The sequence below is a fragment of the Dasypus novemcinctus genome, chromosome 4, assembly GCF_030445035.2.
Source record: "Dasypus novemcinctus isolate mDasNov1 chromosome 4, mDasNov1.1.hap2, whole genome shotgun sequence".
NCBI lineage: Eukaryota > Metazoa > Chordata > Mammalia > Cingulata > Dasypodidae > Dasypus > Dasypus novemcinctus.
Window position 1 is genome coordinate 20,470,736 of NC_080676.1, and position 288,358 is coordinate 20,759,093.

Consider the following 288,358-nt stretch of genomic DNA (forward strand, 5'->3'; position numbering starts at 1 on the left):
TTCCAAGCCAGCAAAAGTCGGTAAATTTATAGTCACATTTCATAGCCCCGGCTGTATGAGTCAGGACGGGGCAAGGCCGCAGGCTTCTCAAGCCAGAGCTGCAAAGCAACACTGGTCTCGGAGCCCAGACACCATTCCGAGACTTGCACCGCGGGAATCCGAGGCAGCTGGTGCGTGACTTACCTGCCAATGCCAGATGGGCACACAGGGTCAAAATTAGCCTAGATCCCGCTGACACAACTGGAATGATATACACATCTTAACTTTAAAATTAAATAGCTCCGGTGTCTCACAGAAATTAGTGCTACAGTAAACACATTTAGGAAACAAACTGTCCGATGTTGCAGGTTAGGAACTTAGAGTCGGAGAGGTCAGCGGATCAACCCCAGGTCACACGGCTGATGAGCAGAAGAGCTACTTGGTAAGTTCTAAGAATCTGAGGTTAGGCACAAGGAAAATTTCCTCAGGAAAATTACCTTGGAATGGTCTTGGGAGATGCATGATCTGCTGCTCAGAGACACCCGGTCATTAGGTTGGATCTGTTGGCAGAGTTTGTGATTACACTCTGGAGATTTCCAACATGGCTGATGCCTCAATGGGCTGTCCTCTGAAGTTTCCCATAATTCCACAGGACAGTTCACCATGATGACCCACTCTCTAAATTCTCTTAATCTTAAGGATTCAGGAAAATCAAGACCAGCTCCTCCTCACAGAAAAGTTGGGAACTACTGATCTCAAGGTTGATTGGTTGTTAAAGAAAATTTAAAATACAAATAATAAAATGTGCACCTAGTTTCCTGACCCCTAGAATTAATGACTTAGCATCTTCCTCCAAGATTTTTAAGAACCATTTTTTTTTTCTCTAGAATGGTTCAGACATCATAAAACACAGGCTGAATCTACTGTCTTGCTTGATTGGCCAGGTTTTTACCAAATCAGAATAATGAATGAGGACAGGAAAGAGACAAAAATTCTCATTCTGTGTTTCTTTTGAAAATGGTAGTTAAGTGGACCGTGATGAGGTTTGACAAATGCCTATTATATTTTGAATATAACATGTATTCTGCAATTTGAACTATTTAGAAAGGCATTTCAATTTACATTATCTTTTTTTGCTGTTTCTCACTTCCTCATAAAAAAGGGAATAAACTGGGGATTTTTTTTTTGGTGGCAAAAAAATCTGCTTCAAGTGTCAGAATAAAGGTTAAGCTTACAGACATTAGTGACAGATTTAAGAGAGCTGCATAACTTTGGGAAGCAAGTTCAATGCTTTGTTCCCTAAAACTTTAATTCTCATTTGTTAAGTTCTATAAACATTTTAATTGAGTCTAGAAGCAGCCCTGCCGCTGCCCCATCACTTTACCTCTTTGGGCTGAAGATCCAGTATTCTAGGCTTTTGAAATAACTTGATTCCACCATTTCCATCTTCATGGTCTTTTGTTTGGCATTTGAGTCTCAGGCTGTGGACTAACCCGGCCTGATTTCCTCCATCTCACGTGACAGGTAAGACGTGGACATGACGTGACGCTGACAGCTGGGCTGGTTCGTGCTCGACGCACACGGCCAGGGCGCCTTGCCTATCTGGACCAGCTCTGCCCCCAGGAGGGCCAGAGTTGACAGGCTCACGGGACCTTGTCTCACCTCTGTGGACCTTCCTAGTCGTTGAAGTCCGTGACCAGAGCTGCAGTTTTTATTCATTCACTAAACATGCCGCAAGCACCTACTTTTGAATTCAGGGTACTGTTTTTCACATTGCTTTGAAGAAGAGTCTAGAAGCTAAGTTATTTTACCAATTCCTTAACTGCCAGAACTCTAGGCTGCCTAAAAACTCAACATCGCATCTCACTTAAAAAAACAAAATAAAAATAACTCCAAAGCCATCTCTCCCTCTTGGTGCTACCCTAACAGCATCAGGCCACCGGGATAAGCAGCTTTCAGCCCTCACTGAGCACGTGGGGCTGAAATTCTGAATTAAATCTTGAGTCTTGCGTTGGCACCGAGGGCATGGGTCACCTTGGAATCCAGTGTTCTGGATATCAGGACCACCTGAGCCTCTTTCTTCTGACTCTGCAAAGCAAGAGAAATTTTCTTCTTCCACAGGCTCTGGCAGTGTCAGATAGCAAGAAGAGCCCCAGGGAAGAGACCTGCAAACCCTAGGGTGGCCCACTCTCAGGGTTCCTTCCCCGTGCACCAACCCCAAAGGCACTGGCAAAGTGGCAATGCACCTGCACATAGTAGGTGCTCAATAAATACACGACACATTATTCAAGCAGGAAAATGAAACGTACAATTAATTTTTTGAAAATATTTATTAAAAATCTAAAGTAAATGTGGAAAAAAAAAAAACACCACCAAAACACCCCACCTTTAAATAGCAAGCCTATAACACTAGTTGTAAAGCTTTTCCAACTCTACTGCTATAGCCTTTCACACCAACTACCGTCAGAGAGGACTTCTGAGGGAAGCCAAGTATAAACAGGCCACCTATTGCAGTGGTGCGCAAAAACTAATTACGGGAGAACTATCATTAGCCATATGACTTGCCTTCCCAGGCAATCCACCAAAACATGAGAGTGACCATCTCTCAAGGGTGTGTTCGTGTGGATCCATAGTTCTAGCTTTTATTTTGGGGTGGGGTAAGGGGCAAAACAGTAGAAAGACAAACAGTAGCAGTAGAGGGCAATCTTAAAGCACCTTTAAAATCTGGACCCTTTTCCACAAATTTAACTCAGTAATTCTCAAAATTTAAGGTGGAAAAGAATCACCCAATGAGCCTGTTACATTCACACAGGGGCCCCACATCTGCGTTTTTCAGAGTAGCGCTCCAAGCGAGTCTATGTGCTGGTCAGCCATCCAATTTGAGAAACACTGTTTTAAACGCATTAAAACAACCCCTAACCCCTAAGAACAAGTTAAAAGGAAAGTTAAGGAATCTGGTGACGGTCAGGGGGCTTCTGTCAACGTCGAGGCCTCGCTCTAGGAAGGCAAGTGGGAAGGAGCCTCCCATTTCAACACGATGGTAGACAGGAGCCTTGAGCCACCTGTCCAGTCTTGTTCGGGAAGTAAGTAAAATGTAATAATAAAGTTTATTTCCGATCCCGGAACAGCCTCCAAATGGCCATTCATTCCCATTTAATAAACTTCGTTGTGTGCAGACCAATTCAGCTGTGCGCGTGAGATGGGGAGCTGCCGTTTAAACAAAACATGGGGCAACTGTGGGTCCTGACTCGTGAAGCCATCCTGGATAAAACATCTATAAAAACGTCGATTAAACATTGGGCACTGTGCCCAAATAATCTCAATCGTTTATGCACGCCGCGTCACGGGCAGCATGTCGAAATAGTCACGTTGATCCCAAGGTTCCCATTATCTGCAAAAAGATGCGCTATGGCTGTGTCGAAGACGAGGCAGTCGCTGTTCATGATGGCCGCGGCCACCCCGTCGTGGATGGACCGCGGCGTGGCCTCCCAGGTCAGTCTCCGCCGGTTGCCGTTCAGCTCCAGCCTGTAGGCAAAGTTCTCGGCCTGCTTGCGGGTGCCGATGAGCAGAACGATGGCGAAGAACTGCTGGTGGCCCTCGTACTTCTCCTGTTTCTCCAGCACCAGCATGAAGTGATGGCCGAAGCATGACTGCATCATGACCCAGTCCACTGCCCCTGGCAGGTTAATGTCTGTGGCCAGAAAGACGATGTCCTCTCCCTGCAGGGTGGTGATGCTCTTGTGGGCGTGCATGAGGTGGGACATCACGGCTTCCAGGGACCCCTGCCACTTGCAGGAAGCACCGGGGCAAGGGCAGGAGTAGGGGCGGTATTCACAGATGTCTTCGTGCTCTGGCTTCTCCGTGTGGTGCAGGGTCAGGGAACAGCCCGTGGTGGCATACTGCAAAGATGGAGAGAAGCACACTGAGCCAAGGGGCCGCGAAACGTCTACCGGGGCGTATCTAAGAGCACCGATGTGCCCGGGGCTCCTGGAGGGAAACGGGATTCCTACTTCAACTAGTTTTCCCAAAGATGTTACATATTTAAGACTAAAAGACTCCGTTCTATTTATCATCAGTAATGCCATGCATAAGATTGGGGCATAGCCTGAACCAGGAATATATCGTTTTCCGTGCTCCCCATTCCCACACTGTTAAAAACATGAGAACTAAGGTTCTCTGACTATAAACATCTCCAACAAAAAACATTGTCGAGCCAGCCTTGTACAACCCTGCCTTCCCTTATTTTCTTTGCACCTGTTTTTTAAAGAATTTAAAATTGCTTGGGGGAGACAGAAAGTAGATTTGAGGGACCATGGGATAGGGTGGGGGAGGGGGAAAGAGAAATTCTTGCTTAGGGGGTATAAAGTGTTAAAAAAAAAAGTCAGGGAAAGATACTGAGACATACACTTCTAAATTACCTGAATCATAAATATAAAGGAAGTAAACTTCATTCAATTAAGAGATGACAATCACAGGGATTAGAGTGACTTTTTATTTGGTTACCTTAGATTGTCCATCAGGATCTAAATAAACACACAAACACAAATACACACACACACACACAAGACATAAAAATGTACCACATTTTACCCGCAAATTTTCACTAGATAATGCTTGACCCAGTGCCAGATATAGATTCCACCTGCCAGCAGAGCTCAGGACAACTCATCATAGCCCCTGAAACAGCTGGTGAGAGAGGGCATCTACCACATTGCTGAATTAGTCATATTCAACCACGGGGTTTAAATAGTACTGAAAGTTACTGGCAGCTACTTGATGAAAGGTAGGGAAAATCAGATAGAGAGTTTGTGACCTGGGCTTATTGTATCCGGGCTTGTTACTGCCAGTTAAAACGACAGTAACAAGACCCCTGCCATCAGACATTGCCAGGTTTGGTACACACACATACACACACCCACAGCCAAACACACACAATGCTTGTGGGTAGCATGGGGTAAAGAATATATCTATTACCTCCAGATGAATTTTCACATCACGGGTTGTACAATATGGCAGTTTCCTTGTTGTCCCTTTCCACCTCTTGGGTTAAGTTGGTGACCGCCAGCAGGCTGGCGGTGGGGAAGGCTGCCCTTTGGCTCCCTGCTCTTGCCTGCTGGAGTAACCAGTCCAGGACACGGCGAGGCTGGAGACCACTTATGCTACTGGAAATCCTTCCTCATCTTCTCCCCCTTCTAACCTCTTCCCTGCGGACTTGGAAAATGCTCTTTGGGTGGAAGGAAATCACATCCAGGTGCTACCTGAACTTGGAAGACTGCCTGTCAGAGTTTGGTTGCAGCCACACAGGTCCTAGATGTAACCAGACAGCGGAAGTTAAAATGAGAAGGGCCCTCGCCTCCCCTAAAGCCCACTGAGCTTCCTCAAGTTCAAGCGCACCCCTCTTTCTGACCACGTGCGAGGTAGGTCCTCCGACAGGCCTGGAGGAAGGAGACCCAGTGCGGGTCCCCCGAGTGGGCACTTGCCCTACCCAAGTTTTCTGACACGACTGCCCCTCGAAACACTCCCTTAATAGGGGAGGAACAAAACCTATTTCTCCCCTGCACTGGAGAGGACATTCCTGATAGATTAAATCACACACCTGCCGCAGGAAAAGACCACACTGAAAGGAATTGGATTTCTGCTCCTGGCCCTTGCCGGAATGACAATGTTAATTCCTAGATACCAGACGGAGAATCAGCTCACAAGCAGACACTTGCCCAGAGCTCCGTGCTGTGGTCCGGGAAAGAATGAAGAAACCTGAATCACTTTTTTCAGCTGAAACTATGCATCAGCCTTTGCACTCTGCTAGCAGAGAGTGACAGGTAAACTATCTTGCGTTCTTCACTTGGATTTCTCTCCCCTCCATGAAGACAAGAAGGCACTAAATATAGGGCAAGGCCGGGTCCTTTTTCTAAAACGCTGTATCCAATTGCTAAACAAACAAACACAAACAAACACAAAGACAGCTGTCTTTGCTTCTCCCTGTAAACCTTAAGTAGCCAAATTCTAATCTTTACAGATGAACCGATCATGAGCAACAAGCAGGTACTTCTAAGTGTCTTCTTTTAAAATGCTAACCTACAGTTGCTGAGAGGATACAGAAGCAAAAAAGACAGTCTTCAATCTTGGGGAGATTAATCTACCCTAATCAGAAAGAAGAGGGTGGCTTAAAGAAAGAAAGGCAGCTCGTTCCTCCCCCACCTTCTTAAAGCAGGTTATAATCTTCAGTAGAAATTGGCAGAAATATTTTACTGTATTTACTTTGCCCCCAGCAGTTGCTCATTCATCTTTTATTAACCATGGACTTATTTTAAAAGCCTAAGTGTAAAAAAAAAAAATCAGAAGAAAAACAAATTTTTTTATTCTGTATATATTTACACTCCATGTTCCCAACTTGGCAAAGCCCTAAAAAACAAAATCCTATTAACTGTGTTTTAAATCTAGGGTGTGGCTAGGAATACAGGACCTTCTGATGTTTTCTGTGTGTGATGGGTGAGACATTTCTCCCCAGAGTTTAAAAACAAACATGCACGCACAGTAAAAATAACAAGAATTAGCCCAGAGCCTGGCAGATTCTCTGGTTGGAATTGGCCCTAAATATCTGGGTTCTGAAGACATTTCAGAGTGAACTGTTTACCACAGCTGCCCAGAAATAATCCCAGGAACTAGATGAACTCTGGCAAAGGGTGTACCGAAAAGTACATCTGCCCCTTTTCCCCACCCAAAGTCCCAAACCACTCCACGTTCACAAACTCAAAGTTGACAGCAAATATTTATCGTCCAGCAACCATTTTAGAAGTTTTTCTTGTGTAACTCAAGCAGGAATATTTATATTCTGAATTATTTGGTTTGTCTTACAAGTCACACATTCAACTCTTCCTTGAACCCAAATGCAGAGAACATGGAAACCTCCCCAAACTACACAAATAGAAGAGGGAATACTTTGCATTTCTGAGGACAATGACCTTAGGGAAAAAAGACCTTGCCACACCCTCTATGAAATTGAAGGCCCATCTATGCCTCTTCTTTCCTATCACAGTGAGGGTGAGACTTCACTACCCCAGCACCCCTTTTACAGTATGCGTTATAGATGATCTCTAAAAAGAAAAGAGCCAAACCTCAAACACACACAAGTGTGCATGCAGTCTCGTGTCACACTTCCTACTTGTAACTGTCTTGGATTGTTCTGCAATGACAATCGGGATTGTCACATCTGGGGGTCTCGTCCAGGGGTGAGAGGAAGGGCTGGGGGGGGGGGAAGGGGGGCTGTGAATTTCCTCGAACTGTATGTAAACTGTTGCCTCTGAGCAGCAAAGCCCAAGCTCAGCAGCCGCTGGCCTAGTGCTTTCTTGCAAAGCTCCAAGGGTTTCTGGGCTGGGGGCCTGGGTCTTTGAGCACGGGGAGGGAAGCACCTGGGGCTCCCTCCCTGGTGTGTTTCCAGTCCAGGGGGGCCATACCCTGCAACTACAAACAACTCCTATACAACAGACAGGCACGCAAAGGAGGACAGGGAGGTGACAGGCGATCTCCAGCTGGGGACCGGGTGAGGGGGAGGGAGGTTAAGGAAAGCTTTGGTGTAGAAACGCGCTGTGGATGGAGTGGTCCCAGCTGGTCTAGCAGAGGATGAGTGGAGCGGACAGTGGGGGATAAAACCTAAAGGAGAAGGCAGGTCCAAGTTTTGCCAGGGATTTGCGTGATAATTCGGTTTATTTCAGGGTTTCTCAACCAAGGCATCACCATCATTTGTGCCAGGAGATTCTTTGTTATGGGGGCAGGGCGTGCCTGTCCTGTGTGTTGTTAAGATCCTTAGCAGCAACCCTGGCCTCTGCTGACTAGAAGCCAAAAGCAGTCTCCTACCACTGTCTCCAGGCATGATCTGAATGGCCCCGGGGAGGCAAAGCTGACCCTGGCTGAGACCCACTGATTTAGATGAATGGTAAAACCCGGCTTCCGGCCACCACGTCACTGCTGAGAGGAGGGGACACGCGAGCAAGCAGGGCGGACAGTCACTGCCCTGGCCCCACGGGTACTACCTGGGCAACCCCGCAGTGCCATCCCTGGCACGCAGCTGGAACTCGATCACTCGCACAGCGTGGAGACAGACGAGGGAGCTGGTTCTACCCGTTTCACAGACCGGAAACAGGAGGCTCTCGGGGTGGAACTGACTCATGTCAGGGTCGTGTCAGGGTCAGGGGGTCAGCGTGGCCGTGTGGGAGCAAGCCCTGAATTCCCGTGTGCCTGCTCTGGTGCTCTGCTCATTGCACACCATAGTTTGGGAGTAGACAAAGAAGAAACATTTTGGGGGAAAAAAAAAGGGACAGAAATTATTTACATCTATTTGCCTTCACCTCCTCCACTCCCGGCCCCACAAACTCAAAAATCAGAGTTTACCGACAAGCTGCTTTTGGAAGCAGGTCCTAATATTAACTTCTTCCTTGGGATGCAAGGAGAAAAACAGCCCTGAGAGCGCCTTTCCCTGAGGAGTGGGGCAGCAGCATCTCACAAATAAGTAACCAGTAATTAGGTCCTGCCAGCCTTCTCTGGCACCACGCAAACAAGTCCTGAGGTTTTAATGTTCACATTCTGGCCAAAACTTGCCCCACCAAATGCAAGTATTTAGAAAGGGTTCAAAGAACGCCTGCATTTGGGCCAGGAAGAGGCTTTTCTTTAAACCAGCCGTTAGTTGTAAGTCCTGGTTTCTGAGAGAAATCCCCTGGGTTGGTTCTCCAAGGACTGCAAGTGTGCTGTGGGACAGGTCCACGGCTATAAAAGAGATGTTTCCTTAGGGAAATATCTGCTTCTTTCTCCCAGGGAGAATTTGTTGTAAGACAAACTCTCAAAGGCGGATGGGGGTGGAGCGAGGAGGATCAAACCCCATAAAACAACACACAGAAGCCCAAAGCTGAGGTGGAATGCAGGGAGGGGGGAGATGGCTCACAGCCCAACGGCAAACAAAGAAATGCTGAAATATTTCTGATTTCCCTTTAGAAACTTTTCATGCCACAGTGGCTCAAAAAATCTTCTGCAACTGTGTCCTGTCAAGAAAGGCAATGTATGACCTGGTGCCCCATCTTTGCAGCAGCAGTAGATAATGCCGATTCTTTTTCCTGGACGCGGAAGCTGAAGGTTGTGTTTCAGTTGGAATTTAGGCAGTTTTCCCCTTTTCACACACATACGCACTCAGGAGAAACTTCAGAAATACAGTCAAAGACTATGCACCTGTTATTTACCTAATAAACACAGTTACATTATATTTATTGATAAATGGGCATATAAACAGGATAACCCTTCTTAGCCGGGGTCTTGGTGAAGGTCATGGATCCTGTGACTGGTGTGGAACAAGTCATTTAACCTATTTAATCAAATTTGAGTCCATGCAATTCTAGAATGATTTATGCAAATCCAACAATCAACAAACTACGACAATGGAGGCACCATGAACTCCACAACAGAAGCACGTCCCTCTTGGGGGCTGTGAGCTAAGCACCCTGCCTCCTGACCTCCTAGGAAACAGCTGAAATTTATTAGCAAAACATCTGCCAGGTGCTGGGTGGCTGGGTGAGTGCCTCCAATGAGAATGTCTCAAGAAAAACAAAGGACGATCGATATTTTGTTGTTGATGCTCATAAACTTTTGAATTAAAATCATGAAATGACCTTGCCTTGGAGTAAGCAAAAGTGAACTGAGCGTTCCTTCCATTTATATGAGCTGAAATGATAATAAAATGCACACTGACAGCTAAATGCAATGCGTGACCCTGGACTGGGAAACAGAAATTGCTATAAAGGACATTACTGAACAACAGACGAAATTGGAATATAGATAAGATAATGGATTACAGAGTAGATAATATTATCTCTGTAAGTAATGTTTCCTTATTTAGATAATTTACCATAATTATATAAGAAAATGTAAGATATATGGGGGAGAAAAAGACATTGAAGTATTTTGGGGTAAAGGAGCAGGATGCCTGCAATTTATATTAAAACATTTCAAAATACGTATGTATATATGAAGAAAGCACAAATGATTAATCAACTGGGGCAAAAAGCAAACAACCGGGTGAATCTGGATAAAGAATACATGGAATTTGTTTTTGTACCATTATTGCAACTTTTATGTAAATCCGAAAATACAAAGTTACTCCCTAAAAGCTTATTAAAGAATCCAGGGACTGACTTAGCTTATTTACCTTTTAGGGGATGGAGATTCCATAAGCACCAGAATCTCATTATTTCAAACCACTTATAGAAAAAAAGTGGTTGAATGAACTAAGTTTTATCCTAATAGTGTTTTAAAAAAAAGAAAATATACTTTTAACTACATATCTTACATGTCAATGTAACTAAGTTAAAAGTTTTCCTTTTATTAGAGGCTCTCTGGGACTCATTTTAGCGAACGAAGAGAAACGTGCAATGAAAACATTAATTGTTGGTATACTAACCAACACTTCTTTGCTCCCGTAGGAGACAAAGCTTTCTCCACTGCTCCTCTGATTCTTCTAAAGGTTTATAGGGACCCAACAAGTCTGTGATCTGGAGTGTAGTTTTGGCCCACAACAGTTTCATTACCCACCACCCTTAGCAGTCCAAGGTAAACTCCGCTGGATTCCAGGCTGCTTCTGAAGGAGCACCAGGAATGAAATCCCATGTCCCCCCTTTTCCCACACAGAGGAGGTGAACCCAGAAATGGAATCAGAGCCACGTGAGTTCAAGTCAAAAGATGAATTCCTGGCAGTGTAATTTACTATCTATTGGTCCGCAGATAACTAGGGGGCTATTGGCTGAGGTCCCTGTCTTTCCAATATTCTTTAGATTTGCTCAAATGGGAGTTGTGGCTAAACGTAGTGTTGACTGAGCAAAATGGTAAAACTTAATGTTAATCTGCAGTTAAATTTTTTTTTTTTTTGCAGAGGACAGTCACAGTGAAAAACTTTATTGTTAACGGTTCCAACAAGAAGCCAGGAAGAAGCTCCTGGAAACATGGCTATCTCCTCGGGCAGCAGGCAGGGTGGAGGAGGAGGCAGGGAGGTAGGCCTCTGAGGTTTCCCCCAGTGCCTCGGCAAATCCCCCCATGCCTCCGCAGAAGTGGGGCCAAGGCAAAGGGCAGGTTCCCTCCGGTGGCTTGGGCCTCTGAGCCCATGCCAGCAGCTGAGGGCAGGAGGCTGAGCAGCCAAAGGCCAGGCCTGCGGGGAGGGAGACCAAGGGGGTTCAGGATGGGAACCCTCTGGCCTGGTATCACCAGGGGGCATCGCGGGCTGAGGGACCTGCTGATAGGACATCACCATGGCAGAGATGGACAACAGCAAGCTGCTCATCACCCGCTCGGTGTCCTCCAAGCTCCGGGAGTCGGCAAAGCTGAGAAGGGAGCAGTAGACTGTAACCCAAGTACAGCGCTTCAGCATGCGCTGAAGATCAAGCAGAGGAGACCATGGAGTCTGGAGCTGGTGGTTCAAGGCCGGGTCAGGAGCGCTCGGCGGGGGCTTGGACCTCAGCACTGTTCAGCCTCCGTGGGGCCAATGTACTGCTCGTGGAAAGCACTGCAGTTAAACGTGAATCCCTAACTTTATGCCTTTGTCCAGGAAACCCAAGCCTAAAACTGTACCTTGGTCAAATAAAAGAAGAGGATTTCCATAACCAAAAAAAAAAAAAAAGTGAATCCATTTTTTTAAAGGACTTTCAGCAATTCAAGCTAGCTCCTTGGTAATAAAAAATGCTTATCTTCCAGCCCCCAACATGGAACAATCACAGACTATTTTCCAGTTAGATTATGGGTCTATTAACTTTCTTCATTGATTTGCTGATTAATTGCTGGCTTCCTGGTCACTAGGTATTTGTTGATAAATGAATAAATATTATTAGATTCATTTGCAAAGCTGGGCTGTTCTCTCTTACTCATGTTAATTTTACTTTAAAGTCTCCTTGTGAAATTGAGAGTTAAAAAAAATTCAGTAGAACTTTTGTGATTATGTAAGGAAAAATGTCTTTTTATTTTAGACTTCGGTCACTGTGAATTTGTTTTGCAATCTTTGAGAAAGACATTTTACATATTTTATTTATGTAAATCATTGGCAGAGGTGTTTGTAAGTTCTCCTGAAAGCATACACAGGTAGGGAAACACTACTGTTGTCATGTGGAAGACTGTGTGTCCCTCTTGTTCTAAGTGTGTTTACAACCGCTGGTAGAGGGGCTATGATTAGAATCCAAGTACCCAGTGTCCTGTACGACCTTGAGCCTACCTGTCACTTCCGATCGCGTCAACAAAAGCGCTCGCAACTCACCCCCTGACCGTTATTAACAGTGGAGGGGTTGTGGGCTCCTCAGGTTAATCACATCCAGAGTCAGGCAACAGGAGAGAGTGAAATTTCCACTTGAGACTCCCTTTTAATACTCAGCCTGCAGCTGTCAAGCACCCCTCCTCTCAGAACTTTAGAGTATTTTCACTCAAATCAAATGGTAAATTCCTCACCTTGGCTATGACATAGTGTGAAGAGATGGTAATCAACCAACAGTGTGCTAATAATTTTACAGATAATGATAAGAGAAGACAATATTACTCAGTACCGGAATGAGCAAACAATGACCTTTAATTGTACAAGTTTTCTTCTGGGGAAGGCAATTCTAAGAATCTTGGAATAAAAAATTCCTCTTCTTTGCCCAAGAGAAAGCTGACAAACCGTGTTTGGATGGCTCTCTTACTACAAGGCGACTTGGTGGAAGACGGAGGGAAATATTATCACAGAAATCTGAGAACATCCTGCTAGGGAACATTTGGCCTTACGAAGACTCACTAGGCTGGCAGTGGTTTATTTTTAATCTTAGAAACTTTAAACAAAAGTTAACTTTTGACCATGTATGCTTTTCATCGGTCCATAACCAGAGTTAGCAGGCAACCGCACATTGTGTTGGAGAACCAGTTTTGTTAGGTCCCTTCAGAGTGCAATTCAAGCAAACAAAAGCACCTGAAGGAAGACCCGGAGTTACGGAATTACGAGGTTTGAATGCCATCTACTAGAACCTCCCCCACCTTTAAGGCACTCTACCCCTGCTAGGCCAGGCTCTCCCCTGCACAATCCAGTTAACCGCCTGACAGCTCTCCAAAAGGGCTACTTCCCTCAGCAGTCTTTATTTCTTGACTAAAGCAAATAAATTAATCAGAAGACTTAGGTGGGAGACTTGCCAGATTTAGCAAATAAAAACGCAGGGTGCCCAGTATGTCCCATGTAACATTTGGGATATACTTATAACAAAAAAAAAATATTATCAGCTGTTAACCTGAAATTCAGATACACCTGGGCATCCTGTATTTTATCTGGCAATCTTTGAAGAGGGTCCCTCTGGTGTAGTTGCCAGCCCTTCAAAAGCCAGTTCAGAAGTCTAGACTGGGAAGGAGGTTACTGTGCCTCAGCAGGGTGCAGCAGAGACTGAGATGGAAAAGACACCGCGTGTGTAATGACAAAACTCAGCCTGGAACTTTTGTCCCCCAAACACAAACTATGTGGCCGTAGGCAAATCTCTTGGGGGTGAGGGTGGGAATCCGAACTTCATCCTATTATCTCCTTCACGAAATCAGCTAAGTTCAGGCAAGCCCTCAGCAAGGCAAGTGGTGCCCTCTACAAGGAACCCCACCAGGCTCCCCACACAATCCCCCACGCCCCTCCATCACTCCCTTCTTCACGGCAGGCAGCTGCTCATCCTTGCAAGAGCAGCTCAGGCACTGCCACCTCGGGAAGGTCTCCCGATGCGCCGCCGCTCCCAGCAGCGCCGAGGTCTCCGCTGCCAGGCTGACACTTCGGAGTCCGGCCTTTCCGAAGAATGAGGCCAGAGTCACCCCCTTGCAGGTTAGTACAGTCAGCCAGGGGGAGGGGCAACAGCTGGCCGGGGAGGGGGCTGTGGGAAGGAGAGGCTGCAGGAGACAATTCCAAGGCAAGGGCGGGAAGATCAAAAGTTACTGGATAGAGATGATCATATTAATAACAATAATAAAAGGAAAAACAAAGTGATCGATAACCAGGAGCTGCCAGGCTGCCTTAGGGGAAGTCAGGGGGAAAGCAGGCTGCAGCATCAGGAAAACACGGTGGTAGTGACGCTGGGGAGAGATGGGTACTCAGTGCAACCAGGTCCAAGTGAGAAAGCAATCTGGCTCTATTATCAAAAGTTTTAGAGTTCGGCATACACCCTCTGGCTCTACCACCCAACTTGGAGGAATGTATCCTTAGCTAGCAATTATTTTCTTATGCTCAAGGGTTCAGAGGGGTACTTGTTCTTTGTATAATCACACTGAGAAAACAAAACTACTTCGATGATAAAATGGTAGTTGAACTTTGGTACTGTCTTGGAAGTAAAATATTACATAGCCTTAAAAATGACCTTAAAGAATACTTATCAATATGGGAAAACAGTCATGATGTGTTACAAGAAAAACACAAGTTATCAAACAGCATGGACAATAGGATTCTCCATTGCTCTCTTTTCTTTTTCTTTTTTTAATGAAAAAAAAATCTCAGTTGATAATAGAGGTAAGTTTGGAAAGAAATAAGCAAAAATGGCTTAGTGGCTATTTCTGGGTGGGGGAATTATAGGGTATTTTAATTTTATTTTACTTTCCTATATGTTCTACATTTAAAAATAATGATTGTAACGCTAAAAAAACTTGTTTTATAATGTGCAAAATAAGATACATAAAATTATTTTAAAAATGCGGCTTAATCTAAGCTTTCCCATCTAAGAGTATTAAAGAAATGAAAAATAAAAAGTCTCATCATTTAAAAAAACAATGCTGGGTCCAACTTATCCCAGCTCTATGAAAACTCTATGTGACTGTAGTGGAAGAATGTACGGGAGCAAATAGAAAAGATTCCTTTTTTCCTTTGGAAGTTTATGTCTGGATCTGACCTCAGAAACTGGCCGTTTGCTTTCTGCTGGCTTCTAACTACACACATTTAGTGAGTCTCCGCTCTGTGCCGTGGCTGGGCTGAACATTTTGCAAAGATCATTACTCATTTGATCCTCTCAACAACCTCATCCATCATCTCCCCATTTAGCAATGAGCCACTGAGGCTTGGAGAGATCACTGGCCAGTCACAGTGGGGATGTAGAAGGGATATGGACTCAGAAGGCACACCTTGGGCCAATACTTAAAACCACTAGAGTAAAGGCTAGCACAGGAGGGGTGACCAGAAGACACTCTCTCTGTAGGCTCGAAGTTTCAAAGGTGTGCACAAGCCCACGCATTTAGGACAGGTGGTGCATCTTCATCCGTCTCTCGGGTCTGTAGCTAGAGATTCTGAACAAGATAACCTTCTGTCCCAGAGATGTTACAGAGTTTGAAAATAACTATATAAAATGTTTACCAGACTGGAAAATAAGGAGAATGACTGCTTTCCAATTTTAAAGAAACTAATGGAGAAAGAGGTATAACTGGGGCAAAAATGATGAAATTCTGTTCCAGAATTTTCCATACCTCTCATTAAGTTTTAGGCTTATTCCCTAAATCTTAACATAAAGATGCATTTTGATCAGGGAAACTGTTTTAGCTTTCTTCGTAGAGCTTCCTTTTTAGGATGCCCAGACTGGAACCATTTTCCAGTGCTGGCAGGGCCCCCGGGATGATGGTGCACTGCTGCTCACCCAACCACACAGCAGCCCCGAATGCGAGCGTTCCACTTAGCAAATGTGTACCCACTGTGTGCTACTCGCAAGGGGTGAGGACCTCAGGAGTTTGAATGAGAAATGCTATTTCTCACAAAGTTTGTCAGAAGTCTGGCTCTTATTTTATTGACTAGACATATGCACATGCAGCACGTTTTATGGGGCTCCAAAAAAGCTCTAACCCAGAACCAGAAAACCTAATCTAATCTTAGGCTACTTTACAGGCCAGACCTACTGTTCCTTCTGATAGGCCTCCAATCTGGCTGTACTAAAGATCGAGTTTAAGGAACAATGTTCCGGGTCATGGTGAAATGAGGAAAGGCCTTGAGCTAACAAGGCTAGAACCAGCATTAAACCCCAGGACTCCTTCATAGCATTCTGGTGCTCCTACTAATTTTACACTCAAAAGCTGAACTATTTTCTTTAAAATCTTGGGCGTCAGTGTTAATGCACATGGACTTAGGTTCCTGCCAGCTCAATCTGAGCTTCTCGGAGCCAAGATGGTCAATTTCAGCCAGTGGTGAGGAGAGCAGGGACAATGTACAAAGCAAGTGATTTTGTCTTGTGGTTAAGAAGAGACTGTTTTGGAAAATCAGCTTATTCCCCACTCAGCTAACAGCCTCCCTAATATCCCCCATCTTCCATTCGACATGGCAGAGCAAGTACCCTTCTAAGCACTTCCAGCCTGATCCTCACAACACTGGCCAGCTAGGCTCAGGGCAGTGCAGGTGACCACGCCAAGGTCGTCCAAAGCCAAGATGAGAACCCAGTTCTTCTGCCTCCCAGCTTGTGCTCTTTCCCTTGGACCACGTACTCAATTCTGAAATTTTAGCCAGAAAGGACCATGGTATAACCATTTAGTCCAATGGCTTCTCTAAAAGATAAACACCCTCAGATGCAAAAGAAGTAAACTGATTTGTAACAAAGTCAAACTTTCAGTCACTAGGATGACAGTTCAGGTTTCCTGATGGGCAAAATGGAATATTCTCCCAGCAAAATAAAGATGAAAAGAAAACAAGCCACAAAATGACCTACAGTTGGGACCTATCACAGTTTCAAAGTTCATGTATGGTAAGAGTTAAATGAGAACCTCCAGGCTCAATGAATGTCTTCTACAACAGAATTCTATCATAATGCTTAGATTGTACAGCATTTCTATCTGGGCTGATGGAAAAGTTTTGGTAATGGATGGTGGTGATGGTAGCACAACATTGTGGATATAATTGATTTCATTGTTGTTAAAAGGGGAAATTTTAGGTTGTATATATACTATTACAACAAAAATTTTAAAAACACCAAAAAACACACAAAAGCTGTAGGTTTGTACAACACAAACAGTGAAACCTATTGTAAATAATGGGCTGTAGTTAAGAGTACTATTATAAAAACATTCTTTCATGAACTATAACATATGTACCACATTAATGCAAGGTGTTAAAATAGGGTAGTATATGGGAACTCTATATTTTATGCTTGATTTTTCTCTAAACCTACAACTTCTCTAATAATAAAGTAAAGAAAAATAAAATAAATAATAAAAAGAATCAGATTGCAAGCCAGCAGTTTGAATTTGGCCTCCAAATTCCAACATAATTCTGAATTGGGCCAATACTTAAACAAACAAACAAAAATCGAGATACTTAACGTTAAGAAATCCAAATTTCTGGCTTTTCTAGAAAAAAATTCCAACATCTGGCCAGGCTCCAATCACACTGCTGTCCCCATCAATCAGCCAGAGCTGAGCAAGGGTGGCCCCCTGTGGAGGCAGCACCTGTTCTCCAGCTCCCCACCACTTCACTGCTCCTTGCCATCTCCTGACTCTGAGGCCACAGGTTCTGGTGCCTCTCTCCCTTGAACGATCTGGCCCCTGCCAGCCGTCAGAGAGCTGTCTCCTTGGGCTAGATGAGTACACACTGAGGAGTTTTTAAGTTTTCAACTAGGTTGTCTGACTTGACTGTTTTTCCTTAGGAACAAACATAATACTATCACAATTTTAACCTCAGGGAAGATTTGCTCGACTGAGGCTTTCTGGTTCCATAATTATTTGGAGATATGCTACTAGAAACCTTCAGAGAAGGCAAAGAAAAAATGGAGAGAAGTTGTATCATAGTATAAGTGGGCTAGAGTGGTACAGCATTTCCCACAGTTGTGGAGAGAAATACCTGGCTATCAAAATAGCTCAGGGGGCAGAGAGGACTTGGCCCAGTGGTTAGGGCGTCCGTCTACCACATGGGAGGTCTGCGGTTCAAACCCCGGGCCTCCTTGACCCGTGTGGAGCTGGCCCATGCGCAGTGCTAATGCCCACAAGGAGTGCCCTGCCACGCAGGGGTGTCCCCCGCGTAGGGGAGCCCCACGCGCAAGGAGTGCGCCCCATAAGGAGAGCCGCTCAGTGCGAAAGAAAGTGCATCCTGCCCAGGAATGGTGCCTCACACACGGAGGGAGAGCTGACGCAGCAAGATGACGCAACGAAAAGAATCACAGATTCCCGGTGCCGCTGACAACAACAGAAGCGGACAAAAGAAGAACATGCAGCAAATGGACACAGAGGACAGACAACTGGGGCAGGGGGAAGGGGAGAGAAATTAAAAAAAAAAAAAGCTCGGGGGGGGGCATGGATGTGCCAACCTTCTCTTTGCCCCCTATACGTGCAGTGGGCTTGAGATACGGGAACAAGGGTGTCAAAACTCCTCAGGTGTGGGGCAGTCACAGAATGGACTAAAAATACCACTAGTGGAAGACAGCCATGCTTTGACAGAGATGATTTCTCTGAAAGCAGATCTGAGCTAATAACGCATGTGCTACTCTCTGCCAAAGGTGCTGTGGCCCTCTAGCCTTTAATTAAGTGGTGGCCCACACCTATGCCAGGTAGCTATTTGGCAACATATCCATTTTTTGGCCAACTGAAGCATGACCAGTCCAGAACTGTGATGAAATCCTGCAATATATTAAGTTTGTTTTCTGATCCACCTAGTCCACATACCCTATAATATTCTTCCCAATGAATTTTATAGTGAGCATGTATGTAGTCACGTTGGGATGTTGCCAACACAGGCCCATCTGGTGAACTCATCCATCCAGATGGTTTTGTTACTGGTGTCAGCCTTAAGTTATGATCTGAAGTCTTGGAGTATAAGTTCAGATTCAAAATTCACACCTGGTGAGGAGCAGTATAAAGGATGTATGCTTTTGAGATAAGTGGTCAAGGACTGGCCCCGTCCCTAGCTATATGATCCTGACGAGTCACTTATTCCTTCACCTCTCCATCTGTGGGCGTGAGTTTCCTCATCTGAAAAAAACAGGCTAATAAAAGCTGACCCATGCAAAGTAGCTGACATGCAGAGGGCACCCAATAACCATGCCACGTAACCTCCCTTCTTTTCAGGGAATGGTAGAAGCTACAGGTCCTTCATTTACAGAGGAGGAAACTAAGGCTCCACAGGGGGTCTCTCAGGCAAACAGGCAATGCCAGGACCAGCAGCCAGGGTTCCTGGCCTCAGCCGGCCCACGAGAGCTGTTGAAAAGTAGGTGGGGACAGCGGCAAGGCAGTTCCTAGGATTTCCAGGAACCTCAAACTCTAGGCAAAAGACCTGTTTTATTTTCAGTTTGACACAGGCTTTGCCACTCCCTTTCGTCTCTGATTCTCCCCGACGAATAGATTTCCGTTTTTGCTTGCTGGGCCTCTGTTTACAGCCAAGTTTGATTTATCCAAACTAAGTGGCTGAACTGCCTGTGAAGAGTCTGGATTCTTGGTCAGCCAAAGCTGAGGCGTGCATACACCAGCTTTAGAAAGCTTCCCACACGCAGGCACACACTCAGAAATCGCCCCAAGATGAACTTTCCTAAGCTTTGTCCCTAGTCTGTAGGGGAAAGGCTGACCCTTTTTAATTTCAGATTGCAAAGTGACACCTTTGCTCAACTGCATTCTTACAGAATAAGGACTTGGAAAATCAATGACATGTACAGAAAGGCAGAGTACCCTGGATTCCCCAAAGAACTATTCTTTGAGAATGACCTCACTAGTATTACATGCTAGGAAAGAACAAATGCTTCCAGAGGAGCCACAAATCTAGTTCCTGAAAGTGAAACTTCACACTTCATACAGCATATTATAACTGTTTCCTTCCCTGTCTCTTGGGAGCAGTCACAAGCTCTTATGAGATTATTTCTTAAAAACCTACTATGGAATACTGATATCAAATGCTGGTTTGTGAACTGTCGCTCAGCTAGAGCCTGAAAAACCAACCACATTTCTTCTATCAGCCATGAAGACTTGGGAAGAAGAGAAGGGCTGAGATGATGGTTCCTCAGAAACCCTGTGAGGCAGCCCCTACCCCCAGATATCAGAACATCAAATACCCACTCTATTTCGACTATCATCAAGTCTTCTCCAGTCACCAGCTTGCTACCTTAGTCAAGACTGAAAGAAAATTATGGAAATATTTTACCAGAATTTTATAAGAAACACCGACATGGGGAGGGATTGAAATAAGTTTACTATGATTGACTGGAACTCCATAGTCCAAATACTATTCAAATCCTCATTTGAAAAATGCTATTTTAAAGATGATTTGTGACAGGGCAGCGCACCAAATTAAATCACTAATGTTATTGACTTGAATCCCAAGCCTCAAGTCCCTGGTGGGTTATTTTAAATTTAAAAATGAGCTCTTGCCCTATAAAATAAGCAGCACCAACGAGAAATGCAAGACAGTCTAAATGGCCCAAGAATCAAAGTGGTTTCTTAAAACAAAAACCAAACAAACAAAACCCTCCTAAGTATTAAAGGCATTATTTCTATTTCTAAGTTCAGGAAATGAGCTGTACCGAATAGCTCTAGCTCTTAGCTAAAGGGGCAAGAAAGGTGTCTGTGAAATTGCTTAAGGTTTTTAAGTGATAAATGTAGTTAAAACAATGTTATAATGGGACTGCACAATGTAATACTATGCAGCCATTTAAAATCCAATGAAGTGGAGCTAGGTTTTGGCCATAGGAAAGTATGTGTGATAATATGAATTAAAAATAGCAATTGCAGAAGCCATTTTTGGGGAAAACCTTATGTCTATGTCTATGTGCAATATAGAAACCTTCTTGCCACACGCTGACATCTATGATTCTATATTCAGCTGCAAGAGTATATTCATATAAGGTTAGAAGAAGTCTAGAAAGGTACACACTGCACCTAACAATGGTAGGAAAAGAGGTGAGCTCCTGGCCTTTCACTTAGCGTTTTCTTGTCTTCGAGACTGGCAGTTTTTTTTGGCAAGCACACTGATAACTTTTCAAACCTAAATAAAAAATAAAGTGATAGACTCTATAGAGCTGCAACAACAGTGCCTGGTGCCCTTCCCATTAAATTCCTGATAGACCTTTGTTTTCACCTGAGTCGGTAAAAGAAACGGCAGCTACAACTCTCCAGTCGTTGGAAGGCTAAGGGAGGGAGAGGCGTGGCTTGCAAGGCTTTCTCGTTGATGGAGAAAAACAGGCTGTAGGCGCCCTTTTTATAGCTACACTCCCGCGAGCTCCCACGTGTCAGGGGTGCGCAGACTGAGAGCGCGGGGTGGAGGAGTCTGGTACGAATCCTGCGAAGCCGACTGCTGGTAAAAGGGTGCGTCGAGCTCGTCCATTTCCTCTTTCCTCAGTCCCCCCATAGAGAGGCAGCTTCCCGGCCCAAGTTTTACTCGCGCGGCCCAGCCCTCCCTAGCACACCAGAGCACACTTCTGCAAAGGACGCCACCACCCGCGCGGCGAGAGCTGCGAGGTCTTTTAAAACGTGGCGAGGACCAGTGAATCTAGGATCAGTGCTCGGGCAAATGTCAGCTCAGAGCTACCTACTCCTAGAGTGGGCGGATGGGCTTGGAGGAGCGCGGATAAACTGTAACCACTTCTCCCCCCGCCTCCCCCCAACCCCCAAGTAGGGGAGATGCTACCCGCTTCACAGGGCCTGCCATGGGCCGGAGGACAGCGGAGTTCTTCTGGAAGGTCGCCGGGCAGAGGTGCACGGGTGCCACCTGAACTTACCTTGCAGGGGAACAGGACGGCCGAGGCCACCTTCTCCATAGCTAGGTTCCTGATGCTGGGCGTCAGGGCGCCCCTGCACGTCGGGCAGCAGCTCAACTTCTGGCGGCATTGGTTACACACCAGGTGCCCGGCCTGGCACTGCAGGATCGGGGGCAGGACATAGTCAAAGCAGACCGGGCACTCGAAGAGCGAAGTCAGTTCGTGGTGCTGCGGGGACACCGGGCCGGCCCCGCCACCACCGCCGGGGCCCGAGATCACCGCCGCCGCGGCGGGGACCGCGGACGAACCGGGGCCCGCAGCCGAGATGGTGGCGGCGGCTGGGGGCGCAGCCGGGGACGGAGCGTGCTGGGACTGCGGCGGCGGCTGCTTGTTGCAGGGTTTGTTAGCGCTGGGGCCGGTGGAAGACGGGCGGCTCATCGCGCTCGGAGCCAACCATGGACCTGCGGGCGCCTGCCTGCCGCGCGGGCGCCGGGCTCACGGCGGTGCGCGCCCCGCAGGCGGCGGGCTCCGGGGCAACGCCACAGCGCCCAGCCCGGGACCCGGGAGCGCAGACCGCTGGCGCCCGGCAGGGGAACTCCGGATCGCCACTGTCGCGCTCGCTTCAGTCCCCGGCGCGCCTAAGATCCCTCTGCGCCACCCGACTCCGCTCGGCACCCTCCTCCGGCGGGAGGCGTCCGGGGCCGCGAACCAGAGCAGTGCGCAGAGCCCGGGCTCCGGAGCGGCAGCTGACGCAAGCCCCGGGGGCGCGCGCGGACGTGACGCCTGGACACGTGTGCGGCCGCCGAGGCGCGCGGGGACTGGCAGAGCCACCCTGCGCTGGGGCGCGGGCTCCGCCCGGCTCCAGCTGGCGGCGCGGGGGGCCGCCGAGCGCGGGCGCTTCCTGCTGGGGCTGTGGGCCCTGCCGGTGACCGCGAGCCTGTCCCGCCCGCCGCCGCCCGCGGTCGGCTTTTCCGGGTGGGTTGGGGGCCGCCCTCGAGGAGGCGTCGCTGAGGTCCTCTGGCCACACCCAGGGGAGCCACGCCGGCACAACCCCCTTGCTCAAACCAGAAGGACGACTTCAGGCGGGGCGGGGGCGTGGACGGTTGGCGGCGAGGACGCGGGCGGGTGGCGGCGGGGCGCGGACTTCCCTGGTCAGGTCGGAAAAAACCGAGAGGCTTCTCTGGGCCGGGTTGAGTCACCAGCGCGCGGGGGAGGGCGTGTGGCGGGGCTCGGAGGCTCGGTCTGGAATGGGAGGTCACGAAGAGGCACTTTGGGCGGGAGCAGGGCAAGAGCCTGAGGGGAGGTCTGCAGCGGGCACAGGACCTGGTATATCGCGGGCTCTTCAGGGTGGTCTCGAACCATTGCTTGGTCCTGCGGGCAGGGTGAGGAGGAGGTAAACAGCCTTTACTCCTTCGCCTGTACTACACCGGGCAGGATTCGCGGAATTGGGCGCTTCCGACGTGCGTAGCAGGGTTGGCTGAAAGAGTCTGAGATCATCTGGGACTGCCAGACACGTGGGCTGGCGATTGTGAGGTCTCAGAAAGGCACTGGAAAACCCTCCGAATAAGGCGGTGCGTGCTCATCTTTGAGACCGCGTCGAAGTCGGAGGCTTTGGGGCCAGGCGTAGGTACTTGCCCTGCCTGCCCAGACGTAGCCCTGGAGTCCCCTGGAGAGAGCCGCAAGTTCATGTAACGTATAATGTGTGTGCAGAGTTTAAGTCAATAGCATATTTGAGCCACTGACACTAGAATAGATAGGAATTGAATGATTTTTTTTTTTTTTTGTAGGAGAGAGAGAGGCAAGAAACCACTGGTAAGACAATGTGAAAGAAAAGCTGGTGCCCTCTATTTGGACAAGTTCTCTTAACATCTCTGTCCCAATTTCCTCATCTGTAAAACTGGCATAATAACATCTACCTTATAGTTGAGGTCGTGAGAATTAAATGAGTTAATATATGTCAAGCCCTTGGAACAGAATCTGGCCCATCATAAGCACTGTTTAGAAAATTAACTGGTATTTTAAAATATCAGTGAATAAAATTGGTAAAAAAAATGTGTGGAGCCCAGGGGAAAGGAGGTTGAATCTTCTAGAGGTCATCTAGCAAGACTACATGTGTGGAACGGATAGAATTTGAACAAAATCGTGAGATGGGGGTGGGGGTGGGTATAGATGTCACTCAGTCATTCAGTAAATGTTTCCTGAGCATTTATTATGTGCCAGGAACCATCCAGGCTCAGAGAATGGTTCTCATCCAATTTACATTCTGGTAAGGAAGCAGCAGGTAATAAGCAAACATGGGGGTGGGGGTACATTTAGCAGGTGCTAAAGCCCAGACTGAAAGAATGCGTTTGGGAGTGCATTGGGATTTGGGGGGATGTCATAGGAGTGTAGATAGTGTACTTGGCGTTTATTTATTTATTTATTCATTTATTTTTTGAGATTTTATTTATTTTGTATTTATTTATCTCCCTTCCACCCCCGCCCCCCCCCGTTGTCTGCTTTGTGCGTCCATTTGCTGTGTGCTCTTTTGCATCCGCTTCAGTATATGTGCTGCTGAAGCGAGCACTGTACTTGGCTTAATAAGATATTTACCTCAAGACAAGGTGCAACCACTAGGTTTTTGAAAAGCACTATAACACAGCTGAACCTGATTGTTGGAAAGGTACTGTGGGGGATAAGAAGTGATAATTAATATTTATTGAATACCCACTATGTGCCAGGTATTGTTCTGTTTTGCATTATTAATTAACTCGTTTAAACCTTACAACAACCCTGTGTGCTGGGACACCTCTCCTTAATCCATCTCTTCCTCTGTGCTAAACTTAGAGATCCTCAGTGTCCTTGGTAACACTTCTTTCCTTAAAATGTCAGAGTAGCTGTACGCTTGGATAGATTGTACAAGGCATGGGAATGTGTAACAGTCAACCCTGTGTTGGAAAATGGACTGTGGTTAACAGTACAAATATGAGAGTGTTTTCTCATAAACTGTAACAAATGTACAGTACTAATACATTTTGTTAATAATAGGGGATGTGTGGAAAAAAGAGCTACTTTGTGGTAATAGTCTGATGATGTTCTTTCCTAATCTGTAACAAATGTTCCACAACAGTGTAAGGTGTTAGTGGAGGAATGATGTATGGGAATTCTGGACATTATGCATGATTGTTTTGTAAGCTCACAATTTCTCAAATAAAAATATTTTAAAAATCCAAAAAAATCAGCATAAGCCTTCTTTAAAAAAAAAAATATATATATATATATATATATAAAAAAACGCTCACAGGTGAGCCCCTAATCTCACTTTAAACCACTGAGCACAATGAGAAATGCTCCAGCCAGTCAGACAAGCTCTTGCCTTTCTGAAATTTACAAGTTGTGTGGTTTTGCAAATTGGACAACTTCTGCAATCAGGCAAACAGTGTGCATTGTCAGAACAAACTGTGGTTGGCTTTTACTGTTTAGGTTTAGAGATGACTCAGAAGTGCATTGGGGCTCGCAGTGTGGAGATTTCTGATAAGGAGAAAGCTTGTGGGAAATTTGGAAGTGACGCTGGCCCCTGGTAATTGATGACAGGAACTTTTAGCTTTAGAAAGTATTTGTATTTCTGGATTAATTTCCATACCTCAAACATCTCTGGAACAATGGTGGGTCATTTAAATTGATTATTTCTTGAACAGCCACCATGGTCTAGTATTGAGTGCTGCACCAAGTAAACATTTGTATTTCATTATTTTCATATGCATACTTAGCCAGTATTTCTGTAGTGCTCACCCAGGGCCGGGTACTGTTCTCAGCACTCTATGTATTTTAATTCTTTTGTTCCTTACAACTATCTCATATTTATGGATGATGAAAATGAGCTATGGAGAGGTCAAGTTGCTTGTTGTGAGTAGCTCCTGTCAGGCACCAACCACTGGGTGACTTAAACAACAGGAATTTATAGTATCCCAATTTTGGAGGTTTGAAGATCAACCTCAAGGTACTGCCAGGTCATGCTGTCCGCAGAGTCTGTAGCATTCTGGAGCTGGCCTGCCATGTTCAGGGACCCTTAGCTTGCCTCTCTGCCTCTGTTTCATGGTCCCCTTCCCCTCTCTCTGTCTCTCTGGCTTCTACTGACTGCAGCTGAACTACTTCTGCACTATAAGGACTAGTCTTATGGATCGTGGCCCACCCTGATTCAATTTGGCCTCATCCAAGTGGGCCCTTCGGAGATTCTATTCACAAATGAATCTGCAGCTTAATTGATAAAAACATCTTCAGAGGTCCTAAGTACAAGCGGGTTCACCATAGGACTTAAACCCGCCTTTGTGGGGGATATGATTCAATCCCCAGCAGCTCCCGGTGACCTGTCCTCTTGATACGTGCCTCCTTGCGTGAGGGTTAGACCTACCGACTCGCTTAAATGAATAGAATACTGCAGAAGTGATGGGATAGCACTTCCGAGATTAGGTGACAAAAAGACTGTTACCGCTGTTTTTCTCTCTGTCGCGGTCCCCTCTCTCCCTCTCTGTTGGTAATGCCAGGTTGCAAGCAGCCCTATCAGAAGGACACCTGACGAGGAACTGACATCTCTGGCCACAACAACTGGAAGCAGTGAGTGAGTTTGATTCTCCCCGAGTTGAGCCTTGAGCTGACTGGAGCCCTGGCGGACAGTTCAGTTGCACTTGTCAGACTCTGAGCCAGAGGACCCAGCTGAGCTGACACACAGACACTGTCAGGTAATAAATGTTTGCTGTTTTAAGCCACTAAGTTTTGAGGTAATTTGTTATATGGCAATATATAATAATATATTTGTCCAATGTCACCAAGCTCACGTGTGCAAAGAAATGCAAAGTATATAGGCCCTCTACTTTTTCTCTCTGAAATTATTTTTATGACAATGCCATTTAAATAGAAACTCATCTTAGAATAAAATGTTTATGGTTATTATTAAATACAGTTATAAAAACAAAAAATTAAAATCGAATACCAAAACCCCAAAAATAATATTTTAATTTTAAATTTTGATTTAAATTCTTATTTCTAGAATGATAATTTGATGTGATGGAAGATGTGCTAAAGTAAAATCAACATTTAGTTTGGAAACAACCTCGTTGCCCATCAACAGAAGAATGGTTGGATAAATTATGGTAAAATCATTCTACAAAATCCTCTGCAGCTTGAAAAACATCTCTAAGGCATATTGTTATATAGAAAAAGCAAGCTGCAGCAAAAAAACCCCCAAATGATCCCATTTCTGTAAAAAGAACCATGCAAAACAAAACCACTATTTCTTTATCTATCTGCGTTCAAGGGAGTTGAAAGGTCTAGAAGGAGACGGCAAACTGATGACAGGGATTGCCTCTGGGGAAAGGAGTGTGAATGGATGGGGCAGGGGTTTTACTTTTTACTTTCTATATTTCTGTTTTGTTTTGTTTTTGCAAGGGGAATACATTTATGTGTTTCTTGCATAATTTTTTTTTTTAAAGTGCCATCCTTTCCTTTCTGGGGTTTCTTTGGGTGGGCGGTGAAAATTTATCCACAAGCAAGTGTTAATACCAAAGCCAGGTGGTATAGGACTGGTGCCAAAAATGAGTGATACAGAAAGGTCAACCAGCCCCCCTCCCCCCCAAAGAGGTGAGCCTTACCCTGCCCACAGAGGCTAGGGGCTTCAGCCAGGACTTTGGGTCCGGGCGGTGATTTGCTAAAATTGGTATTTTAATAAGAGTAACTCAATAGCAACATGAGATTAGAACTTGGAGACCTAGGAAAAAAGGAAGTAGGTACGTTGGGAAGTCTGAGAGACTTCCCAGCTGTCTGAGAGAAGCAGAAATTCATTGCTGGGACAGGGGTCAGGCTGGAGCTGTGAGCCAAGAAGCCATAGCCCTTGGCTGACCAAGGGCAAAGTCAACAGTGTCACGTTTGGAGGCCAAGGATAAAATTAAACCTAGGCTTGATTTCTTAGGGAGTTAACAGTCCAGAGGGGGAATAATATTGAGAGCTAACCCTTGCACAGTGCTTACTGTACATCAGCGACTGTTTTAAAGCACATTGCATTTAATCCTTATAAGAATCTTATGAGGTATCGGCGATTATTCCCATTTTATAGATGAAGAAAGTAAGGATCCGGCAGGTATAATACTTTATCCCAGGTCGTACACTGGTAAGTAGCAGAATCAAGATTTGAATCCAGGCTTGTTTAATGTCATTCCCTTAACCACTCTACTGTCCTGGCACAAATTCTTTTTGAAATCTAATACAGTGTGACAGGCAGTGGACTTGGCCCAGTGGTTAGGGCGTCTGTCTACCACATGGGAGGTCCGCGGTTCAAACCCCGGGCCTCCTTGACCCGTGTGGAGCTGGCCCATGCACGGTGCTGATGCACACAAGGAGTGCCATGCCACACAGGGGTGTCCCCGTGTAGGGGAGCCCCACGTGCAAGGCGTGCGCCCCGTAAGGAGAGCCGCCCAGCACGAAAGAAAGTGCAGCCTGCCCGGGAGTGGTGCTGCACACATGGAGAACTGACACAACATGATGATGCAGCAAAAAGAAATACAGATTCCTGTGCCACTGACAACAACAGAAGCGGAAAAAGAAGATGCAGCAAATAGACACAGAGAACAGACAACCAGGGGGGGAGGGGAGAGAAATAAATATTAAAATAAATAAATAAAATAAAATAATACAGTGTGACAAATGCCTTTACAATGTTGGGGATACAAAGGAGGGTGAAGCTAATGCCCCTGGACACGATGGGGAAGATCGGAAGAAAAAGGGCTATTATTGGACATGGGTTTTGAATTAAGAGTAGGAGTATGCCCTATACTAGGATCATCTAAAAATGGACCAAGGACTTAAATATAAAAGCCAGGACCATAAAACTACTGGGAGAAAATGGTGAGAAACATCTTAAAGTCCTTGTGGTAGGTAGTGGTTTGTTGGACCTTATACCCAAAGCATGCACAACAAAAGAAAAAATAAATACATGGGACCTTGTCAAATTTAAGCATATTTTAACATCATAGGATATTGTCAAAAAAGTGAAAAGGCAGCTGACTCAGTGGGAGAAAATATTTGGAAATCAAATATCTAATAAGTGTTTAACATCCATGATATATAGGGAAATGGATGTGGCTCAAGATTATAGCACCAATTACATCCTTGGCTCCTACTGCACAGCCAGCAAAGGAGAAAGGGCAGAAAAACCTATACTGCACCCAGAATAAATACTCCTGTAATCCAGATGCTAAGACACCAACAAAAAATTACAATCCACACCAAGAAACAGAAAACTATGGCCCAGTTAAAGGAACAAGATAAGCCTCCAGATGACATAAAAGAGTTGAGACAACTAATCATAGATGTTCAAACAAATCTCCTTAATAAATTCAATGAGATGGCTAAAGAGATTAAGGCTATTAAGACGACACTGCATGAGCACAAAGAAGAATTTTAAAGCATACATAGAAAAATAGCAGATCTTATGGGAATGAAAGGTGAAATAAATGAAATTTAAAAAACGTTGGAATCATATAATAGCAGATTTGAGGAGGCAGAAGAAAGGATTGGTGAACTTGAAGAAATGGCCTCTGAAAGTGAACATACAAAAGAACAGATGAAGAAAAGAATGGAAAAAATTGAACAAGGTCTCAGGGAACTAAATGACAGCAAAAGGCATGCAAACATATGTGTCATGGGTGTCCCAGAAGAAGAAGAGAAGGAAAAAAGGGGCAGAAGGAATATTTGAAGAAATAATGGTAGAAAATTTCCCAACCCTATTGAAGGACATAGATATCCCTGCCCAGGAAGCACAAAGTACTCCCATCTGAAAAAATCCAAATAGACCAACTCCAAGGCACATACTCATCAGAATGTCAAATGCCAAAGGCAAAGAGAGAATTCTGAGAACAGCAAGAGAAAAGCAATACATAACATATAAGGGTTACCCAATAAGATTAAGTGCTGATTTCTCACTAGAAACCATGGAGTCAAGAAGACAGTGGTCTGATAGATTTAAGACACTAAAAGAGAAAACTTCCAACCAAGAATCTTATATCCAGCAATACTGTCTTTCAAAAACAAGGGCAAGATTAGAATATTAACAGATAAACAGAAACTGAGAGAATTTCTAAGCAAGAGACCAGATATTCAGGAAATACTAAAGGGTATGCTAGAGCCTGAAAAGAAAAGACAGGGGAGAGGGTTTGGAAGAGAGTCTAGAAGTAAAGATTACATCAATAAAAGTAACTAAAAGTGTCAAAAGAGTGGTGAAAATAAAATATGACAGATAAAACTCAAATAGGAATAAATTTAACCAACGACAAAAAGCACTTGTATTCAGAAAACTGTTTCTCAATGTTATAAGAAATGATAAAAGGCCTACATAACTGGAAGAACATTCCATGCTCATGGATTGGAAGGCTAAATATCATTAAGATGTCAATTCTACTCAAATTGATATACAGATTCAATGCAATCCCAATAAAAATTCCACCAGCTTAAAAAAAACTCAAAACATAACCATCAAATTTATTTGGAAGGGTAAGGGTTCCTGGATAGCCAGAATCATCATAAAAATGAAAAGTGAACCCTCATCTCCAGACTTTAAGTCATATTACCTAGCTGTCGTAGTAAAAACAGCATGGTACTGGCATAAAGACAGACACATAGACCAAGGGAACCAAATTGATGGTTCAGAAACAGACCCTCACATGTATGGTCAAATGATTTTTGACTAGCTGTCAAACCCACCCAGCTTGGGCAGAATAGTCCATTCGACACATGGTGCTGAAAGAATTTGGATATCCTTATCCAAAAATTAACTCAAAATGGATCAAAAACCTAAAAATAAAAGCAAGAACCAAAAAACCTCGAGAAGAAATTTTAGGAAAATATCTTCAAGACCTGGTGGTAGATGGTGGATTCTTAAAGGAGATAAGAGAAGGACTGAGATGCACTACTGATGTTTGACACATGTAGCAATTAATTAGTTTTACTGTAAAAGTGTGGAAATGTATAGAGTGGGTGGTAACACATAGTGAGTAACAGCTAGTTCATACATGGGGATGAAAATCATAGTCTAGGGATGTAAATACCAATCGTCAGAATGCTAGAGAACGATCTAGGAACTGAATAGCACAGCAAACCAAGAGGTGAATGAGAATTGTGGTTGATGGTACAGATGCAAGAGTGTCCCTTGTGAACTAGAGCAAAACTACTGCAGAGTGTTGGAAAGGTGGAGAAGCATGGAAAAAATACAGCTGGAGTGACCTATGAACTGTGGTTAGCAGTAATAATATAATATTCTTGCATCTATGTGAAAGATGTACTGTTTTGATAATGAGGCAGTGGAAAATGTGAGCCAAATGTACACTATGGACATGGTAACAATCAGATGATATTATCTTATCTGTAGCAAATTTCCACCACAGTGTGGTGTGTTGATGAAGGGGGGGTGTTTGGGAATTCTGCACATGTGCATGATTGTTTTATAAGTTTACAACTTCCGTCATAAAAAATATATTTAAAAAATATAATAGGGTGAGTTTGGGGAAAAACACACCAAATGTAAGATAAGGACTATGATTAGTAGTAAGATTTCTACAATATTATTTCATAATTTATGACAAATATCTCACGACAATGCAAGGTGTTGGTGGAGGGTTGATGTATGGGACCCCTGTATGATGTAGTACATGTTTGCTTTGTAAGTTCACAACTTTTACTATCCACTTAATTGTTTTTGTATGTTCATATAAAAATGATATAAAGATAATAATAATAGGGTTGGTTGGGGAAAAACTTCAATTAGTAGTAATATTTTGACAATGCTCTTTAATCATTAGTTAAAAAGGTTTAACAACAATGCAAGTTATTGGTGGTAGGGTGAGTTGTGAGAGTCCTGTGTGATGTTATGTATGTTTGTTTTGTAAATTCACAACTATTATTATACACTTGTTTGTGTGTGTTTATGTATGAGTGATATACTTCAATAAATTTTTTTAAATGGGCAAAAGACTTGACTAGACATCTGCCCAAAGAAGAAATACAAATGGCAAAAAAACACATGAAAAAAATGTTCAACTTCAGTAATGATTAGGGAAATGCAAATCAAAACTACAATGAGATATATCATTTCACACCTGTCAGCATGGCCAGTATTAAAAAGACAGAAAACGACAAGTGTGTTAGAGAGGATGTGGGGAGTAAGGAATACTTATTCATTGTTGATGGGAATGCAGAATGGTACATCCACTGTGGAGGTCTGTTTGACAGTTTCTAAAGAAGTTGAATATAGATTTGCCATGTGAGCCGGCAATACCACCACTGGATATATACCCAGAAGAACTGAGAGCAGTGACATGAACAGACATTTGCACACCGATGTTCATAGCGGCATTATGCGTCATTGCCAAAAGTTGGAAACAACCCAGGTGTCCATCAACCAATGAATGGATAAACAAACTGTGGTGTATTCGCAGGATGGACTATTAAGCAGCTGTAAGAAGAAATGAAGTCGTGAGACATATGGATCAACCTGGAGGACATTATGTTGAGTGAAGCAAGCCAGACACAAAAGGACAAATACTGCATGATTGCACTACTATGAGCTAAATATATTGTGTACCAGATTGTATGATCCCATTTATATAAAATGTAAATATAAATCAATTCGTAAAGATAAAAAATGCCAGAGTAGGAGTCTGACAAGTAAAGAAGAGGGTAAGGAATGTAGTCAGGCAGAGGACACAGCACACATGAGGATGTGCAGGGTCTGAAACTCTTACCTAACCTGGGGGAGCCTTGTGTTCTCTCTCCTCTGTGTATACCCCAAAGCAGCCTTCTGCTCCCCTACTCTATCTGAACTTGCAGATAGAACCGCATATCCGGGTGGTTAAGCCCCTGTCATCTCACCCAGGACTATGTATTCCTAGACTTTGAGTCCTAGTGAGACCAACAGCTTTAGTCCTTAGTGAGAAACGAAGAAAGGCATCTCTTTGGGCAGAGGAGAGAGGGTGTCCTGAATCATCTCCCCATCCCACATGTCTCTAGGCTTGACCGGGCATTCTCTGGAGAGCATCAGCCATCTCAGGCCCAACACTAGAAGGAGGATCATAAAGAACCACCTGACATATCCTTGAGGCCTCAAATAATACATTTCTCTCTCTGAGGCCAATTTTGTCTGATTGAAAATGCAATAACAGGCTGTCACTGAGTCTGAAACAGAGAGGGTAAGACAAGGGAGAATCTGACTACTTAACGGAAAGCAGGTGATTTTTAACATCCGTTGCTCCAGTGTCTGTTCTACCGAAAGTCAGAAAAGGTAGAAAAGCCTGTGCATGGAGCTTGCTTCCTGGTTCTCACTTACCCACAGCTGTGCCCCTTCCTCTTCTGTTTCTTTGGACTTGGTGCATGACTGCGTCACTGCCCCACGTTTGCTTGCCTGGGACTCGCTTCTCCTTCCCACTCAGCCTAGTTCTGCCCCCTCAGCATCCTTCACCTGCTGCCCCTGCCTTTATCGAGGCTTGAACACGTCACGGGGGCTTTGCCTCTGGGTGCCAGCCTCTTCCTCCTCCAGCCCTTTCTTGGGCACAAGCATAAATAACGCTGGCAAGCCAACAGCTGGATACCGGGTAATGGATGTCACAGCAATAAGTAATAAGATGCCTACTGGCTAAAGTAATCTTTCATTCATCAAGTGTAAAACTAAGTGCTTCTGTGTGTCCTGCTCTGGGTTGGATCAGCAGGCAGCACAAGCGCAGGCTCTGAGGACACAAATCGGGAGCCTGAAAGCATCCAGGAAACTGGAAACTTGTGCTCTCCAATTCTCTCTTGTAAAGAAGACTAACTCTCCTTTCTCTTTCTGCAAACTAGCTTTCACAGCTTTCAAGAGCACGGGGTCGAATGTGGCTAGCCCGCAGATTTTGAGTTTATTGTCCTCTATTTAGTTCCCTTTCTTCAAGGATGTTGCACCAGCAGATCTCAACTTCAGGCCTGTCTCAGGTGAGAGAATCTGGCCCAGGTGAGGTCAGGTGACCATGTCCAGTCAGCTAAGGTGGACAGACAGGTTCTCTCAATACAAACACGGCTGCCAGCTGCCCACCCTTGTCGGTGGGGGGAAAGAATTCTGAGAAGGGGGATTTGGGGCTGGCCGGGCAATTCAAAAGTTGTCTGTTATGGAAAGATACGACCTCTGATTTCTCAAAACCTAAGCTCTGTTAGGGAACTTGAGTGGTGAGGTAGGGTTACTTCAAACCACTTTTTACCTGGCCGTTTCTCAGAGGTGTTTACAGTGACCAACCTTGAGGGGGGAGCAGGATTTCTTATTATGTGCTAGAAAAGTGATGGATTTCCCAGCTCAGTGCTCCTCAGCCGTGACACAGACCTACTGTGGGCACGGCATCCATTTGGGCCGTATTGTGCCCTCAAGGGACTCAGAGTTAAGGGGAACCAACCAAAGTGCTGACACTGGCACTGCTTGTTTGCCAAGGGCAGTGGAGCGCTCTGTCTCTGACCCAGGAGTTTTGTCTTTGCGGCATCTGTGAATAGTAGCTTATTAGCTTGTAAGTAGGGTAAAATTAAATCCCAGACCTGGTAATAGTCTTCCTCCCCTTCTTGTTTCTTAAAGCCAGAAAGAATTGAGAAGCTATCATTTGCAATCCGAAAGTGCTGTCTCATCATCAGTTGAGTTAATGTATGAGTGAAATCTTCTAATATATACCCCCAGTATATGTAGCCCCATAATAAACTGTTTTTTTTCAAATAGCTTTATTAAGATCTAATTGGGATACAATAAACCACATATATTTAAAATGTGCAAATTTATAAGTTTTGACATACATTTACCAGTGAACCCCCACCATAATTATAATACACCTAAAGATAGATTCTTTTTCCTTTTATCCCTTTAATGTTTTAACATTTTTTATGGAAATATTCAAACATACACAATAGTAAAGAAAATAGTATAATAAACTCCCGGGTACACATCACCCATCATTTATCAACATTCTGTCAATTTTGTTTCATCTACAAACACCACAATTTTAACATTTTGCTGGAATATTTTATTTTATTTTTTGTTTTGTTTCTTTGTTGTTGCTGTTTTTTTGTTGGAATATTTTAAAGCAAATCCCAGATTTGATATTTTACACATAAATATTTCAGTGTATCTCTTTAACAGAATATATCTTTAATATAGCCACAATGGCACAACCAAATCCTACAAAATGAATAGTTCTTTAATATCATCTAATACATGTTCTCTGGTATTCAATTTCCCCAGGTAACTGAAAAATGTGTTTTTACAGTTTGTTCAAATCAAGATCCAAACAGGTTCACAGATTGCATTTGTTTAATATGTCCCTTAAGAATCTTTTAATCTATAAAAATGCCCACTTCCACTAATTTTTTATTTGTTGAGGAAACTGAGTCATTTCTGTAGAATTTTTCAAATTATGTATTAGGCTAATCTATCCTTTGATAGAGATACATTCTCCTCTGTTTCCCATATTTCCACTAAACTAGCAGTTAGGTCTAGATTTGCACATGTGGCTATTGAGCATTGGAAATGTGACTAATCTGAATTGAGATGTGCTGAAAGTATATAATACACACCAGATTTCAAAGAATTAGTATAGGAAAAGAATGGCAAACATTTTATTAATCATTTATATATTGATCACATACTAAAATGATACTATTTTGGATATATAGGCTAAATAAAATATATTTAAAATTAATTTGCTGCTTTCTTTGTACTTTTTTAATGTGGCTACTTGAACATTTTTAAATGACATATGTAGCTTATTAGTATATTCATTTCGGAGAGTGCTGCTCTAAAGGCTTAATTAGACTCAGATTCAGTTATTTTGTTGACAATTACTTTTGAGGTGTTGTCAGGGTTTACTTCTTGCCTCCCATCTGGAGGCACATAATGTCCAGTTGTTCTGCTTTTAATGATGTTAAGATTGATCAGTGGTGGGAAAAAGAAAAGCAGCTCCTACAGGAGCTGGCCTGGCACTGAGAATTAAAACCCTGCCGTTCTCCTGTTAACATTAACAATTTCACGTAAGGCTCACATCATGCAAAACTGCTCTGTCACCATGATGGGGCAAGATAAAAACAAGACCACTCCATGTCTGGGCACATGACAAAACAAGGACATTGCCCAACTCCAAACCACAAAACACCTCCCGCCCTTGGCTAATATGGCTGCCCATTGCTTCTTTTCCAATTACAGCTTTCCCTCACTTTGTTCCTTCTGCCTTTTAGATGAGAACTATTATGACACCTGATAATAGAATCACCCTTGCTTACTGGCAGCATGCAGTCGAGCGCAAAGTCCTACTTCCTTCCCCAGAACCACTATCACAGCCCCAAATCCTGTAGGTCCTATTTAATATCCTCTTATTGAGACCTCCATGGCTCCTTTTGGTGTCCTTCTGCTTTGTTGCAGAAACAATAAATCTAATGTTCTCCAGCAGGTATGTTTCTAGTAGACTTTGTTTAGAGGGTACGGGTTCTGGGAAGGATGTCAGCTTCATCTTTCCATTGTAAAGTTTGCTGGATAGATTTTTAAGTAGGGATACAACTTGATGAAACCAAATGTCTTGGGAATTATACGGTAGATAGCTATTTGTAACCCTTGTGAAACTGGATGTGTCAGTCCAAACCATTATTAATGCCTTTTAATAAGTAGACCTGGGCCAATTTGGTCATTCACAACTATTAGATTCTTTCTGGTAGATGTCAATAGCCATCAATCTTAGAGTTGAGTGACAGAGGCTACTTCCTGACAACCTGGCTGTAACTAGTTTATAATCAAAGCAAGTCTTCAGACAAATTGTGTACGCACATAGATATTTACTAGATAAACGTGTGCTAGACAGTAGGCTCAGGAAAATTCATATAATTCTCTTCTCTTTCAGGACTCTAACCACACATTGTATGAAAGGTTCATCTGAGGCAGATGCCACCAGCAAGAGGCAGGATTCAGTTAACCACATAGGGGTGCCAGGCAACCCGAATCCTCTAAAACCATGGCCAGAGACAGGGCCATTTCCAAATCTACACCTGGGGCTCACCCTCTGTGAAATGGTAGTCCATTTATAGTATCCATTATACTAATTAATACATCACTAGTTTCACAGTGAAAGCCTATTGATATCATTTATTCTAATTAGCAAAGCCTCTGGTGTTGATTGAAGATAGCTGAAGCCTTGGGATAGGTCTCTCTTGTGTGTGGCATTTTGATTAGATACTACCTGTGAATTCCTAGTTAGGGCAACCGACTGTTCCTAGAGTGTAGATTGAAACGAACACACACATTTGTATTTTATTGTCTGAGCTGAAGTATTTATAGACATTACCAGGGCACAGCATTTCCCGAGTGTACTTGGAAGGATGCATAATAAATAGATGCATGCTGGAGTATAAAAACCATGGAACTGGTTGTCATGTGTGCCCTTTTCAGCCATCTCTATGACCTTGGGCAAAGCATTTAAGTGTTCTACGTTTCTGTTTCTTCATCTTTAAAATGAAAGGCCTGGATTAAATGATCCTTTAATTTCCCTTTGGCACCAAAATTTTCCAATTCAATTCCAACAGCTAAAATATCAACAAGTATAAAATAAGATAATACAGACTGAATGTGTGACTACTCAGAAGAAACATTATCAAGGTGAAATTGGATTGGTCGAATAAGACTTCTTGGGAAAGTATGGCAAAACCAGTTATCAGTGAATTATTTCACATGGCAAAATTTATGTGTATATTCACATATCCAGACACTGATATATCCATATGTATATAAAGCATGCCTCATTTTTATTGTGCTTCACAGATAATCTGTTTTTCACAACTTGAAGTTTTGTGGCAACCCCGTGTCAAGCAAGTATACTGGCAGCATTTTTCCAAGAGTGTGTACTCATTTCATGTCTCTGTCTCACATATTGGTAATTATCACAATATTTCAAACTTTTTCATTATTATTATTATTATTATTAGAACTATTCGGGTGATCTGTGATCAGTGATCTTTGATATTACTATTGTAATTGTTTTGGAGTGCCACGAACTGTGCATATATGAGATGGCCAACCTACACACAAGCCATTCCCAGTCTCTCTCCTCCTCAGGTACCCCTATTCCCTGAGACAGAATGATATTGAAATTAGGCCAATAACCCTACAATGGCCTCTAAGTGTTCAAGTGAAGGGAAGAGCCAAAGGTCTCTCACTTTAAATCAAAAGCTAGAAATGATTAAGCTTAGTGAAGAAGGCCGGTCAAAAGCTGAGTTAAACCAAAAGCTTGGCTTCTTGTACCAAATGGACAAGTTGTGAATGAAAAGGAAAAATTGGTGAAGGAAATTACAGGTGCTATTCTAGTGAGCATGTGATTAAGAAAGCCACATTGCTTTCTTGCTGACATGGAGAAAGTTTTACTGGTCTGGATAGAAGATCAAACCAACCACGACATTCCCTTCAGCCAAAGCCTAATCCAGAGCAAGGTGCTAACACTCTCCAATTCTATGAAAGCTGAGAGAGTCGAGGAAGCTGCAGAAGAAAAGTATGAAGCTAGCAGAGGTTAGTTCATGAGCTTTAAGGAAAGAAGCCATCTCTATAACATCAAAATACAGATGAAGCATCAAGTGCTGATGTGGAAGCTGCTGCAATTTATCCAGAAGACCCAGCTAAGACAATTGGTGAAGGTGGCTACACTAAACAACAGATTTTTAATGTAGATGAAACCGACTTCTATTGCAAGAAAATGCCATCTACATAACTAGAGATGAGAAGTTGATACCTGGCTTCAAAGCTTCAAATGACAGGGTGACTCTCTTGTTAGGGGCTAACGCAGCTGGTGACTGTAAGATAATGCCAATGTTCATTTACCATTCTGAAAATCCTACTACCCTTAAGAATTATGCTAAATCTATTCTGCCTGTGCTCTATGGATGGAACAACAAAGCCTGAATGACAGCACATCTGCATCCTACATGGCTTACGAGATATTTTAAGTCCATTGTTGAGAAGTACTGTTTAAATAATTTCAAAATATTATTGCTTGTTCATAGTGCACCTGTTCATCTGAAAGCTCTGATGGAGATATACAATGAGATGAGTGTTGTTTCAAGCCTGCTAAGGCAATATCCATTCTGCAGGCCTCAGGTCAAAGAGTCATTTTGACTTTAAGTCTTATTATTTAAGAAATGTATTTTGTAATGCTATAGCTGCCATAGATAGATGTATATAGGCAAAATAAATTGAAAACCTTCTGGAAAGGATTCACCATTTTAGATGCCATTGAGAACATTTGTGATTCATGAGAGGAGGTCAACATTATCAAGAGTTTGGAAGAAGTTGATTCCAAACCTCCTGGATGACTTTGAGGGGTTCAAAACTTCATTGGAGGGGAAGCAGATTTGGCCCAACTAATAAGTGTGTCCACCTACCAATGGGAGGTCCAGGGTTCAAACCCAGGGCCTCCTGACTCGTGTGGTGAACTGGCCCACGTAGAGTGCTGATGCCCGCAAGGAGTGCCATGCCACGCAGGGGTATCCCCCACGTAGGGGAGCCCCACACGCAAGGAGTGTGCCCTGCAAGGAGAGCTGCCCCACGTGAATAAAGCACCGCCTGCCCAGGAGTGGCACCACACACATGGAGAGTTGACGCAACAAGAAGACAAAACAAAAAGAGACACAGATTCCTGGTGCCACTGACAAGAACACAAGCAGACACAGAAGAACACAGAGCAAATGGACACAGAGAGCAGATAATGGGTGGGGGGAGGAATAAATAAATAGATAACTCTTAAAAAAAAACTTCAGTGGAGGAAGTAATTACAGATGTGGTAGAAATAGCAAGAGAACTAGAATTAGAAACGTGGCCTGAAGATGTAACTGAATTGCTGCAATCTCGATAAAATTTGAATGGTTGAGTAGTGGCTTCCAACGGATGAGCAAAGACAGTGATTTCTCGAGATGGAATCTACTCCTGTTGAAGATACTGTGAATATTTATAATATTACATAAAGTTATTTGATAAGGCAGTGGTAGGGTTTGCAGAATTGACTCCAGTTTTGAAAGAAATTCTATTTTGGGTAAAATGCTATCAAACAGCACTGCAGAGAAATCATTCATGGAAGATGAGTCAACTGATGAGGCAAACTTCATTGTTGTCTAATGTTAAGAAATTGCCACGGCCACCCATCCTTCAGCAGCCACCACCTTGCTCAGTCAGCAGTCATCAACAGTGAGGACAGGAAGCGGACTTGGCCCAGGGGTTAGGGCATCCGCCTACCGCATGGGAGGTCCAGGGTTCAAACCCCGGGGTCGTGGAGCTGGCCCATGCGCGGTGCTGATGCGTGCAAGGAGTGCCCTGCCACGCAGGGGTGTCCTCGCGTAGGGGAGCCCCATGCGTAAGGAGTGCACCCCTTAAGGAAAGCCGCCCAGCGCAAAAGAAAGGGCAGCCTGCCCAAGAATGGTGCCACACACACGGAGAGCTGACACAACAAGATGACGCAACAAAAAGAGACACAGAGGCTAGAAGCGGTCACAGAAGAACACACAGCGAATGGACACAGAGAGCAGACAATGGGGCGGGGGGAAGGAGAGAAATAAATAAAAAACAAATCTTTAAAAAAAAAAACAGCAAGGCAAGACCCTCCACCAGCAAAAAGATTATTGCTCACTGAAGGCTCAGATGATGGTTAGCATTTTTCAGTGATGAAGTATTTTTAAACTATGGTATGTACATTGTTTTTCAGACACAATGCTTTTGCACACTTAGTAGACTACAGTACAGTGTAAACATAACTTTTATAAGTACTGGGAAACAAAAAAATACTTGTGACTAGCTTTATCGCAATCCTGGCTTCACTGCGAAGGTCTGGAACCCAACCCTCAGTATCTCCACGGTATGCCCATAGACATATATATATATTTGCTCATAAGCCGTTGGGTCTGTGTAGATTAAAATGAACTTTGACACTTTCAGACTCAAATTTGGGGTATTATTTAAGGTGACTTTGTTAGTTTTTCAAATTTCTGGTTATTGAGGAGGCACGATATTGGTTTTGCTTATTTGGAGTTGACAGGTACCATAACAGCAGATCCGTGTGCTGGCTTCAAGCTCAAAAAAGTCATGTGCCCCACCAGTTTAGTTTTGTGCCTGTTCCCATCAGCCCTGGAGAGAAATGGCTGTTTGCAAGAGTAAAGTCTGAATAAAGATGTCCATTCTTCTACAGTCAGAATGTAAAGGGAAGAGCAGACTGGTTTCAAATACCTTGATTAAAGCAGCATTCAAATCCTAAACATTGAGGCAGGTCCACAGGCAAATGAATTATCCTTCATTTGACAGTGTGCTTCACAGCAGCTCCCAGACTTCCTGCCCAGGAATGTCAGGAGAGAGTGTAGCAGCTTCCCTTTGTCTGGCGTGAACACATACTGGACAGAAGGAGGGTGGGACAAACTGAAATGCCTACCAGGGCCAGGCAAGTAAAGTTAGTGAGGAAGCTAGTTGATATAAATCAGTAGGAATGTTAGATCTGGCCTGGCTCCCCCAAAGGGGAAAAAGCCGCTCACCAGCGCCTGTGGACTGTGCCAAAGGGAACTGTGCGCCCAAGGTTGCCAGATATTCCAGAATGTCCAGAGCTGCCAGACAGTCCTGTGTTTCATCTTCCCCTAAAGCTGGAAATCCAGATAGTCTGTGTAACAATTCCTTATTGTTGAGTGTGTGTGATGAATTTAAGACTTTTTAGAGTTTTGTAGGCTGTAAAACATCTGAGCAATGTGGACATTTACGTCATTGAACTCTCATGGAAAACACAAAGGATTTACACACACCTGGAAACAAATCCCAGCAATGCTGCTTATGAACTATGTACCCCCGGGGCAAAGTATTTAAGATCTTTGACCCATAATTTTTCTCATAGGTGAAAAATGAGGATATTATTATACATTTAGTAGTTATTGTGAGCATTGAACAAGAGAGGACATTTGACAAGGCAAGTAAAGGCACCTGGCATTTAGGTGCAATATGTACTTGTTCATTCTTTCCAGACACTCTTTTGACTAAGGGTTTTGAACAGGGTGCCCACAGGTCAAATCCACCCCCACCCCCTTTTTAGGGCAGCCTCCAGTAGGCTGGAGTGAAGCTTCTTCCCTTGCAATGAGGTATGAGCTTTTCAGTTTATGTCCATCCCCACCAGTCTTATTTTGTGACATGCCTGATCCCTTTGGCATAGAGGGATCTAGTCCCTACCTCCTCAGACTCTGCTCAGTGATAAGGAATTTGATATTGCTGATTGCAGTGAGTCGATAGAGACGTCACCACCTAGACGAGACTGGCCAGTACAGTCCTGATAATAATAGTTTCAAGAGGTGTGTCATGTCTCAGTCTTCTCTGGCTGTGCTCTCCACAATAGTTGAATAACCCAGTGGATTTGTATGGCCTTACTCTGCCAAGACATTGGCACACAAATATGCATTTTCCCAACATACCCTGTGCTAAAATCATGATAGAAAATTCCAGCTAACAGTGTTCCCTCTATCAAACGATAATTAAAAGATAATGTTTCAGGGTTCAGGAGCTATTATTGACTTCCCCAGGAAATGGTTGTGGAAAGACTTCTCACTGTGGCCTGTTGGTAGGTGGTATGGAAATGAATGCAACAGCCATGAAAATGTGTACTATTCTGGGTTTCAAAGAAATATAATGGGTGCCTGGTGAATCTTAACATTTTCAAGGCTGCAAAATTGTCATCTGGGGAGTTGTAAACAATTTATGCTTTCTAGGGTAGAGCTAGCAATTTGTCTTTGGGGTTATATCAATTAGAGTTGTTTGGTACAAGCAACAGAAATTGATTTTGGCTGGTTTTTGCAAAAGGAGTTTTATTGAGAAGATATGGGGTTGCTCAGAGGATAGGAATAAAAGCAGATGAACCAGGAAGCAGATGTGGCTCAACTGATAGAGCATCTGCCTACCCTATGGAGGGTCCAGGGTTTGATTCCCAGGGCCTCCTGACCTGTGTGATGAGCTAGCCCACATGCAATGCTGCCGCACACAAAGAGTAACTGTGCCACACAGGGGTGCCCCTTCTTAGGGGTGCCCCATGCGCAAGGAGCGCCCCGCAAGGAGAGCCGCCCCATGTGAAAAAAGTGCAACCCACCCAGGAGTGGCACCACACAGAGAGGTGACGCAGCAAGATGACGCAACAAAAAAGAGACTCAATTTCCCAGTGCTGCCTGACAATGCAAGCGGACACAGTGAATGGACACTGCAGACAACAGGGGGGGAAGGGGAGAGGAATAAATAAAATAAATCTTAAAAAAATAAAAGTGGATGAACCATAGACTTTTTACATGACTGGAGATTAGGTAGCAAAAACTACCAGTTAGACTTTTGGGGGCTGCTTTTAGGGTGAATGATCATTCATTTTCAGCCTCAGAGTCACTCAGCTCAAGGTGTGGATTCTACAAGAGTGTCTGATTTTCTAGCTCAGTTCTCCCTTTCACTCCTGGGCAGACTTGACACTTTGATCGACAGTCCCCCCAAGCCTGCCTGCCATGGGTATGGTGGTCAAAATCAAGTTTTGAAGCTAAGAGGCATCTGCAGCAGGGTAGATCTTTCCCTCGTTTCCGGAGGGACTACTTTCCCTTTGCTTTAGAGTTGCTTTGGTCAAGCAACTCTAAGTCAAATATTTACTGTTTGGAGGGCACGGGTCAACTAGACCTGTGTCAAATTCTCAGTGAAGAGCATCTGATTGGCTAGGATGCTGTCCCCTCTTGGTCCAGGGTCACTGCTTTAAACAGTTTATTATCTGAAGAGGTAAATTGAGTGATTTTAGTTAAAAGCCATTTGCGAGGTTTTAGTAAATGGTAATAAACTAAGATGATTTTTGGTACTGATAGGAACCCTAGAGGCCTCTAATTTAGTTTTCTTATTTTACAATGTGGAACTCTGTGATATCCAGGAAGGTGAAGTGATGTGCTTGAAGCCACACAGCTGGCTGTTACTGGATCTGTAAATACTGCCTTTCCATTCCCTAACACTAGGTTTTCTCTCCTTTTATACAAACATTGGATAACTCTTAATTCCATTTAGAATATCAATTTATCTTTAAACTTCAAAGGGAGAGAGAAAGAAGGAAAGAGAAAGGAAGAGAGGGAGAGAAATTGATCAACTGATGAGCAATTTCTTCATTTCCCAAACTGTGTTCTTTGAGAAAATAATAAAGTTCCATGGTCAGATAAATTTAGTAATGCTGAGTGAAAGTTAAATAGGATTCTTCACTTCTCAGAGACTTTGCTAGGCAATGTATCTAATTGGAATCTCTAAAGGGGGAAAAGTAAGAAAGAGGAGCCCATGGAAGAGTTTCCTAACTTGCTGGACCATAGCGTGCCTTGTGGGTACGGTGTGACTCAGATTGGAAATGCTGTTGACCAGGTCCTTCTTAAGCTTTGGCTTTCATGGAAGACAGCACTGACTTGTATCAACAGCTAGTTCACTGGCCTGGCTGCCTCAGTAGTGGTTTGGGGAGAGGAAGGCAGGGAGGCCTTTTTGGTATCTTTTTTCATAGCTGAGTGACACAGGAGCCATGGTACAGTGGAAATCTGGATATCACTTTCTAGTTTTGTGATATTAGGCAAGCTAATTTACTTTCAATTTTTCTGAGCCCTAATGTCTCTGGGATATGGGGAATTTTACATATGTGTGGGGAGTGCAGGTATATGAATTCTGCTGGAATGTAGAGTCAATTGAAACAAACAAACAAAAAAGGATATATATATATATATATTTTTTTTTTTTTTAAACTGTGGTAGATTGAATTATCTACCCCTTCAAAAGCCATGTTCTTAATCTGCTTCCCTGTGTGTATGAACTTATTGTAAATACAGACTTATCAGTTTTAAGGGAGCAGTTGTGGCTGAAGCATTTGAGAGTTCACCTCTCACATGGGAGGTCCCTGGTTCAGTTCCCAGGGCCTCTGAAAAAAAACAAAAATAAGCAAAAGAAAGGATAAACCAAACTCAAGGAAACTGACGTGGCTCAGTGGTTGAGTGCTAGCTTCCCACATACGAGGTCCCAGTGAACAGGCTAGTAAGATAGGGAATCAATAGATGGATCTGGAACCTGGCAAGAAGTCCACGTGGACATCAGTAACCCCAAGATGGCTGCTGGAAGACTCCACCCCCAAGATTCTGCCTCTCAGAAGAAGACTGCCTCCGAAAACCAGGAGAAGCCCCGGATATTCCCCCAGGACTTTATCACTGGGCCCTCCTGGGAGATAGATGGGAGAAATAAGCAATCAAATGGTAAACAGCTGGAACTCCTCCCCTGCCATTACCAAAGGGGTGGGATAATCAACAGTTCAAAAAGGCAGGCACTAGGCCTGAGCTCTCTGTCTTGTGCTTTCTTGCCTGTGGACCTGTCCTGCCCTCTGCGTACCGCTCTCACCATTTTTCCTCTGCCATAGGGCCACGCAAGTAAACCTGGGGATCTATAACCTATAACGGTCTGTAACTCAGAGCTCTTTATCACTTTTCAACCCCTTCCTCTCCAGCTAGGACCCCTGATCTGTTATATTCTCCCATTTCTTGTCCTTCCCTAACTGAATAAATTACTGGCCTAACTCACCCAACCTGCTCTTGAAATTCATTTCTGCAGCGTAGCGAAGGACCTAGATAAAATCCAGTAACACCAAGTTCAATCCTGGGTTCCCTATACCTAAAAAAATAAAATAAAAAATAAAAAAATTCAGTTTTATCTTCTAATGTGGTCATTAGTGATCAATATAGCCTAGTAAGACAAAATCTCTTTGGGATCCTCTATTATTTTTCATCCCAAATAGTATAATTTATTCTTATTTTTTAATTCAACATAATTGCAATAATCCAGAGAAATTTGACAGTATAAGACCAGATTTAAAAATCAGAAATGAAAATTTGCAAATCCATATATCAGGATATTGAAATTCATATATATATATTTAAAAAGACCAAATTCCCCATGAGTTAACTAGTGATGAGCTCTTCTGTCACATTTTATTTTGAGGAAAGTAGAAATTTTGATTCCCAAATATTGGCTTTCACCTTTCAAACACACACAAAATGATTGCCTGAGTATGTATGCCAGTACCTTTGTATGGGGATTATCAATTTTTAAGAGTTTAAAGGGGTCCTGACATGAGAAAATTTGAGAACCACTAGTCTAGTGGAATTCCTTTCTCATGTAGGGAAAATGATTTTGCTCCTTAACAAACAAGAAGCCCAGCTCAAGAGTTGTTTTGGAAGTCACTATTGATTGGCCACCCCAGGGTCTTTTACATTCCACTGTAGAGCTGAAAAGTCAAACATTCACTTTCCCAACATCCTGTTATATCCAGAGGCAGTCATATGACCTAGTTTTGAACCATGATACTTAATTGTGGCTGTGATGGTTTGAATTTTGTGAATCCCAGAAAAGATTATATTCTTGAACAAATCCATTCGTGTGGGTGTAGGGGCCCTTTGATTGCATTAAATTCAGTTAAGAGACTTTGATTAGATCACTTTAGGGCTTTCAATTGGGCTGTGTCACTAAGGCGGTCCCAGGTTGGGTCTCTGCCCTCTTGCTGGGTCTTACATAAACTGAGAACTGACACAGAAAAAGAAGAGACTCAGAAAGGGAGCTCTGCCATTTGACCCTGTCATGTGTGAGATAGGACTCCAAGTTTGCCTACAGCTGCAGAAAAACAGAGAAGCCCCGAGAGGCTCAAGGAGATGAGGCCTAGGGAGAGATGTCTGATCTCCCCACAGCTGAGCTGAGGAGAAAATAGAAAGAGACAGTAGAGCCATCTTCTTGCATCACTACGTGGAAGGACTCCAGGATCTGTCAGCAGCCAACCTTTGGTTAGAAAGCATCTCTGATGATGCCTTGATGTGGACGTTTTTGCAGCCTTGGAACTGTAAGCTTTTACCCTAATACATTCCCATTATAAAATCCAGCCCATTTCTGGTAATATTGCATCAGCAGCCTTTGGCAAACTAAGGCAGTTGCTCTTGGTGATCTGGCTAGCTCTTCTTGCTAGGCTGATTTGCCTATCCCCCAGGGCTATGAATTGCCCTTAGCCAAAGGGAGTCTTCTTGCCTGGAAATAGATATACTCCAGGCAGTCTGCAGCCAATGACTAAGTGAGGTAGAGATCCAAAAACCAGAACCCTTTGCCTCAATATGGGATGATTCTTGTGGGGTTAAGTTGAGCTAAAATTTCAGCTGAACCCACATCTTTTCCTAGCCAGTATCTTTTACCTGCTCTCTACTGTTTTCTTTACTCTCTTACAGGTTTCACTGAAATCACTTCTTCTCTCACTAAGTTACTTACACAAGAATCCCCACTTTAGGCTCTGGAGAATTCCACCTAAGATAGATAAAAGCAAATGTCTGCAGCAGTACCTTTCTGGGGAAGTATTTGCTCCCCTGATTTAAAAATGGGAGTGGGAACATATGTAAAAGGCATCGCTCTTCTCTCTTCTCCCTGTCTTGAACATGGCCGTGATGTCTGGAGCTAAAGCTCCCGCTTGTGACTAAGAGGCAAAAGACATAGAGAAAAGGCCCAAAGAGTTCCAGGACCAGTGCCAGTAGCTTTTACTTCCTCTCATATGTGAGAAAAAGAAATACTTTATATATATAATTAGAGAAGCTGTGAACTTACAAAACAATCATGCATAATGTGCAGAATTCCCATACAACATCCCACCACCAGCACCTTACATTGTTGTGGAACATTTGTTACAGATCATGAGAGAATATCAGATTATTACCACTAACTACGGTCTAAACATATAGACCAAATACATTTGGTATTTTTTCCATATCTCTATTATTAACACAGTACCTTCTTTGACATTGATGCAAGAATATTACAATATTGCTGTTAACTGTAGTCCTAACTGTAGTCCACAAATTACATTCATTGTATTTTCTCATGCATCTGCTGAAGTCACTTTAATTCAGTGTTTCTGTTGCTTGCAGCTGAATGCATTCTTATTGGTACAGGTGTTCTGATAATGTAATGAGATGATAAAGGACTTATCACAGAGCCTAGCACATAGGCACTTAAAAATGGCAATTCCCTTTCCCCTCATCTCTTCCCAAATTAATTTTTCTGGTTGGAAGGCTAAATGAGGTTACACAATACCTGTGTTCTTATATGTCCAGAAAGTCAGCTCTTTCTGAGCTGCTTATATTTCAAACCGATACCCTGATTAAGAAGCCACTAACTGATAGGAAGGAACAGTGGCTTTTGTGTCTTCTTCCTTGCATTTTAGCAGTGGAAGATCTTATGTGTTGGTAGGATTGGCTCAATTTATTGCTTTAGTATTTTCTAAAGACTCAGGAAAAATACTTTAATAATATATACAAATGTGTTATTATTTTGGGCTCATATGGGCCATATTTTTTGTATTATTATGAACCCACAAGTGCATACTAATCACACTGATATCTGCACTGAAGTAGAGAGTATGGTTGAGTGGCTTGGGTGCCAGGAACAGTGTGGCCTTTGTCTGGCCTGTGGTCCCATCTATGTATCAAAGCATTTCTTTGTTTTGGGGGGTCACTATTCTTTCTCTGCACATACATTGTTATTTATGGACAAAAAGCTTGTCTTTGGAGTCGTAAGGCTGCTGACAGGGGTATGTTGTTTAAGGTGCACCGGTTGCATCAGATTAACACGCTGTTAATGCAATTCAACCAGACTTAGCAAGTGCTTATTGAATACCTACTGTGTGCAGGGCACAGTGGGGCCTGTGATGATGAACTGGGTTGTGACCTGCCTTTCTGGAACCGAGAGCTGCGGGGTAGCAGACAATCACACAGGTCACTTAGACACACTGTTACTGCTATAATAAAGATGCTACCAAAGTTCTGTGGGACTTTTGAGGGAAGGAGGGAGGGAGGGAGGGTGTGCTAGTCAGCTAGACTGCCAAGAGCAGTATACCAGAAAAGGGCTGGCTTTACAATGGGGATTTATTAGCTTACGAGCTTACAGTTCTGAGGCCATGGAAAGGTCCCGATCATGGCATCACCAAGACGATACCTTTCTTCCTGGAGACTGGCTCCTGGCAGTCCTGAACTCCTCTGTCACATGGCCAGGCACGTGGCAGCACCTGTGGGTCTCTCCCTTCTCTTCTGGGTTTCATTGCTTCCAGCTTCTTGCTTCTGTGGCTTTCTCTCTTTGAATTCATTCTCTCCTAAAGAACTCTAGTAAACCAGATGTAAGTTATGGACCATAATTGGTAGTAATATTTCAGTGATGTTTTTCATCGTTTGTAACAAATGTTCTATAACAATGCAGGGTGTTGGTAATGGGTGATGTGTGTGAATCCTGTATGTTATGCATGATTCTTTTGTAAACTCACAACTTCTCTAATAAAACAACAAAATAACTCTAGTAAGAGGACTAACTTAAGATCCTACCTACCAAAAGATCCCACTTACAATGGGTCCACACCCACAGGAATGGATTAACCTTTAAGAATATGTGTTTCTGGAGTCCATACAGCTTCACACCCTCAGAGAGGGATTCATCTCACCTTGGGGTAACGAGTAAAGGAATCTGGAGAATGAAGGCAGTGAGAAAAGCAAATGATCTCTGTTCATGCTTGCTATTCTCTTTCACTTAATTATGCCTTGTGATTGTTAAACGTATAAAATCCTTTCATGTAGACTAACTTAGATTATCCTTACCCCACCACAATGGGCTAGGGATGTCATATATATTTATATGTAAGGGGGTAAACTAAGACCGAGCAAAGTTTAAAGTGATTCCACAGTTTTAAACGATGAAGAACCCAGGTGTTCTGACTCCAGATTTAGTTCTTTCTCTGCAGACCAATGGTTTTTAATAGTCTATGACAGGGGTTCTCAACAACTCCGCACATTAGAATCTCCTGGGTGGTGTGAAAAATCCCCATTCCTAAGCTGTACTCCAGACTAGTGTTTTTTAAAGCTCCCCAGGTGATTCCAGCAGGCAGTCAAGGTTAACAACCTCTGCAAAAGACTGACCTCCTCAAGAGCAAGACTTTCTCACTCATCTTTGTACACACAGCCCTTTGTCCCATGCCTGGCAAAGATGTACAGATACTCCAGTTGAGTTTAACTACTCCATGTTGTCTTCATTTTATTTCTACATAACATTTGCAAATCTGTAGCTGAACCAACTTTTCCTATAAGGCAAATGCATCCACAGATGGTTGAAGCTTTCCTCATTTATGAACATTTATTCCTGCCCAAGTCCTATTTATTCTTTGGTATTACAGATACCAAGCATACAGTGGAAAGAGCTGTGTCTTATAGATCTAATGGAAGAGGAGAACTAAAGAAAGCAAGAGAAAGGCAGGTCGCCAGGTTTTCTGCAGGTTCGTAGCACACGGACTCACTGATTTCCATGGTAGACCCACAGTGTGCTAGGCATGGCTTCTTAATGAAACATTGTCACCAGCCTCTCCTCTTCCCCAACAAGGAAAGAGCTTCTGTTACTTAAAGAAGCCTTCCTTTACCTTGTTAGAAATAGACAGCAGTCTCCTCGAGCTAACAGGAAGTTTGGGAACTTGATTCCTACTCCTCTTACTCTCAGAGGCCCCATCCTCACCGTGCACAGCTTATTAAGAATGCAGCCTCTGAGTTTGTGTACATAAGGCGGCAGATGAAGAGAGAAAAAAGCAAGACGGGGAGAGGAGGTTACGAGTCATTGCATCCGGTGCCTCTTTTCTCTTTGGGTTGTCAAGAATGATTTATTTAATCATCTTGATTGAGAAGACTTTTAGTGTCAGCAAGCAGTCTTTTTTTATTACTTCTGTCTTCGATGGCCTTTCCCGTGTCTCTTGTATTTCCATCAAGCTATTGGCATCCTGTTTGAATCAATCGCAGGCAAAGGACTCTTTCTTGGATGGGCAGGCACAGCATATTGTACCTGGGATGGGAGATGAAGAATTATAGTTGTTTGGTATCAGGACAGAACTTGAGAGATGAGCTTTTAGCCCAGCCTTATTTTCATTTTGGTCAGCGGATGTGGTGATGTAGCTGGCTGGTGTCAGAGAGGATCTGGGACTTCTTTCACCCAGTGCAATACTTTTGGTATATTTTATGCTTGCATCAACTCCTCATTCTTCCATTCATGATTTACTGAGTGTCTATTATATTCTAGGCGTAGTGCCGGGCATTGGAAGATGAACAAGAAAGACTCGTTTCCTTTTCTCATGATCTTTGTGTCTAATGGCAGAGACATCTAATGAAACATGCAATGCAGTATAGTGAGATGAGATTAGGATCAGGAAATCATGGGAGTACAAAGAGAGGTGACCACCCCTTGATGGGGAGATCAAGGAAGACTTCCTGGAGGAAGTGATGTCTAAGCTGGGCACTAAGAACAAGTAAGAGTTGACTAAAGGAAAGGTGGAGGGTATCCCAGGAAGTGCAAACAGCACAGGCAAAGGTCCCAGGCAGAAGAGAGTGGCACCTTTGAAGAACTGAAGAAATTTAGAGTGGTCGTACAGTGGGAGAGGTAAGCAGGGCCTAGATTGGGGGGTCCAGTAAGCAATAATGAAAAGTGTGGACTTCTGAGGGAAGTGGAGAGCCACTGAAAAGTTTAAGAAGGATTTTAACATGATCAAAATTGCATTTGAGAAATAGGGTGAGTAGGTAAGACTGGAAAAAGGGAGCCAAATAGGATGCCCTTGTGACAATTCAAATGAGAGGTGATGGTGGCTTGGACCAAGTTTGTTGTCAAGGCAATGGAGAGAAGTGAGCAGATTTCAGAGGTCGGTGGAAAGTAGACTTGCCAGGGCCTATGATGGGTGGATCTTGGGAAGGGGATGAGTCAGATGGATGCCTTTGACTGGGAAGGGCTTGCAGGCAGAGGACTGGGTCCGATGGAGGTAATAGTGGACAGGCAGAGGCTGAAGTGTCTTTGGGACTCACACAGGCATCTTAAGTTGGTGTGCCAAGTAGATGCCTTGGACAGGTTTTAATAGTTTGTCTCCCATGGGAAGTGGATGTGGCTCAACTCATAGAGCATCCACCTACCATATAGGAGGTCCAGGGTTCGAACCCAGGGCCTCCTGGCCCATGTGGTGAGCTGGCCCAAGCACAGTGCTGCCACGCACAAGGAGTGCCATGCTACATGGGGGTGTCCCCTGGGTGGGGTGCCCCCCCCACACAAGGAGTGTGCCCCACAAGGAGAGCTGCCTTGTGCAAAAAAAGCACAGCCCACCCAGGAGTGGTGCTGCACACATGGAGAGCTGAAGCAGCAAGATGATGTGACAAAAAGAGACACCGAGAATGCAAGTGGACACAGAAGAACACACAGTGAATGGACACAAGAGAGCAGACAATGGGGGGAGGGGAGAGAAAGAAGATAAAATAAGTCTTAAAAGAGAAAAGAATGCATGGTTATAATTTTTTAAAAAAGTTTGTCTCCCCTTAAAATTAATTCTTTTTATTTTTAATTTTTATATAAAAAATTTTTTTTTAGGTACCAGGGACCAGGGATTGAACCCAGGACCTCATATGTGGGAGGCCGGTACTCGACCACTCAACCACATCAGCTCCCCTGAGTTTGTTTGCTTTTAGGAGGCACCAGGAACCAAACCTGGGACCTCCCATGTGGGAAGCATGTGCTCATCTGCTCTCCCCAATTCTCTTTAACTGAAGATATTCATAGTCAGTTGGATATAGGGGTCTGCAGAGAGGGTCTGAGGTTACAGCTTTGAAATCCTTGGCATAGAGAGGTAATTGAAGCTATGAAAGGATGGAGTCGCCCACAGTGGCAGAGTATAGAAGAAAGGAGAAGTTAGGACTGAATCCTGAGAAGGCCAGCATTTCAAAGGTAGAGAGGTACAAGGAAACCCAGACCCCCCTACTCCAAGGGCAGAGAGGTACAAGGAAACTCAGACCCCCCTACTCCAAGGGCAGAGAGGTACAAGGAAACTCAGACCTCCGCTATTCCATGTATGTTGGTTTGAAGCTGTATATATTCCAGAAAACATGTTCTTAAATCTATTCCTGTGGCTGTGAACACATTGTACATAGGACCTTTTGATGAGCTTACTTCAGTTAAGGCATGACCTGCCTCAGTCAGGATGGGTCTTTTTTTTTTTTTTTTTTTTAAAGATTTATTTTTTATTTATTTAATTCCCCTCCCCTCCCCTGGTTGTCTGTTTTTTGTGTCTTTTTGCTGCGTCTTGTTTCTTGGTCTGCTTCTGTTGTCGTCAGCAGCACTGGAAGTGTGGGCAGCGCCATTCCTCTGCAGGCTGCACTTTCTTTCGCGCTGGGCGGCTCTCCTTACAGGGCGCACTCCTTGCGCGTGGGGTTCCCCTACGTGGGGGACACCCCTGCCGTGGCGCGGCACTCCTTGCGCGAATCAGCACTGCGCATGGGCCAGCTCCACACGGGTCAAGGAGGCCCGGGGTTTGAACCGCGGACCTCCCATGTGGTAGACGGACGCCCTAACCACTGGGCCAAAGTCCGTTTCCCAGGATGGGTCTTAATCCTCTTACTGGAATCTTATTATAAGAGAATGAAATTCAGAAAAATTGAAAGCCATGGAAGTAAGAAGCTGAAATCAATGAAACCCAGAAGAGAAAGGGGAGACCAGCAGACACCGCATGAGCCTTGCCTTGTGCCAGAGCCAAAGATCACCAGCAGCCAGGCTACGGGAAGAAAGCATTGATTTGGTGATACCTTGATTTGGACGTTTTCTCAACCTCAAAACTGTAAGCTGATAAATTCCCATTGTTCAAGTTGAACCATTTCATAGTATTTGCTTTAAGCAGACTAGAAAACGAAAATACCATGGGAGCCCAGGGCAGGGAGTGATTAAGGATGTCAGAGGCTGAGAGGCTAGGACAGGGAATCTCGGAGAGCAGTTCCAGGAAAGTGGTGGGAAAGGAAGCCAGACCGCAGGGGCTGTGGAATAGGAGGGGAAGAACTGGATATGATGGGGACATGTAGCTTTTGAGATGTTTGGCTTGGTGGGAAGATTGAACAGGATCTAGAGAAAAGAAGACCCAAGGAAGGTGTTGATTTTTACATTAAAATAAACCAAGAGATTCTTGAGCCAGCCTAAAAGCCAGTGGGAAAGGGCAGGTTTATACTGAAGTGAGAAGGGATAGTCAATAGAGTCCTGACCCTGAAGAGGTCAGAGCAGAGTTCCAGAGCACCAATCTAGGGGAGGGCCTGGCCCAGGAGTCGGGGAGGCCATCCAAGCACAGGCGCCAGGAGGTCTGGGGGTGTGATGGAGGAGGCTGAGGGGAGCTTGTTCCTCTCCGAGAATGTGGAGGGACCATCTGCCTAGAGTGAGGGCAGTGCTGGTGGGCATCCGGGGAGATGTCCTGTCATGGTTTTGAGGAGTAAGGCAAGCTATGGAAGGAATGCAGATCCTACCGTGAGCCAGATCATTGCCAGTGTTTTACAAACACTACTGAAAATAATCTGAGGGCTGAAATTACCCTTATTTTACAGATGAGAAATCTGGGGCTCCAAGAGTCAAGAGTCAGCCTAAAGTGATATAACTTGTAAGTGTCCCAGCAACCTTAAGTCCTTGGCCCTCTCCTCTCAACACAGCGCCCTCCCTGCCCTGAACATGATCAAACTAGGAAAGCCTCGGGCAGGCTAATAATTCATTTATCCTTCAGAGCTGTATGGTATTAAAATTTGCTCTGGGTTTATCTGGAGGAGTTCTGTGATGTGGCAGAGAAGATCCTAAAGTTCCAAATCTGCATAATCAGATCACATAACTAAAGTCATAAATCTAACTGGATACACCCTTTCTGAGAAGGCAGCCCAGGATCACCTCTGGAATTTGAGGCTCTGTGGGGTTGGTGTGTTTCCATACCCTTCCAGTCTGCCAGTTTATTAAACTGCAGTTATTCCTTTATTTACAAATGGTTTAAGTTTGAAAGGGTGTTCCTTAATCCATTTGTGTGTATGACCAACTAGACATTCATTAGACAAGCCACCACCATGCCATCAGTTGAGATGATTTTCCTCTGATATGTAGTTTTATGTAGGAAAATCTTTTCTGTCTAGGAAAGATTTAGAGGTGAGTAGCATCTGTATTTCTTCCAACCATGTACCTTGCTCACTCCACCCCCCCAAAGAAGGGAGTTCTGGAAGCTTCCATTTTTTTCTCTTGTTACATTCCCAGATATATTTTCATATCTCTGGTATTTTAGCAGTAAAGGACAGTTTCCTGGGCAGTTGTTTGGCTGAACTGCCCCCACTCCAGCTCTGTCCATTCTATGCCTTGGCTTGCCACAGGGTGTTAAATAATAGACCTGACTTGTCTTCTGTATGCAGCTGATTCATTGTGGAAACCATGTAATGTCTCATGCTGAAAGAACCCATCAGAGCTGGCATAACCATGTATCTACGAATTACTCATCATTTGTCAAGCTATGGGATGCTAGCATGGGAAATGTTGAGGTGCTACTTTGAATTACTTATGTCAGATAACGTTTTCTTTTCTCATTATGGATGTTTCCACTGAAGGAAAATCCCCATGTTTGTATCTCGCTCTTTTAGGTCAGTTATGGGAAGTAGCAAGTGATCTAGGCCTAAAGAAATTACGCAACAAATAACCTCAGAAAGGGAAAGCTAAGACAGTTTGTGAGTGCATTCTCAGTACGTCACAGCAATCTGTAGGTGGAGGAGGCTTGAGTATGGTACGGTGACCAACTGTCCCGTTTTGCCCATACCTGAAAGGCTTCCAGGGATGCAGGACTTTCAGTGCTAAAGCCAGGAAAGTCCCAGGCAAACCAGAATGAATTGGTCATCCTATTTTTCTTTAATTTTTAAAATTCTGGAATAGTTTTAGATTTACAAAAAAATTGTCAAGCTAGATCACAGAGTTCATATATACCCTACATTCAGTTTCCCTATTAACAACTACATTAGTGTGGTAATTAAATATGTCATAATTAAGGAACGAATATTGATACACTATGATTGACTAAAGTCCTTACTTTATTCATTTCCCTTAGTTTTTACCCAGCTTTCTTTTTCTCTTCCAGGATCCCACATTACAATGCATGTCTCGTTAGGTTCCTCTTGGCTGTAACAGTTTCTCAGACTTTCCTTGTTTCAGATGACCTTGACATTTTTGAGGAGTACTAGTCAGGTTAATTTGCAGAATGCCCTTCAATTGGGATGTTTTTCTCATGATTAAATTGTGGTTTATAGGTTTGGGGGAGGAAGATCACAGCTGTAAAGTGATACCCTTATCACATCATATCAATATACTATCAAAATGACATCACAGCTCATGCTCATCTTGTTCCCCTGGCTTGAAGTAGTGTTTGTCAGCTTTCTCCACTGTGAAGTTACACTTTTTCCCCTTCTCTTTCCATCTGGTATGTTTGGGAAGAAAGTCACCATGTGCAGTCCACATTTTAGGAGTTGGGATTTGTGCTCCTCCTCCTTAAGAGCGGAGTATCTAATAGATTGTCTAGATGTTCTAGTTTGCTCTGCTGCCAAAATGTAGAGCCCATGAAATGGGTTGGCTCTGAACAATGGGAATTTATTAATTTATAAGCTTACAGTTTTGAGGCTGAGAAAAATGTCCAGATCAAGGCAGCATCAGGCAATGCTTTCTTCCTGAAGACTGGCCGCTGGCAATCCTGGACTCCTCTGTCACATGGCAAGGCACATGGTGGGTGTCTGCTGGTCTCTCCCTTCTCTCTGGGTTTTGTTGATTTCAGCTTCTTGCTTCTGTGGCTTTCTCTCTCTTTGTCTGAATTTCTTTCTCATGCAAAGGATTCCAGTGAGAGGACTAAGACCCAACCTGAATGAGGTGGGTCACACCTTAACTGAAGTAACCTAATCACAAGGTTCTATTACAATAGGTAATGGAATAGCTTTAATATCATACTCTACTGGAGTACATAGAGCTTCAAACCATCTCACTGGAATTCCTCTTTATGGGAGAGTTGTCTACTGAATCATTTATTTTTGTTAGAAGATACTACTTTATTGATTTTGTTTCTCGAATTGATCTTTATTTGGCCACTGGGAACTCTTAGTCATATCCCTATCATTTTTTTTTTTTTTAACACTTGCTTAGTTTCTGGCACTACACAATGTTCCAGGCTTATCTTTATTTCCTGCCCTAGTCCTAGAATCAGCCATTTGCCCAAGGAGCTGTTTATTGGAGACTGGTGTTCAAAACCAAGACCTGGGTGCTAGTTGTGCTCATTGCTGTTGGGTGCCATTGTTTCTAGTTCCTCTCAGCTGATAGCATGGAAATATATGTGTGCATACTAACCCTTTTTTATACACATATGTATAAATATTTTTGTGTATCCATGTGTATCTGTATTAAACCAAACGTGATTCATATAGATACCTCCAACTCTGTTCCATTTACCATATAAGTAATTCTAGCCTTGTCCTTTGCATAACTGTATTCCCACTCCAATAGTGAGAAACTTGGCTCCCACTATCCACTTAGTTGTTTATTTCTGGTAGTCATATATCATAGTATTAGAAATGGTAACCTGTACCCTTGTAAAAAATAACTATCAACTAAAGTATAGTACTTGTTTACAACTTCTTTTGCCTTTATTCTTATAGCCTGCACTCATTTGCAAAGTTAGTTAGGTCAGCAATTCCTCTCCCTCCCCTCTTTTCCCTTCTCCTCCCCTTCCCTTCCCTCCTCTCCCTTCCTCTTCCCTCCTCTCCTCTCCCCCACCCTCCCCTTTTCTCTCCCCTCCCCTCCCCTCCCATCCTTTCCTTCTCTCTCATCTCCTTCCTTTTCCTTTTTGTTTCATACATTGTAATAAAGTTAGATTCTCTTGTAACATAGTACATTCTATTCTGGGATCCCTCAATCTTCTAAATGGTTTTTTAAAATTTTTATATGTTAAGGTTCATTCTTTATTGCTGTAAAGTTCCATGAGTTTTGAAAAATACTTGGTATAATATATCCACAATTATAGTATCATACAGAACACTTTCACTGTCCTAAAATATACCTTATGTTGCCATAAGCAACCTTTCCCTTCACCCCCTGAACCCCTGGCAATCACTATTCTGTTTGCCATCTCTATAGTTTTTCCTTTTCCAGAATGTTGCATAAATAGAATCATACAGTAGGCAGGCTTTTCAGATTGTCTTCTGTAGCAGTTTGATATGGTTATGAATTCCAAAAATACATATTGGATTATGCTTGTAATCTGATCTGTTCCTGAGCCTGATTGAGTTACGATTAGAGTTTTCATTGGACCACGTCATTAGGGCTTTGAGTCCCCGCCCCTTGATGGATTGGGATTCACAGATAAAAGGCATGGCAAAGGACTGAGTTGTGGGTTTTCTGATGTTGGAGTTTTTTGTTGGAATTTGATGCTGAAGCCTTAAGCTGGAGCCCTGGGGAAAGAGACAGAACAATTTGCCTGATAGTCTACAGCTGAACTTGTGGAGAGAGGCAAAGCCTAGAGAGCCTCATAGTCTACAGCTGACCTTGTGGAGGAACCAGAGGAGCTGAGCCCAGAGGAACCCAGGAAGCCTGAACCCTCACAGATGTCGGCAGCCATCTTGACCCAACACGTGAAAATAGACTTTGGTGTAGGAAGTAACTCATGCTTTATGGCCTGGTAACTGTAAGCTCCTACCCCAAATAAATACCCTTTATAATGCCCAGCAGATTTCTGGTATGTTGCATCAGCACCCCTTTGGCTGAATAATACATGTTCTTTCATTTAGAATATGTATTTTAGATTCATCCATGTCTTTGCATGGCTTGATAGCTCGCGCCTAAGGTAAATTATTTATTGAAGCCATCTCCTGCTACAAGCAAAGGGACGGAAGACCATCATCATTTGCTCATCATTTGATGCAAGTAAACGTAGGTGATGAGCTCGGGTCTTGATTGCTCCCTGTGACTTCAGGAAGGTGTTCAGCATGCTCACTTCCACGGAGGAGTACACTGCAGTGGGCGAGGGCCTTCCACACGTAAGCTGAGCCCTCTTCCCCAAGGACACCACCGGCGATTAGCTCTGCCTGACACCAGGCTAGATGTCTAGACCTGGGACTCGGCAGTCACTGCCATTTTCTACTGGGACCACTGCTCATTTCTTTTTTTATCCTGAATACTATTCCATTGTATGAATGTACCATAATTTGTTTATCCATTCACTTATTGCAGAACATTGTGGTTACTTCCAGTTTTGGGTGATTATGAATAAAGCTGCTGCTATAAACATTTGCTTGCAGGTTTTCAAGATTATTATTAGAGAAGTTGAGAGTTTACAGAACAATCATACATAAAACACAGGATTCCCATACACCACCAACACCTTGCACTGGTATGGAACATTTGTTACAATTGATGATAGCACATTTTTATAATTGTACTATTAAAGTCTATGGTTTAACTTAGGCTTTCCTGTTTGTGTAGTGTAGTTCCATGGATTTTTAAAAAATTTTATTCTGTTATCATATGTACAATCTAACATTTCCCCCTTTAATCATATTCAGATACACACTTCAGTGTTAATTGCATTCACAATGTTGTGCTACCAAAACCACCATCCATCAACTAAACAATTCCATCATTCCAAATAGGAACCCTGTGCATTTTAAGCCTTAACTTCCCATTCCCTATCCCCCGTCTGTCCCCTGGTAACCTCCGTCCTGGATTCTGACTCTGAGTTTGCTTGCAGGTTTTTGTGTGGACATAAGTTTTCAAATTCAAAGGTGAGTAAATACCACTGAGTAAGTTATTGGATCGTATGGGAAAACCATGTTGGCTTTGTAAGATACTGCAAAACTGTCTTCCAAAGTGGGTATACCATTTTGAATTCCCACCAGTAATGAATGAGAGTTTCTTTCTTTCCACATCTTTCCAGCAGTTGATATTGCTGCTTTTTATATTTTAGCCATTCTAGTGAGTGTGTAGAGGTAACTTGTTAATATTTTAATTTGCAATTCCCCAATGATGTTATGTTGAGTGTCTTTTTTATATGCTTATTTGCCATCTCTGTATATCTTTTTGGTGGGTGTCTGCTCAGATCTTTTGCCTATTTTTAAATCGGGGGTCACCTTACTTTTGAGTGCAGTCTGGAACTTAAGGCCAGATCTGGGTGGGTTTGTGTGTGTGTAACTGCGAAACCATGTAAGACTCAGAGGAGGCTTCTGAGGTCCTTTCCCTGGAGGTTCAGCCCATCCAATTCCTAAGTTAAATTTGAACAAAGCATGGTGAGTTCTGGAGGTAGATTTAGAGTAGAGCTAGGTGTGGTTCCGTTAAAGTCATTTACCCCAGTCTTCACATTCATTTCGCCTTTTGCCTAACGCTTCATGAAATAGGGTAGGAACTGAAATATTTTCACAACCCCACAAATTCCCATTGCCCTTTCCCACCATTTATGAACTAACATAGCTGGGATCGGCCACAAAGCACATGAGCTTTGTAGGATTGAAAATATTCTGGTTTCTATTTAGAGACCTGTTTTCCATTTCGGTAATTTACAAACGTCAGCGTTTCAAAGGAAAGAGGTTCACCTCTCAGCTAATTTGAATTTTTGACAAGCCCTCAAATAGAGGAAGCGCATCTGGAGCGGCTGGAGAAGGTGCCGCCACTAGGGGTCAGGCAATATCCTGAGATAGGCCGCACGGTCAGCCCGGGTCGGGGGAGAAGGGACAGAGAAGCACCTGGCCAATTGCATTTTCAGAGAGAAATACGTGCCATTCCTCCTGTACTGAGCTGCCCACAGGCATTCTAATCTTTGGCAATAAAATTGTTTTTCTTTTTTTCTTTTTTTTCTGGCTTGATTGCTAATCCTGTGAAGAAAACCATAGATTTCACGCCCAGCATTTCTCTTCCCTGCAGATTTCCAAATGGTAAGGTCTCTTCCTTACCTGCCCTGTTTGACTACTCCTAGTGGAGTCAGGGTGTGGAAAATTACAGTATGTTCTCCATTTCCCACAACGTTTTAATTCAGGTGGATCCTGGATAAAGTGAAAAAGGGAACAGACGGCGAGGAGATGCCACAAAACGCTCATGTACTTTGTAATTTGGAATGGGCTGCGGGGGCAGAAGAGAAGGGCTACCCTGGTCCATGCAGCCTTCCTGGGGAGGAGGCGTGAGGGCGGGTGGCTGGTGAGGTCGACTCTTTCCTCGTACTCACGTCAAACCGCTCCGGGTACCTTTGAGCTCAAAGTCCTAAACCCACCCTCGTCTCAGGGTTCTCCACAGAGGAGAAGGCTGTGATGTTACCCCTCTAGATTCTTGTGCCTATGGCAGATGCTGCTCATCGATCTTTCTTTGAGCTCTAATTGACCTCAGAATGCTTACTACCAACTCTGCTGCCATTCTAGGTTTGGCAACACCTCGGTGTCAGAAAGAAGTTTATTTCTTCTCTGCTGCCTATGTCGTGGTCATTGTTTGCAATTTAGATGCCTCTGGAATTCTTCAGAGGCTCTTCGTTGAAGTACAGTTGAGGTGTTATAGTATAATCGCCAAACCATGCAAGGTGTTATTGTACCATCGCCAAACTCACGCAAGGTGTTATTGTACAATCACGAAATCATGAGTGGGGTTTGGGCATGGATTGGTTTCTGCCTAAAATGGTGTCCAGATAACAGTTACAGTTTTGCTAGAGATTTAGTCCAACTCCTGCAATTTTTCATGGGCATATCTGTCCAGAGTAAAAATCTGACTTTCTAGCTGAATTTTATTAAAGTTGAAATGAATCAACCTTCCTAGCATTCAGAAATTCAAATTCAAATTTGCAATTTTTTGTCTTCATCAAGTGGAAAAATTTATAAAAAGACCAATAATATACAGTGCTGGTGGGGATGGAAAGGCAGGCCTCCTCATCTATTGCAGACAAGAATGTAAATTGTTACTCCTTTTGAGAAGAGAGTCCAGGAATATCTATTTTTAAAAAGCGTCATTGTTTTGGCCTCCAAATCCCATTTTGGGGGAGTGTATTCTTCAGATATAAAAGCTGTAGAACATAAAAATACATGATCAAGGATGCTTGTTGCACATTTTTAGTGGCATCATTAGAATATGTACTTTGGTATATTCATAATTTCAATTTTAAATGAATGTAAATGGATGGATTAGGTCTAAATGAATTATTCTAGGGGATGTCCATGATAGGTTGAGAAAAAAAGGAAAACTGTAGAGTCTTGAACATAGTATGAGTCAGACTTTATAAAAACAGAACCAACCATATCCAAACTCATTATGTCTGTATATATGTTTGTGAACAGCATGGTGAAATGTGTGGGAGGGCATCACAAGGCTTTTGACCCTTGTGTGGGTTGGGGGTGGGTAGGAAAAGAGAAAGGATGTGTATGTGTGTGTGTTTTGCAAGAGGTGAGAGTATTATGAACTTTTTCTTTAATGCATTTTAAAAATAAAATATGTACAAACACATTTAGAATTTACCAGAAAAACTGGATGAGGGAAGCACGTCCCAATAGGAAGCATGACCAAAGTCTTAACAGCTGGTTAATGGCCAAGCAGGAGCTACAGTGCAGGTCTGCTGAGCCCAGATTTCCAGCGTGTATGCCCCTACACTGCTCTCTGTTAAAAACAAGCAAACAAAAAACAAGTGTAGCTGGAAAAACTAACTTGTTACTGCTTCTTCTGTTTGTTATTTTCACCCATTCCTTCTCTGTTGAAAACATAAAGTGATCTGTAGCCAGATATGCTGTGCTCTTCCTCAAGCAGACACTTTCCTTCTGACTGGATAAGTTAATTTCTGTGACTAGGTTAGCAATTGAAAGGCAATCCCCAGAGTTAAAAGGATTGAGGAGGTGAAGAATTATATATTTTCTCATTGTCCAGTCAAGATGTTCTCCTTGATCTGACAATTTTTCAGAAGCCAGCATTTTATTTCATTTCCAGCTTGACATGAAAGTTATTGTGTCCTTGGGGTTATAAGAAATATAATCTCCTCCGTGACCTTCCTTTCTGACTGCCAGCTCTCCAAAGACTTCATGGAATCTATACAGTTTAATTTAGGCTTTGCTCAGCCTTCTTTTGGCTAAAGTTAACCTCTGGACCCTGCTGAATAGTTCATCATTTAATCTAGGGTGAGATTGTTACCCATCAAATTGGAACACACTGCTGAATCCACTTAACTTTTTCTTTTCATTTCTGTGGAAATACTTTTTTTTCCTGGCTTTCTTGACTTCAAGCTGCAGTGTGGAATGCCATAGCCATAAGGTGTGAATCTGGGCCTGAAGAAATGCTGAGTGGTGTAGAAGGCAGAACAATGTCCCCCAAAGATGGCTATGGTCTAATCTCTGGAACTGTGATTCGATTACCTTACATGGCTAAAGGGACTTTGCAGACGGGATGTAGTTAAGGGAAAATTCAGAGATGGGAGGTGGTCCCTTATTGGGGTTGGGTCCTGAAAAGCAGAGAACTTTCCTGGCTGTAGTCAGAAGAAGCTGTGACCGTGGAACAGTGGTCAGAGATGCAACCTTGCTGGCTTTGCAGATGGAAGAAGGGGCCACGAGCTAAGGAAAGCAGCTGACCTGTAAAGGCTGGTAGAGGTAAGGAAACAGATTCTCTCCTAGAGCCTCTGGAGAGGAATGCTGCTCTGTTGACATAGTAACCTTAGCCGGACAAGACACATGCCACACGAGATAGTAAATTGGTATTGCTTTAAGCCACAGAATTATTTTGTTTGTTACATCAGCAATAGAAAATCACTTTAGGTAGTAAATCAAGGCTGTACTTTCCAGAATCCTACAGTGGAAACAGGGTTGATATGGAAATCATCGGTCTCTGCTGCCACTAACCTGATGTGGACCCTTCTTTGGGCTACAGTAGCCACAGCAATAACATTCAGGAGAAATCTGTCCTCCCTGGTTACCCGTTTCAGCAGAGTTTTAAAGGGTTGTTGCCAAAGAGTTTATAGAAGGGAATGGACTTTACATATCCTAAAAGTGGCGTGTAAGGGTAAGTTATTGATCATTCAAATCACCTATTAATTGGAACGCACTAGTTTACACAGCCAAGACTTTTAGTTCCTGGTTTTCCATTTTCCATCATGTCATCGTGTCCATTCTGTAATATTCTGGTGCATTACAATCTTGCCTGAAAAAACATTTCTAAAGTAAAAAAATGTTTTGGTAAATGTGTTTCTTACAAACCAGCTCTTGAACATACTCATGGGATGCCAGTCCTGGTTCCTGAGGAAAGCTTATTCTAAACGTTCAGTTGATGTAACTCAGCCGCCACCACCACCACAACTACCATGTGCTGGACACAAACTTTACGTGTCTCATTGAAGTCCCTCTGCTTCCTGGACCATGCTGCTACTCTAGGGGGACGACGGGAGTGGGTAGGCACCAGTCACAGGGCTTCTGGCTCCTCCCTCCGCTTCTGTTCTCTACAGGGTGTGGTATGTGGTGGCCCCGGTGCCAGCAGCTGCTGGGACTGTTACACAGTATACTGCGTTGCTTCACATCTTGCCCTGCCTTACTTCCTCTTTTCCTTCCTCTCTGTCCTCTGGGTTCGTGCTTCCCAAATAAATTATCAGCAGGTTAATTTTTTCTTACCCAGGTTTTCTAGAGACCTTGGATAAGTCATCTCAACTACACCACCTTTTAGAAAATTATTTTTTATTATGGTTTTATATGTACATGTGTGTATATATATCATAAAATTTGCCATTTAGGTGGTGGACTTGGCCCAGTGGTAGGGCGTCCATCTACCACATGGGAGGTCTGCAGTTCAAACCCTGGGCCTCCTTAACCCGTGTGCAGCTGGCCCATGCGCAGTGCTGATGCGCGCAAGGAGTGCCCTGCCACGCAGGGGTGTCCCCGCATAGGAGAGCCTCATGCGCAAGGAGTACGCCCTGTAAGGAGAGCCACCCAGTGCGAAAGAAAGTGCAGCCTGCCCAGGAATGGCGCCACACACACAGAGAGCTGACACAGCAAGATGACGCAACAAAGAGAAACACAGATTCCTGTGCCGCTGACAACAACAGAAGCAGACAAGACGACGCAGCAAATAGACACAGAGAACAGACAACCGGGGTGTGGGGGGAGGGAAGAGAAATAAATAAATAAATAAATAAATAAATAAATAAATAAATCTTTTTTAAAAATTGCCATTTTAACCATTTTAAGTGTACAATTCAGCAGCATTAAGTACATTCACCATGTTGTACAGCCATCACCACAACCGATTATCGAAAGTATTTTATCACTCCGAACGCAAACTCTGTCCCCATTAAGCAATAGTTCCTTATTCCCTCTCCCTACCAGCCCCTGGTAACTTTTGATCCCCTTTCTGTCTCTAGGAATTTGTTTATTCTAGATATTTAAGACGAACGCCACTTTTTGAATACCATCTATGCCAGACACTAGTTGGGCCTTTTTTTTTTTTTGAGACTGGCAATTGAATCCTGGGCCTCGAATGTGGGAAGCTGGTGCTCAACCACTACGCCACATCAGCTCCCCTGAGTTGGCCATCTCATTTGTTTGTTTGTTGTTTGTTTTTCTTTTGTCCTTAGGAGGCACTGGGAACTGAACCCAGGACCTCCCATGTGGGAAGTAGGCACTCAAATGCTTGAGCCACATCTGCTCCCCGCTTGCTGGGCTTTGGAGTTCTTTAATTTCTTCGACTTTGCTATGAGGATGTTTGATCTTATTTCCTGATATATGTCCATTCAACTGCTGCCATAGAGATACTGAACTCAAATTCATCTTTTTCAAATTTGTCTTGATCTCCCCTCCTATGATAACCTAATGTTAACCTAATTAATCCATTTTCTACATTGTAACTATGCAAACCTATATTTGCCTCTTGTCCCAATTCCTCCCCCAAGCCCCACTCCCTGGGGTATTCTCCAGGCTAAACATCTCTAATTCTTCCAACCCCTCCTCATGGATTTTCCAGACCTTTTACCATCCTAAAGCCCTCTCTGGATTGCCTCTGTTTCATTCACTCTTTGTCTCTGTTTTGGGACTTCCAAAAGCAGACATGTCTCCTCTCTTCCTTTACTTCTTTAATTCTCCTTATTACAGTGAGACAGAAATTTCAGGATGTCAAGGCAGAGACCAGTCAAAGAGTCTACTGTGCCTTTATTTGCTGTCCAAGGCATTGTCCAACTCTTTCCCATGACGCTTTTGGCTCTCTGCCAATGGTGGAATGCTTCACTTTCTAATTAGTTCACTACCTCTGAGCTATGGTGGTTCATTTGGTCAAAGAAGATGACAAAATAGTTTGCCTGCAGCTCACAGCTAAGCTCTGTGTGCATAACTGGGCACTTGCCATAACTCTTTTCCCTATATCCTCATTGCCCGATATGGTTGCAGTAGCCACATGTGGCTATTTACATTTAAATTAATTTGAGTATAATAAAATAAAAGATTCATTCCCTTAGTTGTCCAGTAGTAACATTTCAAGTGCTCAAAAGTCATTACATGTGCTTAGTGGCTACCATATTGGACAGCTCAGACACAGAGCATTTCCATCATTGTAGAAAGCTCGATTGGACAGCAGTGCCAGCTAAGCCCATAAGCCCATCACAACCATCTAATCACCCCTGCCAATGACTGGGTTAGGAGTCCAGGCTGAAACCGTCAGTGCCTGGCATTCTCAGGGCTACTCCAGGGGTGGGCATAGGATCCAAGGTGGCCTAATCAGACTGCAGGGAATGCCTTATTCCACAGTTGTGATAGAGGTTTTCCTCCTCTCCCCATGGATGTGAACAAGGAAGCTTATTCCCCACCTGCTACCGATGATCTTCTTGCAACCATGGGTGAAAGTCTTCTAGAGGATATTCCCACATGGAGAAGGGAAAAGCTGAGAGAAGAGTAGAGAATAGAACTAGAACCCTCATCGTAGTCCATCTGGCTGCCTGTTGACATCTCGTTAGGGGAAAGAACGCAGCTCCTTATTCTAGCCTGTTGAGTTGGGTTTTTCAAATACTAGCTGCCAAGAACGTTCTACCAGCCGTGGGCACGCACGCAGGCACGGCCCTCCTGCCTGCGTCTCTCTTTCATGGTACCTGCTTGGCTCCTGCAGGCCTCTCTGTTTATGACTTTCTGAGCCCATCTGGATCTGGTAAGACAAAGCTCTCCTGGGCGCGCAGGCACAGCCGTGTGCTGCATGCCTGGTGCCTCTTCCCACTCCTACGCTCTCGGCTGCCTTTGCTAATTAATCCTCGCGCTCCTTCTTGCTGAGCCCAGATGTGGCCTCACAGGGCTCTCAGTGCTCCCAGTGCTCAGCTCCACACTCAGCCACCACTAGTTGATTGAAATTGGCACAGGTCCGAGCCCTATTTGCCAGACTAATCGTCCTTTTCTTTCTTTTTTTACAAGTGGTTGCTTTGTCTTTTCAGCACAGTTACAACTTAGGCCTCCCTCTCTTCTCTATCTCCATGTTTTCCTCACCTTAAGCTTGGCGCAGCCTGTAGAATGGACAACCAGAGGTGCCAGGACCTTGACTGCTAGTATTAAACCCTTGAACCTTCATTGTTCTGCCATTTTAGTTAAAAAATTTAAAAAAAAATTTTTAGGGTTAATTTCCCTACTCCTAACCTCTTAAATACTTTCTATTTTTGGTACCACATACATATTACAAAGAGAATTCATTTCGCTACAATTCCAGATTGGGGATTGCTACTCCTTCAAGAAAAGTCATCGGAATAGTTAACATGTGACAGGTTCCAGGGGGAGGATGTGTGGCTTTTGGAAGGAGGCGGTGCGTGAACAGTGTGTCTTGGACGAGGAAATGGGGAGAGAAGCTTGGCAGTGAGGGTTCCACGTGGAGAGGGACAGTGATGAAACTCCCAACAGCTGCTCCGAGGCATGGTCCTCTGGCAGAGAGAGGCATGGAAAGAGGCTTCTAGAGAGTAGTCTTGTTGCGCTGTGTTCTACAAATCCCCTTATCTTGCTTCATCACAAGACCCATGGCAGAGACCTCTGTTTTTTTTCTCATTCCCTTTAGAGGTAAACTCAGGTTTCTTGTGGATGCAACTCCATGCTGTGACTCTAAGGTGGGGACAGAGAGGCTGGCTCTATTCAGGTTACAGTTTAATTTATGGTCTTGTCTATTTTTAAACACCCTCTTACTCTGTTGGTATCCTGTCATGGCTTATTCCATGCTACCTTCTTTTAGCTCACTTTGATACTTTTCTTAGCTTATATTTCATCTCATTTTTGCTCATCACTTTTGCTTTTGTTCTCCCCCCTCCATTTCATGATAGTTTAAAAATTTTTATCTTTTAATTATTGTTTTTTTCTTGTTATGGTTTTTAACCATCTTTTACATTTCTCTTGTTTACTTCCATTTTCACTGTCGAGTTTCAACTCTCTTGGCTTATTCAGTGACAAGCAGGAAGGCATGGCAGCCACTAAGCCATCTTGACTCTGAAGAATATTTGAGTTTCTCTTGGCAGTGTTCCTGTTTTCTCTGATATCAGCTCCAATAAAACCTTAATCTGAAGAATTCAGGAAACTCACTAATTCATCCCTAACCCCAACAGTGAAGACTGATGTAAATGCCTATCAGGTTCTGGAATGGAGTTTCCTTCTCAGTTCAAGCACCCTACTATCCCTTTACGTGGAAATAATGTAGGTATTTAGAAGAAAGTTCAAGTCACAGGTGGGACCTCAAGTTGTAAGAAAGGAAACAAAAGGCAGAAGATGGGGTTATGGACTGTGTCAGTTCATTGGAGCAAGGAAACAACATCTGGGAGGTAGCCTCTGGGCAACCTGAGGACGTGAGCTGACCCCCTCCAGGCCCCACCTGGAGCTGCTGGCTGTTTCCTGCTGTAGCAGTTTGATATAGTTATGAATTCCAAAAATAGATATTGAATTATATTTGTAATCTGGTCTATTTCTGGGCATGATCAAGTTATGATTAGGGCTTTGATTGGGCCACGTCATTAGGGCATGGCAAAGGACAGAGTTGGAGCTTTCGATGCAAGGTTCTTAATGTTGGAGTTTGATGCTGAAGTCTTAAGCTGGCACCCTGGGAAGTAAGGACACAGAGGAAAGAGAAGCAAGCCCCAGGAAGAGAGGAACCTTGAACCAGAGAGAAGCATGACCCTGGAAGGGAGGAACCCAGAAGCCTGAACCCTCACAGACGTCGGCAGCCATCTTGCTACGATACGTAAAACAGACTTTGGTGAGAGAAGTAACTTATGCTTTATGGCCTGGTATCTGTAAGTTCCTACCCCAAATAAATACCCTTTATAAAAACCAACCAATTTCTGGTGTTTTGCATCAGCACCCCTTTGGCTGACTAATATACCTGCTCAGACAAGGACTGGCCCAGGGTCTGGGTAGGGGTCTGCCTGGGAGTGAAGGAGCCAACCGAGAGATACGTTTACCTCCTGCTCACACAGGGCACATTTCTAAAGATGATTCTGCTCTGCCCCTTTTTGTCCTGTCCCTGGACAGTGAGAACCTAATACCTGACAGGAAGGGAATATGGCTGCTTGAAAGTGAGTTTGTAAATAGAGGGAGTGCCTGTGTTTGTGAAGCTGAGCTCTCATAGGAACTTAATAAAACTAAAGTAGAAAAAAAATCATTCCTTGGGGATGTGCTGCTTTTGTTGAATAAACTTTGAAAAGGACTCTCTGTTCTTAATCACCTTGACTGACATTAATTGGCACCTTCCAACTTGGTTAGGCAACAGCTACTCCCCTCTTCCCCATCACTGATAACACACTTTTTTTTCTGTATTCTACATTTTGATCTTGGTAAGAAGGAGCATTGGCCAGAGAACTAACTTATTATTAAGCCTCTTATGCCAAATATTTATTTTAAAAATGATGTGATGGGGAGCAGATGTGGCTCAAGCAGTTGCGCGCCCACTTCCCACATGAGCGATCCCAGGTTCGATCCCCAGTGCCTCCTAAAGAAGACAAACAAACAATAAGCAGACAATGAGCAAAAACAATGAGCAAAATAAAACAACAAGCAGACAATGAGCAAAAACAATGAGCAAACAGAGGAGGGAGCCATCTGGGGGGTGAGGGTGGAATGAGGTGATCAAAATTAAATGCAAAACCTTACTGTGTTTCTTCGTATTTGCCTCTATAAAGATGGCCAAATTTAGGTTGCCTTGTGATTGGAGCCACAGACAATGAAACTTGCAGAGAATCCCTTTGTCTTTACCCTTATGAGGTCTGCAACATATCGTAAATATCTCGAGCCACCATGAACTAAAGAGAATGAAATCCTGAAACGGCCACAGGGTTGCTGGCTGTTTGCCAGCACAATCCCATTTCCCTCGCAGAGTCCACCCCGGCCTCCCTTGAAGCCAGTCTGCTCGCGTTTCTTCTGTTGTCAATGCTGTCATGTTTATGGCAGCTGGAAAGATGTGTTGAGTGCAGTGGCCCTTGATCAATTTGGGAGTAATGCAATTTGGAGCATCTGAAGAAAGCAAGGCTTTCACCAGGAAAATTCACATAATGTAGCACATTCCAGTTGCCACATATGACGTCAGGCTCTTCTCTGACCTGAGGTTAAGAATCCCTGGTTTGAACATAAATAAAGGGGGATATTAGGAGCTTAATGTTAATTTTCTTAAGTTTGCGTCAGTTGGGGTTTAACCAGAGAAATAGAAGAGTGGGAGGTAGATATTAAGAGATTTATTGCTAGGAATTGCCTGCGTGGTCCAGGGGGTTGGTTTGGCAAGCCCTAAGTCCTTCTGGCAGCCGGCAGGAAGCGTGGTCCAGAGCTCCTGGGTGTGGGGGCGCCTGCTGTTCAGGGTGCAAGCATCTTCTTCCAGGAAGCCTTATCTCTGCTCTCAAGGCCCTTCAGCTGATTGAAACAAACCCACCCAGGTTACTTAAAATAATCTCCCTTACCTAAAGTCAACTAACTATGACTCTAATCACATCTACAAAATATCTTCATAGCAACACCTAGATTTTTTTAGGAGGTACCGGGAGTTGAGCCTGGGACCTCAAACATGGAAATAGGAGCTTAACCACTGAGCTACACCTGCTCCCCTAGATTTGTTTTTTTTTTTTTAAGATTTATTTATCTATTTAATTCCTCCCCCTCCCCCGGTTGTCTGTTCTCTGTGTCTATTTGCTGCGTCTTGTTTCTTTGTCCGCTTCTGTTGTCGTCAGCGGCACGGGAAGTGTGGGCGGCGCCATTCCTGGGCAGGCTGCACTTTCTTTCGCGCTGGGCGGCTCTCCTTACGGGGTGCACTCCTTGCGCGTGGGGCTCCCCTACGCGGGGGACACCCCTGAATGGCAGGGCACTCCTTGCGTGCATCAGCACTGCGCATGGGCCAGCTTCACACAGGTCAAGGAGGCCCGGGGTTTGAACCGCGGACCTCCTATGTGGTAGATGGACGCCCTAACCACTGGGCCAAGTCCATTTCCCTCCTAGATTTGTTTTTATCCCCCCCTTGTTTTTGTTTGTTTGTTTGTTTTGGTTTTTTTGCGTGCTATCTGTTCTCTGTGTCCATTCGCTGTGCGTTCTTCTGTGTCTGTATTTATTTATTTTATTTCCCCTCCCCTCTTGAGGCTTGCTTGCTGTCTGCTCTCTGTGTCATTAACTATGTGCTCTTCTATGTTTTTGCTTGTCTCCCTTTTTGGTTGCGTCACCTTGCTGAGTTGGCTCTCTGTGGCGCTTGCGGGCTGGGGGGTGCTCCACGGCCCTCACGGGCTGGGCAGCTCTCCGCAGTGTGTGGGCGAGTCATGAACCCAGGGCCTCCCATATGGTAGATGGGAGCCCAACTGATTGAGCCACAGCCACTTCCCCCCAGATTTGTTTTTGATTGAATAACTGAGCACAGTAGCTTAGACATAAAACAGGATGCTAATGTGGCTATGTAGAAAAACATCTTTGTTCTCAGAAGATGTGTGTTGAAACATTTACGGTGAAAGGTCATGATGCCTGCAACTTAATGTGGCTCATTCAGTTTACAAAATATACACAAGGACAGAACAAACATGGCAGAAGGTTAATACTTGACAATGTAGATGGAAGGTATATGAGAGTTCCCTATGTTATTCTATTTTTCTACATGTCTGAACATTTTCAGAATAAAGTTGTAAAAAAACAAATCAGTAAACTAAAGTAGCCCTCATATCCTGCCTGCAGTGTCTGGCTGGCACAGAGTATACACTCAAGAAAAGTTGCATGAATTAACTTAAGGGAAGGGCAGTAGCTATTTCATTCACAATCAGAGAAGTCAATGAGATAACATGATTGTAGTAGAGTTCTCCGCCCATCCTCTATCCTTGCTCAGATAATTCCATTGATGAATAACAAATAGCTAACACATTTCTTGAGGTGAGCACAGTCTGTATGATATAGTAGTGGAGAAAATATTGTACTAGGACCCAGGGGTTCTATGTTTAAATGACAAACACATAAAACCTGGGTGACTTTGGGCAAATTACATACCTCTCTGAGCCTATTCCATCATATGAAAATGGGGATAATTATCTGAGATTTATATTTTGCAGGGTTGTATGTTTACTCGCTATCATACTTGGGGATCTAAGACCCATATCTTTTTATATTTTAATGCCTCGACTTGAGAGGTGTCTTACAGATGATGGCAGCATTTTTTCTGGTATATATAGTAATGGTTGGTATATAAAATAATGGTGGATTTCCAGTCAGTGGCATCTTAGATTTGATGAAATTCTGTGGCTAACTGGTATTGGCTAAGAGACTTAAATGCTTCAAACCTCAGCTTTTCCCTCTTGTTTAAAGTGCTCAATAAACAGCAGTATATTATAGAGGCAATATACAAATGTAAGCTAGTATTCAGTATGGAACTTGTGCACTCTCTAAAGATCTGCCTATGGACTCCAACTTTGCTACCCCATTACTATTTTATTATATTTTTTTAGCATCTTCACTGAGGTATAATTGACATACCATAAACATTTTAAGCTGTGTTTTCTTGATTCCCTACTTGCCCAGTTACTGCAACTCTTTAACCATTTCCTGGGGCTTTGCCCAAAGACTCTTTGGGGAGCAGAACCTGGTGGCCTCTTACTGCCACTGAGTTGGTCAACCAGGGCCGGGAGTCCTTAATGATGGCACTCCATTCTTGAAAAAGAAAATAAATATCCTTGGCAAATTTCCTTTGAAAAATTTGACGATCCTGAATTAAAATAAGATGGTTGCACTGAGGGTTACTTAGAGATACAGATCTAAATGTAAATGCCGGGTGACAAACTCCTTTTACTTTTGCTTTCTACTCCCTGGATGCTGGTATAATTGTCACAGTCAGCTCTGGGGCCTTCCCTTGATCCCCTCCAAGGGCCTGCATGGCCCGATCGCTGAGCTCAGAGGGGCTTGCTGAGAATGTCTGGCGGCAGCCTGTAAGCCTTGGGGTACATGGCAGCAACCTCTCGGCAGTGTCCTCTGCTCTGTTAACTGGCGTCCGAGCCTCTGGTGTCCAGGAGCTGTGGCTGGTGAAAACATTACCGGTGGTGGAGGCTCTGGTTCTTGTGGCCCTGCAGTGTGAGGACTTGTGGGCGTGATTCCTCCCGGAGGGAAGCCTGGGTGAGTCATGGCGGGTGGGTCAGCCGCAGCCAGAAGGCACCAGTCAACCCCGATCCTGCGCAAACCAGACTTCCCTTCTGAACCAACGCCCCTTACCGTCTGGGGAGCACACACCTTTTCCAGGAGGTTAGGAAAGCTTGGAAGAGGAGGTTGTCCCAGGGTGCTGCTGTCAAGACCTCTGATACGCCCCTAGTAACCGAGTCTTCTGGTCTTCGTAAAAATCTGAGGGAATCAATGAGGTCCTTGAAAAAGGGGTCTAGAATCCCAGCCTTTTTATTTTGTATTATTCATTGTTTCTGATCCTTTACCAAAAATAACTTCTCAGTCATTTTGTTTTCTCTTACTCTGTCTCTTTCTCTCTCCTTCCCATCCCTCTCTCTCCCCTACTTCTTTTTCCTCTCTCAGCAACTGAATGTTTGATATTTATATTATTTTTTTAGCTCTTTCCTTTGTTACCTTTCTAAGAATATTTTTAAGATTTTAAAAAACTTTTCGTTTTGAAATAATTTCAGACTTACAAAAAATTTGCCAAAAAAGTACAAAGAATTCCCATGTACCCTTCACACGGATTCCTCAAATAGTAGCATCTTACATAACCAAAAATTTTAAGAGATAATATTTTGAATAGATAATGCATTCACATGGCCCAAAATGAAAATGATATAAAATTATGCATTGAGAAGTTTCCTTTTTATCCCTGTCCTCCTTCATCCTGTCTTCAGGGTCTCCTTTGTCTTTTACAGGCAACTATAAAAGCTGCTTTCATAGCCTTTCAGTGTTTCTGAAGGCAAATATTGGCAAATATGCACCTTTCCCCTTTCCTGCACAGCATTATATCCCAGAGGCGTTTCCACGATGTTATTGTAGCTTAGTTTATTTAAGCAGTTTCCTCTTGATGGATGATTGTATTTTCCAATCTTTTTAATATAAACAATGTTACAAAGAATAATCTTCTTGTATGTGGGATTGCTGGGTCAAAGGGTAAATGCATTTGTAATTTTTGCAGATGCTACTAAATTGCCCTCTACCGTTTATAGTTCATTAGACTTCTTACCTGTGTATTGCCAATAAGTAATTGGGATGTTTGCTAATCTAATACTGGAAAAAGGGATCGGTTTTAATGTTATTTCTCTCATGAGTGAAGGTGAGTTTTGTTCATAATGTTAAGGGCCATTTGTAACATTTTTATGTGACTTGCCTGTGTCCTTTGCCAATTTTTGGTTCGATTGCTGATATTTTCTGATTTCTAAATGTCATTTATATAATCTGGGAGTTGACTTTTGCCTGCAATTACAAATATTTCCCTTGTTTATCATTTTTCTTTTGACACTGTTCATTTTTATTCAATTTTAATTTTTATCAAAGTACTCATCCACATAGTTTGAAAGTCAAACACATACTAAAAGGCTTAAAACGTAAAACATGCCCTCACTCCGCCCTCTCTTACCCTCTAGTTCCACTTACCAGAGGCAACCCCGTTCAATTGTTTTGACTGTTATTTCTGGTCTTCACCTCCCTATTTTCATAGAATATGCTCATACTGTTATTTCATCACTTATCAGTTTTAGACAGTATCTGTTGACTTCCTATTATAGTAGATGCCAGCAGGGCCAGGCCAGCGCACAGGGAAAAGATTGTTTCTCCTTCAAGTAGTAAGTCTACTTGGCCAGCTAGGGTACCCGGGCAGAATATCTGGGGTGTCAGTCTTGGAGTTACTGCCGTCTATAGACTCACCTTCTCTGTGCCTGTGCCCCACATTTTGTAGCCTCCCTTAGTCAGTGCTTGCATTGCAGGACCTAGGAATTTGGGGTTTGTGTTCACTGAGGCCCTTTCAGGGGCATGCATTCCTTTCCTTCCTGCTTTCGGTGAACTATGCCTCCCATGGCCTCCTCAGGAGAAGGGAATAGAAAGGTACACATTTTGAGATTTCCTATGCTTGGAAATGTCTTTTCCTCTCCTTTAACACCTAATTATTGTTTTAGCTATGTTTCACATTTTTGGTTTAAACTATTTTCTATTTGAATTTTTCTAGGCACTGCTCCATCGTTCCACGTTGTTTGTTGACCAGATGCCTTTTTTAAAAAAATTTTATTTATTTATTTCTCCTCCGTCACTCATTGTTTGTACTTGCTGTCTGCACTCTGTGTCTGTTTGTTGTGTGCTCTTTGTGCCTGCCCATCTTCTTTTGGGAGGCACCAGGAACCGAACCCAGGACCTCTCGTGTGGGAGGCAGGCACCCAACTGCTAGAGCTACATCTGCTCCCCAGATACCTTTTTGATCATTTACATGTGACCTGGTTTTTTTTCTCTCTCTTCAGAAGCTTTTAGGATCGTCTCTATGTCCCCAAGGTTCTGAAATCTCATCAGTATGTACTTTGGTATAGGTTGTTTTTGACTTTTTGTCCAAGGTATTTTGTCAGCACTTTCAACCTAAAACCTCATGTCCATCAGTTTTGGAAATTGTCTTGTAGTATTTCTTGGCCACATTTCTTTTCCCTGGTTCTCTTTTCTTTTTTTCTGAAACTCCTTTTAGTCAGATATTGATTGGCCCACCCAGATTGAGTTTCTAATTTTCTTATGTCTTCTATTTCCCTCTGTCATTAGAAAGGGGACGTGGACATGCCCATCACGAGTGCTACGTAGTGCAAATGCAAAACAGGCTTTGTCTGGGGAGAATTTGTAAGTTCAGCCATGCAGAGGACACTGCGCTTGCAGAGCTCTTGTTACCCCCATGGAGAGGCTCACTTCTGCCTGGCAGAGCTGGATTGGACACAAGTGGAAGGGGCTCCCGGGAGGAAGGCTACCCTCGAATGGTCTGCGTATTTATAAGAAGAGAGCGTCTGGGCCCTTGTGAGACAATGGAGCTTCCTAGTTCAGAACCCAGCCTTGCCAGACTGGACGGAGAGGTCGGCAGCACCAAGAATCAGCTGCTGCTCTCCCCCTGTTCAACCACTGAGCTAACTCAGACCTGCAAAGCCTCCTTCTTGCTAAGCCACCAACAGGAGAGTGGAGATGAGCCTCCAGGGTTTCCCAGATTTGTTTCCCCTCACCATCTCTTCGAATTTTTATTTATTTATTTTCGTAGGTTTTTTCCAACCTTAGCTTCTAACCCATCGTTTTCCATTTATGATATTTAAAACTTACTGTTTCCAAGAATTTTCTGTTGTTCTGAGTGCTCCTTTTTCTTTCCTTTTAAGGTTGCTTTTCTTATTTCATGGATGTGGCAATTTCTTTTATCTTCTAAGGATATTCATTACAGTTTTTCAAAAAGTTTTATTTTGCTCCTTGGATTATCTTAGTTTCATTTTTTCCTGCTTGTTTCAGTGTCTACCTTTTATGTTGGAGGATTCCTCTGTTCAACCTTAAGAATGAGGCCCTCAGACGCTGGAGGGAAGCCTGGGTGCATGGTGGGTCGTGCTGACTTAGAGGCTTCGTACTGGGCAGATCAGACATTGAGCCATTTTTTCCCCATTGGGAAGTACCCAAGTGTCAGCGATCATAGGCACATGTTTCTCTGGAGAATTCTTCCATCTCTTCTCTGGGGTAGGACATAAGCTTAGCAGCTGGCATTCTGGGCTCAGAGCCTGCTGAGCCCATTACTCAGGATGTAAACTTTTATTTAATCCCTGTTTTCAGCTTTGTGCCTCTCACCTAGTTTTCCACTGAGCCCGTGTCCCTGTCTCCAGGGTAGTTTTGTACTGTATTTGTCACTATCCGCATATACACCCCTTTACCCCCCTTCTCATAGTTTCCTCAGTAAGTACTGATTTCTACTCTACTTTCTAATTTTCCTCAACTACAAAAGAAAAAGAAGACAAGATATGGGTATATTCTGTTGGTAGAAATAGAAATTATTATCTGGAAGAATCCCAGTTTTATTATTGTTATGCCTTTTTTATCGAGTAGCTGGATCATTTGCATAAAGATTTCAGACAGATATGGTCTTTCTGCGTGTTTGTATAATAAAATTGCAATTGCAATTTTTTAGTCCTATCTTGTTGTTCCAGAATATGAGGTTAGAGACAATTTAGAGTCAAAAAAAGATAAAAGATCCTTGGGAAAGAGGGTATAAGTGCATGGTGTTGATTATATTTTGATCAATAATTCATTTCTTTTGTTTACCCAGGTGAAAATAACTTTATTGGCTTTTTTAAATATATATTTTAAATCTTCTTAAAGAGATATTTAGATTACATAAATGTTACATAAAAAACATAGGCGATTCCCATATGCCCTGCTCCCTACCTTTCCCCATTTTCCCACATTAACAACATCCTTCATTAGTGTAGGATATTTGTTACACTTGATGAACACATTTTGGAGCATTGCCACTAAGCAAATGGATTATAGTTTACATTCTCTCCCACACTAATTTGTAATTTATGGCAAGGTATATAATGGCCTGTATCTGTCATTGCAATGTCATTGAGGACAATTCCCAAGTCCCAAAGACTCCCCTATATTACACCTGTTTATCCCTCTCCCACCCCTCAGAACCTCCAGTGGCCAGTACCTCTATATCAATGATAAAACTTCCTCCATTGCTAGAATCACAATAAGTCTATAGTAGAATACCAGTAAACCTACTCTAGTCTATCGTTCATTCCCCAGCCCTGAGGATTCTGGGACGGTGATGCCCACTCCAGCTCTAATTGAGAGGGCACTTAGATCCCATGGGGCAGATGGATGGACTATCTTGTTTGCAGTTGCAGCCTCTCTCTGTTCCTTGGGATGGTCATTGTCCATCATCAGCTCCTTGTTAGTTGTTCTGGGTGAGTCCAGTGAGCTGGACAGTAGGTGTTGCAACTCTGTTGTGATTCAAGGCCCAGCTGGCACATGGACAGCCCAAAGATTTAAGTCTCTTGAACATAAACTTATCAACTCTAGTACTAACTATGTGTTCAAATAGAAGGAGCAATACGGTGTTTTGTTTGTTTGTTTGTTTGTTATAAAAGTAGTCAATTCTAATTGTATAAAAAAATAATTCAGATAATACATAGGAATGTAGGGAAGAAAGTGAAAACCACCATTCACTTGGAGAGTTGTTAACTGTCACACAAGAATCGACTTAGCTCTTTTTTCCTAGGGATCACTGTTCTCAGCACACTGAGGGGAGAGGAGCTCATCTCAGTCCATTCTGCTCCTTTATCCTCCTCCACGGCCCAGCCCCTCCCGTTGTCCAGCATCACCTCTCCCCAGACTTCATGGTTTCAGTCCTGGGAAGGAGGTGTTTGTATCAGGGTGACTGTAACTCATTCACAGAGAGAAGCAGAAACAAGAGATGGTGTGTGCGTGTGCATGTGGGGGCGGGGGGTTGTGTGTAAGAGGGGCAAGGGAGAGAGAGAAGGTGAGTGTGTAAGAGCATGAGCCCTGGCGACCGGTTCTCGGTCACCTGGGAGCTTGGGCATCTCCCTGGACAGTTCTCCCCTTTCCATTCCTGTCCCTGGATCTGGTTATTCCTTTTTGCCCAAACTAGTTTACATGGGTTTTTGTCACTTACCAGAGAAATAATTCTGATAAAAACAGGTGTGAATTACTTTTCCTGCTTTACTCCTAAGGGAGCTGAAGCTCGGAGCCATTAAATTACCCGCGCAAGGTCACCGTTAAGGAAGCTGCAGAGCTAGTCTGTCAAACTCCAAACGTTTCCATGTCCCTGCCAGATACCATTTTGCCTCTTTCACTTTTGCTGTCACAGGAAACTACTGTAGAACCCCACGCAGGGAGTAAGGCTGTGAATCTCAGCCACTTAGTCCACCGACACAGCTTCACCAGTGAGGAGAGAAAATCTGCGGTAGATGGTTTGCCAAAAGGACCACACCAGTTCCTCCCTCCCCTTCATAGACCCCCTGGCAAGGTGACTTGACAGCTCTTGTTATGAAGAAGTGGAGTCTATTTCTCTGCCCCTTGAATCTGGGGTTGGCCGGATGACTTGCTTTATCCAATGGGACTATTTACAAGTGTGACACAGAGGGCTTGGAGGGGGCTTGTGTCTGGGGGCTTGCCCTGTCTTGCTACTGGGAACTCTTTGGACATGGTAAGAATGAACCCTGGCTTTCTTGCTGTGTTATAGACACGTGGCTTTCACCCCAGCTGATGCTGAGCCAACCACGAGCCATGTGAGTAGGGCCATTCTAGACTACCTGGTCCCAGAGGAGGCAGCTCAGACCAGAAGATCCACCCAGCAATCCACAGAACCAGGAGAAAGTTACACAACAGTAGATAGCATGTGCCCTTACACACAGCCATCCTTCCTTCTTCCCTGCAAAGACTCATACCCCCTACCCCTCATCCCAGGAGATGAGTCATGATTAGTTTAAACCATCTGTTGCAGTGCTGTTTCCTTTGCCAGAGAAAACTTTGCGAGTGGGTATATGATCCAGTTATGACCAATGAGATATAAAAGGATGTATTTTGGGGGGTGTACTTCTGAAAAGAAACACATGATGAGATATAGGATGAGAAACTTTGCCTGCATTTCTCTCTGCCTGCTTTGAAGGCAATCCTGTGTGGTTATGATTCATGGAGCAATAGCAGCCGTACTGTGTCTATGAGGCAAAAGCCTGATGTCAAAAGCTACCATGGAAGGCAGAATAGAGGGATGGATAGAGTCTGGTACTTGACGATATGTCCTCGTAGTTTAAGCTACTGTTTGGTAGATTTTTAAATACTTGCAGTCAAATGCATCTACGTGGTTCACTGGTCAGTGAAGGACAGAGGGTGAGTGGGAAGCCCTTGGAAAATGAATTGCATCCATAGAATGAATTTTATCAAGCATAAGCTGTTCACACTTCGGTTGATCTAGACTCTGGCCTGGCACGTCCTGGACTTAATTGCATGATTTGTGTGGTGAAGGCAAGTTACTGGAAAGCACAAAAGGAAAGGAATGCGCCTTAATGACAATGCTTTAGAATTGGCTGCAAAAGAATGAGTTAACATGTTGCACAGTAATAAGTACTTCACTATTTTCTCATAATGAAGAACCTTTAGGCACCCAGATACAGAGTGTGGGAGTGCTATCTAGTGCTGTGGAGCTACAGAGTTCTCAGAGAAAAGTGTGGTGGTCTCTACTGCTTCAGGGTCAGACCCCAAAAGTAATGGGGTGCTGAGTGGGCCTTCTCCTTCTCCTGGAAATTGGACTGCCTGAAGGGGAGATGGTTATTGTATTAGTTTCCTATTCCTGCTATAAAAACCACCATGAGTTGAGTGATTTAAAACCACACAAATGTATTCTGTTTACAGTTCCAGAGGCCAGAAGTCCAAAATCAGCCTCAGTGGTCTGAACCCTCGTGCTCGCAGGGCTGCGTTCCTTCTTGCCATGGTTCTGCGGTCACACAGCCTTCTCTCCTGCCTCCCTCTTAAGAGAATCCTTGTGGTAATACACTCGCTGGTTCCAGAGTTTAGGATGTGGGCGTGTGTGGGGAGCCACTTCAGCCCACCACCGCCATCTTTCTCCGATTGGATTTGCCTTCAGGAGTGGACTTGTGGAGATGTCCTCTCCTGCCTCAGCAGGGCAAAAGAGGATTGAAGAGGACGGCAGTGGGCAGACTCCACGATGGGTTAGGCAAGAATTTATGGGTGTGCCCAGGGTTCCAGAGGGAGATCCCAGAAGCAAAAGGCTCTGGGCAGGACTGCAGGGCTTGGCTGAGGTGGGCCCAGAGCTGGATTTGCCAAATCAGGGACTTCTAGTGTGGGCTGCTGGTGGTGGACCGGAGAGCAGATCAAGACCTCTCCCTATTTCAGCCCCTGCAGTCATGCCTGGCTGGTGATTTTAGAAGGGAAAAGCTGTGCATCAGGCATGCGATGGCAGGTATAAATTGTATGGGCATTTCAGTAACTTTTAAAAAATATGTTTTTTAATTAGAGAAGTTGAAGTTTTACAGAAGAAAATCATGTAAAAATTACAGCATTTCCATCTACTCTGCCCCCTTATTATTAACACTTTGCATTAGTGTGGTACCTTCGTTACAATAAATGAAAGAATATTATAATTATACTATTGACTATAGTCCATAGTTTACATTAGGGTGTATTTTCCCCCCAAGATAGCACCCTATTAACACTTTGAGTATTAGTGTGGTACATTTGTTATAATTCATGAAAGAACATTTTTATAGTTGTACTATTAACTGTAGTCCATTGTTTACAATAGAGTTCACTGTACTGCACAGTCTTATGTTTTATCTTTTAATATTATTCTAGTAACATATATACAACCTAAAATTTCCCCTCTTAACCACATTAAAGTATATAATCCAATGCTGTTAAATACATTCACAATGTTGTGCTACCATAGCCACCATCCATTTCTAAAACTTTACAACCAACTCAGATAGAAATTCTGCACAAATTAAGCATTAACTCTCCATTCCCTACTCCCAACCCAGCCCCTGGTAACCTGGATTCTAGATTCTAACTCTGTGAGTTTGCTTATTCTACTTATTTCATATTGATGAGATCATACAATATTTGTCCTTTTGAGTCTGACTTATTTCACTCAACATGATGTTTTTATGATTCATTCCATGTTGTTGCATGAACCAGAATTTCATTTCTTTTTAATGCTGAATAATATTCCATTGTATACATATACCACATTTTTTCCACCCCTTATCAGTTCGTAGACACTTGGGTTGCTTCCATCTTTTGGCAATTGTCAATAATGCCGTTATGAATATCAGTATGAAAATATCTGTTTTAGTCTCCGCTTTCAATTCTTTTGTGTATATATCTATTAGTGGGATTGCCAGGTCATATGGTAATTCTAAACTTAGCTTTCTGAGGAACTGCCAAACTGTCTTCTACAGCAGCTGCACCATTTTAAATTTCCACCAGCAATGAATGTTCCTATTTTTCTACATCCTTTGCAACATTTGTAATTTTCTTTTTTTTAATAGTAGTGGGTGTGAAGTGGTATCATGTGGTGGTTTTGATTTGCGTATTCCTAATAACTAATGACGTTGAGCATCTTTTCATGTGCTTTTTAGTCATTTGTAGACCATCTTTGGAGAAATGTTTATTCCAATCTTCTGCACAGTTAAAATTTTTGTTGTTTGTCTTTTTATCATTGAGTTTTAGGATTTCTTTATATATTCTGGATATTAAACACTTAGGGGATATGTGGTTTCTAAACAATTTCTCCTAATGGGGAGGTTGTCTTTTCACTTCTGTAACAAAGTCCTTTGATGCACAAAAGGTTTTTAATATTGATAAGGTCCCATTTATCTAATTATTCTTTTGCCACTTGTGCTTTGGATATGAAGTCTAAGAAACCATGGACTAACACATGATCCTGAAACTGCTTCTCTACATTTTCTTTAAGGAGTTTTTTAGACCTGGTTCTTATATTTAGGTCTTTGATCCAATTTTTTTTCTTTTTTTTCCACTTTTATTTATTTATTTTAATAATAAATTGTCTTTTTTAAAAAAGATACATAAATTACAAAAAATGTTAATTAAAAAATATAAAAGGTTCCCACATACCCCGCTTCCCACCCTCTCATTCCTCCCACATCAACAACCTCTTTCATCATTGTGGCCCATTCATTACATTTGGTGAATACATTTTGGAGCACTGCTGCTCCGCATGGATTATAGTTTACATTGTAGTTCACACTCTCCCCCAGTCCATTCAGTGGGTTATGGCAGGATATATAATGTCCAGCATCTGTCCCTGCAATATCATTAAGGACAACGCCAAGTCCCGTAAATGTCCCCATATCTCAGCTCTACTTCCCTCTCCCTGCCCTCAGCAACTACCTTGGCCACTTTCTCTGGATCAATGCTACAGTTTCTTCCATTACTAGTCACAATAGTTCTATAGTAGAATACCAGTAAGTTCACTCTAACCCATATTTTTTTCCTCCATCCTGTGGATCCTGGGTTGGTGATATCCACTCCACCTCTATATCGAGAGGGGGCTTAGATCCCACATGGTTGTTGGCTAGGATTCTCCTGCTTGGAGTAGTAGGTACTCTCAGTTCCCTGGTGTGGTGGTTGACCATCTTTACCTTCCTGTTAGCCGACCTGTGCAAGTCCAACAAACCGGAGAGTAGGAGCTGCAACTCTGCTAAGGCTCAGGGCCCAGCTGGCACAAGGCCAGTCCAGAGATTTAAGTCTCCTGAGCATACACCAAACCCAGTGCCAACCACGGGTTCAATAAAAGTGACAGAAGAGGCATGTGTAGAGAGGTCACATCTGAGTCCAACTCCATCACACTCAGGAACACAAATTCATTTTGAGTTAATTTTTGTATATGGTATGACATAGGGGTCACCCTTCATCTTTTTGCATATGGATATCCAGTTCTCCCAGCACCATTTCTTGAAAAGAATATTCTTTTCCCATTGAGTGGACTTGGAAGCCTTGTCAAAAATAAATTGGTTATAGATATGACAGTCTATTTCAGAATTCTCAATTAGATTCCGTTGGTCTATGTGTCTATTGTTATGCCAATATCATGCTGTTTGGACCACTTTAGTTTTGTAATAAGCTTTAATGTCAGGAAGTGTGAGTCTTCCAACTTCTATTTTCTTTTTCAAGATGGTTGTGGCTATTTGAGGCCCCTTTCACTTCCAAATAAATTTGATAATTGGCTATTTCATTTCTGCAAATTAACCTATTGGAATTTTGATTGGGATTACATTGAATCTGTAAATTAGTTTGGGTACAACTGATATCTTAATGATATTTAGTCTTCTAATCCATGAATATGAATGTGCTTCCATTTATTTAGGTCTTCTTTGATTTCTTTTAGCAATGTTTTGTAGTTTTCTATGAACAAGTCCTTTACATCCTTGGTTAAATTTATTCCTGGATATTTCTTTTTTTAGTTGCTACTGTAAACGGATTTTTTCTTGATTTCTTTTCAGCTTATTTATTACTAATGTATAGAAACACTACTGGTTTTTTTGTTGATCTTGTACCCCACCATCTTGCTGAATTCTTTTTTTTCTTTATTTATTTTTTTAATATTACATTCAAGAAATATGAGGTCCCCATATACCCCCCACCCCCTCACCCCACTCCTCCCCCCATAACAACAATCTCCTCCATCATCATGAGACATTCATTGCATTTGGTGACTACTTCTCTGAGCACCGCCGCACCTCATGGTCAATGGTCCACATCATAGCCCACACTCTCCCACATTCCACCCAGTGGGCCATGGGAGGACATACAATGTCCGGTAACTGTCCCTGCAGCACAACCCAGGACAACTCCAAGTCCCGAAAACACCCCCACATCTCATATCTTCGTCCCATTTCCTACCCCCAGCTGCCACCATGGCTGCTTTCGCCACAACAATGCCACATTTTCTTCGATTACTAATCACAATAGTTCATAAATAGAATACCAGTAAGCCCACTCTAATCCATACTCTATTCCTCCATCCTGTGGACCTTGGAATGGTTGTGTCCACTCCACATCTATATCAAGAGGGGGCTTAGATTCCACATGGATGCTGGATGTAATCCTCCTGCTTTCATTTGTAGGCACTCTTGGCTCCCTGGTGTGGTGGTTGACCTTCTTCACCTCCATGTTAGCTGAGTGGGGTAAGTCCAATAAGCCAGACTGTAGGAGCTGAAGTCTGTTGAGGCTCAGGGTCTGGCTATCACATGGTCAGTCCAGAGATTCAGGTCCCCTGGTTATGTATTAAACCCCAGCACCAACTACAGTTCCGGTAAAAGTAACAGGAGAGGCTTGTGAACAAAGATCACATCTGAGTCCAGCTCCATCACACAGAAACACAAACTCCAAAGTAGGGCCAACTGACATGGCACTGAACTCCATCTGCCATGACCATAGAACCTGTGGGTCTCTGTAGCCCTCAGAAGAACCGATACCCAGGGTTGTATCTACTTTATCTGTCTCTGGGACTCTGCTGAGGTGTGCATAAGGGCAACCCCTCTGATAACCTCCCAGCTCTTTTTGGAGACTCATAGCCATATAAACTCCTTTGTCCTTTCCATTTCCCCCTTTTCAAAAAGCATTTTTAACTCTTGGTATTATATGTAGATTGAGATATTCTGCTGGTCCGAGTTGACCCTTTTATTCAAGGTCATTTTCTAGCTACATCATCAGCTGGTACTTGGTAGTAATCCCTCGGCACCAGGGAGGCTTATCCCCGGGAGTCATGTCCCATGCAGGGGGGTGGGGCAGGGGGAAGACATCGCATTTACATGCTGAGTTTGGCTTCGAGACTGGTCACATTTGAGCAACATGGAGGCTCTCAGGAGGTAACTCTTAGTCAGCCCGCAGCTCTAGGCCTTGTTCTTATTTCAGGCGCATGGCTCACAGGCATAGTCATTAGTATCAAGGGCTCATTGTTGAACCTTCATTCTTTTTTGGTCCTTGCCATTGCACTTGGGGGATTGGTGCTGTTCTTTTAGGGACTGTGATAGAGCTCCCCTGGCTAGGAACTCAGCACTCCCTCAGTTGTTGTTTTTAATTGTATCCACTATGAAAATTTCCAAACATTTTTATGTACCCTGGATATATACCCTGTAGAGCTCCCTGCCAACCATGTGTCCCCTGTCAATAACATCCCACATCAGTATTCCTCCCCTGCCATTGTTGCACACCAGTATTCCTCCCCTGCCATTGTTGATATTCTTTTATAAGCTTTAGTAGCTTTGTTTTGGGACTTTCTATTTAGAGGAAATTATCATCTGCAAATAGTGAAAATTTTATTTCTTCCTTTCTAATTTGAATAATTTTTATTTCATTTTATTGCCCAACTGCTCTGGCTAGAACTTCGAGCATAATGTTGAATAACACTGGTGACAGTGGGCATCCCTGACTTGTTCCACTTCTTAGAGGGTTAGCTTTCAGTCTTTCACCATTGAATAAGCTATTAGCTGTCAATTTTTCATAATGCCCTTTACCATGTTGAGGAAGTTTCCTTCTATTCCTAATTTTCTCAGCGTTTTTATCAAGAGAAGATGCTGTATTTCATCAAACATTCTACATACATCCAGCATCATCTCCCCCTTCTCCACCTGCATCCCATCACCTACTAGCCTGCACTTCATAAGCCAACTCCACAAGTCTACTCATTGTATTCAGTTCATATCAGTGAGACCATATAATACATTGTCCTTTTGTGTCTGGCTTATTTCACTTAGCATAATATCCTCACGTTTCTTCTATGTTGTCATGTGCTTCTGCTCTTGATTATTTTACAGTGGAATAGTATTCCATTGTATGAATATACCCTATCTTATTTATCCATTCATTGGTTGACAGGCACTTAGGTCGTTTCCATCTTTTAGCAATTGGGAATAATGCCATTATGAACATCAGTTCATATCTGTTCACATCCTTGCTCTCAGTTCTTCTGAATTAATTCCTAGTAGTGGGGTTGCCGGATCATATGGCAGTTCTTTATTTAGTTTCCTGAGGAACCACCAAGTCATCTTCCATAAAGGCTGCACCATTTTACATCCCCACCAACAGTGGAGTGCTCCCAATTCTCCACATCCTCTCTAGCATGTGGAGTTTTCTGTTGCGCTGTTGTTGTTGTTTAATAACAGCTATTCTGTATGGTATGAGATATCTATCGCTTTGTAGTTTTGATGTGCATTTCCCTAATAGCTAGTAATGTTGAACATCTTTTCATGTGTCTTTTGGCCATTTGTAGTTCTACTTTGGAAAATGTCTCTTCAAATCTTTTGCCCATTTTTAAATTATTTTTTTATGGAGCAAATATTTGATGTAATAAATTATAAGATACAATTTACAATCTGGCAATTGATTCCAGTTTTGCTTCCATGTCCTAGCTTGCAATGCCTATGGTCTTTTCATATTAGGCTTCAAGCTGCTCTAGTTTCTAATAAGTGGGTTCTTTACCAACCCTCACCCCCAGCTGCTCCACCCTCCTGAGGGGCACATGGCCCACCACAACAGTGACCACTTCCTCGGGACACAGCATCAAGTCAGGAGGGTTTTCCTGCAGAGACCACAGTGCAATCTGGGGTCTGCAGTTGAGCCACAGCCCTTTAGCTTTACCCAAAGCCAGGTCAGGTCTGCAGGAAGGCATGCAAAATGCCCTACACTCCTCTTTTGAATTTTTGCACCTGCATACCTGCTTTCTTTTTTTTTTTAAGATTTATTTTTTATTTATTTCTCTCCTCTCCCGCCCACCCTGTTGTCTGCTCTCTATGTCCATTGGCTGTATATTCTTCTGTGATCACTTCTATCCTTATCAGTGGCACCAGGAATCTGTGTTTCTTTTGTTGTGTCATCTTGTTGTATCAGCTCTCCTTGTGTGTGGTGCCATTCCTGGGCAGGCTGCACTTCCTTTCGTGCTGGGCGGCTCTGCTTATGGGGTACACTCCTTGTGCATGGGGCTTCCCTATGCGGGGGACACCCCTGTGTGGCACGGCACTCCTAGCATGCATCAGTGCCATGCATGGGCCAGCTCCACACGGGTCAAGGAGGCCCAGGGTTTGAACCACGGACCTCCCATGTGGTAGGGAGACACCCTATCCATTGGGCCAAGTCTCCTTCTCCATAACTGCTTTCTAAAACAGCCTTGTATGGTGTATTGTCAGGGCAAAATAGACCATCACTTTCAGTTTAACAGCAGTCACTCTTTCTACCCAATGGTAAAATATCTCTTATGAGCTGCTGTCTTCCCCCCGTCTCCCCAACAATTCCCTGCCTTTCAACCCAAAGGTTGGCAGGAGTTTTGCTCTTTTCTGTCTATCGTTATTTTCCAGAGAAAGTGACCCATGAAGTTGACCATGGGTGAGTGGAAACTGTTAGTGGCTGAGACGCCTCAGTTTAGGATGCTTTGCCTATTTTTAAATTGAGTTGCTTATCTTCTTTGTGTGACCTCTTTATATAACATGGAGATCAATCCCTTGCCAAATATGTGATTTCCAAAGATTTTTTTCCCCATTAAGTTGACTGTCTTTTCACCTTCTTAACAAAACCATTTGAAATACAAAAGTGTCTAGTTTTGAGGCAGTCCCATTTATCAATTTTTTCCTTTGTTGCTTGTGCTTTGGATATAATCCCATAAATTTTGATAGGTTGTATTCTCTTTTTAATTTATCTCAAGATATTTACTGAGTTTCCTAGTAATTTTTTCTTTGACCCACTGATTGATTAAGAGCGTCGTATTTAACTTTCACATGTTATGGATTTTCCAGTTCTCTGCCTCTTATTGATTTCCAGCTTTATTTCATCATGGTCAGAGAAGATGCTTTGTGTAACTTCAGTCTTTTTAAATTTATTGAGACTTGTTTTGTGACCCAAACATGTGGTCAGTCTTGACAATGATGCATGTGCTGTTGGGAAGAATGTATATTCTGCTGTTTGGGGGTACAATGTTCAGTATATGTCTGTTCATTTATCATATTGTTCAAATTCTTTGTTTTCTTATTGATCTTTTGTCTCGATGTTCTATCTGTTGATGAGAGTAGTTGTTCTAGTTTTCTTAGCTGCTGAAAGCAGATATCATAAAATGTGTGGGCTTTAACTATAGGAATTTATTTGCTAGCAAGCTAACTGTTTTGAGGCCGGAAAACGTCCAAATCTAGGCATTATCAAGCCAATGCTTTCTTCCTGAAGACCAGCTGCCAACAATTCTGGACTCCTCTGTCATGTGGCAAGGCAATGGCAACATCTGCTGGTTTCTCCCTTCTCTTTCTGGTTTTATATAATTTTTTGGTTATAATAGCTTCTTGCTTCTGTGGCTTCTCTCTTTGTCTGAATTTCATTCTCTTATAAAGGACTCCAGTAAGAGGACTAAGACCCACCCTGAATAAGATGGGTCACATCTTAAGATCCTACAGATCCAAAGATCCTACTTACAATGGGTCCACACCCATAGGAATGGATTAACTTTCAGAACAAACATTCCTGCGGTACATATAGCTTCAAACCATCACAGTGTTGTGTTGAAGTCTTCAACTATTATTATAGAGGTGTCTATTTCTCCCTTACTTTTGCCAGTGTTTGCCTCATGTATTTTGGGGTACCATGGCTAAGTGCATAAATATTTTTGATTGATATGTCTTCTCGACCCTTTTATTAATATATAGTGTCCTTCTTGTCTCTTATAAGAGCTTTGATGTAAAGTCTATTTTGTCCAATATTAGTATAGCTACCTCAGTTCTTTTTGGTTACTATTTGCATGGAATACCTCTTTCCAGCCTTTCACTCTTAATCTATTTGTGCCTTTGAGTCTAAGGTGAATCTCTTTTCGTCTTTTTTTTTGTCTTTTTTGGGGGTACACTAATTCTAGAAGCACTACAGTACTGGGTCGATGCATGGAATGGATGGAGCAAGCCCCTATTCCATCTCCCAGTTCCAAAAATCCATTTAATAGGTTGTCCTCGGGTAGAGGATATATCAGGTATTAAACTGACAAGAATAGATACTACATTTGATCTTAGCCAAAAGGCTGAGAAACAATGGGTCATGTTTTTTTAATCCATTCCGCCAGTCTGTGTCTTTTAATTGGGGAGTTCAATCCATTAAGAGTCAGTATTATTACTACAAAGGCAGTCCTTAACTTCAGCTATCTTATGGTTTGGTTTTTATATGTAATATCTTTTATTTTTTCTCTCTTTCCTTTATTACAAATTCCTTTTCTGTATAGTTGATCTTTTGTGATATATCTGACTGATCCCTTTCTCCTCTTTGTTTCGGTATATTTTTAAAATATTTTCTTTGTGGGGAGCGAGTATAGCTCAGTGGTTGAGTGTCTTCCTCCCATGTACAAGGTCCTTGATTCAATCTCCAGTACTTCCTGAAAACATTTTTTTTCTTTGTGATTCCCTTGGGGTTTGTGTTACACAACCTACATCTATTAGTTACTAATTTGAAAAGATACTAACTTAGATTCAGTGGTATACATGTTCTCTGCTCCCTTATCCCTGTTTCCTCTCTTCATGTTGTTTTTGTCCCACATTACTTCTTTATATTTTGCATGTCCAGTATCAGGAAATATACCTTTATATTTATCAATTGTATTCCCTTACAAGAATTAAAAAGTAGAGTTGTATATTGACGATACAGTAATTTTGGGTTTTGCACTACCCTTGTAGTTACTTTTACCAAAGATCTTCATTTCTTCATACTACTCCAAGTCACTCTCTCCCATCTTCCTTTCATCCTGCAGAACTCCCTTTAATAATTTGTATAGGGCAGGTCTCTTGTTGATGAACTCCCACAGTTCCTGATTATCTGTATTTTGAATTCTCCCTCATTTTTAAAGGACAGTTTTGCTAGATAAAGATATTTTGGTTGAAAGTTGTTCTCTCTCAGTATCTTAAATGTTTCATACCAGTGCCTTCTCACCTTCATGGTTTCTACCAACAGTCTTACTGTGGATCTCTTATATGTGATGAATTGCATTTCTCTTGCTGCTTTATCTTTGGCATTTGATATTCTGATTAGTATGTATCTTTTTTTTTTTCCTGTAAATGTTCTTTTTTCATAAAAATGGATGGTGGTTACATGGAAATGGGTATATGCATTTTAAACAATTTTACAAACAAATTCCATTTCATTATTTTTCAAATCTTTTTTGTTTTGGTTGATGATATCTTGTTTCTTATTCACAGTCTAGATTCACTCACTTCATTAAACATTTTAAATGTGTTAATTCCAAAATGTCTGTATAATAATCAGAATATTTAGACATATTGGTTATCTAATTCTGCTATGTATTTTTTTTTATTTTAAATTTTAAAAAAAAGATATTTAGATTACATAAAAAAATATAGGGGATTCCCATATGCCCCACTCCCCACACTGCCCTAGTATGTATCTTGGAGTGGGTAAATTTGGGTTTATTCTACTTAGAATACATCACGCTTCCTGGGCATGTAGTTATATGTCTTTCTTAAGAGTTGGGGAAATTTTAGCCATTATTTCCTAAAATATTTTTTCTACTTCTTTTCCCTTCTCTTCTCCTTCTGGACACCCATGATGTGTATGTTTGTATACTTGATACTGCCACTCAAATCCCTGAGACTCTTCTCAACTTTTTCTATTCTTTTCCCTACCTATTCTTCTGACTAAAGGATTTGCTATCCTGTCTTCTGCTAACTGAATCTTTCTTCTGCCTGTTCAGATCTGCTGTTGTATGCCTCTAGTGCATTTTTTTTTAAAGATTTATTTTTTATTTATTTCTCTTCCATTCCCCCCCCCCCCTCGCCCCCCCTGGTTGTCTGCTCTCTGTGTTCATTCACTGCATGTTCTTCTGTGTCTACTCCCATTCTTGTCAGCAGTACTGGGAATCTGTGTCTCGTTTTGTTGTTGTTATTGTTGTTGTTATTGAGTCATCTTGCTGTGTCAGCTCTCCGTGTGTGCAGCGCCACTCCTGGACAGGCTGAACTTCCTTTTGCTCTGGGCGGCTCTCCTTATGGGGCACATTCCTTGCACATGGGGCTCCCCTATGCAGGGGACACCCCTGCAGGGCAGGGCACCCCTGCGCGCATCAGCACTAGTGTAATTTTTAATATCAATTTTTGTGATTTTTCATATCCATTATTTCTCTTATGTTTCTTTCTAAGTTTTCAAATTCTTCTTTATGCTCACACATTGTCTTCTTAATATCCCTTAGCTCTAAATCCATATTTTCCTTATCTCCTTGAATTGATTTAGGAGATTTGTTTGAACTTATTTGATTAATTGTTCCAGATTCTGTGTCTCCTCTGAAGTTTTCATTTGTTCCCTTGTATGAGCTATATCTTCCTGTTTCTTCATATGGCTCATAATTTTTTGCTGATATCTAGGCATCTGATTATCTTGATGAGTTTGCTCTGAAGGTTAGTTTCTCCCTCTTATCTAGGGTTTTATTGCTGATTGGCTTTGTGTTAAGGCTCTTATTTGACACTTGGTCCAACTGGTTCTGGACCTACAGAGTAGCTCTTGTTCAATTGTTCAGATTTTCTCAGCTCTTCTTCATCTGTTTCTTGCCATGGATATGTGGTACAATTTTTAGCATTGCTCCTTTTGTGCAATTGTTTCATCTCCAGGAGAAAGATTTACTTCCTCTGTTCCTTCTCTGAAAATCTTAATCTATTTTGTTTGTTTTTGTGCAGAATTTTCTCCCTAGCCCCTGTAATTTGTTTAAATTCTCTCCCTCACTCAGTGTCCCCTTTCCCTTACACTTTTCAGTTCTGGGACCTGTCCTGTCTTACAGCATTCCAGTACCTCCCTCCCCCTTTTTTCCTTCTTGTGAGGCTTTTCTGCTCCAGTTTCTTCCCTGTTAGGGTATACTGTCCTGGGGACCCAGATGGGTCATTCCAGATAGATTGGTCAATCCAGAAAGGATTGCATTTAAGTGGTCCAGTCACTAGAACCTTGACTGAGTGTGTGCACTATTGCCAACAGATTTGCCATCTTTCTCTTTTTATATCCCCTTGGGGCCCTTTTTGCATGCAGCACTCCTCAGTAGCTTGTGTTCTGCTCTGGGTCTCGTAGACTAGGCCCCTGTGCCTAGATATGCAAAGAGTTCTAACACACTGCTGTGAGTGGCTCTTTATTCTGTACCCACAGCAGAAGGGACTTGGGCTGTGCTGCCTCTGCGTGATTTCCAAGTTGTGTGGGGTCCAAGTGAGGGAAAGGGGTTCATATTGGTGAGTCTGAGAGAGAAATCTCTTACCTTTTTTTGGAGGTTATTTTTCTTTTTCTTTGATTCAGTGTTTGTTAAGTTCTTCTCCAGTCTCTATTATCCATCAGAGTTCTAATCAAGTAGTATTTGTCCTTTCATTTATTGATTTTGAGGGGACACCTTTTCAGGGGATGTCTTAACATTGCCATGTTGATGATGTCACCAACCAACTAACTAACTTTTAAAAATCAAGATCTGCCCAAGATACCATGCTACTCAGTGGGGAAAGAAAAGTCAACAGTTGACACTTGGAGGATAATGGTGAAATAATGGAGGATAATGGTGAAAAAATAAATAAAACTATTTCATGTTTTTAGTATTAGCAAGGACAGATTCCTCAAAAAACTGGCTACTTTTCTTCATGTCAGGGCCAGGACCCCAGTGAGAAAATGAAGAATCTTAAATGGACTAAGCCACAGCAGCTCTCTTGCTTGATTGCTATTTGCAAAACATCAAGAATTTGCATTTTCCATCAGAGCCACTCTTCCCATAGCTATGTGTGGTTATCTACATAGTTGAATGGTGTGTAGGCCCACTTCTGGCTGAGACAGAGAGAGGTATTTCCAATTTAGCGATATTCAGTTAACACTTCTCAAAGGAAGCAGTTGAAGATAATCTACCACCCCAGCTTGTTCCCTGACTCCTTCTTCCATTTGTGAATTATTGCCTTCCATGATTCCCATGGGAGGCCATGGAGCAGGACAGTTAGGAGGACAGATTTTGTGGGTTGATAACCCCATGTTCCTGTCCCAGCTTTATCACTGTCAGATATGTGCCCTTGAGCAGATTTCTTAAAATTTTATCAATACCCCTAAGCTAGGTAGGCTAAGCACAACTGCTCTTGGTAGATATTGAGCACTCTTCAATAGCTGGAGTGGTGAGGACTATGTTTTGTAGAGTGCTGCAACCTCTCCACTGAGTTTCAAGAAAAAGGTCTCAGGCTGATTCTGCTACATGTAGACATTTAATAGCAAGCAGGTACCAAACATGCACACTCCCTGTTCAGTAAGCTTGATGGATTCCCAGTTTTTGGTTCCTCATAGTGCTCTTTGAATAAAAGGTGCCCCTGGGGCAAATACAACTTTGTGCTAGAGCAGGATTCTGCAAACCATTTTGTTGAACTCAAGCAATCGAGACTTTTCTAGAATCAGCAGCGACACAGGATCTTTCATAAATCAGATTTTGGGGGTCATTTATAATGGTTCAGTTTCATATAATCCATTCATGCAAGGGGAGTCTTTCAATTATTTTAGTTATCCATGTATCTTGGGAAAACTAGTAATTTTATCAATGGAAACTTATTTTTAATTTCCATGATGGTAATGAAAAAACTTCAGGTGTTGGTTAGAGATAAAAAGAGATGAGAGCTTAAAGCGGCCCCACTGGAGTGGGGCTTTTAATTAAAGGCCAGCAAACCATGCCTGGAATATGTATTCACAATTCAGCAATGACTGTCATAAGGGTGTAGCGTAAACTAACTAATAACGCACATTTGTTTATGTGGAAATATTTTAAATTACAGATTAATCTAAACATTACAATGATTTGATGCCTGTTATCCTTTTAAAAAATACACAAACACACTCTTTAACATAAAAGCTCTTGTATAATATTGAAAATAAAGCATTTTCTTTATTTTTTCTCCTTAAACTTGAGAATTTCCATTCCATTTGCCCCACAAAATTTTATTCTAATGTAATATATTTTTATACCTGAAAGTCTTATTGATTGCTCTATTGTATATTCTGCAACAAACATACATATGTAAATCAAAATTTTATTATTAGTATTATTTTCTGTGACCTTAAGACTCCAATGTTAAAAACATTATTGGGATTGAGTCATCATTATAGTTATTTTTAGTGTATGGTTGCTCAAATAACAGAAGTGTACATTTTGATAAATGCCTATTAAACAAAATTTAAACTTCTTTTGGAAATTCAACTCTAATGAAATGAATTTTTTCAATTAATTCATGTATCTGGATAAATATTATTTATTTTTGAAAGGAGACAAAGTTTAGCATCAATTAATTTTTTACCTTTTTATTGCTATAAGAAATGCAAACATTTGCTACATAAACAAATGGGAGTAGAAGGAGTTTTTTTTATAACAATGGTGCTCAATTCTTTAAATTCCCCACATTTCAGGGGATAGTAAAACAATCACCAAGAAATAAGTTGTAAGTTGGATTACAGAAAGCAGTGAAATTATTATTTAAATGACATGGAAATGAGAGAGCTGATTTATCACCCCACCAGTAAGACACCATGATTAGCGGAGGGGTTTGCTGAGGGCAATGGGAGTATGAAATGGAAGAACTTTAAGCACAGAAGTGAGGAATAAAATAGTTATGGATATGTCTTTTTTATTTTGATATACATTAGTGAAATATTTTTCTTTTCTTCTCCTTTCTTACTCTTTTATCATTTGAAATAAGACATGTTAACAGTACTTTGCCTTACATCTCAGTATTTAAGTTGCTGTATGTCAAAAGAGGAGTGTGACTTGGTCAGGAAGGAATGCACATCACCCAAGATTTTAAAAAGGGCACTTTGAATCCACTTCTGGGGTAAGGATTAGTGTGGCTTTGGTTGTATGTGGGGTAGCTGTGTCATGTTAGGGAGAAGTATGTCTCTATTTGGAGATTAAGTATGGTTTGAAAACATGTATGGATGCCAAGTTGACAAGGGGTGGGCTGTTGTGGCTTTGAAGTGTGTCAAATGGGTTAGGTGGAAAGACATTGCCTAGAACTCCCTTTCTTTTCTGCCTCTGTTTATGTTTTGTTTTTGTTTTTTTAAGATTTATTTATTTCTCCCCCCACCCTCCATTGTCTGCTCTCTGTGTCCATTCGCTGTCTGTTCTTCTTGTGTCTGCTTGTCTTCTCATTAGGTGGCTCCGGGAACCGATCCTGGGACCTTCCAGAGTGGGAGAGAGGCGATCATTCTCTTGTACCGACCTCAGCTCCCTGGGCTGCTGAGCCTCTTATCGTCTCTCCTCTGTGTCTTTTTTTGTTGTGTCATCTTGCTACATCAGCGCTCCACATGGGCCGCACGGGGCAGCTCCCCTGCGCAGGGCAGCACTCCACGTGGGCTAGTTTGCCACACGAGCCAGCTTGCCTTCACTCAGAGGCCCTGGGTATCGAACCCTGGTACTCCTGTATGGTAGATGGGAGCCCAATTGCTTGAGCCTCGTCTGCTTCCCTGTGTTTCTGTTTAGAGTGCACAACAAGGGAGATTCTTGAGAGAGTTGGAACATGGGAGTGAAGGAGTAGCCACTTTGTAGCTCGCACAAGTTGTCGTTTATTGATGACTCATCTTTTTGGCAAGAGGCAGCAGCCAGTCTGCTATTGCTATCCCTTCCTCTATCCTCCTTCAACTTTTCCAACTCCTGGGCTAGATACATGTATTTAGCACTGATGAAAGGGCCTGGCATCTGCAGGACACCCAAACCAGTCAGGTCAGGTGACAGCCTGCCTTTGTGGGGTCCAGGCCACACTGTGCGGGTCAGCTTGCTCTTGCTCTCCACGGTCTTACCTCCATCGTCTCTTCTGGATAGGCTGCTCAGTATCAGGCATGAAGACAAGAGCCCTCCAGGGACTGCTTACCAGCTCCCTGAGGTGTTCGAGTCCCAGTTCCTAGAGCAAGTCCCACCTTAGTGCTTCTGCCTCTTCGATAGAATCCTGAGTGATTTGTAAGAGGAAATTAAAATCAATATGCGATTTCTTATTTAATGTGTAAGAATATGACTCAGTTTGCAGCTCACATTATATGTTATTTTACTGTTAAAGCCAGTTTGATGAAGGCAGGGTATTCCTCTTGCAACTGAGTGTGGAAGTGTGTGGAAACCCTGGTGTTCTGCTTTGGAGAATAATTATATGAGAATTTAGCATAATAACCTGACATAGCTTTAATAATTTTTTGAACATTATAATCAAACTTTACCAGAAGAGAAAATAAAAGAAAGTTAAATACTGCTAAAAGCAAATTGGTCCAATAGCTAGCGTATAATTTTATTTTTATTAATAGGATACAGAAAACATTAAACATTTTAAAAAAGGAAATAAAAGATATTTTGTTCTAATTAAAACAAATGCTTCATAAATGAAATAATATTTGTTTTAGCTGTTCTAATAATAATATATATTTAATCTGAAAAAAACGTGTCCCCCAGTTTATTCCATTGTGTTGAAAATTTGGTCAAGCTGGAAGACATTCTTATTACATTTAAAAGAATCAGCATCACTAGACCCTAATGCTTTGACTGCTCAGAAGTGCTTTTGTCTCCCGCTAATGGTAAGTTCTAGCAATGGGTATTGAGAACAGCAGAAAATATTTGCTGTGTTTAAATAGATGGAAAAAGTTATTTTTAGTTTCATAATTTCTTGTCGCAGTGTGGGCTCGCCCGGAGGGCCGCTGCAGGGGCGGTGTGGGCTCGGGCGGAGGGCTGCAACACACGGAGGGGCCTTCCGAGAAGGCGCTCCGGGGCCGGCAAGGTGCGGAGGATGCGCAGTAGGAAGAAGACTACCGAGGAGACCAGGATCTGTGCGCAAGTCTGATTTATTCAGGAAGAACAGCGGTTAATATAGGGCGAAGACGGGGGAGGGGCAGGGGGCGTGGCCGGGGGGCGGCAGACGGCTGATAGGTTCGTGCAGGGGTGCATCACTGGTTGCGGGCAGAAGACGGGGTAGCCAGGGTTCTCGGCGGCAGCGAGGCGGGGCTGTCATGGCGCGGCGGTGGCCCTCGGGGGAGAGGCGGGGTTAGGCCACCGAGGGGGAAGCGGGTGCAGCTGGGCAGAGGGGCGGGCAGTACGCCCGAACCCCAAGCGGAGGGCCTTAACGCCCGTTCCCGCCACCCGGGTCTGACTCGCACCGGCGCCTGGAGACGAGCCAACCCTTGCTGTCGCCGCGCTCCCACACGGTGCCACCCTACAATTTCTAATTAATGGTCTCTTTGCTTTACTCTCATGAAATTCTCCCTCTGGATGATCCATCCTTTGAAAATACATGGACTGATTTTAAAACTGGATGAAAGACAGGAACCAAATAGTTCACAGAAAAATAATTGCAAATAGCTCATAATCATAAAGAAAAATGTCTCATTTAAAATAAGAGAAATGCAAGGTAAAACTACACTGAGAGAAGGTAAAATCGCGAAGTGAGTGGGAGTGGCTTGGTTAGTGGATGGTGGAGTCTGATGACATGTGAGGTGCAGAGTGGAGGATACAGGGAAGAGGGAGGGACAGCGGCCTCAAAGTGGCAATGGTGAGAAAAGAGGACACCTACTCCAAGTGCTAGTGGTGTGGGAGAGAGAAGAGTCACCCCTCGAAAGGGCTAAAAACAAAACTCTAGACAAGAAAAATATCACTGTCAAGATGCCAAACTGGTCAAAATTCAAACATTTGATAACTGTTGGTAAGACTGAGGAAACAGAAACCCTCTTACATGGCTGGTGGGAACCCCAGTGGAGGGGATTTGATGAAAGCTAGCAATATTTTATGTGCATTTACCTATTAATGTAGCAACCCTACTTCTAGGAATCAATCTAAAAGTACACTGATGAAAATATGAAATGACGAATACACATACGTCACATATTCATTGTAGCACTAAACCATAAGTGCAAAAATGGAAACAATGCAAATGTCAATAAATTGAGAGCCATTGAATCACTATGGTACACACACATAGTGGAATACTATACAGCAATAAAAAAGAAAGGACTTCTATAGGACAAATAGTGCATTTCCTTCAACAAATAAGTGGCAGGAATAAAAGAGGAAGAGCAAACTGTTATCACATAAAATAGATTTGAGCAGTCAGATGCAATGCACAGACCTTGTTTGGATCATTATTCCAATAAACCAACTGAAAAAAAAGACATTTTCTGAGACAATTAGGAAAATTTAAATATGGCCTAATATTAGATGATATTAAGGAATGATTATTTTTGTTAGATCTGATACTGACTTTGTGGTTATATTTATAAAAAAGAACTTTACCTGTTGACATATTAATATATACAGAAATGGATATGAATAAAATGATATAAGGTCTGGTCTTTGCTTCAACATATTATTCTTTCCCCCAACAAAAAAAATGTGTGTGTGTGTGTGTTTGTGTATTTGTGTATAGAGGAAATAGATGAAAAAAGGCTGACAAAATGCTGATTACGTTGAAGCTGAGTGATGGGTACTTTGGAGTTTATGACACTATTTTCTCTAGTTTTATATATGTTTGAAAATTTCAAAGTTCTGCTTTTTAATAAAAAAAGAAATTGAGGATTGTTAAATAAAAATTACTAGTCCACCCTCCACTCTACCGTATATTTTAGAACAAAACATCCCAGCACAAGTCAAAATTAGTTATTTTTCATAGACTCCCTAACCCACTGGCTTTTGTGGTTCTGCATTTAGTCATTCCACTACCAGCTGGCCTGTTCTAAGGCTGGGCATTACCTTTGACAGAATGAGAGATAAGACAAAAGAAGTTAGGAGAGGTTTATGGTTTTGTGATTAGGTCATTAAAGAGCCCCCCCCACACACACACTTTTTTTTTAAAAGCGGTACCAGGGATTGACCCTGGGACGCCATATGTGGGAAGCAGGCACTCAACCACTGAGCTACGCCTGCTCCCTGAGGACTCCCTTTTGTACTCTCAGAGGCAGACAGTGACTGCCTCTGGCCGCCATCAGCTGACTTCCGGCCAGGCCCAAGCGCAGGCAGCGGTGGTCTGCACAGAGCTGCCGCATGGGCGAGTGGAGCGGAGGTCAAGCCTTGGCTCTCCAAGCCTGGCTGCTGAGCAAGGAAGGGGGCCTGCCTGTGACTCATCTGCGGAGAATGTGCTTTCTTTGCACAAAGGCCCCGGAGATACCCATGCAGCCCTGGTCCTGGGTGTCCACTGCAACACTCCTCTTGCAGTCCCACCACCTTCCCAGGATCAGGGCTCCAGAATCACCTGGCGACTGTGTGTCCCCGCGGCTTTGTGGTATTTGTGCACGAAGGGAGCCCTTTTCTTACAGTCTACTTGATCGCTCTCAGAAGGGCAATGTGGAATGTAATCTAATCTAAGACAATCTTCATCTCATTCTCCCTTCTCTCCTTTGAACTTGTAAGCCCTCATTGGCAAATTTAGACTCTTTCAGCATCTCCGAAATTATGCATGGGTCTGCTTAACAATGTAGGTATACGTTTATTACAGAAGAATTTTTATAAATAATATTTTTCTGATTGCAAAAGTAACACACTTTTATTGTAAAAAAAATAACCTTGGAAATGTTGTGAACAAGGACAAAATAATTCTACTACTCAGTGTAGATCCTGTTGCCATTTCGTTGTTTTCGACCTCCTTTTAAGGTATAGGTCTCTATTGGCTCTGTTTGTCGATAGTGGGAGAAAACTGTATTAACAGTTTTACAGACTGCTTTTGTCATTAAATCTTTAGAAACATTTTATTTTGTTTTTAATAGTTGAAAACTGCTATTCACTTAGAGTTATAGGACAGGTGCTATACGAGGGGCATACAATGTGTGTGTGGGGGGGAGAGGGGGCAGGGAAGGAAGGATTAATGTATGCATGATTATATTTTCCAGCTTGTTCCCAAAAGGAAAGAGGCAATACATATTGTCTCTGCCCTCCCAGGCTTTCCAATCTAGTGAAAGAAATAATACGTGCACATAATTAACTTCAATATGATGGCAGCATATAATAAATCATGAATTCCTCAGAGAACTTTGAGATTAGATGAGTCCACATATGCATATTCTGGGCATTTTCCTGTTGTTGTAGCTGACACTGAAGAGCTATAACAATGATCTTGAAGCTTCCTCCAATCTGAGAATTAATTTCTGCCTTTCAAATGCAGAAATCATTGAAAAGTTTGGTAAATTCACAGCGAAGCAATGTTGGAATCAACTGAATTTGCCTCATTTTCACTGTTCTCCGCCTTTGAAAGTTCACGCTGCCAGTGCTGTTTTGTCAGAAGCAATTAGAGTTTGAGTAGGTAGGCCACCTGTCTCTGGAACATTCTGAGAAAGAGGAGTAGATGAGACGCTCAACGAGTAAGAAGGGGTTTTGCTCTTTCCTTCTTGGTGTGTCAGGGGAAAACACTAATTTAGCATAATTAGAACTAAGTGATGGGGGAGCCATAATGGGACGTTAGCCATGCATGTGACACAGCAGGAGATTGCCCCTGCTAATGAGGAGACCAGGCCCAGCATTCAGTAATTCAGACACTTAACTATGCGCATTCTCACAAGAAAAGTTAGATTTCAGATGGGAGGGCATCAGGCTATTGGAAGTGAACCTATAATGGATAAATATGCCCTCTTCAGAGGCAGAGGAGAAGTCCCAGATTGCATGTATCTCCTGGAGCGTTTCGTGTAACTTTCTTCTTCTTCATTGTATGATCATCATTATTTTTTTTTAATGTATAATGCAAAGTGGATTTGGGGCAGACAGGTACATTTTTGTTGAATGTCCCGGTAGTAAAAAGTCTTCTTGTATCATGTGGTTATGGCTCCATTTCCATAGGAGATAACATCGTCCTTCTACTAGACAGAGTAGAAGGTCTCTTTCCTTTAGGGTCCTGCATCGGGTTTTAGACTGTAGTTGGAGGAGACCTCTGCTTCTCTTCTTTCAGCCAGATCTTTCTGTTCCTTGAGCTCAGATCCAAAGACGCTCCTCAAGGCCCAGGCTCCTTGGAGCTGATCATGAAAACTGCTTAGGTTGGGGCTTCTCCACACAAGCCTGAGCTTTGACTTGGTCTATTGCATGTACTCAAGGATCTGCCATTGGATACGAAAGGGAGACTGCCTCCTTGCTGCCCTTGTCATGACTCGACAAAAGCAACCCAAACTATGTTCTCATCTTTCTCAAGCATCATCTCGTAGCTCCTCAAGACTCTTCAGTGTATATCCTTACGCCATTCCTACTTGATAACTGAATCCAGCTCTGTCTCTGTATCCAGTCCTCTTCCTCTCTATTTCATTCTCCCAGATCCCTTTTTGCTTTGACCCATCAGCAGCTTTGATGTACCTTCTGGTTACTTTCTCCGGCCACAGACACAGCCCTCTTCTATGTAGCACCTCTGTCTTGCCTTCTGGATCATGGTTCTTCAGAAGTATTGCTGGTGTTTGCTTTCTCTCCTTCAGCCACAGGACCCTGTCAGGAACTGGTGACCTCAGGAGGGTGTTTCCAGATTCTGCCTTGTCCCAGGCCCTGGTCTCAGAATGTGGGGAACAGCAGGAGGGGCTACTCCCCATACTTCCTCTACCCTTCCAGACATTCTAACTACCTGCCAGATTTGGGGATAAGCCCCTAATTGGGCCAGAACAGTACTCTAATTCTTTTCATCATAATGGGATATAAAATTCAGGACTTCATGAGACCAAGAATGGTCAAAGGGTTATACACATCAAATGCAATGTCTAAAGAGTATGGAGATATCACTAGCCCAATTTTCAACACCTTCGTGAGGATAAGACTCTTTAATTGCCTGAAGGGTCAAGATTTCAAAGGCTGGTTTTTGTCCCTTGGTGATGGGGGCAGGGGCAGATGAAGACCAAGAGGCCATCCAAGGCTTTATAACTGAGACTTTGCAGACCTGACTGAAGGCGATATTCTAGTCCTTTTTGGTATTTTTCCTAGGGGGAGATTTCAGGATTTGGGCCAATTTGTTTATAGTCTCTACCGGTGACAAAAGCCCATTAAATTTAGGTTCATTTGATTTTACTTTATTTGGGAAAGAAAGCCTCCTTCCCCACCCCCAGAAAGAAATTGCATATATAATTTATTTTTCCTCAGTGCAGATATGCAGATATTTTACAGGAAAGTATGCAGGGACCTTATTTGGCATTCTTTATTTAAGTAAAAGAGTCACGATTTCATTGGTACCCACTGTTTCTAAAAGAAGGAAAATCATTAAATGCAGGGCCTGGGCATCCAGCACCAGGGAGCTTTTCTAGAGAATCCCCCAGCAGCATTCTGCTCCCAGCCCTCTGTGCAACACACTTAGGTCTTTTGACCTTAACAACTGGGCAGAGTCCTGAGGATTTTCCAGATATTTTTGCATGGAAAAAGCAGATGAAAAAGGCATGTAGGTAAGACAGATTTCATCTTGAGAAGAGGTTCAATGAATGTACACCTGCCTATGAGGGATGACGTCTCTGTAATTCTCCACTCCATGCAGGTGCAAAATGATGTTCTTGATCATTTGACCAAGGAAATTCTTCTTAGCAACTCAAGATATGGGAGCTTAGGCTGTTGTAGAATAATCCTGGAAAAAGCAATAATATGCTTTCCTTTCTTGACAGAAACCAGGCTATTTCCCCCCAGCCTGCCACCCCTGTCAGATGGAGTCGTGAATTGTCATTCGCCAGGGTCAGGCATGATTAATAATTACCAGGAATTCAATTTCTTCCAATCTTTATGCCTGCCTACTAATCTTGTCTGCCACTTATAATATTCTGTGACTTTTTGCACATCTCTCTCTATCAGATGCCTCTGATGCTCCACCCCAGTTCCTGTCTCCATTTCCAGCCTCTGCAGTGTTGACCATGATTTCATGGTCCATGACCAACTTCACAGAGCTGCAACCTGACAGCATCCTTCTTCTGGCCTGGCCTTGGACCTCTTGCCTTCTACCCTGGGGCTTCTCCATTGAAACCTAGGTATGGGGACGCTGTGGAGCCCCACTTGGTGCCCACACCATACACCTTGGAAGTGTGTAGTAGTTAGCATTCTTTAGGGGGGGCACCTTCAACCAAAGATGGGACCTGATAGATAAACTCCTTCTTTCTCTCCTGGATGAATGTTCCGAGGTATACTTTAAATGGCTTCTCAGAGGAGTTCCTTGAGACCAGGCAGTCAAGAGCATTCAGTGTGTTGCTTCCTTACATCGACTTCCCCTCCTTTCTGGCTTCACCCTCTTTGTCCCTCACTCCTGCTCCTTGGGATTGCACTCCCTGATAAGGAAGAAATATATAAACCTTCATCTCTCAGACTCTGCTCTTTGGAGAAACCCTGTTTCCTCAAATTCCAGTTCCCATTCCACTAGCAACAAAAATTCATTCTCCTCTGTGTTATCTCTACAAACAGGGTGAGGTGGACAATAGCCATCCACATGACTACCTCCCCTTCCCTCTCCCCGAAGGAGGTTTAAACTTTGCAAAGACTTAGAGGCACAGGACATTTTCAGAAAGCCATTCAACCACACATTTCAATTTAGATCTCATTGATCCCATGTTAGCATGGAGAGAGAGAGTTATTAAAGTCTGCGGTTGAGTGGTTCCTGCCCTTGCCTCTGTCACAGAGGCGCTTGTCATTGCCATGGGGATCTGGAGAGGGAGGCAGAGCCGCATTCCTCCTGGCTTTCAGGAGTTGGAGACACGTCTACCTGGCGTCAAGTCACGTTAAGTTTAGAAGTCCCCCTTCCCCTCCTTATGCCCAAAGAAAGTTCCCCTTCAGAGACTCAACAAGGAAAAGCAACACAAGTCATCCAGATTGTAGAGTGTCTATTTTAAATGATTCAGAGGAAATCTTATCTATAAGCCACTAACCAAACTTTTTTTTTTTTTGCCTTTTACTTTTTACATTGTAAACACATGATATTAAAGACATTTAAGAAAAAGAAAAAAGATCAGCCAAAATCCTACTCACTTAATACAGGGCCAGGGATTTGCTGGGAGCTGTTGGGATAGATAACCTTCATAGTTCTCCCGGAGTCCAGGAGTCTATAAATCTTATCTGTGATTGTCTGAGTTTTTTTTTTCCAAACCCACTGAAGCAGATGAAGAGGCTCAGTCCGTCACTTTCCCAAGTCCCACAGTCTGTCTATGACTGAGTCTCAAAGCTGCACTTCCTCCCTGGAACTAGAGTGGAGTGAACTTTGGAGAAAAGACTAGAGAATGTCTAAATTAGAGGATGCAGACCAGGTATTTCCCCCCACTGATCCTTAAGGTAGTTTGGAACTATGTGTACTCCAGACAATCATATTCTTAAAGCTAACTCATTCCTGTTTTGGGGAGGTTACTTCGGTTAAGGTGTGCCCAAGGGTGGGTCTTACTCCGCTTACTGGAGTTGTTTATAAACAGGATGAATAAGGAGAGAGAGAAAGCCACGGAAGCAAGAAGCTGGAAGCAATGAAACTGGGATGAGAAGGAGAGATCAGCAGATGCCACCCGGTGCCTTGCCATGTGCCAGAGGAGTCCAGGATTGCTGGCAGCCGGTCTTTGGAAAGAAAGCATGGCCTTGATGATGCCTAGATTTGGACGTTTTTTTCTCAGCCTCAAAACTGTGAGCTCGTAAGCTAATAAATCCCATTGTTAAGCCAACCCATTTTATGGTTTCTGCTTTCAACGGCCTAACAAACTAAAACAGTCCTAAAAGGGGAAACCTCTGGGTCCCTCCATGAACAGCTTCCTGCCATTAGGAAGAATTGGAATGTTTTCAATGCCATAGCAAGACAAATGGGCTTAGGCTTTACTTTTCAAAAATAATTTTAGAAAATGGAACAAAAAGAAGAAAATCATTCACGCTATTACCATCTAGTAATAATCATTCTTAATACTTAAGTACACTTTTGTCAATATGCACATATAAAAATGTTTTCAGCTGGTCCTGTCATTGCTTGAGCACTCACATTCCTTTGTTAGCAAGAAGTTTAGCATCTCCTTGAAGTCTGCTCGTTGGCATCCCCCACCCCTGTCCCCTCTGCTGAAGAGCTCCAGAGGCTGACTTGCGGCTGAGGGGTTTGGTCCTGCTTTCAAATGGCAGGTGTGGTAGCACCAGACACTGTGTTCTTTCCTCTGCTACCTGTTGCTCTTAGTTATGGTACAATGTTGCTCTTGAAGACTGAGTCTGTGCTATTGGACTTTGGTACGCTCTGAAGCATATAGAGGTGCTTTGGCTCCAAGTTCACAGTTACATGCTCAGCCATAGATTCCCAAAGCATGAAATGGACTGAGGCATGGCACAGCTGGGGCATCCATAGGCCACTTCCAAACCCTTAGGTCTTTTTTGTTGAGTTTGGGCTGAACTAGACTCTTTTCCTCAGGGTGATTTTATAGCGTGACCTTGTTCTTTACTAACACAGTCTTGCTTGGGGCAACCATGATCTTTCTAACAGACCCGTCTAACTTGAATTTGTGGGGCAGTATAGTACCTTCTTACTAGAAGGAGCTTGAGCACTTTATGCTAGTAGATCTACGTGTCCCCCACAATCCTCCAGTCCTACTTACCAAAAGGAGAGGAAGAGGGAGAGGGAAGGAGGGAGAGGGAGAGGGACAGCAAGCACACCAGCTTTTGCTAGGCTCCGCAAAACAAAGGAACACATCACACCCTTTTTTCCGGGGCCAGGGGGACCACCACCCTTTATTTCTGTTGTAAGAGAATCCTTCAAATAAAGAAACAACAACAAAAAAGAGTCCTTCAAGCAGTGGTATGTTGGAAAATGTTTAACAAGCGGATCTCTGAAAAAAATTAAAAAGCCATGATTTGTAATTTTTGCCAGTTTCTATGATGTAAATATTCTTACTGTGGGTAATTTCAAGCTACCATCGTGATATCACTGGACTCAAAGCTGGGAAGAGACGGGCACAATTGGGGCACTGCCTGCTCTCTGCTGTCTGGTGGGTGCCAGCATACCACTGCCTCCAGTGAACGGGCATGGCAGGGTCTGCTCGGACCCCACCTTTCATTCTAGAATGGCTGGAAGCATTTTCCAAGCAGAGAAACAAACCAGTGCATCTCATGATATACTTCAAAATGGGGATCATACTCAACAGTGTATTCTCTAAACATTGTTGAAATAAGGCTTCTTAAAATTGTTTTCTACCCAAAAAATCAGACATTCGCTTTCTTGTACTTATCAAGCACTTTGGAGAACCAAGTTGATTTTGTGTGTGTGCTTAATTAGTAGGTTAAAAAAAAAAACTGTGCTCCTCACTTAAAACACCTCCTTCCCAGCAAACCCTATTATCTCTCCTTTTCCTTCTTTCCTCCCTTCCTCCCTCCCTCTCTTCTTCCTCCCTCCCTCCTTTTTCTTCTTTCTTTTTCCGTTTCTTTTTGTAATGCTGGGGAAATTGAGACACTAAGAAGCCAAGTCCATTGTGCAGGCAGCACCAGACTTCATTCCCAGACCCCCAAGACTTGGGCTTTCTTTGTTGTTTAAAGCTGTGGGATATTTCAATGGGGAGCCTCTTGTTATTTGCTAAGCATTTAGGCCTGCGGTTATAATCAATATCTGGTCGCATCAGTTTCCTTTAGGGATCTCAGTTATAAATTATGATACACATTTGCTTTAATATCAAAATTGACAGTTTCGCCCCAAAAGATTGTCTAGGGATTTTTTTTTTAAACAAGGAAATATTAAGTTATCCTATAATCAACTGCCTCCCTACTTTTCAGCAGCTGTTGTAAAAGTTGATAATTGGCCTTGAGCTACAGTCCCCAGAAGCGGGGCCCTAGCATGGAGAAGAGCCCTTCCTGGGCATCTCCCTGCCACCACCATGTTTCTTTTGTCCTTGGGAGGGTTTGACCATGACTTCGTAAATGCACAGGTTGGTGAGATATATAATTTAGTAAAAATAAGGGAAGCATATGGGATCTTGTATGCTTATTAAGGATATTTTTATTCAGAGCTTACTATGGGCCAGACACTGTTTTAAGTGCTGAGATTCGTAAGTAAATAAGACAGACAAAATTTCAGCCCTCTTGGCACTTCCATTCTAGGCAAGAGAGGCAGACGGTAAATAAATGAATGAATGCAAGCAAGGGTGCTGGCGTAGCCGTTTTCAGAGGGGCTCCAAAACTCTGTTTTCTGGACCTAGACCCTTGAAGGGTGGCTGTTTGCGGTCAAGGACATTGGAAGAACAGTGCTTAGTTTACTAGATGTAAGGCTTGGGGCAGCTCGCTTAGCTTCTCTGAATCTATTTCTCCCCTGGAAAAGAAGTCTCTAAATCCACCTCCGGGATCCTTGGGACCTAACAGCTGACACACAGGAAAGCAGGTTGCAAATGTAACACTGGTTAAATGCACTCTATTTAATATTGTTTGATTGCCAACTAAGAATGTGCTGACTGAGGCGAGTCTGTCTGGCAGTTGTCATGAACTTCCTTTGGGATGCTTTCTCTCTCTTGCTATGTAAACAGAATTTCCAATACAACATTAGAAGCTATTTGCAAGCGGAGATTTAAATCACAGGTTACAGAAACATGTAAACGTACCTGATGGTGGGATGGCTCTTCTGGCTAGTGTTTGATTTCCTCTCTTCTAGCAGAGGGGTCTTGGGTTTGGACCTAACACTAAGATGGTGGTGGATGCTTTGCTGATCCTGGTTGCCGGAAAGAAGGGATGAGAAGCGCCAGGGGTGTCGTGGGGCTTGGGTTGCAGTGGGCCAGGCAGAGACACAGATGTGTTTAGGAGCAGGAATGTTGGCCCTGCCTGAGGCAGGTGGACAGTGGCCTTTTTATAAGAAAGGCTCTGTTCTGTGGCATTCAGAAGAAATACCACTTCCTACAGTCCCGAATGCACATGTAATGTGTGCCTTGTGTAACTTAGTAAGTTTTATTTTTGGTGATTATTTGCCTGGCACTGCAATGCTACTATTATTTCACAGGCAGTCCCCTTTCAGGGTCACATTTGGAATGGCTATTGATGCTCCAAAAACATCGATTTTATGTCAGGGGATTTGCATGTATGAAATGATCATTTTGAAAATGTGGGAAGAAAAAAAATTTTACAGCTGGAGAGTCGAGAGTGGGGAGGCAAGAGATCACAACGTGCAATGTATGGAACTAAATCTATATTAGAAAGCATATTCTTCAGGACCATGTCTTTAAAGTGTGCGGACACATTATATTTTAAAACATATGCAAAATTCTTAAAGTTAAACTTCAAATACAGTTTAAGTCTCTCTTTCCTCGATGGCTGTTTCACTATTGTTGAAAGGAGCCTCAAGGATTCCCTGTATTGCTGTCATCCTAATAGTTTTGGAAATACATTGTGGGCTGTAGTTATTTAAAAATGAGAACCCTCAAGTTCAGAGAGCAAAAATTTGTTTTTTCTGATACAAAAGGACAAACCAGACGTATTACAAGATGTCATCTTTTCTGAATAAACAGGTATCTGGTAGAGCCTTCCATAAAACATGTGCATAATTACTAGGCAATACTGTTGCCTTTCTTCCAGGCTCTTGGCTCTCTGGGCAGCTTGCCCTGAGGTACTCTAGAGGTTCTTTCATTCTCTCTCTCTCTTTCTCTCTTTCTTTCTCTCCCTCTCCCCCCCCCCCTTCTCTCTCTCACACACACAAACGCTTACACACACGATTATCAGCACCACACCTGCTTCGTTCCCTATTCTCTTTATGAAAAAAGGAGGAAAGTTTGGTTAGCTCATCAAATGATACCTTCCTATCAATGCAAAAGAGCTGATTAAACTTGTTTCTTAGACCAACGGATAAAAGCAAGACAGTTTGTGGAAAGGAGGAGCAGAGACAACTGAAAGCGACAGGCTTAAGAACTATTTGTGTGGCAATGGGCTCCATGTAAACAAAACTAGAAGAAAGCTTTCTGAGGATTTCTGGGGAGAAGGGGCTGAAACATTATAGCCAAGGTGTAGCCTGTAGCTGGGAATGGCAACTGTTCGTGCAAATTTCTCAGTTGATCCTGGAAAGGGGTATCCCTTTGAAGGCAGAATGAACCGTTGGTCTTGCCTCATGGTTTAGGGTCTATTCAATTCTTGACTCACTATTTCATCCTTTGTCATAGGCTAGTAGCCTCGACCTGAACCTGCAGGACAGAGCGACCCAGGTCATTGCAAGGAGGAAATTAGTTTCCATGCCATCCCATTCCTTTTCCAAAAGGGAAACTCTCAGTCTTTAGAAGAGTCCAAATTGGTTTTTCATTTTAAATGTCAATAGCCGAAGCACCTACAATCAACTTTACGCAGTGATTACAGTCACGTCTTTATTTCTTAATGATCTCTATGTGCATGTACAACTTTCTGCCTTTTTATTACCCTAGAAATTCAGGCTCTGGTGGGTAATATATCTGATGCTATTCTGCACTAGATTCACAATTTGGAAATGACTCATAATATGCATGCTTGCACATTCCTCATCGGAGATGTGGCACTTGCGAGACTTCTGAGACTGTCCTGTATTCTGAGACCCAATAGGAAGAGGCTATTTTATTTTCACAGAACCAGTAGCTAAGGGTTCAAGTAGCCAGTTCCTTGGCACACCTCTTTCCTCCCCTGTGGTTTTAAATTGCTTTGTTAGTGAATCTGTCTTGCTTTTAAACTGCAGTCAAGCAGGTTGCTCACCTGCCACTTTCGCTTTGCTGTCAGGGCTCCCCGTCTTTCTGCCTGGTCAGATTTGATTAGTTCTTGGGTGATGGGGGCTGTGGGGACTGCTGCTGAGAGGTAACCTGGGAGCCTTCCCACGCTGTGGGGATGGACGGCCAGTCATTCCAAACAGGAATGGAAGGGAGGGGGGATAGTTCAGGGAACCTGGGTGTCCTCAGAGAGAGGAAGGGGCCAGTTGAGTCCCTCCAGCCAGGCTGCAATCTCATGCAAAAAAAAGCTAATTAGAGGTGAAAGGATTTAGTCAAGCGAGGGAAGAGTCTGGTTTCAGGGTGTGGAACAGGACACATACCAGTTTCTTTTTCCGGAACTCTGGTGGTTATGTTAGGTAGGGGAGATGGGGATGAGGCTTGCAACCCGCCTGCCTCTCCTGTGACAAACACAGTTACCTGTCTCAAAACATGAGTATTGGAGTAGGAAACTTTTTATCTCTGAGCATCTATCAGATTCTTACTATTTTACCATGGCCCTATTTAAATGAATGGTATTGGTCCCCCTTACAAATAGGCTATTTCAAAACAAAATAACAGCTTTATTGAAATGTAATTTACATTTCATAAAGTTCACCTGTTTAAAATGCTTAATTCTATGGCTTTCAATATATACACAGAGCTGTGCACCCATCACCACAATCTACTTTCAGAAACCTTGTACCCATTAGCAGTCAGTCCCATCCACCCCCCTGCTCCCCGCTTCACCCTCTCCTCCCCAGCCCAGCCCTAGGCAATCATTAAACTATTTTTTCTACATGTATATAATTTTTCCTGTTCTGGACCTTTAATATAAATGGGATCAACAATATGTGGTCTTTTGGGACTGGCTTCTTTCACTCAGCATAATTTTTTGAGGTTCGTGCCTGTTGTAGGATCTATCAGCACTTTATTCCTTTTTGGTGCTGAATAATGTTCCCCCGTATGGATCCATCACACTTTGTGTATCCATTAATCAGTTTATAGCCCTTTATATATCACTGTAAACCATGGTGAGTGATAGAAAGGAAAAGAGCAAGGTGCAAAGAGAGGCTAAGGTGCTAGGAAAGACTTATTGAGAAGGGGAGTGGTGCCAGGGCAGGCCCCTCTGAAGAAGAGCTACTGCAGAGATCTGAAGACAAGACCCGAGCAAAGTTTGCTGTAGGCAGAGGGAGCAGCGTGTGCAGAGCCGCTCAAGTGGGGAAGAACCTGCCTTGGGTGGAAAACAGTGCTGAGAGGAGGCTGGACCAAATCATGGGTGCTTGTAGATCAGGTGGAAATACGGGCATTTTGTCCAAAGTGCGTAGACCTTACCATAATATGAATTACTATACTATGGTTAGACTTGGATTTTAAAAAGATAACTGCTGTGTGGTAAAAGGATTGGGAGAAGGTGAGAGAAGGCGAGGTGGCCACCTGGACTGCCGCTGTAGTAGCCCAGGGGAGGGAGAGTGGTGCCTGCAGCAGGGAGGTGGCCGGGCAGATGGAGCTATTTGGGAGCTAAGACGTACAGCTCCTGCTGCCCAGGGGGATGGAAGAGGGGGGATGACTTCCAGGTGAGAGCAGTCCTACCTACCAAGCTTAGTAACACCAGTCATGAGTGGCACAAAGGTTCAGTGGCTATTAGGTTGATTTTATAAATATTTAAGGTTTGCGTGTGTGTGTGATTAAATTGTCCACATGTACCCTTTATAATGGGATTGGAAAAGTCATTTTCATAGCACCACCTTGTGGACAGTAGCAAGAGTTTTTGTTTTTTCCCCTAAATTGGATTCAGTCACTGGAGTGGGGAAACCCACATGCTGTTCTCCAGAAGACTCATCAGTTACCAGCCACCCCAAGTACTTTTTGGAAGGAGGTCGGATATAAATACACTCAATAGACTTAAACTTCAAACTGCATATCCTGAAAATAACTGGCTGAATTCATTCAAACTTGATCCTTGCTGGTTGATTTTAATAAAAAATACTCTTTTACTTAGATTTCACCTGACAGTTGCTAATAGAACTTTTTGTTTTTATTGCCAAAATATGTGTCTTCAATACGTTTGCTGTGCATTTTCATGAAATCAAGATAAGTATTTTTGGTTTTTTTGTTTCTGTTTGTTTGTTTGTTCTTAAAGATTTATTTATTTATTTCTCCCTTCCTCCCCCCACCCCACCCCACCCCCCGCTGTCTGCTCTCTCTGTCCATTCGCTGTGTGTTCTTCTGTGACTGCTTCTATCCTTATCAGCAGCACCAGGAATCTGTGTTTCTTTTTGTTGCATCATCTAGCTGTGTCAGCTCTCCGTGTGTGCGGTGCCATTTCTGGGCAGGCTGAAGTTTCTTTCGCTCTGGGCGGCTCTCCTTACAGAGTGCACTCCTTGTGCTTGGGGCTTCCCTACGCGGGGGACACCCCTGTGTGGCATGGCACTCCTTGTGCACATCAGCACTGCTCTAGGCCAGCTCCACACGGGTCAAGGAGGCCCTGGGTTTGAACCCTGGACCTCCTATATGGTAGGCGGATGCTCTATCAGTTGAGGCAAATCCGCTTCCCTAGGATTTTTGTATAAATGTCAAGCTTGACAGAAATGGATTTAATTCCTAATTTAAGGACCAAACTCACAAGAACTGTGTCCTCTGAGGTTGGGCCTACTCTGCTTTTCTCAGGAGTCTTGTTTGTTTCATCCTGCTGCTCTTGCTTTCTCCCTCACTCTATGTTCCACAAAGTAGTTATCCTCTCCTGTTATGTGACCAACTTCTCCAAGTGCTAGAAGAGTTTCTCCCCATGTAAAACAGACCCCTCTCCTAATTCCCCAAAGCACGGAGACTACCAGGCTGGAATGTTTATCAAATCTCAAACTCAGTGGAATTACAACGCAGGAGAGCCCGAGGCTTGACTTCTCCTGGTCACGTCTCACTTATGAGAAGCCCTTTGAACATCTGACAATTTGCAGTAATCTACCCCTTGCCTGTGTTCCCCAAATGTCGGCCTGGCTCTTTCACAGGCCTCCCACTCCAGCAGGTGGGCTGAGGCTGGGGGAGAACGTCTCCTCCTGCACCCAAGATCTACCTTCCTTCCCCCCCAAGATGATTGACAGGGAGGCTTCCTATTCCCTTAGATACAGCTCAGTTCTGATTTCCCTCCTTACCTCGGGCTGCTCTTTCTCTGCCTCCTTTCTAGACTCATCACACCCACCCTGGCTAATGACACTGGGATTCCTCTTTTAGGCTCGGCTCTCCTCTTGCTTCATATTCTCTTTGGGCAACGTTATTCCAGGTGGACATGTCACTTGCCATCGATGGCTCCCAAATGTGATCCTCCCAGTGATTCTCGAAGGCCAAAACCTCTCCTCGGAGTTCCTCATTTTGAATCTGCTGGTCTTCCTCTCCCCTTGGATGTTTCATGTCCAGCACTGAACTGATGATTTCCTCCCCTCTAAATCTGGCATTCTTTTAGTGCTCCCAGATCCTGTCAAGACACAACCTTCCATCTAGTTATCAAGCCAGAAACCTAGAGGGCACCTTGCCTCCTTCTTCTCCCTCACCTCCACACCCAGCAGCCTAATTCTTAGCCTTCTCTGTGCACCCACTCACCGGTATCCCTAGAGTTCCACTCCAGGCTACCTCTACTGCCACCCCCCTGTTCTCACCATCTCTTGCCCAGTCTGCTATAGCCTTCTAATTAGTCCCTGCACCCGCTCTGGGTTCTCTTCAATCTGTTCCTCACACTGAGGCATTTTTTCAAAATGTATATCTTTTGAAGGTTTCCCGGGCCCCACAGTTTACGAAGCCTGGTCGTGGGTTCTTACCTGCCTCTCTAGCTGCTTCTCAGCCCACTCTCCAGCTTGCTCTTTGCATTCCAGCCTCACTGGCTTCTCTGTCCCTCAAGCTCATTCTCCACGGGGCTTCCCAAGTGCTCCTCCCTCTTCCCATCCCCTGTACATCCCTACTCAGCCTTCCCACCTCATCACAACCATCTCTCCCTCAGAGCAGCCTTTTCATGACCCTCCAGGGCTTTACTATAAGATTTTGCACGTCAGAAATCACTTCTGTCCAAACACCTCAGTTTTTCAGTTTACATTCACTAATGTTACTTGATTAAGTCCATCTCTTTCGATGAGCTTATGCTCCATGAAAGAAGAGCTGATTTTGCTCACTGCGTTTCTCCAGTACCCAGTATAGTGCCTTGCACAAAGGAAATGTTAAAAAATGGTTAGTGAATGGATGAATAAATGAATGAACACATGAATAAACAAATGGCTGTGCCTCTAATGCCCTGACAAAGCACTTACAACAGTCATCAGTATATATCCAGAGTTTGCATTATTTACCTGTTAATAAAAGCAGGATCAGGTATGACTCAAGGTTGCACATAATCTAATAAGTGGTACCAAACCCAGTCAGCTGTTCTCCACAGTTACTTCACAGCATGAGGTGGTGGGAAACTCAGGCCTGCCTTCCCCTCTGGCCTGGTCCTACCTGGCATTGTGGCATCAGTGAGCCAAGACTTGAAAATAATGACACATGCACCTTCTAAGAACAAACAATAATTTTGAGGGACACACCAGTCCCAGTCTCTACTCAAGAAAAAGAAAATATTTTGCCAGTTCCTCGAGCCCTGGTCCTGCTAAAGATATGGTCTATTTAGAAAAAATAAACACCTCCATTTTCAAGCAAATAGCTTTCTCGTGATTTATGTTTGAGGAACTGGAAAGGACAATTAAAGTCATGTTTCTCAAAATACAGAAAATTCTAAAGCGATGTTCCCTGGAAATTTCTAGCTACTTTTAAATAATATGCCTCTATCTTAAAAAAAGAATTCAAATCTTACTGGGTGCCCTCTTTATAAGATAAAATAAAAACTTATTTTCACTTAACATTGACATATAAAGGGCTTAATACATTTATATATAAAGCACATGTACTTAATCCTTCTTCTATGATTTTACTTATTTGTAGGCTTGTTCCAAGAATAATTTAAGACAGATTACAATAGCATATAAAATATGGAACAATAATATAAATTGTGATACATTAAAAATTCAAAGGAAAAACAAGGGTAGGGAGAGAAAACAGTTACAGGAATAAGGCCAATTACAAAATGCCTGTTGTCAGGACTAATGCGCAGCCAGGCAAATGCTGCTGGTTGTTTGTCTCACAGTCATCCTGCTCTTGCTCTTTTTATAGAACCCTGATGTCGTGTTTGGTTCTAGAAGCTGAATGTGATCAGAGTCAGGGACCCTCTGGCTAGGAACATCTTGTTCAAAAGGAATGTCTTTGTGGTTTAAGACACTTTTAGTGAGGTCTTTTTTTACGTGGGGCCAAGAGCATTCTCGCTGATGCGCTGGCTACGGTTTCTAATTTGGCTCTAAGCTTTCCATCGGTCCACTCCAAAAGGGGCATCTAGTTAGAAATACAGTTCGGTGTCCATAAAAATAAAAACAGTGCCTAAGGAAAAGCACAACAGTTGCTTAGACTAAGACCACAAAAAACCAGGGTCTATGGGTACCCAACTCATTTGTATGATTTATTTAAAATCCCCAGTGAAAACATCAATGAGAAAGATACTGTAATCAGCAGTCTGAGCCAAATTGGCTTTCTCTTTTGACATAATTTATTATTCACCTTGAAGTCTCATTTTCCACATCCTCCATAAATTAAACCATTCTTTATTCTTTGAGCCAAATGGAAATGCATTTAACAAATTAATTTGGACAACGAGTGCAGAAAAGTTGTTCTTTAGAAGCTAACCTTTGGTTTGAGATTACAAAACCCAATGTCTGTGAGTTGTCTGGCCTGTGAAAGTGGGTAGAAAAAAATGTCTAGATGGCTCCCATCTACTTCATTTAGAAAGAATATGTATCCATTCTGTGCTGCTTTGCAGAAAAAAATATAAGCATTTAACAGGCTAAGAAAAAATCATATTTTAAAAAGAACTGTTTTCCCCTTTGAACAATGACGTATGAAGAGATTTTATTTTATATCATTTTCTTTTATTGAGGAATCAAACTTCTTTCTCAGCTTATCTGTTTGTCTAGTTGTGTATTTATATCCATCTTCCGAAAAAAAGAAACACACACACAGCACCAATAAAAAGAATGTCTCCTCCTGCTTCCTTGTCTCGACTACTTTAAACCCACGTCAACTGCTATATCTGCCAACCTACCAATAATAGTTCCTGCTTCAACCCTCAGGAAGCGCGTTTACTATTTTAACAACAAGAGCTTGCTGGTGTGGCCACGTGAAATGTATCCTCGGAAAGGAATGCTCTCCAAGCCCGGAAAGTCTTGGGGAAATCTTGAGTTCTGGCCATAACTAAAAGCCTGATGATGCATGACCAAAGACTTCATCCTCAAATAAAAGCTGGTTGCCTGTGTCCAAAATCCCTGGAAAAAATGATACTTGAAAAAGAATAATTTAGAAATAACATTCAGGAAAGCTATTCATTCTCTCTTTTGAATGAAATGAAGGAACCAGTTCACACTATAGAGCAACCACACGTGGACCTGCTACATTTTTATACTGGAAGGGTCCAAGGTTCTCCTCTCTTGCAATCCCAATAGCAACTGTGGAGGGCTTAACAGAGGAAAACATGAAAAACAAACAAACAAACAAAAAGAAACAGCTAACCAAGTGTTCTGGCTGGTGAGTCAGGAATGAAGAAAGGAAATGGTCTCCCCCAGCTTCGGCTTTTGCCCCCCGGCGGTGCCCCAGGCTGCTTCCACTTCCATTGCACATCAGGCTTTCTCCTTAGGGAAAGCGAGAGGTCCCCTCCCAGTGCACGGTGGCCTCGCTCCACTTGGTTCTGATGGCCATCTCAACTGGAGAAAACCGGCTTCCTGGTCCACGTTTGTCTCCATGCTGGCCCTTTTCCCAGAGATGGGAGTGAGTATCTGAGGAGGAAGGCGAGCCTGTGGGCCCCAGCCATCCCCGGGGAGGCCAGCAAGGAAGGCGCCCAGGGCGGCCGGGCCTCGGAGGATTTGACACAGCTACGCCCCGGGAGGGCTCCAGGAGGGGGCGGGTTGAGACGCCCCATACCCACTATGCCCCTGTTAACCTGCGTTGTCGTGTATTTTGGGATATGAACGGTGGTAAATCACAGATTGTACTTTACGGCACCACGAGGTGACACGTGGAGCCAGGTGTGGGTCATCGGATGTGGTTGTAAAAAATGGGAAAAGAGGGAGCTCATCACCTTGCAAAGCTTGCTAAGAGGTACACTTGGCATTTTTTGGTGGAGGATGAAGCTGTCTAGTGAGGTATTTGAGAACCAGATTCCAGACCCAGATTTGTCTCATATGAACTATGAGGCTTTGGGGAAAGTACTTAACGTCTCTGAGTCTCATTCATTCAGCTAACAACTACTTATTGGGCACCTTGATTTCCTTGTCTGTGAAAATAGATACCATGGTACCTACCTCATAGGACAGTTGGGAGAATTTAATAGGGATGAGGGCTGTTAAGGCTTCTGCACCAGAATATAATAGGCCTGATGTACGTGAGATGATTTAAAAAAACCATGTGTCCCTCAAAGAAGAGAGTTGTGATAGAAACAATAATGTATTTTAAAGGCTATATTTGTCAATGTCAAACAAAATTGAGTGGACTAATATTTATTTTTCATAATCAAAGAAAAATAACTAGGGGCTGCATAGATAAAATAGTCATGAAGATATTTTTCCATATTTAGTTATAATATTGAAAGTTTACTTATAACCAGGCTTGTGAGGCCAAATGCAGAATGAGACATCAGCAAGGCTCCAGAAATAGAACCGAGGCTATCAGATGCAAACTTCTGGTCTCACCGCCTTTACTCCCTTGACAAAAGGGCCAGTGTTCAAAGACGTTTAAGGCTAGTCTATTTTCCTCGTGGTTTGCAAAGTGATGGTTGTAATTGAAATGAAATGAAATGATCTGATTGATCATCTGCTTCTCCCATTGGACTGAAACCTAAAAGTTTACTGGGACTGTGCCCTATTCATCACTGTTTTCCTAGAGTGTAGCCCAATGTCTGGCATATTGCAAGTCATCTCAGGGTCCACAGGATGCAGAAATAAAATATGGATTAGAGTGGACTTGCTGGTGTTCTACTATAGAATTATTGTGACTCTAGCAATGGAAGAAACTGTATCATTAATGTGGAGGCAGTGGCCATGGGAGTTGCTGAAGGCAGGGAAAAGGAAAAACAGGTGTGAAAATTGGGCATTTTTGGGACTTGGTGTTGTCCTGAATGATATTGCAGGACATTATATACCCTGCCATAACCCACTGAATGGACTGAGGGAGAGTGTAAATTACAATGTAAACTACTATCCATGTGGTGTAGCAGTGTTCCAAAATGTATACATCAAATGCAATCAATGTGCCACACTGATGAAAGAGGTTGTTGATGTGGGAAGATGGGGGGAGGGGCGGGGAAAGTGGGGTATATGGGAACCTCATATTTTTTAATGTAACATTTTGTGTGATCTATATCTTTTTTTAAAAAGACAATGAAAATATTAAAAAATAATAAATAAATAATAAAATATATATATAAAAAGAAAGGAAGCTAGAGAATAATCTAGACATTAATATAGAGATTTTGGTGGTGGGTGAAGATTGTAATTGATAGTGTAAGAATGTTCTTATACAAAATTATTAAGAATATGGTTTACATGGGAAAATGTCAACTAATGTAAATTATGGATGATAGTTAATAATATTGTAATATTTTTGGAGCAAAGGCAAATAAAATGTGTCAATTCTAAGGGGGGAAAGTGCTTTTTGAATGGATCTGAACAGAAATGCACTATCGGTTTGGTTACCTATGTCACTAATCATCTGACAGAATGGGATAGAATTGGTACATTGTAGACCCCTCCCTTGTTTTTCCAATATTTTGGAAAAATACCTCATGCTCAAAGATAAAAACGCTGGGCAAAAGCCCTTTTGAAAAGTTGATTCCTCACTCTTTGTTTTTCCTCCTACCTAAAAGTTGTTCTTCCGCGCTACCCCTAAGGCGCTTGTTCCTATTTAAGGCAGGTTGAGAAGCGAATCTCCACCTTCCAGCCAGCGCTGGGCTTTAGGCCCTTGGGATTCATCTCAGAAACGAGCCTAAGCGTTTTCCTGCAGAGCGAGCATGAATCTACACACAACCGCTCAGCACTGGTCGCCCTGACTCTTGAAGCACACAGCACCCGGAGTCTGAAATGCTCACCTATGATAAGATGCACAGGCTTTTTCTGCGAGGGCTGGCCGCTGCAGAAGTACAGATCAAAGAGACGTTCCACTTTCCAGTCTGATAAGAGCTGCCTGTTTGTGCTGAAAAGGACACTGTAATTCCCATTGATGCTGCACAGCCAAATGGGTAATTTGGGAGTCTTCAGCATGCTGCCCACCTGGAAGAGGAGCGCGGGTGTGGACAAATGTCTAGATTTTGCCACATTGTGACAGATGCTGATACAGTGTCACGATCAAAAAGCAGCTCTGAGATTTCTCATTGCATTTGTAGCCTGTAGGGCATGGTGTGTGTGGGGGGGGGTAAAATTTGAAACCAAAGCTTTGTCATGAATGAATTCACATTTATAAATGGTGTGGTATGGTGGTAGTGTTGTCGTTTTCTCCTGAAGGGTTGTTTCTTTAAAAAAAAAAATGAAGGTGGCACTAAGGAGGGAGAGGAACACTTTCGTCTGGTTTTGAAGTGAGGTAGAGAATAAATAGATAAACCGAAATAAAAGTGGAGGGGGTGGACTAAGACAACTTCTGTCTTTGCTATTGACTAGTATATTTGCTTCTATTCCCAAGATAGGGCGATATTTCATTCAACAGATGGTCAGACTTCTGGCAACATTGACCATTTAGAATAAATTAGAAAAGAATATAGAAATACAGAATATTTAGATTGTAGAAAAAAACTAGAAAATGAGGAATATATATATATGGATATGTATAGATACACATACATAATACATATACAATGCCTACATATCTGAAAGTTCACATGTAGATCAACAGTGAAGATGTGCTTAGAGCATAGAGTACTGGTTTAATATTCCATATAATATTAACTTGACTCTCTTAACCAGCTTGTTATCTGGTTTTTCCAGGGAACTATTGATTGAACCTTGAATTCTCATAGCTAAGGAATTAGATTTCCACAATCCCCACATTAGGAGACCATGTAGTAAGAGGGCAGCCACTTGGGTGGCTCCTGAGGGCATCACAATGTAGAAATCATATCCACCCTACCCTTAAAGAGGCAAGGAAGTACATATTTTTTTCAAAGATTGCCATCAGACAACCACCACACCAAGGAACGGAGAGAGTCTACAATGGCAAGCAAGAGAGTCCCATCCATCAACCATATGAGATTGAAGCCCCCTCTCAATTGAGAGGTGGAGTGGACATCATCATCCCAGAATTCCTCAGGATTGGGGAATAAAATACGGACTAGGGCGGACTTACTGGTGTTCTACTATAGACTTATTGTGATTCTAGCAATGGAAGAAATTATGTCATTGATGTGGAGACAGTGGCCACTTGAGTTCCTGAAGGCAGGATGAGGGAAAAAGAGGTATAATATGAAGGCATTTTGGGGACTTGGAATTGTCCTGAATGACATTGCAAAGACAGATACAGGCCATTACATATCTTGCCATAACCTACAAAATTGTGCAGGAGAGAGGATAAACTACAATTTAAACTATAATCCATGCTTAGTGGCAAGGCTCCAAAATGTGTTCATCAATTGCAATGAATGTACCACACTAATGAAAGAAGTTGTTAATGTGGGGAAAAGTGGGAGATGTGGGGAGTGGGGCATATGGGAATCCCTTATTTTTTTATGTAACATTTTCTGTAATCTAAGTGTCTTTAAGAAAAAAAGATTGCCATCAAAATTCATTAATATCATAAGGCATTAGTGGAGCGGTGTTGAATGGGAATTCTGCACATTATACATGATGGCTTTGTAAGTTTACAACTTCTCTACTATATATATATATATATATATATATATATATATAATTTTTAAAAGAAAATAAAAAATTCCTTATTGTCAAACACTATATTTTTTGGCTACATCCACAGAAGAACACAGGTTAGTTTTAATTTTGTGAATGAATTCTACATTTGTTCTTGGGGTGGTAGTGAAATGTTGTGGCGTGCATGTTCTGGCTACAGAGCTCTCTTCACTCCCCTAGAGGGCTGCCACTTGCTCCTGGCCTTCCATCCTTGTTAGGATACAGATCAACATTGTGGCTGGATAAGCTGAGTGCCTCTGGCCTGTTTGTTCTCCACCCCGCTCTACTACATAGTCATCTCCTTCATTTTCATGCACTTCTGATGAGTATGGGCTGAAGATCAGTGTCCGAGTTGAGAGATTAGAGAAAGTGAGGGGGTATATGCTCTATCTTGGTAAGACTGTTAGACCTCAGCCTTGCTTACATCAACAAGTTGCAAGGAAGAATCAGAAGGTGGGGAGGGGAAGAGGGACAAAGGAGCGCTCCTTCTACATCAAATGGGTGGAAACAAGAGACCATCCCCACAAGAATCTTTAACCTCGATAAACTCTTTTGGGGGTTGGGGTGTGGAGGGTAGGGTAAATAGCAATCTCTTCTATTTTTTAATGTAACATTTTTTTTGTGACCTATTATCCTTAAAAAAAAGGACAATTAAAATAAATAAATTTTAAAAAGGAAAAAAACTCTTCTGAGCTCTTGAACCTGGGCCATGGCAACAATCTATTTCTGTTAAGAGAGCTCTTCTGACTAAATCTTAAAATGAATTAAGCACAGGTGTTCTTCATTGGCAAAGTCAAGGAGTTGGACTATAATCTCTTATGGGTTGCACATTGGCAAAACTGGCAGCATGCCTACTGTTGGTGTTAAAAAAATTTTTTTTATTAGAGAAGTTGTGGGATTACATAGCACCCATGCATAAAATACAGGGTTCCCATATACCACCCTATTAATACCTTGCATTGGCGTGGTACCTATGTTTCAGTGGATGAAAGCACCTTTTTATAATTGTACTAGTAACTTTAGTCCATGGTTTAACTTCACGTTCACTGTGTTCCACTGCAGTTCCTTGGATTTTTTTTGAAAAATTTTATTCTGGTACCATATGTACAACCTAACACTTCCCCTTTCAATCACATTCAGATATATATTTCCCAATGTTCACAATGTTGTGCTGCCATTACCACCATCCAATACCAAAACATTTTCATCATTCCAAATAGAAATCAATATTTTAAAAAATTTTAAATATATAAATTAAATATAAAAATTTTAAAGAGATAAACATACACTACATGGGAAAACTCATCACCACATGATGCCAGAGCATGTTAATGGAACCCTCAGCCTTGGTGTTTCTACAGCAGGAGGATCCAATGTTGCCTTTCTTCTCAGTCCCTCAGAGTTGTATTGTGGATTCAGGAACAAATTCTATTATATGGCAAATCCAGATTTGAACATTTTTCACATTTTGTATACCTACTGAAGGCTAATAACTTGACATGGTGACTTCTCAATAATTCTATTTGTATCTCTTAGTTTTCTTTAGCTTAAATTCTTCAATTGTGGATGAGTGGGTGAATGAGAGAGACTTTTTCCTTGCTTTTCACTTTTAGCTACCCCAGATAAATTATATTATTGGACTTAAAAGACAAGATCTCCACCTTAGTTGATAGTTTAAAAAAGAATGGGAGCCTAGCACCCCAATCTGCACATGCTCATAGTGGATGCAGGATTTATTCATCTCCTTGCACTAGAATTAGCCTCCCTGGGCTGAGTATAACATGACCACCTCACATATTAAACGTGGCACATGTCTGCCCATTGAATACGATGGAAATAAAACAGAGAAGATGTGTCACTGGAGTAGTGGCATGTGTTTAAATTCCAGAATCCATCTGCCCCCCCAAATTCCAAACAACTTTGTAACCATTCTTAAGTCATAAAATAAACATTTTCTTTCTTGGGACTTCTTATAATATAGGGTCTCCTTGGGTGCTTGGCACCCTTCTGTAATAAAATTACATATAGTCAAAATAGGATATGCAGGGCATGGAATAATTGAAGTTTGGAAAACTTGGATAAACTAACTAGGAAACTGAAGATTGTTTGTAATGAAACGCCATTCCATTTGAACTTGAGGTTGATCTTCTGACTGATCTATAAACCAATGGAAGGTCCTATAAAATATGCCTTGGTAAATGCATTAGTGTATATACTAATATACCTTGTTTCATGGAATCTTTGTGATGTAGGCAAAATTCAACTGGTGCTCAGGAGAACATACCCTGGCTTGTTGATATCGCAATTTTGTTACTTTATGCAACAGTTCTTGTTAAGGGTTGAATTGTGCCCCCTCCCCAAAAGACATATTCAAGTCCCAACCCCCGTGCCCGTGGATATGACTTTATGAGGAGAAACGGATCTTTGAAGATGTGCTTAGTTAAGATGAGGCCAGACTCATTGGGATGGGCCCTCAGCCGATCTGAAGGGTTTTCTTACAAGAGGAGGAAATGTGGACACACGGACGAGGGGGAAAGGCCATGTAAGACCACGGCAGAGTTTGGAGCGACGCGTCTGCCAGCCAAGGAACGCCACGGTTTGTTGGCAAACACTGGAAGATAGAAGAGGCAAGGAAGGATTCTCCTACAGGTGTCAGAGGGAGCATGAGCCGATTTCTAGCTTCCAGACTAGGAGACAGCAAATTTCTGTTGGTTTAGACCACCCAATTTGTGGTAATTTGTTACAGGAGCCCTAGGAGACTGAGACAGTTTTCTTCTGTGAACTCAGAGCTAGTCAAGATTTTGTTAGAGAAGGAGGCCAATGGATCAGTCATAAGTACAAAGCCTCCAACCCACCAAGTGACCATATAGGGATTTCACGTTAGCAGGCAGAGCCTCTCCTGCCTTTAGAAATTCTGCTCTGAAGGAAAATGTCATGCATGACTCTCGTGACACTTTGGGTATTAATTCCAAGTGCCGAGCCTTAGGATTACAGCTGAGAGCACACCTGCTTTAAAACGAGTCCTCCACAACAAAACAAAGCACCACCCAACTGAATCCAGGCAAATATTCCCTCCCTTCTTTTCCTGGCACACTACGTAGTCAGTCTGATTGGAATTTTCAGTTTTCAGCATTCCTATTGCTTTTGGTTAGACACCGTTTACCACCTACCCCCCAAAAGCAGGATTCTAAATATATTTTATTGGTGCGATTCCACCATTGCATAATGTGTGCCTGTTGCCTCCTGTTGCCATGGTAAAAAGGAAATTAAATTGTGATACAGTGGTGCTATAAATAAAATACCTTTCTCTTTAAGTTCACTCGTTGTGTAATAAGCCCAGGAGTTTCAGCGTTACTTGCAGAAATCAAGCCTTTCCTAAAATATGTCACTTAAGTCAGTGTAAAATGATAAGGACAGGAAGAATGATGGTCAAATTCTAAACACTAGAGGGCAAAGATTGAGCCCACGTAATTCTTTTTCTATGCTGTCCAGAACAATGGTGCTGAGAACGTGGCTTAGCATTAATGAGCTTGATCCTGCAAGTCCCAAGGCCTCCGCCTGGTAACCTGAACCAGAGAAAGGTGTTGAAAACACTGTGCTTTCTTCCCGGATTCCCGACGCTAATTCCCATGTCGAACAGTTAATGGTCTGACTTTCATCTCCGCCACCTGGAAAACGGAGTGGCTGTAACCTCTTTCACGGAGTTTGCAGGTATGTTGTAAAGACAAATTAATGTTTGCAGGGTGCTGCCTCGGTGATTTAGTGGGAGAATACAGCGGGTGGAGCTTCGTTTGCTACTTTCGTGGTTGGATTTCTTCCTAGCAGGCACTTTTAAGGGAAAAGGTAGAAAGAGAAAAGGTTGTAGCTGGGATGCTGGCAGGCGCTGCCGGGGCTGCCCGTGGGAGTGATTCCGGCAGGGCCTAAATGGCTTCAGTCCCTCTTAAAAATCAGAGTTGATTTTTCTTCTCGGTGGCAGGTGCGAAGATAATGTGAACCTCCTAAGGCTTTCCAGATGGTGTGAGACTCAAACTGCTTTACGTTCTCTACTTAGGTATTGGAACCTCATGCTCAAACCGGTACCTTGAAATAGAAAAGTTACAGGGAGGCTTCAGAATAGTGCCTCATCCGGCGGGTGGCCGGCTGCGTCCCACCCGCGCCATCAGCCTGGTGACTCTGGGGGCCGGACCACGCCATCTAACAGAACTTCCATCTGTTTGGGTTTTTTTTTTTTGTTTTTTTTTTAATCTCACCCACTGGGCTGTGACTTTGGGACTGAGAGACATGTTTTTGCAATCTCTGCAACTTTATCACAGACTAAGACAAGATTTCCTTAGAGAAGACAGGGACAGCATTGAAGGATGGTTTTTACCTTGACAGCAGATCTATCTAGCTGTAAGGCAGCACTTGGGTTGGGATGGGTTTTACAAACTCAGAAATCTTTCTTATATTTGTTAAGTTTTTATTATCAGAACATACATATGTATAGCACCAATGTGGGCACTAGCCACTAAATACCCATAAAGCACTCGTACACCCTTTTGGCACATTCATAGGTCCTGGATTGGAGCAGAAAGGAAGGGAAGCGTCTGGGGTGGGCTCTTCAATCTGGGATACTTAGAGCACTGTTCTGGAAACTCAACAGCTCTTTCTTAAGCAAACCTCTGCTCTGCAACGTGTTTTGGTTCTCTGCTGGAATACTGAGAGAGACTGGGCCTCTGGGAACACTGCAGTCAGATGGGTCTTCATGTTAGCGTGCTCTCAGTAGCACCGAGTTTGTGCTCCCAGAGCCGAGAAGGCCCTGACAGAAGCAGCTCTACTCAAAGGGGGCAGACACTTCAGAGAGTGTGCTGCCTCCAAATACCGCAATTCACGCCAACTCACACTTAGAACTGCTCCAACCTAGAAGCCGTGGCATGCATTCTAAACCCTGGTCACCATCGTGGCATTATCTGAATGTTACAGCCCAACATCGGTGTACCCATAGGAGATCATTTTAAAGCCCTTACGATAAAGTCTGAGAACTAATATCTATATATTTACTACTTTATCAGTAAAGAAGCAGAGATGAAATGACAGGCAGTGTGGCACAGTGGACAGAATGTGGGCTTGGAAGGGAGATAGAATTGGATGCCTGACCTTGCCCTGCCACTGAACTGGCTGGCGGCAGTGGACAGATTCCTACAGCTCTCTCTCATACCTTTCTCTCTTACACCCTTTCTGATCTCTAAAATGAATAATCAGCCAATAGTCACAGGACTTAAACTAATGCTGGTGATAACTCTGAGTGGAAATGATGCTTAAACAAGATAAGAAAGCAGGGTAAGTGGTTTGTAGAGAGCCCAGCACATAGTAGGTGCTCTGTGCCTGGCGGCTCTTAGAACTGCACTGAATAGGTAAGCTTCACAGATGCCATCTGTCAGGGATGGTGAGAAACATACGTGTGTGTACATAATTATTTTAATAATACGCATGGAATTCTGGAGTGCTTTAATCACAAGATAATGAGCAGATATGGAAAGAATAAAAAGCACTCTCAGATAAAATCTACTTTACAGGTATACATACATGTGTCTAAGATATTCAAATATCTCAGCAGTTCAAGGAAGAAAACTAACCATCAGCCTGCAATTGCTCTTTAATACATTTGTTCTGAAACCAAACTCCAATTGCAAAACAGAGACAACATAATAAACATCCTCGGGGTATCAAGCCTTTAGAGTACAATTTCAGGCAATTTTCACCGAGGATAGGAATCTCAGGATTCATAGGCATCTCCCTGGGAAAGGAGCACTGAGTCCAAGAAAGGAGCATGGAAAGCTACCTTTTTCAAAAAGTTTGAAACATTGCAGATTTGATTCTATGTAGATTTTAAAGGGAAACCGGAGTAGTTTCCATCCTTTGCCCCACTTCCAACTTGTAAGCAAATATTTGGTTGGTGGTCCCGGTGTCTGGTACATTTTGCCTTCTTCCCAGGAGAAAAACTCTTTTTTTTTCCTCTTTGCATCAAGGCCTCTTGGCTGACTCTAAGGTCTAGGCAAACATTTACTTTATTACTACAGGATACTTTAGGTTCTGCATGTAATTTTCCTTAGAACATGATTTAGCAGCTCTATTAGTCTGAGCTAACTTGTGGAGAAAGAAATGTGATCCAGAGAAAGTGGTAGAACTGGATCCCTGGGACTTCTGGTCTCTTGACTCTTTTTTTCCTGGTATAGTCTCTTTCTTTTCTCAGAGCAACTAAGAAGCTTTTTAGGAAATACCTATTTTCTCCACCCCTCCCCACACCCCTGCTGATGGCTTTCTCATCTGTTTTGCTTGCTGTTTTTCTCATTGTCTGCTCGTTGTTCTTGCTTGTTAGTTTTTTGTTTTTTTGTTTTTGCTTTTATCTGCTCATTGTGTTTATTCTTTGGAGGCACCAGAAATCGAACCCAGGACCTCCCATGTGGTAGCCAGGTGCCCAACTGCCTGAGCCACATCAGCTCCCTACCTGTTTACTTTTAACTTAAACTAAGGTCCAAAACTTGTCCCCAAAGCCTTGCAAATGTTGAAAAAGAACAGAAACCTGTTTTTTCTCATGCTGATTGAAAGAAGATACTCCTTATAAGTTCAGTTGAAATAGCTTGTTTCCCAATTCTACAGACCATAGGTTTAATCAGCTAAGCCTGAAGAAAATTTTTTATCCCCTTCTTTTAGAGCTGTGATTCTCAGCCAGGGGGCGACTCCACCCCACCCCACCCCCAGGGGACATTTGGCAATATCTGGAGACATTTTGAGTTGCCACAACTAGAAAGTATGGCACTACTGGGTGTCTAATGGGAAGTGGCCAGGGATGCTGCACAACATCCCACAGCGAGGAGTTCTCCGTCCCCAAAGGTCAGAAATGCTGAGGCTGAGAAGCCCTGCTCGCCCATTACAATCAGCTGGAGGCCTTTCAAAATCCAGTAGCACCCCCCCTCCCCCATATTCCCTAATCAATTCAAACAGAGACTCTTGGGGCAGGGCCAGCTACATAATTTGCAGCTCCAATGCAAAATGAAAATGTGGGGCCCCTTGTTTAAAAATCATGAAGAATTTCCGGACGGTGGCAGTGTAGCATTAAACCAAGGGCAGGGGCCCCAGGCGGGAGCACAGGTTCCATGCCCATGCAGCGGCCACCACCCTGAGGATGACCAGGACGCTGAGAGTTTCAAAAGCTTTCCAGGTGATTCCAGTGTGAGCCAGGGTTGAGCTCGCCACCTCCTAGCATTTACTGCCTGTACCCTCCCTGCAGGAGCTGGGCCACGCACATGCATTGGCCCACATAGGACAGCTCTCTTTCTGGACCCAGAGTCTCAAAATTGGTAGATGCTGAATGAACATGGCTGAAGAAAGCACTACAATATTATTCCTTGTTATCATCTATTGTCACGCCTTACGTGTATAGACGTTTTGGTTTTCCCATGGGCTTTGGCATTTAGAATTCACTTGGTCTCCACCCTTATCCTACAGGTGAGGGCAGGTGTTAGGACCCTAGGCTGCAGAGGGGGACACAGACTCTGAGTGGGTAAGGGACCAACCCAAGCCATACTCCTGTATGAGAGGCTGGGCAAGGCGTCCGACCAAGTCTCTTGATTTCTAGGCCAGAGTTGTTTCCTGCTTGCTGTGGGAGCTCCCAATTTGTGAGCGAATTACACCAGGTTTCCAGAGGGTGGTACGAGGCCCACTGGTGTGGCATGTGGCAGGAGAGTGGCATAGAGGGAAATGTAACAAAAATTAATGCTTTGTTTATCTAAATGCATACTAGGAAAAAGTCTAACCAGCACATCAAGCCCATTTCTTGTTACTGCTGCAGAAAAGGTTAGAGTCAAGCTTTAAAGTGAGGTGATGTAGAGGAAAATATTGTCAATAATAGTAGAGGTGAAACAGAGATCTGGTCAGGCTTGCAAATTACCTACTCAAATGACTTTGATGTGAGGAGCTGTTTTAAGTCTTCCTGGTTTGTAATGAGGAAGGAGTGAAAAAATATTGTGAAAGAGTTTTGTAATAATAGACAAAGCAATTAAAATGATTGCTGTCATTATTGTGGCCCCACCCCTTGAAACTTGCCCCAGTGCACCCTTCCATTTTTCTCCAAACTGTCTTGGAATGTTACTGGGCTCTGCTAGAGACAGAATTCTTGACCAGGGATACCAAGTGACCCATGCATGGTTGAAAGAAAAGAAGAGTATATAAAATAGAATCTACATACTGCCTATTTCTGGCTTAGTTTTCCTCTTCATTTTACACACACCCACATAGAAACAAACATACACACATATATAATCCTGATGAAAGAAGAATTCTCAAATTATCTGGAACAAGTGATTAGGAGCTTTATACTAACAAACCAATTCTCTATCCAGAATGTGGTAAAGTATAGTCTTTCACATTCATACAATAGAACATTTGGCATCCATTAAATATGAGGAAGGACATATATTCATTGACATATGAAGATATTTGTGTTCAATGAGAAAAGCAAGTTTCTTAAGAGTAGAGTAGAACATAGTTGTATGAGAAAGAAAAATAGAAGGAAGAATTGACCCACCATATGTTAACAGTAGTATTCTCTGGGCAATAGAATTGGTTTCATTTCTTTCCTTTTTAGCTTTTCTGTTATTTCTCATTTTTCTATGATGAACCCTAATTACCAACTCAAGGAATGATAAACAAACTTTTAAAACAAAATATGTCATTTGTACTATTGTCAAACACTATTTTCATGATGCCATCAGACACATAAAATGTACATTATGAGATGCTGATTTTATAAATAGCACATGGTAGCTGGAACAGACAGTAGGAAGAAAGATGGACAAAGCATGGATATAAAAGTAGCTTGTACACCAACCCATTTCTGGTATATTTCTTTCAGCAGTCTTTAGCAACTAAAACACCATATGAGCTGGCAAACCCACTTCTAAGTTTATATCCCAAAGAACTCAAAACAGAGAGTCAAACAAATATTTGTATACTGATATTCATGCAACATTATTCATAAACATCAAAAGAGAAAAGCAAACCCATGTGTCTGTCAATGTTGAATGAAGAAATAAACTGTGATACATACGTACAATGGAATATTATTCAGCCATGAAAGGTAATGAAGTTCTGATACATGCAACAACACAGGTGCACCTTGAAGACACCATTTTGAGTGAAATAAGATAGACACAAAGGAAAAATATTTTTTTGACCTCACTGATATGAAAAATTGGAATAAGCATATTCATCAATTCAGAATATAAGTTACCAGTGGCCTGGTGGGTATATAGAATTGGGAGTTAGTGCTTTCAATTCTGTTTGGGTTGGGTAATGTTTCAGAAATGGATGGTGGTAATGGTAGCACAACATTTTGAATGTAATTAATGGAACAGAATTATATATTTGTATGTGGTTAAAAGGGGAAATCTTAGGTTGTATATATGTTACTCAAACAAAAATTTAAAAAATAAATATAGGACTGTGCATCACAAACCGTGAACCCTAATGTAGTTAATAGGCAATTATTAAACTGTACTTTCATGAATTGTAGCAAATGTACTACACAAATACAAGGTCTTAGTAATAGGGTAGTATTTGGGAACTCTGTTTATACTTGATTTTTCTGTATACCTACAATGTCTCTAAGAAATATAAATTACAAAAAAAATTAAAAAGTAGCTGTGTGTAAAGTATAAAGCCCTGCACACAGGCAGTGTTGTGAACTGGAACCTGGAGAGCTGAAGCTAGGATGTGTGCTGCCCAGTAGAGACCTGGTTTGGTGCTAGTGTCTGGGAGAGGTTGGGAGTGGGGGGCTGGATGGTTTTGCCACCATCCTATTGAATGAAATCCCAACTGGTTACAAGGCAATTGTTGCTTTTTATACAATGCCTTCCCCTCCTGGGGTTGTAGGATGAAAAAACCTCTGTGAACATATCCCAGAAGCACCCTTGCAGTGTGGTTTCCAATGGGGGCATTTGCTTTCTCACTCTCCTGGTTGTTTTTGCAGAATCACGTCTTAATTTTCTGGTTGTGCTGTTCAAAAGCACATTTTACTTTCTGGTTATCAGAGGTTTTAAATCCCCTGAGCCAAAATCTTTTTGAGAGGAGTATCACAAGTGGCGCCCTCTTCTCGTCAAAAAAACTTTGAGTAAAATGTAGAATATATACATTTATTTGCATAAATAAAGGTTTGGGAGGACACCCATCAATGGCTGACAGCATTTACTTCTGGGAGGGGAGCCTGAAGCAGCAGAAGAATGAAATGGGATTTTCTTTTCATCTGTATAGTCCATACATTGTTTTAAGAGACTTATTTGCCTGTTACTTGTATTTACCTATACTTTGTTAAATAAAATATGAGGCAAAGAGACTCCGATTTTTCCATTTAGACCCTTAAAGTCTGGTGCTTGTATATATCTGTGGAGGATGGAAGGTCTGATTTGAATTGCCCTAATGAAGAGACAAAAAAACCCCTCACGCTATCGACATTCTGGCTGTGGGGTTGAGAACGGGAACACATTCACCTGCGAGAGTCTGTTGTCCTCTGAAGCGTCCCGGCCCCACTGCAAATAGCCGACGTCACTGCGGGTCTGGACTCCACGTAAGAGTTCTTGAGACTTTCCTTTTTGATAGCCATTAAAGACATGTGGACTTGCTCTTCCAGTTAAAATCAGGTTCAGAACCGCCTAGATGGCATGTTTCATAAATATTAACATTTTAGGTAGCAGCGGAACAGGGACTTAAATTAAAATGTTCTCACTTAAAAGAAAACTTTTTAAATTACCATTTGTTACTGAAAATAATGAAATTGCAAAAAGACATCATTCTTGAAAAAATAAGTCATAAATATTTGGTAGAGTGAAAACCATGGTGTATTGATTTTTTTTTCCTTAAACTATGCCCCATAACTCCCATGTGCCCCATTCTGATCTTAATGCCCTTCCTCCTTTTAAATTTCTTTTACACTTCAGTTTCCACAGCTGTGGTTTTTAAAGAAACTTGAAGTTAAGATGCTTTCATAGTTCTTTTCTATCAGATACCAGGGGATCCTGGTGGGTCTTGTTAAGATATTTTTAAATGTTTCTAGAGTCTCAGGGATGTGGGGGTCTCGAAGGTAATAGAAACTGAAAGACAGATTGTAATACTAAAGTCAAGGTAGCATTTTCAGGCATTCAAAAATAGCTTGATCACTCTTTGTGGAAGGGGAGAATACACTTACTTAGAAAGGAAGTCTAATTCAGACTCTCTCATAGAAAGGCCGAGTTAACCCACCTGCCTGCACAGGAAGCCTCCGGCAGTCGGCTGTAACAGGTGAGGGGTGGTGACATCGAGGTCCTTCTGAAGCCTGAAGAACGGGAGAAGCCCCGGCAGTGGGTCAGAGACGATGACTGTACGTAGATCCTGCAGCCCTGCCTCCCTCCACCCGACCAACGCAGCAGTAAGCGGGGCTGGCCCACCACTCTCCCCCACACGTGCCTGGCGCGTCTCCTTCTCTGGCTGGGTAGGCGTCTAAGACGGGGACTACAGCAGCGACGGCAGAAGCTATGGATGCAGTTGGGGGTGGAGAACGGGGGACCCGAGTGATCAGTGGTGAGGGAGGAGGGGGGACGATGTGGGCGTTTCATATGTGAGGATCCCTGCATATGTATGTCTCTGCATGGACGCTGGGCTCAGCAGAAGCGCCGTTTGCGCCATGCCTTAGTTTGGCACAAACAACTGCTGTGTTACGGGGCTGCCATAGCAAAGCACCACAGACCGGGAGGCTTAAAACAACAGAGGTGTGTTATCCCACACTTCTGGAGGCTGTCTGTCTGAAGCCACGGTGTCCACTGGGCCAGTTTCTGTCTCCATTACATGGTCATCTTCTCTCTTTTCTCTCTTCTGGTCTGTGTCCAAATTTCCTCTTCTTCTAGAGACACCGGTCATATTGAATTAAAGGCCCACCCTACTCCAGTAGGACCTCATTTTAGCTAGCCTGATTCTATCTGTAACTATTTCCAAGTAAGGCCACATTCTGAAACACTGGGGTGGGGAAAGGCTTCAGCATGTCTTTTTGGGGGACACAATTCAAGCTATAACACTCTGTGTGACAAGAGACACTTAGGGTAGTGACACATGGCCACACCAGAGCGTGCTGGCCCAAGTCTGGGTTGAAACGGCTGTTTCAGTGAAAATCACCGACTTGGGAGTTGAGTCCATTTCTTGGCTGCAGAAGGGCAGCTTTCGCTCTTACTCGGGGGCCAGCAGTTTCGGCCCTACACTTGAGAACGGAAGGTCAAGGTGGGGTGTGGCTCCTGCGGTGACATGGGGGAGGTGCTGGATGTGTTCTTAACAAACCTATCCACGGGCCGGGACCTCATGCCCTTCTGTGGACAAGACCCAAGGACTTGGGTCAATCAGGTGAATGCTGTGGTAGCATCAGCTATAACTCAGGGCAGAGTTTCCCAAGGTATGGTATGATGTTAGGTGATACAGATACGAACATTTAAATTTTAAAACTGATTTGTTTATTTTAATATATTACCTTTAGCACACATAAAAGCATGATATAAAAGGTATTGATTTTTAGGAAGAGGTTGAGATTAAAATGTGTGTTAATTTTTAAAAAATTGTTAAGCAAATAATGATATAGATCATAAAAATGTAATGGTGATGTACAAAAGACAAGTTCCAGGAACACTGCTTCGGGACTTGTCATCCTTCCCTCCTGGGAGCCCTCTATCTCCCTCCCTATTGCTCAAAAGTTTACTGTGGTGGTTTGAAACTTTTTGAAGATCAGACAATTGTGATCTTAAAGCTAACCCATTCCTGTGGGTGTAAATCTCTTGTAAGTAGGACCTTTTGATGAGGTTACTTCAGTTAAGGCATGACCCAAGTGGGTCCTAATCCTCTTACTAGAGTTCTTTATAAGAGAATATAATTCAGACAGTGAGAGAAAGCCATGGAAGCAAGAAGCTGAAAGCAACGGAACCTGGAAGAGAAGGGAGAGACCAGTGGATGCCACCACATGCCTTGCCACGTGGCAGAGGAGTCCACTATCACCAGCAGCCAGTCTTAGGGAAGAAAGCATCACCTGATGCTGCCTTGATTTAGACATTTTTCTCAGCCTCCAAACTGTAAGCTAATAAATTCCCATTGTCGAGCAGATTGGTATTTGCTTTCGGCAGCCTAACAAACTACAACATTTACCTTTCTTTCAGGTCCCAGAGGAAAGTCTCCTTTTTCCATGGAGACTTCCCTGACCACCACCTAGAGGCCCTACCTCCTCTGGAATCCACTAAGACTCATTGTCTTTATGCCTCATTTGGCTTGGCAGGTACTACCTGGGTCTTGTCTCTCCAGTGGACTGGAATCTGCAGGGAGCAAGGGCTGTGTCTTCCTCCTATTTGTATCTCCCACATTGCCAAGAATAGGGCTTTGCATGTCACAGAGACAAAAATAAATATTTGTGGATAACGATAAAATATATTTATGAGAATTGTACAAATAAGTTTGGGTGTTGTCTGCCAATATTTATAACCACAAGAAGGATCCTATTAGTATATTAGAAAAGCAGATTCACACTTTACTATGGCATCCATTTGCCCATTAACATCACCAGATCAACTATTGAAAAGGGCACATCAATAGAAGAGAGAAAAACTGCACCCTTGTTTCCAATACTGCGGATGAAAATATTTCCCAACACAAGAGTATATTGTTTATGTGATTCCAGATTGTATAGGAAATATCTGAGCAAACAGCTGTAGAATTTACCTTTCAAATGTTCTGGAAAAGAGCAGGCTGTAAAGAAACAGAATGACACCATGGCTTCCATCCTCTTTGAACTATTTGGAAAACAAAAGAAAAGCATGTTTGCCAAAAAGCAGATATATATATATCTTTGGGTATGAATTCAAGGATTTCTAACCTAAGGCTTTTGTTTTAATTTTTAATGACTCCTTTTATTACTAGCTGCTGGAAGGACAGCTGGAGCTCTCTCTGCTTCCCACGGGCCATCTTTACTCTCAAACGTATTCTCCTTCCTTGCTTAATGCCTGCCAATGATACCATCGTTCTCTTGGCCTTCAACATATCATCTTTACCTCGGTCCTATCCTGTGGCTCTCTTTCCATCAAGGCTAACAAGTAGAGTATCTTTCCTCTTCATTTTTCCATCCTCTGTCCTCCAGGCCCTCAGGGCTGCATTTGGCTGGCCTTCCCTTATCCAGCCTCTTCCCACTCAGTACATCCCTCCTCTGTGCCCTGTTAAACTCTGGAGGAGGAGGAGAGAAGCTTTAATAAAATAGCTTTGGAGATATACAAAACCAGTTCTACTACTTACCAACGCTTACTACACTAACGTCTTTGAGCTTCAACCTCCTCACCTGCAATTGGGGATACAAATATATTCTTCCCAATTCTGTTGCATAATCAAATGATAATATTAATGCACAGTATCTACCTTAGTGCCTGGAATATGTTAGGGCCACAACAAAATGGATGTCCGTCCCTTTCAAAGGGATTTTACTTCTGTTTCTTTGCTTAGCCAGTTTACCTTTTTACTCAGGATTTTCTGAAGGTACCCTGTGATTCTCTGGGTCAGTGCTAAACTGCCATCCCAACATTCAGGGCCTCTAATTAGCTGGCCTTACCTCAGCTTTCGGTCAAGACTCTACCTGTTGAAAGCTGCTTCTTTGCTGACTTTAGTGGTACCCAAGGTTAAAAGCACTGTGTCAGGAAGGCTTCTACTAAAATGCGTGTGCTTCTCCTGAGAGGAATATCTTTATATGGATTCATTTTTCCATTCCGTTATCTGTGACCTGGGAGTGGGGAAGGACCTTTAAGCAGGAGAACAAATTCTAGAGCTAAAGGAGCCAGGCAGGAACTGAAATAAGAACACTGAAAAGAAAATGGAAGAGGTGGGCCCTGAGGCGAACTGGAGAGCATGTGTGTATTAGTTTCCTATTACTGCTATAACAATATCTACACATTTAAGTGCCATCAAATAACATGAATTTATTATCCTACAATTCTGGAGGTTAGAAATCCAGTACAGGTCTCACTGGGCTAAACTCAAGGTGCCAGCAGGCCTGTGTTCCTTCTGGAGGCCTTAGGAGAGAGAGAACCTATTTCCTTGCCTTTTCTAGCTTCTAGAAACCATCCTCACCCCTTGCCTGATGGCCCCACAACGCACAGCTTTTCTCCTTCTTGTCTTGTCACATCTCCTTCTCTGACTCTCCTGCCTCCCTCTTTTTTTATTCAGATAATCCAGGATAATCTCCCCACCTCAAGATCCTGAACTTAATCACATTTGCAAACTCCTTTTATCATGTAGAGCAGGGGTTCTTAACCTTTTTGGTTCCACAGACCCCTTTGCCTGTCAGGTGAAAACCACGGACTCCTTACTGAGCCCACACTGTACCGTGTATTATTTAATAAATATATCACACCTGCACCAACATGTCCCCACAAGAATCATGTTTTTTTGAATTTCATTTCAAGCTCAGGGACCCCAGGTTAAGAACCTCTGATGTAAAGTAACATAGTCACAAGTGTGGTAGATTGTACCGGGACGAAGACATGATTTTGATCTTAATCTGTGTTCCTGTGAGTGTGAGCCCATTGTAAGCAGGACCTTTTGAAGACAGTTATTTTTGGTTGAGGTGTGGTCCTGCTGAATCAAAGTGGACCTTGGTCCATATTCCTGGAGTCCTTTATAAACTGAAGAAATTCAGATGCTGTTAGTAAAAAAAGGAGCCAGCAGATGGAAGTCAGAGAAAAATCAGAGGAGCAGACCCAAGGAGAGGGATCACGGAGGGAAGGGAGGCATAGAGCAAGCTGAGGACCCCAAGGATCACCGCAAGCCAGCCCCAGAAGGCTGCAGAATTTGGGGAGAAAACATGGTGCCTTAGTTTCTTGGCTGCTATGACAAATACCTCACGATGGGTTGGCTCAGTTTATTGCCTTACAGTTTCGATGCTAGGAGAAGTCCCAAACTGAGGCCTTAGCAAAGCGATGCTTTCTCCTTTAAGACTGCAGCTGGCTGCCAGGGACCCTTGGGTCGCTGACATTTCTGACACTTGGCAGTGCACACAGTGATGTCCTTTCCTCTCTCTCTTGGGTTCTGTTGACTCCGGCTTCTTGCTCCTCCATGTGGCTTTCTCTTCATAAAGCCTCTAGTAAAAGGATTAAGGCCCATCCTCATTCAGTTGGGCCAACCTTAACTGAAAACGAAATCTTCAAAAGGTCCTGTTTACACTGGGTTCACACTCACAGAAATGCATTTGGGCTCAGAACATCCTACTGGGATACACAATTCAACCTACCACACATGGCCTTGCTGAGGCCTTGATTTCGGGTGTCCAGCCTTCAAAACTGTGGGACAGTGAATTCTTAAGCCAACCCATTGTGTGGTGTTTGCCACGGGTTCCAGGAATTAGGGTGTGGACATCTTCAGGGGGGCATGATGCAGGCCATGACTCATCTAATGGGGGTAACTAACCCTTTTACCAGCTAATTGAGGACATGCAAAAATATAGGCCAAGTCTGGCCAGATTTTTTGATGTTGGGGAGCTCCAAACCCAGATTTTTATGAGGAATTTTCTGATTGCTTTTAATGTTCACTGATTCAAATTTTAAAAAATATTAACACCGTGGGCTAATGTTGTGGATCATGTCTGATAGTTCTGCTGCCTACAAGTAGCCCTCAGACTTAAGCTGGAGACTTCTCCAAATGAAGTGGAAAATAGAACTGATGGATTTTGATAGTGAATGTGGTTGGTAAAAGACTGGACCGGGCACTCATCACATAGTGCAGGTCCGGGTGGAAGGATGTCCTTGAGAGGTATCCCGGAGGGTCTAGGGGAAATCTGTTTCCTTGTCCTTGCCAGTTTCTACAGACCCTGCCCACATTTCTTGGTTCATGGTCCCCCTCCTTCACTTTCAAAGTCAGCAGCAGTAAGTCTCACATCACCTCCCTCTGATCTCCTCTTCTGTCTCCTTTTTCCACATTTACGAACCCTGGGGATTACATCGGGCCCACCCAGATAATCCAGGATAATCTCCCGATTTTAAAGTCCGTTGATCAGCACCCTTAATTCCTTCTGCAATTTTCATTCCCCTTGGCCATGTAATTGTCACGTATTCACAGGTTCTGGGGGTAGGATGTGGATATCTTTGGGGGGGGCTGTCTTCTGCCTACCACACAGGCTAACAAGCAGACCTATGGGACGGGGGGCAGGTAGGCCCCGTGGCAGCTAGTTTAACAAAGATCAATGGCTAATACATGGCTGAGAACTCAGACCCGCACTTTCTTCCTCTATAGCCTTTGAAGCCAATGAAGCAGTGGGTTTCGTGGATCACATCCCTCCCCTGAACAAATCCACGATTGTATGACTTAATGGCTATTTTACTTTCACATTGTGTAGGGTTCTTTTTTTCCCCCCCCAGAAAATCAGTTTTCCTTTATCTCTCTGCAGAGCAATCTTGAAGAAGCCCCTTCCATGTTCCACCATCGGTGTCCACTACTTTGTCCCCACCCCACCTGGAATCACCACAGGGGAGGCACTGTAAGGTGATGACAGAAAGGTGAAACGGGCTCCTTTTAAGACCAGAAGGGATTTACTTGGCAGCAGTATAGACCGGGATCATCATTTTGGCAGCTCATCTTTGTTTCTCTATGAGGCAAGGGGGCTTTAGCATTATCTCTTCCCACAAAAGAAATCCTAGTTTATACTCTCTAAAGTGTTATTCACTGGGTTTGATTAGCCAAGGAAAAAGACATCTGTGAAAAGCCTTTGTGTGATCCGGGCCTCTTTCTAGGTTGTGGGGAGGGAGAGGCAGGCTTTTCTTTTTCTGGTTCCGCCTTTTCTTAGCCCTCAAAATGACCTGGTTTTCTTAACAAGCATCATTAGAAATACATGTTATAAAAGAAATGAGATCCCTGTTAGAGCAGCGTTCAGTGTAAAGGAATTATCGCAACGCTTAACACTTACGTATTGTAAATGATCATAGATGAATTTCTCAATGGCTTCTTTCTCTAAAAATTCAAACAGTTGGAGCTATAAATCAGGAATAGAAAATAAAAATGAAAAGGAAGATGAAAGCTACATCTAAGAGATATCAACTCACTGCTATTACCTCAAAGGAGTTTGTTTCATTGCAAAACCAAGTTGCTAAAAACTGACATATTATCTTACCCAAGACACACATGGTAAAACTGGGTACCTACCAGTATCACTTTTATATCCCTCAGTTTTTAAACAATATATCTTTTTTTTTTTTTTTTGCTACCAGGGGCTGAGGATTAAACCCGGGACCTCATATGTGGGAAGCTGGCACTCAACCACTGAGCCATATTGGCTTCCCTAAGTGGGTCTTTCCATTTCTTTTGCTTGTTGTTGGTTGTTTTTGTTTTTTTCCAGGAGGCATGAGGAACCAAACCTGGGACCTCCCATGTGGAAATTGGGTGCTCAGCCGCTTGAGCCACATTCATTCCCAACAATATTTCTTGAGCAGTAACCTATAAAAGATTTTTTTCCTAATAGGTACTATTTAGCTATCTTTAAGACAGTAGTTATGGAAATGCAGTTCGTGATGATATCTGGCATGGGGCATAGGTCATCTGTTATCTGGGAAGAGAAATTTACAGCAGGATTGTCCATTCTGGCTGCTTGGCTCCTTCCAGCCACATGCCTCCCTGAAAGGTGCATTTGGCCACGATGAGGCAGCTGCAGAAGCATCGATGAGCCTCGAACTCCCTTGCCATGCTAAGGCACAATATATCCTCAATCCCCATTCCCCAGTGGCCCTTCATCCCTTAGGACAGGCAGGCCTGCACTCACCCGCTCAGTGACGCCATCCCCAGGGTGGTCGGGAGTGGAGGCAACACAAGTGTCCTCAGTGACGAGGCAGACGGTGGCCTTCTGAGCAGCTCCTGCAGCCCACAGGATGTCCGCAAGCGCCGCCGCCAGCACTTCCTTCTGCTCCTGCTTGCTGATTTCACATAAACTACCACGCAGGAGGCAGGGGTATGACAACACTGGAATGAATGGGCACCCACTCTTTGCTAGGGCCTCCAGTTTGATCTGAATATGGGGTGAATATGGGAGTATTTGGCTCCTTCTGTGACAATACAGACATGAGTAACAAGGCATAGCACGTGCCAGAACTCTGGTACAAGGTAGAACGAAAATAAGACAAAGGGCTAGGAGAGGTCAGAGGAAGAAGGGAGAGAACTTCTGACTGGGACAGTTCAGGGAGGCTTCCTGGAGCAGGACTATAATAGCGATTACTCATTAATGTTTATTGAACATTTCCCACAGGTTAGGTATTGGGCTAAATGCTTTCCATTTGTGTTCCATGTAGATGACCTGGGACCCCTTTTACTCAGGTGGGGGGTCTGTCCCCCAGCTGCTTGGAGTCCTGCTGCTAGTGGCTCACCTTTCTAACTTTCTCTGAAGGACGGGAGCCACCTTGCCCAGACGTTGATGTGCTTCTCCCCAGGAATGACCCCTGACCAGTGATTGGCTGGAGTGGGTGGTGCAAAGCCCTCCTCTCTTATCTGAAGACTGGGCAGGCTCCCAGTGCATATGCTCCAGAGGTCCCCATGGGATCAGGCAGAGACAGCTACTGCAGGAAACCACATTCCTACTTAGCTTCTTCTCCTTTCCTTCCGGTAACCTTCCTTTCCTTATCCATTCCTCCTGAGGGCACTCCCTTAATAAATCACTCGCATAAGGAATTCCTGTCTCAGGCTCTGCTTCTAGGGAAACTGGCAGCTAATAATCTTAGAATAGACTGTACATTTAAATCCTATTTTGGGTGATGCCTGATGAGGCTTCAGGGCAGATGTGTGCCCTTTACCCCCCTCTAACATCTAGCGGGCTTTGTGCATGATAGGGGCTTGACTTTCACTTCTAAGGATAAAGTAATTTTACCTGATTTTTAAAAACAGGCAATTGCCAAACCCTGTCCTTTTTCGGCTGGGTTAAGTGGGAAGATCGATCCTTCATTTATCAGGTTTTCCATCATTCTTTTTCTTCCTCCCTGGAAGTGTTTGGTTGGGGCTCTCCATCAAATATGGACAAGCCGGTCTACCTGAGACCCTGGTGCTTGATTTCACCTGAGAGAGTGGTCTTCAGTAGAGCATTAAAACCGTCAACGTTATTCCTGCCACTAAACAGGGAGAGTGACTCCAGGACAGCCCTCCCCCAGCCTTGAAATCCAGTCATTCTCTGCCACGTCTATCTTCAGGAAGGAGCCAGGACCCCTTCCTGAAGCAGCTGAGTTTTTCATTGTGATTATCGGGCTGTCAAAGTTCTAGGGAAATGGGTTTCTCTCTCAAGTACTTGTCTCAGTCCTCTTACCTGTGAAAGTTACAGTCTTTGCCCTTCCTTGTGAACAAGAAGTATTTGAGGACAGATACTTGCACAGCCATCTGAAGGCCTCGGGCACCTCCCTGAAATGGGGGGGATGAACCGTGAGAGGTGGGAGGGTGGGAGCAGGGGTTAACGGTTTCGGTGGAACTACACCACGCCTGGATCCATGCCCTCTTCCATCCCACCTTCCCTGTGCACCTGCTTCACAGGGAACTCTTCAGTTTATAGGAGGTAAGGAACTAGCTGGCTAGTCCTTGAAATTCAGGTAACTGGTCTGATTGGTGATTGAGAACGTGAATTATTGTGATTTTAAACAAGCCAGAGGAAAACTTCCTCGATCTCCTGCCTTCTAAATCCTCGGAGATGCTTAAGACTTAGAGAGAAGAGGCAGGAAAACTAGAATGCAAAGCAGGGAAAAAAGAGAGTTGGCGACTTGTCACAACCCAGACAGTATGCTATAATTTCAAACAATCTGTTGTAACTTAAGGTTAAATTTTACATTATAAATGTGTTTCTACATATGGTTGTAATGAAAACACATTCATATGGATGAGGACTGGAAGGAAACATGGAGAGGGACCATGGAATTAGGATGCTTGAAAATTCTCAACTGGCTATTACCTTTCCCATTTCCAAAGCAAATGCCAGGTCAGAAAAAGGTTCATGGAATTTGAAATAGGCTCTTTTCCAATCAGAGCTGAAGATATGGACTGTATTTCCAAAGAGGCTCTGTCGCAGCTTCTGAAAAGAAGGGAAATAAATGATTCCGCAAAAGCTCATTCTTCCTAGACATAGATCTCATCAGAGCAGCCTGAAGTAAATGGTGAAACCACAGAGGTGGGTCTTTGTCCCTTTTTACATTGCCTTTACATATTACTCTATCCCTTTGTTTTAATTGCAAAAAGTCCTGTGCCAAAGACTCACATCAGATTCATTGATGATGTATTATCCTGAAGGCTCAGGGTGTCAGCCCCTCACCTTGTGGTCCCTGCCCTGGTTTCGTCCCTTTGTGTCTTGTCTCCCATTGTCAGCCCTCTTCCTTCTTTTTTGAGTCCATTGTGGGCTACTGCTCTGTTTCCATACTTCCATAACTCTGGAGACTCTACCTCTTCCATTGGTCAGTCTTTCTCTTTCTCCAGAAAAGAGGAACAAATGGGACTCAGGTGTTTCTAGCCTGTGTACCGTCATGATTTAAATGGCATTAAACAAGGGTTCTCTATTCTCTTGCCCTAGGGTGTTTGAGCTTTTGCTGGATGCTCTACAAAATGTTGAGATTGGAGGTCTTTTAGAGTTTCCTAGAAAAAAATGGGAACAGATCTTTATGTCTTTATAAACCAAATACACATAAAAAATGGAATCATTCATAATCAAAGACTTAATGTATTATTTAGCATGTGTTAAGTAGTATATAGCTATGTAAAAAGTCTAATATCTCACAACTGTGTGCAAGATAGAATGTGTTGAGTTCCATAAGACAAGTACAAAGTGCCATTAGAGAAGAGGAAGAACTTCCGATTGAAATACTCAGGCAGGCTTCCTTGAAGAGGTGACATGTGAGCTAGGCCAGTAAATAACATCTAACATTTACTGAGCCTTTTCTACCAACCAGGCACTGGGCTCAAAGCTTTACATTCATTATGTTAATATAATTCTATGCTTTAGGTGCTGTCATTATCGTTTTTTAGATAAGGGAAATGAAGCTCTTTAGGTTGAGGTACTTGCCTCAGGTCACCCAGCTGGTAGAAGCAGAGCGGGGATTTGCTTCCATTCTCCTAAGCACTACTGCACTGCTCCCCCAGCCTTAATTCTTTATATACCATCCTTACGATTTCTGTCATATGTGTGTACCAATAATTGTTTACTTAATATTTTTCATTAATTTGGCCCACTTAGAAAACATTTATTTTAAAAGGACACTTTATATCACATCCTTAAATTGGAATGAAAAGTCAATTGCCAAATGTGGGAGGGCTAGGAGCGCGGCATGTGGGAACCCCCTGTATTTTTGATGTAACATTTACGATAATCTAAGTTTCTTAAAAAAAAAAAAAAAGAAAAACTATATTTAAAAATTTAAAAACAATGGTATTGATTGTAGCTAAAAATGCTTGACTGTGAAAGCTCTGATTGAGGCCTGCACTCTTTAAAAAAAAAACTTTTGTATTAGAGAAGTTGTATGTTTATAGAAAAATTACGCAGAAAATACAGTTATCATATTACCCCCTCCCTCCTCTAACATTTTATTCATTTGATATCTTTGTTACAATCGATAGAATTGTACTATTAACTATGGTCCATAGATAACACTCTTTGTTATTATACGGTTCTACAGTTTTCTTAAAAGTTTTTATTCTAATAACATCTATACAACCTAAAATTTCCCCTTTTAACCACATGCAAATGCATAATTCAGTGATGCTAATTATATTCACATGTTGTGCTACCATCATCACCAACAATTACCAAAACTTTTCTATCACCCCAAAAAGATATTCTGTGTTAAGTAACCATTAACTCCCCATTCCCTACCCTGATCCCAGCCCCTGGTAATTTCCCACTCTATATATTTGCTTATTCTAATTATTTCATATCAGTGAGCTCATGCAATATTTGCCCTTATGTATCTGACTTATTTCACTCAACAAGGTTCCTCCATGTTGTTACATGGATCAGAACTTCATTCCTTTTCACAGCTGAATGATATTCCATTTTATGTATATACCATGTTTTATTTATCCATTCATCAGTTGATGGACACCTGGATTGTGAATAATGCCGCTATGAACGTCAGCATGGAAATATCTGCATGTGCCACTACTTGCAATTCTTTGGGGGCATGTACCTAGAAGTCTGTACTCTTTTGATTAAGAAAAGGGTTAAGAAGTAGTAAAGAGGTGTGAAGGTACACCACCCTAACCCAGGCTTTCTCCCTCTGGGAGAAAGGTGGGGTTGCCTGCCAGACTGGAGAAGGGGATAACTTTCTCACTAGGTAACTTGATATAGCCTGTGCATTAAATCAAAATTATTTCCAAGAGTACCTAGTCTCCAAGATGGCCAAATAAGTAATATAGGCCCTACAGTCTTTGAATGTTCAGAAGGGATGTGAGACTGAGTGTGTATTCAGGGCTGCCTCCAGACGATGTGGAAGATATGCTAATCCAAACTGGCTTGGATGTGGAGAATATGTAACTCCCCTGGAGGAAATAACCTATCTGATACTAAGATCAAACACTGAAGAACCTAACCAAAGGTCTGTTTACCATCACTGTTAGTCTTCCTAATCCTATATCCTCTGTATAAAAGGGACTGGAAAAGGCTGTTCGGGGCTCGGTTTTTATTAGGACAAGAGTCCGCCGAGCCCGGCCGGTCGAAATAAACCAACTTCCTTCTCGGTATTCTCGTGTCCTGGCCTTCGATACAACGCACACCCGATTTCTCCACTACAAACTCAGTTATTTAACTTGTTACCTAATGCACCCTAAAAGCACCCCCTGTTCAGGCAGAGGCCCCCATGCCACACTCTGGGATACATCGCACAAGGGCCTCTTGCCTATAAGAGAGGGGAGGACAGACAGTGGGAAGATCTGCTAGCACGCACACTTCAGGTCTCAGGGCGTCTGGGAACAGGGGAGGGGTCCAATGTGATGGGACACTGTCTGTGTGTTTGAGGGTCTCTTGCTTGCAAGAGAGTGGAAGCTGAGGCTGGAAAGCTGCTTGGGCCTGATCCTGGAGAGCTTTGCTGTTAGACGCAGGTATTTGGAGCCATTTAAGAATGGACAAATAGAGCATGGGGCCCAGGTGGTCCAGAGCCACGGTAGCACTTCCCGACCACAAGGAGACCCAGCCGGCAAAAAGGACCGGGAGAGGCCCTAATGGTTTCTAAAAAGGAAGAGGCAGGGGAGACCGGCATCTGGAATGCTCCTCCCCAAAGCACGCCAGCCCAGGTTCCCCGGCGGGGGTTTATTTACTGGCCTTTTCTGCTTCCACCCTGGAAAGAGAGTTTGTCTCTGCAGAGAAAAACGAGTGTAGGTGCATTTGAGTATGAGCAAGAGGCGGGTCATGTGATCAGGGAACAATGATCCCCATTTGTGCAGGGCGGTGGCAGTCAGTGAGCGCCCTGGGACAGATAAGGAGGGGCAGCAGCCGCCCTGGAGGCCGCTGCTGGAGGACACAGGCTTGGGGTCTCCATCCCCAGGAGAGACAATACCAGATCCGATCCTAACAGAAGGCATCTTCCCAACTCAGGGGAGCGCGGCACAGAAGCACGAAGGGTGCCCCAAGGCCAGCGTTGAGAGGGCCTGGCTCTGCTCCTCACTGACCAGCTGCCCTTGGACAGATGGCCGACCACTCTCAGACAGGGCAATGCTCGCTCAGCCCCCATCACAGCTACTATTGAAAGAGACAGAGTACAGGAAGGAGCTGAGCAGAGGTAGGGTCATTACCTCTATGAAGGCACAGCCTGTCTGCAGGGACACCGCTCCTGGGGCACGGAGGAGAGTCCTGCCACAGGTGGGAAGGATCAGAGACTGGCAGGGCTAAGGGAGGAGAAGCCACCGTGCAAATGTGGAAGATTAAGGCTGTGGAGAACAAGAAAGCGTCGAATTTGAGTTCAGTTCAAGCAAATTCTGCAAGCCAAACTAAACTCCTGCTAGTTGCCACCTCTGACTCAGAGAGATTCAGCAACCTCCAGATGAATCTTCCAGGAAAGCCTGAGACCAGAAGAGCTGCAGACCTCACGGGCCAGGCCCCATTGGCCAATGTGACAAATAAAGATGACTCAGTTTACCTATAAGACGTTTACTTTTATATCAAATATAATTCATAAGAAATGAACCTGACACATATTTACTGAAATGCATCTGTTTTTTTTTTCTGTGCTGCATGATAACTGGATACAAAGTAATAGTAACATCCTGAAAAAATGGCTGCAGTGATTTTTCCAGTATTTATAATGAATACCTCTCTTTCCTGACGGTAAGTTCCATTTAATTGTTATGATAATGATCACACACAACACACTCATACCCATTGAAAGACAGAGGCCCCACATCATTCTTCCTCACAGATTTAATTTTCTTACTCTGACCCCTGTGTACCTTGTCCCTGGGCTTAGCGTTTCCCAGTGATCTCCTGCCTCGGTCTAGTCCAGTCCTTCCCCACCTCCACCCCCAATGCATCTGGTGTAGTGCATGGCATGCAGTAGGCTTGCATTGAGTATCTGTGAATCAAAAATCAAATTCAACGCTTTCATTTTATAGTTACAGGATCTGAGGCCCGGAGCAGTTGTGTGGCATGTCCAAGGTGACATGCCTAGTAAGTGGCAGTGCCAGGACTCAAATCCAAGCCTTTCAACTGATACCAGCCAAGGTCCCAACAGGAAACAGATGGCACTCTCCAATCGGGATAATTAATTTGAGGACAGTTTCATTCAGGGCCTATTTACAAAAATGTGGGTAGATGCCAGGAAAGCACAATGGCTAGTGCAGCATCCCAGGCTGGTAACAGGGAGGAGTTATTTTGACCTCTAGACCTGAAGGGCAAGGGGAGGGAGAGGCTACCAGAACCAGGAGGAGAGAGTCGTGGGGAGAGGAGCTGTACTTACTGGGGGAGGGATGTATCAGCCAGAAGCAACCATGACTTTATTCACTTCTCTCCCTCTGTCTCCTTCTAGAGCTCCCCATTGAGCACAGTCAAGAAAAAGCCAGAGGATGAGGGGAATCCTTGCTGCAGTCCCTACAGGTCAGCCTCTTGGCAGACAGGAGGGCAGAGGGGGCTGGGGAGTGGCTCTGGAGGGGCACTCAGAAGATGTCACCACCTGGAGCAGTTTGGTATAGTTATGAATTCCAAAAATACATATTGGGTTATGTTTGCAATCTGAGCTGTACCTGGGCATAATTGAGTTAGGAGTCGGGCCACGACATTAGGGCGTTGAGTCCCTGCCCATTGCTGGGTGGGGACTCACAGATAAAAGACATGACAAAGGACAGAATTGAGGGTTTCCTGATGTTGGAGTTTTGATGTTGGAGTTTGATGCTGAAGACTTAAACTGGAGCCCGGGGAAGTCAGCATGCAGAGGAAAGAGAAGCCAGCCCCAGGAAGAAAGAAATCTTGAACCCAGCGAAAAGCAAGCCCCAGGAACGTAGGAACCCAGGAAGCCTTGCAGACGTCGGCAGCCATCTTGCTCCAAATAGACTTTGGTGAGGGAAGTAACTTACGCTTTATGTCCCGGTGTCTGTAAGCTCCTACCCCAAATAAATACCCTTTATAAAAACCAACCAATTTCTGGTATTTTGCATCAGCACCCCTTTGGCTGACTAATACACCACCCCACTGAGAAGCTTCTCTAGGGGTTGTCCACAGGCAGTGTGCTAATTAATTAACTAAACATCTCTTGAGGCCCGTCTCTGAGCCAGTGGACACCAGGCTCTGCTCCATGCTTCCAAAAGAGTATCCCACTGCCTGTTCTCCCTCTATTAGAGTTTTCTTTGTTTGGGTCTCAAAATATTTTGTTCTCCCAGCACCACACCAAAATATGAGGCTGCTGGGTGGTATTGCAAGTAAATCAGGGGTCTATATATTTGGTTGCTGATAAAAGGGACTACAGGGGAAGCGGTTGTGGCTCAAGTGATAGAGCTTCCGTCTACCATATGGGAGGACCTGGGTTCTATTCTGGGGCCTCCTGGTGAAAAAGAAGAGTAAGTATGCCCACGTGGCAAGCCAGGGCCTACATGAAGGCCTGAGTGAGTGCCCACGTGGTAAGCCAGTGCCCCTAAGTGAGTCACACAGCAAGATGACGCATCAGAAGAGAGACAAGGGGAGAATCAAGGAACTGAGGTGGCACAATTGACAGAGAACCTCTCTCTACATCAGAGATCTCCAGGATCGAATCCCAGTGAATCCCAGAGCAGAGAAAATGAGAAGAGAAGATAACACAGACAGCAAAAACAGCAGGGTGGGAGGGGTGGAAGGGGGAAAGTAAATAAATAAATAAATAAGTCTTTTTTTTTAAAAGGGGGTGTGGGGAGGGCTACAGAAATGCACCCCAGACTAGGTCCTAGGGCAGGGCCTGGGAGTGGCGGGGCTGGGGACGCCACTGGAGGGAAGGAAGGGTATGTGGTGGGGCTGGTAGAAGAGCCAGGAGAGGGCACTCAGCTTCTCCACAATCTCAGTAAGAACCCTGGCAGCCCTGGCCAGAGTTCACTACAACACACACTACAAACTGTCGGGTTGCGTATGGGGCAACAAAGTGAGAAACAGGAGAATGTGCAAAAGGGAGCAGGTGCAGGGACTTTACCTCTCCTGCCTCCCTCCCACCCCCCTTCTCAGCAGAGTCCCAGGAAATAGCATGTATTCCTACTCTAGACAGAGAAGGGGACAAAACAGCAGCAGAATGACAGCAAACAAGTCGTAGTAAGTGTTAGTATTCAATAGCCCTGGTAATTTACCTGGCTGCTGGACTGCTGAAACGATTCAAATTGGTCAAGCTTCCAAATCAACCTCCCTGGAACACACATTCAGAATCCCCAAGGCTTATGATCTCAGAATCCCAGGGCGTGTTTCATTAATGCTATTGCTGTTTAAAGAACACACTATCATCCAGTCCACATAATGGGAATGAATCCTAATTCATTTTTAAAGAATGATCAGTTATCTCCGCTTTCGGGACTTCCTTAGCACTCCATCAACTCCGTTTCAGGCTCCAGTAGTCTGATTCTTTTGGCCTCCCCGTCTTTTCCAAAGGGAGAGAATTACCATGGAAAAGTCATGGGGGAGGTCTCCGCTAGTGTTGTGTTTATGTTTGTAGAGAAGGGGGAGATTTCAGACCCAGATGCTCCTGCCTCCACCATCTAGAGAGAGTCACTTAGAAGACTGTGGGACCATCTCTGAATGCCTTTCCCGTTTGTGTTTTTAAAAATCGATAATGCGTTCGCATGGTTCGAGACCCAGAGAGCACAGAAAGGTGTGCTCTCAGAGGACTCCCTCTCATTCCTGTCCTCTCCCCACACGGAGCCACTGCTTTGTCTTTAAAGCCTTCTGGAATTTCTTTATGAATATACAGGCAAATTCCAAATAGAATAATAATTTTCGCTCGTTTTCAGATCGAAAGGTAGCATATTATTGAGATAGATATAAAAGGTAAAATGCCATTCTCCATAGAAATTCATGACAGAGGCCCATAGTTCTTTTTTGTCAAAGATTGTGTATTAAAAACATTTTCTTTTTAAATAAACACAGATGGCTGCTCTAACTTCTTCTGGTTCTATACCACAGTGTGATCTAGCAACACAGCCACGGGGGCTGAGACTCCAGCAGGATTATGCATGGCATGCCTTTATTGCAGAAGGGTTGGTGCTTATCCTTCCCCGAAAATATCCCGTGTTTAAAAGGAGAACGGGGAAGCAGAGGTGGCTCAAGCGATTGAGCACACGCCTACCACATGGGAGGTTCCAGGTTCAGTTCCCGGTTGCCTCCCGGAGAGGACGAGCAAGACAGTGAGCTGGTGCAATGGGCAGGCACGGCGGGCTGACGCAACAAGACAACACAACAAGGAGACACAGAGAGGAAAGACAATAAGAGACACAACAAAGTGGGGAGCTGAGGTGGCTCAAGTGATTAAGTGCCTCCCTCCCATATGGGAGGTCCCAGGCTTGGTTCTCAGTGCCTCCTAAAGAGAAGACAAGCAGACACAGAGAGCACACAGCAAATGGACAAGGGAGCAGACAGTGAGTGCAAACAAAACAACAAGGGGGGGGGTGATAAATAAATAATCTTTTAAAAAAAAAAAAAGGAGAGCTATATCTGATGCAAGTTGAGGCAGAGGCTGCACAGCCAATGATCAACGTGCAGGGTCTTATGAGACCACCTGCCTGTCTTCCTGTGACAGCTGGAATTTGAGCCAAAGAGGGAAGATGGGTTGAGGCTGATGGTGTTTGACAATGAAAAGGAGCATATAAGGCCTCACAGCACATTTGTACCGCAAATGGAATAGTGGAGGAAGTTGCTCTCTGAATCTTGGGAAGGGTGATGAGAAGGAATTGGGGGGAGCCTAGGGGATCTTAAGGAAAGGGTACATTGTCCTGCCTGAGGATCTTAGGGAAAGTTTACACTGAGGGTTGGAAATGCTGCAGTCGGGGCCAGCCCAGCCTCTGTGCTGGAAAAACAGGTGGAGACATCGTGTGAAGACTTTATGTGATTTCCCCAGGAGTTTCAGTCCCCACACATTCCTCTAGCTGGGACCCTGCGTGCCGTGCCCAAATCACCCAAGTTTATGCACACAGAGGCCCCGACTGCAGGCCAAATGTTGCTGGTCTTTGCCCAGAAGTCTAGGGTGGTGCTGGGTTGTCTCTGCAAATGTGCCCAGGTGTAAGGCAGCACGTCATCAGGAAAGAAGTGGCCTCTGCCAGCTCTCGCTCTTAGGACCCCAAAGGGAGGACTCTGCCCGAAGTTCTAGAAAATAGGGTAGGGGTTAGGGGGATGGAGTGGATGTGGGGAAATGGTCTGGAGACGCCCTGCGTCTCATCATAACCTAAAGGACCGTCCGTCCTGGAGGGCAGTCGAACTAGAGGGATGTCTCACCCTAGCTGTTACTTTTGTGGTGGTTTGACTCCTGCCTCAGTTTCCTCCCTTTCTAATCATCTTTCTGACCAGCGGAGCTTGGTCTCTTGGGCTCTGGCCTTGGCCTATTGGATCCAAAGAGAAGGCCCTAATTTTGCCTCCTGGCTGGTGTCTGCCTCATCATCCCCCCCACCCCCCCAACCTCAACCCTCCTGGACTGTGGAATTGAGCAAATGGTCCTGCAGGCCAACAGCTTTCAGACCTCCTTCGGTCTTCAAATGGTGGGGCTCTTTCCTGTCTGCTTATGTGTTGGCGGGCACAGAAAACATTTCCTTCCTGAGGTCAGCCCCTTGCCCCAGGTCTCCCACCTCCACTACTTGTTCTCTCCCTCCTGCTTACACACAGGCTGGGCCCTTCCTTCCACATCCACGTTGTCTCGTGCATTTACAGCGCTCTGTGGTCTGCCCCTTAGAGGGTCTTTCCTAGCCTATTTTATGTGGTGAATCATTTGACGTTTCCTCACTCACCCTCTCGGTGTTCACTGTCAAACTGAGGAAGTGAGTAGAGAGACTCTCAGAGCTTGGGAGGGAAAAAGAGTAGTAACATCACCAGTGTCCTTGAAAAGTACCATAAATAAGTCATTTTAATTATATTCTCCTTTTACCAATAACAACCATCTGTAGTCTTATCTTCAATAATACTCTCACATGACAGAAGATAAGATTCCCCAGCTTTGTTGTTTTGGGAAGATTATGTTTCGTTTCATGTTTAATTGACAAGCTATACTTACTGTGGCCATTGCCAGGGAGATAGGAAAGCCGCCCGATTTTGAAGAGATGATGGAGGGTTTGGGAATAGAACAAAGGCTATTTGATGGCAAATGTCCTTGTCCTCTGGGCTGGGGTATTCCTGTTCCCTCTTTAGTTTCATCAGCAGATAGATGTTTGTCTTCATGACTCTGTAAAATGCCACCCCCCAAAAATAAAGCACACAGAGCTGAAGATGACCTTTTATCCCCCCATCTCTTTCTTGGCAACACCAGTGTTCAGAAAATGTTGTCTCACTTTTAAAGATGTCTGAGAATTGTGATAAACAGGAATAAAAGGGGAAAATCCTGTTGTCTGTCAAAAGGGGCTCCTTGTAAGTTTTATGTGACTTGGAGAGGTTAAATGTAACTATGGCAACATAATTAATGCTATCAAGCCCTTGACTTGAATTTACGTTGAGAGAAGAATGTAAATGTCACTGTCTCTTGTTTTGAGAAGACAACACTTTATAAACAGTGAACGAATCTTTCCAGTCTGTAGGTTAACTGGCCAATAAACTCTGTCAGTTTACTTCTTTTTAATTCCCATTTCTCAACAAGTGAGCACTTGTTGAAGCAAGAACTTTCTTCCTAAATTTCTCCCCCTACTTTAAAATTTTTTTTTTTACTTTTTCGGTTCATTCTTAGGGTATTTCAGTATAATTTAACATCAAGTCTTCTTCCAATTTACTTTCCTATAAGAATGTCATCAAACAAATCTGCCCTATTGAGAGCTGTGACATGAAGGAAACTACTGTCTTAGTTTTTCTGGATTTCTAGAAGCTAATACATAATTTTCTTATCTCTGAAATGCAGCATACAAGTCACAGACCACTGATGAAATAAGATACATTTTGTAAATCAAATGGAGCATCTTCACATTTGTGGCAAAGGGTTTCCTCCACTTTGTATAAAGAATAATAGACATTTATTTACTTATTCCCTGTCAAAGATTGATTTATCTTTTGAATGCTCAATCCCCCTCAAATGGTAGCTATCTCCATTCAATAATCCTAGGACAAAAATAGAAGCATTATCTCCCTGATTCTAATTTAGACTATGGTTAAGAGACTTTAGGCACAAATAAGGCTTTTGATCACAGTTTTCCTGAAGCAAGATGCTTTAGTGTTATAGTTAAAATATTAATAATTCAATTGTTTGATCACATTATAAGCTTATGCCAGGAATATCACTCAATATCCTGGGCTGTGTTTGTTCAGTGACTGAATTAATAACTGAAATACAAAGTTCATTGCCTTCTAACCCTTTCAGAAATCAAACATTTTTCATTTTATATTGTACAACTTTTTAAAATATATATTTTTTAAATCTGAATTCAGTCATTATTCCCTTATACTTTGGAAATGGTACAGAACAACAATTTTTCAGAAGCTAAATAAAGCTAATGACTATTTTCAAAACTACCTGTTATCAGGGACAGTAAGACACTTGATTGTTAAATTCTAGTGTTATTTCAAAAGTGTAGGAACCCTAGATTCTAATATTGCTTTTTTTCCCCAAAATAGTAACCATATGGTGCTCTTGATGAAAAGTAGTTCTTAAAAGAAGGAAAAGGATTTTGTAAAAACATATACAAGAAAAGATCTTCGACAGGCTTCCTACTTTCTTGCTTTCATACATTAAATGCCTCTGTCTGAGTGATATTATGTGCATAAAGTAAATGTCGATTATGCCGTTAATGTGATTGTTTGAAGAAGCAGCTAGAAGAAAACACATTTGCTTTGAGAAAAGTAATTACCTGAGGAGTTGCATTATTGGCTCCCAACCTATAAATGAAAGAGACAGCATCAAGTAAATTATGCTCTTCAAACTTCACAACCCTAGCCCGGCAAACTCCACCCTACCTACAGAAGCCTCTTTCTACAGAGTAGTTATACCTTGAGCCTTTTAAAATATAAATCTATCATGGAGACGTCTCACACAGCAAGCATAAAAGTTGAATACTTAAACACCTAAAATCCCTCTGGAGAAATGAGAAAACAAGACCCTCTTACCTGTGATAACTAAAGATTCCCCTCCATTTGTCAAGAAATGAAATTTTCCTGGTTATCTCCTCTAAATTCAGCTCTTGGGAATTTTGTTCCTGGCCCGAGACCACCGTATCCATTTGGATAATGTAAGGAATCGAAAAGAAGGAAGTTATTAAGCTGGGAGAGAGAGTTCTGACCATGCAGAAGTGAGATGGCTGGCATAGACGGCCAGATAAAGCACTCTACCCTGCTGTTGATCAGCCAGGAGGCCTAGCCACACCGCTGCCCCTGCTCTCAGATCATGATTAAATTTTTATTAGAGGCAGAATACTCTGTGTGTTTTTGTTCATTGTGGATACACTATGAATGTTTAATCCAAGGCACAGATTTGTAAACAAAGGGATTGCTATTACCTATCTGTATGAAAGCAATTGGGATAATTTAATTGATGAGGGATACTGTGCTGATGAATATGATACTTCTTTATGCTGTGATACCTCCTTGGAAATGTTTGAGGAACAGAAATACATAGCCAAAGGGGATAAAATCCATCCAGCTGACAACTAAAAGTATTATCAATTACCATTGTGTAGTATGTAGGCCAAGGAAGAAATGAGCCAACAGGTGTTTTATGTAGAGTTTGGTACACAGAAAAGTCTTGCACACCGTATGAAGGAGAACTGGTCTGATTTGTTTCAGGGAGGAATCTAAGAGTTATGTGTCTTCCTATTGGCTGAGTCTATTAAAGCTGTAGTAATGGTCATAATAAAGAATATAGATGGTGTTCATCAAACAAGTACTGGCTACCAGTAAAAGTCTACTTGTTCCTTCTGACTTGGTTGAATACCAAAATCAAACTTCCTTAGCAGAGGGTCATTTTCTCTGTGAACATTTCTGGTCAGAGTTAGGTAAAATCCTAGGAAATTAAGGGGAAGAGACCATCGGGATTTCCTATGGCTAGCGTGGTCAGGGCTAAGGATTAGCTATTTATAATAATGCAGAGATCTTGAAACACAGCAAGGAACTAAATAAACCAGAGATGAATTTAGGTGTCCACATTCTGCTTACCTACCTCCAGTGTCTTAAATTTTGGATGGCTGTTTATCCATTTCATAGACACAGGCCCCATAAGCTTCCATCAGACTTAGTAGTAATAATTTTTATTGAAAATATGAGGCATAAATAAATCCTTTTTATTTCTCTTCTCTAACTATAATGTCTCCTGTTTTTAAAAAAATAACTATTTTCCTCTTAATTTATAGTTTTAGTGGTGGCATCTGTATTTAATATTTACTGAGCATACCAAGTATGGGGGGGGAAACAAGTACATGGTCCTTGTTCTCATATAATATAAATGTGAGAAGTGTCTTGCCATTTCCTTTTTTGAAAGTCAAATTAAAAAAATAAATTCTGAACCTGCTATTTAATTATTTAACAACCTAAAACCAGGAGAAGGAAGCAGCTAAGAAAACTATTTTTCTTAAAAATCATGATTAAGTATATATTTTTGGCTATGTCTATGTCTTAATTTACAGAGACTCCTATAAAGATTGGAGCACCAATTCCAATGATTAGGCAACTTACGAATAAGCCATTGTGTTGGGTTCAATAAACCTAATTTGAGTGTTCCCTATGTATCATGCTCTCAGAGATGCCAAGGTAAGATGTGGTTCCTGCCCTTTCTGGTAAAGGAGCCAGTCACAGAGAAAGAGGAAAATTTGTGAAGGCAGTTGTTCAGGGGTCTGTGGGTGCACAGGGACAGGCAGGAAAGCATAGTGGTTAACAGCACGGCTGCTGGGGCCAAACTGCTTAGTTATGAATTATGGTTTCACCTCTCTCTAGTTGCATACCTTGTGCAAGTGAACCTCACTTTGCCTCAGTATATTCATCTGTGGAATGGAGAAAATTTCATACTCTTATCATATTGAGATCAATCCATGAACATAGTATATCACTGCCTTCGTTTAAACCTTACCTAATTTATCATCCTACTTTTATTTACTTATTCCCCTGAAGTGGATTGGCTGAATCAAATGATATGGTTAGCTTAAAGACTCTTCATGCATATTGCCAAGTTTCATCATTGTTTGTGAACATCCCTTTCTCAGCCCCTCTTATTCTTTTTATTTCCAGATGGGAATTCATGGTCCACCTCCTTTCAATCAGGATAGTGCTGTCCTTAGTTATCTACCTTCCTCTCCCTTTTCGGTTAGATACTGACATGGATTCTACAGAAGGAAATGGCTGTCTCTGGCATACATTAAGAACCAAGGATGTGATTCAGCCACACTCAGAGGAAACCATCACTCTCTTGAGCATTTTGTCAAAAGACTTAGGGCAGGAGGTCTGGGTGTAAGAATGAGTTGAAAAGAAGATAGGATTAAGGGATCCCTGACCAGGTCTAGAGAGACATGTAGCAGGGAGAGGAAGGGGTGTGCAGTGATATGTGGGATCTGGAATTGCCCTCTGCCACTTTTTCCCTTGCCTGACTCCACAGCATATGAAGTCACCTAAGGCTTCTGTCCCCAAGACTACCCCTGATGCAGCCAAAGATTGGGGCTGAATATGGGATCTCAGACAGCAATGGGTCAGTAGCAGCAAAAAAGAGTGAGTACATACCAGGGGCTGTGGAGGAGGGAGGAGAGGTTGTGCAGCCATACAGTGAGGGAGGGAGGGGTAGTGGAGGGTCCAAGATCATTCACCTAGGAAGGGAATGCATTATGTAAGTACAGAAATCAGTACCTGAATCCATTTGCTTTCTGTGTTGATCATTTTAAAAAATTTTTTTTCTGGAAAAAAAAAAAAAACAACTATTATATATTCTAAGCCTGGAAATTAGTATGTAAAAATTTAATGTTATTAACATTTGCTATGGTTCCCAGAAAGCTATGACTAATCTTTAGAATCATTTACTCAATTCGGCTTTCTAGTCAAATTTAAAAACCTTGGGCTTGCAAACATTTGACTAGCTTGCAAAATTATCCCTAGCCTTTCTTCTCGCTGTTTTCATATGATGCTTCATAAACTGAAATTTCGGAAGCAGAACATTAGAGCCTTTTGATTTTTTTAAAACAAAATCTTGTTAGTGTTTAATTAACCTTATCCCTAGAAAGTTCTTCCTTAGGATTACGTTAAATCCTTTATGCTTTAATTATCATTCATTCTCTTCAGCTCCCCTTTCTGTGGAGATGGAAATTTCCTGGTTATATGCCTTTCTAAAATAAATCTGCCAAGTCCACTGGAAACTAGGAGGTTTATATATTCCTCCTTTGCTCCTTGGGGAGTGGTGAGGAGGAGTACGGTGGGTGTCCCATCCCAGGGTCTCCACCATCACTACCTGTACGACCTTGTAAAAGTTATTTCATCTCTCTGAGCTATATTTCCCATACCTCCTTTGACTTACCTTATAGACTCATAATAAAACTTATCTGAAAGCTCTTACCCTTTAACCAAAGTTTTCTTGACAACTTTCTTAAAGTTATCTACTAAAAATTCTCTAAAAGTGTGATTTTTTTATGCCTTTATATATTTTATATATAATGGCCAGAGAAAGAGCTAGAAGCCCAAAATCTAGGAATGAGAAGAAAAGAGCATCAGTCCTGGACCAGTCCTCAGCCACCAGCCATGTGGCCTTCAGTTGGCCACTGAGTCACCGGTCTGGGTGCCAGGCCTCACCTAAAGACATAACAGTCCAGCATTTAAATCACGGGCTCTGGAGTTAGAGTGCCCGGTGGGAGACTTTTCTCCTCTACTTTATCAGTTTTCTATGGCTGCAGAACAAATGAACACAAACCTTAGCCGCTTAAACCAGCGTTGATTTAGTACCCAGCAGCCTCTGTGGGTCAGGAGTCTGGGCACTGCTTAATGAGGCCCTGTGTTCATCTGAGGCTCAGGGCCTTCGGAAATTGTGTGGTTGTTGGCAGAAATCACTTCCTCGTAGCTATAGAACTATGCTTCTTTCAGGCGGGCAGGAAAGAGGGAGTCTCTGCAGCTTCTGGTCTCTGATCTCTGGGAAGTCTTAAGCCCTCTTTGAAAGAGCTCACTTGATTAGGTTGGGCCCACCCAGGATAATCTCCCTATTCATGAGCCCTAAGTCAAGCTGATTAGGAATCTTAATTACATCCACAGAATCTCTTCGCCTGTGCCATCTAAGGCCACACAATCAGGAGAAAGACATCCCGTCACCTTTGCCATGTTCTGTCGGGAGAAGGCCGTCACAGGTTCTGCCCATACTCACGGGGAGACAATTACACAAATGCATAACTCGTGGGGTCATCCGGGGTGTGTCCGCCACATCTGCTTCCCAGCAGTGATCTTGGGCCAATAGTTTCACCTCCTTGTGCCTCAATTTCTACACTTGTAAAATTAACTACCTCATTGGGTTGCTATGAAGATTCATTAATTAATACCTAAAAAGTGACTAGAATAGTGGCACATAACAAGTTTTCAAAAACCTTTAGGTATGGGTATTTCTCTTCAAAATAGGAAAAACGATTCCTGTCCAGAGTTATTACGAGACTCAGGGGCATGGAAGGACTTGATTAACTAAAAGGACTGTGTAAACAGGGTGGATTACTCCTTCAGGGCTTGTCTTTTGTTTTATTTTGTCTCTCAATTTAATTAGGACTTGATGGGAAGCAACAGAAACTCAGATTAACGGGTTTAAGCAAAAAGACCACTTAGTGTCCCATATAATTTCAAGAGGAACATTCGTTTTAGTTGTGACTGGATACGTGTGCCCCAAATGACATTGTCAGTTCTTGTATCTCTCCCTCTCTGGGCTTGCTTTTCTTTCTGGACTTTATTCTGAGGTAGGTGACAGTTTTAGGATGACTTTTACCAGATGAGCTACTTCAGCAAAAAGAATATCCCTCTTCCCCGAGAGTTGTAAAATCCCAGAATTGCTTCTTGTTGGGTCACTTGCACATCCCCAAGGCGAACTCTGTGTCAGGGCAGTGGAGAACTCTGATTGGCCAGGCCTGGCTCACCTGCTCACATTTGGAGCTGGAGGATGACATCAGATCCCCCTGAAACAGGTGGGCTGTGGATAAAGAAGGGTGTCTCCCCGATGGAAAACTGAAATGCTTGCACCTGAATTGGAAAGATATGTTTGCTAGCCAAAACAATGATCACCAAATTCTTTAAATAAATAAAGTATGGATGCTGAGACTAGATCTGCACTCCGGTAAAGCATAAGCATAATTTAAGACAAACTTTTGCAAATACATATGGTCTCCTCCTGTTGAATCAAAGATTGCCACTGCCGCAGCGGCCACAGAAAACATTTAGTTAACCTCCTGGAAAAATGGCCAACCAGCCACCACGGGAACACCAAAAGCTGCTTTGTTTTTCTCTCACTTCTTTCTTCTACCTCAAAGCTGTCCTGCCTTTGCAAGTCTTGTCCATTTGTTTGCACAGCCTTCTCCAGGTCTCTCCTCAATCCTTGTTGCCTTGGTGCTCGTTACCCACCTTGCATGCCTGTGGTGTATATAACATGGGTTTTGAGGCTAGAAGTCCAGCCTCAGGGCATCATCGAGGCTACGCTTTCTTCCAGTAGACTGCGGTGTTCCCGGGCTGGCTGCTGGTGAGCTTTGACCCACAACACCTTATGGCCTCTCCTGCCTTCTCCCTTCTCCCTTCTCTTCTAGGTTCTGTTGACACAGCGTCTGGCTGCTCCCTGTGACTTTCTGTCTGTGAGACTGCATTTCATTCTCTTGTAAAGGACTCTAGCTGCAAGGGAGTCATACCCACAGGAAGTCTAAGAACATGTTTTTCTGGGGTATATAATTCTAAACCACCACAGTGGGTGTATGATGGGGAAAAGATGAGTGTATGGTGGGGGAGGAATTGAGAGGGCAGGCTTCTGTTTGCTCCTAAAAGAGTTACGATGACATTATCATCAATATGGAGCTCCAAACTTAAAGAAAACCTGTAGAGTAAAAAATACACCCCAAACCGTATTGCTTCCTGAATGAGTGACAGAGGAAAAAGACAACTGTTGCTTCGAACAAACCACACAACATGCCTGAGTGATTTTTTTAATCTTTGTCCAAAGAACAGACACCTCCGTGTACCCCAAGAGCCCGAGCTGAACCGCTAAACCTCAAAACACAGCCCATAAGCAACGGGTCTGAAATTCATTCTTTGGGCATCTCTAGCCACTTGTGGCCCCTGGCCTCCTTTTGTCCTCCTTCTTTTAGGAAATGCTGACTTTCCTCTTACTTTCTTATGCTTGTTTGAAGGCACGTAATTGTCTGTTTTCATTTGTGGATGGAAGGAAGCAGAGGCTCTGCTTTGATTTATTATGTTGGTGCCTAACATCTGTCTGTCCGCATGATTTGAGATTTCTTCTGCTTTATTTAGAGGCTGCTCAGGCATCAGAAAGGTCACAGGGCAGCAAGTAAGGAGATAAGGAGGAGTCTATATATGGATTCTAATATTTGATGGACCTGCTGTGTGTCTTATGTCAGTCATTTACCCTCTCTGGGCCTGATGAAGTAAAATGAGTGGATGGATGTCACTACTCTGTGGATAACCCCTCCAGGGCTTGCATTCTCTGATTTGGGCCTAATTTATCAAGTCTACCTAACTCTACCTGGGATCTCTTGACTCAGACCCGGGAGCCCTCTTCTGCTTAGAGGCTGTTTGTGGTTCAGGGACGCTTCGTGCTGTCTCCCTGGACTTCAGATCATCCAGTTCTCTGTGAAACTAAGAAAGCCTCTTCAGAGGCAGCGGAATTCATTCTTGGGATGATAATTCTAGGAACCAGACGCGAAGTAACACTAACCAAGGAAAAAAAGACAGGCAAAATTAACAGATGCTCTGCGTAATGAACAAGGTGCAAAAAGGTTTTTCACAATGACGGCCTCTGTAGAGCATAAATAGCAGCCCGTCCTGCCCTCCCAGGCTCCCTCCCGCCATCTGTTGCTTGTGTCAGGCCGTCAGTAATTGCTGTCTGTGACCCTTGTTGTTAGTGACGGGACGATACCATGCATGGCAGCTTGCTTTGCTTCTCCCATCTCCTGGCAGCTGTGGCTAGAAGGTTTGTGTCTATCCTAAGATGGAAGATCAGGATTTCCCTGGCTCTTGCCACTAAATATAAACAAATCACCCTCCCCATTGGGACGTAAGTTATAAATAACAAGTCAGAGCAATCTTATATCAGGGAGGCTATGGTTACTAGGTAACAGGCACTGTAGTCACCCTCTCAGTTGTCATTAGGTATCCATATGGCACTGAGTAAAAGCTCCAGTTCTTTGTCTTTGGCCTTTCAAATGGTTCTTGAGTGTATTGTTCTCGCATATTAAAGTATTCTGCTCTATATTTTAAGAAGATTTGGGTTCTAATTTGGCCTCATCACCAACATGCTGTGTGACTTTGGTGAGTTAATTCACCTCTCTGGTCCTTTGTTTAAATTCTCAGAATAAGAGATGAGAAGGCTGGCTTAGAGTAGGGGTTGGCAATCTGGCCTGCTGTTTGTTATGTATGGCCTGCAAGCTAAGAATGGCTTTTACATTTTTCAGTGGTTGAAAACAAAGTGAAAGAAAATATTATTTCATGACGTGAAAATTATATGAGATTCAAATTTCAGTAGCCATAAATAAAATTTTATTGGAACACAACTACGCTCACTTGTTTACATTGTGTCTACATCTGCTTTCATGCTCCACAGCAGAGCTGAATATTTGTGACAGAGACCGTATGGCTTGCTAAGCCTAAAATATTTAGTTTCTGATCCTTTCCAGAAAAAGTTTGCTGGCCCCTGAGCTAGACTGTCTCCTGGGTCCTAGTCGCTTCATTTTACAGGACGTAATTGACACGTTTTCAGCGGCACTCCTGGGAAGGAAATTCCAGGTTTCAGGTAAACCCGCCTGGGCTATTCTTGGAGGCAAGCTGGCACTGCCACCGAGGTCTGAGAGCAAAAAGACTGGGACGTGCCCTGGTGAGAGAGGGCATTAGATGCTGCGGTCTGCCTTACCTTGCCCTGTGCACACCCAGAACTGAGGCTTAGGCCTCTCAGGCTTAGTGGAGAAATGCGGTGTTAGGGTGTCACTGTTGAACGAGACCCCCCAAAACAGTGGCTTAAGCAAATCAGAAGCTTATTATCTTTCCCATGAAAGTCCAGGTAAACAATCCATGAAGAGACTTACGAGACAAATTAACTGATTGCAATGGGTGAAATTCATTTGATCTTGTAAAAAAAAAAGAGCGAGAGATAATTGGGGAAATTTGAACACTGTTTATTTGATAATAATAATTATTGATTTTTAGGTATGATAATGGTATTGTGATTATGTTACACATATGTTATACATTGTAAAATATTTATGATGATGAAATGATGGAATAATATTCTGTCTGGGATTTGCCTCAAAATAATTACGTTGGAGAGGGCTGGAAGCTGATGAAGCCATAGAAATGGAACAAAATTGGCTAGGACTTAGTAGTAGAAGATGGGTTTTCATTATACTATTTCTCCAATCATGTGTATATTTGAATTTTTCTGTAATGAAAGATAAAATATTTAATCTTCATAATCAGTTCTTAAAATTTTGTACTTAATAGGAATTTATTCTATGAAAAATCACACACAAGTGCCAAAAATATATGTATAATTACAGCTGTAGCTTTGTTTATTATAGAAATACATCATTCCTTGAAGAGGAATGATGGTGTCAAAAATTCTGTGTAAATCTTCAATTGTTGGAATATACCTTATTATTAATTTTATTATGGATATAGTCATTTAAAATCTCTAAGTATATAAATGGATAAAGAAGAAAATAGAAATTACCATCTAGCCCCTGGTCAAATATGCACACATAGTCCTTATTTCTAGGCTGCTTATCAAGCATGAAAACATTTAGTAGTTATCGGGTGCCTACTATGATACTGTGCATGCTACACAGCATTTTATTATCTCTTCCATATGACTGTTATTAATAACAAAATTATTTCTTGGACTTGAAAATAAGCCCGAGTTGGCAGTGGCTGGTATGGTATCTTTTCAATCATCAGGGACCCAGGCATCTTCCATTTTGCTGCGCAGCTACCTCACACTTGGCTTGCATTCCTACTCCTGCTGCCACTCGCTTCCCTTACACCCCCAGCCATAAATTTGGTTTTGTAGCTCAGGAGCTGTGTTTAAGTCCTGCCTCCTTCATTTAGTCTATTTGGGACCTTGGATGAGTCAACACACCTTTGTAAACCTCATCTCCCTCATCTTGAAGAAGGTAGCATTGCATCACGAAGAGTTTAGCTTGCCTAAGTAGAAACTGAGGCTCCAAAGAAAGTTGTGGAGAAGGGCTCGGACTTTCTAAAGGGTCGAGAGTGACACGGCGGAGAAGTAATGTGTGGTGGGAGCCTGGATGCACTGCCCTTCCCTAATCTGATCACACTGCCCTGCTTCTGGAGGGAACCCACAGGAGCTGTGCATCTGCACATGACCCCTGCACTGGCCAGAGCTGAGGGGTTCGGACACGGACTCTTGTTCCAAGCAAGCCAGCCAGACTCAGAATGTGGAGAGTGGTGTTCTAAACTGAGGGTCCTTTTATGATAGACTCCTGTGAGGAGCAGAGCTCTGCAGGCACCACCCCCGTACCCTGGGGACCTTTTAGGTTTCTGCCTTCCCAGAGTCTTGGAGGGCATCGAGCCCTTGTATTCTGGGGATACCGTATCCCTTCAATAAAATCCATTTCTTTCCTTAAACTTGTTAGAGGAGTTTCTCTTCCTTATAACAACAAGAACTTTGACTAGTCAACTGTATCATTGGCAAATGGAAAAATTTAACATTTGGTGCCCTCATCTTATAAATCTGTGCTGTTCTCACCCCTCGCATGCAAACGGTAGACTGTGCCTTCTTCCTGTTTCCATACTCTTCCTCCAATCAAAACTCCCCATTAGGGAAGCAGAAGGGGCTCAACTGATAGAGCATCCATCTATCATATGGAGGGTCCAGGGTTCAATCCCCAGGGCCTCCTGACCCATGTGGTGAGCTGACCCATGTGCAGTGCTGCAATGTGCAAGGAGTGCCGTGACATGCTGGGGTTTCCCCCGCATAGGGGAGCCCCATGCACAAGATGTGTGCCCCGTAAGGAGAGCCACCCAGTGCAAAAGAAAGTGCAGCCTGCCCAAGAATGGTGCCGCACACACGGAGAGCTGACACAGCAAGATGACGCAACAAAAAGAGACACAGATTCCCAGTGCCGCTGGATAATGCAAGCAGATGCAGAAGAACACACAGCAAATAGACACAGAGAGCAGACAATGGCGGGGGGGGGGGGGGGGGGGGGGGGGAGAGAAATAAGTAAAAGAAATCTTTAAAAAACCTCTCCATTAGAAAGGACTCCAACAGCAATCATTTACATTGTCCACAAAGTGAGTTTGTAGATATATACCTCTCCTGTGGTAACCATGTAGGCATGAATTCTAATACATATATATAGTTCCCTGGTAAGGGAAATTTATGTATCAGGAAGAAGAGGAGGTAGACTTTCTGGAGAGAAGGCAGAGCTTCCAATCCTCTCCGCTTTCACTTAACATTGCACCACCAGGTGACTACCTGGTTCGCCGTGTGCATCCTCACCTGCACACACCCACACCATACCACACCACGTGCTTAGCTATTACGGTGGATTGGAAGGCAGAACACTTGGCCCTTCATGTGTTCGCCTGGCTCCACTCCTCCCCCTGCAAGGCTTTGCCCAAGCACGGAGACTTCTTTTGTGGCTTCTCTGCCCTCCCTGAACTACAGCCCCCGCCTGTAAGGCCCCAGTTCTACTGTCTGTCTTCTCACTCTTTCCCTGCGTTGTCACATTTGTGGTTGCCTTGGATGGAGCATGTCCTCGGCGTAGGGTCTCTCTTTCACCATCTCCTCTTTCTGAGAAGCGGAGCGTGTCAAAAGGAGGGTCTGGACTCTGCTCCTGGTGAGGCTGGCGGCAACCTGGAGAATACACACCTCCCTTTTGAGGATCCTTAGAAAGACATCGCACACAGGGGTGTGTGTGTGTGTGTGTGTCTGTGCACGCCTCTCTTAGAACTAAAGCACTGACAAATCGTTAGCAGGTGGCTATTGTGATACCTGGCCTGTTAAGTCACATTACTAAGATCAAGCCTCCAGGCTCATTGGTATTAGGATAGGGCTGGCCTCACTCTTTCTGGAAGATGGTGGAGCATTAGCATCACTTCTTCCTTCAATATTTGGTAGAATTCACCAGTGAAACCGTTTGGGTCTGGATTTTCTTTTTTGGAAGATTTTTTTTTTTACCACGAATTCAAATTCTAATAATAGATATACGACTATTTAGTTTGACTCTTTCTTCTTGGGTGGGCGTTGGTAGTTTGCGTCTTTCAGGGAACTGGTCCATTTCAGCTAAGATGTCAAATTTATGTGCAGAGTGTCCATGATATTTCCTTATTATCCTTTTAATGTCTGTGAAGTCTGTAATTACATCCACTCTTTCATCCCTCATATTGGTAATTTCTGTCTTCTCTCTTTTCTTCTTTGTCAGTCTGCTAGAGGTTTCTTAGTTTTATTGAGCTTATCAAATAATCGGCTGTTGGTTTCATTTATTTTTCTCTATTGTTTTTCCATTTTTGGTTCTATTGATTTCTCTTCTTAGCTTTATTATTTCCTTGCTTCTGCCTGCTTTGTATTAATTTTGCTCATCTTTTCCTAGTTCTTTGAATGGAAGCTGCTTCGCATTCCGTGTAGAGGCCTTTCCCCTTTTCTATAATACAAGCACTTAATGCTATACGTTTCCCTCTGAGCACCGCTTAGCTGCACCCACAAATTCTCCAATGGTGTATTTTCATTCAGCTTAAAATGTTTCCTATATAATAATAACAGGCCTGCATTCTGCAGCCAATGTGCCTCTCCTATTAACACCCACCCCTGACCTCTGGCTCTGGCCCCACCTCTTCCCAGTGAAAGTGCTCGTCCAGGACTTCAGTGGCTCATTGGTTGACTGATCCTATGTACTCATTTCACTAGAAATCTTGCCGTCTTGTCTGGCCTTTCTGTTCCATTCAACACCTTTGGTCACTTTTGGAATATCTCTACCCATCTTGGCTCCCTGACACTGACCCCTTCTTACCCTTTCCCCCACAGAGACCTCTGAACAAGCCTTCTCTATCTCTCTCCTTGGCTCATCTTCTTCCTACCTTTTAAGTGTCATGGTCCTTAGAGTTTCATCTTAGGCCCATACTTTTATCATTCCCACCCTCCCTGGGTGATCCCCACTGCCTGCCATATTTTTAAACAAATATGGATTACTCACAAATCCGTCTTCTGTTTATGTCCTCTTTCTTGAGCGTCTTTCCAGTTGTTAGTTAAAATCTTAACTCATGCACTGCATACTCCATATATTCTAAATCAAATTCACTATCTTCCCACTAAAGCTTTCCTCCTTCTGTGTTTGCTTTCTCAGAGCCTTGGGAATCTTCCTTATGTCTTGCCATCCTACCTACAAAATTCAAAATCTGAGAACCACCCTGTTTCTTGCCTTGCTCCTTGTTTCTTGGACCTTACACTTCACATTAGATCCATCACCAAATTCTGACTGTTGTGCCTCAAAAACATTTCTGCATCCCTCCCACTACCTGAGACAGGCCCTCATCAACCCCCTGGGTGAGTTTCAATAAAACTTTCTCGCTGCTCCCCCAGTCTCTGTTTCCATTCCCTCTCAAAAGACCTCAGTCTGCTGCTTTTCTGCAATGCAAATCTGACCCTCTCATTTCTCATTAGTGGGCCGCTGGATAAAGTCGAGCATGCAAGACCCCCTTCTGGGGTCTGTGCTTGCTTCCTTTATGCTGCCCCCAAATAGCTGACCTCTACCGGGACACTGAGCACCTCTCCCTGGCTGGGTAGATTTAAATCAGCATTGCAAGCCGCTTCCTCAGGCTTGATCGGCTTGTTAAGCCAACTCAGTCCTCCCCACCTTTGTTGCCAGGATGATACCTCAGCTGAAGGCAGTCATTAATTTGACTTAGAATATTTGGAATATTTGTAACTCATGAGATGCTGAAGAAATAGCTTTGAACGTTCTGGGGAGGGAGCAGATTGGAAAACCTCCACAGTGCTGCCTGACACAGAAGCGTCTAATGTCCCATGTGAGCCATTTTAAAAATGTGATATAAACCGTTCACTGCTTAAAGAAAACGGAATTAGTACTAATATAAAAGAAGAAGAAGAAAAAAGAGGAAGAAACGTCAAAGGCAAGACGGGTAAGGAATGGGTGTGGCAGCCCTGGTGCTCTGCTCACCACTGCGCCGCACAAGTAAATGCCTCCAACGGTGGCTGCGCGGCTGGCAGAGCTGCCCTCAAAAGCAAGCTCTGGATTCCTTGGACTCACTGGCTGTTTTGGCTGTGAGGGATCTTATAGACCTTTTGGAGCAGCCCTTTCTTCTTTCTTGCAGTGGATAATCCAGCTGTACCTCAAACCAAACTAAAACCCGAGTCTCTGCAGAACGTGGGCTGAGGGCCCTTCTGGATGCATCAGTAAAACGCTGAGAAGGATCCATAAGCAGGAGGCTTCACCTTTGGCCTGAGAAGGAAATCTTGGGTGGGGGGGGGGGGGGGTAAACACCTGGAGAAGAGAGAAGAGGGACCTGTGACAGGAGAGAATGTAGACGATGTGACATTTGCCTTATGCTCAACCTGAGGGTCTTGTTTTGAGCTTCTTGAAAGCTATGTGACATCCCAGACATACATGAAACAGCTAGTTCGGGTCACAGAAAACAGAGGATGTGCACTGTTGGGGAGGGGCTGTTCTCCACCCTGGCCCCAGCCTATCACGGACCACAGTGCATTCTGGAGCCCGGGAGGTTGCAGAACATGCCTCAGGGGATAATTTCTTTACAACGGCAGGGGCCCTCAGAGGCTGGTAGGCTGTGGGCTGCCTTGCTGTAGAAGCTGGGACAACAGACCTGCTCCTAAGGACACAGGGAGACAGAGAAACTCCCAGGGTGAGGCAGGAGGGACTTGAGGTGAGGAGAGGGCTGGGGAGCAATGGCTTGTGTTGGGGGTTGACTTATGCCTCCCATGAAGACATATCGTAGCTCCTGGTTCTGCAGGTATGAACCCCTTTCTAAATAGGATCTTTGAAGATGGTGTTATTAGGTAAAGTGTGGACTCTTTTGTGAATAGGATCTTCCAAGGGTCTATTTAGATGAGGCCAAGTTGATCCATATGACTGAAGTCCTCATAAGCAAAGGAAACTGGATTTGGAAGTAGAAGCCAGAAGTCATCAGAAACCAGAGAAGCAGACACAAGAAAAGAGATTAGCATGTGACAGAAAGCAGAGATGATGGAAGCCAAGGAACCCCAAGGACTTCAGCAAGTCAGTACCAGAATGCCATAGACTTCAAGGAAAAGCACAGCCTGTCAAGACCTTGATTTTGGACTTCTAGCCTCCAAACCCATGCGACAATAGTTTCCTGTTGTTTAAGCCAATACCAACCTTTTGGTATTTGTCATAGCAGCGCTGACAAACTCAGACACCTTGGTTCTATATTTGACAGAGGGATGTTAACAGTCACCAAAATTTGGACACTGAAGCTGGTATGTTTATGATTTATGTTCCTATTTACTGGTGAGGTCTGGGGATAGTTAGATTAGTTTCAGATAAAGCCAGGAAAAGTGAGGTGACATCTTAACCTCACAGAGTTGGTACAAGGAAGAATTTGGGCTTGAATCTAATTGCTTTCTCACTTCACCAAGCTGGTTAAGTTTGAATTCTCTTATTGAGAAAATGATCTATATTTTAGTGGCAGCATAATTTCTTTGATTTTTTTGAAACTGATTTAAGTTCTCAAGAGCAATAGCAGTGCCCTGTACTTCTCTTTCCTGCAGAGCACATGGTGGGAGCTTAATCAATATCTAATGAGTCATTTGATTCATTCATTAGAACCAGCATCAGCATCTTCTCTCAAGTGTTGTGGGCAGTTGCTGACAAAGATGGGGAAGATATGGCCGCAAAATAGATTTTATGTGTCAAAATAATCACCCCCTTCGAAATAAAGGCTTGAAGGGGGTGATTATCTTAGAGTTAATGTTAGATGGAAACAGAGGAGAAGGGTAAGTACAAGAAGGTAGGAAGAGGCCTGAGCGTAGGGACTTGGGCAAAGACTAGAAGCGGTCAGGTCTCGGGGTCAGAAAGGACTGAAAACTGGCCCGTATTCCTTCAACATACAATTACGGAGTTCTTAGCTCATGCCAGGTGTTGTTCTAGGGACCGGGAATTCAGCAATGGACAAAGTAGAATTGACTGCGAGTGAAAGAATTTTGAGGATTGGGTTATATTTTACTTACTTCTCTCCATATTCCCTTGAAGGATGATGGTAAGACTGGGATTTATAAAATTTATATCCCACCTTGTTCTAAAAAACTTAAGACAACTTATAAAGGTGTATGGGGTACATGCAAATATTACAAATCAGAAGAGATCTATAAATAAGGAAAGAAATTTTTAAAAAGCATTAGAACCTAAAATGGAGCCAGGTATAAGGCTAGTTATTCATACACAAAATGGGTCCTAGAAGTCTTGGACACTTCAAGAAGGGGCCACAAAGATGGTTTTAAGGTCTTCAATGACTAAACCTCAGTGAGTGGTTGTACCACCTATTCAAACAAACAAACAAACAAACAGACAGACAACAACAGCCAACACTGTTCTTTGGAAGAACAACTAATCCTGACCCTAAGACTAGAGCAAATGGCTCTAGGAATTCATAGGGCATCCTATGGCTATCAACAGGACTATAAGACAAAACACCACTCATGAAACTGGGAGGGCTGTTACCTTGAATTCAAGGTCTCCATGAATTCATGTCTCCAGGCAATAACTAGGGGGCAAGTCTGTCCAGGGTTAAGTCAGCCCCAGGAGCTTTATGTAGCAAAGGCATTAAACACAAGGGAGAGGGGAGGCTATTAATTTCCCACGTGTCTGATGAGATAAAGAACTTTAATGTGATTTTCACGGAGTAGCTGGAGGCCAGGCAGGAGGGAGATAAGGCTTGATGTCAGCATCTTGCAAAGAAATGTGTTTGTTTTTAACCTTGATTGGAACAATTTCTGCTTAGACCAATTGGCTCACCTCATTCCTTATATACAAATGAATTTGGCTGTAGGTGTGATGTGATGTGGGTGAGGGAAGACCAGACAAAGGATGAAAACATTTTGTCATGTTGGAATAGAGTGAATAAGTTAGAAATGAAACTGCTTTGCCCATTCAGTAGAAATTACCTTGCATGCATTTCTTTTAAAGAAATTGCTATTCAATCAACTGGGATATCTGTGAATGAGGTACACAGAAAAAAAAACAGATAAACTGTATGAAAAATCTTAATGTCTTTCTCTCTGATTTTAGAAAAAAAGGAAATGGGCGAGAAATTGTGAAGGAAAGTTGATCCATCATTATAAGGCAAGAAACAGAAACAAAAGACACGTGGAAGTGAGAGTTAATGTCTAGGACACACAACCTTTGTTTTTCTTTCTAACTAACCATGATGGGCATCTTTTGGGGTACCTGCACAGCTCACATTCTCTTTTCTGAGAACACTCCTCACACACACACTTGCATGTAGCCCCTGCAGCCACGACCCATTCCTCCCTCACTTTACCTGTGCGGAGCAGGGGTGGACACCTGACCAAAGAGAGCCGATTCAGAGGCTGGGCTGTGCCATTCCAAAATTTTCTCTCAATTTCTCTCTCTGGAATTTGGAAATAGATGACAGTGAGATTGAGGCATTGGTAGTTGGTGCTGAATCTAGGGGAAAATAAAGGTCCTAGGCTGGAGTGGCTCTTTCCTCCCATACTTCAGAGAAGTCAAGAAAGTTGGAACGTAGAGAGACACGTAGAGTGAATTCACGTAGAGTGACTTATTCAGTGGCACAGGGAGACACAGAGGCCAGAGGCCATGTGGCCTTAGATACCCCCCCACACAGCAGGTGCCAGAGAGAGAGAGAGAAATCTCTGTCTTGCTGGCTTTCCACCTCTTGGATCTGCCCCGATGGGCCTTTAATGTACTTCTTGCCCTGGTTATGTGTCTTTCAACCTGGTCTCAAATGCTCCCTGGCAGGACATTAAGTAAAAGAAGGCGCTTTTCTTTTCTTTGAGTGAAGGATCGAAGGGTAATGGATATAACATAAATATATTTAAAATTTTTATATATTTTAGAAAGGAAATGAACATATTTTTCTTCAGACAGCTGGGAAAAAGTCTGTTTAAAAGTTAAAAAAAAAAAAAAAAAAAGAATCTGAAGGAAAGAATGTCCCGTTTAGTATCAGCATGTGTGGTGAGATAATACTTCACTGGTTCTATTAGATGTACTTTACTGTTCTTCTGTGCTTGTTTCATTTCTTCACCTAACACTCCAGAGGCCTCTGCCCAGCCCAGGTAGCTAGCTAGCTACACAGTCGCTTTTGGGAGAAAGAGGAGACTCGGGATCCAGAGAACAAAAGTGATTTTTTAAGTTCCAGCAGTCACTGGTTTAGATATAAAGTAAAGTCAGATGCATTCTTGCTGAATGAGTTTGCTTGTTTGTTTTTGTATCCAAACTAACTAGAAAATTCCAAAGGTTGGAGATGGGCAGGAGGGAAAAAGGAAGTACTCCTAGAATAAACCTACAATCTCTGCTGGAGCAAGCACCATCTTTTTCCAGCATCAGAGAACATCAGGGAAACTGAGTCAGTACTCAGTTGTCCTCATTCCTGTCCAGGTGAAGATGCTGCTGACAGCAGGCAGCAGGCCTCCTGCCAACTGGCTTGCAGAGGGACACTGCTCTCTGGGCCCCAAGACTTTGCTCAGCCCCCATCTGACTCAGAACTGGGGAAGACCCCTCACCCATGTGCCCAGGCCTCCAGAAGGGTGGGAGCAGCCTCGGTCTCCTTGAGGGAAAATGCTGTGTGCGCTGAAATCACATGTTTCTGTGCAGCATGGCATGGGTCTGAATTGCTTGAAGGGCCCAGGCCACCTCCTCCATGCATCCTTTTCCAAATTGCCTGGAGGAGCGAAGGAATAAAGGAGATGGCCCTCAGGAGGGAAAGGGGAGAACACATCTACCTTGCAACTCATTCAGAACAGGTTGGTCCTGCAGGCCAGCATTGCAGCACAGGAATATTACCCCTTAAAAGACACTTGCCTTTTTAATCCTGGGGCGCTTTTTCGAGCACCATGGATGTACCCCTGGGGTCTCTGCAACCATGTCTGATATTGTCGCTTAGAACCGGCAGGGTGACTCGCTGGAGATTTCTGCCTTGGGGCGCCCAGTCAGTCTCCGGCTCATTTCAACTTTCCAAGCAGGTCAGTGAGTCCTAACTCTGGGATATGACACCTGCAGGTGTGTCTGGCCACCGAAGGGGAGAAGGGAGTGTCCAGAGTCTGGGAAACCAAAAATGTAACTGATTCCTTTTATTTTCCTGTTTTATGAGCAAGAGGAGTTTTTCTGAGCAGAAATGCAGCCCAGACGCCAGGGGCCTGGGTCTGCTCAGTTTTTTCTCTCTGCCCTTTAGTTTCAAGGAGCAGAGTCCTTATCCCCAGACTGACCAGTAGAGCTGTCCCTTGTCACTTGGGGAGATAGCCCATCTGCAGAACCAGCCATCAGCCCTGCGGCATGACACGAGCTGAAGGCAGTGGAGAAAGGGCAAACCAGCAGCTCAACCTGAAGTCAAACGCAGGATAGCCGAGTGGGAGGGGCCAGGGGCAGCGAGGCAGTTAGAGAAGCTCGTCTTGCAGCCGCATTTCTATAATCCACTCGCTGTTTCTATCTGTCCTGGATCTTCTTGGAAGCGGAGGGATTGAGGAAGATTAAGGCAGGTTAAGGCCGCGTCCCGCCCCCAGCAGCTACTCCTGGGCTCCGGTTTGAGATTCCAGAGACAAAGAGGGGGTGGAGTAACCATTCCAAGGGCAGGATGTGCTTACCTGGAAGCTGGGGGACCCTAAGGTCACCAGGTGACTCCCTCCTCCCTCCACCAGGTAGGGCACGGCAGCGGCCCATTCTCCCCGCTCCCCTCCCTGCCCCTCACCCCCAAAGTTGGCCGAGGGAGAGGAAATGAACAGCACTGCCCCTTGCGCTGATCGCCCCGGGGTCGTTTAAAAGTGCGCGCGACCAGTCGGGCTGATGAGCTTTGAACTCGTGTAAAGCGCAGGAGCAGTCGCCCTGGCTGTTCCGAGCTGCGGGCGAGCCCTGGAGAGGGAAGCCCCCGGGACCCCTAAACCCGCCCGGAGGCAAGGCCCTCCGCCTCATCTGAGCCCACCCTGTCTGCACTTGCTTTCACTTAGCTCGGAAGCGTCCTCCGATTTGTGACCCCGTCTTGCCCTCGCAAGTGCTGCCCCGAGGGTGGCTTTCGTAGCTCCTCGCCACTCCTGCGCTTTTGTAAGCTCTGATCCCCTCGCAGCGCAGCGCGTCTGGCAGGGCTGAGGGCGCGAGCGCTCACCCCGGCCTCGCCTTTGGCGCCCCTGGGCCAGCAGGGGGCCCCCGCGCCCTCCCGAGCCCGCCCGCCGACTCCGGGGAGCGGGCCGGGACCCCGGGCTCGCGCCGCGCGGTCCCAGCCTCCCCACCCCGGCCTTTGCTTTCCAGAGGCAGCGAGCGGCAGGAGAACGCCTTGGCCTTTTCTAAGGGATCTTAGGCCCCTCGTGACCATGCACTGCACCCGAGAGAAGCGAGGGAGACCATTTATGCTCACTGCTCCAGGGTCCAGATTGTTTCTTGTTTTATTATTATCGTGCGCCACAGGGACACAGGACTTTGTCCCTTTGCAGGGACAATTTGGGTCTCTGTGACAGTGCGGCTTCTACTTTCCATCAAGGTAATATTGTAGGTCCGCCTATTAGGTCTTCTTTAGATTTTCAGTTCCTGCCCTGAATTTTCTTTCTCTTCAGAACAGAGCAACCAGCCACTTTTCCCCTGAAAAAGATAGGTGGGCGTTTAGGAGTTCTCAAGCAGAGGTCAAATGAGCGAGGGGAGCCTGGTCAGGCCAGCTGCCCACGGTGCCCAATGGTCCTAGTGCTTCCCCGCCCATATCCCCGTTCCCAGTGCTCCTGCATGTAACTGTATGGACTGAAGACATCCTGAGCTAGGCTCCCATCCATTGGCAAAATAAACATCCCCTTCAACTCTACACTGGCTCAAAGGTCTTTGAGAAATTCTCCAGGAATTAAGGTGCAGGGGCTCGTGTCTGGAGACTAAGGGCTCGTTTTGATGAAAATACAGGACTGGCTGAGCCGTGGATTGGCCAGTGAACAGAAAATCACCATCAGAGCAAGGATGTCTGAGATCTGCAATTAGTCGTTTGTTTCTTGAAAAGTGTTCCAAAAGGGGAAAAGTGTTAATTTTTTTTAAACGAGCACTTTCAGATCTCTGGTGTGGGGCTAAATGCTCAGTGTGTGGCCAGGGGCCTGGTGGTGTGTTCTCTGTCACCCTTTTCTTCTTGAGTGCTTCCTTGAGGGCCACAATTTGAGGATAGAGGAAGGGTCTGCTCCGGGCTCAGCTGTGGCCTTTGGTCAGCTGCAGATCAATTTCCTGGGTAGTTCAGGGGAAAACAAATTGACTTGGGTCATGTTTCGTGATGGCCAAACCAAATACCAGAGATGAAACAGTGATGCCATCAAAATCCCAGAATTTCCTAATTGGGAATCAATGATTGAGACACTGCAATTAGAAACAGCAGCCCCGAAGAGTCACTTGTGTCACGTTTACTGGGACAAATACCTTTTCACGAGTCTTCAGTGGTCCCAGCAGTTACGACTGTTGAAAGTACTACATGAATGTACTTGGGTCAGAGACACATGAGAGAAAATCCCATAGCTTTGTTCTTTCTTCTGTTTTTCTTTCAGAGGTTTTCAAATTTTGACCAATGAACAGGATTCATAAAACTGTGCTTTAAACAAACTTTTTCAAAAAAAAGTGTTGATACATTTTAGAGATGCTCATTTAATGCACTATCTTATTAGGAAAGTGATTCTTGCTCCATTTTGTGATAATAGGTGACAAATATGTGGACTGAGCATAAGTAATACTTGTTTTTTTAAAAAATCGATTGCATGTGCTTTTCGATTTCTCCCTGATAGAACAGGCATCCAGCACTCTGATATGTATCTGGTGTAGCACATTGTCTTTTCTACTCAACTGCCTCTCACTACCTAAGAGAAGCAGTTCACCACGTGGAATAAGTTTCCATTGCTTTCCTTCTGCCTTCCTTACTTTCCAGCCTGTCACCTTAGTACGCAGTTGGTAAACATTGTCACAGAGGGTTTTGGTGTTTTTAATTTGCACAGTTGAAAAGGATGGGCAAAGTTAACCATATCTAAGAGCCACCGAAGCAAGTTATTCCCTTACTTGGAAAATTATAGAGCTCTTTGCCTCTCAGTACATTAGATCAGCCGCTACATTGGTTGTCTCTGCGTCTTTAGATTTTGCAAAAGGGAACTGAAATCCAGCAAGTCGTATTAGGAGCCCATTCAGAAAATGAACAAAAAAGCAAATGAAAATGACCCAGAACGAGGTGGTGTATTTTTCACTTTGTGTTTTGTAAGCATAAGTCCCTTCTTTATAATTTGCAATTTTTTCTGAGAGGTGGTGAATTTTCACTTCAGAAGCAAACAATATCATGACGAGACAGCCGCAGGAGCCTGCAACAGAAGGAACAGACAACGTGTTGGGACAAATGTTTCTTGATTCGCCAACACTCACAGCCCTGACATACCTCTCTCCAGGGAAGACGGTCAACAGGCAGGCTAAGGAAAAACTTTGACCGTCCTCCTCACTTGCGTTCCTCTGGAAAAAATATGTCATTTCCAATTTGTAATGATGAGCCTGATTCTCCCACCCGGGGGTGGTTGTGGTCAAGCTGTGGCACTGAATGAGGAAGATTTGTGAGGGGCTAGAATTGAGCTCATCCTACACAGACTGGGAGATGTTCCCCTTTGCATGGTGTGAAGGCTGAATTGCTGGACACTAGAAAAGTGTACCGGCAGAATCAGGCTACAGAGCAGCCATGGTATGATGTGGCTTCAAGGAAACAAGCTGCTCTGTACCTCACGGGCCATGCGGGCTGAATGTCGGTCACAAGTCTCCTTTGTGAAAGGCCTCAGAGCTACCTTCAAAACGGTTACCAAGGCTCCTCTCCCACCCCAGCTCCCTCCTGGCCGCAGCTGCCAGAGAATGGTGCCCGAGCAAGATGAAGTGTTGCAGGAGAGAGTACCTGAGCTCCTTGTTTGGAACAGAACGCTGGATTTTCAGCTGGGCGTATGGCTGCCTTAAATATTAAATTGTTCACCTGTGGGTGGCTGGGACCTAAGGGTAGTTAAAGTTTCTTTGAACTATGAATGTATGTAGCTGAAATGTGAATGCAATAGCTGGAGTTCCAGCAGGTATTTTGGACAAGGTAACCTCAGAAATGGAAGCCGTGTGTGAATGGAACTAGCAGACCAGCCCTTTGCTTCAACCTCTAGACTTTTATGTGAGAGAAAAATTGATGTCTATTTTTGTTTAATCCACTACTGGGTTGTTGTTTCTTCCCTCACATATCACTCACTCATTGCCTAATCTAATCTCAACTGCTGCAGCCGTGGCTGGGGTGAGATTTCCACTGGACAGGACCACTCCATACTGGCGGGTGCCTGGAAACTTGGTAGGTCCTCTCCCCTGTGGATGGAGAATGGGTGACTGTGGATGGGGTGGTTGGTACAGGGGGCAGAAGCAGGTGACGAGAGGAGCTGAGTTGGGAACACAGGGAATGGTCAGGATTCTACAGGGCTTCCAGAGCTACTGGTGTATCCCGGGTTGCCACAATGGGTTCCAGTTAAACAGGAGACATGCTGCGATGGTTTCCTGTCATACTTCATGGTGGGTTCTCCAGGCAAATTGATTTGTGCTCAAACTCTGATGCCTCCCCTTACTGTATGAAATTAGGCAAATTTAATCTCTAAGCCTCAATTTTCTCATCCATAAAAGTAGATAACAGAGGTAATGTATGATTAGCACTGGGCATTGAAATTTACACATCTAAAGGCTTAGCAATTGATAGCTATTCCTATGGTTTTTATGTATTTCTTTCTTCTTGCAAGTCCTTATCTAATCCCTTACTCTACGCCTCACCAAAAAAGCCTGACTACATCAGGGTAGGGGCCCAAATGAATGCATTACAGAGCCTTTTTCTTCAAAATACTCTCCCATTAGTTTTTTTTTTTAATATAGATTTATTTATTTATTTCTCTCCCCTTCCTTCCTTCCCCCTCCATTGTCTGCTTTCTGTGTCCATTCACTGTGTATTCTTCTGTGTACGCTTAGATTCTTGTCAGTGGCACCAGGAATCTGTATCTTTTTGTTGCATCATCTTGCTGCCTCAGCTCTCCATGTGCATGGCACCATTCCTGGGCAGGCTGTGCTTTTTTCACGCAGGGCAGCTCTCCTTCCAGGGTGCACTCCTTGCACATGGGGCTCCCCTACGTGGGGGACACCCCTGTGTGGCACAGCACTTCTTGCACGCATCAGCACTGTGCATGGGCCAGCTCACTACACAGGTCAGGAGGCCCTGGGTTTGAACCCTGGACCTCCCATGTGGTAGGCAGATGCTCTATCAGTTGAGCCAAATCCGCTTCCCTCCCCCATTAGTTTTATAACTCTTTTAGGAGGGCTAAGTATTTTTTAATTCTTTGCTTACAATTAATTCAAATACCCTCGGAGCAGCAACCATGTGGCTTATGTTTCTATGCATTCCTTCATTCATTCATTCAACTATACTTATCACATGCCAAGAGTAGGGTTAGTAGGGGAGACTTAAACATTAGGGAAGATAGCAGATTAGAAAGACACAGCATTCACTTCTCCCCAGAAAAGCATTAGAGAAAGTACACATGGTTTCTGTTTTCACAGAGAGCATAATCTGGTGGAGAACACAGGTAAAGCAATTGCAGGCCAATTGCAGTGAGCGTAGTGGTAGGGGATGTATAGGAAGCTGTTATTATTGAGATACCTGGCAGCATCATGGAAGATTGCCTGGAAGAAGCCAGAAAGAGCTGTAAGAAAAGTTAGCCAAGCAAAGGGAGGCTGGATTGTGTGGGGAAAGTATACCAGCTATGGGGTGCAAATGATGGGCCCCCATTCCTTTTGCAAAGGCCAGGCTTGGGTTGGGGTAGAGGTGGAGACTGAATTACATGGGGAGGTGGGGGTGGTGAGCAGGAAAGGTGAAATCGCATTTCTTCTACTTCAGAATTACCCATGGACCTGGCGGCATCAGCTTGATCATCATCATAATACACACCCAAATAATCAAATAATATCATTGTCTTGAAACTTCACTTCCTGCCAGCCTCAGATCAGTAGCAGAGAATATTCCTTTGTAAAATTTGTCAGCCTAACTATTTTTGTATTCTGAGCTTAAAATTAGAGCTCTCCCCTAGCAAAACTGTCTTATTCCTTTATTGTGAGACCTTAACAAAAAGACTGCAGTGCTGTTTTCTCTTTACCTTTTATTTGAAAATTGTGGAGAAAATGCCATTGCTTTTACCTTAAGAGCCTTCTTTGTCTGGGAAGATGCTGAATTTCAGACAGAAGTGATACACAGGTATTTCCTTAGTGCTTGAAAGGAAAATTCAAGCTCGGTTTCCTTTTCAAGTGTTAAATATTTTAAAGGCACTATTTTGTTAAGGAGACAGCCTCTTACTGAGTCTGCATTTCAAATTCTTAAAGTAAAAGTTGCTTGTGGCATTTTAAGGCTCAAAGCCTTTTGCCATGCCTAGTATTTCAAGCATGCTAGCTCCTGAAACAGAGCGAGCGGTCTAGGAATTGAGGGGAGGGTCTGAGATTCTGCTCTGGATTCTGAAGCTGCCCATACAGTCAACTTTGACATTTCAGAGCCAGAACTCGGTAACCCTGCCTGGGTCTCAGGTGACCCTTCAGTGGCTACTCAGAAATATGAAGGGAAAACAAGCTGGTGTGAACTGGGGCTATTTTTGTTTCACTTTCTCTGGCTTTAAAAGGAATGTGGTCCAAAAGATCCATATGGGGAAACGGACTTTGGCCCAGTGGTTAGGGCGTCCGTCTACCATATGGGAGGTCCGCGGTTCAAACCCCGGGCCTCCTTGACCCGTGTGGAGCTGGCCATGCGTAGTTCTGATGCGCGCAAGGAGTGCTGTGCCACGCAAGGGTGTCCCCCGCGTGGGGGAGCCCCACGCGCAAGGAGTGCGCCCGTGAGGAAAGCCGCCCAGCGTGAAAAGAAAGAGCAGCCTGCCCAGGAATGGCACCGCCCACACTTCCCGTGCCGCTGACAACAACAGAAGCGGACAAAGAAACAAGACGCAGCAAATAGACACCAAGAACAGACAACCAGGGGAGGGGGGGGGGGGGGGGAATTAAATAAATAAATAAATCTTTTTTAAAAAAAAAAAAAGATCCATGTGAAGAGTTGTTTGTTGTTGTTTTGTTTTGTTTTGCTTTTCTGGCAGGCAGCTAGGGAAGTGGAGAGAGGTATGTAAGGGCTGTGAATGTTGGTGAGAATAGGCTGTAGTACATTTCCAGGACTCCCCTCACTCTGGGGCAACGGATGCTCCTGCTTTGGATCCCACATTTCCAGGGTCCTACTCCCGCCCCTCCTGGAGAAGCCCCTTCCCACGGGGCGGGGGATTCCTAGAGACTAATTTGTGCTGGCCGTCTGGAGTCTCACCCACATTCTAGATTGAGCTCTGGGCTCCGGGGACCCTGGGATTCCCTCCGCAGACAGCCCTGAGCCTATGCCCAAGGCCTGCCCGGGCACCCTCTCTGGGTGGGTCCCCCCAAGGGCAGACCGTGTGTCTATGTTGTGCAGCCCCGAGGCCTGCGGGGCGGCTGAGGAACACCATTTCAGGGATGCTTTGTCAGACTCTGGCTTTGAGTGGAGCGTCCACACATGTATGCTGTGGGTTGGAGCTGGCATGGGAAGAGCAGAGGGCAGATGGCGGTCAGCTTTTCTCACATCACCACATCCAGGTACAGAATTCCTAAGGGTCAAGAGTTATAAAGTTGAATCTGACCTTCTAGCTCAGTCTGGATGTTGGTCGAGGCAGATGGGTAGAGTGTGTTTTATTTTATAGTTTGTTAGCTTACAACTTTTGCACATTCAGACCCCTGGCGTGTGGACTTCCATTTGCCCTCTTGCTGTAGACCTCACAAACATTAGGAACAGGCCTGCACATGCCCCTTCTCTTTATCCTGGTTGTCCATGTACACCAAGAGTCCAAGCTCGGCTGGGGCCGTTTGGACAGATTCCCCATCCCTCTGTTCATCTGCCTAACACTGATCCTGCTCACAAGAAAGGTTAGCATAAACCAGGACTTAGGAAAGGCTGCTAAGCCTTGCTTAAGCTAGAATTGAGAATCCAGCCGAGCACAGGAGCTAGGTTTTGCTGTCCAGTGTCTTACTTAAGTGCCTACAGACATTTTCATTTGTCTGTCTGCTTTCCCCACCATCTGGCTGATGCTGTCTTTTTTTTTTTTAAATGGCTTTGATTACAGAGTTAATTTCGACTGAATAGGATAGCTGAGTTATAGGGCTGTCACGGCAGGAATAATCAGTCAATTAACAGACACTTGTAAAGTACTAGACACTGCACACTCATTACTCCCCTCTGTCTGGGCCTATAGAATTGGGCTCTTCTCTCCTCCAATCATTAAAATAAAAGGATATGTAGGCTGCAGCCAATGTGAAAGCTGCTTCTTCATCCCAGGCTGACCCTTAGGGTAACTATGCTTTTTTATTTTTTATTGGAGTACCATATACACAACAGAAAAATTCTCATTTTAACCTCTTTCAAGCATACGAGTCAGAGGTATCAATTACATTCACAATATTATACTACCATCACCACTATCCATTACTAAAACTTTTCATCATCCCAAACAGAAATTCTGTACGCACTAAACAATAACTCCCTAATCACCCCTGCCCTGGCCCCTGGTAGCCTCTAATCTACTTTCTGTCTCTATGAATTTGTTTATTCTAGGTGTTTCATATACATGGGCTCATACAATGCGTCTGTGAATTTGCCTCTTCTAGATACCTCATGTAAGTGGAAGCATACAATATTTGTCCTTTTGTGTCTGGCTCATTTCACTCAATATGAGGTGTTCAAGGTTCATCCTTGTTGTAGCATGTATCAGAACTTCATTCCTTTTTATGGCCAAATAATATTCCTTCATATGCAATACCATTCACCCCTTGAATGACACTTGGGTTGCATCGCTGTGCTTTTATGGGAGGTAGCCCCTGCCAGGATCTTGTGAATCCAGGAGTACCATGAGTTGAAGGAGAAGTATGTCCTCAAAGCGGAAGAAATCTCTTAAGTGTTCTCTGATTAACACTAAGATCATATTTTGAGACATTATAAATTAGAACCTCAATTTCATTTAAAGTATTGGCCAAGATTTCCAGAAAGCTATCATGTCATCTTTAAACTCTCATATAGATGACACGAGGCATTTCATTTCCTGTACAGGACAATAAAATGATAATTTCCTTCATTTGGGGGTCTTGAGAGATGATAAATGGGGGTGGAAGAATCACAGCTTTGCAGAGATAGGTGTTAATATTCTGTGAAATTATGCAAGCTCTCTAGAAAGTCAGTAATGGATGGTGAGGTTACCAGCAGTGATTTCTTCCCCAAATGCAAGCTGTTCTGGCTCTATACTGCTTTAGGGTCCAATAGCCACCATCCACAAAGTGGGCAAAGGGAAAAGTAAAGCAAGCTCATCCTCAGCAGATTTTGGGGTCATGACTGGAGCAATTTGGTCATGTGTTTCCAAAGAACAGGTGTGAACGAAAGAACAATGCAGTGGATTTAGCTTTTTTTCCTCTCCATCTTCTGCGATGCAGAGCTACAGAGCCCACATCTACTTAAAATTTACAAATGATTATTGTTGAGAAGGGTGGTTAGCACAAAGAAGAAATGGTCTAAACTTACATTTATCTAATCTGAACTGATTTTCAGGAAAGACGACTATCAATTGTTACCCGGAAATACCTACCTCTGCTTCTATTTTATTCACTTATTCAACAATTATTTATTTGGTGCTTACCTCACTGTTCTGGGCACTGGGGATACAGTAGTGAGCAAACAGATAAAAATCTCTGCCTTCAAAAAATTCTCAATAATGGAGACAATAACAAGGTAAGTATGTTAATTCTATAGTTTATCAAAGGAGAATAAAATGAAGTAGAGAAGGGGGAGAGAAATGTTCGGGGAGAAATTGCCAGGGGAAGCTGCCTTTTTGAGAAGATGATATTTCAGTACATCTTGAAGGAAGCCAACGGGTGAGAAGGTGGAAATTTTGAGGGGAGAACATTTCAGGCTGACTGAGCAGAAAGTACAAAGGAATCAGGTGGTTGGAGTGGAGAGAGGAAGAGAGTTAGGGAAAGAGTGGTAAGAGGTGAGCTGTCCGGGCGTGGTTCTGGGATGGACACATCGAATGGAGCCTTGGAGGTCAAAGCAAGGACTTGGGCTGTGACTCTAAAAGAAATGGAAGAGAAGACACATGCACACATTCTGGATGGGAGTCTCTCTGCACCTATAATAGGAAAAGATCAATCATCTCGTTGCACAAGGCCATGGCTCAGACCTGTGCAAAGGGAGTTAAACCAAGCCTTTCCCGCCCCGTCCTGGACTTGAGCTGGAGTACAGTCCGCTGCTGCCCTGCATATGAAAATGAAATTCCTTGCCCATTACCATGAAGAGCTAACATTACTTTTCCTTCTGTGCCCCCATTTCAAAGGTCTATGCTGGGAAACTTGTAGAATATTTTCCTTGCTGAGTTTTCCTACCTCCAATCCTTATCCTCTCTTAGGATCTGTGTCTTTGGTGGCTGGGCAATCCCTGTATCTCTTTCTTTGGCTTCTGAACAACGACTCTTCCATAAAGACTGGAGTGGAGAGAAAATGAAGAATTTTTCCCACCACCACCAGTAGAATAATATACTGAAGACATAGTACAGAGGTCAGGATGTTATTAAAACTGAAACTGGTACCTAATCTAAGCATTCTTTTATTTCCATGCTGTTCTTTATTTTCCTGTCTTTGCATTTTACACATGACTGCTTACTTAGGTTCCTTGCCATGGTTATAATTGTAATAATTAATTAGGGCCATACCAGGAGCATCCCCTTTTAAAAGAAGGCAGCTATTTTGTTTACCTTGCTTAGTATAATGCATAACATGATGCCATATGTAAGATATAAAATATGTAAGGTGTAATAAACAGAATTTGCAATAAATCCACATTTTGCTGGTTTTCATCACCTCCAAAAGACCTAAGTTGATACATCCCATGTCGTCCTCAGAGAGTATCCATTGAACTACCTCAGATGTTCCACCATCGATGCATGGCAATCTTCCCATCTACCCTGCTCTCTTTTGCACGTAGATCTGCGTAAGACTCTCCACCATCAACTGGGAGACTTCTAGGACAGGATATATAAAACACATGCACTCAAATCTAGTCTTCCAATTTGAAACTATAGCTTCACTTGCTCTACATTCAGCTCACTCTTTTCTGGCTCCTTTCCTTTCTCAATCTTCTTAATTTATTTGGAGTATATTTTATGCATACTCCTACTGTTTAGAAGTTTTGTTTTCATCTTATTCTCCCTATTCTGCCTTCCCCTCCCACCACCCCACCCAGCTCCCATTTACTCTCCCAGTGGCCCCCTGTCCACACAGCTCCCTGGTGCCTGGCACTTTTGAAACATTGGCCTTTCTTAGCCTCTAGAACACCACAGTCTCCTGGCTTTCCTTGTTCCTCTCTGGACAAGCCCAGTCTCCTTTCCTCCTCAACCCAAAAAATTAACTGATGGTGTTCTTCAGGGATTGGTCCTGGGCCAATTTTTTCTCTATCTACATTTTCTCCCTCAGTGATCTCATCCATTTTCATTGCTCTAAATAATATCTATATTCTGACAACTCCTAAATTTACGTCTTTTGTGTAGACCTCTTATCTGAACCCTAGATAACATCTATTTGATGTTTCCACTTGTACCTCTCTTAGCATCACAAACTTGACATGCCCCAAAGAGAACACTTGATTTCTAGTGCTAAGCTCCTTCCTCCCCACCTCTTCTTCCCCTAAACTACAAGCCTGCTCCTCCCCTATTCTTCTCCATCTTGGTTAATTCCATCACTGTCCATTAATTGCTTAAGCAACCTACAAAACATTTTGGATCTGCTTTCAGAATGTTTTTTAAAAATCCATTCATCTGTCTCCATCTCCACTGCAATCACCTAGTCTTTCACCAGCAGGCAAATTTTTTTAAAAAGTAAATCAGCTAACAGACATCTTCAGAAAATCTCTCAAAAGCTTCTCATGGCAATTAGTATCAAGTCCATACTCCTTAGTATGGCTTATTGTAGCCTTAACCAGCATCAGTGCACTCTCTGATCTGATTTTTTGCCATTTTCCCCCTCACGGCCTACCTCCTAGCTGCATCAGAAGGCTGAGTTCCAAAGCCAGCCTCTTTCCCTAGAGCCCTCACATGTGCCCTCTCCTCTATTTGGGCAGCCTCAGGGGAAGAGCTCTTTTTCATCTTGGGAACTCAGCTGCTTGGAGTAGCCTTCCCTGACCATCATACCAAAGCCCAAAAGGCCCCATCATTCTTTACTATAGCACCCTACTTTTCACCCTTATTGTGATTATTGCAATCTTTAATCATTCGATTATTTATGTACACTTTTGTTTGACCCTCCCACTAGATTTTTGGCTCCAGAAAGGCAGGAGCTCATGAGCCTGATTCACTGGGGTGTCACCAGTGCCTGTCATATGAGTGACACATGGCAGGCACTCAATCAGTGTTTCCTGAGTGAATGAAACTCATGCACCTGCATCAGAGGTTCTCAGCACAAGCTGCACAGTAGAATCACCTGAGAGAGGTTTAAAAAAAACAAACTGCAAAACCAGTGCCCAGGCCCTCCCCTCAGAGACTCCAATTTAATTAGTGTGGTGTGGGACCTGGCATCAATTTCTTAAGAAAACTCTTCTGGTGATTATAATGTACAGTTGGGGAAGAGAACCACAGCCCCAAATTAACTGTGGGTGATTGTTAAGCAACCACTAAAATCCTAACTTGGGGGAAAGACTCCTTAGACCCAGATTATAAATGACAAGATGAGAAGAAGCAAATACACCGACTTGCATGGGTTGCATGGAATAACGATGGAAGAAGGCTGAGGGCTACGAACCAAACTTTGAGTTCCGGAAGTCATGAGAAGTGGAGTATTATCTGCTCCAGGACAACAGGATTCAGGGGCAGAAGCATGACGAGCTGCCGGCACTGAAACCACTGCTGGCTCCTTCCTTTTGCACCTCCGGGGCATGGCAAGCGCCACCCAGGGGTGATAAGGAGATGCTCACTGTTTTGTTACTCTGGGCGGTGTGGAAGTTTCTGGAAAGACCTCTTTTCCCTTCCCTCCCTTCTTCAGGCCTCAGGCCCTAATCCCTGTCCATCTAGCTGAAGAAATGGCCCTGGGATGGTATCAGCACAAGGAGTGGTCATTGTGGGAAACCCACGGTGGGAGAGCCAAAAAAGAGAAAGGCGGTACGAGGTGGAATGGGCTTTTCTGTTGACTGAGCAGAGGCTGCCTGGGCAGCATACACTGGAGAAGGAAACTGGAGAACCCATTGGGAGAGAGCTGCCCCTTGGGGCCCTCTTCGTGGAAAGGAACTCACACTTGAAATAAAGGGCCCCTACTGCAATGCAGTCTTCTTATCCGTGAGTGTGTGATTCATCGGCTCAGGCTCACATTTGGAGTGCTTGTGATAAGGGATGTTAAACCCCACCCTCCCACAATCTAGGCTTAAAGCTGAATATACAGAACATTACAGCTTTGGGTAAACATTTCTAAAACTCCGAGGTCTTCTGGGCACCATATGTGGATTTAAGGGCAATGAGATCATCTGGGATTCAGAAATGACCTCTTTATCCCAGAGGTTATAAACAGCCAGCCCATCTGCCCTTCAAACATGTTTTGTTGTTGTACAGTTTTTAAAAATGATTGAAAAATTTTGTATTGGAAAAGAAGGATTTGGGCCTTAAAAAAAACCCTGGGTGATCTGGAAATACTGTTCTTCCATCCTCTGCAAGATCTGGAGCTGGCTCCTTCCCTTTCTTTGTCTCTCTCTTCCCTTCCCTCATCCATAAGCCTTTATTGAGCATCTGCTTTTGAAGTGCATTCAAAGGCAAATAATATATGGTGTAAGCATAGGGTCTGTTTGTTCCCACATATATTTATGTTCTCATGTTCTCCATCGTGTTGGCCAAAGACTGAGATAAGATCTGGGACTTGGATTAAATTCTGCATTCTCTGAATCATCTTGCTTTTCAAATACCATTAGTTTGTTCGTCCATCAGACTGTCAAATAATTTAACTTCCAAATGGGCTGTTCTTCTGAATTTCATTCAGAAATGGGAGTGTTAGATGGCAATGCTGGTTAAGAAGCTGTTGTGTCTCAGCTCCACACCTGCTCTTCTGTTCTCTGCTTTGTAAAGCTGAGTGAAGCCTCCTCTAACTCTAGCTCTGCTTTGTCAGCTGCTTCCAGTTAGGCTTTGCCCATAGAGAGCACCAGAAGGAGATGGAAGGCAGGAGAGAGAAGCAGCATTCTGCTCCTTCCGTTTTCCTTGCTAACGTGCCAGTGTTGCTGCAGTGATGTCACTAGTCCCCAGCAACGGCAGGTGAGCAGTTTCCCACTCTTTGCCACACTCCCAGAACCGCCTCTTGCTTCAAGGGACCCAGCACCCCAGAACCTCTAGGTCCTGGAAGTGCCAAACTCCTCCCTTTGTCCCCCAAGCCCTGGGGTGGTAGATGCTTTCTGACATTACCAGCCTTAGCTTACTTTAGGGCCTCGTTTGTTTTGTTTTTGTTTGGTCTTCTAACACCTGTTTAAACAATTTCCTCTAGCTAGTTTAAAAACTTGTGTGCACATCGGAATCCCCTGAAGGGCTTGTTAAAACACAGATTTCTGGGTCCCGTGCCTAGAGTTTTTTATTTAGTAGGTCTGGGGTGGAGCCTGAGAACTTTCTTTTTTATCAGGTTTCCTGGTAATGCAAATATTACTGGCCTGGGGACCACGCTTGGAAATTCACTGCCCTACGTTGTATTTCCTTTCTTAACATAGTGTGCATTTTGTTTCCTGGCTGGACCCTGACTGATTTAATGGCCTCCACTGAAATAGCACAGCATCTGATCGACAGGTTTGGTGTTGGATGTTTGGTGAAGGGAAGTAATCCCAATACCCACTTCTAACCTGGACCTTTGCGTGAGTGAGGTTATCCACGTCCTGTACCTGTGCTCTTGCTCTTCTGCCCCTGTTGCAAAGCCCTTGCCTTCTTGTATGCTCTTCCAGCCCATGTTTCTCTGGCTCAAGTTTCTACCCCATCTCTGGCCCTGCTCTAATTCCATTCCATCTGAATTGCAATTTTTCTAACCTATACTGTTTGTGACCATAGTAACATCTCTTTCTGGGCTCACTCTTTCACTTCAACAAATATGCATTGAACTTTTATTGTGTGCAGAGCTTTATGCTGGATGTCCTTCCCAGAGATACAAAGATGAGATGGACTTAAACTCTGCTCTCATAGAGTAATCATTATCAGAATAATTTAAAATTGTAGTATGCTTGTGAAAGATATGGAGAAAATATCTGCTAGCAAAGAGGCTTGTTCTGGGTGGGTGAATAATTTGATTAGCAAGATGTTGATGAGGTACCCCACGATGAGTGCACAAGTAACCATGGATGGGGCAGCACTGCCTTCGAAGAAGAGTGAGGCCCTGCTAAGAATACGGCTTTGTTTTTTGGGAGGGATCCTTCTGTGTTTATGGCCAGAGTCGAATTTTGTGGAAGAAGGGAGAAGGGTTGAGAGAAAGATGAGGCCCTGCTATCGGATGACTGGCAGCCAAAGGGGAGAACAAAACAGTTTAACTGGGATTTTCTTTACGTTGTTTGCTGGTGTGGGTTGTAACCTTTCTTCATCTCTCTATAAAATCTTAATGAAGTTAGTCACTTTTTTGGAATATGGCAAAGTGTTAAATCGTTTTGCAAGTAAGAAGTAGGATGAAGTCAGGGACCTCCCATAGAAGGAAAGCCACATGTAAGTTAAATGTATGTTTTTCATTTTTTCATCTTCTTCTTTTCTCATTGCAAATACAGCCTAGGCATCCTGTGACTATGACTGGGTTTTATAGTAACACAGTTTTGTCAATGAACTAATTTCTGGGTGTGGAGTTTATTCTTCCCAGATGGACTTAACACTAGGCTGCATAAAGTACCTACAGGCCTGAGGATGACAACTCATACATGGATTTAACCCTGGCCCTCTACTCTTTTTTTATTGCATTTATTTACTTTTCTGATTTTGAATAAATAAATGTACATTACTAAGCATTTGGAAATATTACAAAGTGCGAGTGAAAATAAAAATCATCCAAAAGATAATCACTACCAACAGAATGGAATCTCTTGCTCTCTCTCTAAAAAATATATATCTATATATCTATATTTATATATTTATGGAGGCAATAGAAAATATATATACACAATTTATAATGTATATTTTATATCTATATTTTCATATATATACAATCAAGTTGGGTTCATAGATTATAAAATCTTGCATACAGCTTGTTTCACTTAACCTTTTAATAGAAGCATTTATCCTTTTGATTACATCTTCAAATATATAATTGAGTATCAGCGTAGTACTCATTCATATAGACTACTAAAACATCTTTATTTTATCTATCTATCTATCTGTCTGTCTGTCTGTCTGCCTGCCTATCTATCTGATTGCCTCTCTGTCTTTCTGGTGGTTGCTTCGCTGCGCAGAAGCCTGCACCTCACCATGCTGCATGGGGGCCTGTGCTTCACCATGCACGTCTGGGGCACCTTTTTTCTTTTTTTTTTTAACCAGGAGGTCTCAGGGATCGAACCCAGGTCCTCAGTATGGTAAATGGGAACTCATTTGTTTGAACCACAACCACTTTCCTATAACATAGTTTTTGATCATTGTTGGCTCATTATGGTTTCCCCCCACATTTTGCCATCATATATAATACTACAGTGAATATCCATGTACGTGTCCTGTAACTTAATATTTGGATGGACCTCTTTTGATATGCTAAAAAGCACACTTATCTTCAGAGGTGAATTCCGTACTTACCTGAAATGAAGCTCAAAAGATATAACCCTAGTGGACCATGCAGAGTTTCAAAGGGCTTGCCAAAAGCGTTGTACATGAAGAAGGCTGTTTCCACCATGGTTAAGATGATAAGGATTGTAGAGAAGAGAATGACATTGACGTGGATGCTCACTGGGATAGCTTTGAGCAAATCTGGGAAAACTGAAGATAAAACAACGGTTAGAAGAAATTTCATTGTTGGTAGCTGGCAGGAGTCATTTAAAAAATTAAATACTGCTCTCTTTTTTTTTTTAACTTCAAAAATCATCAAAATCCATCATATGAGTACATTCTCATTAACTTGCAAGGGATTTACAAAAAGGTTTAAAGGTAGGATCATTTTCTAGAATGCAGATAAAAGCTAGCAAAATGGACATTTGAGGCCATTTTTTTCTGCCCTTGGTTATACATGGTTTTATAACCAAAACCCATACATTTTGGAGACCCAACTTTTCACATTTCCCAGTAACCATTAAAAAAAAAAAACTATCTTAACATGTAGTGACAATTTCAGTTTGGGGATGTTTGGAGAATTTCGAACATTAGGAGGTTCTTATATTTTCTTTACTACAAAGAAATGGTTTATAGCCCACACCAAGAACACTGTGTCTTGAGGCAATGTCAATATTTTGATGTAGCACAAAGCTGTGGGAAAATAATTTCTGGTGATACAAGAAATATTTTCCATTTAGAAAACATGCCAAATCTATTTCAAGATTTTGTGTTCAGGGTAAGTTTTTCTTATTTGCAGAGGAAATGAAATAATTTATAATCATAGAGATTCTCTTATCTGGTGTTAGGATCAGCAGGCTTGGCATCAACCAATGTGGCAAGACCAGTCTGGGGAAGTTTAGTTCAGTCCATTTTAGTTTCCAAAAACATTTATTAAGTATTTAATTTACTTGTTGAACACCTACTCAGTGCTGAAATAGAGCCATAACAACAAGGCTGAAAAAGTCTCTGTTCTCCTGGAGCTTATATGGGAGACAACTAACCAGTTATCAGACTGATCCACGTGCTAGTTTATCTCCAAGGATGGCCACCATCAATTCCTTCCTTCCTTTCACATATACAGCACTTCCAGTTTAATAGGTAGAACATTTTCTTCAATCCCTTGAACCTGGGCAGCCCTATAACTACATTGACCACCTGCATGTGGCAGAGGTGCACCATGCCAAGTCCAGGCCTAGCCTCTAAAAGAACCAGCAGGGCGGCAGACTTGGCCCAGTGGTTAAGGCGTCCGTCTACCACATGGGAGGTCCACGGTTCAAATCCCATGTGGAGCTGGCCCATGTGCAGTGCTGATGCACGCAGGGAGTGCCCTGCCACGCAGGGGTGTCCCCTGCATAGGGGAGCCCCACGCTCAAGGAGTGTGCCCTGTAAGGAGAGCAGCCCAGTGCGAAACAAAGTGCAGCCTGCCCAGGAATGGCGCTGCACACACGGAGAGCTGACACAAAATGACGCAACAAAAAGAAACACAGATTCCCATGCCGCTGACAACAACAGAAGCGGACAAAGAAGATGATGCAGCAAATAGGCAGAGAGAACAGACAACCAGGTTGGGGGTGGAGGGGTGGGAAGGGGAGATAAATAAATAAATAAAAAATAAAAAAAAATAAAAGAACCAGCAGTTTCTGTTTCTTTTCTCTTGGAGGCCTAAGCGGCCACAAAAGAGGTCCTCGCTCCTAAGAAATGGAGAGCAGCCATCTGGAGGAGCACCCAGGCACCTGACATATGAGGGAAGACACCATGACTCCAACCGCAGCAACTATAGGAGAGACCCAAGACGTGAGAGAGATAATGATAGATTATTGTTTGAAGCCACTGAGCTTTGCGGGGAGTTGTTACGCAGTGGGAACAAGAAGATTCTTTCAGAGAGTAATAAAGGCTATGGAGCAATGAAATAGGGTGGTGGGATTTTGAGTGATTGGATGAGTGGACGGCGTGGTCAGGAAAGGGACATCTGAGCTGACACCTGAATGCTTGAGAAGGAAGTCGCCCTATAAAATCTGGGGGAAGAGTATTCCATGGAAAAGGAGCACATCTGAAGCAGGAATGGGTCATTGAGGCAGAGCCTGGTATATGATGGGGAGGCAGAGGTCAGAAACTTATGTAGGTGTCATGTGTTTGTATCCATCAGATCTTGGCCCATTGACCATGGTAAGAGAATGCTTTTTATTATAAATTTATTTGGAAGTCACTGGAGGGTTTTAGATGGGAGAGTAATATAATCTCATTCACGGTGTTAAAAGATTACTCTAGTGCTAAGCAGGTGGGGTGGGGAGAGGGGCAAGCGTGGCAGCAGGGAGACCTGGAGAGGTTATTTACAGAGGGAAGAGATGGGAGACTGACCTGAGGTGGTAGGAGCAGAGGTGGTGAGAGATTATCAGATTTGGGATACATTTTAGAGATAGAAGATAGGGCTTGCTAAAGGAGAAAATCAAGGATAACTCCTACATTTTGGCCTGAGCAATGGAATAAATGATGATGCTATTAACTGAAATAGACCAAGTAAAAGGAGCAGCTTTGGGCAGGGAGGTGGAAGTGATGCAAGAATTGTTTTAGATATTTTAAGTTTGAGTTGCCATTAAGCCCTCCACATAGAGATTTTAAATTGGATTTATGTGTTTGAAGGTCGAGGGAGAAGATGGGGGTATTTAGCAGTGCCAAGACTAGGGTGAGGCAAGCAAGGCATCTAGGGCACAATATTTAAAGAGCCACTCTCAGATGCCAATCCTGGATTTGCACAAGCCTGAGAGTGAGTGTCTCCTTAAATTTTGTACCCAGATGCTTTGCTTGCAGACTTATATTTTAAGCCTTGGGACTAAATATCACCTATGGAGAAGCTAGAGCTAGAGGGGAGAAGGGACCAGGCCTGAGCCCTGGTGCTCTCCTACATTTACCAGCACAGAGGAGGAGGAGAAGCCAGGAAAGAGATTGAGAAAGAGTAGCTTGTGAGTAAGGAGCAAATCCAGGAGAGTGGTAGAGCCGGAAGCCTATGGGAGGAAAATTATTCCGGGAGGAAGAAGTGGTCGGTCACACAACGTATGTCCCATGGCCATAGTGCTCCTTTCTTGACCATGTGTCATAATGGGGACCAGATGAGGGAGGTTCTGAACCTTGCCGTCACCACCTCTGGCTGTAACTGACGACACGCAGATATGCGTCTGTGGGAGGAAGGGCGCCCGGCTTGCCACAGTAGCAAACAGTGCGGCAAGAGGTGATACCGCCTCTGCCCACTGGGCCTAGATAAGGTGACTACGCCTGACTAGGCCTTTGCTGCTAGCGGCTGGCCCGCGCTGCCCTCCCCCTTTCTATCTCCCGCCTAGCCCAACATCTGGCCAGCTCTCACTCCCCCTTTCCCCTCCCCTATTCTAAACCTCTCAGCCAGCCCTCGCTATCTTTTCCGCCAGTCCCGCCCATGTTGCCGGCGTACAGTCTGCCCTCTTCCCCGGCGACTGCTTACCTCGGGGCTGTCCATCAGCTTCAGCCTGTCCACTACTACCCCGTAGCTAGCCCTCCCTATATCTTACTCCTCCCTCTACCCAACCCTATATAACCAAGTGTACTTCCGTAATAAAGCGGACCTGTTCTTGCGCTCAAGCGGTCTCTGTGGTTTTTTCCCCAACCGCGCGTCCCCCACGCCTGGAGAACCGGTGCTCCCCTTGGGAGTACCCCCCGCCGGCGGTTCGGCAGGAGCGAGCCCCCCCAACTCTTTTTTTTTTTTTTAATTATTTATTTATTATTTTTTTTTAAATTACATTATGAAAAATATGAGGTCCCATTCAACCCCACTGCCCCCGCCCCCCACTCCCCCCACAGCAACACTCTCTCCCATCATCATGACACATCCATTGCACCTGGTAAGTTCATCTCTGAGCATCACTGCACCCCATAGTCAATGGTCCACATCATAGCCCAGACTCTCTCACGTTCCATCCAGTGGGCCCTGGGGGGATCTATAATGTCCCGTAATTGTCCGTGAAGCACTATCCAGGACAACTCCACGTCCCGAAAACGCCTCCACATCTCATCTCTTCCTCCCGTTCCCCACACCCAGCAGCCACCATGGCTACCGTTCCCACACCCATTCCACATTTTCTCTGTGGACATTGGATTGGTTGTGTCCATTGCACATCTATGTCAAGTGAGGGCTTAGATTCCATATGGGTACTGGATGCACTCCTCCTGCTTCCAGTTGTAGACACTCTAGGCTCCATGTTGTGGTGGTTGATCTTCTTCAACTCCATGTTAGCTGAGTGGAGTAAGTCCAATAAATCAAAGTGTAGGAGCTAAAGACCCCTCCGACTCTTGGGCCTGAGCGAGGCTAAGCCCTCCAGCCCGACGGCATGCGTCATAAACTCTGCTTAGCGCTATTGGCTAGGAAGTGTCCTCTCCACAAATGCACCAGGAGCTTGTTGGTTTCCTGAAGCTTTCACCACAGCACTCGCACTTACAGTCCTGGCCTGGTCATTTGACGGCTGAGGTTGGTTGCACTGTACTTCCTTTATCTTCTCATAGTAAGATAATTGTACCTTAAACTTACTATTCCCCACAATCATGTTTACAATGATCAAAACATTTAGTAATATCCTATGTTAGCCAGGGAACAGGGAAATGGAGATGTGCATTTTGGGGGGGAGTGTAAATTGGTACAACTTCTTTTGAGGCAGTTTGGCAATATCTATAAAGCATTAAAATGCACATTCCTTTTGGCTCAGCAATTTCATTTCTAGGAATTTATCCCATGGATATTCTTGCACATGAATTCAATAAAGTATTACAAGAATATCTGTTGCAGCATTTTTGTAAAAACAAAAGGTTAAAAATAACTTACATGTCCAACAGCAGTACATCCATACAATGGAATATTAGTCAATGATTAAAAGGAATGAAACAGCTCATAAGAACAGTTATGAAATTGTCACCAAAATGTGATATTATAGGAGAAAACAAACCAAACAAAGAAAAATGTGCATCATACTGGCATTCGGAGAAAATCCAAAGGAGGAGGTATGTATTTTCTGGTTCAATTCTCTCAACAGTCCTATGAGGTAGTCACTATTACTAGTTTCACTTAACAGAGGAGAAAAACAAAGCACAGAGGCTACATAACATGTCCAAGATGGTGCACTTAGGAAATGGCAGAATAGGGGTTTGAACTCACGTCTTCACTCTTAAGCACAGTGCTACAGCACAATGCTCAGAGACAGGCATGCTTGTCTATTTTTGGAAGGTTACACACTAAACTGGTAACTGCTTCTGCTTCTGCTTCTGGGGAGGGAGTCTGAGGGATATTTCACTATGTACCTTTTCATACGTTGTTTTTTTTTAATTTTTTTACCCCATGCATAAATACCTATTCAGTAAATGCATACTTTTTTCTATAGTTAAAAGAATAAATGAAGCCATAAAAATTTCTATGACTGTTATGGATTAAAATAAGCTTAAGAGATATGTTACCCAAATGCAATTTGTGGGCATTGCTTCTATGATGAACAAGCCAGTTATAAAAAGACATTTTTGAGATAACCAGGGGAAAACGAACATGGACTGGGTATTAGATGATATTAAGTAACTACTACTGATTTTGTTGGTTGTCTTAATGATGTTGTGGGTGTATTTTTTAAAAGTCCTTATCAGTTAGAAATATATGGTTGGATGGATCGAGGGATGAATGGATGGATGGATGGAAAGAGAGAGTTAGAGATGGATACAGATAGATGAGGTAAGATAAAATGAGGCTATTGCTCAGCTTTGCTTTGAGGAATGAGATCGTGGCAGGGTGGTTGTTACAGTTCACAGGTGCAAAACTAACTCCTGTTGCCAGCAAATGCACTGGCCCTCTTTGCCTCCTTTCTGGGGCACAGCAGTGACCCCGCCTGCTCTTAGACAACAGTAGCCTGCCTTCTGGAGCTTCCCATTGCCAAGACAGCACAACCAATCCCACTGCTAGTCTCACACTCGGTCAGCTGTTGACCTGGGCTTTTAGAAGCTGTTATTAAAAACCCTATTTCCGTCCATTTCAACTCTCTTCATCTCTGATAGGGTAACTAAATTAAGCTTGTCTGAAAATTGGGGGTTGTTACCTCATTGAAACAATTGCAGAATGAAGTTGCTGTGATTTTCCTCCTAGAAAGGAAAATCAGAAGCTAAAAGAAATTGTCATATGGGACATATTAATTCTCGTGAAGTCTCTTAAAATTCCCACTCTTGTAAGAAAGTTACCCGGCAGGGCACTAATCCCAATACTTCTATTTTAGCAGGCTTCTTTTTTCTTTCTTTCTTTTTATCAAAAGTCCCTGGGTCTGTAGAAACTAGTCAGAGTTACCATCACTAATATGACTTCCTTGGCTGAAGATGAGAGCAAACCATTCAAATAAATTTTGGAGGTGTCACTTCCAAGATGTCGGGCTGTGGGGTATCCGGGAGGTAGATTGTTTGATCTTTCCATTCTTTTAATATTAGGATTGCAACACGGAGGAGTGGCATGTTCTGATCTGTGGAGGGGTTATCATTAATCTAGCAAGTCATTTCTGGCCTCTAGAAATTGCTTGATTAGCTGTTGACAGGTCAAAGGGAGTCATTCATTAAAAGAGGCAGCCGATGCCATATTAGCAGGGTAGGATTGTGCATTCAGAATTATTTTCCCTCTTTTTCCTCTTATCACCGATTTCCTCCACTCTGTGAGTCAATGTGTCAACCTTAAAACATCCCAACACCCTAATTGGCCTTATTTTCTCTTTACTATTTCTTCAAGGAAGCTTCTTCAAAGAGTAATATACCAATAATAAGAACAAGCATAACAGTCAATAGTTACCACAGCATTTGCTGTGTTCCAGGTACTTTACATATATTACATAAATTAACACATCTCATTCTTACACCAATATGAGAAAGGCGCTATTATCCTCATTACATAAATAAGAAAACGGAGGCTCAGAGAACTTAAGTAACTTGTTTAAGGTCACATAGGTGCACTGCTGCTTTTTCTTTTCTTTTTTCCCCTATCATAAAAATTAAAGTAAAATTAACACACAGTAAAAATGTCTCCCTTTTCAGTGTATAGTTCTGACAAACACAGTCATGTAAACACCACCACAATCAAGAAACAAAACAGTTCCATCACTCCAGAAATTTCTCCTGTCCCTCTGTAGCCAACCTTTCCCCACCTCTAGCTTCTGTACACGTACCTCGAGAAGAAACTGCCGGTGTCTGCCAAAGTGACTATGCCATTTCACATTGCCACCGGCGATATTTGAGGGTCCAAGCTCTGTATGCTTGCCAGCACGTGGAAGATTTTTAAAAATTTTAGCCATTTAATAGATGCATAGTTTATCTCGCTGTGGTTTTGCGGGGGCTATAAACTTTAAGTATTTAGGGGAAATGCAAAAACCAGGTGTGCTAAAGGCTTATCTAGAATGTCTGGAGTCCATGCTAAAGGCTTACCTAAGATGTGGAAGATATATGCTAATTGAAGCCTATTGAGAACTGAAACAAAGGGACCATTTGGCCTTTCCTCTCTGTATAAAAGACGTTTGAAAATCTTGTTCAGGGCTCGGGATTCAAACTGAAAGCTCCCGAGTCCGGCCGGCTGTCAATAAACCATTTTTCCTTCTCAAAATCATTGCTGAGTCCTGGCCTCTCTATACTCAAATAATTGAACTTCTCTTAAATTCCACAACAGTTTCATTTTAATTTCTCGAATGACTAATGAACATTCTTGAACATCTTTTTGTGAGCTTATTTGCCTTCTGTATACATATATACTTTTTGGTGAAGTGTCAGTTCAGAGCTTTCGTGCATTTTTTATTGGATTTTTTTTGTTGTCGTTATTGAGTTTTGCAAATTCTTTATGCCTGCTAAATTCAAGTCCTTTTTATCAGATAAGTGATTCACAAATCTTTTCTCCAAGTCTGTGGCTTGTCTTTTCATCCTCTTATCAGTGCCTTTTGAAGAGCAGTTCCTATTTTTATGAAGTCAAATTTATCAATTTTTTTCTTTTATGTTTCATGCTTTGGGTGTCAAACCTAAAATATCTTTGCCTAATCCAAGGTCACAAATATTTTCTCCTGTTTTTATCCAAGTTTTTTAGTTTTAAGTTTACATTGTATCTGGTACAAGGTTTGGGTCAAGATGATGATGATGATTATTATTATTTTGCTTATGGATGTCCAATTGTTCTAGTATTTTGAAACTTTAACTTAACATATAACCCAGCAATCCCACTCCTGGGTATTTATCGATCTAAGAGAATTGAAAACATATGTCCACACAAAAACCTGAATACAAATGTTTACAGTAACTTTATTCATATTTGCCAAAACTGGAAAGATGTAAATATTCATCAATGGTGAATGGATAAACAAGTGGTGGCCCATCCATATAAGGAAATATTACTCAGCAATAAAAGGAAATAAACTACCAGTACACCCAATAACATGGATGAATCTCAAATGCAGTATGTTAACTGAAAGAAATCAGACTCAAAAGCTATAAACTATGATTCCATAAATATGATAGTCTAGAAAAGGCAAAATGATAGGGACAGAGAATAGATCAGTGTTGCTAGGGACTGGGGGGAGGAGTGGGCAAAGAGACTGGCCACACAGGGACACGAGGACACTCTTGGGGGCAATGCAAGTGTTCTACAATTTGATTGTGAAGGCGTTTACACGCCCATTTGATTAGTCAAAATTCTCAGAACTGTACCCCTAAAAAGGGTGGATTTTACTGTTCGTAAGTTATATCTCATAAACCTGACTTGAAAAAAAAATTATGAGGAACAAGGTCTGGAAGGCATAGGGTCTTCTAAATCTGAGGAGGCCTCAGCAAAGGTGAATGCTCGGCATGGAGGAAGGAGGTGCTCAGCACACGGAAAAGAAAAGGAGCACTGGGCAGAGACTCAGTAGTCTCAGGTGTCCCCACGTAACCTTGAGCAGGTGACTGGGCCTCTTTTCCCATCTGTGCAAGGTGGGCGTTCGAGATGCCTGGGAATGTGGACACAGCTGGGCATTTGAAACCAGGCAGAGGAGGCTCACCCTACAGCTTCTTTTCTAACCCCTTGAACTCCCTAAGCCTTGATTTCCTCATCTGGAAAAAATAGGACTATGTTTCTGTCCAATTTGGGAGGTTTTGATGGCGACAGTCTACAAAATATCTAGAACATAGTAGGTGTTCCCAGAGGCTCACCGTGGAAGTGTGTGCACCCGCTGATCTGAGGTCAGTCCCTCCACCATTGACGATTCTGTCCTTCTCACCGCCTCACAGATACTGCTGGGCAACGCTCTCCTCTCTCGGCCACATCATCCATTTCCCCCCTCTACTGGGTCAGCCTCATGAGCACAAAACCATGCCGTTGTTTTCTCACCTTAAAAAAAAAAAAAAAAAACTCACCTAAGTTCTCCTCCAACCCTTACCCCCTCCTCCATTTCCTTTACAAGATCCCTCAAGCTGTTGCCTGGACCCTCTGCATCTTATTCCTCTCCTCACTTTCTCTCTTGAACCCACTGCACTGATTCTACATTTCCCAAGGCACCGGTGAGCTTCACGCAGTCAACTCCTGTGGTCAGTTCTGCATCCTTATCTTACCTGGTCTACATTTGGCACACTGCTCACTCTCCTCCTGGAAACGCTTCCTTCCCCTGGTTTCCAGATGTCACACCCTCTCAGTTTTGCTCCCATCTCACTGGCTGCCATCTCAGTTTGCTTTATTGATTCATCCTCACCTCTTGAGGACTGGGCTGACTCAGGTCTTGTAGCTCTTCTCTTCTCTGTCCTGCCTCTCTCGTGCTCCATCCAGCATTACAGCTTTTACTATAAGCACCCTCAAACGATTATGTCCAGACTTCTCCCTTGAGTTCCACACTTGTATGTCCTCCACTTGTATGTCTTCAACATCTTAACTGGGATATCTAAAAGGCATCTCAGTGTATTCCCAAACTGAGCCCAGGTTCTTTCCTTCCACACGCTTGCTTTTGTCTCTTCATCTCAGCTGCTGGCCGTTTCATCTTTCCTTGGCATTACCTTTGGTTCTTCTCTCTTTTTCTCACGCTCACGTTTCATGCTCAGTCTGTCAGAAAAACCTACTGGGCCTATTTTTGGCATCTGACCACTTCACCCCTTCTCACCTCCTCCACTGCTCCACCACGGTCTGAGCACCATCATCTCTCACTTGGAGGATTGCAAGCCCTCCTCACTGGTCTCCCTGCTTCCACCCTTGCCTTCTGCAATCTGTTCCCAGCCCAGAAGTCAGAGGGATTATTTAAAAATAGTTAGAGGATCAGTTCATATCAATCCTCAGCTCACACCTGTCAAGTGGATTCTCATCTCACCCAGAGAAAAAGCCAAGTCAACATCTGTAAGACCCTATATGATCAGACCCCTTGCCAGATCCCTGACTTCATCTGCTGCCTTCCCTCCTTGCTGACTGTCTTCCAGCTCCTTGCTGCACCTCAGATATGCCAGGCACATCCCTACCACAGGCCCTTTGCACTTACTTTTCTTTCTGTCTGAACATTCCCCCAGAGAGCTTCATGACTTGTTCCCTCAGATCCCTCCCCTTCTCAGGGAGGCCCTAACCTTTTTTAAAGTTGCAACCCCCTGCCAACTCACCCCACAATCCCTAATTCCCTTCCTTTTATTTTTCTTTACAGCCATTACCACCATCTGACAAAATGTGTATTTTTCCCTTTTTTATTACTTGTTGTGTTAGTCAGCCAAAGGAGTGCTAATGTAAAATACCAGAAACTAGTTGGTTTTTATAAAGAATATTTATTTGGGGTAGGAGCTTACAGATACCAGACCATAAAGCATAAGTTACTTCCCTCACCAAAGTCTATTAGGAGCAAGATGGCTGCTGACATCTGCGAGGGTTCAGGCTTCCTGGGTTCCTATGTTCCTGGGGCTTGCTTTTCTCTGGGTTCAAGGTTCCTTCCTTCTTGGGGCTGGCTTCTCTTTCCTCCAGGTGCTGACTTCCCAGGTCTTCAGCATCAAACTCTAACATCAGAAATCCCCAACTCTGTCCTTTGCCATGCCTTTTATCTGTGAGTCCCCACCCACCAAGGGGTGGGGACGCGCAACACCCTAATCATAACTCAGTCATGCCCAGGTACAGATCACATTACAAGCATAATCCAGTATTTCTTTTTGGAATTCATTAATTATATCAAACTGCTACACTTGTCTCCCCCACGTGTGAGGGCAAGAGTGTTGGTCTGTTTTATTCACAGCTATGTTCCTAGCACCTAGGAATGCCTGGCACAATGTAGATCAGAATTTCTTTAAAAAAATTTTTTTATTGTTGCCCGCAGCCCTTTGCAGGGTCCTTTACTTAAACATTTTTTTCCTATTCACACTCCCTCCGTGAAATTTTTAAACAATGGGTATATTGTGTTTTGTATTTAAATCTGTGATCCCCAAGAACCAATTTTGACCCCCTTTTAAAATATGTATATGTTTTTTTTGAAGGGGTGCATTCTCTTTGGAGTAGGATACGGGGATGGAGTCAGATGTGGTTAGCATGTCTGGGCTTCTTTGGCAGAAGCCGGAGGCTCAAATTGAAAGGTGTTAAGGTCACAGTGACAATGAGATGAGAGAAGAATGAAGAGGAGCAGGAGCAGGCAGTCCAGGTGGCCATCCAGGGTCAGAAGGAAAAGCAGAGGGCACTTGGCAGCGTCAGGTGTCATGGGAGTTTCTGGTTAAGATTAGAATTTGTCCATTGGTGTGAGCTATTTCAAGGGGATGGTGGTCACAGAAGCTGGATGAAAAGAGATTTGGGAGAGAATCCGGGGCAATAGAGATAAAAGAGAGCAATCACCAGGGAGGGTGAAAGGATCCAGTGGGGTTTTGTGGGGTTTTTTTTTGCTTTTTTTTTTGCCAGTGCCTCTGATAAGGATAGAAGTGGTCACTGAAGAACACACAGCAAATGCACACAGAGAGCAGACAACTGGGGGGAGGGGGGGGAAGTGGCAGGAAGGGGAGAGAAATAAATAAATAAATCTTTTTAAAAAAAGAAGAGGAAAATTTTCATCCAACATACTTGGGGTATTGGCATGTTACACAGAAATTGATGCTGTTTAATAACAGGTGTAAAGTTCAGGTTTTGGAAATAGAATTCATTCTAAGCTGATTATGACAGAGCTCTTTTTTGTTAGCAGGGCAGGAGAATTAGGGGAGGATGGACTTGTCCCTCACCATGTTTCTATTGGTTTGTCCAGAGATCCAACTCTTTATAGAGGAATTTTTTAAAAAATGAATGGCATTATGACAATGAAATTAAACTAAGGTTAAAAATATCACCAAGTCCTACCAACATAAAAACCAACATTTTCCTTTATTTTTGTTCCTTTCAAATCTGATTTATCTTAATATTTATTTCCTATATTACTAGAATCAAAAGTCAGTTTTCAGATCAGTTTCTTTTCACTCAGAATATAAGAATTTCCCTCGTCATACATACTGTCTTCATAATATCATTTTAATGACTACATGGATTTTCAATCAAACTGATTCCCCGTTCCCCAATTGTTATCTGTTAGGTTGACTTCCACTGCTTAGTTATTATAGCTAATGCCTCCATGAATATGCTTAGGCACATTCCCTTTCTTTTCTTATTAGGGGGTGGGTGGTCAATGGCAATAACATTTTTGGATGAATTCCCAGGAAAGAGATTACTTGGGTCAGAGTGCTTTCTAAAAGCATGCTATATATGATATGGATAGAAGATGACCTAAGAACATGAGTTATATTATTTTCATGTAAATATTCAACTCTACTTTTTCAGCCCTGGTTAAAAACTTGATTTCCCCTCCATGAGGTCTAGAGGAGAATTCTAACAAGATATGTAGTCAGAAACCAAGGGCTAAAAGAAACTAGACATTTGGTTCATTCTCCTAAGAGTAGGACAGAGGGCATGCAAGTCACATGAGAGAGAGATGGGGTAAAAAAGGAAATCCACACTGCACAATTCCGTGTGCAGAGGAAGGCTGTCATACCTTCCTCACTACGGTCAGATATTGTGAAATGGAGCAGAGTAAGTCAGAAGTTAATGACTTGGAATGAAGACATGGTTGCAGAGAAGCTCTTTGTAGGAATTTTGCCCTCCTGCAATCACTAGGTAGAAGCTGTATTTGGGGGGCTGCATCCCTAGCCTCCCCAGCCCCACGGTCCTGCTCCAGTGTGACCCCTCCAGCCTCTGCTCTGTGGTCACTACTGACCTCCTCACCCTGTAAAGCCTCTCCCAGTCTTCACTCTTCTGTCCCCTTGTCAGATATTCCAGACCTCTGAGGCACTGTAGCAGTTTGATATTATTGATGAATTCCAAAAAGAAATATTGGATTATGCTTATAATCTGATCTGTACCTGGGCATGACTGAGTTATAATTAGGGTGTTGCGTCCCCACCTCTTGGTGGGTGGGGACTCACAGATAAAGGCATGGCAAAGGACAGAGTTTGGGAATTTCTGATGTTAGAGTTTGATGCTGAAGACCCAGGAAGTCAGCACCCAGAGGAAAGAGAAGCCAGCCCCAGGAAGGAAGGAACCTTGAACCCAGAGAAAAGTAAGCCCCAGGAACATAGGAAATCTGGAAGCCTGTACCCTTTAAGATGTTGGCAGCCATCCTGCTCCAAATAGACTTTGGTGAGGGAAGTAACTTACGCTTTATGGGCTGGTATCTGTAAGCTCCTACCCCAAATAAATACCCTTTATAAAAACCAACCAGTTTCTGGTATTTTACATCAGCACCCCTTTGGCTGACTAATACAGAATTTGGTACCAGGAGTGGGGTAGTGCTTTTGCAATTACCAAAATGCTGGAGTGGTTTTATAAATGGGTAAGGGATACTTTCTGGAGGAATTCTGAGATGCTTGGAAGAAAAGACCTATAGTGCTTTGAAGAGACTGTTGATAGCAATATGGATGCTAAGAAGACTTTTTATGATGCCTTAGAAGTAAATGATGACACTATTATAGGAAACTGGATGAAAGGCGATCCATGTTTTAAAGTTACAGAGAACTTAGCAAGATTAACTCCTGGTGTTTTATGGAAGGCAGAATTTGAAAATGGCAAGCCTGGGCATTTAGCTGAAGAGATTTCCAAAGTAAACTCAGAGAATGCAGCTTGGCTTCTGCTTGCAGCTTATAGCAAAATGCTAGACGAGAGAGAGATGCTGAGAATGGAACTGTAGGGCACAAAGAAAACAGAAACTGATTCTGGAAATTCCAAGCCTCTGGAGATCAAGCTCCCAGATGAAAGTGCCCCATTGGAGGACTTGGTACTTCTAAATCAGGAATGAAGATGCAGTTATGTCGGAAAGACTTGTGGAAAGTCTTACTGTCTGATAGCTTGGACGCCTGCTTCCTGCATGCTAAACCAACAGACTTTTTGAGAAAGCTGTATGAAAAAAAACAACAACACTGTCAGCCTGGAATAAAAGGGACATGGAAAAGAGAGATTGAAAGATAAAGAGCTTTAAGAGGAACACCATGGAATTAGGACATTGCCTTGGGTTAAGAGAGGAACCCCACCCATGTGTACAGAGACAGTGAGTTTGCCCCAGCAGTTGAAGAGGGTAGATGATCCTGTCTAATGTTCTGGGAGAGTTTTGCTGCCCCAGGGTACAGAGAGGGTGGAGCACATTCCCCAGGATTAGGGTAGTTAAGGTCAGCACCCACAGGTCTGAGAGGGGTGGACCTATCCCCAAAGGTTAAGGAAGGCCAGGTGGTCAACTCACCGCTCTGAGAGGGTTGAGCCTGTATGCCAAAGTTTAGGGGGAATGTTGTCTTCACATCACTGTACTAAGAGGATTAAGACTCTAACCCAACGATTGAGTAAGGTGTGGCAACCACCCCAACACTCTTGGAGGGAGAGGTCTGGAGCTTGGTCCACACCCAGATGCTTGATGAGGGTGGAACCAAGAAAACGGCCATCGGGCAAGACTGTGGAAAGGGTGGGTCCCCACATAGCCCCAGGAGAAGAAATCATCATCTTAAGAATGACTCTCAGACTAAACTCGAATGGAGGAGGCCCTGCAGGTTTTCTGTACTATAGAGGACCCCTGACTCGTTTCCTTCCAAATTTCTCCTTACTTCTTATTGTAATGAAAATGTTTGTCCTATGTCTATCCACTTGTGTATTAGAAATAGATAATGGTTTTGTAAGTTTCAGAGGTCTATAGCAGACAGGACTTTGCACGAGGGCAAACTGTATTTCTTTAAATTGATTATGATATGATTTAGTACTTGCATTGTAATTGATTTAAAACTTTTTTGAATATTGTAATAACTTTTTGGAATTCAGAGGGTAGAGTGTAGCAGTTTGATATTATTGATGAATTCCAAAAAGAAATATCGGATTATGTTTGTAATCTGATCTGTACCTGGGCATGACTGAATTATGATTAGGGCATGGAGTCCCCACTCCTAATTTATTTATTTATTTTTCCCCCTTCCCCTCCTCCCGCCCTGCTGTTTTTGCTGTGTTACTTTCTCTTTGCATTTTCTCTCCTCTAGAATTCACCAGGATTGGATCCTGAAGACCTCTGATAGGGAGAGTGGTTCCCTGTCAATTGCACCACCTCAGTTCCTGGTCTCTGTCGCACTTCACCTTGACTCTCCCCTTGTCTCTTTTTTGATGCATCATCATCTTGCTATGTGACTCACTTGTGCGGGGCACTGGCTCACCACACAGGCACTTGTGCAGGCACTTGTACAGGCGCTCGTGCGGGCACTGGCTCACCACACGGGCACTTGCGTAGGCACTGGCTTGCTGTACGTGCATGATTTCTCTTCTTTTTCACCAGGAGGCCCCAGGGAATGAACCCAGGTCCTCCCATATGGTAGGCAGAAGCTCTATTACTGGAGCCACATCCGCTTCCCATCTCACTCATTCTTAACTTTCCCCTGGACCTCGCCCTGAAGAGAGTAATCTCCTTAGAACTTTCTGAACAAATATAATAATTGTGATAGTAGTTAGTGCTATTCACCAACTTTATTCTCTGATTCTTCCCTCTTCTGGGTACATGGTAGGATTACGCATCTTGGCCACTCTGAAGTTAGGTGTATGACATGCCTTGACCAATAAAATATAAGTGGAAGTGACGTGTGCCTGTGTCAGATCAGAAATTTTAATTGCTCTTCTGGGAGACCTCACAACTGTCTCTGTTAAAACAACTGGAATATTCCAGATGGTGGCAAGTTCCTGAAATGCATCTATAGCTGATTCTCAGAAGAATATGTACTGTGAGCCAAAAATAAATTTTTGGTGACCTCAACTGTGAAGTTTGGACTTTTTTGTTACTAAAACATAACCTAGTCCACCTCTTATTTAAAACACTTCAATTATTTAAAAACATTTCTGCTAGATTCTGAGTTGTTTGTGAACAAGTACCCTCTCTTATTCCTTTTACACCCTCAGTGTCTAACAGAATTCTTAAGCACATAGTAGGTGCCCAATAATCATCTTTGGGGGATGAGGGCTCATAGCTCTTTAACTCACAAAAAAATGTGTGTCGTCTTCCATGTAAAGTCATGCTGTTTTCAGTAGATCATTGGAGAGTAATAAGAATAAGATAAAAAGTATTTGTTTTTATTAACTGCTAAGTATGTTCCATTATTGCTTTCCATTAAGCTGCATTTTATTTGATATCTCTAAATGTATGACTTTCATTTCAGTTGCCTTAAAATTTATTTTATTTCTATCTGCTGGGTTCTTCTTTTATATTTAATCCTGAAACTCTGTTCTCCTTCTATTTACTCCAGGGTAACAGTCATATCTCTTATCTTGCTGTTCTTAAAATGGAAATGAGTAAATTCACACTAATTCTATATTTAATGGCAAGAATATTTGGTGGTTGGAATATAATGCACCACCAAAGCAAGAAAGGTGGAGGAACTGGGGGGGAGGGAGGAGAAAGAGATAATTAGCCACATATTAACTGGAAGGCAACAAGGCAGAGGATTAGCTTTTGGAGTTAGGAGAGCTTGGGATTAATCTGGTTTTGCCATTTCCAGTGCATGGTGTTCTCTGTATACCTTATCTGTAAACGTGGATGGTAGTAGAAATAAATCACAGTGCTTTCAAGAGCCACAGGTGAGATCATTTATTTGGAAGCTCTTTGTAAATTTTAAGTGATTATCTAAATGTTTGTTAACATGATGGGAACAGTAGGAGAGTTGTGTTTCCACCGAGAAGAATGGGGAGGTAAGCAATCAACACTGAAAGAGTCTGCATTTTTAAGCCTTAGGAACCATCGTGGAGGGGGCAGTATTTGGCCCACAGATGGTTAGAGTACTTACCTGTACATCGAGATCCAACGTCCATCCCCACAAAGGAGTCCTTGGTTTACACGGGATTCAGGTGAACTTTCTATTTTGTAGCTTGGATTTTTACTTTCTTTTTTTGACTGGGTGCGTGGCTATTGCTGTAAATAATCCTGGAGCTTTGGATTTATAGTTAATTACTTCTTCGACACCTGCCACACACTTCCCTCAGCATCTGATATATTACTCCCATTCTCATTTCTATTTCCCTAGTGCAATTTCTTGGACATTCTCTCTAACAACTTTGTCCAAAATCATCTTTTGGCTGATGGCACACCTCGAAAGAGGACCTGAGTGATCCTTCCCCAAGAGACTGGCAGCTGGAAGTCAAAATGTTAGCTTTATTTCCAATAAAGCAGTTGGAGAAGGTGGCTGAGATCTTCCACCAAGTTCCTCTGAATTAGGCAGCCTCTTCCACCCAGACACGGGCAGGTCTGGAAGGTAAAAGGCCTCTGTCAGGGGCAGAGCTGGCCCCTGTATCTTGACCACTTGGGGGCAACCCTTTGTGATTGGTGGGCAGATTTGGAAAGAGGGAGAGTGCTCTGGGGCTGAGAGCCAAGTCTGCTCAGTTTCTTATTCCAAATTCACTAATCAGATCATTCCCTCCCTCAGTAGCCTGGTGGCCCTGGATAAAGTATGAGACCCTCCCTAGAAGCAATCAACCAAAGGGATGGAAGGAAGTGAAAGCACCCAGCTTGAGATGGGCCAGAAAGGCTCCCAGCTGTGGGGAAACAATGCCAAACACTGTTTCTCCCTCCCTCCCTACTCCTGGTGGCCTCCCTCACCCCTAACCTCGAGAGCCTTGGCCTCACCTGATTCCACCTGTCTTTGCCACCGTCCAACTCAGTAGTTCCCAACCTTGGGCTGCACAGTAGAGTCACCTGGGGCCTGTTAAACCATTCCAGCGCTCAGGCCCAGCCCCCAGAGTTCCTGAGCCAGTTGTTCTGGGATGGAGCCTTGCCAGCAGTAATTTTCAAAGCTCCCCAGGTGGTTCTAAAGTGCAGCCAGGGTCACGGACCACCGCACTAACAATTTTGGTCTCATCAACCCTTTTCGCCTTCATCGGGCCAGATGTAGAAAACACCATCTGTGAAGCTCTCAGAACCAAGGCAGCTCTGATAATGATGTCAGCAATGGTGAGGCAACTTCTTCCTAGATTAAAGCCAGAGCGATAGCTTCAGAGGGCCTGTTCTTCTCTGCTTTTCCTTCTCCGCATAAAAGGGTGAGTTTAAAAAAAAAAAAAAAGTTGTATTTGGCCTCTTGGTGCTCAGCTTTTCATTTTCTTGAAAGAGACTAAGAGAGAAGATTTCTTTCTTTTTACAGAAATGCTCTTGATCTGACTTTCCCCTCAGCCCATCTGCAGCCAGTCATTATGAAAATCCTGTAAAAGACATTCCCTGACATAAGCTCAATGCATTCATCTCTTTTAATATCGTCCATAATCTCATAACCCAGCTAGCGAGCCAGGTTTCTGATGGCTATGTGGTCAGAGAGAATGAAATCCATGACCCCAACACCTAAGAGAAGACCCAATGGTATGCTAGAACAGTTTAAAATACAATGTTCTCCGTGCTGCGCCTGAATTTCTCTGAGTTGAAGTGTATCTGCTTGACTCCAGCCTTTTTGGAGGCAGCCCCCTCCCGTGAGTGAGTCTTAATCACCCATGGCGGCTTAGGGACGACAGCTGCTACAGTGCATATGTGTCTCTGATAACAGAACCCATTTAACTGCTCTAAATCCATAAGGTTATGGTTATGGTTGGGTAATAACTACCCAGAATGGCTTTGCCATAGTCATAACATGCTGAGAGGGCGTGAACAATGAACTCTGCATAAATTAATCTGCCAGGTATAAAGTTTGCTATTAGTCAATTCTATCAAACCTGTAATAAAAGTCTATCAAATCACAACTAGTCTGGATGTTTAGCTCTATGACTAAAGGCAAACTTTGTCATTGTTTAATTTATGAGTTTTGTTTCAAAAAATATGCCTATAACTTTATGAATTCCCTAATGTATTCCAGATATAAAAATGAGCTTTTATTTTTATGCCACTTTTTAAAGATGATATTTTAATTTATGCTCTAATTCCAGCCCATTGACTTTTTATAAAATACTAGCTTTTAAAGTGAATCAATTGCTATGTACCTGCTTTGTTTTGGTCCCTGACTCTATTTTGAAACCGTTCGTGTCACTTCAGGAAAGAGCCTGCTATTTTGATAATTGCTGTTGTGAAATAATTGCTGTAGTCAGAATAGCTAACACTGATGATCACTTCCTAGACAGGTTCATACCGTGAAGACTTTAGGTGGCAGGAATCTTAAGTCAGCTAACCACATGCGCAACTGGATATCTCTGCCTTCAAACTGAACTGTTAGCATCAAGGTACTCTAATTACATAATCCAAAGATTAGCCATAAGCATGGGGCCTGCTCAACCTATCTTAGGAAACTGGTTTGACTTGACTATTTTACCTTCCAGAGATCTAGACATCAGGGCCACTGAAATGTGAAACAATGAGGCAATGAATGAATTCAAGTCTTAAGGTCAAGTACTGTCACATGGACACACAAGAACTATGTCTTCTGAAGTACTGATATTTTCAAATAGATGATTAAACTGAAGACTAATCTTAAATTTCTTCCTCTCTTGGATACCTTTTTTATGTTCTGAGGCAGATGTGACTGAGGAATGAACAGGATCTGTCATGCATCTGAATTTGAACCTCAGGTCTGTGTGACTATTAGCTATGTGACTGGAGGCAAATTTTGTGATCTCTCTGAGTATCCACTTTCTGTATTTGCTAAAGAGGTATAGATAGCATCATAACAGCTTCCATGTAAAGGCTGGAGATGATATATGCAAAATGCCTGGCATCTATTAGGTACCCTACCACTGGGAGCTAGAGTGTTATTTTCTTCCGGCTTGTCTGAAAGTCCTTGGGGATGATAAGTCACCCCCAGAGATTATGAGAGAAAATTGTGAGAACAATTTTGGAGTCATCCTCCAACAGGTTAAATTCATACACTAGTATTAAGTTCCAGAAATTTCACCGAAGACCCACTGAGCAGTTTCAAAAGCAATCCTGTCCACCCCGACTTCATCTTCCAGGTCTGATCAGGTCAGTGCTTTTCTCGCTGTTTGTGGGTAATTGAAAGAGAAGGGGAAAGCAGACTTGGCTCAATGGATAGAGCATCCACCTACCACATGGGAGGTCCAAGGTTCAAACCTAGGGTCTCCTGCTCTGGGTGGTAAAGCTGGACCACATGTAGTGCGGATGCACACAAGGAGTGCCGTGCCATACAGGGGTGTCCCCCATATAGGGGAGCCCCATGTGCAAAGAGTGTGCCCTGTAAGGAGAGCTGCCCCGTGCAAAAAAAGTGCAGCCTGCCCAAGGAGTGGTGCCACACACAGGGAGAGCTGATGCAGCAAGATGATGCAACAAAAAGAGACACAGATTCCCGGTGCCACTGACAAGAATGCAAGCAAACACAGAGGAACACATAGCAAATGGACACAGAAAGCAGACAACTTAGGGGGATGGGGGGAAAGGGGAGAGAAATACGTAAAATAAATCTTTAAAAAAACAATGAGAAGGAAGGGGTGTGGGGGTGTGCATGTATTTGTGTTCATATGTATGCACAGTAGTAATTCATGAACAATGCCGATTGCATGGGTTTTTTTCTGGTAAGGATATTGGAGGGTGGTTGTTAGGGAAGAGAGAGAGATGAAAGTTCTTTCTCTGAAATAAGCAAGGAGAACTAGATGATCCCTTCCTCAAAAGCATTTCCCCCATATTTCTCACCAATTTGAGGATAATTTCTGCGGAGTTCCCCTTTTGGGTGAAGGGGAGTATTAAACTTCTTGGACAGTTATACAAATAGTGGCCATTCCTAACTTCTTATAGAATTCAGTGAGTGGATGTGACTCAAGCAGTTGGGTGCCTGCCTACCACATGGGAGGTCCCAGGTTTGGTTCCTGGTACTTCCTAAAGAACATAAGCAAGACAATGAGCTGACACGATGGGCTGGTGCGGTGAACTGACACAGTAAGATGACACAAAGAGGAGACACAATGAGAGATATAACAAGCAGGGAGCAGATGTGGCTCAAGCAGTTGGGTACCTGCCTACCACATGAGAGGTCCTGGGTTTGGTTCCTTATGCCTCCTAAAAAAAGAAGATGAGCAAACACAGAGACCAGACAGTGAGCACAAACAATGGGGGCATGGGGGAAGGGTAGAGAAATAAATAAGTAAGTCTTTTTCTAAAAAAGAAATCAGATGCAGGAAATCAGAGTTTTTCACTGAGGATGGAAGAGGGGTTTCTAGGAAAAATGAAGAATGGAAAATTGGAGGAGGATAGCCCTTCTTCCTTTTGACATTCTTAATGAAAGCACCTCAATTGTTTGGGTATTTATGGCAGTTCTTGCTCTTTGGAGCCTGCTAGCCCATCTCCCTGGAATTCCAAAGCATCCCATTCTTCATCCATCATTTTTCCTTCTTTAAGTTGCAAGTTTCCATACAAAATGTTATGATAGGCAAGAAGGAGCATCCACTTTGATGATGAAATTTGTTTGGGTCAAGATACATGTTAGGTATTTAAGAATACTTTTCAAGTTTTGAGCTTTAGGGAACAAAGCATAAAGACACACATAGCTCACCACTTTGAATGATGTTGACAGAAATCTATCAGTGGAAGTGTCTAGTGACTAAGATTAGAAAGGTCTGCAATTTGAAAAAAAATTTTTAGGACGTCTCAGGGATTGAACCCAGTACCTGGTACATGGGAAGCAGGCACTCAACCACTGAGCTATGTCTACTCCCCATGTCATGCAATTTTAAAGCTGGAGCGATCTTGCCTAGAACAGCCCAGCCCCCCATCATTTAGATCATGGAGTATTTGAGTTGGAAGAGAGGCTAAAAATCAACTCATTTCACCTCCCATTTTCTAGATGAAAGAATTTAAAAATCAATGAACTAAAGTGATTTGTATCAAGGTCTCATCCCCTGTAAGTGACAGCCTCAAATCTAGGTTGCTTAGTCCCAGTAGTGTCAGTGTACCAAACATTTATTAAGTACCTCTTTATGCCATCACACTGTACCAGGAGGCACAATACATTTCTTCTGACCTCATGTGGGGCTCTTTGGAGTTAAATACCATTCCCAAATCCTTATAATAGAAGGTGATGTGAAATAATAGAGCAAATGTAAAGTTCTAGGGAAGGGCAGAGGAGAAAAAAACTACTTGGCCTGGAGAAGCTGAAGGTCTTTCCTTCCTACTAGTACTTCCCAAACATTCCTATCCTTTATCTCATGAATCACTTTTTTAAAAATGGGCAGTAAACTAATCTGCTCTTTGTCATGCTGTTGTAATAGATGAGTCTGTCCCTGGATAAAAGGTAGAGGGCCCATGCCTGTGCAGTGAAATAGAGCAAGCTTCCTTCTCCCTCCAGATAGTCTTCCCAGGTGAACTGCAAAGGCTTGCCTGCACTGCCGTGCTTGCCTCCACACCGTCCATGCACTAAGGAAGGGAGGAGAGGCAGGCAGTGTTATCCGAAGGTGGTACATCAAAGACCTTTGCAGCTCTGCCATGTTTGGGCAGGGTGATGGAGAGATGGGCTGTGTGCAGGTCAGTGACTGGGGGATCATGTGGGGCAGGTCAGGGCAGAAGGAGACAGGAGTCTTACTTGCAGGAGACCATGGAGATTGAGAGAGTGCCAACTCTCAGTAATGGTGACCCTGACTCGCAACTAGTTCACTCCAATCAGGGTATGTTTGAGAAGGCACCTGCTTGCTCTCAGAAGTAGTTTCTATAGCCCATGAAATCTGGGTCATACAACTCCTTTGATAAAGAAACTGCTTTTCTAAAATATGAAGCTAAATATCTCATACTTTTTACAAATTTTTAATCATAAGTTCCAAATTAAAATGTTTTTTAAAAAGTATGACTAAAGTTGCAAGCCCTCATACATGATTGGTTAAGTTTTATTTTTCACATTTCAAAAAAAATTCCCATATGCTTTTATAAGCTCACTGAACTGTCTTGGCAATGACTAGATAAGCATATCTAGGAAGGATTGATACCATATGTTTCTTGGGTATCATATTTTGATGATGTTCTTCTCTGTTTCAAGCCACCAAGACAGAAACACACATACACATACACACTGAGCTCAAAACTGACAGTTTTTGTCTTGATGGCTACATTTAGAGTTAAACATCATCATTAAAAATTTACAGGTAACATATCAGGAAAAATTAAGCCCACCAATTGTGTTACCTTGAAAGGAAAACATTCCTTCATTATAATGAATGAAATTGTGTGCTAGATATGAACGCCGGTGACCTCTAGAAAATGAACCACTGACCCATAAACAGATGAGAATCAGCCAGAGTAAACGAGGCAGAAGCTTTCCCAGCATAACTGTACATGCTGGCAGAGCAGATTCTTTTTATAATTAAAAGAGATAGAGTGGTCAAGAGGGAACATTTAATAGGAACAAATGTGACTAAATCGCCTAGTCTATTTTTTTGGCCCATTCTTCATCCTCACATTATGCTATATATCTGGGTTTTAAATGCGACACGTACATTGCACATATGAAGTTCACATACACAGACTTGTACAGCAGAGCCAAGCAAGAATTCATTCCTTTAGAATATAGACACTGTCGACGCCCAGTTTATTCAGAGTGAATCTCCCTCTAAATCTGCACCATCCAATATGGCAGTCATTAGCCACATGCGGCTATTGAGCACTTGAAATGTGGCTAGTCTGAATTATGATGTTATGAAAGTGTAAAATACACACACAGTTGCAAAGCTTTAGCACACATGTGCAAAAGACTAAAATATTTCAATAATTTTTAAAAATTGATTCATGTTAAAATGATAATATTTAGGCTATCTTGAGTTAAAATATATCATTAAAGTTAATGTCACCTGTTTCATTTTACTTTTTTAAAAAATACATGTTTAGTAGGACATTTTGAATTACTTATGTGACTTGCATTTACGACTTGCATTGTATTTCTTTTGGCCAAATCCTGATCTAAATGGAAAGTTTGGGCAAGCAAAGTTAGTGTTTAACAATCTAGCAGAATTAAAATGTAAACTCATATAAACTGATGATAATAGGACAACATGAAGAAAACTGGCCAAAGTGATTGATACTGGAGGTGTTTCCATTCCTTCAACACTGGAAAGTTTCTGCAAATCCAGATGTTTGCTTAATAACTTTCTAAGGGGAAAATGAGAAAGCTAAAGTCCTAAGAAATAAGTTGTGCTATAATCACGAGCTGGACTCTGCCAGAAACAGAAAAGAGCCATCCACCCAGCCCTCTGGAGGCCTGGAATTTGCTCCAAGGAGTCCATTATTGAGAAGATAGGGTGAGGCCTTTATTCTTTGAATGCCCTTTTATATAAACAAGGCTCATTCTTTCCCATGAGAAAGACTCTCCTCCTTCTAGGATATGTTGGTGAAACCGCTTTGACAGGGAGAGGGCATTTTGAATGGGAAGATGTGGACCACCAGGCTGTAATACAGCAGGCATGTCGACTTCATGGATACATTACTCAGGCATCCTAAAGGCACACTGATTAGGAAGTTTTAACTCTGAGAGGGGTGTTTACATAAATGAGCTTTATGCTCTTTGGGGAAACCACTTGATCCATTCTGCAGTTTTTCCAAATCTCTCTCATGTCCATGAAAAAAGATACTTTTACGCTTAGGCAGAAAAAAGTTATGCTGTAAGTGGTAACCATCAGCAAAAGGATACGAATGGAGTTTTAGCAAGTCTAGGACGGTAGGGAGAGCAAATGTAACATTCTTTTACCTGACTGAAGAAAAACTGCTCAGAGTATGGGGGGGACTAATGCAATCCTGCGGCATGGGTGAGGGTACTGTTTAAACCCCATCTACTCTGTGAGTGCTCACAGAAAACCTAACGGGTGGGGGAGGAGAGAAACCTAGTTAGAATGACTTCCTGATAGACAAGACTGGCTTAAGAGAGCACGGGCGGTAAAAATGATTTATTGCACTGCAGAAGAACATGAGGATTAGATGAGACAAAGTATGCAAGGCGCTAAAGTGTTCAAAAAAATCTTACTATTATTTTTTTAAACGTGTCCTATGGTATGAGTAAAGTTTATCTCCATTTTACTATAGGAAAATGCAAAGTTAACTGTGTGCTCCCTTCTTTGGTCTAAATTCTTTCGGGAAGAGCTTTACTCATGCTTTAGCTGCTGATGACTCATGGTTAAATCATTTCACTCATCTTTTTCACTTTTTTTTTTTTAATAGAGTTGCAAATCATGGAACATTCTGCTTTGTTCTTTTTTTCCCCCCAATAAAAGCTAAGCAACTCTAAAAGCCCCAATTCCTTAATGAACTAAAGCCATTCAGTGAAAAGAGTTGATATCTACTTCATCAAATCTAATTTATGATAATTTCTTCATAAGCTGAAGACTAATTCTTGGGGATTTTCTGGAGCCCTATGAAAATTCATATCACCTAGTAACCTAGGTAGGTTGAAGGTTAGTATCCAATGACTGCTAAGAAGATAGAAGGAATACTGCAGAAATAGAAATAGGCCAGCACTGAAATTTAATTAGACACTGCATATGTTAATAATAAATTCAATTAATTTAGCCTTCCACCTATGCTGGAGGAAAAAAACCAAGGCAAAATAATAATTCATTTTAAATGCTTCAATTGGTAACCTCCTTTCCTGAAGAGTGATTTATGCAGTAATTTACTGGCTGTGTCTTCACAAGATTGTTCCAAACCAGCCCTTTTGAAATAATAATAATTTCTGAATGTGTGTTGTGAGAGATATAACAAATGACTTCTTATTAATTTTCATTTAATGAGTTGCCTATTCACATGGTAATTTTTTTAAAAAATCTCTTCTTAGGATAAACAGGGTATAAATACTGTGGATAGCACTTCCATATCACAAAAATCACTACAGGAAAATCTGTCTATATTCTCTACATGATTTGAAGGTCAACAGTTGCAAGTTTTTCATATTAAACAGGCATCTACTTCTTTCCCATTTAGCACAGCAGATCATTTATGTATACATACAAATTTATAAAGACAAACGATTCCAAATTAGTTTTAAAAAAGAGAACAGAAAATGTATCAGCAGCAAGGGTCCCATCAGAGAAAATAGGGAGGTGGACAGAAAACAGACAAGAGCAAGGTCAAAAAGCAGGGGAGGATTGGTTAAGTCCCGTGACATGGATCCTTTTTTAAACAACAAAATGCAAAAGGACAGTGTGAAGCCCACCCCTTACAGCTTGGCTCTTTCCCTGAGTGTCCCCTTTTCTAACAGGACTCCAGGACTTCTTACATAAGGATTCGTATTGGAGGAGAATTTAATTGCTTATCTTTTCAAAATGCTTCAGTACATGCAACTCACTGATTATATGTTCAAATCAAGAGAGCATGAACGAATTAGTTAAATAAAATAATAAAAACTAGGGAGAAGAAAATTGCTCAAAAAAGCCCCAGTTATCTTGAGCGTTCCACGTCTGTTTTAAAAAATCTGCCAGTAGACAGGGCAAGACTATCAAAATGCAACCCTTGGAAGAGTGTGCCTAAAGTATTAAAGAAGTCAAATGCAATTTTTACTCACTTGAGAAGCGAAAAGGCCTGGCTCCCAACCCGCACTGCCGCACGCCCTCTGCATGGAAAAGCCCAAACTGCAGCTCGCCCAGGAACTTGTCCAGCTCTGGCCCCGAGGCGTTGACCAGCAGAGCCCCTGTCTTGCAGAGCACGGTGGCTCTGAGCCACAGCGGCGTCCCCAGGGCTGCCACGGCCCCCAGGGCACACGCAAAGCTTAACACCCCGGCCGTGCAAAAGAGGACTTTCTTCTGTTGGCTTGGCATGGTGAGAAGTGGCTTTCGTGAGGGCGACGTTCAAAACCAAGACATTTGTGAGTGATGGGGGGCGACAGCCGCTCTGACCGCATTTATTCCAGAAGCTGTGGACAGGTCCCAGCTGCGAAGGAAACAACACCTTCCCGGGAGCTTCTCTCCCACTAAATGTCAGTGGACTGCTGGGACGAAGGCTTCTTCACCACACAGACGTGGCTTTTCTTCTTTTCCGTTCTCCAAATTGAAATTTTGGACCAAGAATCTGTAAAATAAAACTTTCCCACTGCCTCGGAGTATTTCCTCTTGTGTCAGTCAGTGACAAAGGTTTAAGGTAACAGATGGAATCCTCCCTGTAACTTGATAAATGCTCCCCCGCCCCTCCAGGCTTTTGTCTGACTGGGTGAGTTGAAACTCTGAGAAACAAGCTTGGCTCCTCTGGTAACTTTTCAGCAACTTAAGAAGTTCATTCATTTAGGAGTTTTTCTTTCTTTTTCGGAAGGAGGAGAGTGGGCCTTGGCCAAGGTAGGGAGATTAATTGACTTTGAAATGTTCGTTGGAGCAGGATGAAAATCTTGACTTGGGTTCTGCAGGGACATGCAGTGCCCTAGCCCAGCCGCGGGCCGTTCTCTGCGCTTGTTTCCTAGGGCTGCTGTACTAAATGGCCGCGACTGGCCTAAGTTCCCTTACATTCTGGGGAGGAGAAGCCTGAAGTCAAGGTGCAGCAGGGCCACGGCCCCTGGGGGCTCTAGGTAGCCCCTGGCTCTCCTTCCTCCACTGTCTGCGTCTACCTTCAGTAGGCCGCTTCTCTCTGTGTGTCCATGTGTCTGTGTGGCTCTTCTTCCTAAAAAGGACACCAGGCGTTGGATTCACGGTCCACCCTAGTTCAGTATGACCTTAATTAATTACATCTGCAAAGACTCTAAGTCCAAACAAATTCACATTCTGAGGTTTCAGCTGGACATGAATTTTGGGGAAAACTATTCAACACACAACATCCTCGTAACTTCATTTTTCCCAGCTCCATAACTTAGAACCAGTGTATCCATAGAGAATTTGAATCACGTTCTTCCTGACGCACAAAAAGGTGGAGGTGCTGGTGCCAAAATCTAGATTCCTAAATGCTTTCTTTTAAAGCCTTTGGCGACTTTACGATAACAGCCAGGGACTGTGGTCCAAAGGATATCAGAATCAGTAAAGAGAGGGGATTATGGTTAGATAGTTGGCCCAAGAATTGGCCGCAGAAAAGCAGAGGTCCCAGCAGAGGTGAGCCGTTAGGGCGACAAGAGACAAAGTCATGAGCTAGGTGGTGTTGGTTAAGTTGTCAAGACCTGAAAACGAAGATTCAGAGTTCAGTGACAGTTTTTAAACTCTGCATTTCCAATGAGAGTTCTTCTTCAGCAGACATAGATTGTACTGATGTTTTACTATGTTGGGTTTTTTTGCTAGTAGGTGTTTATTGCATGTCTCATATGCCACGTTATTTATTGTGCTAGACTCTGACCTGCAAAGTTAACTTTTTGTAAGCACCGAGTATACCCGGCACCTTGCTAAATATTTTATTTAAATGACCTTATTTAATTCTCACAATTACCATACAAACTAATGATGACCATGAGGAGGAGGAGGATATCTCCATTTTATGGATAAGGTAACTGAGGCTCAGAGAGCTCAAGCAACTTGCCTGAGAATAGTGGAGCTCGGATTCAAATCGAGGCCTTCTGGCTCTGAAGTTTAGTGTGATGCTAAGCAAAATCCCTGACCTTGATGAGGCAGCAAGTTCTTCAGTTTGGGCTGTTTTGGGGAGGGAGTAACAAGGCGAGGGGGGCCTATATCAGTTATACATCTTGGTGCTTGAAGAACACGGACACCTGCAAATACCACTTGCCCAGGTGGCCAAAAGCATATTTTTAAGGTACCTTCCATTTCCTTGCTTTGCCTTTAAGCATGGAAGCTTAGAACAAATTAATAAATGAAGATTTATTACACACCATTTTCAGCATAAACAAGTTACTAGGGTATGTACAATTTGAAGAGAAACTTGGAGTATAGTCCTGGAGGACTGATGGATTTCTTAGCCTACATCTACCCTCTCTTGACAGTGTTCAACACTAGTCTTGTTAAGGATAGACAGCTAAGCACAGAACTGACTCAAGAATGCCAGTGTGCCTTGAGTGGGAAGCAGGGTGACATGAACCATGACCACAGAGGAACTTGGAACACACAAGATTTCAAAGAGGCACTCAAATTAGGTTTATAATATACAGAGTCAGGGAGTGGATATGGCTTAAGGGACTGAGCTCCCACCTACCACATGGGAAGTCTGGGTTGGGTTTCCAATGCCTCCGAAAGAAGACAGCGAGCTGGTGTGACAGGCAGAAGCGGCAAGCTGACACAACATGATGACACAACAAGAAACACAAGAAGAAAAACATAATGAGAGACTCAACAAAGCAAGGAGCAGAGGTTCCTGGTGCCTCCGAAAGGAAAAAAAAAAAGAATGAGAAAGACAGCTAGCTGAAGCAACAATAGACACAAGAAAAAAAAAACACAAGAGACACAAGAAAGCAGGGAATGGAGGTCACTCAAGCCATTAGGTACCTCCTTTCCACACTGGAGGTCCTAGAGTTCAGTTCCCGGTGTCTCCTAAAGAAACAAAGACAACAGATACAGCAAGTGCAAACAACGACAGGGTGGGGAGAAATAAATAAAATGAATATTTTGAACATATGTATCTTTTTATTTTGTTTAAAATTTGATACACAGAATGAACGGCCCCGTCACAGGTTCTTTGGCCTCCCAATGATTCTTCACCAAATTTAGAGTAATTGTCATTATTGTCCACTGGCAAAACGAGAGTGCACAGCATCCTCAATAAATAGGTATCAGGAACGGCATGGGACATGTCCATCCCGGAAACCTTAGTATACAATGTCTAGGAAGAGTTAAGCTAATTAAAACAACATATTCTGTGGTTGGAGGAGACAACGTTTCCAAACCTGGGCATAGAAATTAACTACAATGTACTCAGTGGTATTAATATCTCTACAGAACGGTTATGGCAAGAGAGGGGTAGCTAGCTTAGGACAGTGGGGCTGGTTTTATTAAGCAAAACCCAGCTGAATGTATCTAAAACTGTCCAAGGAGAAACATCCTATGAATGAGAGTAATTTGATCACACCAGCTAAAAACTCTTAAGTTTGCATCTGTCTCTAATTGTCATTGTTCTTTAGAAGCATGAGAAAAATAAATATAGCATAGTGAGTTTTTTTCTTTTATTCTAAGGTTATGTCCTTCCTATTTTGTTGTTGTTGTTAAAATTCCCTCTCTTTAATGCAGTAATGGTGGTGGAATTTTTCATATCTTTACTTGTCAAATTAAAATATTCGCAAAACGATGTCTGCTTCCATTTAAACAATAATAATCACCAATGGTTTATGACATACGAGTGTATGGATTCCTGTGTGGAAGCACTGAGATTTAAAGCCCCACCTTGGACTGAAAAACCTCTTTGCTCTAATCCCATGATTCTCAGCCTTAGCTGCACATTGGGAATACTTGAGGAGATGTCTGGGTTCCTAAGGTTCAGATTGATTTGGTCTGGAGAATGGTCTTATGTCGGATCACGGCAGGCTGAGCACCACTGCTCCTACTCCAGTCTTACAGAGCTACCTTCCGATTACCAACTAGGCTCTGTGGGTGTCTTGGTCCTGAAAACAGAGACACCTGCATGCAGACCTGAACATTCTAGTCACTAGAGAGGAATATTCTCATTGAAAATTAATAAATTGGCACTACCACTTACAGCTCAAACGTTCTGGAATTTTATTAGCATCAAGAGCTTGATCTTGTCGAAATGTCCTGATGGGGTCAGGTTTCGGCATATACAAGTCTCAGGCGCTGGGTGGTAGATGTGCCCCAAAGTTACCACTTCAAAGTCAACGGCGATGTCTCCGGTTCTTGAGGCAGCTCGCCTCAGGTCCTCCACCCACCTCCCCTCCTCTCTGTACAGCTTCCTTTCAATCTTCAATATCAGCCACCCACGGGCTGTGTAGTAGTGTGTGATCTACCCTCTGAGAATGATACAATAGAACCTGGCAGTCATTATGCCTGACAGTCTTCTTTTGAAATTTCATCTTAAATGTCTTGAATGACAGTGATGACACCATTTTCCCTGAAGTCTCTCTGAGAATTTGAGTCATTAATGTCAGTAAGTTTTCACCAAGTATCCTCCTGAAAGGCTTTACTTCTCTCAGTCTTCGTAGGAATATATTTGGTGACATAGAAATGGAACTAGACCTATCTACCCTCCTCCGTGACCCCTTTCTGATGCTGGATAATGATATAATTATCTGGTTTGCCTAGAAAGTAGCATAGAGAAAGGAGTACAATTGCAGGCTGTGTTTTTGCTGTCAATATAGCATTTATGCCTCTTCTCACATTTATTTGGATGCCTTGGTTTTTCCTTATGGCCAAACAAACAAAAAGGCCCAAACCAAGGGTGTGGGAATTCTCACCTGCTTTTCAGCCAAGTGTAAGAGACAGTAAGATGTTGAGGAGAGAGCACTGGGTAGAAAGACATGACCCAGGGTCTGGTTCCAGCTCTCCCACTAAATTAAGAATGCCTTAATTCCTCTGGCATTCATTTTGATCATTTATGATGAGTAGTCTGGGCTACACAGGCATTTCTCATATCATTTTTCAGCAGAGAAATCTTTTTCTCAACTGAATTCTTGTGCAATAAGAGATTAAAAACTGAGTTGCTACGCAGGGAGGGGTGAGGGGGGCTGAAGAGCTCTGACTCTTCAGAGTCAGAGTAAGGAATGGGCTCCCCCATTCCTTACCCTGAGTCCCCCCTCCCCAATCTTAAAATCAATTCTGAAAAGCGTAACTTGAAAGCATGGACCTGATGATCCTTTAGGGATCCTAACTCTAAACAATTTTTGCAAATTATGGACTGAAAATTTGTCCATTTGCTAATTATTTCTCTTTTTTTCCCTCTCTGTACAAACCGGGTAGCTTTTATGAAATGTTACATTGGCTAGAGACACTGGATGGTTGATTATTCCAATGATTAATTTTTAGATTATTTAATGAAGAGCTCTGGATTTGTCTGATTTGTCACTGTAGTACTGATTTCGAAATTCCTCCAAATGGATCGTTATATTCCAAGGCCTCTCTAAGGGAGTTCCAATAAGGGTCTATCAAGCTTCCTATTCTTAGACAAGAGGCCTCTTAATGAATCTGTCCCATTGTCCTCATCTTTAAAGCAAAATCTGGCAAATCTGATTGAAGTTCCTTGACTAATTCAAGTTGCTGGTGATCCTCAAGCAGCATTGTAATTCTCTAATGACTGTAAGGGGAAAAACACTCCAAAGAAAGAACTGATTGATTTATTGGGGGTGGGAGGGTGGGGTGGAATTACCACATGTGCTAGACCTTGATTGCAGCTAATATTTGTAGAGCTAATTGCTTGAACTAGAGGATTAAAAGGGTTGAGGGAAGGGAAGAAAAAGAAAACAAAGTTCTCTTGGAATACAGATGAACACAGTGGATTTGGATTGGGGGAGAGAATTCAGTGCAGGGCTTTTCAGGGAAGGTAAGGGTTGTGAAGACATATACAGTAAGTGCAAGGGCTGGACTTCTGACAGTAGCCACAGAGAAGAAGCAGGAGTGAAGGAAAATTGCCACCCGTGTAATCTGTCAAGTGAGATTTTGTGTCACACCTTCAGCTATGTCTGGATTTCTTGTTGGTATCTCACACTAAGGCTATGTTGATACTTAAAACTTAATCCAGCAGGATGTCTGAGTTTTTACAGCTAGGAGGAAAGAGTTACTTACCCTAAAGAGGTAAAGGAGGAAGGGACAGTTTGAGAGACTGCTTTAACAATAGACAGACCAGATTCCTAGTACCAGGGATAATATTCCTCGATGACGAAAACTGGAAAGAAGTGCTGAGATGGTAAACTTTGGCATAGTTGGAATTTGTCATTACCAACTGCTGTTATTGTGTAAATGTTCTTTGTATGGGCAGGTGATACTTAAAATATCAATTCCCTCGATGACTTGCATAAAAAAATAGTACGATATTAACAAAAATTTAATAAGATGAAGTGCTCGCCATGTACCAGGCTCTATTCTAAGTGCATTACCTGCATTGACTCATTTCTTTGTAGGCAGACTGGGGCAATTATTGGATTTCCTACCCCTTCTCTGTAAAGATGTTAAGATAATTCACAAAATTGCTAAACATATTCCTGTGGTGAAGGACTGAATAATATACAATTAGGTGGATTTATATCTTGTCAAATCTCCAGAAATGAGGAGTGTTGATTTATGGAGCAATGCCAACTAAAGAGATCTTTAGACTAATTCACCCATATATTTTTATCAGTGACTTGAATAAAAACATAGAATATATCTCAACCATAATTTTAGCTCTATATCAAATCTTTTATTTGAGCACTGACTACGGGCAGAGAGAGCTAAAAATAATAGATGGCCAAATGAAGATTCAAGATGATAAGGATGGCCCCAAAGCAACAAGATGGGGCTCAGGTTTAAAAATGTGATTGCCTGAGGGAAATCTGAGTTAGCAGCAATTCTTGTGAAAAGACAATTAACTAGACAACAAGCTTGACAAGAGCCAACAGTGTGAAATGACTATTATAAGTGCTACTATGGTGGAATATACACCTTTGGGGTATCTTCCCGTCCCTCAACCCTTTTCTTTGAGAAATTCCCTCAGTACTCACTGCAGGTGCTGTGTATGAACTATGTAACCCAGCCTCTCTAGCCTATTTTGTTTAGGAGTAGACATCTGGGCCAATCAGATTCCTGCTTCTGAAAATTTAGAAGAAGTATTGAGAGACAAATCAAAGCATTGGAAGCCAGTCAGCAGAGAGATGGAAGCAGAGCCTTTTCTCACAAATAAGGCCTTTTGACTTGCCTTCCACTGCCCAGACTGATTGCTCAGTTTCTGACCACCTGTCACCATTCTTCTACTCTGCAGTCAATGTAGTTCTCAGCTTTCAAAGTGTTCTTAGTCTTTAAACTATTTGCTTTCTAGAGAAAGCTCCTGGGAAGCTCTAATTTTCAACTCTTCCCACAGTCTGGGTCTTGGTCCGATGTACCGGGTGAATCTGGTCATGATGGTTCAACTGGGTGAAGGCTCTGTGGGAGCTGGTTGGAGAACCCATGTGTACTACATGAGCATATGTAGGTTAGAGCTGCCCTCCCCAGCCACAGGGCATGTGTGTTCAGCACTCCCCAGTGCTGAACTTCAGTGCGAGCTCTCCCTCAAGCTGGCCTTGTCTTGTCACTCCTTTGTCAGAGATGAGCACTTCCCCTTCCTCCCTGCCCCATAGATAGCCAGAGCCCCATCCTCCAATCCTGGGGGAGCCATAAGAATCTGGGGCTGCTGAACTTCCTAAGACTGACCTCATGGAAAAGAACAGAAGAGGGTAGAGAAGGATCAGCCAAGTCGTGGAGCACAGACAGGCAACCCTACTGCTTGCGGGCTGCTGGCAACATGCTGGCAATTGGGTACTAGGGCCTCTCTGGATGGTCACAAGAAGGACTGGATGACATACAATTAGGTACTATCATCCGAGACTTTACTTCCACTCCAGACCTAGCTCCATTCAGTCTCCCATTCATATCTTCTCCTGACCACTGGGTCCCTTCCTCTTCTTCCTTTTCCCAGGCTCCAGCATCCTTTAGCAAATCTGCAGGTAGCAATGCTTACCCTGCACAGATGCATCTGACTCTTTCTGCCCCACCCACAGGGTAGATGGAAAGGAATCTGACACATGCAGAGAAGAGAATGCTTGAATTAATCTTTCAAATATCATTCTCTCTACCATAACTATTCTAGGGTCTCTCTTTCTCTCCCTCCCTTCCTCTCTCTCTGTCTAATTAGCAAGAAAACATATTTTTCCACCCATTCATTTGAGTCTGAATCCTATCAAAAACAATCTGAGAAGACGAAAACCCTGAACCAAGGGGTGCATATTTATGCGTCTTAAAAAAATAATATTGTACCCTTGGATGGTAAGACATAGGCTAGTCACTGGGGCAGTGAGGTGTTTAAAAAATAAGCATTTTAAACCTGTCAACCAAATCAGTTTCACTAAGCACTTCATAAAGCAAGGCAAAATCTCTAGATTAAGAGTCCCTTTGCAGGAAATTCTGATAGAAATGAATGTGGGGTCTTTATTAATTTTTATTTCTATGTATATTCTCTGGCATAGCTCTTATTTGAAAAATCATAATAAAGGCAGATCGTAGACCAAGCAACCTAGGGCTACCCATGCCTTATCATGAAAGTCTCTTTCCAGAATGGACAGTCACAATGGAGTAAGAGGGTAGTAAGCATGGGGAAACCCACGTTGGAATGAGAACTAACCGTACTTGGGAGTCAGGACTCTGACTTGTCATGAGCTGCAAATCACCAGCAAGCAGATCAGACATGACACTGTGTCTTTCAATGATATAAAATGCCTGGGCTCTGAGCCATGGACACCACTGAAAATAGACAGAAAATCAATGAATGTAGGAACCTTACGGAGGAGAACACTAAGCTTCATTCTGTGCCTTCACTTCGATTGGAATGAAAACAAGGCTAGCTAATGACTTCTTTCATATTAATTGCCCAAGGACTATTTCATCATTATTAAAAAGTTAATTTAACACAGATATTTATGAAGAAAAATAGTACCATAATAAAAAATTAACTTGAAATGAATTAGAGACCTAAATGTAAAACCTAAAGTGTGAAACTTGGACTGGGAATGTGCTGGGCAGATACCCTGAGACGCACTCTGTGCCAGCAGCCACAGCCTGAGCTCTTGGCTCAAGCTCTCAAAGTGCGGAGATGGTGGAGCCATTGGATATGGTCGTGAAGTACTACAAGCTGGAGGAAACCCAGAAGCCCAACCACAGCAAGAGCACCTGATCATCCTGCACTACGAGGTATATGACCTCACCAGTTTCTGGAGGAGTGTCCTGGTGGGGGTGGGTGGGGGGGTAGTCTTAAAGGAACAAGCTGGTGGAGATGCTAAGAAAAATTTGAGGATGTTGGCTACTCTACAGATGCTAGAGAACTGTCCAAAACACATATTATTGGAGCTTCATCCAGACGACAGATCAAAGATAACCATCCCTTAGGACCCTCTTTCTTTTTTTTTAATTTCTCCCCACCCTATGCCCCACCCCCCATTTTTTTGTATTTGCTGTCTGTGACCTCCAATGTGGGAAGGAGATGCTCAATCGCTTGAGCCACATCCTTCCTGACACTCTTATTACAACTCCTGGGTCTCACAGTGCTAGCTGGTGGACCAGCTAGGCGATCCCAGCCATCTCAGCACTGTTTGCAGCCCCGATATAGCACCTCCACGCAGAAGACTAAGTGCTTTCTCCGACGCCAACCAAAGAAGGGACTGTGTTAGACGAGGGCAGAAAGAAAGCCAGAGACCCGGCAGAACTGTCTTGTTCGACAGAAGAAAACTTCACCTGAAAAGGTGACTTAGTATGTCTGCTTAGAAACAAAACAAACTGTTCTGTTCTTTCTGCTCTTGGACTTCTCTTTTAGAGAGTGTGCCTTTTTATTCATCACCCTTTTTTTTAAGATTTATTTATTTATTTCTCTCCCCCCGCCCTTGTCTGCTCTCTGTGTCCATTCGTTGTGTGTTCTTCTGTGTCCTCTTATAATCTCATCAGGCAGCACTGGGGATCTGTGTTTGTTGCATCATCTTGCTGTGTCACCTCTCCATCTGTGCAGCACTACTTCTGGGCGGGCTGCAGTTTTGCACGGGGCGGGTCTCCTTGCTCAGGGGCCACTCCTTGCCTGGGGGGCACCCTTATTCTGGGGCATACTTCCATGGACTAGCACTCCTTGCGTGCAGCAGGAGTGCACATGGGCCAGCTCACCACACGAGCCAGGAGGCTCTGGATATCGAACCCCTGAGCCTCCTATATGGTAGGCAGACACTCTATCTGTTGAGCCGCATCTCCTTCCCTCATCATCCTTATTTTGATGTTTCATTAATATGTTACTTATGGAGCTGATTATGATCTTTAAAAAAATACATCTGGCTTTTAAATATAGCACCATATTTGCCTGCCCATGTGGTATAAAAATGTCTTTAATGTTTATAATTTCAAAGTATTTGGCAGAATCATTTCATGTGCTAATCATTCAGACCTAAGAAGTTTATATGATTTGAGATAAGGTAACAATCTATGGATCTTTGCTTACACTCCATATCTAATTGAGTAAGCAAGTATTGCATGTAGTTTCTTTCTCAAAGAAACTAAGAAAGGCCCAGAAATTATAGCTTAAAGATATTTAGTAGTTGTTCTACCTGAAATCAATGCTAAAAAACAAACAAACAAAAAAAGGGGGGTTGGTAGGACAAATAAAAATCTCTTCTTTGATTGAAGAAGCACCAGCAAAAGGGCAACATAGTGTATGCCTCCATTGATATGACATTCTGGAAAAGGCAGAATTACAGAGACAGTAAAAAGATCAGTGAGATCAGTGGTTGCTGAGAGTTCAGGGAGAGAGGAGGATGACTGGGTGGGGCACAGGGGAATTTTAGGGCAATGGAACTCTTTTGGATGATAGCATAATGGTGGAAACATGGCAGTATGTATTTGTCAAAACCCACAAGACTGTACAGCACAGAGAGTGAACCCCAGCGTAAACTGTGGGCTCTTGTTAATGGGCATTTATCAATATTTTTTCATCAATTGTAATAAATATGCCACACTAATCCAAGATGTTGATAATAAGGGAAGCTGGGGGAGAGGGGAAATATAGGAACTCCGTACTTCCTGAGCAATTTTTCAGTGAACCTAAACCTATGAAAATAAAGTTAATGGTTAAAAAAAACAGCGACATAAACAAAAACCTGTGAACTATGAGATGAGTTTACAATTGTCTATTCTCTCATCTTAAAAAATATCATTCCAAAGAGGTTCTTAGTTTTGCTGGAACTAAAGTTTTAAAAATTCCTCATTCAGAGGTATAGGCTATCTATGTACTCTTCTAAGGAAATGTTCACTTTCTAATTTGTGGGGGTGGAAATTGAAGGAGATTGTAGGGCATTTAGAATCTAATTTTCAAAGAAATTTAGCTCTAGTAAGTAAGCCACAAGGAAGTCTAGTAGACTCTGTACATTTTCGCATTGGTAGCTCTAGCCAGACTGATTCAGGATTCTAGTCTTCCATTTATTATTCTCTGCCTCACATTTTTTTCTTTTAAACATGGAAACTTGAGGGATGAATTTATTAAACACAAAGTGCTTTGACAATTGGCTATGATTATGAACGTTTCCAGTGGCATGTTAGCCAAATGGTGAGCAGTTGAATTCTTCAGAAAGAACTAAAGCACATTGGAAAGGAAGTAACAGAGTATAGAATTTGGCAATCAATGGCATGCATCACCCTTTTCTCTGCTTTTGTCACTGAAAGAGAGTGAATGTATGGGATAGGAGTGGAGAAACGTGGCTGTATATTGCAAGTGAAGAATTATCTTGCAGCAGAATCTCCTATTCAAATATTAATAAACATAAGCCTGGAACAACAACAACAACAACAAAAACTTCTAGAAGAAAATATAGGGGTAAATCTTTGTGGCCTTGGGCTAGGTAAAACAGATTTCTTAGACACAAAGAGTATGAACCATACAATTTTTAAAAATTGATAAAGTAAAAACTTTTGCTCTTTGAAATTAATTGTAACAACAAAGAGGACAAGATATAAGCTGAAAGAAAATATTTGAAAATTACATATCAGATAAAGAATTTGTATACAGAAAATATGGAGAAATCTCAAAACTCAACAATAAAAAAACAACCCAATTAAAAATGGATGGTTGAACAGACCCTTCACCAAAGAAGCGATATGGTTGGCAAATAAGCCCATGAAAAGATGCTCAATGTTATTAGTCACTCAGGAAATACAAAATAAAACCATAGTATATACCACAACCCATTTATTAAAGGGAATGATATTTTAAAAATACTGACAATACCCAGAACTGCCAAAGTTGTAGAGCAACTGAAGCTCACATTATTGGTAGGAATGGAAAATAGCACCACTACTTTAGAAAACAGTTTTGCAGTTTCTTAAAAAGTTACCATGGGGGAAGCGGCTGTGGCTCAATCAGTTGGGCTCCCGTCTACCATATGGGAGGATCTCGGTTCAAGTCCCGAGGCCTCCTTGTGAAGGCAGGCTCACCCACATGCTGCGGAGAGCCACCCAGCGCCACAGAGAGCTGACTCAGCAAGGTGACACAACAAAAGAAGGGAGACAAGTAAAAACACAGAAGAGAGTGCAGCAAGTGGACACAGAGAGCAGACAACAAGCAAGCAGTGAGGGGGGGGGCAGAGATAAACAAAAATAAAATATAGACATACAGAAGAACACATAGTGAATGGACACAGAGAACAGACAGCAAGTAAGCCGTGGGGGCAGAATAAAAAAAAAAAAAAAGTACTCCCACTCCTGGGTATTTACCCAAGAGAAATGAAAGCATATGTTTACATAAAAACCTGTATACAAATGTTTGTAGTGATTTTATTCATAATAACCAAAAAATGGAAATAATTGAAATGTCCATCAACTGGTGAATAGACAAACTATGGTACAGCTATACACTGGGATACTACTCAGGAAGAAAAAGAAATGAACTATCAATACGTGCACCAAAATGGATGGACCTCAAATGCTTTATGCCAAGTGAAAGAAGCCATGCTTCTGTTTGATTTCCTTTATATGACATTCTGCAAAAGGCAAAACTATTGGCACAGAAATTAGATTCTCAGGGGCTGGAGGTGAAGAGAGAATATTAACTACCAAGAGGCATTCGACACTTTGTGAGATGAAGAAAAATTTCTATATATTGATTGTGATGGGGTTACATGACCGAAACAAAATTCCTACAACTGGGAGAATTTCACTAAATTATATACCTCAAAGAAGAGGAAAGCAATTCAGGTATCTTGAGATGCCACCACTCAGTATATAGCTCTCCAGATGTCTCATGCAAGCATTTAAGTAGGAATTAACCACTTTCTAGAATATCTGTAAAAAGTTTATTGTAGGCAATTCAATATTTTAACCGAGTTAGTGTATATACTATAACCTATAGGGATTATTACTTCCAAGAGAGCTTTAACTTAAATATTTCTTTCAAAATTTGTTCTGCAGTAAACACTCAGTGTATTTTGGAAGAAGTGGGCCTGGGTTTGACAATAGGTCCTGACACTAACCCACAGATCCTGGGCAAGGAACTTTACTTTGGTTTTCATTTTTTCCTACATCAACTGAGTAGATTTGATATGACTGTGGTTCTTAGCCTTTTCTCTGTCTTCTCTATGTGCAGATAAAGGATATTCATGAGGAACAACTCTCGTCATAGTGATTGATATTCAATGGGTTGGGGAAAATAGCTAAAGGGGAAAATAATCTCCAAGGGATCATTTTTTGTGTCTTTGGGGATGAATAGGCATTTTAAAAGCCTCCATGCATCTGAAATTCTTGAAGGATTTACCCCCTACTTTGAAAAATTATTGGGTTAAATATCCTCTACGTGGCATTTTGGTTCACGCTTGGATTCTGCCTAAGGTCTAATATGTCTGTTTAATACCAGCCTTATGCTACACATCAGTTCACCTTTCTGTGATGATTCAGAGGGCATCTGGAGACCCTGCAGTATCATCACCACAGCCTCTTGAACCACCAGCTCTTGTTAGGCAGAGCAGTGGGTACAGGTGGTGTAGAGGATTAGACTGAAACCATCCTGACTCTATGACACCCTAAAAGTTCATTTTTTAAATAAATCCATTTCAGTTCATTATGGACTTCTTTGTTATGGAAATAGAAAGCAGGAAAAAACAGTTATTTCCGTTTTTTTGTTGTTTGTATTATGAAGAATAAAAGATGGAACAAAATTTGAAGACTATGCGTCCAGTTCCCTCCAGAACTCTGAGAGATGAACAACAAAATTGTGATTGGGTGAGTCATTGAATGTGTCCAAAACAGAGCTCGTAGGGAAGCAGATGTGGCTCAAGTGATAAGGCCTCCACCCAGGATATGGGGAGACCTGAGTTCGATCTCTTGGACCTCCTGATGAAAAAGAGGAGAAAAGGTGCCTACACAGCGAGCCAGTGCCTATGCGGCAAGCCAGTGCCCACGTGGTGAGCCAAGTGCCTGAACGGCAAGCCGAGTGCCCACGTGGTGAGTCAGTGCCCACGTGAGTGCCCATGCAGTAAGCCGAATGCCTGCGTGAGTGCCCGTGCAGTGAGCCAGTGCCCGGGTGGCAAGCCAAGTGTCTGTGCAACAAGCCGAGTGCCTGCACAAGTGAGTCACACAGCAAGATGATGATGCAACAAAAGAGAGACAAAAGGGAGAGTCAAGGTGAAGTGCAACAGGGTCCAGGAACAGAGGTGGCACAATTGACAGGGAAGCTCTCTCCGTATCAGAGGTCCCCAGGATCAAATCCTGGTGAATCCCAGAAGAGAAAGACGAGAAGACAAAAAGAGAAATACATACAGAAGATGACACAGTGAATGGACACAGACAGCAAAAACAGCAGGCAGGGGTGGGGGAGGGGAAGAAAAAAAACCAGAACTACTCGACCTTCCTCCCCAACCCTAATCCTTTCCAGTATCAGTCACTGTACCACCCCCCCCTTGCCCCACAATTCAGGCCAAAACTCAAAAAGCTCTGCCACTACCACCTACTCTGCCACGTTTAACCTATCGACTAGTTCTTCTAGCTCAACCTCATCCTGACTACCTGTTAGTGTATTCCCTGCTGTCACTCTAGTCCTAGCCACCATCTTCTCGGCCTCTGGGTTCTAGCAGTTGCCTCATCACTTCTCTCCCCTGTGCAATTCATTCTTCCTGAGAAGTGGGCATCGACCCCAGAGGGAGAGAACCAAATGGCAAAGTCAAGCTAATGAGCCTGTGAAGCTAAGGGCTGGACTTTGGAATGTGGTGCTCCTGGCATGCAACACCCTGAAACCAATCCCCTTCAGATTTATTTCCTTTTTGTTTTTCTCTCTCTCCCTCTCCACCTATCCGTCTGTCTTTCATCTCTTCTCCAAAGTTCCAGCAGGAAACTTAGGCACACTCAGATGTGGTCCTCTGAGGAGATTTTAATAGAGGGACTATCTCTAATACAGGGGTGTGGGCAGGAGTTAGGTAATCCCCAAGGGATAGCGCCAGTTCCCTGTGAGGACTGAAGGGGATAGAGGAACAGTTATTAGACTCTAATAGATGAGGGCTGCCTGGCAGGAACGATATCCTTCTATGGCCTTCTGGAGTCCACCATGGCTCAACAGGGAGGAAAATGGGAAATGAATCCCTCAATGTCACTCTCCTCTGCTTTGCTCCCATTGGTCAAACCCAGCTGGAAACAGAAGTCAGCCTCTCCCCGGCTGCAGGGTAGAGTGGAGAAGAGGGGAAATGGATATGGAGGGGCAAAAGTAAGAAATCCTGTGGACGCTTGATATCTATGTTTATCTCTTTATCTATCATCTATCCCTCTAAAATAGTAATGCATATATCATTCCTCCCCCACCCACTTTCTAGACAAATGATAATATACCATGCAAACTCATCTGCATCTAGCTTTTTTTTTTAACTTAATAAAATATCTTTGTGTGTATTCTATGTGGATACATATTTATCTATCTGATTGTTTTGACAGCAATAAATTACGGCTTGGAATGGCTCCATTTGGATTCGATCTCACTGAGGATATACATACTCTGCTTATGCACACATCCAGAGCCATCTACTGCACCTTTCCAGAAACATGCACACCCTCTCCTTAATTCAATATCTGGAAACAGTTCTGTTCTGCAACCACATTGGACATCCTATCCTGGCAACTACCAGTCTACGACGCACAAAGTTGAAGCTGCTGAGTTTGGACTCCCTGTATGCCGGAGGTAGAACTACGAGCTTAAATTCCACTTTATGCAATAACCAACCTGGAGAATCTACTCTCAGCTATGAAACAGCTCCAAATATCTGATTTGGGCAGGACTTCCTATCAAAAACAGATGTTTTTTAAACTATTGTGCCATTTAAACCATTTGTCACCCAAAGCAACAACCTGGCAAAGCAGGCCTTGAATCTGTAATGCTCAGTACTAGAAGTCAGGGAAGGTCGCATGTTTAGAATGGGGATAGTTATGGTAGCTACGTCACAGGGTTGTGAGCATGAAACAGAATAATGGCATTTTAGGAAAACACCTTGAAATAGTACCTGACACATAGTAAGTGCTCGATAAATGTTAGTTATTCTTTATTATTATTCTTACTATAATTACTTTCTAAAATGGAGTGATGCCTCCCAGGAAATAGTTAAAATATTAAAGATATTTAAAGAAAAGCAACAGGGAAGTGGACTCGGCCCAGTGGATAGGTCATCCGCCTACCACATGGGAGGTCCCTGGTTCAAACCCCGGGCCTCCTTGACCCGTGTGGAGCTGGCCCATTCGAAGTGCTGATGCACGCAAGGAGTGCCCTGCCACGCAGGGGTGTCCCCCGTGTAGGGGAGCCCCACGTGCAAGGAGTACGCTCCATAAGGAGAACCACCCAGCGCAAAAGAAAGTGCAGCCTGCCCAAGAATGGCCCCGCACACACAGAGAGCTGACACAACAAGATGAGTGACACAACAAAAAGAAACACAGATTCCTGGTGCTGCTGATAAGGATAGAAGTGGTCACAGAAGAACACACAGCGAGTGGACACAGAAAGCAGACAACTGCGGGGGGAGGGGGGGGGCGGTGCGGGGGGAGTGGAGGAAAGGTGAGGGAAATTAAATAAATAAATAAATCTTTAAAAAAAAAAAGAAAAGAAAACCAACAGACCAAGCATTAACACTTCCTACATATTAAATAGTTTCTCTTTTTATATCAAGTTCAAAGACATTAAACATAAAAGTTAAATTTTTAACATTTTCTTGCCCAGCATCATAGTATGCTCAGTTACTATTCTCGTATTTCTTCTGATATAGGTTCTCCCTGGAACGTAACTTTAGATATATTGAGAGTTCTTAAATGTGGATATTTTATTCCATTTTAGTCCTTGATAGTAGCTCACAACCAATGAATTCCCTATAGGAGTATACACAATTTAGTTTGTACCATATGTTTTAACTCCTTGAAAAAAAAGCAAAGGTTTTGCCTTTGAAAATTTGAGTGACTTTTATGTATTGTAAGTGTGTGTGTGTATAGGATCCAATTCAACTACAGTTTTATATGCCGTCAATTATGCCTCACATTCTTATGATATTTGCCTTATTTTTAATTTGTAAGGGTAATATTATTCAGGTCACAGGAGAGAGAGAATTTTCCATAAATAATTCTCTATCTGAAAGCTGACGTACAAACACAATCCATTTGGCATTTCCAGGACATTGAATACCAAGCAGATATATTTTATATTTAAAATATAAAAATACCTGTCCTAGAGGAGATTTGTTTATGAAGAAAACTTGCCAATTTAATTACTGATGCATTACAATTGGGCATTGCTTAGCAATTTTTTGGTCCTACAATGACTGCGCTGTAGAAAGGGTGAATCTGTTACGTAGTTTAAATGGCCTCAGAGGAATGACTCCTGGAAGAAGAGTCATTGCTGAAACCAGCCCTCTTCCTGAAACTTTGCTCCAACATTGATACACTTGATGGACTGCCAAAATCCTCTCTAGAAACATCAACGATTCAGCAAGATGTCTTTGCCACAGAGTGCTCTTTATGTTTAAAAAATTAACTGAGTTCGGTACGGGCACAGATAAACATCTGGAGAAATGCACCACCAAACTGTCAGCAGTGGCCATGCCTTGGAGAGTGGCACTGGAAGTGGAGGAGGAAAAGAAGAGAACTTTCACTTGTTACTTTCCACCTGCTTCTGTATTATTGGATTGTTTGCAACCTGCGTGTAGACTGCAGAGAAAAGACCTTTACATCTGTATGGTCTCCCAACTCAGAAATCAGAGAAGCAGACTTGCCTTTCCTTTCTCCTTCACTCCCTGTAGGAGTTTCCTTCCTTAAACCTCTGTCAAGTGCAGATGTCGCTCCCCATCTCCACAGCCCTGCCTCAGGTCCAGTGCTCGTGAGCTCTTGTCTGACTAATGCATCAGGCTTCTGAACCAGCCTCCCTGAAACTCCCATCCACCTTCCACACAGCTTGTCAGAGGCACTCCCACCCACCCCTGTCACCTGACCCAGCCATTTCCGTGCTTCAAGTGCCCCTCCCACCACTCCCACCCAGTTCTACCCCCTACTTTACAAAATTTTATTTGTTTCCAATTTGGAAGTATGGCCAAGGACATATCTTGGGCCTAAGAAGACCTCACTCCCCTGTCTACCCATCTGGCCCCTGCAGTTCCTCAGACCCTTCACCACCATCTCACCCCCTGGGCCCCAGCTTATGCACTTGCTTCTTCCTGGATTGCCTGCCTACCTTGGCTTCCTCAAAGACTCCTGTTGTTCCTTCCCTGTGAAGTCTTCCTGCCGCCTCCCTTCCTGATACTCTCTCTAATTGGCTGATTAGTACATTGTCACACTTTAGGGTAATGATTTAACACTTCCCCACACAATTGTTTCTTTGAGAAAAAAGAACTTTTTTATTGATTTTTTTTTTTTAAAGATTTATTTATTTATTTAATCCCCCCCCCCCCCCCCCCCCCCCCGTCGTCTGTTCTTGGTGTCTATTTGCTGTGTCTTGTTTCTTTGTCCACTTCTGTTGTCGTCAGCGGCACGGGAAGTGTGGGCGGCGCCATTCCTGGGCAGGCTGCTCTTTCTTTTCACGCTAGGCGGCTTTCCTCACGGGCGCACTCCTTGCGCATGGGGGCTCTCCCACGCGGGGGACACCCTTGCGTGGCACGGCACTCCTTGCGCGCATCAGCGCTGCGCATGGCCAGCTCCACACGGGTCAAGGAGGCCCGGGGTTTGAACCGCGGACCTCCCATATGGTAGACGGACGCCCTAACCACTGGGCCAAAGTCCATTTCCCTTTATTGATTTTTAAAATATGTTTATATCTTTTACTTTGGTATCTCCAACCTTTACCATGTGCAATAAATGAACATTTTCTGTGTTCATGGACTGTTCATGCTGAATGAATGAGAGAATGAATGGATGGATAAATGAATGCCTGAATGAATGTAAAGCGCGCAGATTGGGAAGTATGTGATGCATGGTCTAGTTTTATTTCTTTCACTCTGGCAGGATTGTTTTGTTTTGTTTTTTCCATTTTAATGGCATATTGGTCATTCCAATGGACTCCCAAATTCTGTGATTGTGAAAAAATAATTTTTAAATTCATGACTTCGTTAGATACATGATTGTAATTCCTGGGGACGTAGGAGGAACCCCAGAGGCCAGGTCCACTCTAGTGCCACTACTAGTTTTATTATTCCATAGTTTTCTAAAATTTGGTAGCTGTCACTTTGAACCAATTGCTCAGCCTCTCAGTACCTTCATTTCCTCGGCTGCCATGGTGGTTCCAATGTGGCTACCTTGTAGAGTATCACTGAGGATTAGATGAGCTCAGGTATGCAAAGTGCTTAGAACAGTGCCTGGCATATTGGACACCTAATAAGGGTTCAATAAATATTGATTAGGGTGATGATGTTTCCTTGGTGTTTCAGCAGGCACTCTTCTACAAAGGAAGAGGGTATGCTATGAGGCCTACTGTGAATAGCTGTATTCTACAATGATTAATAAAATACTGTATCATCATGTCATATGATCAATAGATAGCCATGGAGGCACAGGCAAATTAATTTGCCTGTCATGAATTAGGCTCCAAAGACAGTACTGTGTAGAAAGCAGTTTGAAATTTTATATAAGTAAGTACTCTCATGTGTCAAAAAATTCCATCGCTAGAAATATTATTCATCATTGGAATACTTTGTCCCCTTTTGAAATATAGATACTCCAACAAGTAGGAACATATGAGTCATGTAAGCCTTAGAGTGAATGAATTAACTAAATCTTTCCCTGAAAGCAGTGTTGGTGGGAGGAAGAGAACTGGTGCCGAGAGCCTGAGGGATGGAAGGGGGTGTCATGGAGGAGTAGTGGGGTGGTAAAGCAAGGATCTGCGATGGGTTTAGGGGCGGCAGGAATTCTGCATAAGATCTATAAGGTGCACTGTTTGTATTGCAGCTGCCCTCTGAGTTAGATTCCACTGGGGTGCAGCATTGCCTCCATCATCAGGGGCCACGCTCTGGCTCCCGGACGCCCACGCCCAGGACTGCTAGCCGAGGTCCTGACTGCCGGTTCACCCCTTCTTCCGAGAGCTCTCTCGCTTCCTGCGTCAGCTAGGCCTCTTTGATTCAAGTGACAGAAATGCCAACCCCAACAGTGTCAGGCATAAAGGGAATTGTTTTGGCACGGATAATGTAAAAGATCCGGGTAGGACTGACTTCAGGGCTCAAAGGAAGTCATCTAAGCTCAGGGTGGCTCCGTCTCTTGCCTGCACCTCTCACTGTGTCAACACCCATCTCAGGCTCCACATGGTAGTTTGGTGGTAGCAGCAACTTCAGTCTCTGCATCCCCTCAGGTTCAAGTGCGCAGCAGCAGAAGAGAGCCTGCCTCTGATTTGGAAATCTCAAGAAAGACTCCTTGTGTCTCCCTGGCTCTGAAGGGGCCATGCACCCATCCCTGAAGAAATTCCTGTAACCAGGGAATACAGGCTCCCATGGGCCATCCTTGAATCTCATGCCCCCCCATCCAGTCCAGTACTGGGACTGGAGGCAGTTCTATCGACTACTGGACAGGCAGTGGGGGAAGATTAGCTTGACAAACAGAAATCAGACCTTGTTATTAGAAGTACAGGGAATAAATGCTGGGAAGCATTTTGTCTGTGCATCTGCTACAGCTTCCAATATCACCTTCTTGACTTTTCCCACCTTGCTCCAGCTACCCATAGTTGACCGGGAAGCTCAGTCCCATCCCCTCAAATCCTGGACAAAAGCCGTGAGTGCTCAGTCTCCACTGTCAGCACCTCCCTCTTCTGCCCTCCTCCAGTGGTTTGGGAACAGGACCAGGTCTAGTAAAAGCATCCCATTGCTGCCTGCCTTGACTGCCTCCACTTTGGGACCCACAGGGCCTTCCTGGATTCTCTCTGGTTCCAGCTTTTCTGAGATGAGGGAAATGAAGCCCTAATCCCATGGTTCTGAAGCCTGGCTGCAAATTAGAAGCAACTGGGAAACTTTAAAAAGTACCCATTTGTATACCGGATCAAGCAAATCCGGTGGAATGGGGCTAGGGCTTCAATATTGTTTCAGAACTCCCCAGATTATTTTATGGAACAATTAGGATTGAGTGTGCCTGCTGCAATCCCTAATCCTGAATTGAATTTGTCTACCTGTTTCTCCCCAGTCTGTTAGGACCAAGGGCAGGGTCTCACCCCTCCACCCGGAGCAGTGTGGAGTGAGAAGTTTATTGAGCACTTCAATTTGGAGCCATATTCAGATGCAGATCATCCATGGGCCACCACGACGTTCCAGATTGATTGGCAGCAGGATGTTTTCATTTCCTAGCAGCTAAAACAAATACCGTACAATTGGCTGGCTTTAACAAGAGAAGCTTATTGGCTCACAGTTTCAGAGCCTGGAAGGCTTGCTTCCTTCTGGGGTTGGTGTCTTCTGGCTGGCTGGCAATCTCGGGTGCTCCTTGACTTTGCCACCCCATGGCAAGGCACCTGGTGGCGTCTTCTTTCTCTTCTGGGTTCCCGTGACTTCCAGCTTCCCGCTGCTCCCCACGTCTGTCTGAATTTCATCCTGCTGACAAAGGACTCCTGTCATTCGGATTAAAGCCCGACCTGATTCAGCTGGGCCCCACCTTACCTGAAGTGACAGCTTCAAGAGGCCTAGTGACGAACAGGTTCATTACCCACAGGAGCAGGGGTGGGGGCCTGGCACGGCTTTCGTGGGGGTCGTGATTCAGTTCCTGACAAAGGGCATCCGTAAAGGGATATGCATATCCCTTTGTATAATTTCTAGGCAGGCAAAAATAAGAGAAACCTGTGAAGCTCAGGATGGGTCCCAGGCACATTCAGGCCTTTCCTTAGGAAGAGTTAGCTGAGGAGAAGAGGGCAGGCAGACAGTAGAGAAGGGGGCACTGGCCAAGGAATGAAAGCCGCGGTGTGCGGCAGGAGGAAGTGGCCATCTGGGATGCGACGCGTGGGGAAGGACAGAGAGAAGGTCCCAGAGGCTAGAATGGAGAGTCGAAGGAAGGGAGAAAGACACAGTACATTTCTTTTTTGTCTAGAACTAGACCGATTTAATTTATATTAAACTAAAATCAAAACTGCAAGGATGGGGGAAAATGCCACTCTTTATTGGCAGGTAGAGTTTTCATGCAGTATGTTTTGGGAGAGTAGAGATTGTATGCGGGGGACGGTAGCGAATAGTCAAAGCCTTCTTAATACACCGAAGGATTGAATGTGGGCTTTAGCATAATTTAATTAAACAGGCTATTGTTTTTCTTTCTCTCTGGTTTTAGTGAGAATGGTCCAAGTATGAGGTGAACAGGATTAAGTTCTAATTGAAGTAGATGTATTTGCCTCAAAGCCAAGGAGTACTGTATAAACAGATTGAGAAGGATTTTTATTTAAATTTCATATTCAAAAGGATGTGGTGCACAGATGGGTACATGTTACCTCCTTGGTTTCCAGTTTTAGAAAGCAGAGGAAAAAAATGTTGGATGAGTTTTAAATTTTTTTAAAATTATAGTCGGGCTTTTTTATAAAACATATTAGCTAGGTGGTATTAGAACAAGACTATATAATCTGTGTTCCTGTAACATTTTCCTCCAGAAAATGTATTTAGATTTCATTTTCATTAAAAAAAGAAAAAAAAAAAAGAAACCACTATTTGAGTGCCTGTTATATAGTACCCGTCTAATTTTAAATGAGCTACCTGATTTAATTCCTAGAAGAATGACTCTATGAGGTCAGTTTATCCCATTTTGCCATTGAGACTCAGGGAAATCATATAAACTTTTCAAGGTCACTTGGCTAATAAATAGCAGAACTTGGATCTGAAGCCAGTTATTTTGGCTCCAAAGCCAGTGTTCTTTCTATTGGTGATGCCAGATTTTGAAGGAGATGATGCTAAGGGTATAATTCCTTTCATTTAGTTTTCACAGTATTATACTTTGGTAGCAGATATAAATCTCAGTCCTCAAAGTCAGAGGTGCAAAAAAAAAACCACCTCATTCCTGTAATTTCTATAAATTAACCCAATTGTAATATCGGGTCCCCATCCTACCAGAAGTTCTGCTAATTCCTACTGAAATGCCCTCTTTCCCGACCTCAGCGTTTCCTTCGGGTCTGCAGGCAACTATATCCGTTGCCGTGCCTGGTCTTGGCGATTCATGGCCTCAGCCGGGGCCCAGCCACTGAGTGCTGCTCTAGACCTGGGACTTTATTCTGAAAAAAAAACCCTGCTTTGATCATGCTTCCACAAGAAGTACTCCTATCTAACTTCAAGTTCCGGTCTCAAGAATAGGTCTAGGCTTTTGAAATTAAAAGCCAGGAGAAGGTAATAGTACTAGTACTTACCCCTCAAAGGGCTGTAGTGAAGATTAAATGGGTTAATAGCTACATTGTGCTTAGCCCAGTGCCAGACACATATAACATGCTATCTAACGATGAACTATTATTCTGTTATTATAGAATATATGTATATGTACATAGATTTTTTCCCCCAGTTTTAGTTATGTCGCCTAAAAAATACATAATAAAATATAGAATCTGTGATATCTTGCATAAAAGGTGTAACAATACTGATTTATGCCCTACAGATGTAGGAATGCCCGTATTGTATTTCACAAAACCCCCACCAAAAAAGGAAGAAAAAAAAAATAAAAAGCACGGTGATTTTCCAATTGTGTGTGCTGCATTATGCAGTGTATTCTTGCCAAGAGAAAAGGTCCATTTTGGCTAGGCATCAATGAGAACCCAATCCTCCCTCCCCCCTTAGAATATTACACATCTGATGATGGGAAGACTTTTCCAGAGTCTGGTTTCTGGCTTCATGTCTTTCAAATCTTGTTTCTCCTCCACAGTCGCATTTCTGGTGCACTGTACTGTAGGTCACTTTCTATCATGGTGTGAACCTGAAGCTTTGGGTCATGATGGTGGATTAATCAGTGAGTGGACAGTGGAGCATTCCTGGAAGCCATTCCCACCTACAAATATCCCGCTAACCCAAATTAACTGTCATACCAGCTCAATTTCCCATTCGCCAAATCCAAAAAATTCCCATGGCCACACAGCACCACCGGACAGAAAGGGAAAAGTGATGGCAGGGAAGCCTGAGTGGAAAGAATCAGCGATCTGAATTGATTAGGGTAAACCTATATTTTACTTTTTGCAAATTATCCAAAAACACATCACCGTGCACACACATTGCAAGGACCCCTCTGAGAACCTTGGAAGGCATCTATGCAAATAAGGGGTGCTGAAGCTTCAACTTGGTTAGTTTCGTGGTAAATCTTTTCATGAGTAATAAACGGGATTATTCGAGCAGAGGACATCGGACCCTGCCTAACACATTCAAGGAATGTCAACCACTGCTGGCAGTTGTATGACAGTGAGACTAGCAGGGATCACTTGTTCTAGCCTTTTCTCCTTACGCCCTCGCTCCTCACCGCCTCCCCCCTCCCCCATTCTCTGCCCTTCTCTCCCTTCCCTGTGCCCCAGGAGCCTGGCCTTTAGAGTCTGTCTTACCCAGGCTCCCTGGAGCCTGACATCCTATTGGGTTTAGCTTGTGAGGGCGTCTGCAGGAGCCTGGCACGCGTAGGCAGAAAGAGAGGTTGGAACGTTTATCACCCCCCAAACTCCTCTTCTGCTAATTTTCTTATGGTTCCAGCCCCGTTTGCATACAACTACAGCTCTTACTGGAAGCATCCTCTTCCAGGACTACAGATCTTGCTGGTTCCAGTAACACCACCCCTAGCTTTTGCATTCTTCCGGCTGAAAATAGTAAGGTCGTTTGCTATTGTTAGTCCCTGGGTACCTCACCATCCCCGGACTGTTCCCTTAACCTGGCCACACCTGTCTCTGGTCCTTGCGTTAAATCCTTTCGAGTGTACCGATGGTTAACTGCCTGGCCCTGACGGATGCATTATTTGTTCTGACCCCAAAGAGTATGCTCTCTGGCCACGTATTCGTTTTTCTGTCCTCTGGTATCCTGAGATAAAAGGTCTTGCTTATTCTCTCCTTCTCAGAATGAGTCACCAAAAAAAATGTGTTCATAAAGTCATTTCTTCCTCCAATACTGTAATCATAAAAATGTAGCTGATCCACTATACAGAACTTGGAGAGAGAACGCTACTGTACTTTTTGACCTAGTTGCCAGTTTCCCCTGGGGGGGGGGGGCGAGGGAGGATGCATCCTTCAGAGTATTTAGCCTGTCTTTAAAATTTCTAAGTTTCCATGTGTGTTTATGTAACTGCTTATCTCTGTCCTGTGTAGCTTAAAGGAAATTTGCTACACTCTGGACTGTCCCATCATATTATGCAAGATGAAAATGTGACCGCTTTCATCCACCAGAAAAATAACTAGTGAAGCCATTAAGTGAGAACTGAATTTTCAGTCCAGAGATCCCTTGCCATTCATGAGTCCTTCAGGGTTTCACCAAATCTGTATAGACCATCATTCTTCAAAACGAATATAGTTTTTCTCCCCTAAAGAAATGCTTATTCTGGACATTAGAAATGTTTCTGAGAGTGGGGAGGAGCAGAAGAAAAATTCACAAGCACAACATTTATTTTATAAGAGGAAGGGTACCGCCCAAGCAGATTGAGAACCTTTTTCTTGTCAACAGAGCTGTGAGGGAGATCTCCAGAGACTGTCTTCAGAAGTGCGGCAGGCAAGGACTCTTACCAACCTGCCTGGAGAAGCCCTTGGCCTGTCTGGTGCTCTTGGCCACCCATGAGGGAGGTAACTCCCTGTATACGCCAAGGAAACTTGCACACAAATATGCCCTGGGCTGAGCCATTGATCCATTCTTTCCATTTCTTCAACTAGTAATTGTTGATAACATTATGGTCTATGCATATTTCTATGGAAATACCTCTTTTCCTTTTGGCAGTCTGGAGTTTTGGTTCATACTAGACAGAGGGTACCCACATGGTCAGCCCCAAGAAAAACCTTGGGCCCTGTGCTTTCTCTGGTAGACAGCATTGCATACATGTTGTTGCAATTCACTGATGGAGGAATTGCATCAATGGGAGGGAACTCTTAAAATCTTGTCCTTGTTTGCTCCAGAATTCTTCCCATGTGCCTTTTCTCTTTGTTGATTTCCTTGGTATCCCTTTCCTGTTATAAATCATAGCCATGAGTACAATGACATACTGAGTCCTTCCAGCATATCGCTGAAACTGGTGGTGATCTGGAGGGTCCTAACACAGCTGAGGACTCCAGAATATCTAGAAATAGGAAGATTAGTGAAGGCCCTCCTGCTGGAAGACGGTCAGGTAGCTTAGAATACCCCATCAATATTGCATGGGTTTCAATAAAGCTGTTATTAAGAGGAAAACAAAAACAAGATTAAAAAGCTGGAGTAGCACCTGAAGGAGACTTAGGGGGGACTACAGGAATCCCAGTTAAGACACACACAGGCCTTGGCAAAAACTGAAAAAAATGTGACTATACATGTGTTCTCCCTTTACTGTTCTGTAAGCTCCTTGAGGACAGGGAATGTGTGGCAAGGTCTTTGTACCTTTAACCTCAGAGAAGGTCCTTCTATGGAATGATGAAATGAATGACTCTTCATTATACAGATGAGCTAGCAAGGGCTCAGAGAGATTAAGTGGAGAACCCTTGATCACATAATAAAGTCAATTGTTTGTTTTTTTTAAAAAGACTTAAACCTCTCAATTTGCTTTAACTTTGTTTTGTCAGCAATGTGGACCAGGTTTTGAGGCTTAGTGTACTCTATTAAGTTTATATGGAGAAAAAACAATAAAAAGAAAAGAAATTTCCAGCAGAGTTGCATTCCTGTGGCTTCTCTTAGATACCACTGTTTATTTAATTGCCATGGCTCCATAAAATGACTTGACCTGGACAGCAGGTAGGGGTAGGAAATGGTTACGTCTTGTGGTGTCAACAAGAAGAGATTGGCAGGTGGGACCTGGACCCAGCCCCCAGGCAGATGGAAATGTTGAGTTCTGAGGCAGGTCTCTTGGTCCCACAGTTGGGATTATTCTCTTTTTCTTCCTTTATTTCTCAATTTACTTTTTAAAAAAAATACCTCTCTCCCTGTCTCTGTACTTTCACTACTCTCTTCCTCTTTTCTTTTGTGCCTTTCTTCCTATCTCCAGTTTGGTTTTTAGGTGGCATTCCTTCCTTTTTCGTTACCTCTGTCACTGACTCCAACCCCCACCCCAATCTTTGTCCTGTAACTCTTACTTTTTTCGCTCTTGCTTTATCTCAGTAACATTTCTCCATTCAAGCTCTAAACTTCTCCTTGGCTAGGCTTCAGACTCTACCTTTGCCTTACGCTGTGGACTTCCCTGAAACATGGTCAGCTTACCTTGGACTAGGATCAGCTCCATCAGCTCAACAGTCAGTGGAAAACTAGGAAAACCAATTGTGGCGAGAGCCTTCTTGAGACAAGTATTATTTTTCTCCTGTTGCTAAAACTTGAGGAATGTATAAAAGGTGATGCCAAGAGTTCAGTTGAGGTCTTTAGAACATTAACACCTTAAAACGGACAGTGATGCATGCATTATCACTGTCTGTATTTTTAGCTGTAGTATTTGCCACCCCTAAAGATAGAATTGCCATGTGCTGTAGTAAATACACTGCATTCCTGAGGATGTTCCTCAGGCGCTGGAGAAAATCACTCATCCAGCAGACTGGCGTCACCAAGAATTCCTGACCTCCAGCCTTGGCTGGGCCATCAGGCCATTACCACCCTCGTGATGGTCCTCAATAACCCCTACTTCAATTCCTACCCAGGAACTCTGAGAAACCTTCACTATTCGCCTCAAGATTTTCCCCTTAAATCCATACTTCTCACTTTTAGCAGATGACCTTCTATTCTACTTCACCAAGAGAAGTGATTCCCTTTTCAGTTCAAAGCCAGCCCTTCACCTCTACCCTTGATCTCATCCCCTCCCATCTCTGGCCCCTTCTTCTGTGAATTATCATCTCTCATAAATCATCAATTTTTCCCTTTCTATTGGCCCTTTGCATGTGATTTCTTAATATGATCCTAAATTTCCTTCTGGAAACAGCAATCTCTTTTGGCCATGCCTACTACCCTGTGCCTCTGGCTATTGCTCATATCTTTGCTTCCCTTTCTAGTCAAATTTCTGGAAGGAAGAAAATTAACTTGTTGTTTCCATTTTCTCGCCTCCTATTCACTTCTCAAATGCCTGAGACCCCACTTCCATCACCTGTTTCTCTATTGTAAACAGTTCTGACAAAGATCTCCAGTGTTCCTCATCTTGACAAACCCAATCGCCACTTTTCGATCTTTATCTTACTGGACTTCTCTATAATACTCCATGTGATTGAACTTGTTCTTGAAGTCTCTTGGCAACCAGGACACCTCTATTTTGGTTTGTTCCTATTTCTCTGAGAATGCTTCCTGATCTCCCTAATGGGATCTTCTTACTTACTTCACCTATTAAGCCAGGAATTAAAAACTCAAATATCTATCAGGGCCAGGAAAGTAATATTAATATAAGTAAATAAAGCAGATATAAGAAATAGCAGAATCAGAATAATTATTTTTAAACAAATCAATTTTATTGATACATATTAATAAAGCATACAATTCATCCAAAGTGTTCAATCAATGGTACTTGGTATAATTGACATAGTTGGGCATTCATCACTTCAGTCATTGTTAGAGTATTTTCATTATTTCAGTAATGCTAATAATAAACAAAAAAAAGAAAATTCTTCTCCTCTCAATTTGTCTATGCTTCCCCTACTATGCAGAGCTGCTATTTCTGGCTCTTGCATATTTATTTATTTTTAAGCACTTTTGTTGAGATATATGCCATGTGATCTTTCCAAAGTATATAATCAATGGCTTTTAGAATATTCACAATGTTGTGCATTCATCACCACAAAAAGTTAGAACAATTTCATTACTCTGAAAAGAAAAACTCCACACCCTTTAGCAGTCACTTCTCAATCCCTCTACCCTTCCCTATCCTTACATAATACCTAATCTAATTTTAACAACCTTACAAACTAATTTAATTTACATTTTTATATAAATGGAATAATACAATATGTAGTACTTTTGTGTCTGGTTTCTTTCACTTAGAATAATAGTTTTTTTTTGTCTGATATTAATATCTTATAATATTAACATATATTAGTTCAATTTCAAAGAAAGTGGTCTTATATATGCAATTTTACCCATATTCATATTTCACATGCGATTTTACTCTGCTATACAGTCCCATATTACATGTTTTAGCTTTCCTTTTAGTAAAATACATGACTTTAAACTTTCCTTTAAACCACTGTCATACCCACATAATTGTACTGCTAGTTACAAACATTATATTGTGCTTTCAACTTTTCTATTCATTTCCAAAGATTTATGTATTAGTCAGCAAAAGGGGTGCTGATGCAAAGTACCAGACATTGGTTGGTTGTTATAAAGGGTATTTATTTGGGGTAGACACCTACAGTTACCAGGCCATAAAGCATAAGTTACTTCCCTCACCAAAGTCTATTGCCACTTGTTGGAGCAAGGTGGCTGCCGATGGCTGCCAGGATTCAGGCTTCCTGGGTTTGTGAAATGATGTCTCATTGTAGCTTTGATTTGCATTCCCCTAGTTGCTAGTGATTTTGAATATTTTTCCAAGTGCATTTTTGCCATTTGTATTTCTTGTTTAGACAAATGTCTACACAAGTCTTTTGCCCATTTTTTATTTGGGTGGTTTGTCTTCTTATTGTTGAGTTGTAGCTGCTCTTTATATATCATGGATAATAAACCCTTATCAGCTATGTGATTTCCAAATGTTTTTTCCCATTAGGTCAGCTGCTTTTTCACCCATTTGACAAAGTCCTTTGAGGTGCAAAAGTGTTTAATTTTGAGGCAGTCACAATTATCTATTTTTTCTTTTGTTGCTTGTGCTTTAGATATAAAGTCCAAGAAACCACCACCTACCATAAGGTATTTAAGATGTTTCCCTACATTTTCTTCTAATAGTTTTATGTTCCTGGCTTTTATGCTTAGGTCTTTGATCCATTTTGAGTTGACTCTTGTATAATTTGTGAGATAGGGATCCTCTTTCATTCTTTTAGTTATAGATATCCAGTTCTCCCAGCACCATTTATTTGAAGAACTTGTTTTGTCCCATTAACATGGCTTTAGTAGGTTTGCTGAAAACCAGTCATCTGTAGAGGTGGACTCTTAATTCTACTCAACTGATCAATGTGTCTCTCTTTATATCAATACCATGCTGTTTTGACCACTGTAGCTTTGTAATATGTTTTGAGGTAAGACAATGAAATTTCTCCCACTTCACTCTTTTTTAGAATGCTTCTTATTATTCAGGTGCACTTTTTATGAAGTTGGTAATTGCCTTTTCTATTTCTGTAAAATAAGCTGTTTTAATTTTGATTGGTATTGCTTTGAATCTATAAATCAGTTTGGGTAGGATTGACATCTTCACAATATTTAGTCTTCCAATCCATGAACACAGAATGTTTTTCCATTTGTTTAGGTCTTCATTGATTTCTTTTAGCACTATTTTGTAGTTTTCTGCATGTGGGCCCTGTATGTCTTTGGTTAAATTGATTCCTAGGTATTTGAGTCTTTTTGTTGCTATTTTAAATGGATTTTTCCCCTGATTTCCTCCTCAGATTATTCAATACTAGTATACAGAAACTTTACTGACTTTTGCATGTTGATCTTGTATCCTGCCACTTTGCTGAACTCATTTGCTTATTTATTAGCTCAAGTAACTTAGTTATAGACATTTCAGAATTTTCTAAATACAGGATCATGTCATCTGAAAATAATGAGAGTTTTACTTCCTCTTTTCCTATTTGGGTGACTTTTTTTCTTGTCTAATTGCTCTAGCTAGAACTGCTAGCACAGTGTTGAATAACAATGGTGACAGTGGGCATCCTTTTCTTGTTCCCAGTCTTAGAGGGAAAGTTCTTCATCTTTTCCCATTGAGTACAATATTGGCTGTGGGTTTTTCATGTATGCCTTTTATCATATTGAGAAATTTTCCTTCTATTTCTATCTTTTGAAGTGTTTTTAATAAAAAAAGGATGCTGGATTTTGTTGAATGCCTTTTCTACTCAATTGAGATGACCATGTGTTTTTTCCTTCAATTTGTTAATGTGGTGTATTAGTCAGCCCAAATGACATGGCCCTAATCAAAGCCCTAATCATAACTTAATCATGCCCATGTTTAGACCAGTTTACAAACATAATCCAATATCTATTTTTAGAATTAATAACTATGTCAAACCGCTACATGCAGTGTATTATGTTAATTGATTTCCTTATGTTGCAACACCCTTGCATATCAGGAATAAATCCCACTTGGTTGTAGTGTGTAAGTCTTTTGATATGCTATTGGATTCTACTTCCAAGTATTTTCTTAAGTATTTTTTCATCTACATTCATTAGAGAGATTACTCTGTAATTTTTTTTCTCTTGTGGTGTCTTTATTTGGCTTTGGTATTATGGTGATGCTGGTTTCACAAAATGTGTTGGGTAATTCTCCCTCCTCTTCAATTTTTTTGGAAGAGTTTAAACAGAATTGGTGTTAATTCATCTCAAAATTCTTGATAAAATTCACCTGTGAATCCAGCTGGTCCTGGACTTTCATTTGTTGGGAGATTTTTGATGATGGAATCAATCTCTCTAAATGAAAGTGGTTTGTTAACTTCTTGTATTTCCTGTAGCATCAGGGTAGATTGTTTACACATTCCTAGGAATTTGTCCATTTCATCTAGGTTGTATAGTTTGTTGGCATACAGATTCTCATAATATCCTTTTATGATCCTTTTTATTTCTGTGGAGTCACTCATAACTTCCTGCCTTTCATTTCTGATTTTATTTATTTGTGTCTTCTCTCTTTTTTTCTTTGTTAGTCTAGAATCTGTCAATTTTGTTGATTTTCTCTATTTTTTTTTTTGTTCTCAATTTCATTTTATTTCTTCTCTAATATTTATTATTTATTTCTTTCTACTTGCTTTGGGAATGGTTTGCTGTTCTTTTTCTGTAATAGTTTCTCCAGTTTTTCAGTTAGGTCTTTGATTTTAGTTCTTTTTAATATAGGTGTTTAGGGATATAAATTTCTCTCTCAAGGCTGCCTTCACAGGAACTGGATGTGGCTCAGCAATTGACCTCCCACCTACCACATGGGAGGTCTGTGTTTCAGTTCCCAGTGCCTCCTAAAGAGGACAGTGAGCTGGCATGATGGGTGGCATGGCAAGCTGACACAACAAGTGACACGAGGAAAAACATAAGGAAAGACACAACAAAGCAGGGAGCAGAGGTTCCTGGTGCCTGGTGCCTCCTAAAGAGGATGAACAAGACAGTGAGCTGACGTGATGGGCAGGCGCTGCAAGCTGATGTGACAAGAGACACAAAAAGAAACGTACACAAAAAGAAACAAAGCACGGAATGGAGGTAGCTTGAGATGCCTTCCTCCCATATCAGTGGTTCCAGTTTCGGTTCCCAGTACCTTCTAAAGAAACAAGAAAGATGAACAGACACAGCAAGTGCAAACAATGAGGGGTTGGGAAGAAATAAATAAATTAAATTAATCTTAAAAAAAAAAAAGACTGTCTTCCCTGTATCCCATAAGTTTTGATAAGTTGTATTCTCATTTTCATTCATCTCAATATATATTTACTAATTTCACTTGCAATTTCTTCTTTGACCCACTGATTATTAGGATTGTATTGTTCAGTCTCCACACATTTGCAAATTTATCTCTTTCCTGTCTATTAGTGATTTTCAGTTTCATTCCATTATGATCTGAGAAGGTGCTTTGCATAATTTCAGTCATTTTATATTTATGGAGACCTGCATTGTGACCTAACACGTGGTCTGTCCTGGAGAAAGATCCATGAGCACTTGAGAAGAATGTATAACCTACTGAGTTTGGGTGCAGTAGTCTGTATATATCTGTTAGGCCTAGCTCATTTATAATATTGTTCAAGTACTCTGTTTCCTTGTTGATATTCTATCTTGTCGTTCTATCTAATGGTGAGAGTTGTGTGTGGAAATTTCCAGCTATTTTTGTACAGATGTCTATTTCTCCCTTCAGTTTCACCAGAGTTTGCCTTGTGTATTTTGGTGCACCCTGGTTAGGTGCATAGATATTTATGACTGTTATTTCTTCCTGCTGGATGGTCCATTTTATCAATATATAAGGGCCTTCTGTATCTCTTATAACTTTTTTGCATTTAAAATTTGTTTTGTTTGATGCTAGTATAGCTATATCTGCTCTTTTTTGGTTACTGCTGTGTGGAGTATCTTTTTCCAACCTTTCACTTTCAGCTTGTTTGTATTCTGGGTCTAAGATGAGTCCTTTGTAGACAGAACATAGATGGCTCATGGTTTTTTTCAATCCATTCTGTTTGCCTATATCTTTTGCTTTGGGAGTTTAATCCATTCACATTCAATGATATTACTATAAATGCATTATTTACTTCCACCATTTTATTATTTGGTTTTCATATATCATATCTTATTTTCATCTGTCTTTTTACTCTTTCAATTATCCTTTCTGTTATTCTTGTCTTCTATACTCTCCTCCAAGCCTCTCTCTTCTGTCTCTTTCTTTCAGGTTGTAAGGCTCCCTTTAATATTTCCTGCAAAAGTGGATTCATTTTTTAATGAACTCTCTTAGTTTCTGTTTGTTTATGAATATTTTAAACTCACCTTCATATTTGAAGGACAATTTTGCTAGTTGAAGAATTCTCGGCTGGCAGGTTTTCTCTTTCAGTATCCTAATTGTATCATACGACTGTCTTCTCACCTGCATGGTTTCTGATGAGAAATCCACACTATCTTTTTGAGTGTCCCTTGTATGTGGTGGATTGCTTCTCCCTTGCTGCTCTCAGAATTTGCTCTTATCTGTGATGTTTGACATTCTGAGTAGTATGTGTCTTGGGGTAGGTCTGTTTGCATTTATTCTGATTAGAGTACGCTGCTCTTCTTGTATATGTAAATTCATTTCTTTCATGAGAGTTGGGAAATTTTCAGCCATTATTTCCTAAAATAGTTTTTCTACCTCTTTTCCATTCTCTTCTCTTTCTGGAACTCCCATGACATGTATGTTGTTGCATTTTGTGTTCCATTCCACTCCCTGAGCCCCTGCTCAATTTTTCCATTCTTTTTTCTCTTCCATTTCAACTGTTCTGTCTTCTGTATCACTTATTCTTTCTTCTATCATTTCTAGTTTGCCTTTGTATGTCTCTAATGCAGGAGTTCTTAACCAGGGGTCCGTGAGCTTGAATTAAAAATCACCAAAACATTATTCTTGTGTTGGTGCAGATGTGATATATTTATTAAATAATACACAGTATAGTGTAGACTTAGTAAGGGGTCTTTGGTTTTCTCCTGACTGGCAGGGGGGTCCATGGAACACCCTGCTCTAAGGTGTTTTTTTTTAATCTCACTTATTGTGTCTTTCATTCCCATGAGCTCTGTTACTTTTCTATTCAGGTTTCCAAGTTCTTTGTGCTTGCTCAGTGTCTTCTTGATGTCCTTTATCTCTTTTGCCATATTGCCTTTCAACTTAATTTGATTTTGGAAATTTGTGTGCATCTTGATGATTAGTCATCTCAAATCCTGTTCTCTTCTGGAGCTTTGCTGTATTCCTTTTCTTGGGCCAATTCTTCCATTTTCTTAGTATGGCTTGTAATTTTTTGTTGATGTCTAGGCATCTCATTATGAAGGATGCCTCAGATGCCTTACTCAGATGCTCAATTTCTCTTTCTTTTGTAAGAATTTAGTGGTGGGAGGTTGTGTGTTACAGTCCTTTGATGCTTGATTCAATCTGTTTTGGATTTTTAGAATTGTCCCTGTTAGTTGCTCAAATCTGGACCCTTGATCCATTAATGGATTTCACACGTACTTCCAAGGGCCTTGGCAAGGGAGGCTGTAAAGGCTGCAAAAAGCCTCTCTCACTTATTTGCTTTTAATTTCCTCATGTGCACTTCCTTCGTTCACCAGCAATGGCACTCCTTGATATCTCTCTCATCTTCTGGGCAGTGTCCAGCCTTCCCCCGGTTCTTTTCTTTTTTTTTTTTTTAGAAAGCACTGGGAACTGAACCTGGAAACTCTCATGTGGGAAGCAGGTGCTCAACTGCTTGAGCCACATCTGATCTCCTCCCCTGGTGATTTAAATGCTGGAAGATTTTTTCCAGGTTGTTTATGCCTGTCCTCTAGATACTTTTTTCTGGGAGAGAAGAGAGTCCTATGTCTTTCTAGTCTGCCATTTTCCCAGAAGTCAGAATAATTATTCATGGGATTTGGTTTTGGCTTGGATGTTAGAAAAATAGCAAGGAAAGTGGGGACTGTAAAGAACTGAAGAATGTGTATCCCATTTAAAGGGGGAAGCTGCTACTCAGTTCTGGTAGAATATTACTTTGTAAAAATGCAAGCCTAGTGCTGCCAGAACTTATGATTTCAAGAGGGTCTGGAAATCCTGATTTTTAAGTGAAATTTCCTGATTTTTAAATGTTGGCAAAAAAAAATCAAATATGAATGTGTCAGTCAAAGAAAACATGCAGAACTTGGTTGTAAAATCTCCCTTACATGTTGGTGCACTCATGCACTGGCCCCATGCTTATTTATTTACATGCTTTTCTTGTACCAGCTCATGTCTCATCTCCCACCCTGGCCTCTCCGGTGACATTCAGATTCAGAACCCCAATGCTTTGTTGGATATTTTACTTGGCAATTTAATAAGTGGTTCAAATTCCACAAGTTCAAACTTCAACTCATGGTTTCCCAAACATCCTCCATACTTCATCACTCGGCTGTTACTCCAATCTCATTCTCCTAGCCATTCAGTGAAGATCTCAGAATTAATCTGGATTTTTGCTATTATTGTTTATCTCTCTCATTACCCATGGCTCTCCACAATCAAGGCCTAACAACTACATCTATTACATTGCTTGAGCTGTTCCATTCTACTACCAGTGTCTTAATTAAGTCTCAACATCTCTTGCCTGAATTAAACACATTAGCTTCCTAAATATTCCCAACCCATCTGCCTGCCTCCAAATTAGTCATTTCCAAACCCATTCTTTCAATTGAGGACAGAGTGGTAAAGGCAAATCTGACTAACCTCCTCCCCTCCCCATTTTAGTTTCCTACGTTGTTCAAGCAAATACCATGTAGTAGTTTAGCTTAAACTATGGGAATCTATTAATTCACAGTTTTGAGCCTAAAAGAAAATCCAAATCAAGGCATCATCAAGGCAATGCTTTCTTCACAAGGACTGGCTTTCTGGGGCTGGCAGCTGGTGATCCTGAGTCCCTAGCTTGCCTCATGCAAAGCACATGGCCTCATCTCTCCCTTCTCATCCAGGTCCCAGTGGTGTTCAGTTTCTGGCTGCGCCCTCTCTGGCTTTCTCTCTGTGTGTTTGAATTTCATTCTGCTTATACAGAACCCCAGTAGTAGTATTAAGACCTGTATTAGTCAGCCAAGGGGGTGCTGATGCAGAATACCAGAAACTGTTCGGTTTTTACACAGGGTATTTATTTGGAGTAGGAGCTTATAGATACCAGGCCATAAAGCATAAGTTACTTCCTTCACCAAATCTATTTTCACGTGTTGGAGCAAGATGGCTGCTGATGTCTGCGAGGTTCAGGCTTCCTGGGTTCCTCAGGGCTCAGCAAATCTGTTTTCTCCACAAGGTCAGCTGTAGGCTATCAGGCGAATGGCTCTGTCTCTGTCACCAGGGCTTCAGCTTAAGATTTCAGCATTAAACTCCAACATCAAAACTCCAACATTAAGAAACCCTAGCACAAACACACAAAAACAACAAAAGAAACCAATAATAAAGAAAAAACAAACAAATGAAAAAGAAACCCTTGCATCATAAGCTCCAACTCTGTCCTTTGCCATGCCTTTTATCTGTGAGTCCCCACCCACCAAGCTGTGGGGACTCAACGCCCTAAAGATGTGGTCCAATCAAAGCCCTAATCGTAGCGCAATCATGCCCAGCAATAGACCAGATTACAAACACAATCCAATATCGATTTCTGGAATTCATAACTATATCAAACTGCTAAAGAACCATCCTAGGCCGCACCTTGATTGAAGTAATCTCATCAAAATTTCCTAATTATAATTGTTTCACACCCACGGGAATGGATTAAGTTTAAGAACTTGCTTTTCTAGAGTATGTACAGCTCCAAACCACCACAGATTTTCTTCCTATATAATTCTTTCTATATCACAGTGAAACAATGTGTTTTGTGATGTCTTCTCCCTCCAGCCAGCTAGTTGTGCCAGGGTAGAAATCATGCCATAATTCATTTGTATCCATTACCCCCACCTTAGCCATATGATTCCCGGCACATGGCAATGACTCAATAAACACTAATAAAGTGAACTAATACCTCAGTTGGAGAAGTAGAAGAAGCAATCATGGTACTTCATAATGAGAAACTTCTCAGGGCAGAATTTAGCCCATGACTTCAGAGGAGATCAGGACAAGTTTCATGTATACAAAAACAAAAGAAGCAAACAGAGGTGGTAGTACAGCAGAATCCCAGAAGATGGAGTTATGAACTAATCATAATAAAGAGACAAAGGCAATCTTAGCTAGTCATAGTTGAAGCATCGGTGTCCAGCTCACAGGAGGGAATCATCCATTGTTCTGCATGCTAGTCAGCCTGCATCCAGAATTCTGTGTCCAGCTCTGGTTGTCTCACTCTTCTATGACCAACTGAGAGATAGGGACCAACATGGTGAGGAGTCCCAAAGGGAAAATGGAAGAGCTACAGGTATTTGGCCTAGAAAAATCAACAAGTCTTAATGGAAACCTGAGAGAAGCATTGAAACCCTTAAGAAAGGAAAAATATCTATCCCATGTAACACCAGAGGATAAAACTGGGACCAATAAACGAAAATGACAAGGAGACAAATGACAACCCCTTGTCAGGGACTGTTGCTCAGAAAGTAATGAGCTCCCATTCCTTTGAATGTTTGAGGAGATGCCAAATAACCTGTTGCCAAGGCTGTTTCAGAAGAGGCTGTTGCTTCAGGTATAGCCTGAACTAGATAACAAGTAGGTGACCTTTTCATGCTAACAGTCCAAATTCTGAGGGACTAGAGAAACTTCTTTCTAAGGAGAATCTTAAGGTTCTTTTCTCAAGTGAACATGTAGAGAGACAAAAGAGCTACCATTTGATTTAATCAGGTCAACAACCATTTACCCACCTCACGGCACAAATTAGGTCATCTCGTGGAACTATTCTTTTCACTTGAAAGACTTCACAGTTGGCATTCTTGCTGTTTTCCAGTCACATCCTCCTATTTCTCTCAGACTCAGATCTATATCCACAATAGATCCTTCAATCATTTTTCTACCTTATTTGCCTAGTCCCCCAGCCCCTGTGGGAGAAACTTACCCAGGGACCCTAATAACAGGAGTGACACTAGAAGGTCAGAGAAGTGCAAATGACCATCCTGTGACAAGAAGGCACCTAATTCTGCTCAGTGTCTCTGCTGGTTGGTCCTAGGTAGGAGGGAACTTCTTGGATAAGATACCAGCATGTCCTTCTTCTAAGGTAAAATTCCTCCCATAGGGGAGAAGAGGTTTGGAGAGCCCCACCCTTGACAAGAAAGAATAAGAGAAAAAGTGTAAGAATAAGAGAGTTAGTTCAACAGAACTTAGATTTAACCCCTCAGAAGTAACCTGGGATCTAGAGAGAAAGTTATATTATACAAGAATTTTGCTAGAACCTGGAACCTGAGTAACTTCCTTGTGATTGTGATTCTAATTGTCCCTTGTCTGTTTTCTCTTGAAAACTCATCTATCACTGGCCACCTTGCAGTTTGTCTATAGTTGGTCTTGTAGGGATTGGGGTCCCTAGGGATAATGAGTTCAGGAGAAAAATGAATCTGGTATGTGGCCCCAGGGGCTTACTTATAGAGGTCAACTCCTGAATGCTGCCTCCCCACCTTACCTGAATTCTCCTTGACCACTTCTCCCTGGTCATCTGGACACTCCTGACTCCTTCACCCCATGGGCATTACCAGCCCTAGGTCACCTGTGTCCTCTAGCTCTTTTTTCACTCCTAGGTCCTAAACTGCTGCTCTTGAAACTCTGGAAATCTGCAGGCCTGAATCATGCAAGTTATATCCTGCTACTGGCTGAGCCAGCCTTCTTCAGCCCTTGTGCACCCCCACACTGGTTGCTTCTAATCTAATCACTCAATGTGGCCTACTGAAGGACTTCACCTCCGTACAATGAGCCCATCATACTTCAACCATTCCATCCACCTTCACCTCCCCTTCAGAGCACCTGTTTCAGAAGGAGTATTTCTTTCAGTACTAAGAAGAAACTCTTTGCCCAAGCCTTCTTAGACCCCTCCTTCTTGCCCCCTCAGTTATCCTCCTCAGCCCTGACTTCTCTCCTTGAATCCAGCTCTGCATCTCTAATAGTCTATAGGACACATGTGTTGAGTGTTATTATATCCCCAAGTCCCCTGACCCAACATGCACCAAACAGAGCTCATCATTCCGGAGAGCCCCTCTCCCAACACCACCACCACCAAGTTTCCTCATGCTGTCTGCTTACCATGTAGTGGCAAGCATGAAGGAAAGACCAGAACTGCAGGGATGCCAGCCCCTCACAGTCAAGTTCTTGAACCACAGGCAGTGGCTGCTTGCTTCCAGAATTCTAGTAATTGAACAAAAATAAAAGGTTAATCTGAGTCAGTGTAAGTTTGGCTTTCTGTTACTTGAAGTCAAAATGCATTCCAAACTGATACACCAGTTCTGATCAACCTCAGAGCCAGTGTGCTTTCTGGTAAAGCTCTCTGAGATTTTATGTACCAGAATAAAAATCAGAATTTAAAACAGTGCCTGGCATATGACCATCACTCAAATATTACACAAGAATTTTGTGACTTTGTTGAATGAATGAATGAATGAATGAAAGAATGAAGGATTTAAACATCAAAGCATTTTTCTTAAACAAACCATTAACCATTAGAAGACTCGTGAGTGGGTTCAAAGTTTAATTTTATATTTTATAGAGAGGGCTGAGGCTATTTCTTGTGCTAAATTTAACTATAATCTTGAGGGTTTTTTCATTTTCTTTTTTAACCAAAAACAGGTTAAGAGGTACCGATGAATAAATTTTGATGAGGGAAGCAGAGTTGGCCCAGTGGTTAGGGCACCCATCTACCACATGGGAGGTCCGCGGTTCAAACCCTGGGCCTCCTTGACCCGTGTGGAGCTGGCCCATGTGCAGAGCTGATGCGTGCAAGGAGTGCCGTGCCATGCAGGGGTGTCCCCCGTGTAGGGGAACCCCACGCGCAAGGAGTGCGCCCCGTAAGGAGAGCCGCCCAGTGTAAAAGGAAGTTCAGCCTGCCCAGGAATGGCGCCGCACACATGGAGAGCTGACACAACAAGATGACACAACAAAAAGAAATACAGATTCTCTTGCTGCTGACAACAACAGAAGCGGACAAAGAAGAACACATAGCAAATAGACACAGAGAACAGACAACCGGGGGGTAGGGGGAAGGGGAGAGAAATAAATAAAATAAATAAATCTTAAAAAAAATTTTTTTGATGAGACTAATACTTTTTTAAAGGCAGCATGGTTGCAGCTACAATAGGTTAGGATTTTTCTGGTCTGTCACAGTAGATTGTTAGAATTGGGCATAAACCCCTTTTGTAAGCCTAGGGATTACCAATCAGCACTTGTTTTCCTGGCCCTGGTTGTTATCTGCTCATTTGGCTAAATGCCAATATGGTTAATCATGTCCTGACTTTCTAAATCTCCATGTTTTTAACAAGAGCCTTCACTTCCTGGGCTAAGCTGCTCCAAAGTGCTCAATAACAGAGACATAAATCCTGAGATTCAGAGGGATGAGATATTTCCTCAACAGGTGACAAGAAGAGTGTTGTTGTTGGGTTAATCCATGTGCTCTAGCAGTTAGACGGTGATTATAGAAAGAGGAACATTCCCAAGAAGTTGTAGGTTGGACAAACTAAAGCATTCTGCTTTCCTAGTAACACACCCGTGGTCACTGGACTGCATTTCAAGGAGTCTGTAAATGTTTACAGTTGGCTGATGCCAGTGGAGGCCAGCAAAAGCAATTTTGAACCCTATTGTTCTCCTTGATTGACCTAATAAAAAGGAAATTTTGTAAATTTACATTGTAAAATTTCCACAAATAAACATAACTTTTATTGATTTCTTATATTATGGTCCCATTGAGGTTTCATTTTTAGAAGAGTCCTACTAAAAAGTTTAAAAACTGCTGAGAGGTCAACTTGATGGCGAATTCTTGCTTAGGGAAACACACTATTCCCTGCCTTAGAGAGAAGTTTTAAAGACTAAAAGTAATTTATGTGAAAGTATCTATTGTAGTGCTTGACAAAAAAGTTAGTAAAGGTTAGTTGGTGAAAGGAAGGGAAGAAGGGAGGAAAGATGGGAGCTTATGGCTTAATTATAAGTAGGTGTACCAGATAGCTTTTATTTTCCCTGCAAGGTTCATTCTTTTTCTTAAGTTTTAAATTTTAAAACAATTTAAAACTTACAGCACAGTTAAAAAATAATATAAAACCCATACAGAGAACTGCAACATACCCCCCACCCAGATACAAAATCTACCAATTTTAACATTTTGCTTAGCAAGAGTTTTTAGTTTGTTTTTAATTTTTAATTTTTAAATATGTTCAAACTTACAGGACAATTTAAAAATAATACATACTCCATACAGAGAAATCCAGCATAACCCTATCCCCCAGATAACCAGATCCATCAATTTTAACATTTTGCAACATTTGCTGAATCATTCTGTCTATCCATCTATCTATCCGTTTGTCTATCATCCATATTTTGAACACTTGAGTGTACATCATACCCATTATGCTCTTTGAAAATTTAACACTGCCATGTTCATTTCCTAAGAACAAGGATATTCACTTATGTAACCACCTTACATGCAGTTATAAAATTCAGGAAATTAACATTGATATAAAGGTTATGGTCTATATTCCAGTTTTTTCAAGTCCCAAAGGCTTCCCTTTGAGCCTTTTATCCTCTTTACTAGATCCCATTCACGATCATGTATTGCATTTAATTGCCATTGTCTCTTGAATTACTTTTTAAAAAAATTAAAGGAACACATATACAGCACAAAGTTTCCCTTCTCAACCACGCCCAAGCATACCATTGAATGGGATTATTCACATTCACAACACATAGCCTCATCACCTTTCATTACTAAAACTTCTCCATTCCACTAAACAGAAATCCTACACCCATTATGTATTAACTCCCCATTCTTCTTGTCCTCTGTCCCTGTCAACCTGTACTTTAATTTCTGTCTCTATGAGCTTGCATAGATTATGATATTTTCTTTGTGGTTACCATGGAACTTAAATTTAACATCCTAAATCGATAACAATTTCCCTTGATTTAATACCAACTTAACTCAATAGTATTTGCAAACTATGTTCCTATATTCTTCCGTCTCCCCACTTTTATGTAGTTCTTATCACAGTTTACATGTTTATTCATTATGAATCCAAAACCACTGTTTTATCATTACATTTTAAGCATTTGTCTTTAGATCTTGTAGGGAAGTAGAAAGTGGAATTACAAACCAAAAGTACAATAGTATTGACTTTTATGTTTACTCCATCATCATCCTTACTGGAGATCTTCATTTCTTCATGTGCCTTTGATCTGTTGTCTAGTGTCCTTCCCTTTCAACCTGCAGAACTCTCTTTAGCATCTCTTGTAGGACTGGTCTAGTGGTGACTAATCCCTAAGCTTTTGTTTATCAGGGAATGTCTTAATTTCTCCCTAATTTTTGAAAGACAGTTTTACCAGATATGGAATTCTTGGGTAGCAATTTTTTGCTTTCACTACTTTAAATATGTCATCCCACTGCCTTCTTGGCACTATGGTTTCTGATGAGGAATTTGCACTTAATCTTATTGTAAATGACACGTTGCTTCTCTCTTGCAGCTTCTAGAATTCTCTCTTTATCTTTGACATTCAATAGTTGGATTAAAATAGGTTGCAGCGTGGGCTTATTGGGGTTTATTGTGTTTGGAGTTCATTGACCACCTTGGATGTGTATAGTCATGTCTTCTACTAAATTTGGGAAATTTTCTATCATTATTTTCTTGAATATTCTCTCTGTCCCTTCCTCACTTCTCTTTCGGGGACTACCACAATATGTATATTGGTATGCTTGATGGTGTCCCACAGGTTCCTAAGATTCTGTTTCCTTTTCTTTCTTCTTTCTTCTTTCTGCTTCTTAGATGGAATGATTTCAATTGTCTCATCTTCAAGTTCACTGATTCTTTCCTCTGTCAGCTCTAATCTGCTATTGAACCCCTCAAGGGAATTTTTAATTTCTGTTACTGTGGTCTTCAACTCTATATTGGTATTGTTTGTGTTCACCTTTCATTTTCCTGGTTTTTAAAAAATTCTTTGTCCATGTTTTCCTTTAGCTTTTTGAGCATATTAGGACCATTTTTACGAGTATGTCCCAGGACTAGTCCTCCCAGATGATGATTTCTCACATGGTAATCTTCTCCTTTGCATAGGCCATCCTTTCCCAGACATTGTGGATTGGCCTGTGCAAGTGGTCTCTTTCAGGGCTTATCCATACAATGGGATGTATGAGAATAGTTTCAATAACCTAGAGTTAAGAATTAACAAATAATTATGATTAGTAAATCATTATATAGATGCCTTTATATTATAAAATAGCAAAATGTAAATACCTAAATTTACTGAAGCTTGCTAGCGTGGTCCCACACCTGTTTATAATTACTCTAGACTTAACCTCACCCTGGTATATGCTTATTATTTTGTGATGGTAATTCTAGATTGAACTCACCTTGTGTTCACTTACTATAGAGATAGTAACCACTGCAATCACTTCTGTTCATTATCCATCTGAAAGACATTGTAACCAACCTTTATTCTTTTTATCCCTATGTTAAATCCTTGTGACTGACCCTGGTTTGTTACTCTACTCCCTGTCTGTTCAACCCTTTAATGTTTACTAATGAAGAAACCTGTGTTCAGCTCCTCCCTAATTATTCATTGGCACCCCAATGTTGAAAAATACTAGAATTTCTGCAGATCAGGGAGGTAGTTTTGGGCCATGAGGCCGCTATGCTCCATTGCTTGTACAAGCAATAAAGCTCTTTCTGTCTTAGAAACCTGTGTCTCAGGAATTGGCTTTAAAGATGCATTGGGAGGAAGGAACACACTTTTGCTCAGTATCACCCCAGGCCAAGCCATGGGGGGGGCACCAATCCTTTCTGGGAATGCAGCCTGCCTGTGTGACCCTAGGAACTCCCCCTTGTTTACAAATGTCCCCTCTTCCCAAGGAAACAGTTTCTTCAGGGCCCCAGGCACTGCACTGTATGTTGTAGAGCCAGCAATTCCTTGCCCCAGGCAGCACAACTTGACTGTTCTTTCACAGCATTCTTTAGGTGTGCTTTTTAAACTACATGCAGGACACATTTTGGGACAGTGACTGCCTCGGGCCACCACCAGACAGTGTGGGCCAGTATGTACTTAAGGTCCACTCTGCTCCCTCTGGAGCAGGGACCAGGGATCCATGCAGACCAGCTCCTCACCAAATAGATGTGAGGTGGGGGAGGGGTCAGCTAGAGCACTTTAAGATCCTATGGTTTTAAGATGCCTTTTTCTTGATTTGGTTCCACCAAATCCCTTACCTCTGTTATTTTGGGTCATAGAGAGCCCTGGTAGGTGATTGGAAGGCAAGATGAAGAAGAGGTCAAGGTATTTATTCCCTCCGCCCCTCTCTCAGGCTTACTGTGTTCCTTCATCAAAGCTCACTGCTTCTCAAGCAGCCTCCTCTACAGGTGCTCTGCTTCAGCCTCTGTCACGACATTCTCCCCTTGTCCCTTTGGGGCTTGGGTGGTAAGTGCTACACTGGTCTTAACTCCAGGCTACTGCACTCTCCCTGTGGTTCCTCAATTCCTTCCCAGACTTTTCAATCAATTAGTCTAACTCAGGTTGCCATTTGGGACCCTGATTGATACAAAGAGTGGCTGCATATTCTTTTTTGACCCTCCAGAAATACTCTTTACCCTTCTCACCCCAGATCTGTATATCAGGAGGTGGATCTTTGCAGATTTCCAATTGGATTTGGCCAGTGAGAATTATCTCAGAAGATCAGACAGTGGGAGGAGAGAGAGAATGGGTTATTTTATCCTCCTCTGGCTTCAGTTTGGCAGTGGTTATGCTCCTCTACTTAAGAGCCCAGGCCCTTCGCTTTGCCCTTTAAGCTATGCAGGTGGTGACAACTCCTCAGTGTGGCTCATCTCTGGGTATTTCACCACCCTTTGTTGGTTTCCATAACCCTGCCCCACTTTTGTGAAACAATCCCTGTATTAAACTCTCAATTACCCCTAGAGTGTGTCATCTCTTCCCTCCAGGAACCTGACTGATATAGTGGGTTTTAATACTTGTGGCATTAATATACAGATTGGAGTTTTATTTGCCACCAGTGATTCATTTTTAACATGTCTTTGTAAAGCTATGAGATTGTTGAAGTACAGACGAATAGCTGAAATGAAAATGTGTCACCTTTTCGCTTCCTTTCCTCTCTCAAGACAAGTAAACCTGGGTGAGGGGGTGGGGTATATAAGAATCCCCTATATTTTCAATGTAACATTTAGGAAATCACGGCTCTGTGATCCATAATTTCTAAGACATTCCAAGTGAAAATAACATGTCCTGTATTTAATGACTTTTGGAGAACATCAGCCTGACTCTCCTGATCACCATCACTTAGCAAATTAATTCAATGGAACATTTATTTGTAAGCCCATTCTGGACGAGGATACAAAAATGAATGAGCACAACAGACGCATACATTGGTGACTCTAAATCAGAGCAGAATATGATTGGCACACAGGTAGACATATCACAGTACAAACATGAGTGCCCTGTGTACATGGAAGTGGTCCAGGTGCCTCCTTTTATCTAAAACTAATTCCTCAGGCTGCAGTTTAAACCCAGTTCCATTTCATTTCTAAGAAGGGAAGAATACAGGCGAGCTCACAGGGAGGTGAGGATGGACAACCACCACACCAAGGAACCAAGAGAGTCTATAGCTGTGGGCACAAGGGTCCCATTTATCAGCCATGTGGGATCGAAGCCCCCTCTCAATTGAGAGGTGGAGTGGACATCGCCATCGCAGGGTCCTCAGGATGGAGGAAAAAAATAGGGATTAGAGTAGATTTACTGGTATTCTGCTATAGAATTATTGTGACTCTAGCACTGGAAGAAATTATATCATTGATGTGGAGACAGTGGCCATGGAAGTTGCTGATGGCAGGACAAGGGAAAAGGAGGTATGATATAGGGGCATTTTCATGACTTAGAATTATCCTGAATGATATTGCAGGGACAGATGCAGGACATTATATATCCTGCTATAACCTACTGAATGGACTAGGAGAGAGTGTAAACCACAACGTAAACCATAATCTGTGCTGTGTAGCAATACTTCAAAATGTATTCATCAAATGCAATGAATGTACCACACTAATGAAATAAGTTGTTGATGTGGGAAAAGTGGGGGGTGTGGGGAGTGGGGTATATGGGAACCTCCTCTCTCTCTCTCTCTATATATATATATATATGTATGTATATATATATATATATATATTTTTTTTTTTTTTTTTAAGGATTTTATTTATTTATTTATTTCTCTCCCCTTCCCGCCACCCCACCCCGGTTGTCTGTTCTCTGTGTCCATTTGCTGCGTCTTCTTTGTCCGCTTCTTTTGTTGTCAGCCGCACAGGAATCTGTGTTTCTTTTTTTGTTGCGTCATCTTGTTGTGTCAGCTCTCCGTGTGTGTGGTGCCATTCCTGGGCAGGCTGCACCCTCCTTTGTGCTGGGCGGCTCTCCCCACAGGGAGCACTCCCTGCGCGTGGGCCTCCCCTACGCAGGGGACTCCCCTGCGTGGCATGGGCACTCCCCGCGTGCATCAGCACTGCACATGGGCCAGCTCCACACAGGTCAAGGAGGCCCGGGGTCCAAACCGCGGACCTACCATGTGGCAGACGGATGCCCCAACCACTGGGCCAAGTCCACCACCTCCTATATTTTTGATGTAACATTTTGTGTGATCTGTGTATCTTTTAAAAATAGATTTTAAAATAATTTTTTTAAAAAGGGAAGCATAGCAGCTATTCATTATCTTTTGCATAATTGCATCTTAAAGGGTAATTTGAGGATGAAGAGTTCACCTTTCTGCTCTCAATCCTCCCTGCTAATCTGCCTTCTTTGTCCCAGTGTAGAGGTCCCAGGTCTTCTCTACTACATGCATTTTAACTTCTGAATATTAGCCTCAAGAATGGTTGGTCTTGGGCAACTTTGTCTCTGGACTTTCTGGCATATGCACTTCCAGGGATCTCTGCTGTGGGTTCTGCATTTTTGAAGTTGTAATGGGGGATGATGTAAAGGATTCCTTCCTCTTTGGGTTCTGAAAATAATTCCCCTATTGTGCACATGCCTGATTGCTGTGACACTTCCTGTGTGACACCATTAACCATCCCCTCTTGGTGAGAAAAATTCAGGCATTATTGGTTCATCAACACATAACCAGTCAAGCCTCTCACCACTGGTTGTTGCTTACCTGTCTATCACCCTTTACTGTCCACCATTCACCCCTTTCTCCAACTACAGCCACCTTCTTAACTTTTCCTGCATACATTATGTCTTTTCAGCCATTATGTTTCTTTTCCAACTTGACTTCTGGGTAGACACCTACTTATCAGGATCTCTCTGAATCCTACCCCAAATTCCCCATGGAGTGAATTCATTCCCTCAGTTTACTCTCACCTTATCCATACAGCCCTCCTCTTCTATATAATACATACCAAGTTCAATTATAATTATGTGTCTACTCCCCTTCAAGGAGACTATTGCCCCTTGAAGGTAGCAATGGTGTCTTATTCAGCTAGTAATCCCAATGCCCAGCACATAGGCAGATAGGAAGAAGATACTCTACAAACGTCAAAAAATTAGGGCAGGCAAGAGCTTCCAGCAGCCTTAGTAAAACTTCCCTGGCTGGCAGGGTCAGAGATCCTGGTGAATCGAAACCTTGGAAATCATCCTGAGATGTTGCATCAAGGTTCTTAGTTTCTACAAGAATATGTTACTGATTCCCTGCCTGGATGTGCATGCTTAGGAAGTATCATGTGATCATGGTAATTTTTTGATAAAAGTCATGCAGTTTCCTCTGCTTGGAGGACTCTTTCCTATCCCCACCCCAAACCATTCATCTCCCCCATTTCCTTTCAGGTTTTAATGCTTCTGTCCTCTGAATTCTTAAGTCATTGCGTCAGTGGGTCACTCTGGGTTCTAGGTTTTTGGATATGCTGCATAAAGGAATTTAAGGCCACGCCATAGGATAGGCAAGGGAGTAAAGAGTTTATAAAGAAACAAGAGACGAGACAGTACACACCCCGGACACAGATGCAGGCCTGCTACAGGGTGAGGCGTGTATGTGGGGCCCCGGGATAGGCCTTAATGTTAGCGACTGGCCCTGGTTTCTGGGCTTCTAGGATCTTGGCTTATGTCACATAAAAGAACTTAAGGACACACTCTAGGGTAGGCAAGAGGTAAAGAGTTTATTAAGAAGCAATAAAATGAGAGAAGTACACAGTCTGAGGTAAGAACGGTGGGCATGCTGCAGAATGAGCTATGGGTGGGGCCGTAGGTCAGGGCTATTTACAGTCTTTCCCTCAACCCTTCATAATGTTGGGGGGAGGCTCCAGCTTTTGCTCTTCTGATTGGTTGCCCCACCTGTCATTTCTCAGGGGACCAATGGTGAGGCTTTTTGAGGGTATCCAGGGCCTTCCCTTGACCCCTATTGGTTCTCATTCCAAATGAGATTCTCGTGGCTGGGATCTCACGGGATCACTCTGGAGGTTTACGGGCAGGTTCTCATGGCCATGTTGACTGTCGGCTATGTTGCCTGCCAGGCTCTGCTGTGACCCAAGTCTTCTCTTTCCCTGTACTAACCTGCCTCATTTAGGCTGAACAGGATGGTCGGGGTGGGGCAGTAAACCAGGGTCAGTCACAAGGATTTGGGATAGGGCTATACAGAACAAAGGTCAGTTACAAAGTCTTTCATATGGATATTGACAGAGATGGAAGGAGTGGTTACTATCCCAATAATACTTACCGACAAGGATGAGTTCAATCTGGAATTACCACCACAATACTAAGCATACACCAGGGTGAGGTTAAGTCTAGAGTAACTGCAAACAGGGGTGGGACCACTCTAACCAGCTTCAGTAATTTCAGGTATTTACCTTTTGCTATTTTATAATATAAAGGCATCTATGTAATGATTTAGTAATAATAATTATTTGTTAATTCTTAACCCTCGGTTACAATATTATCCCATGCAGTTTCAACAATAGAGATCCAGCTTTTTTTACAATTAGCGGAGCAAGTCAAATGAGCAAGATGAATTTGGCAAAGATTTTAGAGCCTGGTAAAAAAGAAGGCATTAACTCAAGGTGGATTATTGTAGCAAACCCTGAAAAAATTTCCCTGCGGACTTTTATATACTTAATGTGAGCCACTCTTACAATGATTTTAATGATTCATTTGTGTTGTATCTCATACCTTAGGAGACAGGAGTGTTTTTACTGTTTTACTCACCAGAATGTTTTCCCAAAGCAGCTTTCTCAGAGTAGAGAATAGCTTATAGGAGGTAAAACTCAGTTCTTCACTGCTCCGCAGTGATATTGCTGGAAGGGAAAAGTTTTTCTATCCTTATGTCCCACAGAAGATAGTTTGCCTTGCATTTGGCAACAATCATTTCAAACTGGAAGGTTATGAACAGGCAATTCAGAGAAATAATAAACAGAGCTAATGCATATCAGGAAAAAATGTGCTCATAACATTTTTTGTTGTTGCCTGACGGGCAAAAAATTAAAAGATTTATAATGTGCAGTATTATAAATATTTATACTGTTGCAGTAAAATGTGAGGAAATCGGCTCTCTCACACATCATGTGGAGGGGACTATAGATTGGTACAGACCTTCTATGGAGAATAACTTTGAAAATATAAAGATTTAATTAGGCAGCGGACTTGGCCCAGTGGTTGGGGCGTTCGTCTACCACATGGGAGGTCCGCGGTTCAAACCCCGGGCCTCCTTGACCCGTGTGGAGCTGGCCCATGCGCAGTGCTGATGCATGCAGGGAGTGCCCTGCCACGCACGGGTGTCCCCCGTGTAGGGGAGCCCCACGCACAAGGAGTGCACCCCGTAAGGAGAGCTGCCCAGTGTGAAAGAAAGTGCAGCCTGCCCAGGAATGGTGCCGCACACACGGAGGGCTGACACAACAAGATGACGCAACGAAAAGAAACACGGATTCCCATGCCGCTGACGACAACAGAAGCAAACAAAGAAGATGCAGCAAATAGACACAGAGAACAGACAACCAGGGTATGGGGGGGGGGGGGGGCGAGGGGAAGAAGGGGAGAGAAATAAATAAATAAATCTTTTTAAAAAAAGATTTAATTAAAAGTGAATGTATATACTCTTTGACCCTGGAATTCCATTCCTAAGAATCTTTCCTACAGCTGTGCCCTGATCAGATGAGCTGTGTATATATGCAAATACTTATTGTTGCAACTTTTTTCAAGGAAAGTAGTGGGGTTTTGTGATTCAAATGGAAAGAGCTCTGGACTCTAGACAAATTAGATCATAGATAAGGGCCTTGGAACTCCTGCCAAGAAGTGTGGGCTTTCACCTGAGGGCTGGGAGGGCCAGGTGGGGCCTTAAGAAGCATAATCTGTAGAAAGAGGAGCCACCTCCTGGACAGCCTTAGCGCTGTCTTATATCCAAAAGAAATATCGCACCAACAGCCCAAATCATTGACTACAATGAAAATCTTGACTGAAACCCCTCAAATATGCACCAAAGTGAATTCCATTTATACCACACAGTTAAAATTCTTAAAATCCTTTCCTCCCATATATCTTTCTCATCTGTCACATTACAGCAGCACGAATGCCTCTAAGACTTCTCTTCCTCACGCTCAACTCCCCCAAAGTCTTCTGAATTCAGATTGCAATTATTCTTAAAAATTCCCCATGTATTAGATTTACTTTTCGCTTTTCATTTCCTATCCACCTATTTTGTTTGAGATCAATATAATCGACTTTATATTTTAGTGCAGTGACATCTCTTCCTCTTGGTCTCCTCTTTTCACCCTCTATATTCCGTTTTCTTTTGTTGTGTAAGAAACAACAGCTTAAAATAGCCCCCACGTGTTAGCTCGCAGTCTCCATGCCCAGCACAGCAGGGCAGGTCCTCTGCTCAGTGTCTCACCAGGCTGCCCTCCAGGTATCTGCTGGAACTGTAGTCTCCTCAGAGGCAGTGTCCTCTTCCACCGCACCTGACTGTTGGCAGAACACATTTCCTTGTGGCTATAGCAGCATAGAGGCTTGCGTCTTTAAAGCAAGCCGAGCCGGAGAGAAAGAGTCTCGGGTCTCAGAGAAGGTCTACGTCCTCTTTTAAAGAGCTCACTTGATTAGGTTGGACCCACCCGGGATAATTCCCGTTTTGATTAACCCCAAGTCACGCTGACTAGTGCCCTTAATGACCTCTGCAAAACCCCCTTCACCTTTGCCACTGAACATAACGTAACCATGAGATGATATCCCTGCAGTCCCAGGCCCTGCCTGAATTCCAGGGAGGGGATTCTACAAGGGTGTGGACCTTCTTAGAGTTCTGCCAAACACATCCCCCCCTCTACATCGTCCTCTGCATTAGTGTCCTATTGTGGTTGTAACAAATTACTGCAAATGCTGTGGCTTGAAACAACAGAAATGTATCCTCTTACAGTTCTGGAGGCCAGAAGGCTGAAGATCAAGGCGTGGGCAGGGCTGATTCCTTCCAGAGCCTCCAGGAGGAGCCTTCCTTGGCTCTTCTGGCTTCTGGTGTCTTCCAGTGGTGCTAGGATTTGGGCTGGCTGAATCACTCCAGCCTCTGCTTCCCTTGCCACATGACCACATGGCGGTTTCCTCTTCTCCGATAGCCTGCCTCTCTCTTACAAGGACTCCTGTGATTATATCAGGCCCACCTGGATAATCCAGGATAATGTCCCCATCTCAAGAGCCTTAATTTAATCATGTCTGCAAAGTCTCTTTCGTCATATAAGTTACCATTCAGAGGTACCAGAGATTCACATGTGGGCTTCTTGGATGGCATTACTCAACCTACCACACATACACCCTCCCACCTTACTTATCTCTTAAATGATTTTCCTTGCTCATTTTGTTTCTCTCCCTCGCACACACATTTTTATACACATCTACATATACAGGAAGGTTTGGTCATTGTTTAGTGAGAATGGATATGTCTTAAATTCACTTTTTTGCATTTTGCTTTTCTCAACAAAACCTCATGGAAATCCCTCCCTGTTATCTGATTTAGCTAGAATTAAATTCTTTTCACATTCCAGCATAACTTCCCATGGAGTAGATATTCCATCATTCAATGATATTCAACCCTTCCTCTACTGATAGGTATTCCTTCTATTCCGCGTTCTGTTTTAATTGCTTTTCTTTTTTGCCATATACACAATCTGCAATAAAGATCCTCTTACAAATAAATCCTATATCTTAATGACTTTATTTCCATAGGAGAAGTTCCAGGAGTGAGATTACTCAAATAAAGGATATTTTGTATTTTTAATTTAAATAAATATTGCCAGTTTAATTTTCCAAAAAGTCTGTAACGACTTACATTTTTACCAGCAGCTTGAGATCCTTTCTCCTTCATCTCTGTATTATTAGTCTCTTATTGTTGCCAGTCTGATCTGTTACTTTCATTTGAATTTCTGTACCTACTGTAATATGAGCTTCTTTTCATATGTTTCATGTTGATAATTTGGATTTGCTCTTTGTCAACGGACTTTTCCTAACCTTTTTCCTTTGGATTGTTTAACCACTTCTTGTCAATTTGTAAGAGCTCTTTGAATATTATTATATTAGCTAATACTGGTTGCTGTGACAAACCCCCCAAATTTCAGTGGTTTCACACAGTACGATTTTATTGGCAATAGGATGGGTGCACTCCGGTTCACACAATCGTTCAGAGACTCAGGCTGATGAGGGCTCTGCTGACTGCAACAGCAGTTTCCTGGGTCACCTTGCTGTCACATCCTGCCGGGGCATAGGGAAAAAGAGGAAACTGCACATGTGGGAGGTTTTCTTGGACTAGGCCTGAAGGAATGCTCTCATGTCTACTCATCTCCCTCACATTTCACCTCGGCACTTAGTCATCCCCAACAGGAAGACTGAGAAACGTAGTCCACGTGGGGGTGGATGGAGAAGGAGGGAGGGAGTACCAAAAGCCACAAGAAAGCTTTGGGGGAGATAACAGGTTTTTCTTGATCGTGGTGATGGTTTCCTAGGTATTAGTAATATACAGATGGCAAAAGTCATCCAAATGTAAACCTTAAATATGTGCAATTTATTGTACCTTAATAAAGCTATAAAAATTAAAATGGGAAAGAAATGGGTCCCAGGAAGAGAAGTGACCAGTTTTAGGAACAGATTGCTAGCCAGCCTCTTTCAGTTATATATATATTTATGAATGTTTTCCTAAATTTCCTATTTTTATATAGTAAAATAGGTCTAATCTGGGAAGGGCTGGCTTATCGGGATTGGTCAAAGAAGTCTCCTTTGTCCCTAGATGGTACTTTTTTTAAAATTATCCCCCCTCCTTTATGGCTTTTTGTGTGTGTGTGTGCTGTCTGCTCTCTGTGTCCATTCACTGTACTACGTTCTTCCACGTCTGTATTTATTTATTTCCCCATCCCCCCTTGCGGCTTGTTTGCTGTTTGCTCTCTGTCCATTTGGGGCTCTTCTGTGTTCTCGCTTGTCTCCCTTCTTTTTTGTTGCATCACCTTGCTGAGTCAGCTCTCCGCAGCGTTGTGGGCCAGGCGGCGCTCGGCAGCGTGCGGGTGAGCCTGCCTTCACAAGGAGGCCCCAGGACGCGAAGCCAGGGCCTCCCATATGGTAGACAGGAGCCCAGCTAATTGAGCCACAGCCACTCCCCCTACATGGTACTTTTAATTCCTAGGTTTTCTTGCAAGATTCTTAAAATTAATATCTGAGTTTATTCTTTCCATTTTCCTTGCTGGTTTGATCACTTTTCTGTTCACTCCATTGTATTTTCATGTGCTAAAATGGAACTTCTGCGATTCTTTTGGATCCTGTTAATGGTCACCGTCTCTACTCCTATGCTCATGTTAAGACACATTTTTTTCTCTACTATTTGGAAACAAGCTAGCAATTATTCCCACTAGATGAACTCTGAAATAGTTCCGCATAAAATAATACATTTGTTTCCTTCGGCTCCCTCTGTCTTTCCCAGATGAGCCCTTGGTAGCACTTCCACTCCAGCCCCTCCCACTTCCCACCGTCTAGGACTTGCGGAGATGATTTGATCCTTTTAGTTAAAATAATAAAATAGCCCTTGCGGCATACCACTTCTGTTCTAAAAGCCCTTGTTTAACATTCATATTTCACAGTCCCAGAGGGTCTATCCTTATGTTAATAGCCAATATTTATTGAATATTTATTATGTGCCAGGCACTGATTAAGAAGTTTACGTATATTATCTCCTTTACTGTTTACCACTCTGTGAGATAGAAACAGTCATTATCCCACTTTACAGAAACTGAAGCACAGAAAGGGTAAAGTACAAGTTCACACAATCAGAAAGGAATCAAGATTCAAACCCAAAGGGTCACCCCAAATGTCTCTGTGTGTGACCCATCCACCAGCAGGCTGAGTAGCACCTGGGAACTTGTTAGAAACACAGAATCTCAGACCCCCATCCCAGACCTGCTGATTTTACAAGATCCTCAGGTGATGAGAATGCACATTGAAGTTAGGAACGGCTGCTCTATGCCAGGCTGAGGGGCTGCTGACTACATGGCATGTATGTGCTCTGTATTCTCGCATATCCATAAACATCTTTGCTCACCCCGTCCGGTAAATGAGAGCTTGGTCAGGATAGGATTCTTGGGCTGCAGTTCCTTTTCTTAGTAGTCTATATTGCCAATGAGAAGTATATGAGAGGCTGGTTCTTCTTCTTTTGTCAGTAAATTGGTTTCTGTTCTGGAAGCATGTGAGATTTTATCCTTAGTAATCAAGAATTTTATCAGGATATACTTAAATGTGTGTATTTCCTCATCAATCATTCCTGGAATTTGGATGAGCTCTTTCAATTTGCAAACTCAGATTTTCCTTCATTGCAGGGAAATATTCTTCTAATTTGTTTAATTATTGCCTCTGCTCCATCTGTTCCTTTAGCTCCTGTGGAACTTCTATTATTTGCACATTAGGTACCTTGGATGGGGCCTCCAAATCTCTTACCTCTTCCCAAACTATTTCCCTGTCTTTAATTGTTGCTCCGTGTTTTGAGATGCCTCTTCAGTTTGATTTACCAGACCATTAGCAAATCTGCTTCAATTTATCTACTGAATTGTTTAGATGGGAAACCACATTGTTAGCTCCAGAAAGTGTGTATGTGTCTGTGTGTGTCTGAATGTGTTGATTACTTGCCCCACATAGTGCTCTCTCTCTCTTTTTTTTACATGGTTTTTCACCTGTCTCCTCTAGCAGCTCGACTTCCCTGGGTATTTGTTCTGGATGACCTGAGTGATCTCCCTTTCTCTGAAGGCTGGACCTCCTTAGAGGTGCATTTTGCTCCCTGGGACACAAATCTGCCTGCCGGAGTAGTCTTTGAGGCAGCATTTCTGCAGGTGGTGGATGATGGAGCAGTCTGTCCTCCCATGAGGCCATGGCATAGAAGGAGGCAGGATGGGGGCACCTAGAGGGAGCTTTCTTATCCCCCAGCATCCTGGAGTCTTCCAGCTTCAGAGGCAGGAAGAACTCTGCCCACTGGGTGAAATTCCTTTAAGCTTCCTGGGAGCCAAGGCGATATGCACACTCATCGGGGGCTAAGATCCTTGCCCCTGAGGGCCACAAATCTCTGAGACCAAGATCTGCACAAGATTGCCTGGCAGCCAGGTTCAAGAAGGTAGGGAACATATAGATTAGAAAGATTTTCTTTTAGAAATATTTTCAGTATCTCCACGTATCTTGGGCCAGTTCCAAAGAAAGTAAAATTATTGGGGATCTGGTAGCCATCAAACAAGGAGTCCATAGCAATTTATAGACATACAGACACACACCGATCTGAATACCCATTAAACTGCTACTTCTAGAAAGGACAGGAGCGTTCAGCATTTTTCTCTCTTCCTTGAAACAATTTCATTTTCTTATAATTTTTTACAGTGAATGTTATTAAAGATAAGGAAAGGAAGAAAGGAAGGGAGGGAAGAAGAAAGATATTCTTAGCCTCTGCAATTATCTAAAATTTGTAGAAAATGGAATATATTTCAGCCATATTCTACATTTCTTCCAATCATGGAGGAATAAACTCAAGCCCAATCCATAGGCATTAATTTCCAAGGTCTGATGGTACTGCTAAACTTCCAGTCTTCCTCATCTCTTCTAGGCAGAGGAGTAGGACAGTGACCCAACCTGAACAACAGATAATCCTTACTGGTTAGCAATGCGGTACAGAAAAAATGTCATTGAATTTAGAGCCAAAACTCCTGGTTCTACCTTCTACTCCTCCACCCCCTACTTCCTCATCTGTAAAATGGGGATATTAGTCACTACTTTCTCTTCCCGTCTAATCTGCCATCCATATATATGGTGGTAGTGAAACCCCAGAGAGAATGAGGTAATAAATGTGAAAGTACTTTGTGGGGTAAAATATTATACCCATTGTTTCATTTCTGTTGCCCAAAACATAGTGGCCATATTTTTATGACCTCTCGTGATTCTGTGAATTGACTGGACTCGGTTGGGTGATTTTTCTGCTCCACGTGATGTCACCTGGAAGTGCAGTCATCCAGGGGTTTGGCTGGGCTGGAGTCAAAGATGGCTCCCTCACGTGACTGGCTGTTGGCGCCAGCTGCCCTCTGATAGCTCAGCTGGGTTGTCAACCAAAAGCCTCAACTCTACTCCACATCGCTTCTCCCTGTGGCTTGGGTTTCTTACACATTAAAGGCTGGTTTACTAAAGAAAGGAAAAAGACTGCCTAAAGCCTAGACTTGTAAGTTTCAGGGTGTCACTTTCACTATATTCTATGGTTAAAGTGAGTAGCAAATGCAGCCTAGATTCATGATGAAGAACAGCATGTGCATGGGAGAGGAGATTGATGGCGGCCATATTTGAGGACTAGCCACCACAGCCATCCAAGGGGCTGGGCCTTGTGGTCATTCCATAAATACTCTACATTGGCGATTCACTGTTTAGGTTCCAAGGTATGACAAAAGTGCCTTGTTCCTATTGTCTGGGAAAATATCCCATACCTTCAGATTTTTTGTTACCTACCAAAAACTTCTAAACAAATCTAGAAAAATTACCTTTTTGATTCACATTTTAATCGCACAAATTGCAAATTTTTCAATGTAAGAGATTTCAAGCAGTACGGACTTATGCCGGAAGATCTTTGCAACATTCATTTCCTTCTTGTCCTTCCTTATCCCACTGCTGATCCAACAACTTACCACTACTTCTCAAGAAAAGAGCTCATAAAATTCACACATGTTCATTTTCCTGCCATATACTTCTCACCTTGTTTTCCCTATTATTAACACCTTACATTAGTTTAATACATTTGGTTCAGTGAATGAGTGAACATTGATAGATTATCATTAAATAAAGTCCATATTTTATTCAGATTTCCTTAGTTTTTGCCTAATGTCCTTTGTTCTGTTTTGGAATCTCATCCAGGACATCATTTTGCATTCTGTTGCCATGTCTCCTGAGGCTCCTCTGGACTGTGACAGGTTCTCAGATTTTTCTTGGTTTTGGTAACCTTGACAGCTTTGAGGAGTAATGGTCAGGGATTTTGTAGTATGCCCTTCTACCAGAATTTCTCATGGTTAGACTGGGTTATAGGTTTTAGGAAGGGAGACCACAGAGAAAAAGTGCCATTTCTCAGCAGGCAGAAATATGTGCATAAAGGAAAATACATAGGTTTTAGAGTTTGCAAAATTGGATTTGAATCCTGGCCCAACTGCTCATTGATTATGTGATATTGGGCAAATGATGTACTTCTCTAAAGCAAAATTTTCTCATCTATAAAACTGGAATAATAATATCCAATCTCGGGAGGCAGACTTGGCTCAACAGACAGAGTGTCCGCCTACCACATGGGAGGTCCACAGTTCAAACCCAGGGCTTCCTGACCCGTGTGGAGCTGGCCCACACACAATACTGATGCGCACAAGGAGTGCTGTGCCACACAGGGTGTCCCCCACATAGGGAGCCTCATGCACAAGGAGTGTGCCCCGCAAGGGCAGCTGCCCAGTGCGAAAGAAAGTTCAGCCTGCCCAGGAGTGGCGCCACATATACAGAGAGCTGATGCAGCAAGATGAAGCAACAAAAAAGAGACGCAGATGCCTGCAGGCACAGAGAACAGACAACTGGGGTGGGGAGGGGAAGGGGAGAGAAAAAAATAATAATCCCGTCTCACAAGGTGGCTGCAATTTTGATGATTTAGTCATGTAATACATGCTAGTTCCTGCCCCTTTTTCCTTCTCAAGAAATTCTTTGCAAGTGAAAATGTCCCATAAGTTACCCAATTTCTGTTACTACTCTGCAGTCAAGCTTTTCTTTTCAGCTGTTAAGCAGGGGTCACAGAATAATAAAATGTTCATTTTATGAATACAGAAACTAAGACCCACAGGAGTACAGTGACTTGTCCAGGGTCAAACCATGGACGACTAGTACACGATTCCAGAAGTCTTCCAATTCATTCATGGAATACTTAATGAAAACTTAGCATGTATCATATGCCATGCTGTCATAGGGAATATAAACTAGAGAAGGTATAGAACTCAAAATCTTCTAGGAGAGGTAAACTCACACAACAAACCTTGATATGATGTAATGTGTGCTAATATTCTTCCTGTTGAAGAAATTTAAGAGCCAAGGTTTGCATCTGCACCAGAATATGACTGTGAAAATCAATTGACTCAGACTAAAGAGGCTGCAGAATGCTTCAACTTGATTCATAATTGATGAGAAATGACTTGTTACAGGGTTTCCCCCTCACCCAGAAGCCTCATTTGGTCATTCATTTACTTTGTTATCTAAGAGATATTTACAGAGGACCCACTATGTGCATGATATCATGCACAAAACCAGGGATATTGCTGCCTCAAAGCTCAGGAATTAAAGAAAGATAAGTTGACAGCTTTTCGGGTCTTTAATACATGTACATTTTAAAGAAATCTTAGGAGTGGTCAAAAGTTAAATGCAATATCTTAAAGAAAGTATTTAAGGGAAGCGGACTTGGCCCAATGGATAGGGCGTCCGCCTATCACATGGGAGGTCCGCGGTTCAAACCCCAGGCCTCCTTGACCCCTGTGGAGCTGGCCCATGCGCAGTGCTGATGGGCAAGGAGTGCCGTGCCACGCAGGGGTGTCCCTGCGTGGGGGAGCCCCATGTGCAAGGAGTGTGCCCCGTAAGGAGAGCTGCCCAGGGCGAAAGTGCAGCCTGCCCAGGAATGGTGCTGCACACTCGGAGAGCTGACACAACAAGATGACACAACAAAAAGAAACACAGATTCCCATGCTGCTGATAAAGATAGAAGTGGTCACAGAAGAACACACAGCAAATGGACACAGAGAGCAGACAACTGGGGGGGGGCGGAGAAGGGGAGAGAAATAAATAAAAAATAAATCTTAAAAAAAAAGAATTTAAAGAAACTACTACATTTAGAGCCTTATTACTTCAAATGCATATCTTTTTTTAAAAGATTTATTTATTTTTATTTATTTCTCTCCCCTTCCCCCCCCCACCCGCCCACATTGTCTGCTTTCTGTGTCCATTCGCTGTGTGTTCTTCTGTGACCGCTTCTATCCTTATGTTTCTTTTTGTTGCATCATCTTATTGTGTCAGCTCTCCGTGTGTACGGCACCATTCCTGGGCAGGCTGCACTTTCTTTCGCACTGGGCGCCTCTCCTTACGGGGCGCACTCCTTGCGCGTGGGGCTCCCCTACACGGGGGCACCCCTCGCGCTCATCAGCACAGCACGTGGGCCAGCTCCACACAGGTCAAGCTAGGCCCGGGGTTTGAACTACAGACCTCCAATGTGGTAGGCGGACGCCCTATCCATTGGGCCAACTCTGCTTCCCTACATATCTTAAATATAGAGGAATTCTCTCCTTTGAAATACAGGAGAATTGAAAGATGATTCTTATATCTTGGTCAAGATTCATATTTACTCTTTGGCTATCATGATTAAGTAGTCTGAATTGCCATGGTTGAATTGATTTCTAGTGCAAGTCAGCATCATTGCCTTTGGTTTTAAAATCTCAAATCTTTTCTCTGATCCTGAAAGAGAAATAAGAAATTTGATATATGTTTATATGTATGTATATTTATATTTATATTATTTTCCATCAAGTCACACTAATTCAACTAGGTCACCAATTTTGAAGTATGTAATTGCAAAGTTACTGAAATAATATTAAAATAAAATCAATATCTATTAATGAATTTTCCTTTTTTTTCTTTTCCCTGGCATCTTCTACACCATTTTCTCTTAAAATAAGCCAAACTTCCTAATGCTAGGGTGTTAGTGTCAGCACATAACAGAACTGATGGACTAATCAATTTTTTGCTTTTTAGCATTATCTGCAAGGCCTAGATAAACATTATTTATTCATTTTTATTTGGAACCAGCGTCACAGAACTTTCCTGAAGGGATGAGAGATACAGTTTTATTTCTATAAATATCCTCTGGTAGTGGCTATAACTCTATCAGAGAGAAGTTTTGCTTTCAAAGATTTATAATGACCTCAATTATAATACTTTGAAGAAAGGAAGTAGAGAGATTAATAAATATTCTGTTAATACCTTTCCTCCAAGCCTGACTAATATCTCTCATCCCCAAAACATCTCCAGGTCTGTATTAAGTCAGAAAGAAGAAGAAGGTCCATGTCCTTTAATATATGAATAAAAACTCCTTTTTGCAATATCAAGAGGTCCGGGATGAATGGTAGAACTGTCAAAACAATTTGTGATAGGAAAAACCCTTTTTAGAGCACAATGTCTCCACACAGTTTTTCTGCAACCTAATCTAAACTTATCCATCCATGCTTCAGGGGCAATCACCGGACATTGTAAATCCTCACAGGGCCCACTGGATGGAATGGGGGAGAGTATGGGCCATGATGTGGACCATTGACCATGAGGTGCAGAGGTGCCCAGAGACGTACTTACCAAATGCAATGGATGTGTCATGATGATGGGAATGAGTGTTGCTGGGGGGGGAGTGGTGGGGTGGGGGTGGTGGGGTTGAAGGGGTCCTCATATATATTTTTTTAATGTAATATTTTTACAAAATCAATTAAAAAATAAAAAAATAAAAAATAAACTTATCCATCCAAGTCATGATGCCTCTCTACCATAAGTGAGTATCACAGAACACTCTAAGCATGGATTTTAGATTATATAATTTTTTTTTAAATTTAGCACATTTTTTATTGTCTTTTTTTAAAAAAGATACATAGATCACACAAAACACAAAACGTTACTGGCATTTGTTAGAAATAGTGTCTTTCCCAGGGATGCCCGATCACAGGAAAACTTTCTTAAGCCGATGCTCCAGGGAATGTCAAAAATCGATTGGCTTGTGGAAAAGGTCTTTCCCAAAAGGTCAAGTCCACTTTCACCATAAAGTGCAGTGAGTTATTTATATGGAGCATTTCAAAAGTAGTGAGGTATGGCATGGTCCTTCATTTTTATAAATTTTGACTTGCAAAGACAGTAACATATGAAATCTATACCTCTTCTTGAGCTTTATATATAAATGTTAAATAACAAAACTACTTCCAGGTCAAACTCTACCAATGTTACTAGCTCTAAGGAAATAGAAGCATGAGTGACCAGTATCCCTTAACATACTGTATCTATCTCAATGCAATAATATTGTTAAAAAAAGAAGCGAGGTGACATTATGCATTCGGTAAAATACAAATTTTGATTATTTCTCTCTCCTCTCTTCCTGCATCACTAACTCTTTTTCCTCTACCTTTTTATTATTACTACAGTTTCTGGCTTATGCACATTCCACTGAATATCTGATATAGATCAGGGAATATCTGTGAAATACAGGAAAAGGAAATAATTCACTTGGGTGTATGGAATTTTAAAGCATGGCAGTAATCACAACTGCTGTAATTCTTTCATTCATGTTACGGTAATAGAATAAGAGTTAAAGTAGAATAACGTTGGCATCATTTTACGGTAGTGTATAGCATTTGAAAAGATTCATGCCTTGCTGAACGAGGACTGCTACTCTGATTATTTATAAAACTTGTCTTTGAAGAGAAACTGCTGCCACAGATCATATGGTCTTTACAGCTTTGATATTTTTCTTTGCTCCACTGCCAACAAGATATTTTTCCTCAAACTGAACTGCCTCATCACATATCTTAGCAAGCGAGGGTGATCTGCTTTCTATGCTGTTGAGATGTGAACATGCCAATTACATATTGGAATTGTGTCCTTGAAGCCCTCCCACCTCTTGAACAAGTGCTTGGTAGCTTTCTCCCAAGCTCACAAACGATCAGATTTTTTTTTTTACATTGGCATTCAAGTCAACCAATGTGTCTGTTCTGTGCCAGAAATTCACATCCAGTCCTTCAGGAAGAGCTCAAGAACTTTCCCATTCCAGCCTTGGTCTACACACCCCTTGGGAAACCCCTTCCTTGCAGAACTTTCTTTTGCCTTAGCCTCGATCCCTGAGGGTCTCTTCCGTCCTGTCACACACAATGCCATACCTGTACTGACTCCTTCCATAGGAACTAGCATCTTCTCACCACCACAGACATAAATTCTGCGGGAAGAGTAACCTGCCCAGGTTGTAACCAAGAGACTCAATGACGGAATAGCAGGCAGCGGTTCCCTTAGCAACTTCAGGACCAGTTAAATCCACCTTTCCCCACATCTCCAGGATCCTTGCTCCCCGTTCTCATGGTCATCTCTCTTCTGTACATCCTGCTCTGGACTTCTCCCTCACATTTCTTGCCTGTCTCCTGCACCCTGGCCCTCTGGAAGAAAAAAAAATATTGCACCACACTTATTAAAAACACCCCTTCTTCTGAGAGTCTTCCCACAAGACTGTTTCATCTTTGGCCTGCCACGGAGGATGCTACTTCCCCACAAGCTGCAGTCCCTCTGGTGGAGGCCACTCCTCCTCCAGGGCCCGAGGCCTGGAAAGGGGCCTTTGTCTCCTGAGGTTCGCACTGCCACCTCCCCACCATTCTTCCTCTGCCCTCAGAGAAGATGGGCCTGCCATGTGACTTTGAGCCTCTCTTTGTCATTCATCCTGAGGCCCTATCTCACCACCTCTACCTTATCACTACCTCTCACTGAAGAATGTTTCACTGGACAGGGTTTTATTCCCACCCCTCAGCCCACATTCAGCCTGGGTGCCTTCGCATCCAAGCAGATGGCTAACCCTCCGATCACCGATCACCGGTACAAGGCCTTCCGATTGACCGCCAAGCCTACTTCCTGGTCTTCCTGGCACTCAGCAGCACTCCATTTCCCAGCCTCCCTGGCACGTGGGTGTGGCCATGTGACTGAGCTCCAGCCAGTGGAGTGTGGGCATAAGTGATATGTGCCACCTTCTGGCCTGGGCCATCAAACCTTTCACACAAGATCCCCATTCCTTTTCCCCCTTCTGCCAACTAGAGTGGAGAATCACAGATGGTCTTGCGACCCACTTGTAGAAAATGCCAGAGGCATACAATGAAAGGAGTATACATTCTTGAATTATCACTTAGAAAAGAGCTTCCCAATGAGGAATACCCATATCAGCCTATAACATGAGTGAAAAATAAATATTTTACTAAGCCACTGAGGTTTTGGTGTTTATCTGTTACAAAGCAAGTCATTGCCTTAACTAATAGCCCTCCTCATCTCAAATGACCTCCTTGACCCCACTTCAGCACCCACTCCACTGCTATGCTTTCCTCTGAAATCAACAATTCAGTTATCTTACTTTCTGACCACAAGCTGCTCTCTTTCCAATTCTTTCTTCATGTAACTTTCCCTCCCTGCCTTCACATACTAATTCTTTAACCTCTTTAGGACTGATGTAGAGGTAGACAATTAGAGCAATGGACAAAGTGGAGAGCAAGAAACTAACTCATGGATATGGGGAAACTTTATATAAATTGCAGGTATTGTAGACTAGTGGAGACAGACTTTTCAGTAAATGGTACTGAGAAATGGTATATCCCATCAGAAATACACACTGAACCCCGACTTCACACCACACAACACCATTCATCAGTCACCTATGCTTGTGTCCCCTCTTTTCCCTTTTTACCTCAACTACTCTCTTACCAATATCTTCGACTCATTGGTCCACTGTTTTTCCTTGCAACCCCTCTGGCAAATCCTCCACTCTGTTTGAGTCCAGCTATCACCTTGTCTGCCTCCCTATCTGGCGTGCTGGTGCTGCTGAAGAAAATCAAGCCATCATGCAAATTGCTCCACGGGAAGTATCCTGAGCAGGCAGGCCTCCGTGCTGCTGCGGAGTCCTGCTATGTGTTACTAGTCAGCTCTCCTGTACTTCCCTCTCTTCACATCTTTCAGTCTATGCCCCACCCCACCCCAGCAGAAGTCCTGTCTCCTAAAGAAGCCACCAGGCAAATACGCCTTCAACTTGTGCTACAAATTCACACAGCATCTTCTGCCTACCTGTGCTCATCCCCCCCAGCCTTGACTCAATGGAAGAGCTGTACTGCCTCCTTTCTAAGGCCGAGCCCTCCACTGACACTGAGTTTCCGTTCCCCTTCAGCCTGTAAGACACTTTTTCTCTGCAGTGGCCCTTCTTCCCCCCTGTTAACATTGAACAGGCCCCTATCTCTCCCACCCTCAGGCTTCCCCTGTCTCTTCTTATCACCGTCTCCTTCCTGTCATAGATAAACTTCCTGAAAGACTGCTCTCCCTCCCTACCTCCCTTCCTTACTTCCCACTCCTCTGCCTGCTGGTATCTGGCTCCACTGTACCATTGAAACTTCTCATTAAGTGAACAAATTACTTACTTAATAAATCCAACGGACTCTTTTTAATTTTTATCTTATTTGGCCCTCAGCAGTATTTCCCAGTGCTGGCCATTTCCTCTCTTTGAAACAACATTTTCCCTTTGTTTCAGTGACTCCTTACTCTTCTGGCTTTCCTCCTACATCTCTGGTTAGACCGTCTCCGTTTCTGTCTCCATTTAACATCTATCTTTAGCGTCTACATTAGCATCTTCTTTCATTAAATGTTCCTTAGAATTCTTTTTGCCTTAAGCACTCTATATAATACACTACCTGGGCAACTTTATTCACTGTCATGTTTTCAATGATTATTTTATCTGATGGTTAAAAATATCCATCCTAGATCCTTCTTCTGAGCTAGGGATTCATATATACAGCTTCATATGGAACATCTGTCTCCACTTAGATGTATCTATGGCCCTTTAATCTCAAATTTTCCAGATCTAACCTCATAATCTACCTTCTAATGCCTTGCAAACCTCTCTTCTGCAGGTTCTTTCCTGGCAAAAGGTACCTCCATCCACTCAGGAGTTAACTTTGACTCTTCTCTCTCCTTCAACTCCCATATCCAATCCAACAGTAGATCTGTATGTTTGTCCTCCTAATTGCCTCTCAGATCTGTCCCCTGATTTCAGCTCCCACTGTCACTACCCTGATCCAGTCCATCATTATTTCCTGCCTTGAGTAGCTCAGCAGCTTCCTAACTAGACTGCAGACATTCATTTTATCTCTTCCTAATTCATTGTCTGCACAGAGGGATTCCACCCCTGCTTAAAACACCTTGCTAAGTTCCTCTTGCCCATAGGATCATGGTAAGTTTTCTGGACCTCACCCGACTTATGGAAACAGAATCTACCAGAAAAGTTCACAAATGTCTCTTGACGATAACACTTACCTGGGGAGCTTGCTAAATTTTTAGCTCCTTTGAACCCTCCTTTGGAAAATCTAGTTCAGTAAGCTCAACATAGAGGCAAGAAATGTGCTTTTTTAACAAGTCCTCCATGTGCTGTTTTTCCTCACAATAATTTGGAAAGCACTACTCTTGTCTGTAAGCTCCTTCCAAGGCAAAGATCATTCCTGCTCCTTCTATTACAATTAGGGAATGCCTGTACGTGAGGAGAGAAAGAAGAGAAAAAGGCAGAAAAAGAACAATACATGAAATGAACATGACTTTTGTAATAAAGTCAATTTACTGGAATTTATGGTGTAGCACCACTGATGGGGCTGATGTCACAAATTTATTCTTCACGGTTCTGCTGAACTAGATATTCCTGAGGTGGGTAAGCCAGTCTTACGTGATAAATCCATTCTAGCATTCCAAGTACTCTAAGCCTTTGTCTCCCCTCATCTACATTATACCAGGACAGTTGTGACATTTCTAGTTCAGGCAGTATAGGCCACTTTTTGGTCCATGCTCCAACCAACCACCCTAACAAAATATTAGAGCTCTTCAGAACACTTCAAACTAAAATATTGAATCCAGAATGTCTGTTTAGTGGGCCCATACCAATAATTTCAACCTGATCCAATCTTATTTATTTTTTTTAAGATTTATTTATTTATTTATTCCCCCTCCCTCCCCCAAGTTGTCTGTTCTCTGTGTCTATTTGCTTCGTTGTCTTCTTTTGTCCGCTTCTGTTGTTGTCAGCAGCACGGGAATCTGTGTTTCTTTTTGTTGCATCATCTTGTGTCAGTTCTCCATGTGGGTGGCACCATTCTTGGGCAGACTGCACTTTCTTTCGCGCTGGGCTGCTCTCCTTACAGGGCGCACTTCTTGTGCGTGGGGCTCCCCTACGCGGGGGACACTCCTGCGTGGCAGGGCACTCCTTGTGCGCATCAGCACTGCGCATGGGCCAGCTCCATACGGGTCAAGGAGGCCCAGGATTTGAACCACGGACCTCCCATGTGGTAGACGGACGCCCCAACCACTGGGCCAAGTCCATTTCCTCTGATTCAATTTTATATTCTTTTCCCAATTATACTACACCTTTTGTATACCTTCCTCCATATACTTCCCTGATTTCTGTCTATATAAATTGCAAAAATCATGCAGTTCTTTTGGAGTATAGTGTACTTCCTCATGGGTTACACTTTGTACCTCACATTTCCTATTAGAGGTCTGAAAGAAAAGAGAGATGATGGGGCTGGGTCATGAAAGGAATTAGCAGTGTCTTGTAAAGTCACCTACCTCAGGACATTCCATTGCAGTTTCATCTGGTGAGACAGGGTTATTCTCTTCAGACAGGGGTGTAAGGGCTATCTCCTCAAGGGAGGCAATTATAGGTTTATCTTTAGGTCGAGGTGAGATGGCTGATTCTTCAGGGCAGGCCATCATAGGTTTATCTGGCAAAGAAGACTCAGCAGAATCTAGGGTTTCAATAGCCTCACCATCATCATCAGCCCATAGGTCTCCATTCCAATTTTCAGGATCCCATTCCTTCCAATCAATGCCCCCACTTTAACAGCAAACACCCTCCAAGGTTGGTTATCCAAAAATACACTGTAATTCAGCCACTTGCACAGTGAGAATCTGGGTCTGGTTTTCAGAAATCTCAAGTCTGTTCCTATAAGAAATAAAACTTTCTTTTATGGTATTCATAGAAACTTTCATGTCCTTCATGCAGTGCTTGAGCAGGGAACGTGAAGCATTGAACTCATCCCTTTCTTTAACAACTGTATTCAGCTTATTTAGGAAGAGCCAGCTAACATCATTATACTTTTTAACTCCACAAGATTCTGTTAATTGTATCAAATACACTGTCACCCAGAGCCTTGCTTCTTATAAGCTTTTGAGTAGCAGTTTCCAGTGGTGATATTTTGTATTATCTCTATTCCCTATTCCCATCATGGATTATCAGTGCCATATGATCAGAGGTAGAGTCAAGGAAGCAGATGTGGCTCAGGCAACTGGGCTCCTACCTACCACATGGGAGGTTGCTGGTACAGATACCAATGCCTCCTAAAGAAGACAGCAAGCTGATGTGACTGGCAGGCTTGGCTAGCTGATGCAACAAGATGACAGAACAAAAATGTGGGGATGAAAAACATAATGAGAAGCACAACAAAGCAGGGATCAGAGGTGGCTCAAGTGATTAGGATTCCTCCCACATCAGAGATCCCTGGTTCAGCTCCTGGTGCCTCCTAAAGAAACAAGGAAGATGAACAGACACAGCAAGTGAAAAACAGCAAGGGATTGGAGAGAAATAAATAAATAAATAAATAAATCTTAAAAAAAAGAAATAGTCATTCATGACTTTTAATCTGATAATATTAAAGAACAAATTCCCCAAACCCCAGAACCAACTCAAAAATCTAATCCTTAAGATTCTGTTTCTCCCTACATCACACCATACTCAAAAATCACCTCTAAATGGATAAAAAATTTTAAATATAAAAGCCATAGCTATAAAACTCCTAATATAAAATGTAGGGAAACAACCTCAGGATCTTGTGTTAGGCAACAGTTTCTTAGACTTTACACTCAAAGCATAAGCAATAAAAGAAAAAAAAGATAAATGGGACCTCATCAAAATTCAAAAATTTGTGACTCAAAGGACTTTATCATGAAAGTAAAATCACAACCTACACAATGAGGAAAATATTTGGAAACCACAAATCCAATATCCAGAATATATAAACAAATCCTTCAACTCAACAACAAAAAGATACACAACCCAATTTTTAAAAATGGGCAAAGGACTTGAATAGACATTTCTCCAAAGAAGATATACAAATAGCCAAAAAGCACATGATAAGATGCTCAACATCATTAGCCATTAGGGAAATGCAAACCAAAACCACAATGAGATACTATTTTATATCCATTAGAATGGCTATTTTTTTTTTTTAATGGAAAACAACAAGTGTTGGGGAGGATGTAGAGAAATAGGAACATTCATTCATTGCTGTTGGCAATGTAAAATGGTAAGGCTATTGTGGAAGATAGTTTGGCAATTCCTCAGAAGTTAAGTAGAAAATTATACCAGATGACCTGGCAATTTTACTTCTAGGTTATATACCAGAAAGAATTGAAAGCAGGGAGTCAAACAGACACTTACACTCTAATGTTTATAGCAATATTATTCACAATTGCCAAAAGATGAAAGCAACTCAAGTGTCCATCAACCAATGAATGGATAAACAAAATGGAATATTATTCAGCTATAAATATAGAGGAATGAAGTTCTGATAAATGCAACAACATGGATGAATCTTGAAGAAATCGTGTTGAGTGAAATAAGCCAGACAAAACAGAAATATTATATGAGCTTACTTATAGGAAACAATTAGAATAAGCAAACTCATAGAGTCAGAGTCTAGAATATAGGTTACCAAGGGACAGGGTGGGGTAGGGAATAGGAAGCTAAGTTTTAAAACGTATAGAGTTTCTGTTTGGAATGATGGAAAAGTTTCGGTAATGGATGGTGGTTTGTAGCATAACATTATGAATATAATTAACAACCATGAATTATATATTTGAATGTGGTTAAAAGGAAAATTTTAGGTTTTATATATGAGAATATCATTAAAAAAAATTTTTTTTAAATCCCATGGAACTGCACAACACAAATGGTGAACTGTAAGTTAAACCATGTACTATAGTTAATAGTACAATTATAAAAATGTGCTTTCATCACTTGCAACAAATGTATCACAACAAGATAAAGTGTTAATAATAGAGAGGTATATGGGAATGCGTTATTTTATCCATGATTGTTCTATAAACCCATAACTTACCTAATTTAAAATTTATAAAATAGATTGTTTCTCCAGAACCACTCTTGGTACCAAAATCTGTTGAATAAGCGTTCTTCAGAGAAACAGAACCAACAAGAAATATATATATATATATATATATATATATATATATATATATATATATGATGAGATTTACTATAGGAATTGGCTCACACAACTGTGGGAATTTGCAAGTCCAAATTCCATGGGGCAAACCACAAATTAGGAATTTTTATGAAGGTTTCTATAAATTCCCCAGGAGAAGATAGCCGGCTGAAGTAGAAATGGAAATTCTTCTTTCTGACAACTGAAATCATCAGTTCTCTCTTTAAGACCTTCTCTTGATTGGATGAGACTTCTCTCACTGCTGATGGCACTTCCTTTGTTGATATAGATGTAATCAGCCATAGATACAATCAAGTGACTGATGACTTAGTTCCACAGAAATACCTTCACAGTAACAAAGAGGCCAGGGTTTGCTTGACCAACTGTACATCATAACCTGGTCAAGTTGACACATGCACTTAACCATCACAACACTATAAGAGTTGAACTAGAAAAATTCATTACAAAAGGGATGATTTATCCATTGGCATAGGTAACCAAAATGTGTTGCTAATGAAGAATCTAAATAAGATGAATGCAGTTGATGTCAGTTATACCCAGTGTTTCTCAAATTTAAGTAATAAATGGATACCTTTAAAAATTAAAATCTTTCTGATGGGCCCAGAATTTTCACTGAAAATGTTTTTTGAATGTATATAAAACTAGGTGTAGATCTTATAATATTATAAACTCTAACAAATTAACAAGTGAAATCAAATAAAATTGCAAACCAATAAAATTCAAGTTAACAACATTAATTTAATATGGTGGCTGAAATTAAATTACTTCTCATTGTGTGACTAACATACTGCCGGCCGAATAGTAGCTTTCTGAGTGTTTGGCCTGTCTTTATTTTTTGTATATGATTCAGTTCTTTTGCATTTCTCACTTATTAGATGAATCAGCATATTCATTTTTTTTAGATTACCATCGAAATGAAAACACACATGTAAATTTCATAGAAAAGTGTCCTACCCCAGAGAATGCATACATGGATTCCACTTCGAGACCCGCCTCTGTAAACAATGGATGGATTTACTAACATGCCTTTATTGGCTAACTTGCCCAAATGGTGATTTTTCATTCTCATGCTGCTTTACTAAACAGGACGTTGCTGGACAACTTGGGTCATTGTCTGTTCCTAGGACCTAAGACAGTGCATGTCCTCAGTTATTGTTTTAGTTGAATGAGTTGATTCTTGAATAGGGGTATCCAATGTGTTTAAATGTCAGAGGGTGGACATCTTTATGCCTGGCTCTTATAGCTTTCTGACACTCTCACACACAAAGAAATTGTTTTCTTTGGTGACAGCTCTGCACCAAACAATCCTCTGCAAGTAACCTGGCTTTGCCCAGATGCTTTACTTCAGGAGGGAGAGGGCATGTTGATCAGCTCAGCTTCCTGATAGTTGCTGTTATTGTTGCTGTTGTTGTTGTCTTCTTTTGTTTTGTTTTGTTTTGAGGTACTGGGTACCAGAGATTGAACCTGGGACTCTGTATGTGGGAAGCCAGCGCTCAACCACTGAGCCACATTGGCTTCCCTGAGGTGGTTTTTTCATTTGTTTTGCTTGTTGTTTGTTTTTGTTTTTTCAGAAGGCACAGGGAACCAAACCCGGGGCCTCCTATGTGGGAGGCAGGAACTCAACCACTTGAACCATATCTGCTCCCCCTGATAGTTCTAGTTCTCAGTCAAATTAATATATTATCAGGTTGGCTTATGTGTAAGCTATTTGGATAGTCCATTCCCAAAGGTCTTACCACCTGTGGGTGGAGGGGGGTATCTATACTACCTGTTATTGGGAGGTAAACAGGATAATGTTTGCAAAGTGTCCAGACTTCCTTCTGCTGTCAAGTAGAGCCATGGTGCTCAGTGGATGGGGAGTGGGACAATCAGATCTCCCATTCTTTGCTGAAATGTCATTTGACTG

General features: G+C 42.8%; 3 protein-coding genes and 1 non-coding gene across 4 annotated transcripts; all 4 read right to left on the minus strand.

The window, feature by feature from the left end:
• Positions 1-2,290: 2,290 nt before the first annotated feature.
• SIAH2 (siah E3 ubiquitin protein ligase 2) lies at positions 2,291-23,070 on the minus strand. Its single transcript, XM_004465657.4, has 2 exons — positions 21,645-23,070; positions 2,291-3,878 (listed from the first exon to the last, which is right to left on the minus strand). The coding sequence occupies exons 1-2, from the start codon at positions 22,059-22,061 to the stop codon at positions 3,321-3,323; spliced, it is 975 nt and encodes a 324-aa protein (XP_004465714.2). The 5' UTR covers positions 22,062-23,070; the 3' UTR covers positions 2,291-3,320.
• A 66,265-nt stretch (positions 23,071-89,335) lies between these two features.
• LOC111765876 (U2 spliceosomal RNA) lies at positions 89,336-89,526 on the minus strand. Its single transcript, XR_002798094.1, has one exon. It is a non-coding gene; the product is annotated as a U2 spliceosomal RNA (small nuclear RNA).
• Positions 89,527-116,795: 27,269 nt separating this feature from the next.
• Positions 116,796-153,898, minus strand: MINDY4B (MINDY family member 4B). Its single transcript, XM_058296401.1, has 12 exons — positions 153,786-153,898; positions 153,530-153,557; positions 151,756-151,923; positions 142,032-142,151; positions 141,399-141,490; positions 139,875-140,040; positions 139,026-139,091; positions 134,807-134,877; positions 132,323-132,395; positions 131,575-131,736; positions 119,245-119,425; positions 116,796-116,938 (listed from the first exon to the last, which is right to left on the minus strand). Exons 1-12 carry the CDS (start codon positions 153,896-153,898, stop codon positions 116,796-116,798), a joined length of 1,383 nt encoding a protein of 460 aa, XP_058152384.1.
• Positions 153,899-173,473: 19,575 nt separating this feature from the next.
• On the minus strand, positions 173,474-216,230 carry CLRN1 (clarin 1). Its single transcript, XM_004465651.3, has 3 exons — positions 215,908-216,230; positions 188,932-189,111; positions 173,474-175,389 (listed from the first exon to the last, which is right to left on the minus strand). Exons 1-3 carry the CDS (start codon positions 216,158-216,160, stop codon positions 175,124-175,126), a joined length of 699 nt encoding a protein of 232 aa, XP_004465708.2. The 5' UTR covers positions 216,161-216,230; the 3' UTR covers positions 173,474-175,123.
• Positions 216,231-288,358: the final 72,128 nt, after the last annotated feature.

Coding starts and splice junctions, on each gene's coding strand:
- SIAH2 (XM_004465657.4), bottom strand. CDS start 22,061: ATGAGCCGCCCGTCTTCCACCGGCCCCAGCGCTAACAAACCCTGCAAC. Junction 3,879..21,644: donor CCGTCCTGTTCCCCTGCAAG/GTAAGTTCAGGT, acceptor CCATCTTTGCAG/TATGCCACCACGGGCTGTTC.
- MINDY4B (XM_058296401.1), bottom strand. CDS start 153,898: ATGGATACGGTGGTCTCGGGCCAGGAACAAAATTCCCAAGAGCTGAAT. Junction 153,558..153,785: donor GGAATCTTTAGTTATCACAG/GTAAGAGGGTCT, acceptor TTTCATTTATAG/GTTGGGAGCCAATAATGCAA. Junction 132,396..134,806: donor TTTTCCAGAACATTTGAAAG/GTAAATTCTACA, acceptor CCCGTTCTTCAG/GCTTCAGAAGGACCTCGATG.
- CLRN1 (XM_004465651.3), bottom strand. CDS start 216,160: ATGCCAAGCCAACAGAAGAAAGTCCTCTTTTGCACGGCCGGGGTGTTA. Junction 189,112..215,907: donor CAGGCCTTTTCGCTTCTCAA/GTGAGTAAAAAT, acceptor TTTTATCTTCAG/TTTTCCCAGATTTGCTCAAA. Junction 175,390..188,931: donor TCTTTTGAGCTTCATTTCAG/GTAAGTACGGAA, acceptor CTTCTGTTGCAG/GCTCCTGCGGCTGTCTCGTC.